Genomic DNA, 263,317 nt, shown 5'->3' with positions numbered 1-263,317 from the left:
CCCTTAAACAGACACCTAAATACTTAGCTGATTTTCTGTACTGCATACAAATCTGTAGTGTCGGCCTGAATTACATGCACGCTACTCTCTAATCTCTTTATAAAGAAACTGCACTGGTGTGAAATTGGAATGATACAGAAGTAAATCACACTCCTGAACTTTGTGTGATCACCATGCGAAGGACAAATTAAAGTACACCCATCCTCCAGATAAACAAACAAACAAAAAAAGCAATTGAGAGAGCAATAAAAGGATATGCAGCTGTAGAAAAAATATGAGCAAAGGACAGAGTTCAGATTAAAGACAGAAGCTGAAGAAAGGCAAGGCAAGAAATAAACAACTCTTTACAATAACTCGTGAAAGTCCTGGAGTGTAAGGGGGAAAATTCTTTCTGCTGCCCTGACCTCTAAAAAGAAGCCATCAGTTCTCTGAAATTCTGTGTGAAAAGGAAGTGCTAACAGCTGTTTCTCCATGTTCAGTCAGTGCATATGATGTTGTTTGAAGCAAGAAATTAACTTCAAGAATTCAGTCACGTTGGTAGTCCTACCCAGCAGTGTAAGCAAAGCCCACTTCTGCTGAGCCCTTTTATGTTGAAAATGCATCGTTGTAGCTGAGCTTAAAACAAGCACTAAACTAAATTGATTGAAAATAGAGTCTAGCAGATTGGAGGGTGAGTGAAACTGGATCTGTGGGGTCCACTTCTTACCTCAGTCACTACAAGATTAATTACTTCATTTGTAAATGCCTCTCCTTCTTCTTTTGTGAAGAGATACCATAATAATTCATATATCTCTGTGGTTCAGTTAAAATTACACCTATGTCTCAACTTCAAGTATCAAGTCAATGAAATCAGCAATTCTGAGGAGACCTCCCATGTTTATTTTTCCGTTTCTTTGTATGTGAATGGCAGGCATGAGAGGGCAGGTCCCATTCATGTCTTGGTCTGTTTTAATTGCTGAATATCATTATCATGTAAAAGATCTCCTCTCACATGCTTCAGTGGCTATGCAAGAAGGGCAAACCAAACACATTTCCTGCACCTCTGTAGTGGAAGACTGAAGTGAAAGGATGTATGGCAGTAGGTACGTATGGGGTACTGACGTTGACCATGTCCTGCCTGAATCTTACTGGTGACACAGACTTTAGCTCTGTTGATGTATTTAGTGTAACAGCCTTTAACTCACAGGTTCTGGCCCTTCAGCAGCTGGTGATGGTCAGTGAAATTGATGCAGACTTTAGGTTTTGTTGCTAAAAGACTACTAAAGCAAACAAGTTGGTGAAAACTTACTGGATCTTTCTAGGATGCTAAGAAAGACCTGCAAAGGTTGTCTGTATCCTGCAACCAAACCTGTAAATGTGATCATCTGAATAAAATTACATGTTTTCTGTAGAACATACATGACATTTCATATGCTATGTTATTAATTTGTGTTTTATGGGCACCTACAGCCTGAGATGGGGCTGGTGCTATGCATACATAGGGATGCCTGTGAAATACGGCACTGTGACTATACATACTTGACTGCAGGTTTTATATGAGTATTTTACCAAAATGTGTAATCATTTCTTCCTCACCTGAAGAGCTTAGATAAAGACAGTCTGACTTACTATAGCATTTCATTGAGTCCTCAGAGAAATTATGCTTTACATTCTGAACCCACAGGGTGAATCCTTTAGACAGTCCTGCAGAGGAGAGTTAAAAAAGAAATGTTGCCAATAGCAACTTGTTCTTCTGTTGGAACAAGCTGAAGTTATTTGAAAAGACAGCATAGAAATAAGGGAGCTGTGGAGAATGCGTGGAAAGCTTGTATATTGGTATTTTGAAGATATAAGTGACAAGGCCTTAAATTGCAGGGGTTTTGATAGGAAAATGGAAGTGAACATTCTCTCCTACATAGATTTTATAGAATTGCATCCTAACATCACACTTCAGTCACCCGCCTTCCTCACAATGTCCATATTATCAGTCCCTCTTCTGATGCTCTTAGCCTCCTCAATATCAGCTACCCAGACATGAAAATCAATCACCACCATCTGTTATTCTCTAACAATGTTGTCTAAATTCTACAGGATCTAGTGATGTGCTGGTACAGGGGTGGTGAGCGAGGCAATGGTCTGTAGGGTTGGTGTTCTACTAGGCAAAGGGTGAGGACCACATGAGAATCTCTTGCTCTTCTACATGCAGTTACTTTTAAGTCTTTTTAGAGCTAGTCTGCAGAGAATTAAGTTACATGAGGGAGAGTGCCATAATTGATGATTTCTGGAAGCAAAAGGTAAAAGAGAATAATTAAATTTCTGAGAATTCGCAGATATAGGTAATGAATCTTGGACTTTTACTTACATATTACTAACCCCGAAACAAATGACACCAGTGGTAATGCACGACCGTTCTTTAAAAATGCTAAGCAAGCACGCTGGAGAGGTGGGAGTATTTCCTTATTTTCCTGTACTATTTAGAATGAGCCACCAGATGGCAACCACAGCCTGCCCACCGATCTGAGCATCTCCACTTCCTATTTATGTAACTTCTATGACCCGAGTTCAGCATCCAACAGAGCCACTTTGCTTTCAAGGAAGTCAGCAAAAAGAAATACAACTGTAAAATTAACATCACGGGTTTGCTTCTTCTGATTTTCACTTGCTTTATATAAATGCAGCTACAGCATTTGAGAAAGTGAAGAATCAGGCCTGCTACATTCGTGTGTGTGCAAAGATGTGCCTGTGTAATGCATTTAAATCCACAGAGGAAATTAGTTCTTTGACAGCTACATTCTTCTCACAACTCTTTTTCTGGTCGCGTCTGGTTAGGTCAGGTCAGGTCCTCAGCTTGCAGAAAGACACAATGATACATATTTAATCGAGTTATATTGGCCTAAGCTTGTGAAAACAATAGTCCTAGTTTTACAGCAACTGGTGTCATGCAGCCTACCAACTACACTGACACTCGTTAAATTTCATACATTCAATGTGAGAGACTCTGTTTAACTTTCTTTACCGTCATTCATTCTTTCATTCTTTCTCATCCCTTCTTTCTTCCCCCATCAAGCCTACTGAGCAAGAGATACGGCAGTACTATAGCTTACTTAGAGTATTCCTCCTATGGGAACCCTGTTAGGATGCCATATCCTTGTTTCAGCCCAGCCTTCCACTCTTGCATACTAATGTTAAAAAAATATCTCCATTCTTCCACTCTGACATCATCAGTAGCATGAATGTTGAAGCCTGTGTTATGTACCTTGAAAACAGATGCTTAAATTCTTCAGTCAGATGACTGACAGCATTTTGCAGACATTGAGTTGTGCTGGACTGGACCCTTTGCAAATTTGTCATGGGACAGAACCTTAGAAGCAAACTTAGAATCTAAATACTGTGGGAGAATTATCACCAGGATAAGTAGGGAGACATCCAAGATCTTTTTCAAGACAGAACTGAGAGAGATCCCAGGTATTCTGGGTTACTGGCACTATAGCATTCACTGAACAAGCAATATCACTTCAGTCTATTGTTTTCCTGAGCTGTTAGAACTGTTTTCAATTTTGGTGTAGTGGATACTTAATTTAGTAATTATTGTCTAAGGAGGGCACAAGAACAGCAACACAAGAAGCTGCCTTTTCCTGTGAGCTGCTAGATGCGTGCTTTGGATTTGGCTTTTATTTTGCCTGTGTGCTCTAGGTTGTTCTGAGCTGGCAGGGTCTGGGGAACATACAAAACCCTTGCATTTTTATACCTTTGTTGCTCCAGTGGATAATTTGGGTAGGCAGCTGGGAGGGCCCATAGGTAACAAAGATGTGCACTAACTAAAATGAGGCCTAGTGGCTAAATGATATTTGTTTATTTCCAGAGGAAATCTTGTTATATTAGCGTAGTTTTTCTGGATTTCCTGAATGCAAAGAAGGGTAGCAAATGGCACTCTAAAACTAATTGGACTTTGGCCAGCCTTCAGGGTATTAAACTAAACTGATTGTGGGATTTTTATTTGGTTCCTTAAACACCTTTTATCTTTGAAAGGAAAAAAAAAAAAGAAAAAAAAAGAAAGAAAATAAGCCTTCAAAGGAGGTTTAAATCCAGAGAAAAAGTTGCATGGCTGAGTGGCCGGCAAAAAATGATGCTAAAACTCCACCAAAACTGCTTTGTAATGTGGAATGGTGCATTGTGGGTGGTGTGTGTCCTTTCCTCTGTGGAACAAAAATTGAAACTTTCTCCACAGCTAGGGATTTAGGATGTGATGGTGACTGGGGAATCTTGGGAATCTTGCACTTGTGTAGTCAGAGGAAGTGATAAGCCAAGTAACATAATTTTATTTTATTCAGTCACCGTGTGATGTGGATGAACAAAGAGGGGGGTTTCCTCCTTGCTGCAGAACTACTTTTCTATAGATACATCTAATTACTCTCCAGCATGACATCCTGGCCATCAGCAAGCTGCTGGCTCAGCAGGCTGTAGTGCCACCCTGAGGTTATTCCAGGCTGATGGAAATCAAGTCATGTACAAGCTCAAATGGAAAATTGTATTAAAGTACTAGGATCACAGTGTCTCATAGTAGGACAGTGTGCTCTTTAGCAGGGTCCTGTTGGATTGTAAATCTGTAGTTGAAGTACAGTGCCACAGGCTTTTCTTTTGTTCTGTTTACCTGATGGAAAGGTGCAGCATGGTGGTGGGATGCACTGGTCAGCTAGTTGCAGCCAACACATTAAATCAATTAGCAGGAAGGAAGCTATGATGATGTACCTAGGAGGGAGGTGAGAGCCACTTGTATGGGTCCCTTGTATTTCTGCCCTTTCTCTTACACATTGAAGGAGAGTGCAAGAGGCTGAAGCACGGTGCAGTCTTGATTCTGCCAGCAGCTATTTCAGTTTTCTTATCCTTGGTTTTGATCTGAGGACTGGCCTTCAAAAGGGACATGCATGTGAAGTTGATTCCTACGTAGCCACTTGTCTCAGTTCTACCTTAAACAGAAGCGTACAAATTTGAAATGCTACATGGATGAGAAATCGCAGGCCCACTTCTTTCCTTCCCATGTATTTCATTTGCTGGTATCTTTCCTGTTGGGCTTTACCATTGACTGCTTCTTGACCTACTTTATTTCACATGTGTAGACTGGGAAGGATTTCAGCAGTTACTGCTCATTCTCTTCTGGAAAGAAAAGCTGGCAATACTATTTTTATTTTCATGTTAGAAAAAAAGAATGTTACTCGTGTCCTAAGGCAAGGTCATTTGCCTTCCGTTTAGGGTAATGTGAAAGAATGCTCCTATTAGAACTTTTGCTTTGAATATTAACTGCCAGTGCTTTACTAAAATAAAAGATGCTGCACCCTTATATCTTCAAGATGTTTTGGGTCCAACATGGATACACCCAAGCTTTCTGTTTCCAGTCCTGAAAATCAGGTGGTCAGTCTTGAATAGCTAAGCTACAGTTCATTTCTATTAGTGCTTTTGAGATTTCCTAATGTCTTGGAAAAAAAACCCCAAAACCAAACAACCGCCCCCCCCCCCAAAAGCAATGCCACACAGCTGAGAGTATAAAACTGACCCTCTCTGCTATGAAACAATATCATGTTTCATAATAAAATAATTGTTTTTATTCAATTTAGTATTGCACTAGACAAGTGGTAAAACCTGAACTCCTAGAATGTATATTGTATAATTTATAGATCTGTAATTGCTGCTATATTATAAACTTCACTTTCAGTAGATGGATACACAGGGAAGAACGAACATGTTATATTGCTATTACTTAAGAGGGACATAGACTACAGAGCACTGCAGAAACTGTAAATTACTTGCTAGAGTCCTTTGCTGCAAAACCAGTTACATTTTAAAAATGCATTTGCAATTGTACTGTCTATGGAATATTTATATTATGAAAGATCCTTGAGGTTGCTAAGTGCTTCGGTTGGGGGTGTGAGATATTTTTTTCTGTTGGATAAAGTACTCTTGCAATCTTCTTTACCTGGTATTTTGCTAGGCTGTTGGGATACTTTGTCATTTTGTGAACGGAGTCATTAGTAAGGATGATGCTGTGGTGCTTAGCCAGCCAGTCGCTTTTTACAGGAGAAATGTTTGTGAAGCTCAGTTTGACTGTTGGTCCTTGCCTTGATCCTACTGCTTCAGGAACTGGTTGTGCAAGGACTGTACCCTTGGAACTTTTTATGTGCTCTGTGCTGCATGGCAACAGAAAAGCTCAGTGGTTATTTTTACCAGCTGTTATACACGAGGAAATTCCATCCTGCATATTTGCTTTTTTAGAGTAGAAACATCTTGAACTTTTATTATTATTACAGAAGATATCTGTTTATATTCCAGTGAGCAATACTGGTACTACTCCTGAGATCACATGAAAATGCCCCTGCCTTTACACTCCCATCAACTGTATCCGCTACAATGTATGCTCTTATATCTTTGCCTGCTTCTCATATGCTACACTCGAATGCGTGTTGGGTGGAAAAAGTGTTATCTAACAACTGCAATAGAAACCTGTGTTAAGACTTTAAAAAATGGCTACTTATTGCAAGAATTCAATTTGAGAGAAAGCAAAAGACCTTATCTTTTTGTTGTTTTTGTTGCTGTTGTTCATCTGATTTTGCAGACAGGCATGAGAGTCTACTTATGGAAAATCAGTCTCTCTGAGCTGTGTGAAGGTTTGTATCTGAGATCCTGTCTTTACTCTGGCTCTGACTTGCTATGTTAACTAGAAAATGATCCCCTTTAAAAAAAAGCGTTATTTTGGGGGCTCACTCTTTTATAGAATAAAACACAGACAATTTTGTTCAATTTTCCGTTTCATTCCCATAAGAATACAAAGCAATCCTCAAATGAAAATCGTTACAGTGAAACAGGTCTTGTTTTTTTCACTCATTTGTACTCTTACAACTACGTAGAGGACAGCAAAGGGAGAAAGTGATCAAGCTAGGAAAGAATGACTGCTTCTGCAATCATAGTGATAGCATAGCAATTGTACCTACAAGATTCTTATTGAATAACTGAATTATGCATTGGAACAAAGGGAGGAGGCAGAAAATGTGAGGGGTATAACTGAAAGGGTCTTTTGAACAGCCTAGATCAACAACAGATTGGCTACTCAGATTCACTGCCTTGAATGTCACCCCAGCATAATTCGGAGGGTAGTTTTGTTAAAGGACTGCAGTGTTTTCTGTCTGTGATACCATAATGAAAGCACTGCAGTGTTTCAGACCAATAGTTTGGAGGGTGTGAATGGTGCTATGAGGTTTGTGATGAGCACTGTAATCACATGAGGTTAAGGAATGTTGCGCTGTTGCATATACCTGTTTTCTAACGTGTGTGTCTGGTTTCTAGCAAACCCTAGGGTACCATGAGCCATACACTCCTCTGTGTATGAAATATAAAAGAATTCAGCAGAAGGTGAAAGAGTCTCAAACCAGAATATTGCCCACTACGCTGTGATGTGGCATTCTTTCCTTCTACTACACAGTTCACCCTGTCCCATCTCCACCACTGCCTCTCAGAAAACAAAGCTCCCCCTACCTTCACCCTTTTTTTCCTCTTTCTACCCATCATTCACCTATATACATCACTGTGTCTTAGTTGTCTCTGCAGATTGTTCACAGGTACTCAGACATTTACAAATGAGATTCTATTCTATTCTATGTCAGCAAATCTAGCTAGGCTGTGGCAATTGCATTCCAGTTGCTCTGTGCTCCTGTAGAAGTTGCTGGCATAAAATTTTACATCAGGAAGATGAGAACTTACTCCTTTCCTGGCCACAATTTGTGCCATAGTATTTATAAGAGCTTTGAATAGTCTTATTAATTCTTCAAATGATTCAGGCAGAACTTCCCAATATTTGACTTTTAATTCTGTGTATATTCTTGTACTATCCTTGTCCCCATAAATGTCTGAACTCCTTTCAGTTAAAAAATAAGACTAAAGCCTGATGTCTCTGAGGCTCCCTGTTTTCTGTCCTTGGAGGAATTTATAGTTGTGTATCCTATGTGTATCCTATCCATTGGATCATTAGGGCAGCCATAGTATTCCTGAATTTAATCTTTCTTCACACACTGCCTTAGTAATGTCTAGTAGTATTGTTGCATTAAAACCTTTTTCTATAATTCCCGCCCCTGCATTCTTGTCTGGATCTGGTCCTTTATTTTTAACAGACAGCTATGAAATTATAAACTTGTCCTCAAAACTGCCGCTTTGTATATCTCCCTTATAAAATTTGCGTTGACCTTTGGACATGTATTCTGATGTCATGCTTGCAGAAGACTTTTCCTGGTGATTTTCAGAGCAGCGATATTTGGATAAACCACCTTTTTTTTTTTTTTTTGCAATATTTTCAAGTAAGGGTATGAAGACAGATGATGCTTAGTTGCCAGATCGTGTACCTTTGTTTGAGATGAGTCAGTTACATGGTTAGATGTCTGTCTTCTTGCATCATGTTTGAATTGTGTTTAGAGACTTGAGTTCTGCTTTTAAACTCAGCAACAAATCTCAAACTGTATTGAGAGTAAAGCTATACCTCTTTGTTTAGGACTTATTTTAGGATAGCTGCCAAAGCCCACAGACAATATAAAGAAATCTTAAGATGGTGTGGTCTGATGCCACAGTAGAAGTTCAGGTTCCAAATTTTCTTATCTGTATCACATGCATACATTTTCTTGGATAGTTTTAAAAGAAAATGGTGAAACAGTTTGTTTCATTAAGAATGAAACTTCCCTGTGCAGTGTTTGTAGCTCATAAATTGCAGTTCTATGTTCAGATGAGAGAAAAAAAGTGAAACTACTAAGGAACAAATGAGCAATTCATTTGTAACAGCTTCAAATATAGAATTGCATACTTGGAGTAAAATCAGTTTGCTCTTGACAAACTAAGAAGCCAAGGATTTTTTGTGGGATTAGAGCTCTACATTAGGAAATTCACATGTTTTCCTGTAAATTGTAGCCTGTGTGGGTTATCCTTCCCATTATTAGGGTTCCCTAGGATGTTTTTTCTAAGTTAGATAAGAGTTTGATCAGATTTGATAGCCTTTTTGAAGAGCAGGACTAATGGCATTTACTCTCCAGGATTAATGTGTGTCTCATGAGTAGTTTAAGTTTGAAGATCCTGTCACAAAGTCTCCATTATGATTAAAGCTGTCACTAAGTGAAAGCCTGGTCAATCTCAAAAAGATTTTCAAATATAATGTATCATGCTGCCAACATCCTTTTCTTGCAGGACATTTATACTTGTCATTATAGTAGCTGTCTGCAAAGAACAGCAGTAGTGATACCAGTCCTTTGTGAACATTGCAAAGATGTAGTACTTCCTGCTTTTCAGAAAGGGTAGCAAGAGTGGGAAGAAGTTCTTACTACATTGAGTTTGTTTTTTAATTAGCTTTTTTTCTTCTCTGGGTAGTGGGGCACATTGGTTAGTAAGAATTTAGGGACAATAAAGTGCCAGTGTTGCCATGTATAATGAAAAGACCTTTTTGCTGCCAAAATAGGTGTGAAAAATATCAATCAGCTTCCATAAGATGGTTAGACTCTAGATTTACCTGTTGTCTGTATTTCTGCTTTCTCCTGTTATTTTCCTTATTTTGCCTTGGGTGTCATACTAAACAACTACCTTCTTATGCTTCTTTTTAGGTAGCTTCTCTTCATTATTCAGCACAATTTCTACAAAAAATAAATAGAAATTAGGGGTTGACAAGAAATTGCTTGAATCTTAGGCCATTTCAACCAGCATTTGCATTCTGTAGCATTTTTCTCTCAGTAGTATCTTAACTAAAAGTATTGGATTTTGTTTACAAATTTGTTAAGCTTGTCTTGGCATCAGATGGTTGGGTTACATTTCCGTAATCGTAATCAAGTGCCATTATCTGTCCTCCTGCATCTCTAGCATTCAGCTATGCACATTGACTCAACAGTGCCAGGAGACAATAAATGATGATGGTTTTGTTCATGAGAGACCAAGTATCTGAGATTTGTTTTCACTCACAGTTTGAAATGGGTGCAGTCCTTTCTGCAGCAATGTCTGTCGCTGAAGGGTATGTCCAGGACTTTGCTGCCAGCTTATTTGAAGTAAGCTGTATAATTTGAAGCAGGAATCCTGGGGCCTGGCCATCCCTTCCTGGGCTTAAAATGGGTGTAAGGGAAAGACTTCAAAACAAGATGACTCTCTGCTGCACATTTGACTGATGGCATCAGACAGAGTGGGTACAAAAAGAATGCCAGTACGAAAGCATTGAGCTTATAGAAGTGCAGAAAGCAGAAATGATGGTAAACTTAGATAAACCCAAGAAAGAGCTGCTTATTGGACTTGAGTATCTGTGTGCGATACACTGTGTACTCTCTCTGTTACTGGAATGCCAAGGAGGCTGTCTTGGTCGGTGTTCTTGTGGGAAAGATAATCCATCACTGACTTTACCCTTTCTTCCTCTCAGTGTTGAAAAAGGGGCAGGCATCATATCGTGTGTGCATGTATATCTGGCTGAATCTTCCTCTGCAATGACAAACTGGTGGTGAGGCCAACACTGTCAGTGAGGCTTACAGGGCTTTTGGAGTCTGGTGCAGAAATCTTGCATGCACAGAAAGTCACCAGATGTGCTGCACATTTACTTTCACTCACTTGTCCTCAACAGCTGCTGTTAGGGCTGTTTTCTGCTGGGTCCTTTTAATGTGATGGGTCTAGGACTGACATGATCCACGACTGAAAACAGCACTGACAGACTGACTAACTCTGATATCCCAAAGCATCCAGGCTGACTGAAAAAACTCAATAATCACTGGAGCTCAGAAGCCCTCACCCCAGATATCTGCTGCAAAATGGCAAACCTGTAAAAATGCATGAAGTAGTTGTTTTACTCTTTGCTTAGCTCTTGGAGTTGGTTAAAAGAAACCTTTCACAGTCTCCCAAGATTTCTTTGGAGGAGTGTAGAGGAATGAAGGTAGTGGGTTGATTAGCATTGATAACATGCAGCTGTGGCCTTGCCTCAGAGGCAGTGGGTTGATTGACATGGATGATGTGCAGCTGTAGCTCGTTCTGCTAAGTGGTTAAATAGCCCTGAGGAGTGTGGGAGAGGGGGTTGGATGGGGGGAGGGGTGGTGTGGTCTGACCTGGCCTCTGGAGGAAGGAGAAAACAGCACGGACAGTAGAATCTGACTGATGGTAAAAGCCTTGTTGCAGCCTGGTAGTTTGTTTGTGGTACAACAATTGGTGCCCTGTGTGAGGCTGACTGAGTTGGACTCCGGCTACAGCAACTGGTGCCCAATGTAGCTGAGACAAGTGGGAGAGCCTGTGACCCTTACCACTGCAAGGTGAGCAGTTGACAACTAATCAATATGGGTGTATTGCAATATTTGTTGTCCATCTTAACTCAAATTGCAACTGAGGAGGATCCCAGTTCTCCCTTCGATGTACCCACAAAATGAGCAAGCCACTGTCATCGGGCTCTTTTACTTCTCTAAGGTTGGTATGGTGTTTATACAGGATATTAGATACCTTATGTACATACAACTTGGCAGTGCTTGTCAGTTTAGCTGACAGCACTTGAACAAACTGTGTGTATGCATGTGTATTTCCTTATCTGGTCTTCAAAATAATACTTGGGGTTGTCAGCATATCCTTCTGCAATTTTGCAGAAAGCCAATTAACCCCTCGGCACCCCTTTAAAAGGAGCCAGAAATAACTTGTTAATGTTCACTGAAGTGCAACTGCTGTACTCCTGTATCTTAAAATAACATTTTTAAATTCCTGTAGTTAATAGCTTCCTTAGAATGAAACCTTCCTTTAATCAAAATAGCATTACTGAAGCTTTGCAAAGTCATGTGCCCTTTATTTCCTCTCTGGAGCCCTAAAAATGTAAGTTGTTTTCCCCTGGCTAGACCACCTTAGGTAATGAAGCCCTTGGGTATTCCAGGGTGGGAAAGCTAAGCAGGTTTGTATTCTAAAGCTGGTTTCTATAGCTGTATTTAAACATAATATTTATGTCTTTACCCTTTAAGAACACTCATTTCAATAGAGACTTTCAGTCAGGTTTTTAATTTGGTATAGGTTCCTGTGTCATTCAAAGGCATTTTCACAATTTCAGTTTATTTTTTAGAAATACAATACACAAATGCCATCATATGCTATATTATGTACATTCTACTCTTGTGTATCCAATGTGAGAAGATAAGCTATTTTCCCATGTTTTTAATTAATTAAACAGCAATAAAAAGAAACTTCTTAAGTTGGTTAAGTGCAATACACCTGTATCTAAACAAAGGGGTCTTAAGGATTTAAGTTGCCTCCCAGTATTCTTTTTCTTCAAATATTTGCCAGGACTTTCTTAAGCAACACAAATTAACATTTCTCTATTATTTTCCCCTTCATAATTTTTTTGCTCAAAGTTTTTTTGACTTAAATCCCTGTTTGTTAACTGAAGCTGTCCAAAGGGAGCCATGCTAGGAGGAGAAAAAACAGAAAACATCCAAAGAAGATTAAAATTAACTTAGCTGAAACCACCTCATAACTTGGCTTGGTTACTAGCTCTCAGCCCAGAGCATTCAGAAATCTGTGCTGCTGTTTCGTTCAGTTGGGTATTTACTAAGAGGTGAACTTGGGTTTGTTTTTTTTTTTTCCTTTTGGCAGTCCAAGTGAACTGGTAATTTATGCAGTTGCCTATCTGAAGTATGTCACTATTCAGAGGTCTTCAGACATCATAAGCCCACATCTGAAAACGAATTAATATCTATGTTGTCTCCACTGCATCTAATTTTTTTCATGTCAAGGAAGTATGCCTAGTGAATTAACAACAGGCCAGTTGTACTAAATTGACACTATTCCATGTTACTATCTCCTTAGTTGCTTCAGCTGCCTAGCCACTAGTTAAAAGCAAAACTGCATGATTCCATTTGAATACCTTCAGAGTATGCTGCAGAGCTGTTCTAAAATCTGAGAACTGTTCTTGGCATTCAGGAATCTTTATATTGAAATTGGGGAAAGTATTAGACTGCTGCATCCTCTGACTTAGCTGAGATATTCCTAGCGTCTTGTTTGCGGCAGAATGTAGCCATCTAAAGTGGTTAATCTTTACAAGAGGCAGAGATTAATCAGGCAAATCAAAATAAAGAAGAAAATCACAAGTATGATGAGATGCAACTGCAAAATGAGGATGTTAGGTCAATGCTAATTAAGTAACGATTTTTAAAAGGCACATGAGCAATAATTTTAATAAATGCAACATGGTTTTTCTTACCTCTAACACCTGTTTATATTTGTGAATACATCTTTCACTAACAATCCTTGTCATCTTACATGTGGGAAACACTGTTGGCTTTTTTGTATATTGTTTGAAGCAGAAAGCAATATATGAAAGAAAGCTGGACAGGAAGAGGAAAATTCCTATTAAAAAAAGAGAAAAGATTTTAAATACTTTTCTTTCGAAAGATTAGAAAAAGCACGTTTATAATTTAGGCAAGGGTGTCTTTGTTGAAATCATAATTTTCAAATGATTATTATTTATTTTTACAAAGTCCTTTTTGCCTACTTGAAAATGAAATTGTTCCTAAACCAAAGTCACTAGTTTTAGATAACCAACTGGGGGGGGGGGGGGGGGGAAGAGGAATATAGTCTTCTTCAAGCAGAGGAGGGAAGGGAATCCTATTGTACAAACTTTTAATTGACCCTTAGTTTACTCTAGGCAGCAATTTCCAAAAGCTGGTGCTCAAGTGTTTTCCTGAGCCCGATTCAGAGCACACTGAAGTCTTTTAAGAGCCGTGGCAGCAAGTGGTAGTGGTGGAGATAGATGAAATGGGATAACTGGAACTTAACTGAAACTTAATTGAATGCCTTTGAAGCATTTCAAGTGATATTCACTACAATATAAATTGCAATGCTGAATCTTGAATTAACTGTATAATTCTTCAGCATAGACTTTCCTTGTTCCACCTAAATTTACCCTTTTAGTGAATTTTAAGTTGCGTATAAAGAAAAAACAGTAAGCAGCTCTGGCTCAGTGATTTCCTAAGTCAGAATTCATTTCAACCAGTGAGTGTAGTCTGAAGAAATACTACTGCGTGTTTGTCTTGTTACACTTTTCTGTTTGTAGCTGTTGGAGATAAAATTCTGGACTATAAGGACTCTTGAGTTGACCTGGTATAACTTTTCTTAGGGAGTCTAATTAATTCTCTCATGAATGAAAAATAGAAAGAGGCTATCCACAGTGAGGGCATAATCTCCTTTTTTTGGATGCTTTTAAGGACGGGTCACAAATTCATGTGCCTTTTGAGGGGAGAGGGAATGACTAAACAGGGTGACGGGCTCTACACTTCAGCTATACTTCGTGATTACAATGTCAAAAGTCAGGAAAATGTGCCAGAAAAGGGAAAGTGTGCTATTAGAAAAAACCATAAACTGAAGTATTTTTCCACTTGTGCCAGTGACATACATCAATAATCCAGCTACTAGTGAAAATGTGATAATGGTAATGCCATTGTGGACTGCATTTGTGTCACAGATGTCCACTGCTCATGGCCTGTCTCCGTATTAGAGAACAGGGAAGATGTGTTTCCAGGTGAGCTGATAATGCTCTGTCAGGCAGAGAAGCTTTATCATTCACTGAATAAGCAATAATATATTGATCATTCAGGAAACATCTCCTGTTGAGCTGCTTGCCCTGGAAAATCAATCTTTGACTAATTGATGCATTTTGTAGAAGCAGAATCTACAATAAGTCTTAAATCACTTGCATTTCATGTTCTGTACTTTCAGCTGGGTATGGTGTTTTCTTACAGAGCATGCTGAAGTATTTGTTCTCAGTGCACTTTTTAGTGTCAGAAAATTGTACTAAAGCCTTTTTCTTAGGTCTTCAATGACTTCAGATCTTCTAAGTTTCTCAGATTTTTCTCAGAGTTGGGAAGAAAGTGGAGCTTAAGTAGGTAAACTTCCACTTTCACCTTACCATGAGGAGCAGAGAACTGGAGATGGCTTCCAGTGGTGGAGAGAGAGACTGAGCATTAGGGCAACTTTGAACTTGTATATGTACTGAAACATTTTAATAAGCTATGTAAGGTACTGTAGAATACTTTCTCTTCTGTATTGGAGCACCCTTCTGCCCTTCAGCAAAAATACAGTTTGACTTATGTTGGTAGAGCTGGTGACTGTCCTGCTTTTGATTAATGTTCTTCATAGTAGCTGGTATGGGGCCATGTTTTGGATTTGTGCTGAAAGCAGTGTTGATAACACAGAGTTGTTTCCATTATTGCTGAGCAGGGCTTATACAGGGCCAAGGACTTTCCTGCTTCTTATGCCATTACACCAGCAAGTGGGCTGGGGGCGGGGGTCACAAGAAGCTGGGAGGGGTCATAGCTGGGACAGCTGACCCCTACTGACCCAAGGGATGTTCCATACCTTATGGCATCATGCTCAGCATATAGAGCTAGGGGAAGAAGGAGGAAAGGGGAAGCATTTGAGGTGAGATGCCATTTGTCTTCAAGTCCCCGTTGTGCGTGACGGAGCCCGGCTGCCCTGGGGATGGCTGAGCCCCTGCCTGCCCGTGGGAAGCGCTGGGTGAATCCCTTGGGTTGCTTTGCTTGTGTGCGTGGCTTTTGCTTCACCCATCGAACTGTCTTTATCTCAACCCACAACTTTTCTCACTATTACTCTTCTCTCCCCCATCCCACTGAGGGGAGTGAGTGAGCAGCTGTGTGGGGCTGAATTGCCAGCTGGTGTTAAACTACAACAGTGGCTGATTGTACTTTACAGTCATCATTCAAGGGTCTAGAGCAAATTGATATGTTAATAAGTCACCTGTGAACTAGGAGTATATAATGCAGCCTTGCTCGTTTCCCAGAACTGATTCAGATGAATCTTGGCAGCTTGGGATTTTCATATCAGAAAAGTCCATAAACAGTTATGAGAAAGAAAACTGATAGAAAATTAAATAAGACTTTGAGTGGAGTTACATTTGAATTTTGTGCAGCAAAAAATATGGCAAGCAAGATAAGTATAAGAAATAAAATTGGCATAATCAAAATTCTGTGCCCTGACACTGATAGAGTGCTAAAATCCACTATCGCACAACCCCTCCTAGATTTGGTATTTATGTATCAAAATAGTCATTAGGTGCAACTCCATAGCTACTTTTTTCTACCCAGTCAATGGGAATGTCTAGAGAATAAAAATGGCATATATTGGAGAGGCTGCAATTGCATTTCAGAGCCCTAGAAAAATCTATGACTTAGACATCAAACAATGAATCTTCAACTGAAATGCTTCTTTGTATTATCTGAAAGTGGTAAAGTTGGAAGTACGTCAGAACATAGACAGATGTCTAAGTGCCTTCTGAAGCAGACAGGGCTGCCTGAGAATGTTCTCTGAACCTGACTTAAAGGGAGGACTTGATCACAGAAAACAGTTTGCAAAGGAGCACAGATAAAGAAAAGGACAGTATACATGCAGGTATACCTGAAGTAGGTGTACATGGGATGTATTTAATTTCTGAAAGGTGCTGAACCAACAGTTCCTTAAAATCTTGTATGGTGGAGGTTCAACCAACTTTGAGAACTTATTCCTGTGCTTCATTGTCCTTATTACTAGGAAGATTTTCTTTTCCATTGTTGAACAAAATCTCTACTGCTGTAATTTAAACCATTAATTAATACTGGTTTTACTCATGGTAGGCATAGAGAGGAGTTTATTCCCTTTCACTTTTTATGGCTTCATATTTGAAAGTCAATACACGTCTCCCTAGCCTTCCCTTTCTAGAGAAAACAGCTCCATATTTTATTTTCTTCTAGTAAATGTTGGTTATCTTTTTATTAGTGCTGATCCATGTATTTTCTGGATTGCCATGAGGAAAATTAAGTGACTTTACATACCAGACATATGAAGAGGTATCCTGGAAGAGATACAGATGGTAGGCAAAAGTCTTTAGTCTGACAGAATGGAATGCTCCCATATTCATGCATATAGAAAACTGAAATGCAGGCATAAGTGAAGCTGTGCTTAATCAGTGCAACCACCTGTCTTTGAACTTCATTAAAATCTGATGCCGCAGATAGGGTTGTCAGGCATTCCTAGATGATATATCAATTGCATGATGAATTCAATATATCTGGAGCCAGGTTCTGATGCACCAGACCCTTGTTAAGATGAGACTTGTGTGTTTTAGAAGGTATGAAGTAAAGTATGAAGTAGCTGCAATTTATTTTGAACAAGCTGTTAGCATCAATCAGCTGGATTACCGTGCTTTGGTACACTTGACTGAGGTAGCCATTCTAACACAGAGACATCCCAGGTGGAGTAATTGGTGATATACCAATTTTATTGTTGATTCCCTTACATTTATTAGTTCCCTCACATTTGGTACTTTTATGAAACAACATGTATTTTGAGTTCAACAGCATAGCCTTCTCCTGGAAAATAAAAGCTTTTTCTGATACCTCTTAGAAACACCTGACATTCTTGTAAATTTACAGAACAAAAGATTCTTAATGCGATGTTGTGTTTGAGAAATACCATTCAATCAAAAGCAATGTTTGTTTGACAAGACAGAAGAGCTAGAACTGTGTTTAACTTTTTTACATTAAACTCTTTTACTGTGTAAACAATGAAGTACTTAAGTTTAAAAGGCTAAGGCAAAACGTCACTGAATCATTGTTTTTCATGTAAAATAGCTACAGAAGACAGTTGAGTGTGTATTCTGCCCAAAAGAAGCTATGATGGTATTCAGTAGTTAGCATAACCTCTGTGAAGGATACTTGGTGTGCACGAAACCGAGGTGGAGAAAGGAGAGGTTGAACTGAGGCTGGAAGAAAGAATCAAATCTAAATTTAGAAATGTGGAGAATGGGTTAGAAGACTGCTTGCTGTAAGCCAGGAAACTGCTTTTGTTTGCCTTCATCCCTTGTGTTTGAGAGGGTTCAGATGCTTATAAACCACCATCAGCAGCAAACATATGCTTTCACCTAGCTTTTCCACAATGTTGTAATCTGCCTGATTTTAAAGAAGCTAACTTAGCTTTTTTTTCTGGGCCAGAAGGCCACCTGAAGAATGAGCTAGTACTCGCCTACAATAATGTGGAACAAATAGTTCTTCCAGAACTTTAAACAATGCAAAGACCATTATATCTTTATTACCATAAAGAGCAGGAAAAAATGACATTTAGTTGAATACTCTTGTTAGAACAATAAATGCAAAATGTCTAGGCAGGCTGAAATTCACAATTACAGAAGTATTTTCTGTAATGATAGCACAGCTTAGACAGAGGGTCATGTGGCCAGAGGTCAGCATGTCCCAGCTTACATAAAAATGTGTAAGGATAGCTTATTTTCTTAGTTCAGTATTGTAGCACAAGTAAATGACTAGGTGTGAAAGTATATCTTAATGGCCAAGGTAAGTCACCCAAGTCTAATAAAACTGAAGAATTTGTTCTCAGGCAAAAGTTTGGTCCAGAAGTGATGCAAGGTCCTGGGCATGCAGCAGAAAGTAAACTAGCTAAAGCATGTCAAAAGCTAAAGATTGAAGAAAGTATCAACTGTCTCTGAGTTGATGGGGGTGAAATCTAAAGAATACCAAGGACATGAGCCAGCAAACGTGCCCTTCTGGCAAAGAAGGTTAATGGTGTCCTGGGCTGCATTAGACAAAGCATTGCCAGCAGGCTGAGGGAGGTGATCCTCCCCCTTTATTCAGCACTGGTGAGACCACATCTGGAGTAAGCACTACATCCAGTTCTGGGCTCCTCAGTACAGGAGAGATATAGACATACTGGATAGAGTCCTGTGAAAGACCATGAAGATGATGAAGGGACTGGAGAATCTCTCCTATGAGGAAAGGTTGAAAAAGCTAGACTGTTCAGCCTGGAGAAGGAAAGGCTCAAGGGGATCTCACCAACGTCTATGAATACCTGAAGGGAGGGTGCAAAGAGGATGGAGCCAGGCTCTTTCCAGTGGTGCCCAGCGAGTGGACAAGGGGCAATGGGTACAAACTGAAACACAGGAGGTTTCCTCTGAATATCAGGAAACATGTTTTTACTGTGAGGGTGACTGAACAGCTTGCCCAAGGAGGTTATGAGCTCTCCATTCTTGGAGATATTCAGAAACTGTTTGGATTTGGTCCTGGGCAACCAGATCTAAGTGACACTGGTTGAGCAGAGATGTTGGACCAGATGACATCCAAAGGTACTTTCCAACTTCAGCCATTCTGTGATTCTATGACACTTGGAAAATAGAGTTTGCTATGGTGCTGAACATGAGAACAACAGAAGGTGAAAACCAATCATAAGTACAGCTCCATGTCCAGGGAAAAAAAGATTCTACCCTAGGTGTTGTGGTTTAACCAGTTATACCATCACTGAACTATTAAACATAAAGGAAATTGGCAATGCAAAAATTAAGGAAAGTAATTCCTTTAATGCTGGCAGTGTAAAAAAAAAAACAAACAAAACAAACAAAAAAAACCTAACAACCAAAAAAACCAAACCAAAAAACCCACAAAAATCCAAACCTGTTTATGAAAAGATCATTATAAATGCAAGGCTGGTTAGCAGAGAGCATCAGAAATATCCAAAGAAAGTCTCTTTCCTGGATTGAAAAACCTACCAAGTTAAATGGATAGATTTGGAAGTGCAAGGAAGTCATTAGGTCTGCAGCTCAGTAATAGTATTTGGTTTTCTAAATGCCAAAAGGAGGAGGCAAACTCCAGAGAAACTCTTGGAAAAGGCATTCTGAAAAAATGTGGGAAGGGGGATGTTCAGAGCAGAACTGCTCTAAATCAAGTTCATGATCCAAGAACTTGCAGTCACCCAAAAATGGGATGTGACTACTCAAAAATCCAAGAAAGAAGTTTGTGTCATGGAAAAACTGACTTGCATTTTAGCATGGCTAATAACTTTAGAGTCAGTCATATGGCAAGTATCTGCAGATTTGGTCTGCTGAAATTTTGGTCTGCTTTTTGAAAATCTGGCACAGGTTCAAGCAATAGTTTGTAAGCAATTAGCTTCCAGGAACTACTCGACTTCAGGGGAAAGTCATTACAGAAACTCCACTTTCTGTAATTTTTCTGTACCAAAAGAAAAAAGGGATCAAGATGTAGAAGTGAAGAAACAGTGAGAATCATAGTGCTCTGGCTGAATGTTTGAGCAACAATAGTTAGGAAAAAAGATCTGATTATAGAACATAGGTTTTGGCAAAATCTGTACATCTGTTGAACACTGGTAGAAAGGAAAATAGGAGAGGGGAGAGGATGAAGGTGAAGTTCTAAAGGTCTGCAGGGAATTTGTTTTTGTGCAAAGCCATACGATTAAATGAGGGACAGCAAAGCCATCAGGATTTTTGTTTGGGAATTATAGTTTTGACTCAAGGATCTGTGTCAATGCTTCTAGTCCAACATAAAATTGCTAATGGATATCCCAACCCATTAAGCAAACTCAGACTTTATTGGTAAGAACAAGGAATTCTAGGTCACTTAAAAAATACCATGAAGATTTCATTGAAGTTTTAGTCCATAGTTCTGGTTAAGTAAAAGGACAGGAGCACCAGACTCCCCATAGAATTGGATGAAGTAATTTTAAACACTGCTTGACTGTAAAATAGATGATAGCCTGGAGGATCTAGTAGGTCATCGCAATGTCTAACGCAGTGTTAAAACTGAGCATCGGGAAATATAAAAAGACATCAAAGATGTTGGGTAGTAATTGTTTTTGTAGCAGATAACTTAGAGATTAATTTAGGGCTGCACACCTGTCTGATCTGAGGCTTTATAGTAGTACTCTGGTGGCCTCTTCAAGGTCTAATAACATTGATAGGTCTGAAAGGGGCAGGTCTGACTTATTTGATCTCCTGTGTAAGCAGAATTTTATTGCAAGCCCTTCAGAAATCAGTGTAATGACCTTTGACTCAACACAGTCCAGATCACTAAAGCCAGTATTTCACTGCTAAAAGTGGAAGGATTAATCCACATGCCATTTCCCCCCCCCCCAGGATATTTATCCTAGAACAGTATAAAACTTCTGATAAAAAGTTGATGTAGATTGGCAGTGTGTGGAGTTGAAAGTGGACAACGTGAATCGGAATCCAAATAATAAAACTGGGTTCAGAGTCAGGAGGACGAAGGAAGATACTTTTGCCAACAAAGAGATTTAAGGCTGTATGGAGCACAGCTCTCCATAAGCTGTTGGAATCTCTCAGCTCTCCTATTAAAGAAGGTTTGGACATTTTGAGGCTTTTTTTTTTTTTTGGCTGGGGTACAGTTTTGTTATTCCTACGGTGCTGCGTGGACTGAGCAAATCACTGCAGCAACTGACTTGATGGTATGTAGCACTTTCAGGTTTGAGGTCTGTGCACACTATTTCTGTTTCGGACTAGCTGTGTTTTAAAAACCTTTTCATGTTAGGCAGCACAAGCCCTATTAATTTGGGGGGAAGTCTTGATGCAGGAATATAAATTATTAAAAGAAGCAATTACTTGCAACATTAAGAGTCTAAATCCCCATGAGAGAGAACATTGAACCAGATTGATGAATTCCTAGAGTTGATTAATGAGTAGAAATAAACTTTGGTCATCAGTTTTGTGGGAAGAGCCTTGTGAGTAGAGTCCCTGTAGAATTTTGCAGGGCGATTTGCCAAATGGTTAAGGAAACTGTAAAGCTGCTCTTGCAGCCAAAAGCAAGTGTAGGCACAAGTGTGGTAACTCTGATGCCTTCTTTAAGGCTTAAGTAGAAAAGAAAGGAGTTCATTGTTCAAGAACATGCATACTCAGCATAAGAGTTGTCCCTTGCTTTTTATGCATATTTTGCAGAGGTGTAAGTGGTGCTGGCCTTTTGGCTAAGAACCTGATTGCAAGGCTGCCAGCACAGACTACAGTAATAGAAGTTTTGCAGAGGTAAAAATATATGCATATCCCAAGTCTGCTATAATGTAGATGCTTCTGTACTGCTGTTTGTGGAGCTTTGATTTACTAAAAGCAGCTAATACAATGAGTTTGCATATTCTCATGTCAGTTTAGGGTTTCTGATGTTAAAATAGGTGAAATTGATTTATGCTTTTACCTGGCTCTTCCTTGCCTCCAACAATCTGTTTGTTTATTTGTATGTTCACGGCCCTGCCTTATTTCTCTTCCTTTTTTTTTATATTCAATTTACCTGTTGTGATTTCCCTGGAATCTAGGAAAAACTGATCAGCATTCAGAGTCACACGTAGACCACTCTGTTAGAAAGCGTGTTGATGAAGAATAGTCGATGAATTCCCGGCACCAGATGTTCTGTCCAACTGCTAACAGTCAAATGAGAACCGTGCAAAAGTATATTGCTGAGTCATCTTTATGATCTAACAATATCTGGTTCATTTGCAGATGCCCTTTGCCTCAGTAGCATTATATTAAATCTGTGCATTGTATTGTAAATGTAACTATTTTGTACTAGGCTGTGGGGAAAAGAGCTGCTTTTGTCAGTAAATCAGTCTACTGCTAGCTGTTGAAAGAAAATGACTGGAAATAAACTCATTTATCTGCTGCTGTTTAGATTCTCAACTTCCAGATAATCCAGAAATTTCAGAGGCTAATTTCTGCCTAACTGAAGTTTCCCCCCTGCACAATTGTTTAAGGAAAAGAAGGAAAAAAAAACCCCAAAAAAACAATCCACAAAAAAACCCCACCAAAACCCAGAAATTAGGTGCACCATTTTGCTTTTGTTGATTTTACTATTCCTGCAGATGCAGTCACAAGTTGTTAATCTCTTGATTGTGAAATTTCATAGTTCAGGAATTCAGAAAGTTATGTTTGTGGAAGATCAGATAGATAGTAGAATGTCAAACTGGGACAAAATTTATCTGCAGTGCAGTACTTTGGTAGAGGGATATGAAACTGCCTTGTCCTACGCAATATTACAAAAGGGAAAACAGCATTGCTGTTAAATCTGTTCTTGACTGGCACGTGCACAAGTGATTCCCACTGCTGGCAGTCTGAGGCACCTCAGATTCACAACTTTGTGGTGCAGAATGGAGGATGGAGTAAAGATCCTCAGGTCAGTCCTGGTCTCAACATAGTGTCTTCTCAAACATGAATTTTGTTACCCAGTTCATTTCTTCTTAGCTCCCTAGGTCCCATAGCTGATGTTGCCTCCCTTGTATCATTAAAGATGATACAGGAGCTACCTTGCTAGCACTGATGCAGCTGGTACCTTAGACCTAGGCAGTGCAATATCTTCTTCATCAGTGGGGAGAGCAGAGGGAGCTGTAGGACTCCAGAATTGTAGCTGGGGAGCTCTCTCACTCTAATGGGATGTGCATTCCTACAATGTGCAAAAAGAAAGGCTGCTGTGAGGTCTAATAGAAGATGTTACAGCCTCAACAATAAGCTGTTTCTGCTGAGAATGCCTGCAATAGGGATGTTTTAGTTGTTGCCAATCTAAAAGTGACGCTATGTTGTCCTTTCCTTGAAGACAACTGAAAAAAAAAATCTAAAATGAATTCTGCTTCTGCGTACAAGAGGCCAGATTAAATTTTTCATCAAAAATATGTGGCTTATCCAGGGTCAAATTTTGCTCGTGTTTATCATGATGTAAAGACTTTTTCCAGCAATCTAGAGATTTGCATCCAGAGATCTGATGGAAACACAATGAAATTAAATTCTTACTTGTTCATCTGAGCACTCTGCTTTAATTTGATTCACTCACTAATCTTCTAGATTAGTAGAACACAAGGTACCTCTACAAAGGGACATACTGCTTCTTGCTGCTGAAATAGGATTTTAGTAGTCTGTTTATTATGGGGCTTACTGTGATATCCCTTTTATTTATTTTAATAGGTCTGTTCAAATACACAGAACTACTAGGGGTACCATAGTCTGTCCACTAAGCACCACCAAAATAATCCAATGAAGTCTTGGAAGTCTAACTTCATAACTGGTTACATTGGTGCAATTACACAGGTAAAGTTTCCGTCAACTGCAGTGGGAGCTGTATCTATGGGAGTCGATCTGAACAAATTCCAACTATGAGACGGTGAATACTGCTTGGAAAAATGAGCCATATTATCCTCTTTGGGAAGCATAAATGTGGTGTATATATGAGCTGCACTTGTCCAGCAAGCTGATCACTGTTGACACAAACATCTCCTTGCTGGCCATCTGGGTTAACAGCAAAAGAAATGCTCTGCTTAGTCCTGTTCCTCACTGTGTTGAAGTACTTTTTGTTGATGCTGCCTTTCTATTAGCCCAGTCTGGAGCGGTGTGGTTAGAGCAGCTCTCGTTGATGGTTGTTCTTCAGTTCAAACACCAAATAAAAGAGGCTTCTACGTAATTAAGTCTTTCAGCTCTGCAGTGAATATTGAGACTGTAGAGCAGTACTTGACATTGATGGTTTATATACAGAACTGTGTATGAGATCCAGCTTCTGCCTCATTTAAGGCGTTCTTGCGGCAGTGTAAAAGATACTCCTCCCAAAGAATCAATTAAAAATGCACTGCCCTGTCTTGCTCTTAAAGCCCTTACAGACATCTTCATGGTAACATGATGCACTTTCTGCAAATTAATTCACAAACACCACAATGAAAACACAAGGTTTTCTTCTTTGCTTCCCAGAACTGGTATCAATTAGATCACAAGCTCTTTTTACAAGATGAGAGAGAGAGGAATTTGGATGTTTGCAGTGTTGAATGCCTGTTAATAGCTTTAGAAAGAGCTGTTGTCTAGATGGGTATCTTATTTGCCAGTATTAACCTGAAGGGAAAAGCAGGCTTTATCTCTTAGAAATAACAGAAGGAAGGCAACCCAATGTGATAGAAAAATCCATGAGCTGTTGCTTGGTGCTTTTTAGACAAAGAACTTGGTTGAAATTGAGAACTATTTCTGTACGTTTTTTTCCATTGGGTATAATGCGTGTTCTGATTTAGGCACCTTTTTTTCTATAAGCTCCAGTTGTCTTGGTGTGGTTAGGGTCATAGATGGGATTTTCTTTGTTAGTGACTGTGTGACTGACTCCTGTATGCTGTTTCCAGGCTGAGTTTCACATTCTGTGGGGAAGCAGTCTGTCAATCAGCCTGTCCCTCAGCCAGGACCAGGGCTGTCACTCAGTCCAGACCAGCCACCAAGCTCTTAAACAGGGAAGTGGTGTAAAGGACCTCTGCTTTATGCAGTTCTCCTCAGAAAGCAATTTCACAGAAAGCATAGAGATGTGTTAGTGTTGAACACTTTTAAATCCTCATCTAGAGATACGGCTTTGAAACTGGGCAGTGTTTCTATTTGTGCTGCATTCCACTCCCTGCACCTCCCTTTGTAGCAGGAAAGGACTGAGTAGCTTAAATGTGGGAAGATGAATATGAACGCTGTTAATTTTTGGAGCAAATGAATGGCATTATTGAGGGTTTTTTACTTTTAGTGGTAGTGCTTTTTCTGTCTTGGGTGATATCACCTGTGGATAAGCATCCCTTTGTTTTGTAGGTGTTAGTTCCTGTGTACTCCATTTGCTTTGAAGAATTTTACTCTACTGAGTTATATATCTGAATTAGGATAGCTGACTTAATGCTGGTTTTTTTTTGTTTTATTGACTCATCAGACAAGAATAATCTAGACATATTTCCTCATAACTGGCCTATCTGCTCTGTAAAGAAGGGGAATTACTTTAACTATTCTATGTTCCTAAGTAAGTGTTCATAATTTCTTTGTATTTCTTTGGGGCAACCAAATGGACGTCTCCTGTATTGTCCTGAAACACCTCTTCCTATATAAGTTTGTTGTGTAGGTGACAAGAAAGGTTGCAGAACAGAGGACAATACTTTAGGGTTTTCTGATGTTCTGCTGAGATTTGGGTTTCTTGTAGATTAAAAAATTGTTGCAGTCATGAATTCATTTTTACTTTTCCGTTCTGCTTTCCTTCTTGGCTGATGGCGTGCTTGGTGATTTAAAGTCAGAGGATGGGTGCTTAAGTTTAAAACGAGTGTTTCACAAACCTAAAAAATCTTAATGCAAGCACACTCTTTCTTCAGTGTTCAGCCTCTTCTTTGAGGAGTAATGCTAACAGCTGATTTGTGATACTACAGTCTCTCAGAGCTGAAGAAAACACCTATTACTAGTGTATCAGCAGGGGCTGATGTGAATCAATAGTTCCCCTGCATTGCCTAGATGTTTCTGAGGTGAAAGCACACAGCCAATGCATGGACTAATGTGTTCAGCAGAAGTTGGGGACACGTTCCCTGCACATCTGTTTTGAACACGTGAGTGCTTTGAAATCTGGGCAGCAGTTTGGGGTCATCTCTGCTTTGAGCCCTGTGTGTGTTTGAGTTACTGAAGTGGATGTGAAAGGCTTTCAAGGTGTGTAAGTGTGATTTGGGAGTTCTCTTACTGATAAATTCGATAGCTTGCTTTTGGAAAGCAACTTCATAATGAAACTTTAGTTTTGTGGCTTTTGTTTTTGAAGCATTACTCTAAAATGTCTTCTTTAAGTATCCTCAGAAAAAGAGTTGTTAAACTGCATGAGGATGGAATTAAAGCCTTTCAGGTGTCTGTGACTGATGTTATTGTTAGTATTATTTAACTTTGGTATCTGCCTGAGTGGCCTTCTCAGAATAGCCATTTCCCTTTGTCATCGTTAGAAATTAGTCTCTTGCTGTTGCTAAAGATTGGGGTAAGGTTGTTTGGGGTGTTTTTGCTCATTTTTCAAGAGAAAAGATAATGAAAGAGTAAAAAGGCAGAGAGCCAGAAATATTGTCTGAAAACAGTATCTTTACTGAAATAACTGTTTCAATAAAGCTGTCTTTTCTCATTTCCAGAATTTAATTTAAATAATAATCCTATGGATAAAGCTGCTCATCTGGAGATTAGGCCAGTTGTCTGAGATGTGGGGAAATCCAGGTCCATACAAGTGCACTGCCTGTTTTAAATTATGTATTTCCCATCTCCCAGGTGAGTACATTACTTTCATGGAAACGCTTCATAACTGAAATTGCCCTTAGTTGCATGGCACTTTTTAATTTCAGCTTCCAAAGAACTTCTCAATGCCAGCCAAGTTTCACAATCCCTGTTGTTCTGGAAGATGCAATTGAAATACAAAGCAGACAGTGTGTCTTGCTGCACTTTACAGGGCGTAGGACTAGAGCCAATGTCTCTTAGAAAGCCAGTTGTCTCCTTAAGTACCCTCAGTTTTCACACAGTTATTTCTATGCACAGCAATATTAACAGGCTCTTAATCTGGAAATTATCTAGTCTATTCAGAATATTATTCATGAACAGGCATGTTAGTAGGGCACATCCTTGTTTTGGATTATTTGTTACCTCTCATGGCAATAAGGATACTTGATTTGAAGATAAAACGTATGCATGGAAGATGTTGTGAAATTGCAAGGTCCGCGGGATCTAGTTCTGACTGATGTAATTTGGTTTTGTCTGAGCGGTTATTCCTGTGCCTTGGTTTCAGCAGTTCTGATGAATAAACTGTAAACAAGGTCTGGCTCAATTGGTGCTCTGAGGCTGAAAACAAAATAACTGTATAATGTAAAAAAGTGTCCTCATGAAGAAATTATTATCACAGAGCAAACAATGCCAGAGTTCTGTTCCTAGACTTGTTGTGAGAGGTTGGGAAACTCAGATGTAATTACTACCCTGCCTCAAAGGAATAACTATGTGAGGATAAGTATATTAAGACTTAAATGATCTGTGATGGTAGAAATGGTTAGCCATGGAATGTCTACATGGAATTTGAAACCAACCTTTTGTCAGCTCTTGAACTTGATTAATCAGATATAACTTTGTTCAGTGTAGAAGTCCCAATTCTAATGTATTTTTCCCTTAAAAAGAAGAGACTGTACCTCATGTTTATAGAATAAATCTCAAAAAAAATTTTCTAAGTTGCTTAGATATTTAAATGTTAAAATCTGCTTTTTTTAATTACTCTTTTTAAATTGCATTCTTTGGAGCTGACTCCGGACATGTTTTTAATGTTTGAGTTTGGCAATCTTCTACTAGCTGAGTCGTCGTCTAAAGGTAAAATCAAAATAATATTAACTCTTAAACAAGGAAAATGTTTTATATAGCAAAACAAGATTAAAACTGATGTCTTGCTAAATGCAATAGAAAGAGACTTGGATGTCACTCATTTCTGAAATTTCTTGGCAGAGTTTGAAACCATTTTTTTGACATGGTCATAATTTAACTACTGTGGAATTAGTCCCTGGTGCAAAGCAAGACTATTTCAATATATGGTAAAAAGAGAGATAACTAGTCTTCTTAACCTCATTTATCTCAGTAGTTCCCCAGTCTGAGATGCATCCTGGGGATGGCTTTTTGATTTAAATAATTACTTATTAATATATTTGAATTAACAAGAAAAACTGAGCAACTACTGAATTTCTGGATACAACAGACTGAATGCTAGTTTTAGCTCTGAAGTTCTGGTTATAACATGCTGTCCTGAAAATCAGAGTTCCTCTTTTAGGGGCTGATTTTACTGTTTGGGATATGTAGACTTTTATTCTTCTTGGTTGGGGGATATTCTTGTAGAAATGATGCAAGAAACTACCTGGGTATGACAAAGGGCAGACGTGGCAGTTTCCAGTTTCCTCCTCTAGCAGCCACACGTCCAGTTGCTAGATGTGCTTCTGCTGTTGAGGTTTTGTATGAAGTACCTCAACACTCTCAGAGCTGTCACCTTTCTTCAGAGAACAGACCCCAGGGGTGACTGGACTTAGGATAGAGCCTCAGTGGAAGCAAAGTTAAGTAAAAGGGAAACACTAGTAGCAAGGGTGAACATTCTTGTCCTTCTAAGATTGCTAAACTGTAGTCTCTGAGGGATTACAGGTTTGCAATGAACATTGATTAAAAGAAATGGAGACTATAGCTTGCCTCCAACTTCCTGGTTTGTGAAGACGCCTATAGATTACATGCTCCATCAAATATTGCAATGTGAGTGATGATACCTTTATACATGTGATTTGAGTAATGAACAGAATATGATTCCGTGTTGCAGCTCTTCAGTGTTGCTGCAGTCTAAATTAAGAAAAAATTTGGCTTGCATTCTAAACTCCCATGTATCTTTCAATGAAATGTCAGAGGGCTGGAATCTGTTTAAATGCAACTCACCACTTGGATCATGTGCTTGAGGGGAAAAAAACCTGCCCTGGGCTGTGAATGGCATATCATTCCAAAAGACACCTCCTATCCCCAGAACAATGAGGGAGGTTATGGTTCAGCACAGTGAGATGAAATGAAAGGGCTTACCAGAAGGATTCCCCACTTTCCAAAGCATACTTGTTTTGCTGAAAAGAGGCTGCCTGAAAACTTCTCTTATAAAATTTCTACGAGAGGAAGTTGGGTTTTTATCTCCATCGGTGTGTTCTTGCTTTCCAAAGCTGAAAGTCTCTTCCTCTGAAGGCAGAAGTTTGGTTACTTCCCTAGTCTGAGAGAAGAAAGTTATTACCTGAACCGAAATAAACCTGTGCCCATGGATTCACAGCGCTGGGACCATTCCTCGCTGTAGCCATCTGAAACCCATTAAGTGCCAAGATGATGTGTGCATGTACTGCAAAATCAACAGTGCACCAGAACTAGATGGCTTATTGCTCTAGTAAACAATGTTTAGCTGCTGTCTCAAAATTAGGCTACCGTATACATTAAAGCTCTTCTATAAGTCTTTTAGAAGAACATAAACATCCTTCCTACATGGTGTTTGTTTAGAATAATGAAATCAAAGTACGTGTCTGAATCATGTTTCATACTGATAACATTTGGAAATGTATTTCTTAGCTGAAAGCAATAATGAAGTCTATGCACTACCTAAATCTTAATTAAGCCCAGTGACACCAGACAGAAACAATCATTTTCATTTAGGCTTTATCAGACTACACGTACTTAACTGATTTATGCTGTGGTAACTGAGGGCAGAATTTGGCCATTTACCTAAGAAAAAGGGAACTTCTCCTTAGAGTGTATACATAATCATATTTTAGGGCAACAGACCAGAGGAAGAACTAACAACTGTGTACTGAAAGTAGCTGGGATTGTGGAGCTTGGGCACCCGGAATGCATACGCTGAACTTGGGAGTCCAGCAATAAGACTAAAACCACAGAACAGTGTCTCTTGCTGCTTCCCTTCAGTGTTGTTATTTCAGCCCCGTGTTACAGAAACACAAATAGTTCCAAGTGGAATTATTATTGTTATAGTTAATATTATCTACCATGTTATAATTTTCAGAAAGCTAAGCACAATAGGGATAACTGGATGACTGCTCAATTTAAAGATAATATATGAAGCTATATGAACGTGGCAATGCTGAATGTAGGTGGTGTCCCCTGATCTTACAGCTGGGTCTTGTATATGCCTACTTCATATAACATCTGTTTTCTATTATATTAAGTGTATTTTAGCTACCTAACTCCTTATAGTGTTTCCAGTTGTAAAAGTGTTACTTCAGCAAATAAAACAGTTTCAATAGGCACGTCTCTGCTAAGCAATGAATCTTGATCTCTAGGGAACTGGCAACAAGCCTTACCAACACCGACAAAGTTTGAGTAACAAGCTCTGTTTGCAGAGTGCTGAAGATAATTGCTTCCTTTTTCTGGACAAGGACAGCTTGCTTCAGTCCTAGATCTCTTGCTCTGCTTTCTTTTGCACCTGCTGTGTTTTGCTCCCAGTACCCACTTCAGAAGTGCTATTGACTTATAGCAGTGTGACCAGTGATCCTTCTGCAAAGGACAGGGAATGTATAATATTCCAGTTGTTGTTATATATCATAAGTAGTGAACATTGTAAGAAAGTGAAATTGGGACCAAATAATATCAATGGGTAAATATATGGGGTTTTGCACATTCAGTTCAAGTATTACACACTGATTGCATCTTTTCAGGATAACCTGTCTCCTGTCACTGGATGAGTTCTTGATCCGTAGAGGGCAGTGACAGTTTTGTTACTTTTATCAGCTTTATACAGAAAGTTAATGGTTTTATGAAGAGAGCTTGTGAATTCCTCTGAAGATGTCTAACACATCCCATCTTGTTTATAACTTTTCTACCATACATAGAGCAAGCAAACTTCCTAGTAATTCTAGTGATTTCTAACCTACTTGTGTATGGACAAACATTGTAGAAATGTCTTTATAACTGTATTTACACATAGGGAGAGCAGAATATGGCTCTCGAGAAAACTTGGATAATATGACAGAAATCCATGTAAATAGGAACGTACCCTCTGTTGCTGTTAGTCTGCTGAACAGGCTGGTACCTTTTCTCAGTCATTAAGTCATCTTTTAACAAGGTGATGAAAGACTTTGATGTTACTGCCTTTTCTTGGCAGCTTAATTAACCAAGAAAACAAAACAGTTAATTACAAGAGCTGCAACAGAAGTAAACATCACTTCATAAGTTTTATAACTTCTTCTATTTCCAGTATCGCTTGTGCTTGCATACTGGAATGGTTGGGCGAAAGGCTCTGTCTCACGCTAGGATGAGGACTGTACGAGATCAAATGCATTCCTACTAATTTTTAAAATGTATAATCTTAAACTATGTTTGTAATCTGCATTCACACACTATGAAGAAGGACGTACTCTGCACATCCCATACGGTAGCCAATTTAAACTTTGTGTTTAGAACAACTAATAAAGAAAACAGATTTACAGCTGTTGACCAGAATTCTTATGGCTGTCTCGGCAATTCCTGCGGTTTCCTCATTTTGCCCTCTCAGGGTTACAGAGGAGGAAAAGCAGACATGGGCAGTGTGTCTGCCACAGATTGCTTTTACTGGGGCTTCTTTCCAGCAAAGAGACAGATGTTTGCAGTGCAAATAGCACCTACCGCAATGGGAAGCCTACTCTGTTTGAGGTCTCTCAGCACTCCACAACCCATTTAAATTCTCAGCTCCACTCCATGTCCTTCTAGACCGAGAGGCTGGCCGCCTCTGATGCAAGCTGGGCATCGCCCTTTTTCCCATGGTATGGCAAGTTAATTTCTCATTGGCAAGTGTGCGAGGAGTTATATTTCAAGGAAGAGGCATCGGGGATGAAAGAAATACCATTTATGCTGGGATTGATCCTTGGCTATTTTGGATGCTGAGCATCTTCCACGTTGTAAGGCAGTAAAAGGAATGTCAGAGTGGAAACAAATAGCAGGCTGAGAGGAGGTGAGAAGGTGAAGTAGCCAAGCATGTATGTCTTAATATGTATTTTATTTTGCTTGAGAATTCACATCTGTGGTGTAACATGGTGGAATACAACTCATGGACAGCCTTGGTTTTTTTAAGTCTCATGACATATGGCCTAGGGCAGTATTGCTGTTACTTCACTATGCAAGAATCACAGCCATAAATCACTGTCAAAACAAAAATGGATAAGCAGACATGCTTTGGGAGGTTAGCTTTTTAACACTGGGCCCCTTTTTAAACTTGTTTTCTCTGACTTGATTAAAACAACTACTACGGAGCTATTCTATTTTGCCTAAACTTCATTTTCCCTGACACCGAATGCATGACTTCCATGATATGCACTGAAATCCTAGAGATTGAACCAAGAATATCCTATGCAAAAAAAAAAAAAAAAAAAAAAAAAAAGTAAAAATTACAGCTAGAATTAAGGAACCGGTGTTTCAAGTTGGTGCTAGAACTAACATCTGTGTTTGGTGATTCTGGCCCCACAGGGAGTGATCTAATGTGGAATTAGAATTCTGTAAATATTTGGGGGAGAGGATAGATCTTAACAGGCTAAGTATTTTCATGAATTCAGCTGTAGTACTAAGTTCCTGTTCTATTTTAGATCTCAGATATTTGGTTTTTGGATCAAGCTTATTTAAAGTCAAACTGTATCAACATCTATCCTTTTATTTCCACATTTGATTAGTGCTAGTACAGTTAAAAAAGATTGTTTCCTCAGGTCATGTCAAGCAAAGTTTATGAAAATCTCATGGATCAAATGTTCTGCTGTGAATCTGTCAAAATCCACTGTGTTCTGAGTTGCAGGAAGGACTGACTTTGATCAATGAAAGAAAAGAAAAAGACAAATAGACCATTAATCATTATTGGTTTTGTACAGTCTTTTTCTTGAGTTCAAGATTCTGTGTCAATCTCATGTCTCCAAGGAGGCACAAATTGCTTATATGATTGTATGTTGGATTTATTCTTTCTGATATGCTTAGGAAGTTATTAATTATAAAATGTCACTGAAATAAGAACTTTTAAGGGATAAGTGACTGCCTGGCCACTGGATAATCACCACCCCCTGTAATATAAATATTTTTACCCCATTTACAAACTTCCGTATATACCATCCCAGGTAAAAAATTGTTTACATACTTGACAGATAAACTAATGTTTAGAAGGTTTATCTAAATTAACTGTATCTCACAAAAGCAGCAAGAGGGTCTACTTGTCATATACACTTTCTCTGTAATCACTATATATTTTTAATGGAACAGGACAGGAAAAGACTGGAAAATGTGAAGAGCTCATGTTAGCAGTCACACAGATGGCCTCAGAATATTATGCAGACAAATTACATGCTGCCTGCTCAGGTCAACAGATTGCACATTAAGGATAGATAATCTGATAATGATTTAGGATGCATTTGTGGGCAGAGGGGAGCAGAAGTTCTGGCCAAAGTTGTTCCCACTGACTTGGAATAATACCAGTGGATGACAATTTATCATCTAGAGCCCATGGAACTGAACTGAAGCTAGCTAGTTGGATATGCTACCTCAACCTACCATGCCAGAAATGGACAGCTGTATAAAAGCCACTGCTAAATTGCACTCTGAGGATGCTCCGTGTTGGCTCTTTTCCATAGTCAGAATTGTGAAGGGCATGCAGTAAGTTTGCTACATCACTGTAAAGTCAGATTTGTACTTACCACTTTTCACATCGACGTCTGTTCCTTTTTCTGCAAACTAAATGCTAGTGCTAATGCTGCTTGCATTCCAATCCAGGTGACTGATTTTTGGTTATCTGATGCTAGTGCCAAATGAAATATTGCCTTTTAAACACAGAAGGCACAAAACAAGGGAGCACACCACTATCTAGCCTTAAAGTCCAGCTCCTGACTTTAATCTGTATGCTTGATATATAGCACTTGAGAAGGCAATTAGTAGTTTGCAATGAGCTAAGTAATGAAATCAGTAAAGAACTTCTCTTTGGTTCAGTTATTTTATATTAGTAAATATCCTTATTTCTGGGGTTTTTTTGCTTATTTCATTAAGTGTTATCTCAACTGACAGAGATGGTATTTTATGTTGTGTCTTTCTAATGCTTATAAGACCTTTGCGCTAAAGGTCCGGATTTATGCATTACTATTGAATATGAACAGTTATTAAAGTCCTTTTCTGTGTTGAAACTGAAGTATTTAAGTCATAATCCCAGAATGCTTTGCACTGACAGTTTTGCTGCAATCATGGTGTTAGCTGTTGCTGGCAGCATGTAATTCAAAAGACTGATCAAAATGAATTCTGAATGTGTTCCCCAAGCATATACTCTGTACTGGGGACAAAAGGTGGCTTTGAAACTGCATTTCTGTTTGGTAAGCCCTCTTCAAAAGGAAACAGGAAACTGGTAGAAATATTTTTATTTATATGCTATTACAGAAATGGGATATTATAGGTATATAATTCCTATATTTAGAAATTATAGGAATGCTGCAGTACTGAACTGTGCCAGGATTGGTAATGGATCCACGGATGCTTTCTTCCATTTACTAATGACACTAAAATAACTGGATCTGATCAGTTTGGCCTTCTAAGACTTTTGCTCTGTATGCAAAATAACTAATAGTCAGCAATTTCAACTTTTCAGGCATTCAGACATTATTTAATTATTCATACAGTGATAATGCTTACAAACCTCTGATTAGATTAGGATCCCTATGGGCTTGGTACTATACTTCTCTGTTAAACTGACAACCTAAATAACAAAAATACAAAAATATTGCCCTCTTACACTGTCTCATCGGTATAATATGATATATTTTTAAATATTTTATATGAAAAAAATTATAAACGCTATAAATCAAACAACCATTAACATCATAGCGTGGCTGAGAGAATTAAAACAATGACATAAAGAATGAAAGCAAAAAAAGACTTGCTGGCATCCAGGGAGTTGTGACTATCCTGTGTAAAAGATTCACTTGTCTAGACTTACTCTGGGTGTCTGGATCCTCAAAACATCCAATGTAATTTAGATAAGACATCTGAACGAACACAGCTTCTTTTGTTTCTAAGGGCTGTGTTCAGATTCGCAGCAGGAGAAATTAGCCTGTATCAAGCTCTGACTTACTATGGCTGGGCAGCCTCCCGCAGGCAAGCTAGCTCGTTTTGTGTACACGCAGTGGCGGAGTGCAATGTAGATGTGAGGCCGAGACCACAGGAATCCTTGCCTTGAAACTTGTGCCCAGAATCTTGAAAGTCTGGTCATAGAATTAAAAATCATTGGTTCTGTTGTGGTTTCTACCTGCCTGCTGAAGAAGGGTGATGATGGACTTGATAACCAGTGTTAGATGTCTGCAGCTGAGAATTAAGGTGCCTTAGTTTTATGACTAACATGAAATAAAACTGTTACGCTGCAGGAATAAAATCACTTTTGTATACATAGCCTTACCCAAGCTGTTCTTTTCACACATTGTATTGTATTTTTTTCACTACATACAGTAGGTTTAAGAACAGCACAATGTAAGTGCATATATACTTTTTTGAAGTAGCACCTATCCTTCTCATTTTAAAAAAAGTATTGATGCTTTTGTTTTTAATATTAAATATAAAGGTAAAAGTTGCAGAGCTCCTTTTAAAGCATGAGACAAATCAGAAAATCTGTAAGAGAGCCAGGTATGATATTCAGCCAGGAGACACTCTTGGTAGCTTTGGGACTGGGAATTCCTGATACTAAATAGTTTCACATGAATTGTTTCTCTAAAGAAATCCTATCTTTGAGAATAAGGCAGACAGAAGATGACATTTAGGCTGACCTTCCAAGAAAACAAATTTTGTTTTTATTATTTTAACAAGAGCTACAAATGTTTATCTGAACATCTGCTAAATTTACCCTGATTTTAACTTTGTTACAACACATGAATGCTCAGTACATTCATATGAATAAATAATAGGGTTTTTTAAGTAAAAGGGAAGTTTTGACCCATCCTGGGTGGGCAAAGGCTGTAAACCCCTGACCTGTGCTTCATCATATTGTGAATCCAATAAAGTATTACTGTAATGTTAATGGCATGGCCTCACTTTAAAGTGTTAGTGCCTGTAGTTAGGAGTGGTTGGGTTACTTATTTCATACTGGTGTAAAATCTGCAAATTGCGGCACCCTTCAAAAACTGCATGAAAGCTAATCAGTGGCCTGGAGAATCACACGGATGCTTGTAAACATGAGTCATTCTGGGTCATAGTAACTGAAACTATGACTAAATTAATGTCAACTATTTTTTTCCAAAATGTGCCTGTTTAAAAAGGAAAAACAATTCTGATTGCAATCACAGCATTCCAGTCACCTTAAAAATAAAATCTCAATCTAAGAATGTGTTAAAATGCTGTAAAGATTCCCACATTTTATATAAACCCGTGCATTAACTAGATGGGTTTAGTTCTGCAACCTTGTGAATTATTTTAGTCATAGCAAATGTATTAATGAAATTCAGGTGTCTTAAGGTATTTCTGTGTGTGGGTTCCCTTGGCTGTCCATGGACCTACTGAAAATCACATAGGTCCCAAAGGGAGTGAGTCTCATAGAACAGAACCATAGAATGGTCTGCATCAGAAGAGATCTTAAAGATCATCCAGTCCCAACCCCCTGCCATGGGCAGGGACCTTCCACCAGCCCAGGCTGCTCCCAGCCCCGTCCAGCCTGGCCTTGAGCCCTGCCAGGGATGGGGCACCCACAGCTGCTCTGGGCAGCCTGGGCCAGTGTCTCACCACCCGCACAGGGAAGAATTTCTTCCTAATAGCTAATCTAAATCTCCCCTCTTTCAGTCTAAAGCCATTCCCCCTTGTCCTGTCACTGCCTGCCCTTGTAGAAAGCCCCTCTCCAGCGTCCTTGTCGGCCCCTTTAGGCACTGGCAGCTGCTCTAAGGTCTCCCCGGAGCCTTCTCTGCTCCAGGCTGAACAACCCCAACTCTCCCAGCCTGACTCTATAGGAGAGGGGCTCCAGCCTCTGATCATCTTTGTGGCCTCCTCTGGACTCGCTTCAACAGGTCCATGTCCTTCTCATGTTGGGGGCCTCAGAGCTAAACACTAAGGCAAAGCTTGGGACAGCTAATGAAATTACAGCCTTCCATTGTCCTTTAGGCCCTGCCACACAGGGGATGGGGGCCCTAATGGTTTATCTCTGTCACTCTAAATAAATTAAGGTAAATTGGACTCTTAATGCATGAGGCTAATTAGTAATCGGGCCACCTAAGGGGTGGAAGAGGCAATGAAGCTGGAAGCAGTGACCTGGTCAATGATGGCGTTCCTGCTTTCACCTAATTAGCTGAGAATAATTTACCAGAGCAGCATGGAACTCATTGCTGTACAAGCAAACAGCCTCAGTCTTTGTCCTGCTTCATGGTTGAGACTGTAACCTTGTTGATTTCACAACCATTGTAGCCTAGCGAGTCTGGCAATGGGATTAAAAGTTAGAAATGTGTCCCATAACTTTAAAAAAAATATACTCATCCTGTATTACAAAGTGCATACTAGTAGGCTCAGTGTTGGTTTTGTGGGTTTGAGGGCCGCGGGTTAACTTTGATTTGCCACTGGAAGTTTACAGATTGTATAATTTACAAAACGGAAAAAAGGGGGGAAAACCAAAAATACACATATGCCTACAATTTATATAGTTTATGCACAAATGAACTGGAGGTCAAGGTCCCAGTCATTATAGCTGCTTGGTTTATTTATTAAGGGTAAGAGTTCTCTCTTCCATTCTGTCCCAAATGAATTCTGTCTCAGAAGAGTTTCAGATTCCAGAAACCTGTGCAATTAGCGCTCAGCAAAGAGTATGGCAACGGTAGGAAAAGGCATAGTGGCAGATTGCCATTTGACGAGTTGATATATTCCTGCTGAGAATCTGCTGCAAAGACAGATCAACAGCCTGCTGCATTTTCCTATGAGAAAAGACCTCTGCTGATTCCTATGTGAACAGCAGTCTTGCGGTACTTTTCCTGAGTAAGGACTACACTGATTAGGCTGCTTCTGGTTTTTCCCAGTTCAGAGCAAGGGCTGTATAGCAACTGACAAGTGGTAGAGCACCATCTGGGTTGAGGTGGATGCACAGCATGGAAAGAAAACATACCTGCTGCACCAGAAACAGAGAGGATACATCCTTACGTTCGCTCAAGGACCTGAGCCATTGCATGCGTAATTGGATAACATCCCATATTTGTTGCTGAAGCTGAAGTTACACTATTATTAACAAGGGTCAGGAAATGTCTTCTTTCTCTCTCCCTGCTAAAAGATAAAAGTACATAATTTTGGGATATGTTTGTTAGCTCCTCCCTTCCAAGGGATTCATGATGGGTTTAGTGGGATGCTAAATGTTTTGATTTATACTCTGGGGTTAATTAAACCTAATTTCAAACACAGGTTTGAAGATGACGGGCCAGATCTCTGAAGGGCACATGCCTTCTGTTCCCTCAATTAGTGTGAATGCATGTTAATTGACATATTGGTAATACCTCCTAGATCTGCAGTTTTAAGGTGAAGCATAGAATTGTCTATACAATGTTGCCTGACAGGCCCTTTCGACTTATCAACTCAATGTGTCTGGAGTAAGAACTTTGGGGTTTTTTTTCTTTATGGTGCTTAGTGGCTGAACCTTAAAAATAAGGATTATGGGTGGTAACATCAGAAGATCATTCCATTATTATATAACAAATACAACAGGTTCCAGCTTCAGAGGATTCCAAAAAAAAGTGGGAACAAGTAGAAAGAAAATAAAGAATTTCAAGGAAATAGAGTTCGGTTCTCATCAGGCTTCTAAAAGCAAGGCAGATCCTGAGAAGGAACAATTCCTGATTTTTAAATACCACAGGATAACCAATCATAACTCTTAATTTAGAGCTGAAGAAAGGGATTCATATCTTGGTATGCCTGTCCACTGTAGGTTTATTCATCTGATTTGTCAGTATTTGTAGGAGTTTGAATTTCATGGAACAAGTAAGATCAGAGGAGGCTTGGATGAGGTAGAATTTTTCCTCCTTTGCTGGGAAATTTTTACTTTACAAATATGATAACAGAGCATGAATATGTCTTGGACCAGAACAACTGCTGAAGCAATTTTTCCTTCTAGTCCCGTCTAGGAAGTGACTTTGCAATATTAACAACACCCAGTTTTTAATGTAATAACTTTCATTAAATACAAAAAATCCAACTTTTGAAATCATGTTCTCTTTCTACTAAGCCAAACAAAGACTGAATGATCAGGAGATGGAACAGAATATTTTTTTTTTTTTTGTAATGAACTGGAAATTTTTCTCTTCCCTTCACTTTGCCCTCTCCACTTTGTTGGAAAGGATTGATCAGTATTGAAAAAATGGCAGAATGATCAGGGAAGAAAACTACCCAGCTGAAACTGTATTTTGAAAGAAAGCAAACTTTTCTCCTCCACTTCATATTTTTTTTCCTTAACATTTTACACTGGAAAAACATGGGGAGTTGAAAATTGAGCAAATTGTGAACTCTTTTCCTTCTGAAACATGAATTCCTCCCTTCACCCTTCATCTGCTCTAGTTAATGTGCAAGCTTTCTTGATGCTGTAGTATGATCATGATGGAATGGTCTAAATAGTTATTCGGGACTTTAAACTTAGTCTTATACTTTCCTGTTCAACTCCTCCAGTCTCACTTCTCAGCTGCTTGTCTCTCTGGAAAGAGGTCTGAGAGAAGTAAGCAGAGGAAAGCATGAGAAATGGCTTCCAGGACCACAGGGTGCCAAGCAAACATACATGGACTTGTTTTTAAAAGTGTTCTTGACTTTTAAGGCCTCATAACTTCTGAAGGTTCCCCCTTGTTTCTGAAAAAGAGTCACATTTACTGGCCTCATCCTCCTTATCTGAAAAATTAATCATTTGTGGGGAAGTCTTCTTGGACAGAGGGGATGTTTCATGGATAAGGTTGAGATGGGACAAGGGGAGCTCACTGCTACCGGGCTGGAGGTGCCATTGCTTGTTGCGCCCCTCACCAGCTCCCTGAAAATGTGCTCCTGCTGTTCCCTATGTGCTGTCTCAAGAGTTTGCCTGATCGACTGAGCCAGGTCTGTTCTGTAACTCCAACATTTCATGTGGGTGGGTGTCTTTTTTGCTGCCTTTAGTGAGCGCTACCAGCTCATGGTGAACTCAGGAAAGCGTAAGTACAAAGCAGCACCTGAACACAGAGGAGACAGGAGTCCTGGCTGCTTTTCAGCAATCCCCTAGATTTGACGAGATTAGCTGTAGCATAATTTTGACTTTATAAATTTGCATATTCAAACAACCACTGTGTTTTCTTTAGAACTGAAAGTTTTGGAAGGTGATCAATAGGAGCAGAGATGCATCAGCTAGACCAAATGCAAATGTAATAATGACAAAACTGGACTTTTTCTACAGTCACCTTCACGTTTCTTTCATGTTAATTGAGACTTCAACCCTCTTGCCTGTTAACTGAGGTAGAGGAATATGAAGAATCTTGCCTAAGGACACATAGGAAGGAACTAGTAGCTCCCAAGAGTCTCTGCCTTGCAACAGTGAACATCCCTGCTGGAATTAGAGGAAACAACAGTGCTGCTTAATTGAATTGGCATTCTGTGCACCACTCTATTCCCTGGAAACTGCGGAAGTCTAATATCAGTAAAGGCAAAATATTCCTGCTCTCTGATCCAGGATTTTATTTGAACCAGATGCCCTTTTTGGTCCCCAATGAAGTCTTATTCGCTTTGGGAATAACTCCTTGGCATATCAAAAACTGTTTTGAAGGAAATGCTTGGCAGGTCCCAAGAGGAAGCTAAATAAAGAGAGAGAGGGAGTGGGAGAGAGGTGATGTTTCAAAGCAAGGCCAGGCTGCCTTGGAAACCTTTTCTACCCTGCAGCTGAAGCCTCCATCATCTGAAATTTGGCATCCTTGGGTGCTGATGGGGTGTTTATTTATTTTTGAGTGGTATTTTATGCTTTACGTTTCAGAAATGTGGAGTACTTTGCAGATTACCCATGAGAAATTGTCTCTTTTCCCAGGCACAGCCCAAGAAGCAGGTTTGTTGTTTTGTTTTCTTTTTTAATATGACTGTTGGCTGTCATTGTTTATCTTTCACTGGCGACCTTTCAGTCCCAGTACTGCCTCCAATCTGCAGTTAGTTAACTGTGAATATATTTAATTAAAGCTGTGTCTCACAGCAGGGGAAGTATTAGCAGTCTGTATATCATTAGGGTTTTTTTGGTTTTATTACTCTTAAAGTGTTTTAGGACTCTCACTATGAAAATATCATGACATTCCCATCTGCTTTCTCTTGACAGAAGCTGTAGCCAGCTACAAAATGTAGACTTTGTGCAGTTTGTGAGCTAAGAGAAAATTGTTCTCTCATCAACCTTGTCTTAATTGTAAAGCACTGTGACTGTGTTCATGCTTTAGGTTTGTGTCACCAGGTTTAGTACTTCCTCATGTATCATACTTTAGTGATTGAAGTTATAATAATACCTAGGGAGGAATAAACCCAGGCACCAGCAGGGGCTGGGGGTGACCTGCTGGGGGGCAGCTCTGCGGGGAAGGGCCCGGGAGTGCTGGTGGGCAGCAAGGTGCCCATGGGCCAGTGGTGTGTCCTGTGGCCAAGGGGTCAGTGGGACCCTGGGGGGCACCAGGAGGAGCGTGGTGGCCAGCAGGTCGAGGGAGGGGGTCCTCCCCCTCTGCTCTGCCCTGGTGGGGCCGCACCTGGAGTGCTGGGTCCAGTGCTGGGCTCCCCAGTTCCACAGAGACAGGGAGCTACTGGAGAGGGGCCAGCAGAGATGATGATGAGAGGAATGGAGCATCTCCCTGATGAGGGAAGGCTGAGAGAGCTGGGGCTGTTCAGCCTGGAGAAGACTGAGAGGGGATCTTATCAACACCTACAATTATCTTAAGGGCGAGTGTCAAGAGGACGGGGCCAGGCTCTTTTCAGTGGTGCCCAGGGACAAGACAAGGGGCAATGGGCACAAACTGCAACACAAGCAGTTCCATCTGTATATGAAGGAAAACTTTACTTTGAAGGTGACAGAGCCCTGGCACAGGCTGCCCAGAGAGGCTGTGGGGTCTCCTGCTTTGGAAACATGCAAAACCCACCTAGATGCAATCCTGTGCAACCTGCTCCAGGTGAACCTGCTTTAGCAGGGGGTTGGACTAGATGATCTTCAGATGTTCTTTCCAACCCTGACCATCCTGTGATTCTGTGAACCCCTGTCAATGACTTGTGTCAGCACAGTCAACAGAAAATGGGAAAGAGGGATTATGAAACAGAGAAAAGGGCATATAGAGATTTGGAGGCACCAACCAAAAAACATCAATGTTACCATATAAGCTAACAATGGGAAAAAAAGATTTTCTTTGGAGATGTAATTACCTGACAGGACTTCATTTGCTTCCCAGGCCTCTTCCCCCCACCCTTCCAAACACACTCAAGGAATTGCCACTGGTGTTCCCTGCCTGGGAGTTGAACATCTACCTGCTGGTTTAGGCCATACTCTTCCACCTGTAAATCTCAGAATCCTTCAAAACCCAGGTATGCACCCCCGTCATTATAGCCTCTGTCTGTCTTCTGCTGCATTATCAATGAACTTTCATATCAATGAAAATATCAAAGAAAACACTGTCACAATATTTTCACCTTGTACTGACTTTGTAGTAGGACAATAAGAACATAAGCCATCCCCCACATTTACTGGGAATTTAGAAATGGCATCTAATGTGCTTGCAATTTTAAGAGAAAGTGGCAGAAGTCTAAGATACTGTTAGAAATTGTCATTGATATTGATGTTTTAAAACTTTATCTAGATGCATTGCTATGCATCAGATTTGTAATAGGACAACACTGTTAATATACTAAGATAAGTAAGTTTCTTTACAAGTCGTATCTGAATGTAATGGAAATTCAAAATGGTCAAATTGGTGCAAAAGTGAAGTAACGCTTTGATAAACCACAGTTGTTGTTTTTTTTTTTTTGGGGGGGGGCAGGGGAGTCATAGTCTAATGAAAATAATAAACTCTTCTCGAAGGCTATAGACTTGACATCATAATTAGTGAGAGTCCTAAAGTACTCTAAGGCTAATAAAAACAGTAAAGGAATTCTGTCTGGTGGATGCCTGCAGAAATGTTGGCTATGAAGGGGTCAAAGTCAAGGAATTATTCATGTAGATACACTATTTCCCAGCTCTTTCTCAGGTTTGTGGTGTTCATCCTTTCCCTTTTCAGGGCATCTTTTTGTCAAAGCCATGCAGTGTCTGGGATTAGGGTAGGTACTGCTTTTCAGGACCACCATGACGTTTGAGTGCACCAGCAGGCCTTAATTGTCCTCACTGACCTCACCTTGGGACCTTCACCCCATGCAGCCCCTGTGCAGTTCTCCGGGAGCTCTGTTTAAGCTCAGGCTGTGTACTTATGCCTTGCCTGAGCTGTACTTTATGTATACATTTCTAGCCCTGTCTTTTGTCTGGATTTTGGACATATCTTGCTGACTTGCCTCTAGTCTTGTCTCTAGCCTGTCTCTTGCTGCTCTGGACCCCTTATCTACGTGCTGGATCAGATTCATCACCTTCTTTTGTCTGGGACTGCTGATGGATCCTGTTATCAGTATCTTGCACTGCTCAGATGTGAGGGACTTGCACCATGCTTCTGCTGTGGCCACCTGCAGCTTCCAGCTCATCCTCCCTTGTGCAGCAGCCCTGCTCTTGCTGCTTCCTGACATGCAAAACATTTGTTTTCCTTCCTGAAGAAATTGTAAGTAGTAGTTTAGGTATTATCTTATGAACTGACAGAACTCAAATTCCATTCAGTCAATGTCTTGATTAAATTGGTTATGAAAATTAAAATTGCCAGAACTGAAGTGAAAGCTAATCTCAAGATGCTTAGCATCTAAAGGAGAGAGTGTATGTATGGGGAGAGTGAGATAATTATTCCAGAATTTTGTTACTCAGATTACATTAAACATGAATGTATTAGTGAGGATTATTGTCAAATGGGGCGGGGCAGGGAGATGGGAAAGAGATGTTATATGCAACTTTTAGAGAGGACAAAACAGAATTTGAATGTAGTTGACTGAAACAGAATTTGAATGTAGTTGACTGAGTTGGTTATATGAAAAATTTTGCTATGTAATTTGAAGAAGAAAATCCTTTACCAGTGGGATGGTCTGTGGGAAATGCAGAAAAAGGAACATGAATTTCCCAAGAGCAAAAAATATTCAGTAACACAGCCATTTTTCCTGATAAGATTTCTGGGTTTTGCTAAATAAAGGAGATGCAATAAATTTCCCCTATCTTGCCTTCAGTAAAGAATTTTAAAACAACAAACACAATGTTGTGATGTGTTGAACAACATATTTCCACCAGAGAGAAGGAAGTTTTGATGCCATTGACCAGGGCTCTGGAAACCTGTCTGTGATTGTGGTCTCTTCCCAGCAATGAGTCATAACTCACCCTTGATATTTACCTGGGATGCAAGCCTCCAGACTACCCCAGAGAACATCTCTTCTTTCATGTTTGGCTAAGCAAAGCAGATCTTAAGTGGCCAGGTGATGGTATTGGGAAGGAACAATTTAGAAAAAGAGAAATTAAACTGATAGAGAATATTGGAACAATTTCAGGATGGATTTCAGAGAACGTAAATACATTTAAGCTGGATAACAGAAGAAAGTATCTAGGTACCTGAAGAATGAAGCTGTATGATGATCATTCAGAAGTAACAGGAGCAGCAGAACTGAAATTAGAATGAAATTTAAGATGAAGCTTAATCAGTTTATGAGATAAACCTCCCTGAATGGTTCCTCAAAGGTCTGATTACACTGACTGAAGACGTTCCTCCCAGTCATGTTGGTTCTTTTCAGTGGACTAAGAATGGATTGATTTTGACAGAGAACAAGACTATTCAGCAGCTCTGACAACTGTCATTTCTACTTTATACTTGTATATGGTCTATTGTTTACTACTGTGTCCTTCAGTTTCAGACTATTTGATCTTCCCCTGGATAATGAGAAATATTTATGTTATGCTGAATTAGCTGATCCTGTTTGTTGATTAATGAATGATTTATGGAAAAAGAGATCTTCCATTATTGAGTGGTGGTAAAACTGTGTCCACTGTGATATCCAGAAAGTCAACCAATGCAAAATTATGTTCTCTTTTCCAAACAGATGATCATACCTATTTTCACAGATACTTACCTTAAAAATACTTTCCTGACTACCAGCCTCATAGAAAGTTACAACTTCTGTTGCCTTCTTGCAGCATTTGAAGAATTACAGCAGCAATATAGAGTCAGGACAAAGATTTAGAATGAGCAAAATTCTAACTGGCCCAAATGTCTCATTTTAATACACAGGCAAAGAAAAAAAAATGAACTTATAATTTTCTGCTAGGGAAAACATCTCTTCAAGTACTAACATGAGCTATGATAAAGAAGTATATCATAAACAAACCATGATGGGACAGTTAAAATTTTTCAAACCATGATTAATGTCCTAAGTAGTTGCAGTTTTTTTTAAATTCAAGGAACTGACATTTCTTTTAAAGCAAAGAAAAAAATATTTTGTTTCTTATTTCCATGAAATGAACCAATTAAGGTCCACAAAACTGAAATAATTTGTTTCACTGTCACCCCAAAAATTAAGGTCAGTGTGTGGTGATATACAGTGGTTTGACTCCTAAGTCTTGTGTGTGACGAACTTTTACTTATCAGCAGAACTTTCTGCTTTTGAACTACTGCAAAGAAACAAACTTAAAAAGACATTTGAGATCTTTCTACTTACATTTTTCTGCCTGTACTTGAACTCAACCAACAAGCTATCGATCCATAGGATACCACAGAAATATTGCTGCTCACAGAATTCTGCTGATAAGCCCTTAAAAGCAAATATAAAACCTCACACAGTTGCCAAGAATGGACCTATTAAAATGCCCAATATTAACAAACTGAGGTTTCTTTTACTGAAGGGAAAGTAGAACCTAGGTCCTAGTCTCTTGAGCCTGAAAATGGAACAACAGAAAATTGAAGCACAGTAAAGTGCCACATGAACTTCCACGAAAATGTGCATCATAGATCCAAAGCAACATTTTTTGTAAATGCTGAGGATCTTACAGTTCTTCTAGAGCCAGGAAAATATAGCTTGAACTCCCGGGATGACTTAGAGTTAATGATATCTACCAGGGAGAAGATTTATGTTCAGGTCAGTGCAAAAGTCTCCTTTGGTATGTGTGAGGGAGTATCGGGGATATAGAACACAAGCATTAATGGCCACAGGATTTGCCTGGCAGGGGAGGAGCAGAGGGGCTGGGAGCTGGAGCAGTGGGAGGAAGGCGAATTAACAACCTGCCTCAGGCACTGAAATGCCTCAGTACAGCTCTGCCACCTCTAAACAGAGGTATGATACCTCCTCTGTGAGAGGAAGAGAAGTGGAAATTATTCCAGCTCACTCCTACACCTTTGCAAGATGAGGGTGAGAGGGTAGCATCTCTGTGAAGGAACTGAGCTGCTTATAAAAGAGAAATTCTTGTAAGGGTGCATCAAGGTGTCTGGCACCCTGCGCTGCTCAGGAGCATATAGGAAGCAACAATCTCCCATTATATAATTAACTAATTATGTTTCTCAGTAGAATTAATTATATTTAAAATTCACTCACTCATGATCATAATTTTTATGTCTCTACATGGTAGCTATGATTTTATTCTATTACAGTTTGAATTATAGCACCGTAAATCTGCTCATTTTTCCACTTCTGATCACTTTTCATCCCTTCATGTCTTCAGCACAGCTGCTATTTCTGAAGCAAAGGCAAAAGGGGAATACAACATTTTCCCTTCTTTCTATGACTTCTCAGAACTGTTTTATTGCCCCATTGGGAAAAACATTTTAGCAAGGCTACACATTATGCATAAATTGTTTTCTGTTTTCTCTGGAGGAGAATGCTTTCTGCTTTATGATCTAGAAGGTGATTCACTGTCATTACTGAGCTTGTGTAACCTAGAAACCTTATGTGCAACATAAACCTCTGCCATTACATGCAGCATCTCATGGCTGAAGGCTAGTTTTCACTATTAGAGATGAGGATGTGATGAATGAGGTACTTAAAACTCTCAAGGGGTGGGGTGGGGGAGAATCAAAATGTATTAGCTAGTTATGCAAGTCCATTGAGAATTTGTCAAAGAATCTTTCAGTCACAATATGCAGCCCTTTTACCTTCACCTCAGCTACTATCTTCCTGTGAGCATATACCCTTAGTGCAAGACAAAAGAGATTTGGTTGCACAAGCATCCGTGTACATGGGAAACATCACCTAGACATTTGAAACCAAACTGAATTTCATTTGAACTGCGGTAATCTAGAGAAATATGAATGAGTTAAATTAAATTGATTTGGATTAGACTTTGGATTAGGCAACAAAATTTAGCTCAAAGCTTACAAATCTTTTCCCTAAATTACTATAATTTTTTTCACATGTAAAAGGCTACCAAGACGAAATCATTTAAATGCCACACAGTGTTGTCTTGATTTAAAAAATCCTCACAACCCAAAATCCCCAAATAAACACCTCTGAACTGAAATAACTTTTCATTTGTTCCTTTAACAGAAAATATTATTTGCAAACCTAAAATATTTTGGGGGAATAAGTTCTGCTATGGTGTTCTGTCAGAACATTGGAGAGAGCTTATCTCTGTGTTGTGTCCCCATGCTTCACTGCAACATGGAGAAAGATGTAGCCCCATTGCGGTCTGGAACCCCTGTGGTTTTCATTTCCTTTAAAAAAGGAGAATTCTATGTCCCAGCTTGGTGGAGAAATAACTTTGTGCTGGAATCAATGCGTGTGAGCAGATGACAGTTCTGGATGTGCATAACTACAACCAAGAAGTCTGTTTCAGCTAGCGCATCGTATGGCCTTCTCCCAGCTTGCTAGAAGGGTAGTCCTGGTTAGCCTGAGAAGGTTTTTATCGGGAAGCAGGTGAGGGATACAGCTTGTTTGCTGAAACTTAAGAAACAGCTAAGAGGAAAACAGATAAGTTAAGGCTTGGAACAATGTGGCAAAATTGACTTTTGTCAAGAGAAATAGTCAATAAAGCTGAATGCTGTGTGGAGCTTTGTGGGCTTGGGATACTCATCTCAGCATGCTGGAGGACAGGAACGAAGTGTATGAACAACGTAAGATGAATCTGCAGAGACACCCTCACCAGAAAATAACTTTTAGATTAGCACTTTTTTATTTTAGTTTAATTTTTAAAGCAGATTTTTCCTTTGTTCTCCTTAGAAGAGAAAGTCAAAGCAATATTCTTGTTAAATGTGTCTTAAGAAGAATACAGGCATTCAGGAGAGAATTTATTTGCTCTGAATTGTTCATAATTTTCCCTACTGCAAAAAATATCTTGGATAATTTATCTTACTGCTTACAGTGCATATGATGATATATTCCTTTATGATGTTAATCATAATTCCTCCTTAATATTTCTATGGGTGAACTAACCTTCTGGTCTCCTTTAATTTTGGTGCATTTTAAACTTCCAAAATATCCACTGTATTCATATGGAGGAAAAGGAACTGCATTACCCCTCTTAATGCTAAACTTGAGTTCTCCAAAGTGTTGCTGGAGCAGATTCATGGCCAGCTCACTTCTTACAACCAGCCGACTCAGGCAAAAATCGGATGAGGTCATCTCTTTCCAGTGTCTGAACATTTTATGCTGTGCTACTGTCCTGAGCACATCTTCTTTTCCCTGAGGTTCATGTGCATCTCTTTCCAGACAGGCAAATATTTTTAAAAAACCAAAACAACGAACAACAACAAAGAAAAAAAACTAAACCACCACCATCCCCCCCCCCCCCCCCCCCCCCCCCCCCCTTAAAAGCTGGTCTAGCAAATCAAAAACAGAGAATCTTGCCAGGAAAAAAAAAATCTTCATTATTCAGTCTCTGTTTATCTCAGTTGGAATGACTGATGACTGTTTTTCTTCTGCTCTTTGGCTGTTTCCTCTTTTCAAACTTGAGTTTAAAAACTTCATAACAATGTTTAAACTTCAAGTAATAATACTATCCAAACATCCTAAATCTTGGAGTGCAAATACTCAAGATACTTAGCTTAGTCTTCAAAATTGCTCACTGGGCAAGTTTATTAACTTGCTAAGAGTGTCTCCAGGAAAGCAATGATACTAGTTACGTTTGATATATCGATAAATTTTAATTGTTTGAAGACTAGTTAAGAAACTACACTCATATGTGCATAAGCGTAGCATATATTGAATGATAAAAATATTCTTATTTTTCTTTAACAAAACAGAAAGCATCTGATTTTTCCTCATGATGGTGTTGGCCCAGTGCTTCTGAACAGGTAATTATGGCTCAAAACATCCTCAAATGAACACACATGCAGTTTTCAAATAAGATGCAAGTTGGAGGACAGGTCAGTCATACCAGTAGGTTTCTACAGATTGATATGAAGTGTACCTATGAATAATTTGCTTCTTAATAAAGTTATAGGAAATGCCAAGGGAAAAGGTCATATACCTATGATGAGGAAGTATCTCCTGGAAAAGTGATTCTGAGATAGGCGCTGGGACACGATCCATAGCAAATCAAGTGCAAACTTCAAGTGTGGCAGTGTAGCTGAAGGTAAACACTGTGCTTGGATCTAACATGACAGGAACTTCAGTTAGAATAAAGAGGTGTTTTAGCCATGGGCAGAAGAGAGAAGACTACTGGAATATTTTTTCTAGATCTGGTTACTCTCTTCAAAACAGAAGTATCAAGCAATTCATAAGCATTCTGAAAATAAGTGAGAGATTTTAAACTTGGTTTCAGGTGTGATAACTGAGCCTAATTTGTTTACAAACAGAAATATTGCAAAGCTGATAAAGGTACCTTTTGAATATACCAACAGAAAAAAAGAAATCCAACAGGACTGATCTAGGAGAACAAGTTGTGCCCAAGATCCAGTCTTTAGAAATTGATGACATATCAATTCAGATTGAGAATGGAAACACTTGAACATGGAAGTTAATAAACTACTAAGAACTATTACCAATGGCTGTGGAAGATTATTTATTTATTTATTTATCACTTAAGTGTTTAAATGAAAGTGGGTATAAGAAATTGGCTTTGGCATTAGGTATTTCTTCTATATGCTTGCTGTAGGAATTGCTGGATGAAGTCTTTTAATCTGTGATACTCTGAAAGTAGGGCAGAATGGCCTTAATTGTACATTGCTTTTAAAATGCTGGTTTTTGAGAAGTAGTTGCTGTTGAAATCCCCACTCTTGTACATCAGGTTTGACAGAATTTCTCAGCTGCATCTCTGTAAACCATGATTGGCCAACAACGAATGGCATCTTCTGTTGGAGACTGCGATTTAAGCCCTTTCCCAATCAAAAGCAAAGAATTCCAATACTTCACAGCAAGTCCTAAAAGAACGGAGCTAGCTGTGGAAGTAGACTGGGAAAAGACCATTGAAACCCAGCTCTTTGAAGAATGTGAACATACAAAAAATTTTAGAAGAGATGTTTCCTCAGAAACATGTTGTTGGGGAAAAAAACCAACCCAAAACAAAAAACCTATGCATAATGATTTCTAGAAATCCCTGTTGATGCTGAGGGTACTGATATGTAGCCAGTATCATTATCCACTAAATTTTTCTGAGTGTAAAGTACTTTACAACATCTTAAGGTGAGCATTATGGACACAGCAAGTGGTGATTCTTTTAAGGCTAGTAAAGAAGGGAACAACTTGCTCTCTTCTTCCTCCTAGGTCTCCCTTAATGAATCCTTTTTAAAAAAAAATGTTTTCACTTGCCCTCTGCATGTCCTGGCTCTATTCCTGTCACTTGTGCATTGACCATTTCCTCTGTCACTGCAATAAACATGTGGCACACAGTGGAGATCCCACGAAGCAGAGGGAGAGTACACCTACAGCAATATGTTATTGCAATTGCTTGCCCCCCCCCCCCAAAAGTAAGATGTCTTTTATTGGTAAGATTCACCTGAATTCATTTTAACTAGAGCTCAAAATGCAAACAGTTTGATTTGTAGCAGAGCAAGAGATTCAGTTCTTGACTGTGAAATTATAAACACCATTTCAAAAGAAAACCTCAGAAGTAAGAAGGCATAAGCTGCAGAAACATGTTGCTGATGTCTTGTCCCACCTGGCACTTGGTGCAGACTTGGACTTGCAGGTTTCCATCTCCAGGAGCCTCTGCACATGAGTGTTATAAGAAGGCACTAAATGCAAATGAGAATTCAGAGCAGTTCCAAGGAACGCACAGTTCTTCCTCCGTAACAATGGAGTCTTATTATACAATGACTTCTATTAACCTTATTCTTTGGGAGGACAAACCCACTCTTTTATTCTGGATCTGAACTGCATTTTGAAATGCAATTAGGCTTGGTTGTGTTGCTTTCTACCTCAGGATGACTTTCCTGTTATGAAGTCAATTGCATTATAATCTGATCTGATTTTTTCCCATCCCAATGTGATTTGCCTTGTGAAACTTTGTATGGCTTCAGAACAACTGAAGATAACATAAATATTTATCCATAGATTTTGATAATCTTTCAATCCTTGACATGTCTCTGGCTTTGCAAGAAGGACCCTCGTTCCAAGTTACCGATATAAAATCCAAGGCAGTCTTTAGGGTGGCTTCGCTGTAGCGTTTCAAGGTTTTCTCCTCCTGCCTGCAATTTTTGGTTGATTTTAGGGGCCAAGCCTGATGACTCGCTCTATGAACTTCTGCAGCACCCTGATCCTTGTTTTTATGCTTTCTGTGGATTGTTTGTTATGTTTGAATGTTTTACAGAATTAAACTTAATAAAATCCCATTTAATAAAGACAAGGACTGGGAGTTCTTCGTCTCCTTATTCCCATTTCTCATTTTTTAAAATGTTGTTTACCATTTTCCTTTGGGTTTTTAGCAGCTTCACATTCTTTCAGATGACCTTTCTTCTATTTGTCTTCAGATGTGGCTAAAACCAGCTCTGTTGAGATAATTAAATCATATCCATTTTCCTCTCTTTCCCAGTCCATGTTTAGTTATCTTCTGTGCAGCTGTGTGATTGGAGCTGTCATTCTGCAGCTTCTTCCAAGCTGGCGGTAACATTTCTCTTCTCATTATTTGCTCACATATTATTTCTTCAGCCTCTTTCATGAGATCCCCAAAGTACCATCCTTCTTCAATAATGTCTCTTTTCACAGTTTGTTTCTGCATTCACATACTTTTTGATGCTGCTTATTATTGCTAAGGCTTCCTTTTCTTTAGATTTTTGTTAGTTTCTCCTCCTGTTAGGACACACTGTACCATCCACTAAGTAGGATTCTTGATGGGATTTGACAGGTAGCTAAGTGGCTCAGTACCATCCAAAATATTTGTAACTTAGGTCACATCTTTTAAGGATTCCAAATCAGCTTAGTTTCATCACCTGCAGCTCTTTGATGTTACTTAAATGTTGATGCATATCTTTTCTAATTTAGTCAACATTTAAAAAAAAGGAAAAAACCCAAGCTTTTATTTTCTGTTGTTCATTTTGTTTCATAAATTTGAGCTAAAGTGTGACATTATTCTTCTGTATTTTCTGTAAAGTTTTTCTCTGCATATTTAGTACAACCTTTACACATTATTGTATTTTTTCTTGGTTTTATTCAAGCTTTAATTGGTCCTATTCTGACTAAACCTGACAATTGTCTTAGTTGATTATACAAATCTGTTGGCACTTCTAAAATTCTTTGTTTCTTCAGTGTAAACCTTTATTCCTTACATATATTTGAATTACAGAGTCCAGAAGCAATGTCAGGCCTCTGTTGAACCAATGCTACACAGTGTCCACCTCTTTCCAAAAGGTTATAGTACTACTCAGGAGAGCAACAGAGAAGACAACCAATGTGATTTGAGTTTGAGAAATAACTTATAGCAGAACTGAGAGGTATTGTCCAGAAAGAAACATACCTTTGGGGAGGAGAAGACATTCAGGTCTTCAAAATCCTGAGTGCTTTGATAAAAATCAGTACAGAACAATTGCACTTCTAAAAGAATAAGCAGGAAATGTCAGATGAAACTGGTAGGTAAGTGGTCTTAAGCAGGTGAAGAAAATACTCGTTGATCTAGAGTTCAGCCGTAGAATTTCTTAGCAGTGGAGGTAGTGGACACTGAAAGTCTACATGGTTCTTAAAGTGATGGACAATCAATGGAAGGAAAAACACCTTAAGGATTAAAATAAAAAAAAAAAGACTGACTCTCAGGAACTCCCCGGACCATGAATAGTGAGATGCTGGGTGAGTATTCTGCAGAGACATCCCTAAGACTCTTGCTGTTTTCTTCTGTTTTTTTCTTAGGCATCTGACCCTGGCCGCTCTCAGAGACAGGGCAGCATATAAGGCCATTTGCTTGACCTGGAATGGATATTGCATGCTAAAGCATTCTTTTCAGGCTTTTATAATCCGAACTTGGATGCTTGGAATACAATAAATAATAATACAAATTACATGTTGTCTTTCTGCATTTTGGCTCACTTAACATTGCACAGAGACTGGAGCCTCCAGGACAGTCAACTTTGAAAACTGGAATGGGTTTGCCGTGCTAGAGAGATGTATCTGTTATGTTTAGTCTACAGAAATAAATGTACTTGTGGGCTACAGAGCACATAGTCCCTACAGCAATTCCCTTGTGAACTGAATCTGCCTGTATGTTGCATAGCCTAGAGAACTATTTTGAAAAACTGGAGGCAAAGCAAAGGTAATAAGTCCGAGTCCAAACTTTCTTCCCCAAACTGCTGTTTAACTAATACTTGACACATGCCTGGCAAGATGGCCAGAACTGCAAATTCTTTCTCAATCTGTGTGGGAAAAAAATATCTTCTATCATCCTGCTTTGTTTATTTAGCACTGACAAGGCACAAAGATGAGAAGGGCTATTGGTCTTGTAAAGCTTGTAGTGTAACAAGTGGAAAGCCAACATAATCAGAGATCAGGAGAGGGAAAATGGAAGGATGTAAGAATCAGTAAGCATTTTAGGGGACAACCACTCTAGTTTCTTACCTGTAAAATGAGGACATGTCACAAGGCTACGTGCAAATTTGTGAAAGTTAGAGACACTTATTTTCTGCAGTAATGCACACAATAAAAAAGTTCCTTAGGAAGCAGAGTACCCAGTGTGCAATGCAATGTGAAGAAGTGTGAGACCACACGCTGGATGGAGAGGATTAAAAAAAAAAAAGAAACAAAGAAATAAAAAGAAAATTCCAAAATGCAAGATGGTTCATTTGTTAAGCACCCTCCATCAAAGGGTCTAACTTAAAAAGAACCCCAAACAACAAGAGCTATTAAAAGTAGACACAGTCTTCTGAAGACAAAAAAACCAGCCTGATTAACACATCTTGTCCTACAGTGGGTCTTAGTCAATGGTCAATGTGAAAGGATGGCATGTTCTTTTGGTTGGTTTCTGGATTTATTTTGGTTCAGTGTCCCATCCCTGGCCCCCCCCCCCCAATGGAAGGGATTTGTTATTCTTTTTTTCCCCTTTTTAATTCTCTTAACTAGTCAGTCTGGTACCATATTTTTAGGGATATGTACAGTCTGTCCTCTACAACCTTGTGAGGTTTCTGAAGTCTTTTTGGACCTTGTCATGCAAATGTCTGTTCCCTGGAGCTGTCCCCAAACTGCATATTTTGTTGGTGCTGTGTTAGTTTGCTCAGTCTTTGTGGTTATGGTTCTGGATGCTGAACATATGTGCATGGCCCTAATTACCACAGTTCTGACTCTCCTTCCCTGCACAATAAGATGATATCTCCATTTTATCTGAGCTCAGTCACTTATTCATGCTCTTTCAGATGCATCATTTTAACACTGGCAATTCTCAAGCATCTTAAAGGTTGTGCTTCTACCCAGGCCTAGGTATCTCGTTCCTAGCAGTAATCAAGCTGTCCGTTACATAATCTCCTCTGAAAATTTTAATGACAGCTGGGCTACATCTAGCAGGTTTTGTCAAAACTCTTTATCAAACTGGGGACTTTGAAAAATGCTATTGGATTTTTTTTTCCCCCTTTCAAATACAGAGTAAGATGATACCTGTTTTCATTCAGTATTCTGATGGTGCAAGCATACAAGCAAGATGCTGAAAGATTTAATGGTGAAAGTACTCCTCAACCACAGGAAATTAAACTCACCCTACACGCTATGTGGGAGGGTACTCTAACTACCAGGCTGTCAGGCAGGCTGGGCTGGAGGCAATGTCTTCCCTCTGGTGATGTTGTGACACTTGGCTCTTCTACAGAAAGATTGTAGGATTTTGTAGGGTAGAAGACAGGTCTCTGAGCAGAGGAGGAAAATCCAGCAACCTCATTTCCAGTCTTTGCTCTAAAGTCTTTGATGTCTAAAACATCTGACTCGTTAAACAGAGTTAGAGGGTTGAAAAAAAAATGTTGTCTTGTAGTCAAAGTAGGTGCTTATTTTTGAACTGCCTTTGACTGCTACATTAGTGAGACAGAGAACCAGTGTATTAATCTCACCACCACCCCCACCCCCCCCCCCCCCCCCCCGTCACCTGTTTATCTAGGTTTCTACGGCTCTGATCTCATTAGGATTAGTGAAAACAGTCGTACTTCCTGCATTACGTGAATACTGAAAGATCAAGGTTCTACCACTGATCTCCTTTTACAGACAGGATGCGAATGTACTGCAGCTTGTTCCTGCCACCAGTGCAAAGTTTTTGACACCGAAACTGTCTTTCTTCATATGGAAAATTCCTCTTTATTTTTATCAACCACTGTGGTGAATTGTTCCTTTTCACTGACACATCAAACATAAAATACTCGGGCTATGAAGTACCTTGGTGCTTATTACTTCTCATCTGCTATTACAGTGTCAATCACCAGCTTTATTCAGCCAGTACTGTTGACTTTCCTGGTCCAGTTAGTAAATTCAACAGCAAACATAAACTGGGCTTTTCCCATTTTGCCTTCCTTGCTAAAAGGAGCTTGCTGTAAAACTCTTGAAAGCCATTTCACTAACCTCCTTCAAATCCTCCAGTATCATGCTTACAAAAAAACTTGACCATGCTGGTGGGCTTGTATCACCTATTATAGTTATTAATGTCCTTGATATTAATTGCCTTGACTTTAGTCTATCTTCTTGTGTGTTTTCTATCTTTGGAAAGTCACAGTCAAGGATGATGTTAGCCACTGATGGTGATGTTCTTAATGTAAGTGGTTACTTAGATATATAACAAACACTTATGTCATTCTCCTCATGTATTCACTCATTGAGAATCTTTCTTTTAAGTGTGTTTTTTAGACATAGACTCATCAATCTTGGTGTAAACTAGTGATGCCTTTTTAGATACAATATTGTCAGACCTTTTCCATATTATGTTAGCACGATCATCTCTGGAATGAACGCAATTCAAAAGCAAACTTTTCAGCCCCCAGGCTAGGTTACCCCAAGGAACTGACATGTCTAGTAAGTTTGTTGTGCTGTTCAGAGTTACTTCAGATTTGTTCATTGAAATAACAGGAAGACAATTTTAAAAGTAACAAACAGGTTAAATAACAAATGACTCTAAAAGCTATATTACAAAATGGTTTTGGTTTCCTTTCTTTCTTTATATGGCTTGATACAGGCACTCATTATACGTCAGTTTATGGCTCCTTCATGTTTCTTTCATTTAAGTGGTTTGATAATCAAAGCATGAGAAATGTCCAGCTAAATTAGAATTGCACTGAGCATACTTCAGTACGTATCTGACACTACTTTAAAATATGACTGTCTAGGCTAGCTTAAAAAACAGAAGGGCAACATTTGTGATTAGAAATGCTATATAACACCAATACTTTGTCAATTATTCTTGCTGTCAGAAATTAGATGTGCTATATGAGTTGTGTGAACTAATGCGGAGCAGTATTTCAAATCAAGTATTTGTGTTATTGTAAAAAAATTCTACAACTCTGCACAGGTAAGGTCATTCTTGCTGCCTTTGTTCCTGAAGAAGGCAGACTGAGTGAGGAAGCACTGTTCCTCAGGATGCACGGCTATTTGCTTCCTTTGAACAATGGGGTTTCTAAATTCCAGTTCTTCATTTCTACAGCAAAGACAAATAATACAGCTTAATGGGAAACCTAAAGTGAAATGTTATCTTGGCATTCAGTAGGCAATTGTGAATTCTAGAATTTAGCAATTATATGGAACAACAGGTAAACAAAACATTCCCCAGTGAGAACGACAGTTTCTCTGTGGTAGGTACAGATTCTTTGATGAGAACAATTATATTCCGAAGCACTGTGAGTTCTTTATTTAAAAATATAAAGTGTATATATTTTTATAGCTACAGCAGTCATAAAAAAGCAATAGATACAAAAAGTGTTCCTATTAAGTACTTAAAATTTAAAATAATGATGTTTACAAATAATGTGGGGCATAAAACAAATGGATAAAAATAAAAAATGCTATCAGGATCTTTAAGATGCATTTTCCAATTTATCATTGCAATGTTCTCTTTGGTTTTGGCTATAACAAAGAGATGTTACTTTCAGTAAATATATATTTGTGTTTATACATACGTGCGCACATGTACTGTGGATTTTTATTGAAGGAGGTTGACATTTAGGATTGTGGCTATACAAACAGCACTCATATGATGCACAGGTTTGCCTGGAAGATGGGACGAACTGTTGTAGCTCTCCTGTATTAGCACTGCTCAGTGAGTGATGCCTGTTTTTGTGTCCTGGGAGATGTGGTGACCACCCAGGTGCTCAGCACTCCCATCCAGGTATGACTGTCACCCTTGCAGTATATCTTACCTGAGACCTGGCTGATTGATGCATAAACAGATGATGACTGCAACATCCTAGTGGAATTACTGCACTCTGCTAAAAGGATAAGTATTTGTGTTAGTGCAACAGATGATACTGTTTAATCTTCTATGAGATACACATATATTTATGTATTTAGTAATCCTACTAAACCTCTTAGAAACGGTTCGATAGGTTTTGAGGTGACTCTGGCTGTGCACTCTTCCCCTTCTTATTTCTTGCTTCCTTCTCTGCCCAAACTTGCTAAGACACCAAAATGTTCCTTGAGAGCTTGATCTCAAGGTAAAGGCTGTAGAAGGTTGCTGGACTCTCCGTTCCTCATCCACTTTCCTAATGTGCAGGACCATCCCCGCTCTGCAAGCATCTACCTTCTTCACTCGCTTTTTGAGATTGCTAATCTCAAATGCTCAGCAGCACCGCTCTAGGGAGCGTTATTCCTCAGGGAGAAGGGATGTGTGCTTTCCTTCTAGTGCAATCTCCTTCCAGTTGCAGGATAAGGAATTTTGTGCAGATACCAGAGGGGACGGCAAGGAGACATAGATGTAGCACGGGCAGTTGGTACAGAAGTAGAACATAGGCTGGAAGTCATGGATTCTGCAGTAGACTTGGAATATATCTATGCTGGTACTACTGCTACAACAATATTACTTTATTGCCCAATTGCCCACCACTGAGTTTTTTTAGAGGTTGTTAAAAGAAAGGAAAGGGGAGGGGAGGGGAGAGGAGAGGTCTGTTTCACAGAAAATATTGGTATTTTTAATCACAATGAAAACTATCTTCAAATTTGTTCCAAAGTGGAAATTATAAAAGTCTTGTTTTGGAAAAAAAAATAATGGTGGGTTTATTTTTTATAGTTAAATTTTGTAATGCCTTGTTAACATTTATCACATCTTCTTGAAAAATATCATAGCACGTCAGAAGAAACACAGTAAAATTCTGTGTCTGAAATTACAATAGTCATTGAATACTAATAAAAATATGTGATTTTCTGAATCCATCTGCTTCTACTGCAATAGTGTGGCATGTCACACAAAAGAAGGTAACCATCTGGTGAACTAATTTAAGGAGCAGCTTTTCTCAAAAAGTTGTGTTATCTTGTTAATGTGCTGCTCAGCAGCAATGCTAGGAGCTGGGACTGCAACTGTGAATTTATACTTTCTGTTCGTGTTCTCCCATTTGTGGCAGAGTCCAGATATAACTTGTGCTCTTAGTCCTTTTTGCTGCCCAAATTTTGCATCATTTAGTGCACTGGATGAGAGTTTCAATGGCATATCCACACCCTAGCCACCCCTGGAAACTGGTGGTAGGAAAATACAGGTCTAAATCTCCTTGGACTGAGGACAAAACACCTAGGTTCAATGTCAGATGCCACTCAATGATAGGGTCTAGATCTAACAATCATCATCAGTGACCTGGGATTTGCTCAATTGTTTTCTTACTTCACTACCACCATGAACTATGTTTTGGTTTCTTGGGATGAATTGAACATATGATTCAAAAGAAACCCTTCATGAAGGACCTATTTCCAAAAAGGAGCTGAAATGTTTTCAGACCTCAACCATTATAAATTGATCAAGTTGATGTATGTCTGGAAATTTTAGATGGGTACCAAAATCCTCAGTTTCCCTCAAGAGAACATGTCTTGGTACGAGAAGATGTATCCAGGTCAGTGTAGATGACAGGTAGTGCTACTACTGGTAGAGAAACCTGATGAGAATGTACCTGTGATTTCCTTTACTAACATGTAGCAAAACAAGGGAAAGAGAGAAATGTTGAGAATGAAAGTGAGCAGCAACCAGCTAATATAAACAATTTTCTGCTGAACTAGTTTTTTCCTATCAAAAGCATTAATTCTTGTCAAATAAAATCTTACAGATTTACATACTTTAAAATGCCAGTGCCATAGTATTTCAGCACTCTCCTTGTAGATGTTGGGGAATGTTATCTGATGAAAAACTCTGGCATTGAACTGAAAAATTTATTTCCTTTGGGAAGAAATTTAATTACAGAAAAATGTTTTTCATTTTCGCAGACAGTTGACTATATCTTTTTTGTTTATTTCTTTTTGTCTCTGTTGTCAGTCAGTTACCTTTACTGGCACAAAAATGTAAATGCATTTCATTCCTGGCAAGCATATTTCACCTTCCCCTACTGTCTCTTAATCAAATAGAAAAATTTGCTTTGTATTAAATTATTGAAAAATTATGCTGTTTACTGACCTTTGGTTTTTAAACATCTTTATAAATCTTTCCACTCGAAAGTCCTTAAAATTAATTAATATTAACTGTTTAGTTGATACTGTAATTCACATTTTTGGCTTCCAAAGTACATGATGATAGCTTAAATTCCACTGAGGGTATAGGGTAATGAAAAGAACATCCAAAAATCTGCTCAAGATTACTTGGTATATCATTCATTATTAAAATGATTTAATGTGCTTCAAACTGTGTATGTGAGGGAATTTTTTTTTTTTTTAATAACATTTAAGGATTGAACCTGCTTATAGGCCACTAATTACCAAGTAAGGAGGAGTTACTGCTGTAATTCCAAAGGCCTAGCATAATTAAAAATAGATGTTATTAATCTATTCTAGTTTATAAAGTGTTCATAATACTATAAACATAAAAGGATGAGTTATGATAGAATTCTTACTTCGGGGAACAAGAACATTTTTTTCAAGTTAGTTATATCTTATATATTTTCCCTGAGATTAAAATTTGAATTACTGAACAATTCATTTTGAATGTACATGAATTGAAGAAACTTTGTCATTATCTTCTACAGTATTCCTTTATTTTTTAATCACTGGGGCTAGACAAGGAAAAAATGTTTGAAGAAAATATGTATGAAGAAACAAAGCACTTCCTGATACAATAAATATTTGCAAAAATGTTTGTTCATAAAGAATGTACATTTATATTTTCCTAACAAGGGACCTAGTAAAAAGAAGATTGTCTTTGTATGTGGTCCATGCTTTTTTCATCAGCTACAGATCTTGGTACTTTTATTCAAGGTGTCTCTGCTTCTGTGTTTCTTCCATTTATTTGTTTTGGGTTTAGCTTGCAATACTTTCATATGCAAAAGTAAACTTTGCTTTTCTAAATTGCTGTGTAGCAAACCCTGCCCTGTAATAAATTCAGCCTTGGCACACTTGCCTTTCGGAGCAGTAACATGCTCTTTTCTGAGGATATTTCTTTTCAACAACCTTTTTCATTGACGGATTTCAGCGACTTCTTCTTATGCTTCTCTTCAATGAGAGAAATGAGGGCAGTGAGTTTGGTTATAGTCCTTAGTTTCAGTGAGGCTTAACACAATCCACAGTGGCACTGTTCTCAGGAGGAAGCCTTTGGCAAGCATATATCGGACCTGCAATATGGGAAGGTGACTGCAGCATATTTTTCAGAGTCACCACATAAATAAGGAAAAAGAGAACAGTGCTGTCATAAAACATGGCTGGGGAATACTAAACCATTGTGGAAATAATTCACTTACTGTGTAGCTGAGAGGTATGACTGCCATGCAAGAATATTTATTTCTTAGTTGCAGAATTGGTCTCACAAAAATTCAAGACCCACCTGTCATGATGCTGTTCATTGGTTCAGTTTAAGCAGTCTCACCAGAAACTGTGTTTCATTAATTTGCAAGGTCTTGTGGAATGCTTGTGGCACCAGAGGAATAAAGAACATTCACTTTAATATGCGTCCTTATTATACAATGAGGAGACCTTCAGATTCTTCCAGAAGACTGTCTAGTAAGAAAGCCCAAAATAGTTTCAGATAACTAAAACCTGTCCTAACTTTCTACCTAGATATTTTGCAAAAGAATCCCAGGGTCTGAAAAAAAGTCATAGCATCACTTAGTAAGCGTATCTATCTATGCAAGCAAATCATAAACCTCTACATATTCAATAACAATTAAATGTGTTATTAAAACTGTACATACATATAAAATCAAGGTTTTCCAGCCAGCAGCATTTTGTGTCAAGCAGTTACATAACGGCCATCTCTAATAAAACTGGTTCTGCTTACTCAATACTGAGGGGAGAACAAGGAGAAATATACATATATTGTGTTCCCAGTCTAACTGACATAATTCCATGCATTTCAGTAATGTAGCTTCTCATTTACTCCTGTGCAAGATTAAACAAAGCGCTTACATACGTGGTGAAAGCCCTCTCTGAGTAAAGAAATCCCTGAACTGTAAGCAAAGTTAGACCAGACCTCAGTGCTTGAGTTTTTTTCAAGTTAAATGTGTGCCTAAGACCTTTACTGGATGAGAGCCTAATTGAATAAAATAAAGGATTTGAGTCTATCCCCAATAATCTTCTCCATAATGTTCACAATCTTTCTTCTCTAAACTATCTTGCCTGATACTGTTTACCTTGTCTTAGCACTAAATGCAACATGAGCCGCAGAAAGTTCTACATGTTGTTGGGCTTTATCAAACTGAACAGGGGGTGGGGATCCTCTAACATTGTGAGATTGCCTCTGTAGGTCACAGGAAGCAAGGAACAGGAGTTAAATTTGCAGTGCAGTTAATTGCCAAGTAAGAATATTAAGTATTACTTCTACAAAAATAGTTGAATCCTGGAGCATGGCCCCATAAATGTGACAATAATAGGCACATTCTCAACAGTGTTCAAGAGGATTTTAATTAAGAGAAAGAAACATTGTGTTCAATATTAAATTGAAAATAAAACATCAGAAATAACTTTGCAATTCTGACCCAAAAAACTGCCACTAAAAACGGAGGGAGTGGTGAAATCAGGACGGCGCCTGACTGTTGGGAGCCCTGGGGGGCAGTCCCCAGCTGTTGTAATGATTGGTGGAAGGTGTGTTTGGACTGGAAAACATTTTCTGAAACTTTAATCATTTAACAGTCTTCCACTTACTCTGGAAGATATTATACAATCCTTTTCATAAAACAATAGAGCTCTAGCATTTAACAAGTGGTTTTTTCCCCACTATTCTTAATGGAAAGCTGTTCCAGCACTTCATTGCACCTCATCTAGTTTCCAGGCTAATTGTAATCATGAACAGGGTATAAATATTTATCCACGTACTGGTGTTCCCCTTTATTTAACGAGTGGTAGAGTACTTTGCCTCATTAGCGTTTGCATTTTTACTGCCAACTGTAGTTGCTTGTTCTGACTGAATCTCAGACCATCATTTCTCTCCAATCTAAGCAGATCTTCCTTTTTCACCATACTTGTATTACTCCTCAGCTCCCCAGCAAGTGCAGCTGTATGGCACACTCAGCTTTTTTGCCTTAAGTTCATACTACTGGTCTGGCAGGTTCCAGCCATTCCTTATGTGTTGAGGTGGGTTTTTTTATTTCTTTTTTTTTTAATTTATTTTCTTTTTATTTCTTTTTTTTATTACTCTTTTCTTTTTTTTTTCTTTTCTTTTTTTTTTTTTTTTTTTTTTTTTAAATTGGTGCTGTTACAACCTTTCCTCTTCATGTGAGCATTTGGACATTTTCATACCTCTGGCAACAGCATGTATTGCACTTCAGGTTCCCTATCTGTACAGACAGCAAGATTCGTCTTGGAGGCAGCCTAAAGGCATCCTTCAGGAGGCAAATTTTTTTTAAGACAATGTCATTAGAGGAGAAGCATCTGAATAGCTCTTTTTTTGCATTCCCATGGGAATTTCTTTCTCAAATGTGGAGACAGCAGCGATCTTCCACAAAGTAGTCTACCTGAGTGATTTGAGCAAGTTTTACAAAGACAAATGTAACCCCAGATTAAATAAGAGTAGTAAAGTTGGCTGAGGGACTTTTATAAGAGGATTCTGATGTGTGACAATGTGAATAGACAAAGAACGAACTCTTCCTCAGCTAGGAATTTATAGTATCTGGGATATCTGACCAAAATATGGTAACTTTTAATCTTGCTGTATCGAAAGTTCTTTCCTGATTTAACTTTTTTCTTTCTTATCATGGATAAAAGTCGGCTTTACTTCTCAGAGCTCCTTTGCTAGCTTTGTGCCCTCCTTTGCCCTTGCCTTTCCAATTTTTTTTCCTGCCCCACTAACTGTGTAGTAAGAGCACAAAAGCAGTTTGGTAGAATTAACATGGAAGAACGTGCCAATCTCGGATCTGCAGTCTTGATGCTTGTAACTTTACACTCTTTGGAGGAAATTTTTTTTCCAAGAATCGGAAAATTATGACTGTTTACTCAATGCTGATATTTATGATGCTTACATAAGTATGTTGTTGGATGTTGTACTGTAATCATTAAGAGTTTCTGTAAACTATGTTCTGTAAACTATCAGAACTGTAGTTTGTACTGTAGTTGTTTAAAATTTTTCAGTGAACAGCGACTGATGGGTTCTCAATGAGCCTGCTGGGAAACCTGGATATTGCAGATTATTTGGTACTGACCTTTGTGTCCTGGCACCACATCAGGATGCCCTGGCACAATGTTAGGATGCTGTACGTCACTGTGGGATGCAAGCTACTGGAGGTGTAAAAGACAGTTTTATTTCTTGTCTTCAGTTATTGCTGTGCACTCGTAACCAGCTCTCCCCTTCTATCTGAGAAATGACTGTGCTGATATGAAGCATTTCTTGCCCACTTTTTACTTATTTCATGGATAATTCCAAAACTCAGTTATTAACAATCCCACTAAAGCTCTGGCCTCCCTTTGAAGGGTATAACTTTTTTATTTTATTAAGTGCATATCACAAGGGATTGTTATTCAGTGGTAGTGTATTAGTGTGGATGTTCAGTAACTTTTTTTCCACACCCACTCTGTTCAATAGCTTTTATTCATGGTCTGGAAGCACCAAAAATTTTCAGTGCAGTGCTGTAGCTAAACTGGCAAGCACATTATCTTTGCCTCAGTCTTCACTGGCCAGTGCTCCAGCCACACCACCCGAGCTGCAGAAGGCAAAGGCAGGGACTGGGAGAATGAAGAACTGGCCACTGTAGAAGATCAGGTTAGAGACCATCTAAGGAACCTGAAGGTGCAAAGATCCATGGGACCTGATGAGATGCATTCACAGGTCCTGAGAGAACTGGTGAAGTAAGTGGATAAGCCACTATCCATCACGTTTGAGAAGTTCTGGAAGTCTGGTGAAGTTTCCACTGACTGGAAAAGGGGAAACATAACTTCTATTTTTAAAAAGGGAAAAAAAGTTACTCCAAGGGAACTAAAGGCCAGACAGTGTCACCTTGGTGCCCGGCAAAATCATGGAGCAGATCCTCCTGGAAACCATGCTAAGACACATGGAAAATAAGGAGGTGATTGGTGACAGCCAGCATGGGTTCACTAAGGGCAAATGGTGCCTGAAAATTTTGGTGGCCTTCTATGATGGGGTTACAGCACTGGTGGATGAGGGAAGAGCAACTGACTTCATCTAAGTGGTCTTGTGCAAAGCATCAGATGCTGTTCTGCGTGACATCCTTGTCTCCCAACTGGAGAGACATGGATTTGACAGGTGGACCACTCAGTGGATAAAGAATTGGCTGGATGGTCACAAACAGTTGCGGTCAACAGCTCAATGTCCAAGTGGAGACCAGTGATGAGTGGTGTTCCTCAGGGGTCCGTACTGGGACCGGTACTGTTCAACATCTTTGTCAGCAACACGGACACTGGGATCGAGTGCACCCTCAGCAAGTTTGCTAATGACACCAGGCTGTGTGGTGCAGTCAACACACTGGAGGGAAGGGATGCCATCCAGAGGGACCTTGACAGGCTTGAGAGGTGGGTCTGTGTGAACCTCATGGAGTTCCACAAGGCCGAGTGCAAGGTCCTGCACATGGGGCAGGGCAGTCCCAAGCACAAATACAGGTTGGGTAGAGAATGGATTGAGAGCAGCAGCCCCAAGGAGAAGGACTTGGGGGTGTTGGTGGGCAAGAAGCTCAATATGACCTGGCAACGTGCACTTGCAGCCCAGAAAGCCAACTGAATCCTGGGGTGCATCAAAAGCAGCGTGACCAGCAGGGTGAGGGAGGTGATTCTGCCCATCCCTCTACTCTGCTCTCATAAGAACCCACCTGGAGTACTGCGTCCAGCTCTGGGACCCCCGGCATCAGAAGGACATGGACCTATTGGAGCAGGTCCAGAGGAAGCCACAAAGACGATCAGAGGCTGGAGCCCCTCTCCTATGGAGACAGGCTGGGTGAGTTGGGGTTGTTCAGCCTGGAGAAGAGAAGGGTCTGGGGAGACCTTAGAGCAGCTGCCAGTGCCTAAAGGGGCCGACAAGGACGCTGGAGAGGGGCTTTCTACAAGGGCAGGCAGTGACAGGACAAGGGGAATGGCTTTAGACTGAAAAGGGGTGGGTTTGGATCAGATATTAGGAAGAAATTTACTGTGAGTGTGGTGAGACCCGACCCAGGCTGCCCAGAGCAGCTGTGGGTGCCCCATCCCTGGCAGGGCTCAAGGCCAGGCTGGACGGGGCTGGGAGCAGCCTGGGCTGGTGGAAGGTCCAGGCAGGGGGGTGGGGACTACGTGATCTCTATGGTCTTTTCTGACCCAAACCATTCTATGATAATATGATACAAGCTGAGGAGTATCCCATGATGTATTAAGATACTTGCGCTCTTACCTATAATAGTGAGCCTGGTTTTGGACTGTTGTGTGAAAAGAAGGGGGTTCCTCTTCAGAAAGGAAGATGAAATATCTACTAAAATCCCTCCACCTCTGGAAACATTGTCTTGGAGGGAATAACTAAGAACTAAATGCACAGCCTATTCAATTAACCAGAAAAAAAGGTAAAAAGGTGACTTTATAGTAAGTTACTTGAAACAGAAGAGGGATTTCTCAGGATAGACTAATTTACATGTAACAGCAAACTACATGATAATGCCAGTGCTCCCAAAATGGTTTTAGTCCTGTTTGGTCTAAAAATAAAAAAAAAAAAGCAAAGAATTATGAATTAAGGGATCACTTAGCTTGGTAGGTTTTGTGTTTATTTCCTTCTTCAAAGGTTTTAAAATAAAGCTAACAAACTTTTAAAATAAAGCTAACAAACTTTTGTTGTTTTTTTTTTTTTTTTTTTTTTTTAAAGATCTGTTCAAGCTGAAACAGAGTTGATTGGCCAAATACAGAAATAATTGGTTGAGAATCTCTGGAATGCCAGTTTGGGGGAATATAATAGTTCCTTTGACTTCTACATTAAATGCAGTATACATTTTAAGCCCTGTACTATCCTCATACCTGGTCTCCACTCATAGAAAAATCAAGGAAAGGCCCACAAATTCAGTGGAAGATGGATTGGACCTAAAACTTTTTAGAAGGTGCAGGATGCTGTGTGTTAATCATCCATAGATATGTAGTTTAATTCTGTAATAAGTGTTCAAGAAAGTCTTACAAACATTGGAAAAATAAATATAACTGGCATTTCTCTCAAATTGTCACGGAATGCACTCCAGCTGTATTTATTATACACATTTTCCCCATGTGCTATGTGCTTGCATTCTTTCGTGATGAACGATGGTGCCGTGTGTTGGAGTTGTCATGATATCTTTCTTGTTCCAATCAGGGATGTGTAGGAGGTTATTTGAGGACAAAATACTGTAGGACCTCCTGTCATATTTTTGAAGTTGTAGCATGGGAAGTTGTAGCATGTAGCATGTAGCAGTGGCTGAATGGCTTGGTTTAGGAGAGAGTTTGTTTGAATTGAATCAAAACACAGCCTATTAATGCTGCCAGGGCACTTGTGCCTTGCTGCCCATTTTGCTGCATCTACAAGATTCGAGGATCAGATCCCCATCTGCTGTTGTCTGACTTTTCATTTGAAGTCTTTGGGCATAAATTCTACTTTTCTGGAAAGGTAAAGTGTGGGCCTGGGCCATGTCTGATATTCTTAGACACTACAGCAGAGTAAATAATGCATTATCGTGAATCATTGCAGCTTCACTGAAATTAATAAACTTGGCTGTCACCCAAATCTGGAGAAGCATTTCACCCTAGGGAGGCCTCCGACTCCATCAGGGAGCATACAAGAAAGCAAGTTGATCTTGTGGTATGCAGCAAATGTAAAGATCCAGTTTCAAAAAAGGAAAAAAATGACACAAGATGTAATGCCATAAAAACCATATGCCATTACACAGGATATTACTCACAAGGCGCAGATCTTAAGTGACATACATTTTGATTGTCATTTTACTCTAATGTTGTGACTACACACTAGAGTTATAGGAAAAATGATAAAGGCAAATGACATGTAGCTTAAGTCTAATGTTCTAAGAAACATAGGAAGTTAATCTGTGGGGAAACCTTTCTGATTCTGGTTTCTCCTGTGATTGCAGTTTTCTCCTGAACATTCTGAATTCAAAATCTGTTCCACATTTTTTCTTCCAATGGAAACAAAAAATGAACTAGCATCCCAAAATCTCCTTTTCCTAGATGATCTTTTCCATCCACCTAAGATGCATTCCTTAGATGCATGCTGCTGCCACTTGGCCAGCATCCCTTTCTGATTTTCTTTGACCTCTCTCTTGCATTCCTGGCTGCACAGTGGCTCACTTGGAGATTGTTTCCTTCTTCAACCCCGGTGAAAGGCAGTGGTTAGGAAACTTTCCTGGGATGTGAATACAATGGCTGCAGTTCTTTGAGAAAGGTCCAGCTCTCCCACTATTGGGCAAGTGCTCTAATCATACTTGGCTGTTATGCAGAAACCACACTTTTCCCATTCTCTGTAATGAAATTGGTGCCAACATTTCCTTCTCTTCCCAAGACCTCAGTGTTAAGGGTTGATACTCTAAGAAGTCATGCTGGATCAATCCCCTTAGGGATGCACGCAGAATTTAAGGGCCCATCTGCCTAAATCTAGATTGCAACAGAGCAGATCAAGGGCCTGGATCACTCCCCAGACTGGAAGGACACAGTGTTGTGCTCACAATATGTGCAGTCACTGCAGGAACTTGCAGGATGATTACGATATGCTGAGAGGGAGACAGCTAGGAGTTTAGGTGATTTGACTCTGGATCACTCCCAGGTATGTGAGGAAAATTTCAGTACCAGATATCTTTTAAGCTACACCTGTAACATTAACTACAACACTCAGCCAAGTGTTGTGAAGTACCTGAATAAGCTCTGGGAGAGTAGATTTGAACATAGTGGATGCTGACGTGAAGTAGACTTCAAAGGTAAGTGTGCGGTCAGGATGACTTTGCTGATGCAATAGAAGCAACCTTAGCAGATCAGTCTCTTTAGAGGGACTGCCTGCCTTGACATTGCTCTGAACAGCTGGTAGGACAAAGCACAGAGGTCATCATAATTGGAGGATGGATGCTCACAAAGCAGGGGAGACATGAGCTGGTTCTCAAATGATGGTTGAGATCATGTTATAATTTCTCTAATTATTCAGGTTATAACTAGCATCTATGGCCATTCTGAGTCCTCTCACCAATAAGTTTTAAACACGTGCTTATATAAACCATCTGGAATGGTTTAAAACAAAGAAGGAAGATAGAAAACTTCCAGAGATCCCTGGGAAGGCATGATTTAGCCACCTGCAAACTCAACCTTTTTGAGGAAGAAAAACTTGTATTGGTTGTTTCCAGGGAGAAAGAAAAAGGGGTGTTTTCTACAAAAACACTCCTTGCTCTGTACCTAGATATGATGTAGGATCCAATGTTGACTGAAGCATGACTCATATACTCCACATGCATTGCAGCACTTGGTAAGTGGGCAGTGAAGTACCGTTTCTGGCTCATGAGTCATCAGCTTCATGTGAGTGGGCAGTAAAATCCTGCATAAGCTGATTTTTCAGAGACATTTCTAAGGGTATTTTGAAGTATAGCATATGGCACGGGCAAATTATTTTGGTTTTGTTTGTGCTTGCTGCAGCTTCAGCTTTGGCCAAGGCCCCATATTATTAGGCCTGACATATCCTACAAGTTTTATTTTCTGTCATTCCAGCTTTGACATGCCTGTCTAGAGAAGTTTCATCATCTGGTTCTCTGTAAGCAGTTTCCATTTCTCTTTACAATCCAACAGAAACGAGCAAGTGAATGGAAATAGCAAACAAGATAAATAAACTGTACTATTTCTTCTGCTGTTAGAGCTGCTTTGGCATGAAACTATGGTTCTGGTGAGTCCTAAATTTGAACTATGTATGTTCCCTTTCACTATTCTCCTTTTAATGTCATTTGATGATATGAAATAGCTGTAATCCTCTGTCCTGCTGGTCCAAAACTTCACCTGGCGTGTCATACAACTGCAGAAATCCTGCCACTTTCTCAGACAGGGCTCCCACTGCAGTCACAATAACCCCAACCAAGTTTCACAGGAGCCATGCCCTACTTCTACTCTTTATGTGTAGGGCCACATATGGGTCAGACACTCCCTCCATCTTTAACTGCAGAAAGATGGTACGTAGCTTCATCCCAGTTTTCTCCGGACCCTTGGTACGTGGCTCATGAGGAACAAGAAAAACGCCAACTTTCAAGTTGTAAGAGAAAGACAGCCAGCTCAAGCTGCATTGGATGAGACTGCTCGGCACTGCTCCTTGGACTTGGCAACTCCTGGAAAAACAGCCTTGCTCTGCTGCCAGTTATCATTGCTGCTGCTATCTCCAGGATCAGCCCTGTGTACCACGATGCCTGGGTTGGAGTGGAAGCTCCCCTGGTGACTCATGAGGGTGTTGTATGTAAAAGCTGCTAGCAACAAGGGGGTTGTTAAAGCCATTCCTTAATATGAAAGTCAGCACCCGGGGCAACTTCCCCTCCAAAAAAAACCCACCCAAAAACCCAACACGAAGCCTGCAACAAAAAGCAGCCTGGTTGCAAAGCATAGCAATCGGGAGTGGGGACATGGTGGATGCAGAGGTGCCCAGAGCATCCTTCCCTGTGCCTGCGGTACGGTAGCACCCGCCGTGCCCGCACACTGGGCACCGGCGCCTGCCCGCAGGGACACCTGACGGGGCTGGAGCAACCTCGGAACATCCCCGCCTGGCCCTTCCCAGCTTTCGAGGACCTCACGTACAGCCCCGACGGTAGTTCCTTGGACAGCCTCTTTGTTTGCCCCCGGATCGCAGCACAGTTGCGCGCACGGCGGCTCCCCCACTCCTCCTGCTCGCATTGCCGCCGGGGCGGGGGGCACGGGGCAACCCCACGGACGGGACCCTCCGTGGGCAAACGCGCTTTGCAAGACGCGGGCGGGGGGGGGGATGCGCAGCCGGCCGCACCGCTCGGCGGCGGAGGCCCCGGCGATCCCGAGCCCCTCACGGGGGTGGCTCCAGCCGAGCCCCCGGGGCAGCGCCGCGCACAAAGGGCGGCCGGCGGCAGACAAAGGGGCAGCGCCCGGTGGCCGCGGCGGGGCCGGGGGGGGCCGGAGCGCGGCGCGGCGGGGCCGGAGCGCAACGCCCCGGCGGCCGGAAGACAGGGCGGGGGGTGAGGGGTGGGGAGAGGGGAGGACCGGCTCAGCCCAGCTGAAAAGGAGGGCTCGGCCGCCCCCCCACCCCCGCGGGTCCTGCCCCGCAGGCGTCCGGCACCATGGCTCTGTCCTGGAGGAGCTGGCTGGCCAACGAGGGGAGCAAACACCTCTTTCTGGTGAGGGGGCTGCCCCGGCGGGGAAAGGGGGGGGTCCCGGCGGCGGGGCTGACCTGCGGGGAAGGCTGGGGAGGGGGGCGCGGGGGTGCTGGCCCGGCGGGGGCACCGAGGAGCCGCGGGGGGGCGCGGGCAGGGATGCGCGGCCGCGGTGGCTGGGATGCGCGCCCCGCGGTGCGGCTGGCCCCGGTACCCGTCCGTGCCGTGGCCCGGGGACGGGGCAGGCGGCCGTGTCCTGCTGCGGCTCGGCACGCGCTCTGCCGGCCTCCGCTCTTTGTTGGAGCCTCTGCGGGAAAGTTTGGGGGAGAAGATGCGGCTTCTTGGAGGTCAAGTTCTTCCTGCCTTTGTCTTTGTCTCTTTGTTGCTGGTTTTCATTCTTTGAGTCCTTAACCGCGGTACCTAACTGCAGATTTGGGGTAGCGTTTCCCATGCAGAGGGTTGCCCAGCTCTCAGCCCTCTTGGGTCACAAAGGTAAAGTTTCGTGAAGTTCAGTGAAAGTGAAAATCTCTCCCATAGAGGCTGTTGCTTTTAATACATTAAAACGTTCCACGCTTTGAGTTTGTTTCCCCGTTCCATTTACATGTTTATGAAACTGCAGGCATGTGGGTTTTATGAATGAAAGAAATTACCACTGAAAAGTTTGCACATGTAACTTTCACTTACAGTCTCTTGTTTCTGTTTCATTTTAGGTTTTCTGGCTCTTCCTCAATGTATGGCTCTTCTGGAAAACCTTTCTGCTCTATAATCAAGGGCTGCAGTATTATTATCTGCATCAGATGTTAGGGGTGAGTGACCCAGACAGTACTTTTTGCCCTGGAAACTGGGATGCTGGGAGATGGGGGGGGGCAGAACGCATTTGCTAATCAGGGATGACACAAACTGCCTGTTAACTCTGCAAAGTGGGGAAGGATCAAGTCGGAAATTACTGGGATAGGGTTGACAGTTGTTTAGGAGTAGAAAGTGAACAGTGTTGAGAAGAAAAAGGAGCCAGTCAAGTGTGGGACAGCTATCCTTCCCCCTCCTCTGCTCTCCTCCCTCCCGGTGTTCCCAGCTGCTTGCAGGCTCACAGGAACAGAAACATGCTCAACAGATGACTGGAGCTCAACTTTTTTGTCATAAAAATGTTAGCCAAGCTTATGGGCTTGTGGTGGCAAATTCTTTCTAACCTCGTTTTTGTGATACGTATTTGCTGAAGGAATTCCTTTGATAATTCTTAGTTCTTTTCAATCTTTGTCACCCTCACAGGTCCTCCATTCTGTGTAAATCATTGTAATCTATGTAGTTTCAGTTTTGTTTTCTAATAACAAATTTTTACAATATGAATGGTTTGATGAAGATTTGGCTGTTTTGATTTAGCAAGGGTAGCATCCAGCACTACCAGAAGGACCCAGAAAGATAATTTGGGGAAGTGAGATACTGGTCTGTCTTGTGAAGTTACCCAGAGCTATGCCATTGCAGTTGTTTGAAATGATTTCTGTGCAAAGGGATAGATTAAGGCTTAACGGCTTTCTGGAGGATGTTTTAGGGTTGCTCAGAATTTGAGAACCCAGGAAAAAGTAGGTGAATAACATGATGCTTTGTAACACTGTGTCTTACTCAGGAATGGATTCCAATGGGAAGTTGACATGGGGTTAAAGCACAGATGATGCACAGCCTAACCTGTTGTAGAGCCTCTGAGTTTTATCTTTGGTAGATCCAGGATATATTCTTTTATATGACTGATATCATTGCCATAGCCAGCCAGTTCCATAAACTTTTGACCTGGTACAGGTGGGTTTTTTTCTTTTCTTTTTATGGCTGACTCAGATGTGTTCAAGAAATGAATCTTAGCAAAGGTAGTGCAAAAAGAAGGGAATGAAAATACTTAAATTGTTCACGATGATGGCAGGAAAAAGCATGAAACCATTTTTAATTATACCATAATCTCTAATGGCTTTGTAGCCCAGTGCATCCATTTGAAAACTGTTTGTTCCTGACAGAGCAAGTGGGTTGTTCATAAAGCAAATGTTCTTGGTCAACATGTTTGGCCAGATTGTCAGCTGGTATCAATCAGCAAAATTCCTCTCAATTCAGAAGACTCATCTGCCTTCTGCCAGCTCATTGTCTGGGGTGTTCTTACACTTCAAAATGAAAGTCACATACAAAATAATACAATGTGTGTCTAGAACCTGTGAGATTATTCAAGCAACAGATTCCTTGTGCTGATCAGGAGACGAGGACCAGAAAGCCATGTGTTTGAGTTTGTCTAGCTGTGTTTGCAACTGTGAAATACCAAAGAAGTTTAAAGACTTTCTACAATGAGGTGGCAAGTGAAGAGCTAAGTCTTAAGGATACTTTTGGTCAAAGTTCTGAAACTAATTTCAAAAGTTTGAAAATATTAAAGACTGTAAAACATTCTTGCAATTCACTTTTTACAGTTTGCCTAAATATCATCCCTATACCCCCAAGTTAGCTTTCTCCCTTCTCTATAGTATATTTGTATATGTGTATATTTATACACATGTACAGATTATTTTGCAGGGGTTGGGAAAGCTGAACCCAATTTTAGTTTCCTCAGGAAACAAAGTAAGCATATCCATGCTAGAGCTGCTGTTACCTTCCATGGGGATTTTTGCTCCTCTTCTGTACTGGTTTGTGTAGCCACTGGTCCGTGGCCCGTCGGCGCAGCCAGTCTCCTCGCTGTTCTGTATGTGGGTGAGTGGCTTGCAGAGTCTCTGTGTGCCATTTCTTGATGTTTGAAGATTTTGAGATTTAGATTAAAATTCTTCATTTATAATTCAACAGTTGATTATTTTTTTTAGTCTTAACAATTTTACAGGTGCTTGCATGATAATTGATTCCTTTTTCCAGCAAGTTAACAAAAAATGGCAAGAAGGAATGGCATTTTTCCGATAAAAAAACATTCTCTTTTTATTAGTGAGGTCTGCTAAGGAGGTTTTTTTTCTCTCTTTGTATGCTATGATAGCCGAAAATTCTCTTAAGAACTGTACTTGCAGCACTGAAAGATTTACACAGGTAATTTTATTGTTTACTGAGTAACAGGATGGAGAACAAGAAGAATTGCTGTGTGAAATCAGATTGTGATATGAAATAAGATCTTGGGCTGAATAGCCTGCATATATTCAATATTGCCGTGTTCTCATGCCATGTATTTTCTTTCTGATGTGAAGAAGGAGAAAGAATGAGGTTAGTCTCTCATTCAGTGGTCACTGAGGTGGTTCACCTTCCTCCAGCCTTCTAGAGAAGAAGGAGGCTCAATTTTATGCTTTTCCAATTGCATCCACTGTAATGTTAAGCAAGATACTAAGCACAGGATTTTAAAATTATTTAGGTTCCCAACTGCCGCTCACTCTTTCAATGACAATCTTTCTGATCCTTAATGCTGTAACTGTAAAAAGACACTAAGACCATGGTGGTGTCCTGGAAGTACAAAGAGAATAAACAAGTCAAAGGTACTGATGTGCTAGGAGGAGGTTAATTAGCCTATTCTATGCTATAAAATTTAGTGGGTAAATTTATGTTGTGTCAAATGTCACTGCTTTGCTCAGTTTGAGTCTTGCTGATGAGACTACAAACTCTTCACTGTGGAATCTCCATTCCTGGAGATTTTCAAAAAGTAATTGAGCAAAACCCTGAGCAAACTTAGTCTGAGTTTGGTGTTGAACCTGTTTAGAGCAGGAGGTTGGAACAGAGACATCCCAAGGTCCATTCCAGCCAGAATAATTCTGTGATTATACGATTCTTGTGGTGTAAGGTCAACCAGAACCTAGTGGATGTAAACCACTTCCCAGTACTTTTGCCTTGATGAACCATCCGTTTAGATACTTAATTGCTTGTAACACTACAATCATACTCTTACTGCATGAATGCATTCATTGCCACTGGTTCAGCAACATAATTCAGATAAAAAATCTTAGTTTTTCATAATTTAGAATCATAGAATCATTTAAGTTGGAAAAGACCTTTAAGATCATCAAGTCTCAAAATAACATTTAATGAATGTTAAATTGTGGCGTTGCATTGCAAGAAGAAGATAAGCCTTGGAAACACCGAACAGGCATGAATTTCTTATAAAAGGAATATTCTCATCTTTATGTTCATGACAGATACTAGAAGATGTAGTAGGCATGAATTAACAGAAAGGAAGATTCATAAATCAGGTGATGTGACTCCAAAATATTCATTGTTGGAGGATTTGTGTCTGCTCGGTCAGAGAAATTGTACAGGTGATTAATTTCTTTGTAGACTTCAAGATTTCTCTCTTCAGATTAGCTTGGGTGTATTTTTTTCAACAAACTTGCTTGTGTCTTACTGAGAAATTCAGTCCGAAATTCAGTACCGGCCTTATTATAGAACTCAAATCTTGCTTTTAAAAGCATTAAATGAAATACCTGTTTCTTGTTGCTTGAGTTCCCAATGAACAGAAAGAGCACCGGGCTCATTTTGTCACAGCATAAAAGGTCTCTCTTTCCCTATTCCTTCTCTAGTCCCTGCGCAAATTAATGCAGTCACATGGATGCTAATGCAAGAGATAAACTGGGTTTCAGACCAAAATGAAGAAAATGCATTCTCAGAAGGATCTCTTTGGGAAAAGATTGAATAACTGGAAATGGGACTGAAAAGAAGTGCTGCCTCACTTATCTATAGAGTTGCTGCTTACGGTGCAGTACTGTGCATCAGTATTATGTCATCTTTATTCACTACTTGGAATATGTTCCAGATGTTCCAGTAAGTTGCATATCTCTTCTGGCTAGTAATGATAGAGATTTTACTAATTGAGGCCAAATTTTGCTTTCATTGATCCTTACACAACCGCACTGCCGTCTGCTTCCCACACAAATAAGCATTGGAGGGAGTTGTGTATCTTGACCCTTTATTTTCCTTAATTCAGCATGGTTTTGCTATTTAATTGTCTTGTAACCAGGCAATTTGGGATCTGCTCTTTAGAGTGTTACATGTAGCAAAAATGTCTAATATTAGATTTATGTTGCTATGGAAGCTATACATATCTATACCTATGTGCAAGATCCCCTAATGAAGACTGAGGGTGTTAATCCACAAGACCTTACCTTGATAGTCCCCTTGAATTTGCAAGTAAATCTCTCCTTGCATTCGCTTTACCTCGTTCTAGGTTTTTGGTGTGCCAAAACTGTTTTTCCTTCAACCTTTTGGCCTTCCTGGACAGCCTACAGTTCAGCATCACTGAGCTTGTTGTCAGTTATAAGCCAATGAAGATCTAAGGCTTTGCACCATATAGCTCTTCTGTTTTGTTCCTTTCTCTTTCTTTCTTGTTCGTTTTCTTTCTTTCTTTCTTTCTCTTTTTCTTTTTCTTTCTTTCTTGCTCTTTTTCTTTCTTTCTCTCTTTCTTTTCCTTTCTCTTTCTGTCTTTTTCACTTTCTTTCTCTCTGTCTCTGTGTTTCTCTCTTCCTTCCTTTTTTTTTCTCTCTGTCTTTTCTCTTCCTTCCTTCCTTGCTTCCTTGCTTCCTTCCTTCCTTCCTTCCTCCCTCCTTCCCTCCCTCCCTCCCTCGCTTCCTCTCCCCCTCTCTCCCTCTCTCTCTCTCCCTTTCTTCCTTTCTTTCTAGCTCAAATGGCTGTAATCCTGTGGAGGACATCTATGTTATTACTAATTATGGGAGAACTTCCACCTCTGAGAAGTTCTTGTGAAACTGTCCGTACTGGAGGCTCAATTAGTAGAGGTACATCTGAAAAGATTAACTGAAATTTTTACTACCGTATCATGTAGGCTTGTGTTAAAAAGTGTCTTCTTGTTGTCATTGCTCCTTGTTCTAAAGATGATCACGGCATAATACTCTGTGTAGAGCAGAACTGAATTGCAGCCAAAATGTTTCTTTGGCATGTTATTAATTATATTATGTATTATTGCATGCTTCCCATGGTAGTCCAACAATGGCAGGTCTTAAAATAAAAATAGCTGCATTACACTGCAGAAGACTGGTTTTACAGACCATATTGCCTACTGTGTTGTGATAAGGGGAAATAATTCAGCATAAAGGAAGCCCTTAATAGCAGACATTGCATCACTTCTGTGTAACTGTGACTCAGATGTGACAATAAACAACTTCCTGATCTGGCCATGAGTTGCACTGTGTTGTGAATCTCTTGGGGGGACTTGGGTACCCTTAATCCCTTGGTTCATGACCAAGTTTGTGAAGGTTAGGTCATGCTGCATCTTGCAGGATTAACCATTCAAGCTCTTGTTGCTAGTTAATATGTAAAATACTGACACTTTGTGATGTTGTTACAGAAGGATGCTCTGGAACACTCAAATCTGGAAGATAACTTCAGTTTCCTTCCAGTCTGTGCAAGTATCGTTCTGTGTGGTACAAAATGAAACCTGTATCTCAGAAACACTGACAAAAGTATTTTTTAAAATTGCATTTCCTGGGGTCAGGATTCTAACAGATTAAATTAACTGTTAGTAGATTAACAAAGAAGAACATTTGGTCTGAAACCTTTTAAGTGAATATGCTTTGGAGATTATCAAGAAGTTGGAAGCTAATATTGAATTCCAGGTTAAGATCGTTGCGTTCTTCAGACTGAGTGATTGATTTAAGCAAAAGGAAAGTACACCTAACACAAAGGCACTGTGTATAAAATGAGAACATGACATGACTATGTGGACAGAAAGAGAGGGAAAACCTTCAAGGAATGCCTCTTTGGTGAGTTTCAAGTGACCAGTGAGAATATTGATTCTCAGTAGTGCAGGGAAGATACCCAGCACCTCATGAAAGAGCTAAAACTTGTTGTTTCTCCCTTTCTGTAATATCATACCCAACTTGTGATTCATATATTGAAGCAGAAGACTGATGTTGAATTAGCATAGAGAATTGGGCTGCTGATAAATCCTCTTGTAGAGAATTGCTGGGGTTTGTCGTGTTTTTTTCATAATACTTAATATACTTTGTCAAACATGATTCATAAATATCACACCATTGAGTCTTAATTTTTAAAGGGTTGCAGTACATGAGGTTGGGATTTACAGAGTCCTGCCTTGAAACCTTCCATCTTCAGGAAGAAAATCAAGTCAAACTTTTGTAGAAGTTTTCACATGCGTCAATGCTACCCTTGCATTTTCCTTCCGTTCAGCTCCTTCAGGGTTTGCTTGTGGTTTTTGGTTTGTTGTGGTTTTTTTTTTTATTATTTTTTTAAAGATATATATTCCCAGAAAGATTTGGCAGGCCTAGGGGGCATAATTACTATCTGTACAATTGAGATCTGGCCTTCATCTTAGATTATCTGTGCTCTGTTGCTCAAAACAATGAGTACTCTATGAAGAAAAGGAAGTCAGGTCAAAAGGATGCACACTGTGTGGCACGGTTTGTCCCACTACAAAAATATGTTAAGCTGCTCCAGTACTGATTTGAGGAGGTGGTCTGTGACCTGTGTCTACAGGGCAGCATGTGGCTTATGAGTCTTCCCACAACCTTTCAAGTTGCCCTGAACCATGGAAGATTGAAGAAGTTTAAGGAAAGGCCTCCAGAGAGAGCATCAAGTGTGGTGTCTCTACTGCGCCATGACCTGCTTAGGATTCTTGCTTGTAGGTGGGGAGGTTTTGAGAAACAGGTTCACATCACTTAGGTGTGCAAGTATTTATGGTATTCCAGTTTTTTTCCTACCGGATGGGCTTAAAAGATGAGGTAGAACAGTATTTATTGAAGCGTTCCTGCATTCTGCTGTCCCGTATGTTTTGGAGCCATATGTAGAATATTAGATTTCTGTGCACAGCAGTTGCAGGTAACGTTCATCTCTGTATTTATAACTGATGAACTGTGGTGAATTTTGTAGTACACAATAAGTTACGAGCCCTCAACGAAATACTGAAGTAATTTACCTAACTACAGAGAAGCTAATTTCCCCTGCTTTGCTGCCAGCAACACACAAAACATCTCATGAGAACTGACTTTTTGCTCCTCTGCCCTACTTTGCACGTTGTATGAGCACCAGGAGTCCATCCTGATTTCTGTGGAACTGTGCATCCGACAGGGATAGCTGGAGAACTTACATTCCCGCTGTAGCTCTGGAACCCTTTCCTGCTGCTTTGGAGAAGGAAAATATGTTGGTTGCTTTGTACTTGTCTGGAGGGAAAATCTACACTACTTTTTAGGGTCCAGGTTTGTAATGAGACCGGTTCCCTGCTATCCCTGCCACAGATTTCCTCTGTGAATTTGATTAATCCTTTAGCTTTTCTATGCCTCTTTGCCCCTCCATGAAATGTGATAACAGCGTGTGTGGTACTGGGTAGGCAGAGCATAGAAGGGGGTTGGCAGGTGCTCAGATTTGATAGCAGCAGAAGTGGATAGAAGAGAGTGTCCAGCAGAGATTTTGGGGGTGTTTTTTCCTCTCTGATTCTACAGAAGTTTCATGTGCTACTAACATGAAATAACACGTTGTGGTTTTTTTTTTTTCCCCCTGAAAACAATAATAGTCTTATGAAGAAAAGAGGACTATATTTTTCTCATTTCTTAGCTACTTAATAAGAATATATATTCCCTTCTAGAACCAGTGAGTTGCCTTGGAGCAAAAATCATCTTTTATTGTACTATTGTTTAAAAATCCAACAATACACTGTGTTCATTTGTTACTATGCCACCCAGGCAATGTGAGGAAGTCAAGAAAGAGACCACTTGAAAACCATTTGGAAAGGATTAGTTTCATGGGGATATTTTTAGCCTTTGCATATATGTTAAGAGTGAACTTAGTACTCTGTTATTCTTCTGGGTCGTGCATGAATTATGATTCTAAGCATTGCTAAATGTATTGCTTTACCATTGTTTTCAAACTGGTCATGGACTTCTTGCAGCAAACATTGCCCAAATTGATTTCTTCAGTATAAAATCTTAAATGAATCATTGGTGGAAATATTTCAATTGCATTTTCCTCGAAGTGCACTCCATATTTGAAGAAGTTGTTTCCTGCTCTTTCTCTCTCTGGTTATTTTTTTTTCCCTTTGTGCAGATGCTGATAAAACGGAATTAGAATTAATGTAAGGGCATTCTTCAGTAGCAATTGCATTATGAATGAATATTTACTATTTGTTAAATAGTGGCATGGAAAAACACAATGAAAGGTTAGTAGGGTAGCTGCTTCTGCTCATTATCACTGTTTTGTATTTTTTGTACCAGTTGAATTGCTTGGCATTTTACTTATTTCTTACCACAAATTATTTCATTTATTTAATACCATACAGTGTAGAATTAATTCTGTTCTAGACTCTTCGAAACTAGACTGCTTTATTCAAGTTTTGTAGGAAGAATAGTTGTTCTGATAAAGGAATTCTTGGGTAACTGATATCATGCCTGGTTTATGTTTAAACTCAAAGACAACATAAATTCTTGAGAAAGTAATGATACATCATGTTTTTGGATTGCTTATTAATTGTATTGGAATTTCTTTCAGCTGTTGGGTGTTAGTCAAGAGCTACAAAACTGATTCAATTTACTTGTGGGTTTTGTGTAACATTAATTGTAGATAATTCTTGGGTTTTTCAAGTCATGCTCATTTAATCAATGAAATACTGTAGCAAATCAGCAAGCTGTAATAAAAATGCTTAGATGTGTTTAATGATTATGTTTTTGAAGTTACTGCTTTTATGAGGTGTATAGCTAATTTTTAGCTTCCCTTTCGAGGAATAATAATTAATGAAAATAGAGACGGTCTTGTATATTCAAATGGCACATTACAGAGACATTTTACTTGCCATTAAATCCATTAATCTAAGGGTATTGCCATTTTATCCGATAGCCCAACAATATTTATGATGTTCTGAAGTAACTTTAAGCTACTGTGGACAAGGATAGATAGAGAAATACCTATTTTGGTTGTTGACATACGTGTTTTTTAATAATACTTTGAAGTGGAAAGTGACATCAGCTGTCAGTAAGGTCGCAGCTGAGTTGCTGAGGTTGTGTCCATTGTAGCTGGTGCTCAGTTGTAGTCTTCGCACTTGGGCTCTGGACCAATTGTGAGAGTCTGGAGCGAGGAGGAGAGCACGATCCAATGTCGGAAGAACATGACTTGTGAGGGAGAAGTAGCAAGAATAATCCCTTATAGTGCTTGTGAACAGAGTGTGGGGTAACAGCTGAAATGGAAGCAAGGGAGGTTTTATGTAAGGAAAAAAAACTAGCAGTGCCTTAGAAGAAGTAGTGGAGGAGGTCTGGAGGGTGGGAAAGAACTAAGTGATGTGGTTCATTCCACTCTTGTTTTCTGTAATTGGGTAGGTTAGAGATGCCTGTGTTGTAAGTGTCCCTCCCTTTTGTGAGGTCTGCTCGAAGGATGTTTGCCAGGGATCCCACATTTACATGGCAGGGGACAAGTTAGAGCGCATTTTGTCGGGTAATTGCCCGGGCAGCTTGTGAGAGAAGGTGCCCTTGTGGCACCTTTGTTCTGTGGCAGCTGGTGATGTCTGGTGAGGAGGCCCCTGGCACTCAGGTCTAAGTAAGTAATGTAAAGCAGGCAGAAGAGGAACGGGGTTTAGGGGGAGGGCTTGATGCTTCAGGTATATTGAACATCTTTACCTTCTGTTTGCCTTCTGGTTTTGAGCCCAGATGTACTGCAGAGAAGGTGGGTGTTACTGTGAGAACTGGCAGTTTTGAAGTTTTATAGTACTTAGAAGCTCGTGTCACGCTGTTGTGCTTGTGAACTTGCTAGACATGCTGAAGTTCAATTATTTTGTTTACTTTATTTTTACTAGTTTATATATTCATCCATTTCTGTGACATGTAGATACGTCTGTAAAAACAACTAATAACAGTTACAGATTGTGAAACTACAAGGCTTTCGTGAAACTACAAGGCCTTTCTAATAATTTTGGTAAAAAAAATGTTTCCAAATAAATAAATAAATAAACCCTTTGTTTCTCTCCATAGCTTTCTTGATAAGCTATGAATATGTGTTGCACTGTTGAAGGTTTTTTTTGACTGAGAAATAACAAATATTCTGTTTTTGACCTAAAGTATCATTTTGAAAAAGTAATAAATCTTCATTAATTTATATTAGATAATTTGTACCTGTTCAAATAATTCATATAGCTCTGCAGTATTTGAGTTATCTTATAGTATTATAATTTTTTTTATTATTTTTTTCAGGAGTTTAAAAACTTGGGCTTCAGAGAACATTGTAAGAAATATCCTTCTAGAAATCTGTTGACAGTCTAAAAGCCTCCTTTATGTAAGCTAGTAAAATGGTAATTCAGCCTAATAACTAGGAGAACAATGGCATTTTGCTAACTTTTAAAAAAATCATAAATGAATGAGAGAATATAATAAGATTTGAAAATACAGGGTTATGACATTAATGTGTGCTTTGTTCATTTATTTGACAAGTGTTTTTGTTCTAATTATGTAAGTTCCAAATATACCAGTAAAAGCGTTAATGAAATTAGATTTCGTTATAGTTCTCAGCTACTGAGTATTTAACTGAAGAAAAGCTACTTTTCTTTAGGTCAAAATATGGCACTGCATAGTGTGAATGGGTGAGGAGTTCCGTGCAGTTCTGTAAAAGCCCTTGAAACAATATTATCATTTCAATGTGATTGAATCAGTATAATTTTTTTAACATCCTTTTCTGGCTTGTTTACTAGAAAATCATTACACTTCACCTGAGTGGCTGTCTAGTGTCTTTACAGTATTTATCCCTCTTTCTTATTTAATTATGTCTGTTGAAGCTTTTGCGTAGTTTCTTGGTGGACACTTACCGTTGTCTCTGATACTTTGTTCTCTGTGGCTTTGATCACTAATGAGGATGTTGGTTCTTTCGGTAGAAAGGTGTCATTTGCTGGCATTATTGCTGACAGATTTAATATTGAATAATTTTTGATGCAAAGGTGAGAGCCGTTTCCCTTGGAGAACAGGCTAGCAAGCTGTGTGTACAGTGGTTTTTCCAGTACATGTAAAACATCATGAAGGCCTGAAGTTAAGAGAGCATGGGAACTGCTTAGTTTGACAGCAAAGAAAAGGAGGTTGAATACTGACACCTGAATCATTAGAGTGTCTTTTCTCCCTGTAATCTAACTCTTGCTATATTTGTTCAGCTAGGATTGTGTGTTAGCAGAGCTTCAGCATCTGTCCTCAATTTCAACTGCTGCCTGGTCCTTCTGCCAATGTGCCGTGTTCTCCTGGCCTTCCTGCGAGGATCTCAGAAGGTAAGAACTGTTGTCAAAGCGCAGCAGTTGAGAAGGAGAGGGCCCTAGTCTCTGTTTAGTCTAAAAATAACAGAAAAACCCTGTTATATCCCTGTTTATTATACAGTATGTGCCTGCATGGTGCAAGTATCGGGAGTTCAGCCTAGATTCATGACTCCTTTGAAGGCAATGCCTTGGTTGGAATTAGTTTCCTTGGACCTGTTGTGAGGAAGGTTTCTTCAACGCATTTTTGAAGGACAGGACGTTGCGGTGGGACTGTAACCAGATGTAGTCTCCTCCTTCCTTCCCAACTCTAATATAAAAGATGTCTGTGTCCTCTCTACTGCTTCCTGGTAGAATCCAATAGAGCAAAAAGAACTTTGTCTCTGCGTGACCAAAAATGTCCTGCTAGAGGTGGCAGGACTTTAAATAAAAATACCCAATGGGATACATTCGTTATCATGGGAGAAAAAACGTTCTGGCAAAGCTAAGAGGGTTTCTTTTCTGTACCAGTATTCAGTAAATAGTTTAGCTTGTTTGTGATTCGCCCGTTGCTTATACAGAAATATAAGTAAAGCTTTGAGGAACATCTGTGTTTTCTAGATGGTTGCAGATCGAACCTGTGAGTTCTGTTCATCATGTGACAGTACCTATGAGATTTGATGCATGTGTGTATGCAAATGTATGGAAATAGATGTACACATATATGTATGCAAATAGATCTTTCCCTCTGATCCTGCTCACTAAAGAGCCAGTGATACCTACAACTATTAGTGCTGGAACTCCTAAATTTTAAGGCCAGGAGGGACATTACTTTATGTGCTCTTGACATCTATGTAATACAGACCCAACTGTAATTTCTTCATTAAGACCACAAAACTTGTTCATTGACATAATCCTGTAGTTTTTAAATTTAGGTACTTCGCTTGCAAGGGTGTTAAACCTAGTAAAAGCTAGAGCTGCTATTACATCAGCTCAGTTGCTGTTATCTTTTTTTTCATTTGCTTTGTTTTAGAAGAGCGATTGCTTAAATTATTCTCTTAATAGGTTGCCAGCAGGAAAACCAGAAGGCTGCTAGATAAAAGTAAAACTTTCCATGTGACGTGCGGGGTTACAATATGCGTCTTTTCAGGTGAGATCTCACTCTGCTGAGCAGTAGCTTGTTTTGGAAACATATCGAAGCAGTAGTTTGTGGTTTTTCTTGTACAGTACATTTGGAGGTAGTCTTGCTCTGTGCTTCTGCATCTTAAATCGTGGATACTTTCTCAGATGTGTGTGGGTTTTTGTTTATTTTTCCTTTAAACACATGTGCTTACATTCTAATGCCAAACCTTTCCTTAAAATTCCACTTTCTAAAAGGACAGGTATATGAGATAAGTTCAAAATCTGACATTACAAGTGATCCCTTACTGTGCCTGAGCAATTTGAGCAAAGAAGCAGGGTGCTACAGGCTTACTTGCAGAACAGGGAGCAGTAGAGACAAATAGCAATCACCAATTTGGTGAAGAAGAAATATTCTTGAATGGACACCTTGGAATGTTGTCTCCCAGCTGAAGCATTGCAGTATGGAAATGATTGCTGTAGTGTTAATAAATACTAAAATACATACAATGTTCTGCCATGAATATCTATAACCTGATTTACTTCAGAAAAAGAATTCCTTAGTCCCTGATGCATCTCATACAGGTGATGTGATTACAGCTTGGCATCTGGGTAGCCAGTTTTCTTTACTTCAGGATGACGTCTACCTCTTGTTTACGGATCTCAGCTTTACTCTCTTTTTTTTAGTCTTACATGTTGCTGCTCATCTGGTGAATGCTCTTAACTTCTCTGAGAAATACAATGAAGAGTTTCTGGCGCTAAATGCAGCAAACTATCGCGGTGAGGTGAGCCAGCTGTCCTTTCATATTTTACTTTTGAGGATATAATTTAAATATATGATTATTTGTATATTCAGTTCAGTTGTATGATCCATTGTGCAATCTATACAGTGCAGCTGTTTTGTGCACTGAAAACTCACCATCATGTGGATTGCTGTGGATTTTACTTCTTTCTCTGAACAAAGCATGTATTAAGCACTTTCTGTTCAAGCCAGCAGGATTCAGTCCTGTTGGATTATGAGGTGGAGAATACGGTCGTCCTTTCACCTTGCACCTTGTTCTCCTGCTTCTCTTCTGCGTCTCTCTGTTCCTTGGATGGGCCTGGTTCAGACACTTCTGCTGCCATTTGGGAAAATACATTTTGCATTTTCACTATTTAGAATATAGTGCTATGTGATGTGTACTGGGGATTTGGGGACAGTGAGATTTGAGATTGATTTTGCATTTTTAAACTGCGATAGAAACTGCAGTATATATATGCTAAGAGTGGAATTAGTTATCTGCATAAACTGCACTGGAAGCTGATTTTTACTTATGAAATACTTCATTTGCATGACTCCTCTGACCGTGGCGCAGATATCTTGCAGGCACATCAGAGTCCTGGACCCCTCTCCAGGTGCTTCCTTGTGTATTTGGCACTGGAGAGATATTTGCAGATTTCAGGAGTAAGACCAGAGTCCGGGACTCCTTCTTCTTTGGGCTACAATCAAGTTCTCTCTTGTTTATATTCATTCTAGTCTCAAGTCTGCATTTCTTTTCTACCAGCTTCATTAGGAAAGATTTAGGATGACCCTATCCCATCTGCATCCTTTCCTGGAAAAAGGAAAGCTTGACTCAGCCCAGGCGCATAAGGACCAACAACCAAGGTCTTCCACTCCCTGGGTGAATGATCTAATCACCAAGCTATCTATGGCAGACAAACATGCCAACACCAGCTATTGTGCTGATGGTCTGGGCTGAACTCTAGTGTCTGCATGTGTTAGGAGTGGTCTGAAAGACTTAACTTCCTCAGGAACATTAGCAGGAGCTTGCCTCAGGCAAGAATGGGCCAGGGCGTGCGTGGCAGCCTGTAGTAAGCAGCCTTAGGAATTTTGCAATAGCAAATGGCAATAATAACAAGTTTTTACTAACTCTAGGATCAAAACTTCCCAGATTTTAGGTAGCTCTTGAACCTTTGTGCTTCAATTCCACTTAAACCTGTTTTTTTTAATTGTGGTGGGCAGTCTGGATGCTACTGTCATCTTCTGTATGTGGGTATCACACATCTGGATGCAGACAAGGTCAAGGAGAGGGACACTTCATTTTGCCTGACCTGTATGAAGATTGCTCACCTCCCCTCACTGCATTTACTGCAAGTTGTTTTTTTTTTAAATTATCCCCAGTGAAGACAATGTCACAAGGTGTAGGGCTCGGGAGGTGGGAAGCAGTTTCCTGTGAGGCTGACATATCCCCTCTTCCTTTCATGTGTGGTGAAGGACACAGGAACATCTGTTTTTATATTGGCAGCTCCTTTGTGTCCAGTCCTGCTTCACTAGAGTCCACTGGGTGATCTAACTGGCAGAAAATGCTCACTGCTTGTCTTTCATTTAAATTAAAAATCTCTCTTTCTTCTGCTGCCTTCTGACCTCCCAAAGGTATGAGGTAACTGAGTAAAATTAAGCTTTCAAAAAAATAATCATCTGTAAAATTATCTGGATCCTAGTTTTTCATAACAGATCAGAATTGTCTTCCCCGGGGGAATGCAAAGTCTAAAGGTTTTGTTCATGTTGAATTGCAGTCAGTGTAAACTGTTACCAACTACCAAATCCATCCCTGCATCCAGATATAGGGATTGCTTATGCCTTCGAGCGTGTGAGCTTTATGAGCTACTTATTACTATTACATTATTCATATAGATATAAAATCATGTATTTTTTTTTTTGTTTGTTTGTTTGTTTGTTTGTTTTTGCCTGTTGTTCAGGACCCGAGGAAACTGCTTTTTGCTACTGGTAAGTAGGTTGTGAAAGAGTGAGAAAGTTTGCTGCTTCTCATCATCGTTCTGGAGACAAAACATTTTGATCCTGTGTTTGCATGCTCCGTGTGTTGTATGTCAGCTAGGTTGAGATGTGTTGTTTGTGTTAATGTAACCTGGGTTTGCTTATCCAGTAGTCAGGATGGAGGAGTTATGTAAGCCCTGTAGTAGGATGAACAGCATCTTCAAAGTTGTTGTACAGATGAGTCAGTGGAAAATCATTAGTTTCAAACAGAGATTCTGCATAATATTAAACCCAAATTCCTAAATGATCCAATTCCTAAAAAAAGAAAGAGAACAAAAAAGCGGTCTCCTTGCTTCAGCTGGTTTATTTAAGGGTTGGTTTGACATAAGAGCAATCTAAACTGTTACACAGGAATCAGGCTTCAGCACTCATAAAAAATACATAAGCAAAGACATTTTTGGTGCAGGAATTTAGAAGGGAGCAATGTTTGGGTATGGAGAGGTAGGCACAATCCCGAGGTGCAAATGCTTTCACAAGCAGGTAAAGGTCCTTCCTGATGTCAGCTGTCTTTCACCTTTATTTAGATTAAACACAAAAATCCCAACTTGGTAGCACTTAGGGCAAGGTCCAATGGGAACTATCCAAAGGACAGCAATGAGTGGGGTTCTAGATCTGTCAATCCTGATACGTTTGTTAGAATTAGCAACCCGTGAAGTGCTTTCCAGAAGCCCTAGGGAACATTTAGATTAATTGAGAGTAGAGGAAGTGGGAAAGTGAAATCATAGAAATAGACACGTAAGTTAACTGCTAACTGGAAATAGGTTCAGTGGTGGAGGCTTAAAAGAGGGTAACTGACAGAGGAGGGAGTTGAAGGTGTGGAGGGATAATCAGAACGAACAGCTAAGAATTATATTTTATATCTTGGATAAAGGAGAAGGACTTGGGGTAGAGAACCAGTGCAGAGGCCCCATCAAGTATTGTCCTGGCTTCTGGGAACACCTTGAGATCTCTAGCTGCGCAGAGGACCTGCAAGGTGGAACTCCTTTTACCCTCTGACAGCCGTGAAAATCCTGCATTTTTGAAAGTTTGAGCACAATGCTGCAAAAAGCAGTGATTCTCAGTCATCTTAAATTTAAAAATACTCAGATCACCCCCAATCCTAACAACTGGTAACTAACATTTATTATTTGTGCTGAAGAAGTGCCCAGGCAGGGACCAAGATTTTGCTGCACTGGGAGTGGTGCAAATAGGCAAAAAATGGTCTTTTCCTAAACTAGTCCAGAACTAGTTTATCGGCTGATTTTTTTTAACACAATGAAAAGAAGGAATAAGGAGTTTGAAGGATTTATAGCGCCTTTTCACATCAGTCCAGGAAAGAACCTCCTTGTATAAGGGTGTGAGGCTGACAGGGGGAGGAACAAGTGTTCAAGGTGGTAGAGGTAAAGAGAGGTACGGACAGGGAGGAGAGGGAACGCTAAAAATGCACTGATGAATTGGGGCCAGGTTGTGAGTGATTTCACGTTTGCAGTTTGATGGAGAAGAGAATTGAAGAACTGGATGTAAAAGGTGACCTGTGGCTTGACTGACAGTGTGGGAAGCTGAATCAAGTTCTATAATGCAATTGGATTGGAAGTATTTGATATATAATCAGAGGGGAGACTGATTGCACACTGCATATCAAATAAGATTAAGAAAGAAGAAGAGAAGAAGCAGGCAACAGAAAGAATATGCACGGGTTTTATTGCAGCTGTTTTTAATTGTAACCTGTCCATGAAAGGGTGAAATTATGTTTCTTATGCAGTCCATGACAAAACTTCCATTGATTGTGGGACCAGGATTTTTCCTACAGTTCGTAAAACTGAGGGGTGATTTGGGATGTATCAGACTTTTCAACAAGAGGATATTGAGAAGTTTATAAAAAGTTAAGATTTGAAATTGTCTCTTTGTTGCTGAAGAGTCTAAAATCCCAATTAATTATTTAAAAAATTGGCTTGTTCTTTACCATTAGGATATGATCCTGTAAAAGATCCTGAACTATAAAAATCCATGGTTTTGCCATTTACATCCATGAAAGCTGGTTGAGATGTTTATTTTCTGACTCTAAACCAGCACTTACTTAGCTTTGTGCTTGGTGATTGCCCTGACTTTGTTTAAACCCAAACACTTGGCTTTTAGGGTGACCAGAGACTATGCTTAAAAACTGTCATTCTTTTTGACGTAATGCTTTATGGCTTTTAGTTTCTGAATTCTTAATTCACATTTCTTAGTTCCTGGGATTCCAGTTTTGAAGGTAAGGTGCTCAGAAGAAGTGGTAGCTTTGGGATTTTTCTAGTTTATCTTTAGGCTGATGGTTTACTGTGCTTTATGGGCAGGATTCTACTTCAGGGTGAGATGAATCATGCTGTAGAAATACTTGTAACTCTCCTTTGACTTAAAAAAAGCTGAGGATAGACTAGTTTTGGTACAAGTCTGCTTTTGAGAGGATGAGTCCAATCTTTAATATTGTTAACCTTTCCTTCTCAAATGCTGGCTGTAGATCCCTGTCACAGACCTTGCTTTGTGGGTAACTTCAAGCATGATACAATGCTATGGAGAGTAATTTCAGGCACTTTCTCATTCCAGGATGAAACGGGTTGGCAAACAATTGTAGTGACAGCTTGCATAGAAATTGATTTGCTTGAAATTCTGCCTCTGACCAGGTTTTTAATTGTTGTGTTCAAGAGAGTTTAGGGTTTGGAAAAAAAGAGATATATAGAAACTTGTACAGTCAGTCTTACAAATAAACAGTCAGTCTTACAAATAAACAAATAGACAGGATTTTTTCTTGGTGACCTGCTTAGAGACAAATGTCAATGTGCAAAAGATTACAGGAGCAAAGACTGATAGGAAATCAGTGATGCATGGTGAAATGCAAGGAAAAGGGTGGTTTTCTCTGGGAAGGTGGGAAGTTACACAACAGCTTTTCTTTCTTATCTAATTTAAAACATGAATTGTCCTCAAGAGGTAAAAAGATGCAAGAGTTTGACTGAGTCATGATTTGTAGGTCTAGCAGCATCCACTTTCTTAAAAGGTCGTAGGAGACGTACACCTCTTCGCAGTTCAAATGTCAATTACCTTATGTCCATTTTAGTTCCAGGTCTGACTGGAGTCATTATGGTGTTAGTGTTATTCCTGATGTGTACAGCTTCTACGTATGCCATCAGGTAAGGCATAATCTGTTCATTATACTGAAAAATGCCATTTGAGTAATCATATTCTGGTACTGATTAGAGGGAATGAAAAGTAAATGCAATACAAGGCAAGAATTATTTAAATTAGTGTTAAAAATACCAGTTTTCTTGCCCTATTTTTTTTATTTTTATTTTTACTATCTTGCAGGTAAATTAGCACAGTGAATTTTGTATTCAGAAATTATAAAACCTGATTAAATTGCCCTCAGAGAAAAATACTGTGTGAAGAATGTGCTCAGTTAAAAATCTAGACCTTTACAAATTTAAATAGTTCTTTTTTTCCTCTTTGTACAGGGAGGCAGTAAACTAAGCATATGGGAAGTTCTGTCCAATGCATAAATTAAGTCCACTGGAAGTAAAATTAGATGATATTTTTATCTTAATTATTTTCACCAATTAATTGCAATAACAAACTGTAAAAGAACAGCGCCAAAAACCCCATCGACGAAACAAATCAAAACAGAATTGTGCTACTTAAGTAGAATGTTGCCTTTTTAAAGCTCTGCTTCTGGTTGTCAGATACATTCTTTTTCATGTCGGTTATAATTCGAAACAGCAATGCAGTATTGGCTCAGAGTAGCTGCTGGGTTTTCCAAAGGTTTGGTCCTCCAGTGGGTTCACATTCTGCACCAACATTATTGAACACACATAGTCCATTTGAGTGACCGCTACCTTGGAGGATCTAGCCCAACATTGTAGCCTTTTTAAGGCTTAGATTCTCCAATTGAAGCGTATAAAATCCCCCTTGATGTTTTATAGCAGTCTCTTGTGAATTCAGAGACTGATTACGTAAATGCATCATCTCAATTCAGTAAACACTGAAGGATATTTTAATTCTGTATCTTCAGACATTAATGGTGCTCCACTGATGCAAGCTAGATATGTGGTTTTGAACTTTGTTGAACTAATTTGCCTTTCCTGAGTAGTAATATTATCAGGTGCTGATTCAAGAAAGTAGTTCAGCAAATACTTGTGCACTTTTTGTTGACAAAGGTAATTCCAGGGTTGAGACCTTTGTGAGGCACTGTAGGCTGCAGAAGTGCAGGATGAGACTTCTGCAGAAGATGTCAGACATGGCTGCATGTTACATAGTCCACACAGATGGCTCTACTTGCAAAAGAAAGCCAGTTTTAGAAATATGGAAAAATAAAACAATTACTTCACTCTGCAGCAGAGAGCCAGAACAAAATCCTGTTTTCTCCAAGGCCATGATAAATTAGAAGAAAAAAAAAAAAAAAAAGACAAGAACAGCATTTCTTAATGATTGGGAAACTTAGGAAAGTATATGTAGTTACAAACACGTTCTTGGAAATAATAATTTTGGGGTTCTTGCACTAAGGTTTTCATCTTTCAAAGTTACATGCTTGTTATTTCCTTCTTCAATTACTCGGAGTTCAAGTGCTTTCCTGTCTTTCTGCCATCTAGCCTGCAAAATCAAAGCCCTTAAGACATCATCTGCATCTCCTGTTACTCTAGCTGTAATTCTTATTTAGAAATTTTATTCTGACTTTTCCCTCAGGCATGTGGCTCAAGCTTGTCCTTATAGTGTGTTTTCCTAAGGAAACAAGCTTCCACGTGCATATTTCTGTCCCTTTTCAGTCTCCTTCTCTGTGGATTCTCACATGCCTTATGATGGCTGTGGTCACACTATAATCTTAGGAAAACTAATTGTAATTGTTCACTGCTTGTCAGAATCTGTGCTTTTTAGAAAGTATTTCGGAGGCTATTATAATTTCTTGGGATTTCATCCCTAATCCGCTCTTGCACATTGACCTGCTTAATAATTCCTTCTTTCGTTTGTTCTTCTTGAAATTTTTCTATGCATGATTATCCTGTTATTTTTGTGCCTTTACTTGTTCAGTAAACTGTGTGAATAAATATTAGAAGGATTGAATTAACTGCGGATGTTTTAAAAGGGGAAAGTGAGTATTGTTTGAAAAATTTTCTAAATTTATGTCCTGTCATACCTGAGAATTAGACCAACGTCTTTTATTCGGTAGTTGTTTGTTGGTAGGGTTATGAAGATATTAGAAAATACAATAAATCCTGTGAATAAATGTTGGCATTTTTACTAACTTTCAAATTAATGTTGATCAAGAGTATTTCCATTAAACACAATCTCTAGTGACTTTGAAAATTGTATATTTAAAGGAACATTAATTTATAGCTACTTCAGTGCCATCCCTTTTGTAGCCAAATATTCCAGCCTTCACTTTCATCTTCTAAACCACCACATATACCCTCTTTTTCAAAACTAACTGTAACAGGGTTAAAAATACTTTTCCAAAACTGTCTTCTTACTGTGTCCCTTTAAAGCATGGCGATCTCCCCTTGTATTTTTCAGCAAGTTAACTCCTGCAGGTGTTCACCTCCAAAATTCTAAAGCAGGTTAACCAAAATTAAAATTAAATATTCAGCTTGCTTTGAAATTTTCAGGACTTTGTGTTTCCAAGAAATGCATTCATTTGGTCAGTAATGTCTATTTTAAGCCTTAAGAAGAAGGGAAAGAAAGTAATAAATGTTCTGTAAAACTGTAAAAATATATATGTAGTAGTAGGGAGGTTGAATGTATTCAAATACTGTATGTATCTGTAGGATACACGGTTTAAGGATACAAGTAAGAAATACATAATTATTAAAATGTTGGAAAATATGCTTCATGGTAAGAGGTTCAAGGATCTCCATCCCTTTGGTTTAAGGAGGTGAAGTTGAGAGGACTTCATTACCTTTAGGGAAACTTGATACATATGAGGAACCAGGATTTTGTAGTAGAGGTATCTGAAGGAATGCTGAAACAAGGATAAAATGCTCAACTGGCTGGAAGCTGACACTCAGACATATTCAGACAACAGGTGTGCAGTTAATTTTAATCACTAATAATAACTAACTGTTGAAAACAGCATGTCAGAAGCTGGGATTGACTTTCCATCACTGAAATTTTGAAAAATTGATACATTCTGAAAAAAAATGCTCAAGATCCAATATAAATGAATTCAGTGTGCTGCTTTTGGTGTTGTAGCAAGATACCAGATTTAACCAGAGCTGCAAGACCTGTTTTGGGCCTGGGGGTAAATGTTACTCTCTTTGTCCCTTCCCGTTGTGCTTCCACTCCCCACACCATCATCCTTTACTTCAATCTTGCTTATATAGTTCACTCCCACAGCTCCTTACAGATAAAGATGAGTGACTGCATGGAAATACCTACCGGAGAGGGGGTAGTTGGAAATGGTTTGAGTAGCCTCAAGGAGGAAAAAGTGTTAGTGTAGTGCTGAATGGGGGAAGGATGGCAGGGGGAAGGGGGGTGGGGGGTGTCAGAGCCCCCTGCATTTGTTGGGTTCCTTAGAACTGCCCTTGCTTGGATTTTGTTTTGGTGGCCCTCAGATTGTCAAAATTATTTTTTCTGTCATGAGAAAGAAAATAAGTCCTGTATTGACAGAAACAAATGCGGGGTGCATTCCAGATATATTGAAGCAAGGGTAGTTTGCTTTTTATGTAAAAGGCTGTGTGTGTGGGGAAATTCTGAAAAAAGTTAGCTATGTCGGAGTAGCTTCTTAAACTATGTTCTCAGAGTTTAGGTTGTTTTTTTTTCATTTAATAATTGTTTTGGCTTATAAATGGGGGTAGGTTTTTTGGTTTTGGATGGAACTCTCCTACCATGCTGTGTAATGTGAAAGGTATGTTTGTGTGCTATGAAGTAGAGTATTTTCTTAACCATTTGGTTGTTGTTGTTTTTTGGTGACTATTTTACTCAAGCAAAAAACAAACAAGCTTAACAGAAAACAGTTCCAGATGGGTATTTTCTTTGGTCTTGATTCTTTTTATGTTACCTAACCAAGTACTGATGAAAGGAAGCCCTCTTTCCCCTTCGCCTCTCCTGATCCTCACAGTGGTAATGTTCTTCTTGCTCCTCCCAAGAACATCAAACCTAGAGTCCCACGGAATGTGGCCTTCTGCCCCAGAAATTCTCCTACCTGTCCTCTTGTTGCCTTTTGGCTGTAGTTCCCTTTCCTCCTATATCTCCTTCTACTCCATACCTTCACAAGTTTCTTTTAGCTTTGTCACCAGCCCTTCTCTTGCTATGCTACCTGTTTGTGTGTTGTACCGCCGGGACACATCAAACACTGCAGCCCTGTATTGGGGCAGGGAGGACGTGAGGAGGCACTTGCTGTAAAGAGACTGAGTTTTGAGCCTGGAGACTGAAGAACTGTTCTACCTATAAGGATCTGATAGGGTCTAAGTAGGACCTATGGAAGCAGTGAAGTCTTCTAATTGAGGAGGAGTTCTTTAGCTGGCTCTGTACTTTTATGTCCTTCGTCTCTCTTCCTCAGCTTTTTACTTCTGTGCCAGTCACCTGTTCTTCTCAACATTTAATTGCTGGCAAGCACAGTGTGCCTGTAGGAATACGTACTGGGCTTTGACTATCCTACATGACTGTGTGGGGTGTATAATGATGTCCTGTGTGCACAGATCTGCTTTTAATTAGCAGTGATTCCATCTGAGTGAAACAGCATTGAAACATGGTTTATTCTTTTCAGGGTTTCAAACTATGACATCTTCTGGTATACGCACAACCTTTTCTTTGTCTTCTATATGCTGCTGATGCTGCACGTTTCTGGGTAAGTAAATGGAAAACACTGTCCCTTTTCCTGAAGCACAGGCAGAAAGAGCAGTTCCCTGGATTGCTGCCTTTCCCAAGCTTGCTTGTGCACAGTGGGCCAGCTTCTTGACAAGATGATATTCTCTCCAGGTTTTTGACAGGGCTTTGTTTAAAACACGTTCAGACTGTAGGTTAGAGAATTGTGTGTTGCTACAGCCAACTAGCACAGATTTCTTCACTTTCAAGTTTATTCCTTGTCCATTTTACCAGTTTCTAGGGGGAAATCAAGAAAACATTATTGTTTCTTTTTTACTCCTCTTACCTGGCTGCTGAGAGGAGAACATGAAGCAAAGTTGCTCATCCCTTTCTCTTTCCTCTCTACCTTCCATTTTGAGTCCTAAGGAGAGGAAAGGAACGGCCTCACCCTAATTATCTCTTTCTCATTGCTATGATACAAAATTTAGTACTTTTTCTTCTTGTTTTCAAAAACATCAGACCAGTTTTCGTGTGCCAGGAAGCTGATGGTCAGGTCTGTATTGGGCACAAACAAGCCCAGCTCTACTGCAAGGTAGAGCAGCTTCCACAAGTTACACTGGGTGAAGATCTGGTCCATTAATGGCTCTGAAGTTTCCTTTGTGGATGTAGATGCAGACAGAGGTTGGTATAGGAAAGGGAAGGTGTATTTCAATGGCGTTTATTTCTCATGTTATCAAACATCTACTGAAACACAGGGTGCTTTAACGTCTGTGCGACACAGAGTACCGCTGCTTAAAGCAAACAGGGAAAGGTAATTAGGCCTAGCAAGGTCACGGTAGGAATACATTGTTGAACAAAACAAACTCAGCTTGAGGTCTGGTGAATTGAAATAATGAGGTCAAAACAATTGAAACTCCTGGACATAATTCCAGTTCTCTGTGGGCTGGGGGTTTTGTATTGTGTGTTTGTTGGGGTTTTTTTTGTATCTATGTTGTTTGTTTGGTTGGTTGGTTTTGTTTTGGTTTTGTTTTTTGTTGTTTTTTTTCTGTGGCATAGCTCTTGTTCTTAGCTGGGGAAGATGGATCTAACCTGTTCTCCCCACCCTGGGCCTGGATGACCTTTTACTGTAAAAGTTATTCTTGACGGGTGTTTGTCTAACTTCTTGAAAACATCTAGTGACCGAGATCCTCTAACCTCCCTAGGCAATCTGTTCCAGTGATTGCCTTCGGAGTATTTTTCATGTTCAGTTTAATTCATCTCCCTCTCTGTATTATCCTTTGCTCATTGTATTCCTAACCGTGTTGTGACTTCGTGAAGGAAGAGGTCTAGTTGGAGACATTTGCAAACCAAGGCTGCGGTAATACACTGAGCACTAAACAGGCATCTTGTATGCAGCCTCTTTAGTTTTGAATTGGAAAGTCTTTCAGTGCAAATCTGAAAGAACTGAATGTCAGTTAAAAGTGGGAGAAGTATGAGTCATGGAGAGTGGGAGTCAGTTCAAGATATATAAATGTAGGACTCCGCATGTTTTCTAAGTGTTTTTTTTCCATTGTAGTCTAATGAGTGCTAATAAATACAGTCAGTGGAGCCTGAATGGTGCTTCAACCAACTTGCTGCTACAAAGACCTATGTTCAAGTGAGCTGCATTGATTTCTGGGCGCTGTTGGTGGTATTGATTAGAAGATCACTTCTGAGAAGAAAGGAAGCTTAGATAGCCACGCTTAGGTGCCCAAATGACTCCTGCATGGCATCTCTTAGAGATTTGCAGACTCATGGCCAGTTACTCCACAGAGCAATGCATCTCCTGTGGCTGAACTGCGCAGGCAGGTTGGGCGAGGATTTACCTGTCTTGGAAGACTCTCCTTTTCGGTATTTCACAGTATTCCTGGATTCTTGTTTTATTTCAAACTATTATGGGTATGTTCTTACAGTATCCTCTTCTTCAGGGTAGTCAGGTTCTTCTTGGCAGTGTATAAAGTGGTATGATTCATCTCTCATGTTACTCGTTTGTTCTTTCAACCCTACCCCAAGGGAGAGGAGAATCTATCAGGGAATTATCCTTAAAGACTTTCATTGCTCTCGTACTTCTTGCAATGTGACTTTCAAATATTTTAGTGGCTTAAGGCTTGGTGCATATCTACATTAATTTATCTGTATTTTAAGCCAGTAATAGCAACAACATAAAATTGTTTACGTAAAATAGAAGCTTGATGTTTCTAGTACCAATGTAAAGATCTATAAAATGTACAAAACATTTGGAGCCAGATCCTCAGTGGATCTGAATTTGATATTAATGTGGAGTTAAATGGGTTATGTTGGTTCACAGGAGCTAAGAATAAGACCTTTGTGCTGTCACTAGAGTTATCCAAAGACTTATCTTCCAAAGGCTGAAAATTCTTGTGATTCCACCCACACTGACCTTTAGCAGACCCTTCAAGCAACTCACCTTGAGCTGAGCAGCAGAAAACAGATGAGAAGATAGGAGCAGTGCAGTTCCCCATAAGAATACTTAGAACCATTGGCCTCTAGCTTATCATCAGAAAAATATGAAGAAATAGTGATATATCATTTCCAACTCCAGCCAGATGTGAATTTTGTCTCTGTTTTGGGGATGGAAAATTGGGGCACACGTTGACGTATGCCCATGCGAGTCTTGCATGCTGTGTTGCTCAGCTCCTAGGACACTTTCACATGACTTATCCTTTTTGTCTCTCCAATTTTTGTTTGCTAAAGATGTCTGTCTCCTGCTTACTGACATCCACACTGAGTTTTAGGTATACAAGTCTTGCACCAAATAAATATCTGAAGATATATCTTAGGCTCCTTAAGAGTTATGCAGAACTCAACCTTTATGGGAGCCGGTCTTGGGTGTGTAAGACAACTTGCCTTTCCTTGACAGCCTCAGAAAGGGGAGTCATTGCAGCTGCTGTTAACAGGCAGGTTTGTCATTCCAGTTTGCTGCTCAGTTAGCATGTTTGTAATAGTTTAAACAAAATAGATATCACTGGAGAGAATGCTCATGTTTGCAGTTCAGCTATTCATGTCTCAAGGAAAACTTTGAATCCTCTTTTGGGATGTTGTGAGAGCAGAGTAGCTGTGGGAGCAGCTGGCAGGCATGCATACAAGGTTGATTGGAAAAATATCGCATGTGCTGTGACTTCCAACTAAATCCATGAGGCACTATATCATTTGTGGAGCAGGGAACTAGCCTAATACTAGGGGTGTCTGTCACTTTGTAGATATGCAGCGACCAACAGGGATGCCAGATGCAGGTGATCTGCATGATCAGACAATAAATGCAGACAGAAGCATGGGTGGAGGTGCACAGACACCTCCCAAGTGATTCTCCCAGGGCTGAACGTGGACTTCAGAGTGAGCAGGTTTAGCTTCCAAGCTGTACATTATTCACTGGACCATGCGGGAAGCATGTTACTAGCTGTCAGGACTGCATTTCAGTAGGGAAGATTGCCAGTAGCCTGTTGGAGCCCATTTAAGTTGGGAGTATTGCAGATGTCGTACTTTGCTTTCTTTTTGTGAGTTAAACTCTGTCGCCGCTGCTGCTGTGTGTGTACATTGAGGAGGGGGGGGGGGGGCATATGTCCTTATATTTGATTGCATACTTGATGAACCTTCACCACATGGCCTCACCGTGCTCAGAGGGCACGTCTCACCAGACATTGTGTCAGTGTGCATTATTTTCCAGCCAGCACCTCCTATACAGCTGTCATTTAGCCCTTTTTTTTTTTTTTTTTTCTTTCCCAAAATATTCCTTCTTGTGGTTTTACTGTCATCTAATCCAGATTTGGAGGCAAGTAGTACTTCTGAGGATTTTCATTGCTAGCATTATTGTTTCTTCCTCATTTTCAGTGATTTGTTCATGTTTGAGATACCTCAAAACATCTCCTGTTTCCATTGCTTTCTTTATTGTTTCTAGCTGCAGCTGCAAAGTTCTCACTTCATTTTACTATAAATTTAACTTTAGCTTAAAACACGAGCACAGACCCCACAAAATAATATGCAAGAAAGGTTCCTTACCTACCATGCAGGACTTTCTTCTTGGCTTCTATTTGAGAAAAATGATACTCAAAGGAGCAAGTTACACTGTTGTGTGCAAACCTAATAAACACCAAGTAGCAGGAGCATTCCTGCAGTTTATGAATTGGCAGCTTAGGCCACTTGTGATACAGGTTGCCTTAAAAAACAGGGCTTGCTGACTGTAGGGAAGACCAGGAAAACAACCTGGGTGTGATTGAACTGGAAATGTGATTATTTACTTTTTTTTCAAGGCTTCCACAATATCTTCCCCCTTTCAAGCAGTATTAAGCTTGAGGCTGTTCAGTGGGGGAGTGCCAAGTGAGCTGGAAAAGTTAAACCTTGCCTCTAGTAACAGAGGGCTCTAATGTTGCAAAGCTTCGATCTCATTGAAAGTCTTGAAAACAAATGTAATAGAATTCTTACGGAAGATGAGCCTTGTGACCACTTTCTAAAACCCTCCCCGAATTAAGATAAGTTGCTTAGTTTTGACTGTTATTTCAGTGTCTTTGCTGTTTTTATTTTCCTGTAGGGGAGTGCTCAAGTACCAGACCAACTTAGAGGAACACCCTCCTGGTTGCTTTAATCCTAACAAAACACTCCGACAGAGTATGACGGTGCCAAAGGCTTTTGAAGAGCCATTTCCTGACTATACTACTGAGCCTTTCCCAGAGGACTTACCAGTACCAGAACCCTTTGTACAAAATAACTTTATGGGAATTTGTTCTGAGGAACCCAAGTTCCAGTCACACTTCCCAGAGGTCTGTATGATCCGACGTTTCAGGTATTACAAGCCATGCCAAGTCTTTCAGTCAGCCATAACCACTAATTATTGCTTTTCCAGACCAGATGTTTTAATAATGGAAAATATTATTAAAACCTTTTCAGGCGTTCAGAGATTTGGTGGGGAAAAAAACAATCTGTATTAAACCTTGAACTGCATTACAATGTGGTGCATAGAATAGGGTGGAAAAGCGTCAAGAGGTTGGCTGTAATGTTCTTTTTTGTTCAACATGATAAGAGATGTATTGGTCTTGCTATAAATGTGACTTTAAATTACAGCATAGCACTTCAGAGCAAACATTTATATAACATATTCATAAAGTCCCCTTTGTAAGCATTGTGAGGCGGTAGTTAATTGAAATAATCAAACTTCATTTGTTCTTTTTTTTTACCGTGAGGATGCAAGTCATTTCTGGGTTGCAGTTGGTTGTGGTTTGGCTTTGTATAGCCTGTTGTTTGCAGACAGGCTTGTTTTATATGTGGCATGGGTAAATGGGTATAATGACAGTGGGGACGGAAAAGCCTTTTTCTGTTTTGCCTTTTCCTTTTGTTTCTTTATGTTATGTGGCAGCAGATTTTTCTTCATCCAAATTTTCTCTTTTCTTTTGAGAAAAGATGAGCTGGGCTGTATTGGCAAGTAGCCTGAGGAAGTTTGGGAATAGAGAGTTCACAAGTCCAAGGCCCACCATTCAAGGTGGTCCCATAACAGACCTCACAGGAGTTTTTCTTTACTATTATCATTGTTTTCTGTAGAACACATATGTCCCTTACTAGCTGCAGTGGGAACCCATTTTCTATGGATTATGTAATCATAATAAGAAACAGTCAATTCTACATTCAATTCCTCCAAGAAATTATTTGGATTTGGTTTTTTAGTAATACTGCTGCATTACAAGCATCAATTTATATCTGGCCCCATATTACCCACAGGACATCAAACAGCCTTCTTAGGGACTTCAGAGCTTTTCAGAGGAAAAGAAGAGCCATGGAAAGAAACGGCCACTCAGTGTTCTCCTGGCAGCTTGTAACATTATTTAGAACTTTTTTGGATTCGGAAGTGTTTTATGCACTTAGCTATACCAAGTCTAAAAAAAAAATAGTAAAAAAAAATGAGGCCTTAGGTCTTGTGAGCTACTGAAGTTTGTAACACCAGAGGTGCTTGAGGAAATTAAATAATCTGCTAGTTGAAAGAGATCCTGATGTGTAACTTCAAACACGGGGGAAGGAAGATGGATGCGGGTCGAGGGCACTTCAGTGCTGTGGCTTGAATGACTGAGCACATGTGGAATTAGTAGTTAGCTCTGCCATAAGCTGTCAGTAATTGAGTCGTAGGGTCAGGATGGGATTTAGCTGAGCAGCTGCAAATGTCTCTCTCTGAGGTAGTCACCCAGGGCTCCCCCTATAATCAGTGCAGAGAAACGGTTATTTCCAGGGCATTATTTGCCTAGCGTACACATCTTCCACAGGGGCAAACGAGTGGTGATTCAAAAGTGCCCGTTTCTCTCCCTTTTCTATGATTTTACACTAGTTTAGTATAAGCATAAATTCTACAGCACAAGAATGCTTCTTTCCTAGGTTTTTGCTTGTACCCAAGGTGATTAGAAAAAGTTAATAGTCAAACAATATTGCAAGTCAGACAGTGTTTTTCCATAAAGGTTAACCAGTTTTACAGTACTCTGGTCTGTTAGATTTTGAAACAGTGTACGTACTGTGTCAATCACTGCTGAAACCAGTTGCAGTCTAACTACATAAAACCAGAGTAACATGGTTGCAAATGAGGTCATTAGCATTTTGTTCCTGATGAGGTTTATGATTGAAATTGTTTGTGCTTGTGGATGCTGCCGCTGGTTGGACTGATTAAGCCTCCATAATGCGCGTGGATTTCTGCATGTAGAGAGATACAGAGGTTACTTGTGACCAAAATGCTGTTCCACAATAGATGTGAAATTAGGTCCTGCAAGCACTCATGTAGTTTTGAAATTAGAAAACATAAAATGAAAAGTCCTTGAGGTAACATATTTTTGTTCCCCCATAGACCTGGTTTTGGATTTCTGGACCTCTGTGCTTGTACTGTGTGGAGAGGCTGTACCGCTACATCCGCAGCAATAAACCAGTCACAATAACGTCAGTGTTAAGCCATCCCTCCAACGTCCTTGAAGTAAGGATGATAAAAGACAACTTTAAAGCAAGGCCTGGCCAGGTGAGTTAATGTGCCCCTAAAAAATTACTGCTCTTTGCGTAGCGTTGTCTATGAGGATGACTTTCACTCTGTAGGTACTAACCTGTCGCTGAATGTTTTGAACATATTTCTTCTATCATTTTATTTTCTCTGGCTGATTTTGTTTCAGTATGTGATTCTACATTGTCCAAGAGTGTCTGCACTGGAAAGCCATCCATTCACCCTTACAATGGTAAGAAATACAGTTTTTTTCCATACTTTTCCTTTTATTTATATTTGGTAAGCAAATGGTCTTTATTTCCTTCAAGGTGAAAATTCCTTCCAGAAGAGCTTATGTTTTCATTCATGAGGGTACCAGTGAATTCAAAATGGGATGATTATTATGTATGACAGTACTCAATACATACTTAATTTTCTCCACTGTTGAAAGAATGATAATGGGAATTTTTTTGAAAGTCTTCCGTAATTGAAAAGCAATAATAAATAAATAAATAAAGCCCATGTGATTTTGATCATTGTTTCATTACAGAGGTTTCAGCCATTTTTATAGACCTTAAGACAGAATGAGCACAAATTGCAGTGAATTTTCTGTTGTCTTTCCTGTTCAGTGAAGAGATATTCCTGCAACTCTCTTTTCCAAAGTTAGAAAAACATCAAGATTAAAAAAGAAATTTCTAAGTGTTCTGCTTTATTTTTGTATTAAGAGATATATTGATGAAAGTGATATACCAGTGAAGTCATACAACGTTGGGATTATTACTTACTCAGCTTAATTGATCTAGAATGGGAACTGGACCCCCTGGAGACAGACTGGAATACAATGAAATTGTATATGAACAGACCTGAAGTCCTCCAGGAGTGAGCAGTGCAAATGCCTGGGAGATGCTACCAAAAAAAAATCACTGTGCTGCACTGGCTGTACTGTTACAAAAAGCAGAATCTAAGGTTAAGTATTAGTGGCAGCCTTTTCCTTCCAAAGGGAATAAAGGCTTTATGATTGCCTGAAATGGATATTCTTCTGCAAGAAGACCATGGAGATAAATGCTCACAGTTGATTTTTTTCTTTGGACTGATAACTGATATCTGGACAGATGACTGCTATCTGATGCCCACTGAATTGTACTTAGTGCTATGGAACGGCTGAGACATTTTACCTGAGATAATATGTGAAATTCAGAGGGCACAAGCAGGTCCTGTCCACTTCCAGTTCTTTGGTTTTGTGGGGTGTTTTGGTTTGCTTTGTTTTTTGTGGTTTGGTTGGTTTTTTTTTAGTTTCTTTACCTATGTGCCAAGCCAGGAGGCAATTGCTGTCATGGGGGAACCCGCACTAAGTTCCACCCAAAATGAATTTTGTGCTATACATCTGGGATTGAATCTCACTTAAGGGAAACTGCCTCTGGATAGCTTGGTGAAGCAACATTGGCACTTGCATAGCCTGATTTTTGCAGTTTTCCTGGCTGTTCGCCTTACCAGTAGAAAGCAGAGGCGTGTGGTTTTTATCTGCTGATAACTCCAGAGGGCAATTTTTAAGCCTTCCCACTGTATACTGCATAAAGATAACAAGGTGTGCAATGCTGAAAGATAGTGTGCATTGAGTATGATGGAATGCTAGCTGTTTTTTTGAGCAGAATGATTCAGTCAGTATTATTTACATTTTTTATTAGTTTAGTGATCAGAGGATAAATTTAAAGAACTTAGTGTAAGTCTCCGATTGCTCTTTACATTCATTTGGCCCTAGCATAGCTATATTTGATAAAGTTAGCCCCGTTCGATACCAGTGGACACATTTTATTTAAACATTAATCTCAAAACGTCATGTTTTTAATTTGACTGTTCAACTCAGTGGAAATTAAAATAATGGTAATAATTTGATCAATTAGTATTAATTTCACAGTTTGGAAACTATGGGACTGTATAAAGATTTACTCTTATATTATAACACTGCTAAAAGCATGGATTGTGTGATTTTGTTTTCCAGAAATAATGCCATCAAAGAATATTAGGCCAGGTTCAGTAATCTTCTGTGGCAAAACTTACTTGTTATGAGGAGAGGTTTTATCAGAAAAGAAACTGCTGACATGGACCTACTAAGTTAGATCATAGGATTAAGTTGAATAAGTTGTTTTATTGAAGTCAGATTCTTTGCATGAGTTGAGGATTTAATCTAATATTTAAAATGGCATACTATAATAATGCATGCTATGAAAAATTATTTTTGTATAAAACCTCCTAGATCTTGGAGCTATGGAAAATATATCTGATGTTGTGAGTCTGAGTTTTCTTAGTGAATTTAAGTAGCTCATTTATATTCAGATAATGTGCAGTATATCTCCGATACATAAGTCTAGTTGATAAATTACAGTCTGTGTAATTTTTACAGTCACGTATTAAATATGTAACATTAGAACTAGCAACGTTCACTCATGCACAAGACATTATATTTTAAGTATGTAATACTAGACCAGGCAATTTCTGTTCATACTCAATGCATCATACTTTAAAATACAGTGATATCCTTTGGCATAACAGCATATCCTTCAAGACTGCATATATATTTTAACTGTTACAAGATATGAAATTACCACTGAGTTTCAGAGCTTCATTTTTATTGCCACAAACAAACTTAAGTAGAACATCAGCTATGCTGGAGAAATGCTGTTATTGGGTAAATGGCTGTTTTACAGCATAATGAGGATTTGAAATGTCTAAAGTTTATGAGTCTTTTTGCCCAGCCTAAGCAGGGGCCAGTCATTTCCACACGTCTTTCTAGGTCATACAATATGCCTCGGGCTCCTGTCCTGCTTAGAAAGCTTTTCTTTTTTGTTGTTCAATATGATGCCAAACATGGGACTGTGCTTATAGAGTGTGTAGGCAATAGCTTAACTCAGTATTTGTTCGGCTCCCATCTGACCTACTTGTAGTTAGCAAACGATCTGGAACACTACTGCTGTTTGTTTTGTTGGATGATGACAATCTCTGGATTATTTTTCTAGGCTGTTGTAGGAGAGTGGGGCTTAGAGCCACAGTGAGAGCTGCATGAGAGGCACGTGGGGCTTCAGATACGGGAAGCGCAGTGCAGTGGTGACTACAGCAGAGCTAGGGGAAAAACCACAGCCGCCTTCTGGCGCTGTTGTCCTGCTTGGAGTCATAGAATGGTTTGGGTTGGAAGACACCTTTAAAGGTCATCTAGTCTAATCCCCCTGCAATGAGCAGGGACATCTTCAACCAGACGAGGTTGCTTAGAGCCCCATCCAACCTCACCTTGAATGTTTCCAGGGATGGGGCATCCGCCACCTCTCTGGGCAACCTGCGCCAGCGTTTCATGACTCTCAGTGTAAAACATTTCTTCCTTCTATCTAGTCCAAATGGACCCTTTTTTAGTTCAAACCCATTACCTCTTGTCCTGTCGTAACAGGCCCTACTGAAAAGCCTGTCCCCAGGCGCTGTGTCATGGCCTGTTTAAGCTGATGTAGCATCTCACTGTACCTGGAGTATGCTTAAAAGACAAGAAATGTCCAGTTCAGGCATATCTTTGTACTCTAAGTGAGGACTATAAGCAAAAGTGGAAAGGAAAGGGTGAGTCAGCGTGAAGGAGTCATGCAGATATTTTACTAGTCCCTTCCCTGTTTGAGGTTGTGTAATATTTACAGTTTAGTTCAGTTTCTTACATAACACCAGGGTGGAGGAGAACACTGGGAGGCTGTGTAAAGGGCCTGAACCCACTCCCATTACACTCTGGCAAAGCTCCCGTGTGTTTCGCTTGGAGCCAGAGGGAGCTCTGAGTCGTAACCAAGTGAACATAAAGAGGTAGGCATTGTTCAGAAATGTGTGCAGTGCCGTTTATTTTCTTTTTCTTTTTGTCATTTGAAAATGTTCTTCCCCCCCTGCTGATGGAAGGAATGAGCAGAAGTCATTGGTGCAAAATGCACACGGTAATTTGGAGAAGCAAAATCCATGTTTCTCTGAACTCAGAACTGCTAGTCTGGTTTCTTTGCTAAGCTGTGACCTGGCTCTACTGTCACAGAATCACAGATTGGTTGAAATTGAAAGGGACCCCTAGAGAGCACCCAGTCCAACCCCCTTGCTCAGACAGGGCCTCCTAGACTCAGTTGTTACTGAGGACCATGTCCAGATGACTTTTGAATATCTCCAAGGATGGAGACTCCACATCCTCCTTGGGCAACTTCTTTCAGTGCTCAGTCACCCTCACAGTAAAAAAGCATTTTCTGATGTTCAGAGGGATCCTCATGTGTTTCACTTTGTGCCCATTGCCTCTTGTCATGTCACTGAGCACCACTGAAAAGAGCCTGGGTCCATCGTTTTTGAACCCTCCCTTCAGGTATTTATAGACATTGACAAGATCCCCCTGAGCCTTCTCTTCTCCAGGCTGAACAGTCCCAGTTCTCTCAGCCTTTCCTCATAAAGACACGTTCAAGACCCTTAATCATCATCATGGCCCTTGGTTGGACTCTGTCCACTATGTTCATGTCTCTCTAGGAGTGAGGATTCCACTGGACACAGGTGCTCCAAGCGTGGCCTCACCAGTGCTAAGTAGAGATGAAGGATCGCCTCCCTCAGCCTGCTGGCAGTGTCACTTGTACACTCTGAAGTTCAGGCACTCAGAGATCCCAATTTTCCCTCATGATCTGTGTGGAAGCTGGCATGGTTTTAACTCCATTTTTGAAGCATGCTTCCACTTTTTTATTAATTTTTTCCCCCGCTTTTTTTTATTCACTTTGTATGCACTTCTGTGATTCCTTGACTTGTTATCCATTGGGAAGGCTGGGAATGGTGATGAAGGGATGACCCAACACCTGAGATTCCTGCAACTGACCAGCTGGCCAGTTCTAGGTAGTTCATAGTGGGCTACTTGCTTCATATAGTCTTCATTGCTCCGTTAACTTTGATTTTACTTTAACAAAATGCTTTCTTTTTAACATGTTTTACCATGCTTCTTTCACTGGTTTCGATACACAACTGTACACAACTGTTACTATGCTGTGTAAAACGGTGAGTAACATTTTCAGTCCTGTATGCCCTTGTGTCCAATTTACTTACTTTAGATAGGACATTTTTGCATCTTAGGATTGAATCTGAGCAGAATACAGTCAGCTCCAAGATATTTTATTTTCTGTAAAAAAATATTTTAGTTAAGGGTTTGTAAAGGGACAAACTATTTTTGTGTGTTTCTACTTGATGCCCTTTTCAAAGGTGATATGTCTTTCAGACCGAGTGTATAGTATGGTCTGGAGTTCAGACCATCCAAAGAAACATCAGGAATTTTCTCTTTAGTGCTATGCTTCCCAAGACTGACATTTCTTCACACTTTCGTGGAAGAAAGTATGGATCTCATCTGCTGTGGAATGCAGTTTAAATGTCATTGTCTATAACAATCTTTAAAGCCCTTGGAAAAGAAAACAAGCTTTAGCAATAGTACAGATTTCTAGTAGAAAGGATGGTCCTTCATCTTTTTTCTTTTCTTTTTTTTTTCTTTTTTAACATTTTGGAAAGTGTTTGTTTCTTCTGACTTCATTCTGGTTGCTCTTTGTTTTAACCTGTATGAACAAGAAGAGACTAAGGCTTCCAGCTTACTATAGCATTGGTTTTCTTTCCATGTCCATGTTACATTTTCCATGTGGTGTTGAGTTCCCTCTCCTTCCAGACATTTAACCACACTACCGATTATTTGCAGCAGCGTGAAGCCATAGTATTGACCATTTACGGCTGCATGCTTCATTTTTTTCGCTAATTAATGACTTCAGAAGTAGTTTCCTATTTAGAAAACATGTTAGTGTCTTACCAGAGAAGTCACTTTTTCTGCTATGTTTTTGGAATTTCTTGCATTGGCATGCAGTGTTTGGCAGTAAGCCTCATGGAAGTAGCCTTGTGTTTTGCAGATGTTAAGTGCTTCAGATGTGCTGCGTCCTTTCATGCAGCCTTTGCTGAATCTACTACAGAGTCAATGCAAGCCACAAACTCTCGTGGGCTGCAGTTTAGGCAGCTTGGCTACCAAGAGATTGGTGTCTACTCCCAGCACCTCATAAACCTTGGTAATGTTGTTGTTTTAGTAGTGTTGATTTGCTGGTGGCGAAAGAAGGTAGGAAACAATTATATCACTTCATGTGGAAATTAGATTGTGACAGACCTGGAAATAAGGACAAAACCAAGAGGTGAATTCTTCTAAATTTGGAGATGGCTCAGATCTGAGGTTTGGTGAAACTTATACTCTGCAACAACCATACACATGTACAGGATCAAATGATCTGTTATCCCAAATCCTGGACAGTTTTCGTTGTCACTGGCTGCTGTCACACCTCCATTTCCCTTTGAAGATCAAGTCTGTGTTGCACAATGATAGGAGCTACCGTTCTGCCGTTGTGGCGTGAATCAGAGCTTACTTAAACTGCTGCCTGAATAGCTTAAAGTTTAAAATCCTTCTTTCTGGTGCATGCATGGAAGAGTTCAAACTGTTCAAAACCCTTCTTTCGGTGAGGGCCATCTCTAAACTAGAAATACCACTTCTAAGGGGAAAAGAAAACTTAATCCTGATGGTACATGTAGTAGTGAACCAAGTCTTTCATCAAAGCTTCATTCCTGCTGTTTTTTACAGTGGTGGCTACTGAGGAGAGCCCAGTAGGTGCTGTGGTTGTTGAATGAGTCAGTGCAGTATCCTTTTTGCTGAAGTTGAAGTGCTGATGGAAAGGCTTCATTAAGTTTTGTTTTACCCAACAGCGTAGATCTGCTGTTTTGAATAGTAATTTATTTTTTTCCCCAGCTAAAATATTTGGAGTCAAATGATTGCCCTCTTTCATTTCTGACAATTGTGTATGTATAATAAATTATCTTGTCAGGTATTTTGACACTTCACTGTAACAAGGTACCCAAAGTATTACTTTAATACCCAAAACATGAGATATCAGAGTTTTATGCATTATATGCAGACATTGAGACAAAACCTCCTCTAGACGGGCACTCGTGGCACGCAAAGCAGACGAAGGGAAGTGCTTTTGGCTACTCAGTACTGCTGTAGTATGAGGGTAAGAGACTTTTCCAAGAGACATTCAGGGCAGGAGCCAAACTTAAATCCTGTGAACCACATTATTCCATTGACTAGAGAAGGTGCTAGAATTAGTCCCTGGGAATCCCCCCTTGGATGCTGTAGGTGCTGGGGAGGAGGGAGTTGGGACTAGATGATCTTTGAGGTCCCTTCCAACCCAAAGCATTCAGTGGTTCTGTGATTCTGTGATGTAGATGACTGGTTATAGTACTGTACCTAAATGTCTCAGAGCTATTGCTTATTCATAGATTTTCTACCTTTAAGATTTTTGTTTTGTTTTGATTTGTTTTTTTATAGATTGAGTTTTCCTTGTTACCTCCTCACCTCTCTTTAAGTCCATTTGGTGTCTGGATTTAGGCATGATGGGATTAAAAAGATGATGAACCTGATCTATACATTTACATTTGTGGCCGTGATGCCTTGTCAAAAAGGTCTCAGCAAATAATACATGAGTCTAAACAATGTCACAAGTAACACACTGATTTGTAAGAGAAAACCAGTGGTTTGTAGAGCCAAGGTTGTCTTTATCCCTGGATAATCCAGAGTTTATTTAAAATCAGTGATGGTGTCAACAGTCTAGCAGTGAAGTTTTAACTCTAAGCTTCTTTTAAGCAATGTACTTTTGTACAAGGAGCAAAACTGGAGATGATGGAGAAACGCATGTCCTGTGCTGTAAATTTGAGAAATAAACTATCCACAACAGGAAAAGCCTAGGAGCCAAATTCTGAAATACTTCATTAAAAAAAATAATTGAAAAGTTGTTGGAAGTTTGCCTGAGTAAGAAGTGTGTAAGGACATCAAGAGAGTTCATACTGACAGATAAATACAATAAAACCAAAATCTAACACGATGACATTTTAATAAGGTTTTTTTTTAAATATCTTGTACAAATGGTTATGAAACTTGTCTTTATGAGATGATTTACAGAGCATTTAGGGAAATGCAGATATTGTGAAGTATCTTGCTGGCAAACTGAAATCCCTAGAGCTTGCTTGTTCTTCATAGAAGTAGAAAATCTAGCAGCTGTTTGACAAAGAATTCAAGTAAAACAAAAATAGAATAGATTAATATGTCAGATGGCTTTAGTACTTCCTTGCATTTGTTTGTTTGGTTTTTGGGGTTAAGGGTTTTGGAGTCTGTATAAAAACCCTAAATAAACCTTGACTTTAATTTAAACTTACAAATCTGACCCTTGGATCAAGGTAACGCAGAAATTGTTACATTCAAGTTCACTAGATCCTGGGTTGTCCTTCAGCAGATACTTTAAACAGAAGATCCCTCTCACGAGCAGTATCTTTTTCTGATGTTATGAAAGTAAATTTACAATATATAACAAGCATCTAGTGACTTTAGCAGAGACGTGAGTTTTCTCACATCAGAGGTGTTGCTTCTAGGGTAGCTGCTAGGTCAGGTTGGAGAAATGTCTAGGAAGTGCAGGAGAATGTCAAAATGAAAAACAAACAAACAAACAAAAGAAAACCAACCAAGCACAACTTTTAAACATGTGTCTGCATACCCTTGGAGGACTTGGAGAAGCAGCCTTGGGCAGAAACATTGATCTTCTGGCTTTTACTCTTTCAGGGACAAAGCCTTGCGTCCTGAGCATCCTGTGAGGTTGTGGTTTGTTTTTTCCACTAGCTAGCAATTTGAAATGCATAAACTATATGGGTTGAATATTGCTAGGATAGAAAAATTTTCACTGTTATAGGGAATTGGACTTGATGATCTTTACAGGTTCCTTCCAACTTGTGCATTCTGTGGTTCTGTGATTATATGAAAATGTAATGAGTCTGCTGGGGTGGAAGGGTAGTCAGCAAGTTTTTGCCTTGGTTTTGCTGGAGTCAAATACTGACTAGGCTGTAGGAGTGTGTCTTTGTAGTGCATCTGTAGCAGCAATAGAGGAGCAGCTGGGCTATTACAGAATTACTGGAAAACAAATAAAGTAATTTCATTTGATTTATTTCCCAATTTATATCTGTTCTGCCACTTTATATGTATTTCACAGTTATAAGTCTGTTAGTCTATTTGCAGTCCTAAGATACCTATTACAGTAAAGACTTGTGTCGTCTTGTGGTGCAAGAGTGAAATCAAGGAACTCAAAGCCTGAGATAGAGACCTAAAAAACAAAAAGGTTGTTCTGAACACAGTGTAATTTAACAACAGAGACTTCAGGGAATGAAGTAGCAAATGCTGAACGACAGACTCACAGCAGTTGGTGGGTGTGGGTTTGTGGTTTGTGTTACAGAAGAAGTTAGACCTCAGATGACCAGAAGGACCTTGACACTGCAGCTCACCAGTGATGCATCCTGAGCACCCCACAGTGTTATGGTGTGTTTTTTCCACTTAGCTAGACTGCAGGTGTCTTACAACCAGGAGTATAGGGGAATGGAAAAGTGAAAGGGAAAAAGTGTTTGGGATGTATTTCTGCAGCCAGGCTTCTTGCAAGGAGTCACCTCTACAACGGGAGGGCTCTGGCTGAAGCAATAGGTATTCAAGACATGGTGGTCTCTCCATCATTCAGACACCCTTGGTACTTAAATAGTGTTCCACAGTTAGGATTTCCCCACGTTCAGAGATGTTATAATGTCTGCTGATGTCTGCCAGTTAAGTTAGGGTAGCCGTAAGACAAAGTCTAACAGGGGAAAGTTTTAGACAGTATCTGATGTGTAAAGTAACATGAAACAGAAAAATAAACAAAGCCATTTCAGAGACTCTCCTAGCCTTTGAGGCAGAAATGTGTTTAAAAGAGTAACTCCTCTGATTAACTTTTTTTTCCTATGAAATTTGCTTCTTATGGGATTCATTAGTTAAAGCAGGGGTAGCCAGTGTAACAGAGTTCACCTCCTGTGAGTCAGACTAAGTCTAGCTACTATTTTTTGGCTACCTTTATATAGCGTGTCTGTGTTTGTCATCACTCCCCTTGATTTTCTAATGTTGGGATGAATCATTTTAAGAATGTTTATATCAGTTCTGTGTGAAACCAGACAAGCTACAGCTTACTGAGCTTCAGAGGTTCACAGCTGAAAACCTTTTCTTCTTCTTGCTGCCCCCAGCTTCAGAAGGGAAAGTTCAGTTCTTTTTCCCCCCCCCAATTCTGCTGCTGTCCCAAACATGCTAAGATTTTAATGTGTTTTTCTGATGTGTAAGGGTTCATCTGAGTCTGGAGCAAGGACGGGCTGATGACACAGGGTTCGCAGTGCAGCTGGATCACCCTGGCAGGCAGACAGAGACACGGAAACAGATCAGGGGCTCAGCAGTGGTTGGGGTCCCTGCCAGGATATCTGCAAATCCATATTCGGTTCATATCGTGGATTTTTCCCCCGAGATGAAAGCCTTCTTTGAAGGAGTTTCCCTTTATTTGAACAAACTCCTCAATGAGCTTTTTAGTTCCCCAGATCAGACAAAGATGAGGTTTCACTTTGTTCTTCCCGCTGTGGCACAGATCTTTGAAACCTTGGGCACTGTTCAGGCTACCTGCTACAGCGCCAAACACAGAAGCTGGTGTTTACTGTGGTGCATCAGCTTGAAAGCAGTATCTCCACATGGAACTTGTAAGGAGCTTTATTTGCAGAACCACATGGGGGTACATAACTTGGGCATCCCTTGCATCTCCTTTTTTTCTGATGATAGGTATTCGGCAGTGTTATCCTGGTGTATGCATCAGCGCTTCCGTGGCAGTGCTGTAATCAAGACCGAACGTCAAGAGTCTTCTCAGTTCTTGTGGTAGAGATGTACAAAACTGGAAACTTTCAGGAAATAACTTTCTATTTTCTTGCTAGATTGCTGTTGACTCATCCCAACTCCCTGGAACTCAAGGTCTAAAAAGAGTTTTTACAATATTTCAGTAGTATTTAACACCATTAAATTTCAGCAAGGCTTGTTCTGTTTCTTGATCTGGCCAGGATTCTTGTCTGGGAAGAGATACCAGTAATGTTAAATATCCAGGGTATTCTAAGATGGAAACAGATGCTGATAACATAGATTTCATTTGCTACATGTTGTGCTCTCCTATGCACAGATTCCTCAACTGCTCATTGCCTCCAATAGATTTTTAAACCAGTATAAATTGGGTGTAATAGTAACTAGTGCACTCACTTTGGGGTCATATGAAAGCAAGGCACAGAGAACAACTGAGAGTCATGTTCACAATGTAAAACTGATAAATAAAATACATTTCAAGTCTGTTTTAATCTAGTAGTGCATTAAACATAAAATAGTTAAATTATTAAGATTATTAAAAATTTTAATCTTTTTTTCTCATCATAGAGGTAAATAGTACAGCTACAGCTACTGATGAGTGCAATTAATTTGGTGGTTTATAAGCATAAAGTCCTCCAGGGATTGTTGCAAATTCCTTGTGTGATAATTTGCATTTGTATTTCAAGTTAGCTTGGAAAAAAAGGAAAAAAAAATATGGAAAGGTGTTTTTTCATCAAGATATAGAATAATCTGTATTCCATAATTTTTTCTACATATAAAATACTATTCTCAGTGCTCTGATTGTGAAAATACATACAAACCCACAGTAAAAATAGGCATTGTAAACTTGCTCACGTAGGATTAATAACTCTGAGAAAATCTACCAACTTTCCAATGCTGAGAGCGTAGTTTGGTTTCTCCAGGGGTGTAAATCTGCAGAGCTCTATTAAATTTAACAGAATTCCTTTGATTTCGAGTTGTTTTTGGAGGATGGCCAGATGCTGGCAGATAACCTGATTAGTGTAGACGTTCCTACCTGTAAAATCTTTTCCTTTTTAAAGGTATAGATAGCTTGAGGTTAGAATAAGATTAACATAGCTTCATGTCATTACACTGTCTGCCACAGTTAATTTGTGTACTGTAGCATTTTAATCAAATGACTGTGGCAAACAGGGTTCATTTAACTCTTCAAAATGCGGAAAGAACTACTGACAAATGCACTTGTCAACTTCTCTTTAACCATGTCTAATGTCCTTTCTCATGACAGACTTTTCAAGTTAGTGATTTACCTGTTTGGAAAACATTATTTAAGGTAAAGGAGCTAAGAGAAAGCCTTTTATATATATATATATATATATATATATATATATATATATATATTTCAGGTTTGCCTAATCTTTACAATTTGCTTTTGAGCAATTGGGGAAAAATAAGGGGCTGCATGCAGCTCTTGCCACAATACGGTTAATAGTCACTGGATTGTTTCTCAGGGCTCCCAGATTAAAAGGAGCAAGGGGAAGTTCAAGTATTATTTGCCAAAACACATTTTAAAAACAATTTTAATTGTTTTTGTTCACAGCTGCAGAGAGAGGACATCATGCATTGCTGAGGCCGCTTTGATACGCCTTTATTTGACCGAGGCTTATGTGCTTATTCTCATGTTTTCCAATTCAAGAGGGTGCTTCAGCTTATGCTTGTCTTCATAGAAAATAAATAGATGTCAGTTTAAATGTGTGTATGAGCTGACTGTAATAAGGATCTTGAAACAGCGTTTAGCTGTGCAGTGTTTTAAAGATGAGATGTGGCAAATTAAAAGTAAAATAGGTGATCAGGCACTTAGACATGTAAAATGGAAAAGAGCACCATAATTCACAAGTTTTTTGACACTGTTTCTCATAAAATCCTCATAGATAAATTGATGAAGCGTGGAGTAGGTGAATGGGCAGGGAAGTGAATGGAAAACTGCATGAACTGCCGGGCTAAAAGGATTGTGATCAGTAGCACAAAGTCCAGCTGGAGGCCAGTCAGAAATGGTGAAATGGTCAGAAATGACCTCAGGGGTAAATACTGGTTTGCAAATTATACAAAACTGGGAAAAATGGTTGATACACTAGCTGGTTGTGCAGCCATTAAGGGAACTTGAGAGTCTGGAAGATTGGGTGGACAGTAATCTCATGAAGATCATGAAAGGGAATTGCCAAATCCTGCCACTGATGAGGAGTAACCCCAGGTACTAGTACACGATAGGAAATGGCTGGCTGGAAAGCAGCTCAGCAGAGAATTGACCAGGAGGTCCTGGTGGACACCAAGCTGACCATGAGCTAACAATGTGCCCTTGCAGCAAAGAGGGCCAACAGCCTTCTGGGCTGCATTAGGCAGGGCATTGCCCGTAGGTTGAGGGAGGTGACCCCTCTCCTCTGCTCAGCACTGGTGAGATATATCTGGAGGTCTGTGCCCAGTTCTTGGCTCCCTGGTACAAGAGCGACATGGACATACTGGAGCACAAAGGGCCAGAAATGGAGCATCTCTTACATGAGGAGAGGCTGAGATAACTGGAACTGATGGAGGAGTGAAGAAAACAGAGCCAGACTCTTCTCATTGGCACCTAGTGACAGGACAACACAAGCTGGAATACAGAGGTTCCATCTGAACATAAGAAACCCCCCCACTTTTTCTGGGAGGGTGAGACAGGTAGCTCAGAGAGGCTGTGGAGTCTCTATCCTTGGAGACATTCAAAGTGCAGCTGGACTCTGTTCTGAGCCACCTGCTGTTGCAGACCCTGCTTGAGCAGGAGATTGAAGCAGTCAGTCTATAGAGGTGCTTTCTAGTCTCAGCTATCCTATGATTCCGTGATTTCATGAAGAAGGTTAAATATATAAGAGGATATTTTCATTGCACTTCATTACATATGCCCAGTGGTCTGATGGGAAAGTTTACCCACTTTCATGATTAAACTTCTGAAAAACTGTCTTTGAGTATTTTCTTAAGCTTCTGGAATATATTCTCTAACAGTCTGGAAGAAGCCATAATTTGGAGACTTAATTGTGTTTACAGAGATGAGAGAGGTAAAGTAAGCGTTCTGTACAGTAAAAACATAAATACAATTTTCAGAGTTAAAATTACAGTCTATAGGAAAGTCTTAAGTTGGACGAGGCCTCTGGAGATCGTATGGTTCAACCCTCTGTTGCAAGAGCCTTAGGTTAGGTTACCCAGGGACTTGTAAACTGAATTAGCAAGAGAAATTACACCATTTCTCTGGTTACCTATTCTGTGATGAAGAATATTTTTCTTATATCTAGATGAAAGTTCCCCAAAGGCACTTGTGCCCTTGATTTCTTGTCCTGTCACCATGCATGGTGGTAAAGAGAGCACCTTCGTTTTCTCTATAGATTTTTTTTTTTTTGTATTAGAAGACAGGGATCTCCCTGAGCCTTCTCTTCTGTGCATTACACAAGCACATTCCCTTGTTGACCTCTCTTTGTGTGTCAGGTTCTTCAGTCCTCGCATCGTCTTGGTGGCCCTTCGCTGGGCTGTCTACAGTCTTTCTTTTGAGCGGGGGGAAATTCACTCTGTGTAACCTAGATAATGGGCATGTTTCTTCTGGTAAGATTTAGCGGCACAATATGATTTTTCTAGAACTCTCTGAGGAACTCTCATATCCAGTTACAGGTATCAAAAAAGTCTTCCTAAAGCCTGAAGATAAATTAATCTCTTTTTTTATCGGATAATTTTTCAGAGTAGTGCAGAAAGGAGTCGGTCACAAGTGTGATAAAAAGGATAACGGGTTTGGACCTACTTTGGCTGGAGCCAAGGGGTATTCTGCTATAAACTTTTATGGAAGGAGGGACTGACAGACACTTTTATAGAAGGTATGCTGACTGGGGCTGTGCCTAGTTGAACTAAGAAAATCACTCAACCTCCTCTGAACAGCAGAGAGCTCTGGGACAGACCAGACTGAAAATGCGCTCTGCCAAAGGCTTTTACGGAGGCCCCCAGGAGAACAGATGTTTTTGCTGCCAGTATGCAACTATCCGGCTGAGAGGCTGCTTGCCTGCTATTATATGGAGAGCTGGTCTTCACAATTTTATTGGAAGACATTGCACCTAGCCACAGAAAATACTGGCCTCATGTGAGATTGGCCTGCATCCCTCTCTTGATGCCATTTTTTTGAAGCCTGAGACTTGCAATAATTATGACTGTTACGTTTGTGTACCAAATTTTTGTAAGAAAACTTGAAAGATGACAAGAAACTAAATATAAGTATGTCTAGTAATCAGTACTCTTAACAAGAATGCTCTTCACCTTCAGGAAAATGGAATGACTAGCAGGGACATTGTATTCCCTGTTCTAGGTTTGCCAAGATGTAAAGAAAACTGACCTTTTATCTGTTATGTTTATGCTGTTAAGTAAGGAACCGATAGAAACTGATCCTCAGCGCTGAGGCCAGTAGTTTCCCACTCCACAAGAAATTGTCTTGGGAATGCTAATCGTACTGGTCCGGAACAAAGCCAAGAAGTGTCTTCACAAGCGTGGTGGATAGTTGAGTATTTGGTGCCTGGATTCACTACCTGAGCCTCCTTTATTTATAATCTAGATGTGTTCCTTGAATTTAAGCCCTCTCCTCAGAATTCATATTTGTCTGTAGCAGTATTAAAAACCAGATAGGAGCGTCATCTGTTGGGTGTTGTGTTCATGATGGAGCTTGGATCATCTTTAGTATTAAAAGGTTCTAAGGCAGGCATCAGATCTCAGTATTAATATCTTCTATCAAAAGAAATGAATGACATTGCTTTATAGAAGGAAAGTGAACAATCTTGAGGAATAGTTGCTTGTCCTGTTTATATATGAAATTTGGTGTACCTGCAAAAGCTGTCCAGACGGCGCATTTGAAATCTCCTTGTAGCTAACAAGGAATGAAACTGAGGAGGCTCCTTAGACCTTTGATATGGCTTAACTGGAGTATTTTAGATACCGTAGTGTGGATAAGATTGTAATTAATATTGTTCCTGTGTTGACAGCCACAAGTAAGTAGCCTTGAGGTGAGGACATAGGTGCGGAGTGAGAGAATGGTGGCTGCAAAATGATTTTTAGCACGTGCCATGCAGTCTGGTGTTTTTCCTTTGCAAACTCTAAACTTTTGAGAAGTGCAGCAAAATCCGAGTTTCCGTTTAGAAGAAAGCATGAGTTTTGTGCGAATGATCAGCTTGAAAAGATGTGCCATGATATTTAAGAACCAGAAGTCTCTTAAGCGCCTTGATGTGATGGAGAGTGATGGGGCAGTGCCTGATTTTGAGTGAGAATTGTCAATAACAGAGGGAGTATTTGTACTGTTGTATCCTCAGTTGGTATCACTGCTGAGTAATGCTTAGCGAAGTGGCTGTTCCAAATCACATCCCCAGACAAGCTCATCCCAACCTCCTCTGTGACCAGAAGAAAGGGTTAAAACTGAGAGGAGACTAACCATGCTTGAGTTCCTGACCTGTACTGGTGATAGGCCTGCTTTTTAAAGGGTATAGCTGCTGGTATGGCTGCTCAGGAATCACCTATTTACACCAGGTTCTGTCTTAACAACTGTACTTTGAATGCATTTTGTTGTTTTCTTGTTACTTAGAAGTGGTCCTTAATATATTTAATATTTTTAGTGCCCTACAGATACCAAAGCAACGTTTGGGGTCCACCTTAAAGTAGTAGGAGACTGGACAGGTATGTAGAAAAACAATTCCTTTTCAGAGCCAAATACCTTTGCTTGAACTGTTATCCCTTTCTGGCTTCAGCACAATTGTTCCTTGATTGTGGTGTATTCTCACTACAGATTGTTCATGCTTGTTTTCCCAAAGTTGTTTTTATTACATTCTTGATGCAACCCCTGCTTTATTCAGGTGTGCATTTCTTCAGATAACATATTTTTCCAACTACTAACAGATCCTGTGATTGCAATGTAATAACTTCCAATGTTCCTCTGTTTCTGCCTCTTTTTCTGATTCTTTGATAGCCTGCTGCCCCTGTGCAGAGCAGTGCCTCTGTGCGTAGTAGTGTCTGCAGAAATCCTGAAATGTGCAGCTCCCAGATAAACGGATTTTGGTGCCAGCAGTTTGGGTGGCTGCCAGGTTTATTAATGCCTGTAGTACACTGAGATTACAGGTTGCTTTCATGTTCTTCCATGCTCTTCCATTGCTCTTTGAATGGCCTCCAGACCAGGGGTGTAAGCCAGGATTCCCTGCAGAGGAGAATGGTAATTTGCTGCTCCCTGTGACAACACTGGTGACAGTTGTATACTCAAGAGATAGTTGTTGTTGTTATTCGTTGGTGGCTAACTTTATTCCTTGCTTATCATAGCATTTCCTTGTAAGGAAGACAAATACACACCACCACCTTGTTCAGTTCCTATGTGGAAACATTTTCCCTGTTAAATTTGTATCAGCTTGTGTGTTTGTGGAACCGAGTCAAGTGAGTTTGCCGCCCTGAAAGGGATTTGACCAATTCAGGAAGAGTAAGTAAGTCCATGAGTATCTGTTGAACTTTTGGTCCGGCTGCATACATGGCTGTGGGAGTCACTGAAACGTTAATAGGCAAAGGCTGGGAGGGCAGTGCCATATGCACGTATGCTCCATAATCACCCTGATTTTACGCTCTTGCTTCAACTATAGGATGTTGGCCAGAGGCAGATTATGGACCTAATTAACCTCTGGTCAGTCGCAGTATGGTGTCTCTTTTGTTGTGGCTTGTTCCTACCTGGGAGAGTACAGTGGGTTATTGGGACAAGTGGGGTGGGGAAGTACTAGCTAAATGAGTTTTCTGAAAGAAGTGGCATCTCTGAAGGTTTTTTTTGGTTGCCTCTGTGGCATGAATTGTTCTCTCTTAGCATTTAAATGTTATTTTCCCAACTCAGTACCTATATTCTCCATTGAGGGGCAGATCTGCCCAGGTAGGACTGTGTAAGATGCAGGACACTGTCACATGACAGAGACCGTTTGTTGTATTAGCTTTGCTACACAGGGATCTCTTTCCCGGGGACAAACGTGCTGCTGAGAAGCAGGCAGTTTACCTAACCCTTGATGCCCCATCTGTACCGTGGAGCCCAGTTCTCACTTGGGTCTCTTAAGCCCTGTGACAATTAATGGTCTCTAACCCACTGACTGAGGAAGGCTTATTATATTTGCCACGTTCCTTGCAATCTTGCTGAAGCATGCTCTAATGGCCACTTCTGCAGACAGGATATCGGGCTGGCGTTTTTATGTGACATACTGTCATTTGAACTCTTCTCATGACCTCTTCTCTCAGCCTTTATCCTATTTCTTGAAATTCGCTTTCGTATTGCCTTTTCCCATTCCTGACAGGTTGTGCTGATACCAAAGACAGTTAACAGCTTATTTCAGGGAACTCAGTTACAAACCTAAATCAAAAGGCTACAAGAAGAGTGCAGTGAGATATGCTGTGAAATGTGAAGAAGAACGGGTTAGTTTGAGACATTTCTCCTCTTGCTTGGCTTCAGCTGCTGCTGCCTGCACCTGGGAGATGAAGAAAAGTGAAGCAACAATTTCCTGCCATTAGCTGCAAGGACTTGAGGGGGAATACACGGTGCTGGCAAACCAATTCTGCCAGTTATGCTTTGGGTCAAGTCACTGACACAGAGTCTTATGTTTTGAAACCTTAAAAGAATATATCGTGGCCTTAGTGACTTTTTTTTTAGGTTGGGAAAGCAACTGCATATCAAGAGAAAAGATAAGGGGTAATAGATTTGTCAACTCCTGATGAGAAGTTGCTGTTAATGGAACTTTTATTGCTCATATCCCAATGCATATCTTTTTTAGGTAGCCAAAAGAAAAAGCTGCAAGAAACTGCTTCTGAAAAAGCAGTCACTCTAGAAATAATTTTTTGCATAGGAGCAGGTATTTAGTAGGTCTTCAGGCAACACTGTTACTTGCTTTTTAAAGCAATTATTTGAATAATGGAAAATGTAGGACAGAAAAAGTAGGGAAGAGAGGAAGAAACCTCAGAAATGGTAGCTCTGAGACCCTTGCAAACTAAATGGTAATCCAGACCCCTAAGTGATGTATTTCTTTCTCTGTTGAAAACAAATGGCTTTATCTGAGGTTAGAAGAGCTGAGAACCTGCTGTTCTGAGACGGAGATTTGGATAAAGGCACAACATTACCTCCCATTATATAGGCAGCACCATCTTTAGATAAATTTCCAATACAAATCTGAGCTCTTTCATTTATTGTCCGCGTTACGGTGGTATTAGTAAATGTATTGTGCTTAGCTTTCATGTGCATCACAGAAAAGAGAGACATACAGTAGAGTCTAGATACATACATCACTACCTCAGAGGGAGGTAGTTTAGTTAATTGACAGTTCTTGTGATTTTTCCCATGAAAAGGTTTCTAACATGATTTTTCCATCTTTTGCTGTGTGCGCTGGGTATTGTGAGTAGTGGAACAGCTATTATAGACCTCTTTAAACAATGTTTTTTTGATAATGTAATTACTGTCTTTGTGCTGACATGTGACTAGTGAAGCCAGCACCTATTTATTAACAAAATGTTTCATGGCATTGTGGTGGCTCGTACTATTAATGCAATTATTTTGTGATATGACAGAGGTGAAACTATGGCTGTAGACCACAGCTTCGTTACCCTGTCAGGACTTAGACACTCAAGTTATGACGGGTTTGCAGTGGTTGATCTGTGGTAGTTGCAAACGTGAAGCCCTGCAGGTTGGGTTAGCCCTGTGGCTCAGAGCTAAGTCAGTGTGTCTTCTTCTGTGGCTGCCTGGCAGATGCTGCAGCTGAGCTGGTGGATGGCGACTTTAAACCCTACAGTAACATTGAAGTCCCTGCAATGGCTCGTGCCCGGATCAGAGATGTGAGATCCATGCATGTGCTAATAGGCTGATCTTGCTATTAGCCTGCCCTCTAAAGAGTTTTTTTTTCTCTTTCTCTTGTGCATCTCTGTGGTCACCTATTTCTGCTTGAGCTTTGGGAAAAAAAAAAAAAAAAAGTTGGCTTAGCATGTACAAAAGGGATTTTAGAAAGTTTTTTTTGTCCCATGTACTGTCTAGTTTGTCCTTAGTGTTGTCATCTATCAGCCTTATGCTTTTTCTGTCCTTGCTGCTGCCTCAAGTGCTACTGCTTGTTTAGTTTTAAAGCCAACATTTCATCTGGCACCTCTGGAGGGAAAAAAAGAGGCTGTAGGGCACGCCTCGTGTCCAACCACTTGACAGCAGTGAAAAAAAGCCATGGCAGTGTATCAAGACAATGTGTCTCATTGACTAGACAGGCTCCAGGGTGTGAGACAGACAGTGATATTGATGATGCTGAAATAACAGACTTCTGAAGCTGTGCAGCATGTGTTTGTGGAAAGCAGATACACAGCACTCAGAGGTATTAAGGTGAACTACATGCCTTAAGGCAATAAAACATTGCTGTTAAATTGCAGTGTGTTGCTGGTACAAATTGATGAGGGACCGTGCTTAGAACACTGCTGCTGTTCTGTGCTCTACAGTAATTTTTATCTTGTGGTGACATCACCCTGCTGCGTAGTTGTATACGATCCTAGAGACGTTCACAAGGCCCGTCCACCATTCTGAGCAGTATGGTATTTATTGCGGGGATGCTCTAAGAGCACTTTAATACCACCCTTTGAATCTGAGACTTCTGTTCTGTAGGTTACTAAATGTCATGGCAGCAGGAGGTGTTGATGTGTGTGGGGACACTCCAGCTAGAGCCAGAACAGATAGATCATGGAATACCAATATGCATCACCCTAGTAAACTCTAGGTCTCATCAGGAAACACACACCTTTGCTTAATTCTTCCTGCTAGAGATGAGGATATATGCTGTCACTAGGTCATTTAGGTACTGACTACCGTATTTTGAATCTGACATGATATAGTGTGAATTTTTGTCTGATGTCATAGTCCTTTTTCTGGAAGGTCCAGATTTGAAGCAGTTTCAGGGGAAAAAACAGCAACCCACCAAAATTTTTTCAGTTACAAACAATTTTCCAGAACATAGCAAATTTATGAAAGCATGGATCTTGTTTAACTCCCTATGGACTAAAACCTGAGACAGCGAAGAGTACATGCCCCATAGTTCTTATTTCTAAACAGATAAAAATTTTAAGGCAATTCTTTGGGATTTTAGAGGCTGACTGAGGATTTTTTGCATGCTTACAGAAGAAAATAAACAAACCTTTTGAGTGACTCTGAAGGAAGAATGATCCACAGTTGCTGGGCTGGGAGGGTTTGTCAAATTGGTCAGGAGTATCTACATGACCTTGTTAAGCCCTTGCAGCTCCAGGTTTAGAGAATGCCTGAAGCATCCCCAGGTTTGCTGTGTACTGCTGTGCTTAGCTGGAATTTATCAGCAAGCATAGGAGCTAACAAAGAAGCAATATTTTCTTTTTAGTAACCCTGGGGACAGTTTTAGAGATACTGTAGTAGTGGATCATTCAGTTTGTATCTGCTATATTCATACCAGCTCTTAATTCAGACTGGAGGAATGTGTGAAGCAGAAGATGACAAGAAGGAATAATAAGACTACAAAGTCTGCCTGCAGGATGTGACAAGGTTGTTCCAGGATCACTATAACTGCTACTGATTTTCTTTAAAAATATCTAGTCACTAGCGATGAGCACTTGGTCAACTCTTTTGCTGTTACCTCAAGCTCTGTTTGATTTGGGCCTTTTGCATTCCATAGTAACGTGTATTTTGTTGTGTTTAGTTATTCCATGAGATTCCTGGCAGTGGGTAAAGACGTTAATGACGTGGTACTGTCAGTTTTTCCAGCAAAATCAACATGGCTTTGGAAGCAGAAGACAGAGATGGGATAGAGGTTATTTTCTGCTGTTAGATCTTATGACTACCAATTCTTATATTGTCAGTGAATCCTACTGACACTTCTGAGGAAGATACCAGAATTGGCTGCTAAAAAGGTCTAATCATGTTTCTTTACATAAAATTTGACATTAGTAATAAAACTAATACTGTTACATTACTGGGAAGTTAAAATGCCTTAACGATATACTCAGGCAAAGTGCCATAAGGAGTGCTAGTTTTATTCTTTATTGCCGTTAATGTTCATTAATTTTTTTAAATTATGACTGAAAGCAGGCTCAATAAAAGACAGGATTAAGAGAATGGAGAAAAAGGAGAACAGATGTAGTTTATTGGCTTGATGCTGGAAGCCCCTTTCCTCTGATTAAATAATTAATGCTGAAGGTGAACACATCTGAATTTTGGCTCCAGACCTGGATTGTTTTATGTTATTTGAACTCCAGCTGTCTTAGTACCAAAACCAGTATAAACTTGAGTCAACTCTGATTTGAACAGTTGGTGAGTTTTGCCTCTACAGGGAAAAAAGATTTTTGGGTGAGAAAGTTGCCTTGAAGGAAATTTTCTCCTACTTTGAAGTCCTTTCTTCATGCATCCTGTTATTTCCACCTGTTTGTGTATCCCAGGCTCTTTTTAATTATGGAATGATTATTAAAAGTGACATGGCTGAATGATGTAAATTCTTTTTATCCTTATATAATACGCACAGGATGTGTGGATGTTGCTGTAGCTAAGAACTGGTTCGGGAATACAAGGTTGAAGGATTCTTTGTCGTGCCTCAGATGTTTCGAGTACCCTTATGAACTACAAGATTGTAACTTGTGGAGCACATTAACATGTAGTGGCTGATGGGATCTAAATGAATGTAGTGAAAAAAAGCAAAAAGCTACTTTCCACTTAGGAAAGAGAGTCAGAAGATAGAAAAGCTCTAGGACAGATATTTGAGTTTACTGCCAGGCAGATTTCTGGTTTTGTAATCACTGTTTATATGCTGTGTTTATTTAAGAAGGCAAAGTTGCTGTTCTGGAGTTGCCGGTGTGTCACCATTTTTCTATTAATCCTTGCTTAGGGAGGGAAATCTTTGCTTAGCTTCACCATATTTCTTTTAGTCTTTGCTTAGGGATGCTTAGGGAAGTCCTGTTCTTGTGGTAGTTTCTGCGCAGAGGTACATGGCTGCTTCAAGCAATGAGTATACAAAGTCTGGCTGGACTTTCTGGTTCCTTTGTGTGAGCACCTTCAACAAGCTCAGGTGTGTAACGGTTTCCAGAGAAATGGGACAGTTTGTATCCAAACACCAGCTCTTCATGCATGCCTGCACTTCCCGGGGGACAATAGCGGACTCCTCTAGATGCCACTCAAGTTTTGCTGAATAATCGCTACCAAACATCAGCTTGTTTTGTTCCCAGTTCATTGAAACTGATTTGGCAGAACAAGAAAGCACACACTCCTCAGATTTGGAATTATGAGTTACCACAGTTTAACTAAAAAATATCTGGAAAGTAGATTTGAAAGGTTTCTTTTTGGGGATCCTTTTCTAACAGATTATAAAAGTGGTGTCGTTAATTAAGTAAAACATTGCAAATTTGGAAAATTTATAAAAAAAAAACAACAACTGTTGATATTTCTAAACTTGATGATCAGAAGAGACAGTTATCTTTATGTGCTCCCAAGTCTTGCATGATGCTTAGAATTTCTTACAGTAAGTTCTATACAGAAGTTAACATAAGCCAAACCCAAAACCTGGGGTTGAAATAGTCTGCAGATTTTTCAGCTTCAACCTTTGGGTATCCATGGGCTCTTTCTGTGCTGTTTGTGAAAATGAAGCTCAGCCCTCTTTACTCCTTCCTTTCAGGACACAAACCACCCCTGGGAAATGTGTGCATTTCAGTTGTTGCCTCTGTCTGTGTGCAGATGCTTACAGAACATGAGCGTGGTGCCTTTGTGCCTTCTGTTTGGTTCATCTGTTTTACCGAGTTCAAGTTTTGAGAACTTGCATTTGACTGACACGTTGCTTTCTTCACCCTCTCCACTTCTGACTTTGCTTTTAAGTACAGAAATGGGCTTGCTTTGCAGCGGAGGTCTCATCACTGATTTGGCCTGTGGTATGATTTAAAGTGTAGCTTTCTTCTGCCATGAAGACCACCAGCAGTGGTGATTGCTGGGCTGTTCACAAGACTACCTATCATGCTACCTTGTATTGTTCCTTATTCCTTGGTCTCTCCTACCTGTCTCCTTATTTCCACAGGTGCTTTGTCTGAGCTTGGATCAGAAGGGAGAGGGGCCATCAGTTGCTCAGAATTCATTCTGAGCTCAGCAGTTAACTTGCGTAGGAGTTAATTAAAACTCCCACAACATTGCAAATGTCATCATGAGCAAATAACATAGTTAAATGACATTTTCACCCTGTTTACACAGCAAATATTGTATAACTCCTTGTTGGCATTATATTAATGTTGAAGTTCTAGTTAGGATATCCCATCTCCTTTATTGCTTTTAAAAAAAATTATTATTATTCCTTAAGTATATTTACCCCACTTTTCACCAGCTGCATGTCCTCAGCCCGAACTTCAGACTTCCTTGAAACAGCAACTGCTTGCTCCAAAATCTTTCTGCTCCAAAGCGCATTAAAATCAGTGCTGTCCTTGTTCATGTGAAGCAAATCCTACACCCCAAATTTTAGCATCAATTCCCTGTAGCCCCTTGCAACCTAGCTTTGCATTCATGTGCCTCACACACCTTCCTGTTGCTCCATCCAGTTCTTTGACCATTCTATATACGTTGTTTCTCTGATGCATCAGGCACTAGCTGGAGAATCTGGGGTTTACCATAAGGAAATATAGCCAGTGTGTGATCCAAGAATTTTTGAGGGGCATCTTGCCAATCAGAGCTTTTCTTTGCCCCAGTCCTCCCCTGGAGCTCTGTCCCATTAAGTCATAAATACCATTAATAAAAATCTGCCACCAAGCAACTATATAGTTATCAACTGCAAAAATAGGAGTCCTGTGAAAACAATATGGGTATGTGACAGCTGCAAAAGTATTAGTTCTTCCTTTAGGGAAACAACCAAACCTCAGAACTTGCCCTGAAAGAACCATGTTGTGACAGTGGGCCAACAGCAGGTTTCCACAATTTGTCAAAATTAGTATTTTGGTATCTGTTACAAACAGAATAAAAAAGTCTAGTTTAAATTTTTTTATGGCTCCGTATTTTATACGTACTTAAACCACACACAAAAGTACATGCTAATCACAACTCTGTACTGGACTATGAACCTTGTGGTCCTGTGCCTCAAAAAAGGAGAATATAGAACACAGATGTGGGGCAGTTCCTGATGGGAATGGAGTCAGACTGCCAGTGCAATCCTTTTTTTAATATGAACACATCCTTTTGTGAGTGTCACTCCACTAATTAATTTGTAATTAAAACCCAATTATTTTATTTTTTATCAGGCTTTGAAATTTCAAAAAGCGGTGAGGCAGAAATGCCTAAAATATTCCATAAAATTTAAGAAGCTACAAAGTAAATGAATTTCTATTGCATCCAGATTCTGACTGAAATTTGAAAGGGTGGTTGCTACGTGCTGAACATGGCATTTCTTAATGAGACAAACGACTCAATTTTCTCAGCATTAACTATAGCGCTGTGAGGAGAAACTGTAGGAGGGAATTCAAAGGCTGGAAATCACTTTCCAAGATCTGAATGGGATTGCAGTCTTTCCCGTTGTGGTACGTGGAGCAGAGTGTGCCATGACAGCAATAAACGGTGCTGTGGTATGAGCTGCAGCAGCTGATGGGCAGGGTGCCGCGTGGATTTTGTTTCACTGACATTATAACCCACGTTTCTGCAGCTCAGGCATGTTCTTGTTCTTCCTCTTTATTTAAAGCACTTTTTGCTCATAATGGGGATAAAGTGACAGAGCTTGTTTCAGAAAGGATATCGCATTACCTCTTATTTATATGGTTTGTGACATTTGTAGCAGATTAGACCAAAGTACATTATAATGAAAATAATATTCCATGAGAGGCAAGTTTTGTAGGGAGCGGTAATATCTTTTATTAGATAGCTGAAACAGCCGGAAAAAACAGGTTGTCTTTCAGGCATGCAGTGCCTTAAGCAGGATTGACAAAGAGGCAGTGTAGCCAAAGCAGAGAACAGGGAATGAAATTACATTATTCCCTGTTACTTTATAAAGCAATTTTTCCCTTGGAAATATGAGCGATAAAATAGTCTGGTAAATTAATAGAAGATGCTCGCCTTTTTTTTTTTTTTTAAAAAAAAAAGAAGTTGGTTTACCTTTTCCATGAGAAATATTGTTTGTTTCCCAAAAAATTCATATGGTCAGAAATACTGTCTGAAAGCCAAAAATACCACTTGTAAATGCTCTCCTCGCTGCCTCTTAGGATTTGTATGTCTCCAGCTTTCTTTATCTTCTCTTGGGTGGCTTCCCAGTTTAGTGTATATTTGCTGTAATATGTCACGGTCTCACACTCTCCTGGAGAGAGAAAGCACTGGCATCACGGCAGATACAGTCTGGCTGGGAGCTCTAACTGGGAAAAAAGATGGGCATGTGGGAAAAGTGTACTGTGACTTGCATGAAGTGCCGCAGTGTATTTAGATATATATGATCACACACGTCCCTAAAGTTTCAGCATTTGAGTGTGTTTTTTACATTTTAATATTTTCTCTCTCTTAAAATCTTAATATCCTATCTAAAGAACATTTTGATTGAAAACGTTTGACCATCTATAGAGAGGGAAATTTGGACAATGCTGTACTCAAAGCATCACTGTGCTTTTAGTAATTTGCAGGGACCTGTTCTGTGTGTAGAAGCCGATAAACAGTGGGTGACCGCTTAGCTTTGTGACTTACCTGGAACCGGAAAATTTTAAGTTATGCTGTAGTAAATACCATAATCATGAGAAAAAGAGAATGTGTCTCTCCTGAGGATTGAGCCTGGAAAGCCTGTGGATCCGAACAGGCACATTTGTGTTTTTATGTGTGTTGGACAAGGGGGGTTTCAGTGAAGAGTGGCATTTAGCAAGGGTTGTTGACACATTTTTCAGTGTTGAAGGGGGATTTTGGGGAGAGCAGGAGTTTCAGAGATTATTGGCTATTTTGAGTTTTGATGGAATAGCTGCTCTGATGGTTTTACTGTACTGTTGGCAATAATTAGCGCATCTACAGCTTCCAAGAAGCCTCCTTGTGTTATGTGGAATGAAAATCAGTGGGCAGTTGGTGCTCTTCATTGCGATAAGCAGTTTTAAGGACTATCTCTTGCCATGAATTTAACATATTCCCTTGTTCATTAAGCACACTGTAAGTGCCATTTCCTCAAGGAAAATATCACAGACACCCACACAAATTTTCAAAGAAGAAGCTGTGATCCTTTGCTGTGCTTTGCCAAGTGGCTGGTGCCAGCCTGACGGCACAGGGCTTTCCCTCAAGGATTTCACTTCACTGCGTTAGCTGAATGTCTCTTGAGCTTAGCTGTGACTGGCTTGAAAAAGGCAAAATTTATAATTAAAGGAAGGCATTTTTATAATTTCTGTTATTTGATGTTTGCATTTTTTAATGTGTTGAGGGGATTATGCTAATTGTGCCCCATTATTAACAAGCATGGCAAATGAAATTTTCTCAGTGCAGTTTCCAAATAAAGGAGCATTTCTTTAATCCAAAAATTTGTTTAGAAATAATATTTCTTTAAGTGTCTCCCATACTTCTCAACACCAGCATGTGCCATTTCTGCATGAAGAGGTGTTATCATTTCTGTGCTGTTTTGTATTGCTGATTTTGTGATGGCACAAGGCCTTGCTGTATGCCATTACCAGCCATGACTGGTAACTAAAAGAATGAAAAGACAGATATTTAATGACAGCTTATAGTTATAAGAATTGGCAAAATTCCTTTTTCAGAAAAGTACCTACCAAACCATTTCCTGACAATGTTGTGAGGAACTTTGTGCTCTAAATCACCTTAAACCACTGATTCTTTGTTCTAGAAAATAGTTACTGATGTAGTGTATTACATAGTAACATTTTCAAGCTTCTCTCTCCCATTCAAGGCTAGGAATACTTTTTCTGTTGACTTGAGTAGCAACAGACTTCATGTCATGTAAAACCATGTCTATTTAGCATCATAGCATCATGATAGTTGAAAGATGAAGACAACAATCTGGTAGAAAATCCCACAGCATTTGGAGGAGAGTCTACACAAGAGCTAGGGCTAAGTCAACAAATATATGTGTTTTTAAGAAGTTATTAAGAGTAAGCGAAACTACCCAGACTAGGTTACATATAGTAATTTATATTCAGGGAGTGGGCTGATTTAAGTTCTCAAGAATGACATGTCTCATTCAGATGTAAAAAGAAATAACAGAATTGTGCATATCGGGGTGAAATTAAACGAAACTTTTGATACATTTCCTGATAGACTTGTGTGCATTAGGTTTTATTGCCTACCAAAAAAAAAAAAAAAAAAAAAAAGGAAAAGCCGTATCTAATGGCTCATTTCATTTGCCAGTCATTCACATGATTTCCTGCTTCAGTTTTGATATTGCCCTTTGAGAGATGTTAAAAGAAATGGAGCCTCAGATGTGATTAGATCTTTGGAAAACACGTGCATTTCTTCCCAGTGGATCATCCCCAGCTGACTAGCAAAACTTACATAGAAAATAGGATCCAGCTGAGTTCTGATCACTTTATCCTGTGTTATGCTTCAAGTGCAACTAGTGCTGGGAGCGCTTTCAGAGAAAAACTTGTGTGTTCTCTGAAAGACACAGGCAGCTGAAAACACAGGAGGAATGCTTTTTATATATAAATGGAGTCCCTTAATACCCCATTTTTATTTTTTTGTTTTAATTTTGTTGTTTTGTTTCGTATTTGGAGCCTTGTTACTGTTATTTCTAGCATTTTGGTTTAGTTAAGCAACAGGCGTTTCCCCCGCAGGGTGTATGTGTATCAGTGCTGTTCTGTCTGAGCACTGTTTCTAAGCGTTCAGCATATTTCAGCTTTCTGTCTGGCCCTCAGCACAGACCCTGAGAAAAACTTAGCACCTTCTGTGTCGGTATGCACACAACTTAGCTGCGAGGAAGGAAAAGTTATGCTTCATGACCTTACTACATCAGCTAAGCCTTGGTGATTAACAACACTGTTCACAGCTGCAGGTGGAGGGAAGAGAGCTGGGCGGTCTCACCGCTACCTTACATTACAAGGCAGAGAGGGAGGATGTGTTTTTCTATTTCGCAAACTCTTTTTTTTTTCCTTTAGCATTTTTGCTTTCCTTCCCATCCCTGCCCCAACGAAGAGAATCCAGCATTGAACCTGCCCAGCATGTACAAAGCCGATGGCAGGGCAGTGGCTTGGCTCCATGTTTACCAGCTGTGGGGACAGTTGGCTCCTAACTAGCTGCCTCCCTCTCCTCAGACAGACATCGGTTTGCTGTGTTAGCCAAAGGTTGCAATCAATGGAAACAGCACAAAATATTGATATTCATGTTTGGGTTTTTTCCCCATAAGCAGACCTGCTGGTTTTATCTGTTAGTGAAATTTTGGGTGACTGTTAAGAAAGGGGTTGACACAAAGAACAGGGATATACTTGGCAGTGTTGTGTCCGTAGGGGCATCCTTTGCTATGTCAAAACCCGTTAGCACTTCTCTTCTGTTCTGTTCTAATGGAGTTACAGTGCTTTCTATGAGACTGGCCTGTTGTGTGTTCTGGGTATGCAAAGCATTCTGTGCATCACCCACCTCAACAGCAGTGGCCAAAGATAAAATACAATCTTATCAGCCTGAAATTGCCCCTTACGTTGTGCAGGGAAAAGTTCATTAGATCTTGAATGCAAGTCTCATGGCATGTAATTGTTCCCTTCAAAATCTTTTGTCCTGCTTACTTTTACCTGGCAGGGAATAAAGCAGACAGAGCCAGGCTTTTCTCACCGGTGCCCAGTGACAGAACAAGAGTCAGCAGGCATGAACTGAAATACAGCAAATTCTTTTTAAATGTAAGGAAAAACTTTTCCACTGTGAGGGTGGTCAGACATAGGAACAGGTCGTTCAGAGAGGTTGTGGAGTCTCCATCACTGGAAATACTCACCACCAAATGGAACATTGCCATGAGCAACGTGCTCTCATTGACCCTGCTCAGTGCAAGGGGACTGGGCTAGATGATCTCCAGGGATCCCTTCTATCTTCAGCTGTTCTGTGATTCTGCAAAGTTATTATGCAGTGATGTACTTGCATGTTTGAGTGTAATAGTGAAACTGTGTCTGTATTAGTAAGAGGGTGAAACGGTCCCATGCTTACAGTCTAAACTGAGAGCAAATATGAATAAACAAAAGCCCCAGAGTGAGTTCCCAAGGACTGGTGGTGATTTTGTTATGATACAAATTTCAGCCTTGTGTGAGATTAATTCCATTATTTTGTGACTGCCATTTAAAAACATTTGATTTAAAGTTCTTGTAACTTGTTCAAATATAAAAAAATAGATTACATTTGCAAACCTATTTATAGACCTGGCTAAAAATACCAGCGCATGTATGCATTTGGGTATGTACTGATGTTTAATATATTTGGTGACAAACTGATACACAGGGCTGGAGATGATGTGACCGTGACAGCCCAAGAATAACATTTTTGGAGTCATGATAATTTTTTCCATGAAGACTTCAGCTCTGTGCTCAGCAGCAATAAAGAGAAAAATTATTAGGGGAAAAGCAGAGAATAAAGTGGAGGAGATCGCTCTGCAGCTGGGTATTTCTGTGGTGTTCCCAGGACTTGAATCCTGCGTGCAGGTTTGGTCCTCACCTGTCAGGCAGGATACTGGACAGGGTTCAGGAAGGAATGACAGTGAGCAAAAGGATTCCAAACACAGGACAACTGAGTATGCAGGGCCTTTTCAGCCTGGAAAAGAGATAATTCAGGGGGACATAGCAGTGGTCTACAAAATCATAGGTAACACTGGAAGAGTGAGTGGGTAGAGCATGTCTATTCATGGTTTCTGCCAGTATCAGAACTTTTGGCCATCACATACAGTCAGAAAGACACTATTTCAGAGCAAACATAAGATGATGGGTCTTCATATGAGACACATGGAGGCATGCGGAACTCCTTATCAGAGGATGTTGGATAGATTAGGAGGTTTACATGGGGAACTGGGCAAATGCTTCAAAGAGAAGTCGGGGCATATCTAGTAGACAAAGCACCTTAGGCTAAGGAGACCCACTGGGATAGAAATGGTTGGAAGCTGGGAAGGTGACAGCAGGAGAGTCTTGTCTTCTGCTGATTCTTCCGTAGGTGTCTGCATGTGAAGCAAGATGTTAGGGTAGAGGGGACCCTTGGTGTAAGTCAGAACAGCCTGACAAACTATGCCTTTGCTCAGCTTTTTAGAGGCATACCCTGTGGAGCTTTGCAGAGCTGGATAGTATTGTGGTAATTGCATAGCTGGATAGTAGCTCCGTTTCAGTGTTAAAATACAATGTAGCGTTTGAAAGGTTGGGCATTCTCTAGTTTCTGTATCAGATTACAAGTTACAAAGAGAGAACCAGCTGAATTCCCCCCCCCCCCCCCCCCCTTGCATAATTGGAGTCTTCTTTTTTTTTGTGAATCTAAGGGCTTTCTAGATCAAGTGTCACAGCTTTACCTTAAAGCCAAAAAACTATATACTGGTGCCTCATCATTTTTTCTGACATGTGAAAGAGGAAAGTACACCACTAGTGAAGAAGGTGGGAGCTGAGCCTCCTTACGTTGGCTCATGGGGAGTTCAAACGGAGCAATTGCAGAAATCAGTGCTAAAAAAAATCTGCATAAATAACATTTGTTTCAAAGTGTGTATTTATAAAGATATTTTTTAAAGTTACCATTTTGTGTTGTTTCTAAACCCTGTTTTGCTGTTACACTTTCTAAGTGTAGAGTTGGGAAATGAACTCTACTGTCGTGACAGAAGTAGTCTGCAAGTATAGCAAGTACCTCTGAGAACAAAATAACAACAGTTCCTTAATGAAGACATCAGTTTTGAACTCCAGCAGTCCAGCTAATCCTCAGCCCTGCCAGGGAGTTGCCGTGTAACCTATAGAAGGGTTTCTAACAGTCCTGAGCATCGAGGCTGCTTAACTTTGATGTTATGTCCACTTCTCTTCACTGGCTGGCTGGGGAACCCGAGTCTGGCAGTGTAGCTCATAATTGGCAGTCTGGGTCATTCACTGCTGCCTTGTCAAGCTCGACATACAAAATGCAGTCTAAATATGGTCCTCAGCATCTCTCTTCCCTGGTCTGAAACAAGCAAGTGATGTTTTTTTCCTTCTCATCATTCATTTCCAAACTTTTAAGGTTCCTTGGACAAGAACTGCCTTTTACTCTGTTTCTGCATCGGCTGAGATACAGGCATACACACATAAATCATGCAATGTGTGATTATAGTGTAAATGAGGGAGGTGTAGTTAGAAATAAATCCGTCCAAGCTAATTTTTGACATAGTAGGTAGGACATTTAAAAGACAGAAGAAAACACCTAGAGTTCCAGCAGGGAAACGATCTGCTGATGCCAGAATTGGGAAGGGAGAATGATTTCCAGCTGGTAAGCACACAGCTAGAGAAAGAGAAGGAGCTGACTACATTTTAGGAAGCAAATGCAGGTTAAGAGGGAAAGCAAGGTCTACCGAGACTTTCTTCAAAGAAGACCTTCTGCAGGTCCAGAGTTACTGAAAGGTTCACTGCTGGCCTCTGTAATGATTAGTTGATTTTCCTATTTTTTCCCTCTGCTTAAATAAAGTAAAATCCCACGAAAGAAAATGTTGAACAGAAGGGTGATCACTGTTTCTTTTTATTTACCTGGCTTAGAAAATGAAGAGACCAGTTGCCTTTTTGTAAAAGCTTGTCTATTTCCCTGAAGTAAATACAAACAGCAAGGTTTTTTTATATAATTTTCAACTTTCTGGGTTGTTAATAGCTTTTAATATTATTTTTTTTTAGTACCTCTGTCAATGGTGGAGTCTGATTAGTCTTTCAGATGACGGATCAGGAGGGAAGGAAATAGTAGTGAAAACACGGAAGAATTAAACTCCATGAGGCTTAATGGACTGAGAATCATGGAAGTTCAAGCAGTCAAAAAGCCTGTCTCTTTGTATCAGCAAAATATGTATGTTTCAGGGGAATTCCTGGGCTTATGATGTAATAATTTTGGAACCTTTAGCTCATCAACATTACCTCATCATTGTTTCCTTTCCTTTTAGTCTGATGGAGGTTATTTGTAGCACTGACTCTTGAAGAGGAAAGAAGTGACAGTTCCTTAATTTCAGAAACTTTGGCCATTAATAAGCCACAGGGCAAACTAAAATATTGGACGTTTCAGTTTGATGCCATCTTGTTGCTCATCATAATTTTATAGCCCTTAATTGGCAAAGATTTCTTCTTAAATGCCTGCTTTTTTTTTTTTTTTTTTTTTTTTTTTTTTTAACAAGGCACTGAGGAAGTACTGATGACAGCATTTCCAAATTTACAGAGCTTGAAAACAAGGCAGATCAAGTCCTTTCAAATGCCATTAGCGGTTTTAACACAGTTGATTTATCTATCTATCTATCTGTCTGTCTGTCTATCTATCTATCTATCTATCCGTCTATCTATCTATCTATCTATCTGTCTATCTATCTGTCTATCTATCTGTCTGTCTATCTATCTATCTATTACCGCGAGATGCTGAGGAGCTATTCATGACACAGAAGGTGTTCTGGACCACTCTGCATTTTACATAAAACTAGGCAGATATTTTTTTTAGTTTGAAATTGCAGGGCTTGGAGGTATCCCATGTGGTGAAAGATGGAACTGAGATTTGTGTCTCAGTGATTGCTGAAGTGCTACAGGTACAGAAACATGACTGTAAAATGTCCCAATGCATAAGCGTGACACTATGGATAGACCTTTTGGTAGATGGCTAGGCTTCTGCACTGCAGTGTTCTGTACTTTATTCTATTGATGAGGCTTTCTGGTCTCCCATTTTCTGGTTGCTCTCTTTCATTTTATTCTTACTAAATTTGATTTAAAAAATAATCTATAAAACTGCTATTAAAAATCCTTATCCCATAGAAAGCAATTAACGTCAGCTTTACAGTGTTCTTAGTAGAGATGACTGCTTGCAGTTCAGCCTGTTTTTATTAAAAACAGTAGTATCTCAGACTTCGGTTATATACTGCTGTGTCCTCATAGTTACAGACCCATCAAACTCTGAAAGACCTAGAATTTGATTTTTCAAGACCCTTGGAATTCAGCGGAGTTACTTTACTGTTATTTTCAGTAATGTATTTTGTAACAAGAAGGAGCAAGGAAAGAAGAGCCACAAGACCTGACTTGTAAAAGTCAAACCTGACACAACTGCAGCACATGACTTTTGGCATCATTTTCGAAGTGCTAAAGCAATAAGAGCTCCAGGGATGTGACAGCTTAAAAAAACAAGGGCAGTGCTCCCTATAATAGTGTCTCTGTCACAAAATGTGAATAATGCGTTTTAATTCAAAGGGACATTCTGTACAGATATTTTTCTTTGTTTTGACAGCCCCATATAGAGAAATACTATAATAAAGTTTCCCTTTGTCTCTCTTCCCACCTTTCTAATAGTGTGTCCTGGAGAAAGGAAACTGGACTGTGTAACCAGCTGGAATGGGCTTCAGACCATGCACCCATTCTTGCTCAAATTTTTCTAGCACTATTGTTGACTCACCAAACGGAGCACAACCCCATTCTGCTTGAAAACAGCAATGACATGCTTCTAAACATTTCAAAGGGAAAAATTCCCTCAAAATGCATCCTTCTGTCCTTGTAAATTGATAACTGGTTTGTCATAAGAGGTATTATAAAGGTGTTAGTGGGTGTTCGTATGACATTCCAGTAACTGACTTGTATGTTGAGCTGAGAGTAGAGAGGAGGAGTAAAGGGTAGAAAAGAAGGAAGAAGAATTAGATGAGAGACAGGGAAAAAAGGTATACATAAGAGGACAGATTAAATCTCTAAAGCTTTCAGTGACAGACTTTCTGTTCTTCGTAGTCTACAGCCTTCCCGATTTAGGAGGACAGGGCATAAGATTGTGTTATTGCATCCAGCCCTTGGTCATAGCAGGTAACCAAGCTACAGATTTAAGTAAACATTTATGATCCCAGTAAGACTGACTAAATTTAACTGAGGACTTCTCACTGATCAAGGATTTGGAAGGAACCGTATGTTCAAAATGAAAGCCAGGAGGAAGTGGAGACACCCAGCATGCTGAAAAGATAAATCTGAGCATAAGAACGTGACTGTGCACTGAGAATTTTGTCCTGTGGTAGACTTATGGGAGAGTCAGTGAGACATGTCTGCAGTGTCACACTCAGCAGAGTGACAAAAAAATCAATGGCATAATGGATCTCAGAACATTGTAAGAATCATTAGGAGACTAGCCAGTACAGACTTAAACTAATGTAAATTGCAAATTGGATAGAATGAGGGATAGAGAAGATAATTGCAGATTTTCAGAAGTAAGCCTCTTAAAACTTGGTTAAGTAAACGTTATTCATGTTTTGGTAACAAACCAGACCAACACCTAGACAAAAGCATCACACTTCAGGTACTAAACTGTAGGAAGTGATGGAAAAGACTCAATTTTGGGAGATGTCTCTCTAAGTGAGCCAGGTAATAAGATTGTGTGTGACTTGGTTTGGTTCTTTTGATCAACTAGTGATTGCAAATCAAAATAATGTAAAAATGCTCTAGTTGTTAGTTTCATCAGTTCCCAAGTCTTCAATATTGTTGTAACATGGATTAGAAAAGAATCTTAGTTTTTTGAACAATTTCCACTCTTGGAAGGTATCATTGGGATTTTTTTCTTGCAAATTGAAAAACATTCTCTTGTCAAGTGTTAGGCTTCTGATACTTTTGTGAAAGCACCAAAAGCACCTGTGTTCTGTCAGTAGCTGCCAAAGCTCTCATCACCTTTCTCATCACTTTGCTGGACAGTCCTTAAAGGCAATAGTGCCATTTGCACCAGCGTGACTTTTGTACTGTGCACTCATATATTTAATATGAGAATATCATAGAACTGAAGGGTGAAACATGTACATAATGGTCCTATGGGACAAATTAATCCTAAAGGCTTCTGTTCAGTGTGCCATTTCTCTTAAGAGAATTTTACAGGACAAGGAGGCTACATGTGCTGGAGGAAGTTGTAGGATGCATTTGAGATTACATGGAACGCTACCATATAGTGTAAGTGTTGCCATGGAAAAATGAGTGAAGTCATATGGTAAAAAGAAAATACATCTGCCTGGAAAATTTGCCATAGCATAGGGGAGAAAAATAAAAGTTGACTTTTAACTAAAACAAGATCCAGTAGGGAAGCTGTTTACGCCAATTTCAGATGCCATAACTTGGATGCTTTCACTCCAGTACTGGCCAGCTCTGTCACATTCCTATTCAAAATATTTTCAAGATTGTTGAATTGAGTCCTGGAGTGCAGTCAAGTGGCCTAGATCAATGGGAAAGGGCAGCAGTACAAGAAAAAGAGTCATGGAGTAGGTGATACAGACGGAATATGGCACCCTGCCATCCCTCTTGGGCAGAACAATGGAGCAGGACATGTCTGCACCCTCACCGAGATGTGTTTTATCTCTCCCAGAGAGTCACAGGCCCTTTGCAAGATCCGCCAAACCAGCCTCACTCATTCACGTGTAATTATGTGGTGTTGTGCCGTATTGAACTGAAGAAGAGCATGTCTCCCCATGCTTTGCATTGCCGTTGAACCTCGTTGTAGGCCCTCAAACTTAGGTAAATCAGACCACTCCAAAGACAGATCCTTAGTCGTGGTGACTTGCATCATGTTCTGGAGGTCAGAACCCTTAGATCGTGGAAGGAAGTGTTATCATTAGTGTTTGCCATTGAAAACTTCCTCTCATTCCTCCACCATGCATGCATGAAGGCTGTTGTTCTTACAGAGCCTTTCTGTAAAGGGTTCCCAGAAATGCGCCAGCAGCTTGAGTTGCCTTGGGAGATTCCTGAGGTAGGAGTGGAAATTAATGTGCTTTCTTTGAAACATACACAGTTGGGTATTTTGCACCAGTGCAAACTTCCTGAAGCCTCTCAGTACTTGTCCAGTGGCTTTTGAAAATCATAGCGTATCATCTCTAAGGATGACAGGGCATGCCCGCCTACAGTGTACTGCTGTGTACTGGAGGTCTGAGAAAAAAAAAAATCATTGCATCTTCCTGAAAACTAAAGAGGTAGAGAAGTAGCTGTAATGACAAGCTTTTTGACAAGACGATGAGCAGGCTGTTCCTTCCCAAAAGGTGCTCACTGAGTTTCACTTCCATTTTTACAGCATTGCATTTATTGTTGTTGGCTGCATCCAGCCTGTGACCTAGTTAGGTACAGGGAAAGCCAAGTTACATGGTGAAGATGCAGTAAGAATCTTGGAGGTACAAATTATTCTTTCAAAATTGAATCTGAAGAGCTGTAGAAATAAAGGAACAAAGACACTAAGTATTGGCCCTTGTTTCTTTGGTAGATCCTGCTATCTTCTCCAAGGTGTTTGCAAATACATCTTAATCAGTGGAGGAAAGACTAGATCAGACCATCTGAGATAACTGAGCTTTAAAACGGAGTCCTTAACAAGAGGGTTATTCTTCTGAATTTATTATGCTTTCTTCAGAGTATTATAACTTTATGAAGTGTGGGTTTGGGGTTTTGTTTCCACTTCAGAGGCTCCATAGCAGAACAGTGTCCAAATTAATGGAAGTTTAGTTACGACGACATAATAGTACATAAAACTGAACGTTAAGAAAGCCATCATGTACTAACCTGTAGGAACTAAGAAAGCTGCTATGGTTCCTTTCTGGAGCTGGGAGATTCATATTTTTTCTCCAATGATTTTCTTTCCCTTGATTTCCTTATCTGTAAACCTGGGGTTAGAGGATTTTTTTTGAGATACATAGGGATCTAAGGGGAGGAAGGATTACAGATCCTCATGTCCAGTTCCCAGCATAAAAACATATGGAAGAAGTAGCTAGTTTAGAGAAACCCGTAGTACAGCTACTACACACAACACAGGCTACAAACTATGGTTTAGCAGCTGAAGAATAAAACATGTAGCTGAGAACTTCAAGCCACAGTTAAAAGGTATTGGAGGAAGAGCAGAAGATGCAAAGGTGGGAGGGCATCACCAGTACCCTAGGTTTCTGTGAAACTGGAGGGCTGGTTAAATAAAAGTTGCAGGTGATGGAAGGAAAGAAGGAAACGGAGCAGGTCCCATACCATGGAGAGCTACAGGGTGTGCTAAGGGGATTTGACCTGGGTGGGAAATTTGCTTCTATCCTTGAATCAGGGTATCAAGTGAATTTTGAGGAGATTCCCATCTTCCAGAAATGGAGAAATTGACACTGATAGAAGCTTCTGTAGATCCCGCTTACATATTGCATCTAACCACCTCTAGAAAAAGGCATCAGGGAAAGGCAGCTACACACACCACAGCCACCCCTTCACTTGGTGGTTGGTGAAGCTAAATTACAAAAAACTTACCTACAGCAGCTGGTCCTATAGTGCAGGTTTTTTTAAATATATACTAGTGAACAAAAAGCGATCCGGTCTTCAAACCATCCTTGAAAATACCAGTGAACTAGTTACCCAAGGACTCATACTGTTTTCTAGTTTAGATTAATTAATTAATCTATGTTTGTTTAGAATACTGTGATCCTTGAGTGGCTCGTGAATTGTTAGTGTCTTCTTTCTATTTAGACTAAGCTCTTCAAGGCAGGGACTGTTTACGGCTGTCTGTGTATGATACCCAGAAGGCCTGTAATGCAGACCTCAGAAACTTACAAGCACTACTAGAATTCAATATTGAATGAAAGAAATTACATTTTAAAATATTATTAAAAGAGTTTGCAGGAAAGAGTGATTTCTAGCCTTAGCAGCAGTTTTGTATGAATATCTAAATTTTATTCCCTATATACTTAGCTTTGCCCTCTGGTAAATATTGCTGGAGAAGAGAATTGACTGATATTACTGCTTGCTTACTTGTGGCCTGAACTTATAATGCAGAGTCACAGTCTGGGTTTGTTTGTTTGTTTTTTCCCCTTTTTTTTTTTTCTTTGTCCTGACAGAAAGATTTCGGGATTTACTGCTTCTACATTCAAATCAAGATACAGAGATTCTGCCCATCTTTCAGCAGAGGCGCTATCCCAAGTAAGTAAGATTGTCTTCTTGGGAGAAATAAAATCTTTGTCTATTTGCAGCAAGGGAAAGTGAAGCATTTATAGCACTGTACATGCTTTTGGTGTGAAGTCCTAAGACAGAGCTGTCAGGGAGCCACACTTGCACTGAGCTTTGCAGTCTTTCAGCGGAGTCAGGGAGAAGCAGACGTGCTTTGCAAGCTTGCCCAGCTGTCAGTGGGGAGGTGGTGGTGGAGTGCAGACATTTAGTTGCCTGGATTAGTGTCTGGTGGAGCTTTGTTTCACTTGTTGCTGTGTTGACATAGGCAGATGTTTTGTCAGGCTAATCCACACTCTTGTCTTGTGGGATTCCATCATTTATGGTGACAGATTCCCTTGGATTTTAACGGGCTCCCCTCTGGAAGCCTGTAAGCACTATAAAACATTTTTTCTGCCCTATTTAGGGATACATGTGCAGGCAAATCAAAGGAGTTTGTTGTGTGTTTAGGAGGTCTTGCATGTATTGAGTATTCTGGACAGAACCTCTTCTCCTGAGTGACATACCTGAACGAAACAATAAATGCTCCTTGTTACTACATGGGTTAAAAGAAACAGTCATGCGTCTTGAAAAGAGGCAGTGAAGGGGAAAGAAGAAGAAATAGTCCTTGCATTAACCATGACCAGACTGAGCAATGAACGAAGGCTAGTGCAGGATGGACAGAGGGAGGAGAAGGAAGAAAGAATGTCAGGAGCCAAGCCAGCAGTAATGATGGAATAAGCAAAGTTAATTATTTTAGTTAATTTTGTTAATGGGTTCCTGAAATAAGAAGCCAGTGTAGCTAAATGTTAAATACAGGTCTTAAAATTTGATAATCTGAATTTTTTTAAGAGCAGGCAACAAACAGAGGGGCTAAGTGCAGAAAAACAGTCACCTCTTCACTGTGAATACTTGAAAATAAAAGCACTCAAGGGTGAAATCCTGATTCTGAAAATGGTGAAATTTTGCACTGACTTCAAGGAAGATGGGTTTTTATCCATCTGAATTTACTGTTTGCATTATCCATTGCCACTGTTTTTCTGGAATACTATGGAGGTACAATATATGAAACTATGGGAGGCACCTTACATAGGTGGACTGGTCTGTTTGTTTCACTAGGACTACCACAAATTAGGACTTTCTCCTCACCCTTTGGAGCATTGGAACAATTATTTTTCCATGGCAGTAGAATGCTTTACTTGGCTTAGATGTTTTCACTTATAGTATGGACACTGTCAGACTAGGCTGAGAATCTAGTTTATCATCCTTCCTCAGAGAACATTATTCTTATTTCTATGTAAGTCATTCCTAAGGTGCCTGACTTTCCATTTCCTTACAGTTAAATTATTGCTAGCATTCTTGGCAAGTCCAGTCTACTAGCAATATTACAGATTGTCAGATTCATGGGTGAATGAGTGCCTCTTGTCTTCCGTTCAATGGATGCTTCAGCTCTTTGAAGATCATACAACAAATACCTTATAGTATGGAGCTTTATTGCTATTTGAAGTTATACTGGCCTTGCATCACAAAACAATACGTGTTTTCAGCCACATTACTTGGCAAGATTCGACTGATTCCTCTAATAGACAAAATCAGCCAAACTTCAGCATCCAGCTGAAAGAGAGGTTTGCGTGTGTTCTTAAATCCATTAGATTTCGGTTTATAGCATCATTAATTGGTGCAAGTTTGCTTGCTTGTTACAGAAATTTATCCTTCATTTCAGTTGATTTAGAAACTGGTTGAAGACTATTGGCATGTGCTAATTTCCCTAGGGGTTGTCTTTCAGCTGAAGTATTTGGGTTCAGGAAGGTAGAAAACCTGTTCATAATATATTTTATCTTATTCCCATGTCAGGTTTTTTCCCTTCCCTCTGCTTGTTTTCCTTGAAAGGTCAGTTAACAGAAATGAAGGTAATGAAAAGACAGATCTCATAAATCAGTGTCCCTTCATTGACTTCAGCTGAGCAATGGCTGGTGTACTACATAAGAATCTAGGCAGTAAGGTCATTTTAATGAGACATCATGGGGCACAAGCTGGAGTTTGTAACATTGAAGGAAATCCTAAGAATATGGAAGGCTATAAATAGAAGAGAAATGTTAGTAATGGCTTAGCTGGATAGCTTGACTAAGCAGTGTTTAGGTAGAAAGGGCAAAAGTTTTCACATATTTAAGACACTTATGTCCAAAGTAAGGAGATTGGATAGGAAGATGTTAGCATCTCTTGGGATACTCAGAGTGATAGTAATAAATATTGAAGGCTAAATGAGCAAGCTGTAATCCATCAATTTTTGAAAGAAATTGAAAGCTTGATGTTCTGGCCTGAATTATGTTCTTGTACATTTATTATGTTAAGACCTGAACTCTTTCCCAGATAATTTTGGGTACGATTTCTCAGAGATGCCTGTGCGTTGAAATAGCTGGAAGAACTTTTCTAGAATATGCGTGCACATCGTTCTGGATTTGTTTGGACAAATGCATCAAAGAAACACGCTTTGCACTCCTCGTTGATGAAGGGAGAAATGCAGGATCTTTTTATGGTCCTTGTGTTTGCCTGAGTTTATTCTGCTGGTCTTGGCTTAACCAGGGAGCAAATACATACTCTGGCATGTGGAGGTGATAGAAAGGTTTGAGATTACAAAGATTAAGGATCGTAAAGGCACACAGCACAACACCTTGTCTTCCTTAACTTGCCACTGTGTGTCCACAAGTCGTGTGGCATCACGCGCACTGGTTTGCGTCGTGGCCTGTGGGCTGACACGCGGTCCTACGCCAGCACATCGGTACAGCATCCGTCCAGGCAGCCCAGCCTTCAGTATGCGCCCTCTCACTGTTCTTTACAAGGTTGCAGAGCAGAAGGAGCTTGGCTTTTATCTTCGCTTCACTCACATGACAATGTAACCGTGTGTTGAAGAAATTGTAGTCACTGGGGAAGGAGTATGGAATGATGTTCTTCCATAAATGCCTACGGTAGAGTTTCTTAATGAAACATCCTGCACTGCACGTAGTTACAAGTTACTGAGCTCGCAAGACCAGTCGAATCCAGGCAAGTCTTTTTGGTACCTCAAGTGACTGTCCCAGGATGAAGGGCATGGTTCAGAAATCAGATGTCACTAGACCGCCCCTCATCCACCTCATCAGGAAACCCACCCACCCACAGAGAGAAATGTTTTGAGGAGAAAATCTGTCTCCTAGCTGGCATGAAGTCATTGCTGTGTCCATGAGGATTCACATTCCTGAAACTAAGAATAAATCCGCAGCTGTGGGCAGCCAAGTGGGTTGGGGTGCGTAGCTGCCTCCGAGCGTACCCACCTGGGAAGAGCCTTTGCACGCGAACCAGATCACAGACATTCTTGCAGCTTGTTCCTTCTCTCTTTCACTCCATGAGTGTGCTGAAGTCACCGAGGTGAGTTGCACCAACACGATCAGGCCTGTCAACAACCTAAACTTGTTGCAGTGAGTCTTATCCGGACTCATTACTTTGGCAATGAGCGTTAGGGCTCTCATGCCTCATAAAAAACTTTTCAGAGTTTCACTGTCAGCATATTTCTGCAGGAGCTTTTCTCACATTGATATCAAGCTCATGCTTTCCTTGGTTGCCCACTTTGCTGACGGCATTCCTACTGTTTTATCACACAGATTCGCTTATAAAATGCAAGAACTGCTAAAGTGCTGACACAGGGGATTGCTTCTGACGAAGACACTGTTATGCTTATTAATTGGACTGTAGGGTCCAGCTTGTGACAGGGTGGTTGGTGCTAGCAGTGGGGGTCTAGGTCGCACCATCCCCCCAGGGTCTTTTGGTCTTTTCCCGCTGACTCCACTCACAACTCATGACTGCCCATGCTGCGTGCGCAAGGGAAGGATGCGCAACTGCCTTGGAACACCAGAGAGGAGGGTCTCTTGTAGCTGGGCCTGATAATGTGAAAAAGAAAAAAAGAAAAGGAACAGATTGATAAGGGAAATGATAAAAGACATGTGATAGTGAGGAATGGGGTTGGTGGGTGAAAAAGGCAGGAGAAAGGCTGACACTGCACGAAACAGTGCTTGAGAGGGAGACATCAGAAACAGTACTGACTTTAGAGCTTTTTAGCAAATTTTTCTGTGTACAAGTGATTTGACAGTTCAACTGTCAACATTGCTGAAATCCTCAAATAGGTATGTGGGTTATTTAGGGGGATTATTTGCTGCTTCCCCCCACCCCTCACCCCACTTCATCTTCATTCTTATCTGCTGTGGCTTTGGTGAAAAAGTTCTTGGATGATACACAGATTTTAAGAACAGAAGGAGCTGTTACGTTCCAGCTAATTTGAGTCCCTTCTTAACATAAGCCATAGAGCATTACCTGATAATCCCTGCAGCAAGCTTCTGGTTCAGCTGGAGCACAAATTTAGAAAGACATCCAGTCTTTAAATTGAGATGTTACAAACTGGAAAATTCACAAGCCTTTAGATCAGCGTGTTTCAATTATCAACTACTTCACATATATCACATTAATTTCTTTATCTTCAGTTTCCAGTCTCTGCCATCTCATTGTACCATTTTCTGCTAAACAGTAAAGTCCTGTACCATCTGAAATGACACCTGCGTAGAAGAGTATGGAGGTCCTTTAAAAGCTTACCCTTCTCTTGGACAAATTAAATAAATAAAACTTTCTTGCATGGTAAGGTTTACTTAAAAGGTCTCTATCTAATGTTTTGGGGGTTTCTTTTTAAAACTTTTCCAATGTTATTTGCCTTTTTGTTTTTTTAAACATGGACAGGAATTCAGAAAGTATTTTGTTAACTGTTTCCATAATGTGCACATAGAGAAATAACAGCACTTGTTTGTACTCAAATAGGGAGACAATGTAAATTGAGCACTGTCTTATTATTTAAATGGAGTGACAAAGTATTGAACTTCAGAGAAAAAAAAAAATAACTTAGAACCTAGCAGATACAATGAAATGACAGAGTATTCCAAATACTATCAGTCATAAACTTAGAACCCTTTCTTTGGCATATATTCCTAGTAAATTATAGTAGATTTTTTGTGTATGCACAAAAATTCTGGTTATTTTCATGGTCACAAACCCCCAGAAAATACAGGATCTTGATTTTTATATATATATGTATCTTCAAATGTGTATTTGTGAAGGTCATCTTTGAAAAGCTGGTGAAAGTCTCAGTTCAGAGAAAGCCAAATGGTGTTATTCAATTCTCATCATGGAGTAGTCTAGACAAATAGGCGGCAGAAAGTTAGTGCCCTAAACCATTGTGCCATCTGGTTCCCAATTGCTACTCATTTTAATGGTAATGGATCTGTAATGGATACATGCCAATTTACTACAGCATGAGATCTGAGCCAAGAAACCGATATTATTTCATAAATAATACCCCAGGAATAAACCTTGCATCTTATTTGTAACTGTCTTGAGAACATTTTTCTTTTTAGAGGGAAATGATCTGTGTCTAAGAAAAGTAAGTAGAGAGTTTGGGATTCTGAAAGTGATGATGCTCGGACAGTGCATCCACTCAGATTCCCCCTGAATCCCAGATTTCAGCATGTATGAGAGCAGCTAGCAGGACCATGGCCTAGAAATCCAATTCAGTTTGCATTAGAAACAAAAGCAACATCTTCCTTGGTGTTCGGCAAGGGGAAAATCATGACCTACACGTTCATCACTGAGTCTTCATTGTAAAGGCAGAGATTTTTAATTTCAAAAAGAGGTGGAGAATTTTCATGGAGTGATTTTCTATAAAAGGCTTTCTGTGGAGTGCTTTACAAAAGATGTTCTCTGTTACAGAGCAGAAACTGAGGCATGGGACTCTGATGTGAGTTACCAGTGTCATTCAGGAACAGTTCTCCTGGGGATGAGGCCAGAAATAGAAATCAGGTCTTCCACAGTCCTTTCAGTTGTGTGCAATTGGTGCTTTCATCTAAAATAACATCTATCCTGTTTTCCACTGCAAAAACTCGTGGCCTGCCCATATTGCTGCAATCAGACGGGAAAGTGCCAAGTGAAGGAGCGTTTCAGAAGTGCCCACACAAGCACTTTAAATGGTTTGTGTAGCATTGTACATTAAGCATGAAAATTACTGTTTTTGAAGCGCTCCAAGATTTATTTCAAAATGCAGGCTAGAAGCTAACTATCTCACCAGCAGCACTGAGCTCTCAGAAAACCTGAGTCTCAGAGAATTTTTATTACTTGATTAAAATAAGAGATTTAAGGAATTTGTAATGACATTTAAAAGAAACTCAGGGTGCTTATAGAGAAGAATGTTTATAGGATGTTTTAGTGGTTTGGGATTTTGTCTTTCTCTCTCTTTTTTTTTTTTTTTTTTATGTGACTTGCAGGACATTATCCTGTAGACTTTAGACTTTTGCAGACCAGTGCAGGGTTGACTCCATGACAGTAAAACCTCCACTATAAGTAAAGGGCATTTTCCTGTCATTCGGGATTTTTACCAAATGGTAAAACCAACAGTGACGATGGGGTAAAGGCTTCTAGCTGTTTTTTTAAAAATAACTACCATGTTATAGGAGTAAGTGTGTCACTAAAAATGCAAGAACTTAATCTAGATTGTGTTGAAACCATAATGAAAATGGGAAGAAAGAGGACAGTAATTCATACTGTGCAGTATGTGTTTGGGCTCAGATCCTACAAAGACTTGTGTAGACACATCCACGTAATATCAAACAAGACCAAGTCAATATCTTGAAATATTTAGGACTGCACACTAAACTCAAATATGGGTCATAAATTCCTTGAGACAGAGGCTGGACTTGTTTAGAGTATCAGTACAATGCCCCAGTAACTTCTAGTGCAAAATAAAGACACTTTTGTTCCCTCTCCAAAGGCCTCGAGTTCAAGTGCTGACAACACAGAGCAAACCAGCCCCCTTAAAGTCAAGGGGAACTTTGCTGCTAACTTCAACAGGGCTTAGACCTGAAATCTGAGAAGCTTTGAAGAAACAAGGACAAATCTTTCAGATGGAGAGAGATGTGGGGGAAAATGTGTTTCCTCTGAGAGATTTGTGCAGCAGCATACATGCAAAACTGAAGCTCTGTGTGCATATATATGCTTTTTTAAGTACCAAACAATCTAGAATGCAAGTTTAACATAGCTCTGTTTATCGTAGCATAGTTGTGGCTCGTTAGCAGTCATGAACTGTTGTTTTATGCAGAGCATTGCAATACTCCCAATTGAGAAGGGGAAAGAGTTGACTGAAAAGATGCCTAAACCTTGCAAAATATTTGGGAGATTAAGTCATTGCTTTGTTCAAAGTGAATGGTATAAGACAAAACGTTACAGACAGTTTTCATTCTGCTGTTTGGGAGCATGAGCGTGGTAAAGCCTGTTGATTTAATTGCTGTGTACTTGCCTACTACTGAGCAGCAGTGTGAGACTGGGGAGTTATCTGCCACCAGATGTCTTGAAGGTTGTTTTTTTTTTAAACAGCTCAAACAGATGTTGGCATAGTTTGATGCAGAAATTATTAGTGAAGTTCTTTGATTCATTATGCAATAGAGAGTTACAATGACCCCTTCTGCCCTTACATTGAGTTTTACCATAGTTTTAAAAATAATGTCTTCTACTAGTTTAAAAATATTTTCACAATTATCACAGTTTTACAGAAATCCAAGCAGCAAGGCTCTTGAAGAAGAAAAAGAAGTGCTAAAGGGTTGTGGTTGTTGACAGTAGTGACTTCCTCCTTAACTCTATGGATAAAGGGAAGAGCATCATTCATTCACTTCTATACGTGTTATTCACTCCTGTACACTCCTAGGACCCATTAAAAGAGGCAGCATCTTTTGTTAGTTTTATGAGTCATGGTGAAAAAGGGAGAAAAGAAATTCCAGCTCTAATAAAGGAGGGAATGAACAATATTATGCCCCTAAACACATGAAATAACCAGAGAGGAGAAAAGGAGTTGCCTACCATGTTATTCTTTATATTTAATATAAGACATAAGCAAAAACTCTATTTTTTGGTCTCTAAGGAGGGCAGAGATCTAGCTACACTCATTGTTCTGGCTCTTCCTCAGACAAGGTTAGAAGAAGCAGGTAGACTGTTCGGTAACTGTCTCAGCTGTGTCCCAAGTCCCTCTTAACGCTGTTTAATGCTGCAGAAACCAGCATACACTGCTGCTGGCCCTGGGGCAGCAGAGCATAGACTATATATATAGAGAGAGTATAACTGCAGAGAGAAGGACAAGTCTTCAGGCCAAAAGAGACAGTTATGATGTTCTAGTTTTGCATTAGATGGGCAAGGATGGCTTGTTCTCATCAGAGAATGAGCCTAGATTTTTGGCAACCTTTTGGTGGGTGACACTGGTGGAGTGCCAGGCTCTTCTGTATGCATGAGGGAGATGCTTCACATTTATTTTTCACACAACAAGTTGGGCTTTAAGCTCTTGGTAATACTCAGGGGCAGCAAGAGGCCGATGTTGATCTAACAGCCGTCCCCTGCCTCTTCTGAGAAATGGATAGGAGATCTGGGCTGTGGGCTGCCAGCTGGGCCACCCTGAATTGAGCATCCCCAAGTAAACATGTACGTCAACCCTATTTCGTGGAGGAAGATGTCTCAGGATCTAGGCTAGAGCTCAGCTCGGAACCATCTATCAAGTCTTAAAAACTGGCAGTGGTAGACAATCCATCTCATCCTATAATATGTTATTCCAGATGTTAATTATCCTCAGTCATGGGGACGGGAGTTGGCTGTTGGGAGATTGTGCCTAGTAGGCCAGTCCTAGCCCCAAGGAAAGTTCCTCCACGACCACGTCAAGTGGTTTGTAAGAATCACAAATGCGCTTGAACAGCCAGACAGCCAGCAGCTGGAACACATTGTTAGCAGCTGCAGAACAGCAACAGCCCATGATATTAACTGCCAAATTCTTTCCGAGTGTTGCCTAATCAGCTAGCTAAGGCTGCTCATGAGCAGAATTGGAGACTAAAGCAGGTAAGTCCTAACACAAAAGCTGTTTGAATAGAAGATATGTACTGAGTTGCTGGATGGTGAAAATAAATTGGATGATAGTCAAGAATTCCTGGTTGTTGTTTTTTAGTAGAAGAATTTGTGGATTACAGATGTGGCAAAAAAATTACCAGTCTAAGCATCTGCATCTAAAGTGAGGCATTACATGTGTTGAGTGAGGTGGATAGCAATGCTTTTCTTTGGTACCATGAATATAGTGATGTTTTTTCCTCCCCTGAAAGCAATGAGAGAAGCTGTGTTATAGGCACTGACCAGAAAGAAAAGATACTAAAATACTTTGCCTAATAGCTTTCATGTAACATTTTGCTTTATGACTTAATTTTCCATTGCTGTCAAGGTATCTTTGTAATATGAGGTTTAAATTAAGTTTGTGTACGGGTGAAGCTCGTTTAAAACCAAACTGCAAGGAACTTTCCTCATTCATCTGGGAGCTTGTATAAGGCAAAGTTGCTGCACACTCCAAAAATCCACGTGGGAGCAGGGTCAGTCTTCCTACTTCAAATCCACTGGACCAGTATGGAAATGGTAAACTATACTACAGCCTTTAGAGTTGTCAGTGTCGATGTTCTGTCTTTTCAAAAAAGTACTGAAACAAATCTTAACGAAAGCCAAATACCTGAGCACTTCTGAAGACCAGGCTTTTGCTTTCCTTCGCATGATGTTTTCTAAGGATATTATAGCTTTGTATTTCTCTTCACTGTATATACCATGTCTTTAAGACTTTAAATAGTATTTTAGATGCATTATTGTTGGTGGGTTCTAATACTGACGTTTGAGATATAATTACTTCCTGTTTTAGACAATTCACCATAAGAGACTGAATTTCTTTATTATATTGATTTCCCTCTGCTAAACCAATTCTGAAGATCTTAAAATAGATTAAATTATCCTTTTTTGCACAGATAGCTGAAGCTTCCTAAACAATATTTGAAATGTGGGCATTTATTTCCAGTGTTCTCTCCAAAACAAAGGTATTTGCATCCCCTCTCAAAAGACTTTGAAAGCTATTTGGTTTTTGTGCTATATTTTTTATGTTAGGGAAAATAGAGCAATGGAAGTGGTTGGTGACAATTTCTCCATCCTTTGTTACTATTATTACCAGAGACCAAAGAAATGGTGGCAGAATTGGGCCATACATTTTCTTGTGCTTGATCCCCAGATGTATTTTCAACTTGGATGAGGCAAATCATGTAGCTGTAATGTTATCTTGTGAAGGAGTCACAAACCTGATGTTCTGGGCATTTGGGCACTGTGAAGATGAACCGCTGTGATCTTAATAATACACCAAGAGTATCTCCTGCTACTGCAGTTTTCAAGGGAAGCAGTTCTAGGATTTTGGCTAATTGCTCCATCAGTAAGTTTGAAGTGTGTTGGGGAGATCCCACTCACTTTGCTCAAATCTAGGGAACTGGCACTTTGTTCAAGCTGGTATATGATAAAATGTAGCAGAGTTGTGAACTGGACTTGGGCTTCCCATAATTTTTTAGTATAAGCTGCAAGAAGGACTAGAAAGCACCGCAATTCACTATTTAGGGTGATGCGGTAGGCAATTCGGTGGCTATGCCAGTGTTTGGGAGTGGGAAAGGCAGGGGCTGCTGTCCTGAAGGATCACAGCTGATCTGAAGAGTGTAAAAGTCACTGGTTACATATTTCAGTTATGTCCAAGTGAAATGCTATGCTGATTTCCATCCAGAAAGAGCAGACTTTTTGTGAAGGACAATCATTGCGTGCCAGCCTCTCTGTCAGCCCTGTTTTGTTTCAGGGAGATGACATGAAATTTTGCTTCAGCTCACAGATGTCAAACTTGGTGAACTGAAGGAAAAGAAGAAAAAAGCCAAAACCAACTCTTAAGATAAGTTTGGGTTCTGAATGGCTTGGAAGGGAGCAGTGATGTTGAATATTGTGTGGTCTGCGTGGGAGGAAGGGAGGGAGGGAAGGAAAAAGAGCTGGAAGGAAGAAAAGACAGATGGAGCTTTCTGTTTTGTGCACAGTCTGCACGTTACATGGAGAAAGATACCTTAATTCAATAAAACAGGATTATCTTATGAGGTCAGCAGAGCAAAATATAATGAGTTTGTTCAGCTGCACAGGGCTGCTGTGATTGTAATGAGAGCCTCTGGGCACTGCTTTTCTGACAGGCAAGTGATGCTGGCATTGGTGGGCAACTTGAGTTCCTTCTGTCTTGTGTTGGGGAGGAGGGTGTAAGGAATTTCTTGCCAATTTATGTGTGGGTTGCTGTGTCCCCAGGAGAAAACAGGCTGTGAGTTCAGCGTCTCCAAGGCTTCTTTCACCCGTGGTGCCATTACTATGCACCTGAGAATCTAATTCCAAGCTCTAAGTGCAGCAGAAGAGCTGTCCCCTCTGGCTCAGCCCCTGCTTCCCTCTTTCAGAGTCAGCACAAGCAGCATTTCTGTGATGGGGAGCTTTCCTAGCTTTTGCTGTCCCATCTGCAGCAGCACTTTGCTGTTTGAATGCAATTATGTGTGTGTGTCTATATGCATTTTGCCTTCACGTTATTAGATGGCAGTAACTAGTTGAGTAGTGGGTGACGGTTAACTTTTCTTGGTGTAGATTCGCAGTACAAGTAAGGAATCCGCTTTCAGGGATTGGTGCAAATGGTGGTTATCAAAATTTGCCCTGGCGCGCTCAAGTCAAAATAGCAAAATAGGACAGGTTGGCTGTAAGCAACTCTAAAGAGCATCCCTGGAGCTTAAGAAATCCATTTCTCTCTGCATTGGCTATGGCAGGGATACATGGTCAGATGAACCCCCCTCACTGGACTGACTTTGTTGTTAGTTATGTGGCCCTGCACTCAGATTTTGGCACCGGTGGATAGCATCTGCACTGTGTGGAAATGTTTTGGCAATTAAGGGCCCATTAAATTTGGCTTGTTCCCTTGTTCCATCCTTCTTATGATGTCCAAGGGGAAGATTCATAACTGAAATATTTAACATCTATTAAAAAACAAAAGGGGTGTCTTGATTTTGCTGAGTCTGGGGTCTGTTTTTCTCTGCACTAAAGATCCCTTGGACCGTGAAAGTTCAAGGGAACCGTAAAACTTGTTCACAGAAAAAAGTATATCAAAAGTGCTTCTATATCATGTATAGTTTTATTATCATTGGGGTCACTGGTGGTGAGTTTAACTAAACTGATGAAATCAAATTAACAAGGAAATAACAGGGCTGGTGCCTTTATCCACAGTCATCTTTACCTTTTCTTTCACTTGTTTGTCTTGGCAAGACTTCTCCAATGAGATATGAAGCTATCGGTTGCCCTTTCTTAAACTGTGTATCAGTCAGGTCTCCAGATAAAAGATGTCAGTTGGACAGATGGAAACGGTAAAACAATGGATCTCTTAGAAACACTCCTTTGTGTAATGTTGTCCTTCCTTTCCTTTTATTTGCTTATTAAGTACTGTGATCCATATATTGATGGGGTTTGTGACCACTGTTATATATGTATCTATGGGCCTCATGGGCTTTTCATAAAGTCATTGCTGCAGTGCTCTTCTCTAAGAAATATAAATATTCTTGTCTAAAGGTAGATGCTGTCACATGGTGTCAAACTGACTTGCCAGAGTTTTCCTGAGGAAAGTATGACAAAGAGCAGGTTGGATCCCAGCACAGCACCCAGGCTGCTGCATTCATCCTTCCTCTTTGCGCTCCTTAGAAAGTTCCAAACCCAAGGGGGAAAGTATCTTTTGATTAGGGGTTGAGCACATCCGCAATAGGTGCAGCAGTAATGACAGTAGCAACATGTGGTGGTAGTTTAGCAAATTGTTAATGAATGCAACCATTAGGGAAAAAGTAAATGCAGTTTTCAGAATCTCATAAAGGAACAATTAGGAAGTATTCACCTGTCAGTCCAAGTTTTACTTTACAGTTTGTTTAAATTACAATTGTTAAGGGAACTCTTAAGCAGAAAGAAAGTAAATGGTATGTGGAACACCTAAACCACTGATCACAGCTGATGGATACAGAGTGAGTTCTTAAAAAACATGAGGTTTGCTAGATACACAGAACCTTGAGCACTGGGATTTCATCCATAGTGTGCTGCCTGTGTCCTGGTGTATTTTATTGCAAATATAGGTACCACAGCAGGATAAATTGTAAAAAGTAGACTTGGTATATATATATATATATATATATATATATATATATATATGTATGTATAGTGGATATCTGCTTAATAATATACCTTTCAGTCCTGCGGAACTAAATCCTGCTATCATGGAATTCAGTGGCACTTTTACCATTTGTTTTGTCCTGGAATCAGGTAATTATTTTTTTACCTATAGAGAATTTAGCAAAGTATTTTCTAAATAAGAATACATACTAAAACCAAAAAAAGTCGGTGCTGACCCATGGCAAGCAGCAATCAGTTCTTAAGCAGATGGTTTTAAAAGGGGTGAGGTATCAAATATGCAGCAGTTCATCTTGGGACTTGTTCTTTTCAATATGTCAAATAATGAATGACACGGAAGGCAGTGTAAACACCAGGTTAATCAAATCCTCAGACGATATTGAACCAGAAAGGATTTTATATTTCAGAGTAGATGGAGAGAAATTTCTTAATGATCTGGAAAATTTCAGGAGGTGGATGGAAGAAAAGGAAGATGAGTTGGAATAGGCAGAAATGTGAGTTCACCGAGAGAAATTATCATCATCAAAGAAGAAACAGTGTGTGGGGTGGGGGAAATGTTAGGATCATACTTAGCACTCCGTAACAGCCTTTTCTCTGTGTATATCAGAGTATTAGATATATTAAATGTAGAGTTCCTGGTCTTGTGGAGGGGAGGTCTGAGAAGGTGTTGCTTCCTGCTCTCACCAAAACCAGGAGCATTTCTGAAGGTGTAAGAAGCATTCTGGAAATGACAGTGGATCAGCATGAGGGAGATGGGATTAAAAGGCCTGACTTCTTTTCCTCTCTTAACTGATTAAAACCGGCATTTGAGGTCAGACCTGAGGCACAGTCCTGTGAGCTGCATTTCACAGTGGCAGTGATCAGCTTGGCTGGCGTGGAGCTGCAGGACACTGGTTTTGTGCAAGAAACCTCACAATGCAAGATTTGCTGGATGTCTCTAGAGTGACAAGACCAGTCACACACAGTGGGGTTTCTCTGTTTGGACACTGAGCAACTTCAGGGCGGGCTGGTCAAATGAACTGGTATTGGACCTACAGGAGAAGCTCCTTTGGCTTAGCCCCTGACTGTGTTCCAGATGTATTCTGCTGTGATGTCCAGCCTCTGTTCTCTACAGTGCCTTATAGTCATCTTGCCCTACAGCAGTGTTTCATACCCAGTGGGGTGTCAGCCTCAGGATGTTTGTGAAAAGTAAGGATAGGAAAGGTTACGAGAGGAATTATATATCTGAGTTATTTAAACACCAGTCCCCTCTCTCTGTCTCTCATGAAATCACTTGCTCATCTGTCTTGTGCAGGGTCACCTGTTCTCTAAGCTTCTTAAAACTCATAGAAATGTTAAAATTAAGACTCCTCCTGTTGTCATGGATATTCTTACGGCATATAGAAAGGTAAGAGCTTGAAGCCATTTAAAAATTAGGGGGATGAAAAATTATTTTCAATAACCTAAGAGGGCTGTACAGAGGCATCTTTGTATGTCTAGAGTGGTAGTAATAATGACAGTACCACTTATGAATAATAATGCCATTATATAGAGCCTTGGCAGGACAGAAATTTGAACACTGCAGACAATAATTGGCCGTTCACTGCAAAAAACTGAACTTAAAATAAGAAGTTGGAGCATATTCAGAGAAAAACAATGAAGAGGTCATGATGGTCAGGGCTGCACTGAGCTCACCTACGATGTAATGCAGTATATTCTCTGGTAGCTTGATAAGCTTCTGCCCATGAATCTGTATGCAGACTCAACTATAGGCTTATGATGACATCATGAATTCTTTGTCCAGGGTGGGTGATCTCATCCTTAATCTGCCATTTTACTGCAACTGTGTGTGGTTCACTCTAACGCTCGGCAGGTATTCTTCCTTTCCGTGTCAGCCTTGCCAGTTTTCTATATCCCTTTCCAGATAAGAGACTGTCTGACTAAGGAAATGAACTTGTCTGACCATCACTGAACATCTGGAAGCCATCTGAAGTTGCCTTATCATTATCTTGCAGAACTCCCTCCTCAGGTGTCAGAGCACTATTTAGAGAATTTCTTTCTAGACTTCCTGGTGGTCAAGTCCAAGCAAAGATATTTTACAGCCCCCACCCCCCAAGACCAGCAATTACTTGCTTTATGAAACCTCCCTGAAGGAAACCTACTCCTGTAGGCACATTCACTGGCCTGTGTAGAATGTGAGGCTCATGGAGAGTGTCTTTCCTTAAAGGAAGTGTAGCTGTGAGAGACATTTCCTTACAAAGAGAGTTTTCCAGAGAAAAGATGGGCTTGTGACTGGACTATGTCGTTTTGCTGATCCAGAGCACACCCTAAGACAGAAAAGAGTCAGGAGTGAGGCATGGCAAATGTTTCTCGGAGGTTTATTAAATTTTTGGTAGCATAGTTGTACTTAGGTTTACTATATATTAGGGATGACATTTTATTTTATTGCAGGAATTCATTCCATCTGCAGAATTTGTTGTGAAATTTGTCCTTTTTCTTCTTCTTTTTTTTTTTTTTTTTCCCTCCATCTTACTCTCTTCATTTTGAATTCTTCATCTCTACTTAATCTAGTCCAAAGAGCCTGAGTGGGCTGCCTTTGGAGGGGATCGTGATATGCCTGGCTTTGCCTTCAGATTGATTTGCTGCCAACTTTATCTTCCAGCACTCTCTACAGCTGCTTCTCTCCTCTCCTTTTGTCTCTGCAGATACCTACCTAGGTTTTTAATTTCTGCACTTGTCATCCTTGGGATTTGTCAGTAGGTGCCAATTTTTCTTTCCGCGGCCCTAAGGTGTATTAAAGCTTGACCAGGAAAGTCTACTGGCAGTGTGGATGTCTAGTTAGAGTGGTCTTCTTTTCCCCCCCTGCATACTCTATCAAAAAATGTATTTTGACCTTTGGTATAATAGGCCCCCTGAGTATATTTCTAAGTGCAAAGCAGCTGCCAGGAGTGGAAGACTACTACATCTGCTATATGTACTAACTGTCGGGTTTTCCTGAGCCCTAAACTCCCATGTAGACTTTTCACTTAAACTGAAAATACCCAAACCCTGGCTGAAGGACCTGCATTGGACCCTCCAGTGCTAGTTAATATGTAATAATTAGGGGTGTAAAAAACTTGAATCAGCATCTGAAATCTGCAATCCAGTTGCATCAGTATGCTTTGTTATGCTTCGGGTGCTTCAGGAATCCCATAATACCCTGAGATACTGATGCTGCAGCTATTTCCACTGATGTGGGGACATGGGATGTCCTGTCTTAGTGACTACAATTTACCAAGGGAGGAAGAGGGCTCACTAGTATCAGCGCTGCTTGTGAGAAAGACCCATGCCGTCTGTTAGATGGCAACTCTGAGATGACCACCAAAGTAAGCAGTATAGGCAAGAAAAAGCTTCCTGCAAATAATGAAAGAGGCCAAAGGTCAAATATGAAAGTGGATTGCTCTAAAGTAGAAATACTGTTTGCAGTGAGATGGGCAGTGAATGAGTTGTGGAGAAAAACATGGTGAACCCAGTCAACCTGATTGTGATTGCTGGTCTGCAGCATCTTACTGTTTGATGTAACAACTGAATTTTCAATTCAAGCTGCAGTAGGTGGCGCAGGCATTACAAATACTCTTTATTTTACTTTATTAGCTGAGGCAAAATAGGCAGGAGACAAGTTTACAGAGAGGCAAGGCACTTCACAAAATAGATACTGTTATTGTGAGGAGACAAGTGGAAAATTTGATTTCTTGTTACAGTAAAATTAAATCATGTGTAATCTTTAATCAAAGGTATACATTGTGGAAGCATTTTATAAAAATGACAGTAAAAAGGCTGCCATGGAGAAGAACTAATACAACACTAATTAAGAATATTGACCCAGGAATTTGGTACAGAAAGTAAGTATTCTTTCAGAGAATAAAGTTGTCTGAATACATAATTGTACTTGATTATAGTTCTTATAGTAGTTTTGCAAACCTTTTTAATGAAGTCAGTGAATAATCTAAATTGTTGCTTCTCTCACATGATAGTGAGAAATACGGGTTCTTCATAAATACACTGGGCAATATTTATAGGATTTTATTCAATTCTGAGGAAAACTAACTTGATTTGAGAGATTGCCTTCTAGGAGTCCTGAACGAGGAAGAGCAGTGCTTGTAAGGCTGTCCATCAGTTGTGCAAGTCTGTTTTCTATTGCCTTCCGTGGAAGTTCTGTCTCCAAACTTTTTCAAAATTTTCATTCATAGTTGTGACGTTCTTTTCTCCTCTTCTACCAGCCCCCTCACTCCTCTGTTAGAAGTCCAGCTCCCCATAGGTAGCCGTACAACTGCTGCTGCTGTAGTGTTCCCTCCTACTACAACGGGATCTTCTTTTCCTTGAAAATGCACTGTGTCTCAAAGAAAAACATGGATCTCAGTTCGGGGTTTAGAGAACGAACCTTATCCATGAAAATGCAGTTACGTGCTCTGCTTTTCCACTTTCTTGCCCTTATCATGCCTTCAACATATTTTGTCTTGCTAAGAGTGTTATGGAAATGGAAATTCTTCCATCATCTCTGGGCCCCTGAGTTGAAGAACAGGTGATTTCATTTTGTTTTGCCCAGCCAGGGAGAAATAAATTGAACTGAGATGTTCTAAAACCAATGCATTTTCTAGAATTTTAAAAATAATTATAATTTGGCATGTTTCTATGAGAAGAAGATCTGGTCCTAATTGGTTCTATAGGTTTTTGAGCTATCTACGTTGTTACAGTTGGATGTTTCAGTAACTGATAAAGGAAGCAACTTCTGTAGAAGGAAGGTTCTGCAAGCTCTAGTATATATTTCATTTGAAGTTTAAAGGAAAAACAGTGAATAATCAATTAGAAATTAAACTCAAGCTGTTAAAAAAGGAGAGGATGCCTAATGATATCTGAATTAGAATCATAACACTTTGCAGTCTTGTGCAAAATAGTATATAAAGTTAATTGGACCCGCTGGGTTTTGCAGGCTTACTTGTCTGAGGGGCTGCTGTTTTCTGTAATGAAGCCATCATCCTTCACAATGTCAGGAGAACACATGGGAATCTCTGATCTCACATGCCAGATGTCACATTTTGTTACACTTTTAAACCTTGAAAGCCATTGTAGTTTCGGAAATCCATACAAACGAAGGATGATGTGCTGTGTTTGGTGGTGGTTCTTCGTCTGTTAAAGGCTGTTGGTACTGAATTTCTGTCAATAATCACAAGCCCTCTGGAAAAATATTATTAATTGAGGCTTAAATAATGACATAAAGTGTCGTATGTTGACTTCAAAAGATGAAGCGGTTGTCTTGGTTTCTGCTGCAGAAGATACTTGAAAATCTTTGATAGTATTAAGTGCAGCTTCTTTGAAAAACAAAATCATGTAATTTGTAGCTAGATTTTTACTGAAAACTGTGAATCGAGCCTTGGACTCCAAGGTGGCCTGGAACACTTCTGCAGTCAGTTCTGTTTTCTGCAAGCCTTCCTTCTGCAAGATTCCTTCTGATATAAGGTTCCAAATTGGATGGTTTCCAGTGATTCTTTGCTTACCTGTATTATCTTAGTGCCCTGGAGAAACAGTCACACATCAGGAAGCCATCCCAATATGCACAGTCACACAACAGAGAGACTGTCTTGGCCCAACCAACTTTTACTAGAAGAACAAGAGAAAACAGGTGGATTCAATCAGCAAAATTCAGGGAAACCATGAGAGTGTACTGGGCAGAATATGACTGAGCGAGGGTGAGCCCATCGGCAGCCTAACTACTGTCAACTTCTGGTTCATTGGGTTTTTTTAGATATTAGAGGAAAGAGGAGTCTTGAGAAGGAAATTGAAAGGAGATGATGAAATAGCTCTGCAGATTTTCCTCCCAGGCATGAAGGTCAGTGTGGGAGGAAGATGAAGGCACTTGTTTGAATATTGATCATGTGGGGGTGGAGGCTGGTATTGTGAGTTATCAGAGGGAGGTGATAGCATCTCTCTGGTGCATAAGAGTTACAGCAGAAGAACAGCATAAGGAGACTGTGTCAGCCATCAGACAGCTGGTTCCTTGGAGTTCTTAGGCTGTATCTATCATGGCAGTACTGAGCTGTGGTTTTGGTAGGACAAGTTACAGAGAAGAACAAACATGAGAGGAGGGCTGTTAGTTGATTTTATTGTGATTTTGGAGAACTTTATCCAAAACCTATTGAGGTCAATGACATGGGCTTTTCATAGGTAATCGTGATGGGGATTCAGCTCCAGCTGAAGACATCTAAATGTAGGTGTCTGTGTGTGAGTTAGATGTCAAAGCTCCAGTTATCTCAGTGGATATCTAGGTCTGGATTCAGGTCCCTCAGGCTCAGTGTCCAGTGCCACTTCAGTTCTGCTTGGCCTTCAGCTGCCATTCCAGAGGGATGGATCTCTAAGGTCCTATAGAATTGAATGTCTACGGTCAGTAGACATAGGCTGTAGACACAGGCAATTCATCACACCCTGAATCTCTCTCTAGGCTCTATTAACTGTACTGACTGCATCTTCTGAGTGCATCGGGGGCCTACTCAGTATGCTTACACAAAGATACCTACACATGGGTCTTAGTAACAAACTGAATACTGCTCCAAGGATATAAAATCTCGTGCTGCTGTTGACATTGTTACGAGTCTAGTCACAAACTTCAGTCAGACTAGGACTTCACTTTCTGTGCAAAGATCAGCTTGATCAGCTTGCAAATGCTTATACTTGCTTAAATAAAATTTCCTTCAGACTTTTGAATAAACTCCCCTATCCATCTGTTATTCCACTAATATCCCAGGTAATGACTCACAGTAGCTCCCAAAGAGCCTGGAAAACAATATCAGCATTTACAGTTGGATAGTGAAGTACAATATAAACATTAGACTTTTCTAAGGGCACCTACACCCTGAAGTAGAGCACAGCACTGAGGTCCAAGTCAGACAGAGGTGTGAGCAGGTGTCTCCGTACATCACTATGCAGTTCCTTATGGAAGGTAATAACTTGGATCTCAAAAGCAGTACAACTGCCTGTGTCCCTGAGACAGTGTCCCTTGGTTTAGGGACAGCCCCATGTTAATTGCAGTTGCGTTGCCCAGCGCTGGAACAAATTTTCTTGGTGCTTGCTGGGATATTGCTGTACTGCTGTACTGTGGAACGTGGTTGTGCTTCAAATAGAAAAAAATGTTCACCAGCTATCTGTAAGATGCATTGTAATAATGTGCTCTGTTATTTCTTGTGATATATTCGGTTTGGAGGAGCTTTGTTTCTGTTTATGAGCAAAGAAATTTTGCCGGAATAACAGAGCACTCCTAAGACTGGAAATGAATACATGTGAAAAGAACAACTTGTTATTTGAATAAGTTTGCCTGAAGGGGGAATTTCTGAACTTTCAGTATAATTCCATTCCCTTCCTTCATGATAATTAAATTAAGGCTGGGGGATAGGAGAGCATAGTATGGTGGTGTGATGTATGTGGGGCACAACTAAAGAAACAAAAAGTGATCTTAACCCCCTTGGCTTGTCTGTCTTTTTATTGACCTCTGTGCAATTTCCTTTGCAATAATGAACTGCTTTTATGCAAAACTTTTCAGCACTACCAAATGAAAGGAACTTGTTGACAGGAAGCGAAAGCTGCATGATCTCTGCAAGAGTCCGTGACTGAATCACTGCTCTGTTCATCACCGTGCTCTTTGATATGGCATCAGGAAGTTTCTTTCTTCCACTGACTTGAATAAAAGAAGGATCAATTCTTAAATGACAACTTCCATTAAGACATCAGCCCTACCTTTATTTTAGTTATAAATTATCCCCATAGCAAAACAGGATTAAATACTGTATGTTTATAGCATCCAACAATATCGTCCAGGGAGATCATATTATCCTTGGAATCAGTCTTTTCAGGCAGTCTTGTGGAGTGGGTTAATGCAGTAGCAATATTTCTCCAACTTTTTCCCCATTTCTCTTTCTCACACTTGGAAGTGGTGACTTCTGGCTGTTCTGTGCTGGACCACATGCAGACGCAGCAGGAAGCTCTTGGCTTCTCTGACTGCATTTGCTGTCCAAACAACTGCTCCTCGCTCCCTCGGAGGAAGACACAGTGGGCAGACAGAAATATTTTGAAGGCCAGATGGGGCTAATGGCCCACAAATCAGAGCAATCTGACCAAAATACATACTTAATTGAAGGTTGTTTCTTGAATTTCTGGCATGGAATTATGCACCATGCTTGACTGGTTTGCGGTGACCAGATCTAGTTTTGCATGTTTCAACTCCTGATCATGTCAATGGTATTCAGTGGTGCTCAGACTTTCCAGGAATTGCTTAGTCCCTTCTGAGATCAGACATACATAAATACATACTTCAGACAATCCTCAAGTAGGCTTAAGTGCAATTCTGCTAAGTGGCACCCCTACTATATATGACTATTGCCTCCTCCACTTTGGTAGTTTCTGGAAAATCTGCTTTGCTAGTTTGCTTTTGCTTTGTCTTCTTGTGTTTTTCCCCAAAAATGTCGGCTTTAAGTTTGTATCTCCAAATGAAAGTTAGTGCTGCTTGTGCAGAATGCAAGGAATTTCCCTCAGGCCTGTGCTTATGCCCCTCATACCTTCAGGAGTGATTCTCCAGATTTCACCAGCTAGGCAGGTAACACATGTATAAGAGGTATGCCAGGAATGACAGTGGACTTCTGTTGCTGGTCTTCATTATCCAGTTTTGTTTGTTTTTTTTTTTTCTTTTTGCCCTACACTGATATCCCAAAATCAGATCTGTTGAGGTATACATCTGAGACCCATCACATTTGTGTACTTCTCTCAAAATGTCCTCTGGACCAGATTAATTTCAAAGTAATGACCTGCTTCTCTGGATTTCCTCTGTTGCCTATTTAAATAAGAGATGCTCCTTTACCTCCTCAGTCAAATGACAGTGCAACATTTAGAAAATCTATTAAAGCAGCTGGTTCTGCACTCTGCATCAGAAGTGTTATAATTTCATTAGCGGAAAATACATCCTTGTTAAGCAAATGGGCTATAAAGTGTTGTGTAACAGGAAACATTTAATGGCAAGATACTTAAAGATCTGTTTATATTGTATGCGCCTGTCTGGTTAAGCTTTTCTTGGCCCCATTGTGCAAAAGAATTTATCTGTCCTAAGTAAGGAGTGAATTTATTTTTCTAGCATTCTCATCATGGTGGAACTAGCATACCTGATGTTGAAAAGCTTTGAGATTCTCCAAGAGGACATTTGTAAAATACTGTAGTGACTCCAGAATATAAAGACAGAAATAAGAATAAATGTATCTAGGGTACAGATTGCTTAGTTATGAATATCAGTGATGAATTTTGGTTACTTAGAAACATCTACTGCCAGCACTTCCAATGCCTTATGATGATGGCTGTGGCTGGCCTAGTGTCTTCTCCCTTTCTTTCCAGGTAGGACACCAAGATCCAAGAAAGGCCTTTATAAGACAGGGCATAGTTAAGGATCAGTCTGTTTGCCTCCAGACCCATCAAAAAGTAGGGTACTTAGCTGCTGTTTAGAGAAAACACTGTAGAAGAAGAAGCCTAACATATGAGGCATCAAGATGTCAGCAACAGCAGAGGTATGGAAGAAATTTCCTAGAAGGGATCGTATTTGCCAAAGACACCCAGGCAAGATGTTGTCTTGACTGGTAAGATGCCAAGGGTCAGACCACAAAACTAACACAAGTTGGATCAGACTGAGATCCTAAGTTATGGCTAAGCTCCAGCCCTCAAAAGGAAAGAATCAGATGAGAGTTGGAAGACTTTGTCTGGGAAAAGAGATGTCTCCTCTGCCTTTAATTCTCTGGCTGATGTTGTAAAGAAGCTCATGCTCTTTCATTAGACATAGAGTATGCATAGCTTAGTTGTGTAATAGTACCAGTACGTGTATGTATAAAACTAGTATATGTTGGAGCTTTTTTGTGGACTCGGGCCAAAGGTTGATCTCGGTCAGCCGAGCTGTGAGCAAATACCCAGTCACTGAGCTGCCGAACACAGCGCTGGTCCCACCACACTTCACTTTATTCACCAGTCACCTAAAATTTGGTGATTCAGTGAGGCACTCATGCACAGAATAGACCTTGACTAAATGTACTGCTCAAGTTCTCTTTATAATAGTTTCTAGAAATGAATCTATTACTGAAGTAAGTATGTAGTTGGTATATCTTGGTAGTAGAGATATTAAAGCCCGTAAATTTTGAGCTATCTAGGGATGACATTGGTCAGACTTTGAGAATTGTAGGAAAGATCTGGAGGTCAAACTTCTGAAGGTACCTTAAAGCTCATTTTTAAATTATAGTCAACTGACTTTCCATCAGTATCTGAAATACTCAAAATGGTTTGGAAACGGGACTTAGTCTCCTAAATGATCTTTAAAAACAGGTGGGCAAAACTGTTATAAGAATGAGAGGTGTGAGTCAAAAGAGATCAACTCAGAGATTTTTCTCCCTCTTCAGAACTCCTGTACAACTGGGGTAGATCATATTCCCAAGGATCATACTCCCAAGGAGTAGACAGATGTTGATTTGTTCCTCTTGCACATCACAGGATGGAGATGTGTCACCTCTTATTTATTCCTTGGAGCCTGTTCAAGAGCATTATGAGAAGCCAGGAAAAACAGGGTTTTTTTAATCCTTTGTACAACTCAGCTGTTAATGATGTTCAAGAGAAGAACCTCCTAGTCAGGCGTAGCCAAACTCTTTTTCTCCCTGTGTATGACCCACCAAGTTGTTGCTGTTTCCAATGCAGCACTTCCGTTGCCCTCTAATACCAGACACAAAGGGCAATCATAATTAAGTCACCTCCACTTGTTTGATTAAAAAATAGTTTGTCTAATCATGCAATGTGCCAAGAGATTTTATATAACAGTTTTTCATACCACCTGTACATTGGTTTCTTTCCACATAAAGCTTTCCAGGAAAACGATTTGCACATTCTGCATCCCAAGACTAATAAAAAATTGAAACAAATTATTTGTAGAGTTTTCATTCCAGCTCACTTTTCCTCTCTCTGATTGTAGCAGCTTGCTCTAAAAGTTTTCTTTTTGCTTTTTCTGCAGACTGTATGTGGATGGACCTTTTGGAAGTCCCTTTGAGGAATCCTTGAACTACGAGGTCAGCCTCTGCGTGGCTGGAGGTATTGGAGTTACACCATTCGCATCAGTACTCAACACACTGCTGTGAGTAAACTTAGGCCTTTTAAAGCAATTTCCTCCCAATTTATCATAGCAGTGCATATCAGAAAAACTTTCAGAGTATTTAAAAACTTCCATTGGCACAACATAAGTGAATGATCTGTTGGAAGGAGGTAGGGGACTGGGATGTGCCATGAAGAGCATAAATCATCTCATAGAGGCTTTGTAAACCAAAGAGTTGTGGCAGACTTGTGCTGTTAATGCACCAGAGCTAGGACAGCGTCACTAGCCTTTATATCCTGCCACCAGCCTGGCCTGTGATTAATGTAGTCACAGCCCTTCAGCAGGTCTTGTTCCTCTAGTCCCAGCTTAGATGAGGCTATGGACCGTGATAGTGAGCTTTTCAGAGTCAGGAAGTTGTGACAGTCTTTCTGCTGGAAATGCAGGGCCAGCTCTCCTGGTCTGTCTGTAAATGTGTAAGATTAAGGTTTTAAAGCAAAGAGATCAGCTTGGATTCAGATAGCATTTGGGTGTTTAATTCCATTTGAAAAGTTTATATTGTAGGTATGCTTTTTTTTTCCTTTTCTTGTTTGTTTCTCTCTTTTCCTTCTTCTTTTTTTTTTTTTTTTTTAATTTATTTAAAGCCTTTGCCATTCTATTCAGACCAGACAAACCTTTTACCTCTTGTTTCTCTGGCACACTGGCAAAGAAGTTAACATGGCTCCCACCAAATCTTACACTGTGTGAGATAGGCTTGCTTTTATGATTGCTATTGATGTTTTGTGATTGGTTTGTTGGGGTTTTTTTCTCAAGTATTGAGTAAGAGCTCCAGTCAGGTTAAGCACCTTTGTTTCATAGGCACTGTATAAAGAGCCAACCAAACCAGCAAACCTTTTCTGAAGTGCTTGAAAGGCTAGCTGGCTTTGCAAGGGTTTCACAATGCACAGCTGAAGCGTTTGTTCTAAGACGAACATGCCAATGGCCAACTCTTAACTCAAAGGTGAAGTTAAAGCCTGGAATTTAGATGCTGTGCATGTTCTTCTTTCATTGATCTGGGCTGGACCTGACAGTGCTGTTTCTGAAAATTGTGAGTCCCACCTGTTGCATAGTGCTGCAGCCCTCAAAGACCACCTTGGGCTCCCTCATTTTCTTTTCCTGAGAGTGTATTGATCATCATCTCCAAAAGAGGGTAAATTTTTGCTGAAATCTGGGGCCTTGGTAGGTAAGATGACCATTTTCCTTGTCATGGATTATCCTTGGCAATGTTTAGCAAAAATGACACAAGCCATAATGATGGGCCAGCAGCAGGTAATGAGGTGTTTGCCTCTACCAGTGTGTTATCAGAGGCTGTAGGAACTTGCACAGACATTGCCATAGAGTGTTAGCATATACTTTTGCAATGTCCATTTATCTGGATAAAGCCATAAATTGGCCTCCAAGCAGCCAATCCCCTAACCTGCTTTTGTAGCTGATCTTCCCCTTCTGCACTGTACAATACACAGGGGAAACATTCTGTGAATCTGGGAGAAAGTAACAGTCTTAGCCTGCTTCCCTTTTCAGTATTTAAATATCAACAAAGCTCTGGTTTAGTGGATGATCTGCCTGTTGTCTTTGCCCTGGCTTACAAGCAGGAATTGACAGGTGCGATATGTGCAAACTGCCTTATGATGCCAGCGCTGCGGAGCACCAGGGCCGGTCCTGTTGTGTCAAGGACATGCAGGTCGGGGGGAGATCAGACCCCTGTCAGCATAGTCATTTGTTTCCTGTTGTATGTACACAATTTAAGTCCTGGTCCTGCTCTTCCCTCCACTCAGCTGTTGAACACTATGCCCTATTTTTAAGAAAATATAACTTAATATTAAGGAAGGCTAGTAGCTTTCAGGTAGAAGGGTCTGTAAATAGTGGCTGTTATTATGGACAGTGGTAACGCAGAAACACACAAGTGTTACATGCATGTGGCATGTGGGTTTGGTTGGGAGGGGGGATTGCACCTTTGCTGCATGGTCAGTCCTGTTGGAGATGACCCAAGCATATGCGTCTGAGGTGCTATTTTAAATCTATCCTTGTCTTGTTTCATGAAGTCTTGCAGCCAAGTCTCTTTTCTAGCTGCAATGTTTCATCACCGAGAGTTGTGTTTTGTAACTGAACTACAACACTTCCATACAAAATGCCTTCCATGTTTCTCCTCCTTTGTTCTTTTTATGGTGAAAGGCACTTACTCTCCCTGCTATTGCTCATGGTTATCTTGTCGCATCTGACCAGACTGTGACCCTTCCTAAGGGCTTGTCTTAGTATGAGCAGTCAGAAAAAGATGGAGGGAATTCTGCTCTGCAGGTCAGCAGTTTACAAATAAAGAAGCTGAGATCAAGGCTTGAAAGACACTGTACTCCTCAGTCTTAAAGCACTTTTTTTCTCTCTGTGGGGAGTTTACACGAAAGGTGAGTTCTCAGCCTCTACGTGCTGCTGAGAGTATTTCCATCCTTCTTCTCTGGCTGACAGCGGAGGTTACGAGTAGGGGGAGGGAAGACAGCTGTTGGAGCCATCACCAATTTAGATTTACTAATACTATACCCTTGCTGGATATGCTGACCACACTAGAGTTTGACGTAATGCACAGTGGGTAAGGGGAGGTGTATCATGAAACTTTTCAACTGGGGTTGGGTCCTGGGACTAGCGTTTGAAGTTGTCAGGATATGGCTGGCCTTCTCTATCTGAAAATTATTTCAGAAGGAAACAATCTGCACTGACCATTTCAGTGGTCAGAACAACAGAAACCAACATTGGACAGCTCAGAGGATACTTCCTGGATATTTGTGCTTTATGTGCACTCATTAATCATCAAGATCTTTTTCACCTCTGTTGTCTTTCCCAGTTCATTCCAATCCTTCCTTTGTGCTGTATTTGTGTTTCATTTGAATTAGAAATCTGACACGCGAGTCCTGTTTTTCTAAATGTAATGCCAGAATCTGCCCATGACTACACTTCATCCACCAGCATTTTCTGAGGACTGTAATACATCACACAGTTCCCTAACACAATAGAGCTCTGATTTGATTTGGTCTTCGTGATTTTACTACAGTATTAATTATAATCAACCAGAACTTTTCACATATAAAGGCAGAATTAAGTCCTGACATTATTGCATTTGTCAATATTTTCCTATTACGGGTCACGTCATAAGCCTGATAAATAATTGGCATAATGCACTTAGAATTTGTGCTTTACTTTGAAATAGAAGTTTGACGATGCATGAATCCATATTTGCTGCCCAAATCTTCTGTATAGCTGACAACTTCCTAAAGTGAAAAAAGTATCTGTGAAGGGTGTTAGCTCTGTGCAAGAGATTTAATATTCTCAGGATCATCCTAATAGGCTGCGTTGGTCATTTCAGTGTCTGATGTATCGTAGGGTGAACAACAACTTAGCAGTTAGCTTCTAATGGAAATTCACATTTCCGCAAATATATATAAAGCTTCTTAATTAATGTTTTCTTTTTATATTATAATTTTTAATTTCCCAAACATTTTATTTTCAAGTGATGGCTGGAAATGCTACAAGCTCAGAAGACTCTACTTCATTTGGGTGTGCAGGGACATCGAATCTTTCCGCTGGTTTGCAGATCTGCTGTGTATGTTGCATAACAAGGTAATGGGGTGTTGCTTGAAGGGATACTGACAACTTAATAAATGCAAGGTATGTCCCCACCGTGCAACTGGCATGCTATCGAGAAAGGCAGCTTTGCTCAAAACAAGCAAGCTCCAGCAGTACTTCTGCTTGTGCTACCTGACCCAGACTCCGTTTATTCTTGGAGTTGCGCAAAACGGTTCAAGTATCTGTCACCAGTATTTTACTGCACAGTGTTGCCATGTACCGGTAGTCTGGACACTTATCTGTGAGATTTATGAGATGTAAAAAGAATGTGCAGGCTGGGGGACCTGAGTGTGAGTGGCCTTTAGCCATTTGGCTAGTAGACAGATCAAGAAGGGATGGGGGTTTAAAATTTCAGGTGGATTTTAAGGGCAGTGTAGCTTCCTAAAATAATATTTTGTACACAGCTTGATGTGCAACATCCTGGAGTTCACAAAGGGGTGCTATGCAGGTGTGTCTTCTTCATTCAGAAGGTTACTTCACCGATGCTGAAACCCATATCCCTCAGCACACAGTAGGCACAAGTGAATTTACACCACCATTAAGAGAAGGGATATTATTTCATTAGCTGTTTTTTATCATCCTCCCAGCTTTGGCAGGAGAATCGACCAGACTATATAAATATCCAGCTGTACCTCAGTCAAACAGATGGAATACAGGTATGTGGCTAAACGCTGTTTGTAAACTGAGCTAGACCTTGGAGTAGTAGACGATGCAAACTTGTCAGTCAAAGGCAGAAGGGAATTACTGCAGATGGTAAAAACAGGAAATGAGGCCATAAACTCAACTGATTGATTCATTACTAGGGCAAGAGAGCAAGTCCATCCCCACAGCCTGAAGAGAATGTAGTCTAGTAGCCTTAACTTGATTAGATGTGGGCAGAAATCCATATCTTCCTTTTCTAGGAAAGAGGTCCTTCCAGGCCAGGCCACGGACCAGACAGTTGGCTGTGTTTGATGGGAAATCTGCATCATTTCTGGGCTAAGAGTCAAAACAGAATAGTTCTAGGAGCTTGCAGCTGAAATCTTCTTTTCAAATAAATATTTTGAGAGAAACCGGCTATTTTTAAAACTTTTGGATTTCTTTGCCTCAGATATAGACAAAAGTTACAAATTTCTTGGTGACTGAGACTGGAAATTATACTGAACTGTTGATTGTCATGTATTGCCAAGCCCAAAGCTGGGCTAATTCCCCAACTCTTGGCATCTCCTGTAGCTATTTATGCTTACGATCTTCATTTTACATTATCTAGCACATGAGCCTAGTCCTGATTCTTCACCCTGCTGTGTCTGGAAGCTTTCTATTGACTGCAGCGGACCCAGAACCAAGCCTAACAATTACTACAAAACATCAAATGCAGTGAGAAACTGTTCCCAAAGGATTGTGATCTGCCTGGTATCAGGTAGAGAGAGCATAATATTCACAGCTCTGGTAGGAGCACTATGCCATACTCTAAATGATGTGATAGCTACAGTAGTTACGAAAGCACACCACATATTTAATGACTGGACAACGTATGTTGATTGAAATGAAGTGCTTGAAAATACCAGATTGATGAACCCAGTATGTAACGGTTAGGTTAAAATTTAAACCCAAAGCAGGACTGCATTGCAATGACACAGCAAGACTGTAAAAATAACTCAAAGCAAGTTCCCTAATATTGTGTATCAAGCAGCTACTGAAATTAAGTCAGCTTTGGTTTAAGTCTTTCTTCCATGGCTATTCAACAAAACTGGCATGAACCATAATGCTGCTCGTGATTTTTCAAGGGGAAATTAAACTCAAATCTCCATTGCCCTGCAGCTTCTGTGTCCACTGACGTTAGTCCAAAGTGCTGACTGCTCCCCAAATTAGGGTAGTTTTGCTTCGTGCTCCCTTTGCTCAGCAGTAGCATGCCTGTGTGACAGCAGGGAGCCAAGCCCATCCTTCGGCAGATGCCTCTTGAATATAAAAGGCTAACGGAGGATGAGTTAGCCAGTACTCTGTGCTTGCATTGGTATGAGCAATGTTTCAGGTTATTCAGCGGCAGGGTGGATGTGGGAGCCTAGATAAGATGGAATTTCTGCCTTTCTATCGCATGAGGACAGAACCAAGGAAGGGTAATGCCCTGCAGTGGAAGGGCATTTGACCATATGAAAGTGCTGGTGAGTTAGCATTGCTGGAATGGGTCGGGTTCCATCCAGGGAGCAGTTTTGGCTGCTTTCTGCTGTTACGGCAGCTCAAAACAGCTGGCAAACTACTCTCAGGGAGAAACGTAAGATTTCCCCTGTTACTTTTCCAGACCTAGTCATCCTCTACAAAGTTAAGAAAAGACTTCAGACAGAATTATGATTTTTGCATCAGCAGTGTTTCTTCCAGCTTAGCATTAAAAGCCAATGAGGGAATGAATAATAGAGCGTGGTTATTGTTTTATGGCTTAAGTAAATTGGTTTAAAAGTAATGGGGAGATTAATGAGCAGCTGCATGAGGAGCAATGTATAACGAACACCAAGGAGAGCCATTGAAAAGGCGGTGAGCAGAGGTATTGGTGCATGGAATGGCTGCAGTTTTAATCACAACTCTCTGATAACTTGTGCTTTTACACCTCAGCGATATGCTAAGTCAGCCAATGTCAGAAATGGGAGCCCTGGGTGATATGAGCCAATCTGCAAATCAGGCAGAATGGAATTTTTTGTTTCTTGCAGAAAATAATTGGTGAAAAATATCAAGCTTTAAACTCAAGACTTTTGATTGGACGACCCCGGTGGAAACTCCTGTTTGATGAAATAGCAAAGTGTAACAGGCGGTAAGTACCAGTCCACTTGGAGGATGCCACAGTTCAAAGACTGGGGATATTATCCGTTTCTAGCTACATTTGTACAAAAATATTTTTTGGTTTTATATTAGAGTGTAATGTTAAAGCTACTGATGTTGAAATTAGCTAATGTTTTTCTGTGAGAGAGCCTGTACAAACTAAAACATCTTTTTTACACTTGGAACAGTTCAACTTCTCATGCAACTAGGATGTTCAGTGGCCCAAAAAATAAAAGTAATAGATTTCCATCTCACTGCACAGGGGTTGCATATGTTTTTATCCATGGTAATGTCTTGCTTGCAACATATGCTGGTTTTATATACAAAGTTGCATTTGTTATAACTGTTGACTTCTCCTATAATTTTCATCATTAATATGCTGGTTTAAAACCAAAATGTGTAAGGAACAGTCTGACTGTCCTGTATTGTTTTTATTCAGAGGATACATTCTCTGGAGATTCTTGGCACTTTTTTATTCTTTTTTAAGACCTGGCAATGCCTTTTTACTGTGCTAGGCGGTCATGTTATGGTCTGAAACAAAACAGTTGTAAACCAGAGAAGACATACAATTAGACTATGGAATGTCTTTGTCCAGATCGAGCTTCGTTGGTTGAGTATTACCCCCCCACACTTGTGAGTTTTCTGCCTCACAAGCCGATTTGGTAGAAGGGATTGTGTGAACATTCCCTAATCCGCTTCTGGCAAAGTCAGCGGGGTGCGAGCAAACCACCTTCAGTAGCTGTTGATAGTAATCTGGGTGCACCAGGATGAGAGGCGCTCTCATGTTCACCTCAAGTCCCCTGAAGAACTTTTGGTCCCGTTTCACTTGCAAGCTAAACATCAGTCCATGGCTTATTAACTCTTCCTGTCTGAGTCTGAATATGCTGGGGGACACTGAGCCCTGGCTCTTGAGAAATAATTGAGTGCCAGCATGTATCACTGTTGTCAGTGTAAGCTGCTGACAGTGTATATCTTGGATTCAGGTCCTAGAGAATGTTGTGGACAGGGTCCCTTGCCAGGATGCTACAGAGGAACATCCCTAGTAGGGCTCTCACACTGTGGAAACAAGTACCACTTAGAGAAAAGTTTTGTAGTAAAAAACCATGGGGAAAAAAGGGGAAATAGAGAGATGGGAGAAGCAAGTTGACTCTCTGGCTCAGAGTCCTCTGCATAGAGGGCTGCTGTCCTTTTACACTCCATTCTAATGTATTTTTGTTTAACTGTGTGAATGCAGTTTTAAAAGGTAAAAATGATGAGGTTTCTGCCACTTCCTTGCAAGGCTGTAAGTGCACATAATATAGATGAAGATATTAGTGGTAGTCATACTTGCTTTTTCTTTTGTGCTTTCCATCACTTTACTCCTAATTAGATTTCAAGTACCATTTCCTCTGCATTTTCACATCAGGTCTTTAAATTGTGCCACTATTTCCAAGCAAGGTGTCTTTTATGGTACCTAAATATGTTCTGACTTGATTATTCTGCAGCTTGCTAAGATGTAGGCTTCCTCACCCTTTGTCACCCCTTTATCAGGGTTTACAGATACAGGTCTGTATCTATAGAGGTAGTTACACGTAACATAATGGACAGTAGTGTAACCTGTAACTCAGCTATCCCACAGAAATGCACCTGTTGTAGGTAAATATTTGCCTCATTTCCCTGGATGAGATGGGAACTTCAGTTTTTCTCTATAGTCCAATTCCAAGGACTCCTACTAGGCTTTGTTTGAGTTCTTTCTTCTCCGTAACTTCCAATCTAAATGACCCTGCTGCAATAAGAAGGCAAAAAAACAAATCCAGACAAAGAAAAAAACCCAAAACAGGGCAACCAGGTTGTTTCCAGCATCTGGAGCCAGTGTCCAGGCTTTTGCATGTATTTGCAATCATCCCCTTGAGCTTGTTTATGGGCAGCCAAGCTATGTTCCACGTTTTATCTTGTGATTTTTGTAAAAACTGTGCATAAACAAACATGCAGCTGGCAAACCTCTCATCAGTTCAGCCATCTGATGGGTTTGTGGTTTGTGAATTGTTGCTGTTGTTGCTGTTTGGGTCCCAAATAAACCAAGTACATTTGTTAAGGTCTGAGCTTTGCCAGAGCTTCAGAGCAGAGCCTTACATGGGACAGCACAGCATCAGGTTCCTGAGCTTTCTTCTGGAGGAAGCGGAGCAGCCGCGTGCCATCTACTGTTGATATTTTATACGACACCTGCAGTCACAGCGGTGTGCGTTGGGACGGTTTGTATAATTAATAAAGTACTGCTCTTGGTTTTCCGGGCTGTCTTTTGGGGGATGGAGCAGCAGCCTTGTTCCTGCTCAGTTGTGCCCTGAATGAAAAGCTTACACCATGCCTTGGCTGTCAGGCTTTCTCAGTTTCACTTAGATGAAGTGGACACATGCTTTTTTCCGGATGGAGACCGACCTAGAAAAAGACATGAATATATGTAGGAGAGAAAGGCACTGAGCACCATGATACATTTCTTGTGCAGTCTAAAGGAGAAACGTCTCTCTAGGAATGAATGTGGGATTTGAAACTGGAGCATTTCGAGTCCTGACTCTGTCCTCTCTAGGTAGCAAAGCGTTCACCTCTCCGTCACCTCCCCCTGCTCATAAAATGGATGTAAGAATACGTTCTGACCTACTCATACCATACGAACACAGGAACATAGGAAACAGGAGTTGTTTGCTTAGTGCTCTGAATGAGTAAAATTCTGTATTAATGTTCAGATTACTACAAAGTAATAACATACTATACATATATATATGTATAGTATACACATATATATATGCCTATAACAGTTTTCCTGATTATAAAAATGTTAGTGATATTTATAAAGATTTTCAGACATAGCACTACTAGCTGCCTGTTTGCATCTGAGCAACAAAGCGAGCCATTGATTCAAACAAGTGATACACAATTAAAGCCCATCAGCTCAGGGTAGTAGTATGCTGCTCCACGTAGTAGGTGCTTTCAGCTGCCTGCCCACTTGTGTCACAGGCACTGGGCAGGAGACAAGCAAGACAGGGAGGAAAGTATCTGCAAGCAAGGAAGTGAGGGGTGTAGGTGGGGAAGGACGTGGAGCATCAGCTGTGGGAGGTAAGAGGCACGTGAAGGGATGTCCATAACCGCTGCTGACGGTGGGTGTCCTGGGAAGGAAGGTTGAGAGCTTCTGGCTCACCGCATAGGACAGTGGCTCAGCTGGGTTTCAGGAGACCTTCTTAGCCACAAGTCTCTTGTGTGACCTTAGGCAAATCACTTAACCTTTCTGTGATTCTGTTCACTGGCCAAAAATTTAGTGTACCTTGGAAAGATGTTGCCGGAATGGGAATACATTAACAGTGTGTGCTGCTTAGACATGTGTTGTGGATTAACCCCAGCTGGTAATTAAGTACCACGCAGCCACTCGCTCACTCACCCCTCACCCCGAGGGATGGGGAGGAGACTTGGAAAGGAATGTAAAACTCAGGGGTTACGATAAGAACAATTTAATAATGGAAATAGAATAAAAATGAAAGAACAATAATAACAATGATGACAATAACAGTTACAATGAAAAGGCGAAGGGAAGGAATAAAATCCAGAAGGAACGGAAGGAAGGAGCACATGGTGCAGAACACAACTGCTCACCGCCCACTGACCGATGCCCAGCCAGTCCCTGGGCGATGATCCACCTGCCCTGGCCACCCCCCAGGTATATATACCAGGCATGATCCCCGTGGTATGGAATGCCTCTTTGGCTCGTTCGCGTCAGCTGTCCTTGCTGTGTCCCCTCCCAGTTCCTTGCGCCCCTCCAGCCTTTTTGCTGGTGAAGCCTGAGGAACTGGAAAGTCCCATCAAAGCCAAAACCCAGCCCCGCACTAGCTCCTGGGAATATCATTAACTCCATCCCATCTGAGACCAGGACAATGTGTATGTGCTTTGGAGGGTATATATATGTAATGAAAGGGAGAAAGATGGACAAACTTGCTGAGTTTTATTTATCAGTTGTCTGTACTAATTAAACTAATGAAAAATAAACCCAAAAACATTAATTCTCTCAATTAATTACACAGTAGAAGACAGATTCCTGCTGGCAGCTCATGCACTGTTTTTCTCCACTGTGCATGGATTAGAGAGTTTTCAGAGTCTGCAAGTGCTGAGGAATCTTATTTGAGAGCAACAACCAATAGCAATCTCATTATTTCTGCAAATCCAGGCACCAACACAACACCCCTTGCCATTGAAAGGAGTACTACCAGGACGGGAACGTTGTATAGATACACATAAGGCTGAGCAAAATACAAGTTACGAATGTTTGCCATGGATTGATATGAGAGATGTAAATGAAGGCAACTGAAATCAGTGTTATAAGGTGCCTGCACAAGGACACCGTTGCAGTTACCTGCATAACTTTGTGATGCTTTTTGATGTTTTGACTCCTCAGTTGTACCATGCCAGTGTTGCTGCGCACTGGTATGGCATGGACTGCCACGGTATTTGAGCTGCAGCCTAACATCAGGCGCATACACTTCCATCGAAGTTTTCTTCTTGTACGTATTATTTCCCTTCTCTCACCAAACACATACACAGGCTGCTTTGTGAAATTGTGCATTTGATTATCCTGCATGTGATGAGTATTTTATATTAAATAGTCACTGGATAAAATACTGAAACAGTCCTAGAGGCGGGGACCGGAACTCAAGTCTCCAGCCTCTTGGTGAGTGCTGTAAATTGCAAGAGTCATGTTCCCTCTTGCATGCTGTTTCTCCATCCTGGTAAATCTTTAAGATCTTTCTCTGTAGTGGCACAATTTCAGTAGGAACATGAAGAATTATTTTTTTCCCCGTGTTATCAAAGAGACAGCACTGCATCCTCTTTCCCTGCTCCTTTCTTTCCCTTCTCATCTTTCAGAAAACAGGGAGATGATGAATATCATAATGGCTCAGGCCCACTGTTGTGGATATGCCCTGTTCTGATGCTGGCTACTGTTGTGAGCCCTTAGATGCTGTATGACTGTAAATCTGACTTACAGCCTGTGTTTAAAGTGACCAGAGAGCAAAGAGCTGTTGTCAGTGGAGTGGTGGTGTGAAAAAGTCAGGTTAACTAATGAACGTAGGCTGATAGCTTTGGATGATGAACAAGTACCATATTCTGTATTTGGCTTTTCATAAGACTTTCCGATGTAGCTGTTGAAGGGCAGATTGCATGCTAATGTAAAACTAAAGCGGTAAAATTATTCTGCTGCTGCCAGAAATAATCACGGGTTAGTAGTGCTCTGTTTTCATTAGTGTAACAAATCACCGTTAGTGACTAGATCTCCTGCTGGTGTAAATCACGAGTTACACTAATGAAGTCATTACAGTGAGACACATTTTTAATAAAAAAATGATTAATCATGGAAAAAATTGGAGTGAGAAGTAGTAATTTTTCATTGGTGTCTTGAGACTAAGATGTGGCACTTTTTTCTGAGAGTTGTCTTAGTCAAATAAGTAATATGTCTTGTGGTGGGGATACCTGGGAGATCTGGTGCTTTCGGTAATGCTAACTACACGATCTAGTGAGCTGTTCTCACCTTAAAATCTATGCGTAGTTGACTTATGTATGATAGAGTGAGGCCAGAATCCAATTCTGTCTATTGTTAGAAATTACTGTTTATTTGCAACATCATAACTTTTTTCTTTTTTTTCTTTTTTTCTTTTTTTTTTAAATTTTCCTTTCTTTTTCTTTCTTTTTTTTTTTTTTTTTTTTTTTAACAGGAAGACCATTGGAGTTTTCTGTTGTGGACCAAACAAAATCTCTAAGATACTTCATAAACTGAGCAACAGCAGCAACTCTTATGGGACAAGGTTTGAGTATAATAAAGAATCCTTCAGCTGAAAGTCTGTTGGACTAGCAAGACTCTCTGGAAGATAAAAGTGCAATTTTTTGTTTGTACAACTTAAAAGTTCAGCTGTGGTTTAAACAGAAATGTACCAAAGAATAGCACAGATTTTCTTATTTATGATTATTTAAGACTTTGGAAAATGATGGATGTGGCAGTATACCAACAAATAATAAGTGCTTAAGCTCAAACCCAAATGCGCTCGCACAATATTTGTGGCAGCAGTGATTCTTTGGAGTTCTTTCTGTTAATTAAAAAGTACAGAAGCTGGGGAGAGACACAATTGCTTTAAAAGCTGACAGAACAAGAATCCGTGGAACGTTTGAACTTCTTCCACTTCAGTCCTCTGAAGCTGGATCAGTAAACCCAACCCCAGGTTAATCCAAATGACAAAACATAGTGTATTGCAAAGACTATCGCTTTTGTTGGTATACAGATCTCATGGCTTTGGGGTGAAAACACTCCGTATTAAATATTTTATACATTGCAGAATTGGGATTCTGTATTTACAATAATGACTGTTACTCTCGCTAGTCTACTTCTGTAATGGATGTGAATATTCCCACCCCAAATGGAAGAGAGTGGAATATCGGGAAAGATGTAAGTTAACCTATGGAAAAGCGAGCACAACTGTGTAGTACCTGTGGGCAGACCCCTCTGTGATGTAAATCACAGCCTTCTGGTAAGCAGACAGCTGTATGTGGAGAACTCTCTATCTTGCATCGACTCAACATTCAGTGAGTTTGCAAAATCAGTGTGATTTAGGCAGCCAGAAAGATGGAACAGGAAAAGCAATTAAAAGGAGGAGGCAGGATATGATGTTTTATTATACCACGTGCTCAGTGTGGAAGTTGCACTCACTCTGCACTCACATGCCCTGCATGTCAAATGCTTGAAGCATTCAGATGGTCTTACTGATCATTTTATAATGCAACAGGTTTAAATACAATTTTAGAGGTCCCAGCGTGTATTTGGTTGACTGTGATCCTTTGAGTACCTTCCCTGGAGTCACACTTCTTTGCACTGATGTCACTGAAGGCAGGATCAGGCTAGATCTACAGCAGAGTAAGAGCAAAGCCCTCATTACTGTGGCTCTTTGCATCATGTGTGCAGAGGGAAACCTTCCAGGAGCTACAGTGTGCTTTCAGTATGTTCCAAAGGGATCTGAAACATGTACATTTAAGATCTTCTCTTCTCCTCACAGCTGTCTCCACTCTGCTCATAGTTGCCATGGAAGGGCTAGAGGTTATGGCAGGTACTTTATAACTTTTTGGTTCTGAGGAGCAAGGTTTTTTTCCTCCACCCAGTAGCTAATCCAACTCCTTTTATTTCTTCTTTACCCCCTTCCCTTATTTTGCTGAGAAGAGGGCATTTAAGCAGGAGTCAGACACTTAGCTGGCATAAATAGGCATCATTCTAGTGCATCTTAATAGGGCAGCATCACTTTACACATGCTGAAAACCTGCCCCTCTTAATCTCCAGCAGAAGCTTGGGAGGAGTACTGTGTAATGTTTGCAGCACACACAGACATAAGATGGCTCAGCACCTCTCACACCTGTGGTTCACCTGTATTTAGCACAGTGCATTTGATTTGGTTTGCATATTTCCAGTGAACATCTTGTTGTTTTAATAGGAAAGGCACTAATTTTCAGCTCACAACACAGACCCTCTACAGGGATCTACAAGTATCAGAATCTGTTCAGAGGGAAGCATTTTTCTAGTAGGTGGTGTACAGGCATGTTGTATGTGTAACTAGTGAAAATGAGTTTGGTCTTTGTCTTGGCAGCTTCTGCTCAGGAGTTGCCCTCAGTGGAGCAGCAAGGTAGAGGTGCAGCAGCGAAGCCATGTGAGGGTCTGTTCCTCAGTGTCTGGACTTTGCACTGAAGTTTTTACCTCTGGCTGTGCCCGATTTGAAATTCAGGGGGGAAGGAAAGAGCCAGAGATGGGCATACTCATACTGATGAGAATTCTCAAAGCAGCCAAGAGGGGAGAAGACAAAATAGAAATGGAGTGTGAGACGGGAGCCTACATTGCAGCTACTGATTTTAATTTCTTTTTTTTGAGGCTGGAAGGATCATTATTTTCCCATTGGATCTCGTTCATCCATCACTGTAAAACCGGAGGTATGCAGCAAAGGATTAGAACGTTTTAATCATTAAAATTATTTCTAATACTGCCTGTATGGGGTTTATTATAAACATGACACTGATGGCAAAATGCATAGTTATTGGATATTGCTGATGCTGCAGGCTTTTTTGTTTGCTGGCAGTTAACTTAAATTATGATTGGAATTGTGACTGTATCTATTAACCACAACCAGACAGTGATCTTCTTCCTCCTGTTTTAGGGTCTAGTATCTAATTTTTTTAAAAAAATACAGTTTAGAGTCATCTAATCACAATGTTGTTTGTCGTTTCACACCTCCTGTCTGATAGATGTCGGTTCCATTACCGTATAATGAGCAGCTAGTTTTGTAGTTAGCTCTGTGCTAAAACAGATTATATTTTCTGGCTCAGCTCCTATATAGGTAGCGCTTTAGAATTAAAATAGCAATACTAGTACTGTGCTCTTGTTCTGCATTGTAGCAGGAGCTGACGCTGTGTGTAGGATTGTTAAATGCCTGTTTTTACATTAAGCAGTGCTGTCAAAGTGAGATATAAGCAGAGACAGGATCTCCTCTTTTTGCCTTTGTCCTGTACCAGCCTCAACTGACCCACTTCTGAAACAGGCTTGGGACTGTCTACCTTTCTGGAGTGCTGTGAGGCTTAATTAATGTTTTGGGATCACTTCAGTGCACTTGCAGTGAAAAGTTCTGTCTAATTGCTATGCAACCGTATTTGTGTTTTGTTTTGTGTAAACCTTTCTATTGCCGATATAAGCAATTGCTAGACCAGGTGAAGGTGAGTTTTGGGGAAAGTTAAAAGCCTCAGTTGTGGTTGGCTTTTTTTTTTTTCTTTTTCCTTGAGTAATGCGTTTTAGAGAAGCAAAAAGTTTTAGGGTTGGTGACTGTCAATTGGCTTCAAGAGTGGCAGATGTTATGATAAACGCTGTCTTCCTACAAGCTGCATTGTACTTGCTGTTTCTGAGTATGTCTCCAGCTTGTAAAACCAAACCAACCCCTCTTTTAAAAAACTCCATAGCTTTTTTTATCTGTAAGCCAAGCATACATGAAAATATAACTTGGTACCAGACAAGTAAGTGAAGGCTGACAGCACTTAATTCCACATTTGCAGATCAACCGGATTTATGTAGTTCAATGTCTCTTAATGCTTTAAACTGAGTCCTGTAAGTGAGTCTGTCATAAGTGCCCTCCTGCAGGGGAGGGATCCCACCATGTATTCTGCCACTTCTCACTCTGTCCGGCACAAAACTGCAGACTGCTCAGTGTTTGCTCAGTGGGATCTTTGTGTTTTAGTCATCAGAAGTGTTTCAGGACTCCAGCCCTTGTACAGCAATGTGAGACTCGAGGCTTTACACAGCTAACAGCTGGATTAATCAGATTTACCCGAGAAATCCTGTTCCCATAGCACTGAGATTACTTGTGTAAGTGTTCACTGCTGTAGCAAAGGACTGCCGAGGTGAGCCCTGCTGGAGCGTGGGAAGGCCTGATGAGGAGCGACCTTCACCTCTGTAGTCTGCAGTGCAGCCTGTCTCTCCATGATGATTATTTCAGCCCTGAGTTTGGAGCAACACTGCCCTATTTCGATATATGGTATTAATAGCATGCGAGTTCTTCCTTGGTTCTTTGTCTGTTCTTCTAGGAGACAGATCTGAAAGGAATACAAGAGATCACAACATGCAGCCTTGAACCTGGGCTGGCCAAAGGATACCAGTGCATACCACAGACGCCTAGCCCATGACTGCACTGCTTAGGCTAGAAAGTTGATTTTCCTGCAAAATGCTGATTGTTTAGCCACAACAGACTAGGGAACAGTTGTGGTAAAGGGAAAAGAGATGAACCCTCTTGCTGTTTGACAACTCCCGCCCACGCAAGCCTGATGTGGAGATGTGTATGAAAGCACTGCGCACATTCAGCTGCCACTGCATCCCAGTCGTGGGCTTACTCCCTCAGCTCTCAATCCCCATTGTTTCCTTTGGTTGCAGATCTTCACCTGGCTTGTTAAGCAGATGTGCTTTGCAGGTGAGAGAAGTGCTCTATGTACTTCCATCCATATGTAGTCTGATATAAGCATGGAAGCAACCTGTGAGCACACTGCACAGACAGTGCAAGCTAGTGCAGTTGTCCCGTTGTTTCTAATACTTCTCGCACACAGGTGAGAATGATTTGGAGCTGGCTGAGAAAGGGCAAATAGTACGAGTGGCGGACCACTTCACCGGGAACAGTAATGTAGCTGTAACAGCCTGACAGAGCAGAGAAGTGATGGCTTGGTAAGAGATTTGCTTTTAGAACAGCAGCCTAAGAGAAAAGCCTCTACTCAACCCTAATGTACCAGGTTACAGTTTCAGACTGCAAGACATCGCTTAGAGAAGCAGGCAGGAGGCTAACTAGTCATTGCCTATAGCAGTTCAAGCCCTGCAAGTCAGAGAAGAGACATAGTTATTAAAATGCAATGTTTACTTGTTTAAAGAAGAAAAGGGCTTCTAGGAAGATTAATTTTCACTTCACCCTGGCAATCATTTCATAAACATGCCAGTGTGATTTAAGACAAGCTAGGTCTGTTCTCCTCTGGATTGTGCATCTGATTTGTCTGCAGATTACCCAGCTCTCACAAATAAAACCAGTTTTTATTGTTTTAGCAAAAAGGATTTAACAGTAAGGTTTAATCAAAATGCCAGTGGTGCCTGTGCTGAACTGAGCTTTTCTATAATGAATGTACATTTTCCAGGAATGTATATAACATAGCTGATGACTCAACTGTGAACAGTGTTTTGGGGTTTGCATCGTCTCTGCTGCTGGTGTGTTTCTTTAAGGCCACTACAGTGATGCACTGGTGAAGTGCATGGAGCCGAAATGAAACTCTTTATTCCCATAAATAGCATGATATTTCAGTGTCTGTACTAAGCATAGTAAATCCCAGAAAGTGGAATTTCTTTTGTGGGTACAGTAGATTAATTAGCCAGCATCTTCTAGGATTGAACCCTGAGTCCTCTACTGGACTGACATGTATAACACATGCTGTTACACAAAGGTTCTGACCAACAGATGCTGCTCCTTTAAAGGGCTGTTTGAGTATTTGTGAAGGTTTACTATGCCACTAATGGTATCAGCCATGGTGTAAGAGAGAAGGGATCTGGTTTGGTAGTGAGGAATGCTGTGCAGTTCCTCTGATGTTATGAATATGTCCAAACTTGCAGTGAATGCTCAAGGTTTGCCATACCTGAAGAGTTACATTCTCTAGAAGGATCGGATTTGCAAGAGGCAGCTGCTGGAGCTGTGCAAACAGCAGTGGATCTGTCCCGTTGTTACAGGGGCATGGGGAGAAAGCTGGAGAAAGCCACCCATCCCAATTGTAGATTGCCTCTTAACAGAGCCTTTGGATTTCTGAGGGTGTCAGACCTTGCAAAAAATATTTACATGCTATCTGCATCTTCGTGGCAAAGTCAGTCCATCCTACAGCCCAAAATCTGCACCTTTGTCCTAATGCTCTGTACTGTTACAACAGGAGAGGGAAGCCAAGAGTAGCTCCTGAAGCTTCAGGTAAACTGCTGTCAATTGAGGAGCAAACCGAGAAGGGCAAGAGAGGATGATGAATACCAACAGTGAAGAGGATTAATTATTTTGAACCTGAGAGCAAAGGAGAAGGAGAGAGATGTTCTTCTTGGCTTCTCAACTTTAGAAATAAAAAGCAAGTCCTATTGTCTACATGTGGATACAAATCTCCCTGGGGTTTGAGAACGAATACATGTAAATACATCGCCTTTCTGTGCACAACTCCTTGCTAAAACGCAGAAGAAAACTACTATATTTTAGCATCTTGGAAATAAGCAATTTGTTTGAAATAAATCCACCACTGACTCTTTCGAGTTAACCTGTCTCAAAAAACATCTACTTCTGCAGCTTTGGGGCTGGGGATGGCCTGTTAACAACTTTTCACAAAATACTGCAGTGTATAGTTCTCTGTGCTAGATGTAAGTAGCTTTGACAGTTCAATAAATAAATTTTGTGTTTGTTGCTGCTGACCCTAGGTAAGGACAGCCTTGAGGATAGGAAGCAGTGTTACATAAATGTCTAGTGTACATAGCAACACTGAGAAGAGAGATGCTGCTGCATTGCTTTTGGTGCACCAGTCACACATTAAAATTCTGTCATTGCAAGGTCATGCTGCTCATCTCATACTCTACAGCCCCGGGGAAGAAATTTGGCTGAGAATTGGGGGAGGAAAAGCAAAAACTTCATTGTGCTATAACCAAGAATATATTCATCGACAGCAGGGCAGGGAAATCTTTTCATTTCAAAAGAGCATGTTATTTCTTTTTCAGGAATAACGGGTTCCCTCCTAGTGATGTGTAGTGGTGTTTGCATGTTAGAAATGTAACACAGTGGTAACGGGTTGTTTCTGAGTTGAATAAGTAATGCCTCTGAGCCTTTTCTTCTCCCTTTAATAATCTGAGAGAAATGCAAAATGCCAGAGCGCATATAAAGTGGACGGTGTCCCGAGCTGCACTCACTGCAGCCTGGTTAGGAATGCTGCACAGAAACTCTGCAAGCTGCTGGAAGAAGCGAAGTTTAAGGCAAAGAGGAAAACTGTTTTAAGGAGAAACACAGCAGTGATACATGATCTGTAGTCAGAATCAGGTCATGTAACAACATTGGCTGTCACATCTTTGAACAGTGCTGAGTCAGAGCCTGTCTTAAAGGTACACTTTGGCATCAGGGAAAGTCGAGGGCTCTCGGGTTGGGTCTGCAATGTGAGATGAAAAACAGGTTTAAATGCAGCCAGGCGAGCCACCTGTGTGCACCTTCCAGCTTGGAGTTCAGACCTGTCATATCTGAGGGTGAATTGTGTAGACAATGAGCTGCTCTGAGTCCTGAGTGCAGTCTCAGTTGTGTGGTTAGCTGAGGGTATGGGCATACCCTTTGTATTTCTGTAGCTTTGTAGCAGCACGTTGTTCAGGGACTGGGGAGCAGGGGATGATGTTGTACCTCGTTAGGTGTTAGTGCTTAAAGCATATACTGTCTGGAACAGATGAGGATGGTGAATGCCAGCTTCCACTGACAACTGAATATACCCTGCCTATGTTTGCACTATTGTTCATGAGGAATAAATGGCAAAATCTCTGCAGTGAAGATACAAGTGCTGTGTTTTTCCTTTATTGCATTTTTTATGCAAATTTGAGAATTAACTCTCAAAAAGTGTTTGCTAAGAATGTGAAAATTCACCTATGGCATTACTCTTTTTGATTGCTTACGCGCTTTTAACAGTTTGATATACGCTTTTTGAGAAAAACATAATGTCCCCAAGCAGAGCTTAAAAAAGTGGCTGAGGTGCAACTTTGCAAAGGGTCTCACATGATAGTGAGGTGTCATTCCCTGTTGGAGCTGGATGCATTGGTGCTTTTGTTAATCTTAGTCTACTCCCTCTCTGTAGATTAGCTTTCATACCCATCTCTTCCTTCTGCATTACCTCAGCCTTCATCCCGAGATGTGCCCTAACCTTTGGATCACTGGAAACATCCTCATCCATGTGTCACGGAGTCCTCCTTTGTGCTCTTCCTTCCTCCGTAGCACATGATGTGTAAAGAGGCTCCTCCCACCTTCTTCTTCCCTTAACTCGAGAAAACACCACTTTGGGAAATGCAGAGTTCCTCAATTTTAATCATAGCATACACCAGCCTTTATAACGCTCCTAGTGTTCACAATCAATGGGGATCTTTTAGTCACTCTGATTAGCTTTAGGAAAGTGATGAGTTGCAACATCCCAGTGCGGGAGATGCTTTTTAGAACGAGATAAGGGGCAGTGCCACAAGGACAGCTGTGAAGAAAATCAAGAAAACCCATAACAGCAAAGATTATGTCATCTGCTGAATGAGAATCAGTGATTTGGTTTTGTGAAAGTTGGCTCATTTGTGGCCATCACTGAAATTAAGTCATGTTTCTGCTTTTACACATAGGCATTTCAGGACAGCGGGCAGTGATGGAAAGGATTGCTTTTTTCAATTACATTCTCTTATTTCCATACAGCCCCTAGTTTATCAACTGCATATAAATTTCTCTTTTCACTGATTAAATATTTCCTCACCTGGTTTCTTTGCTTCAGGGAGCTTGAGAGCTCATTGTTTATAAAGGTAAAGAAGAAGTATTGTGCTGTTAAGCAGACAGCTCCCAACACATATGTTCTACTCTGCATCTTTGAGAAGGAGGCACCGATGCTGTGGTCCCTGCAGAAAGGCAGAGCATTCACTGAGATTCAGATGTGACCAAGACCCTCTTCCAGGTTTCATATATTGATGAAGTTCTGGGCTTATTAATTAGCCTTTTCTGAAACAAGTAGCCTTAGCTCATATGTGCCATGTTGTGAAACCCTTAATCCCACTGAGATTTTCTCTCCCTGTGTTTCTTCTGATCACTTGCAAGAGCAAATTTGATCAAGCACATCTGGGTAAGATATGGTTGCCTTGGTCTGTGATAATTGAGAAGAAAATGCATAATTGTGACATTTTTCCTCAACTGTTATCCAAAAAGATATTTTGACTGTGCCAGCTATATTAGTTGCATCATGTGTATGGTTTGGGGTTTTTTTCATGTTCTATGGTTTTATATTGTTTATATAAATATATATATATAAATATATTTTCATTTCAGAACAACAACAGAAAAACCCCCGCTCTTTTTACTTGGGAAATGTTACTATGTTCAAAACATGTCTGTTTTTAAAAAAAATCTTCCAAGATGCTTAGAAGGACAGCGGAAACCAGGTGAAAAATGCTATTATTTTCTAATGGCAAAGCATTCTACCTTTGTTATTGAAAGGTACTGTTCAAACTAAGCAATATTACCACAATCTGAGCTTTGACAAATTAGTATCTTCCTTTTAAAGCATGTCTCTAGGATCATGTCTACACTGTCACTGGAACTTTCAAGGCAATGTCTGCAACAGGCCTAGACTTGAGCTGCTCCATAATTTGAGTCCAGCTGCTGAGCCAGCTGCTGAGAGCTTGATGGACTCTTGGGCACACACCAGCCATCCCAGGAGAGAGCTGTGTGTACTGAGGGCAGGGAGCACATTGGGCACTTAGCCTTCTTTAGCCACAGCTTATGTTATCTCATAATAGCTTCTGAGGTGATGAGGATATAGGGTTAGGAATTATCTTGGAAAGGAAGGAGACAAATGATCCATGTTTTTCTCACTTTGAGTAGTTATTTGGCCCTCGTAAGCCATATGAGAGTTTGACATGGTAAATGTCTAAGAACTGGGCACACTACTACAAACATGGGTATCCTGGAAAGAACTTAGTCTGTGATCCCACTAGTCAAAGGACTTCTTTGAACCAGAGTGCTACACAGACAGAAAATAATAAATTAAAATCCACTCTCGGGAAGGAAGATATGTACCCCAAATGAAATTGTTGCCATCCCTAAAATCTGGAAAAAGCAATAAACTTAAGTTCAGCTTTCCCATTCTTCTTTCAAGAAATACACCTTGGAAGCAGTTATTTCCAGTTAACACATATAATGTGACAGAAAAAATGAATGCCTTGTCCTTTCTGTAGTTGAAGGTCTTGACTTCTTCACTACTGAACACGTTCTTCCCTCACTGTTTCCTGTCCCAAAAGAAAGAGCCCAGAAAATTTGTTCTGAATTCTGTAATTGATTATTTTTTTCACTAGAGCTGAAATAAAAATAATGTATTAAAAAGAAGGTGGCATTTACTTTTTAATCTCTATACAATATGCAAGATAACCATTTTGGAAAGTACTAGCATAAAAGTCCACAATTTTGAGTACTCGGTGTTCTTTTCAGAGATGCCTGTTTACATTAATGTAATTTCAATCTGTTCTTATGGGTTTTTAGATGAGGATGTGGTACAATTCTTTGAAGAGAAATGTCTGTTTAGTTTCCAAGTGGAACAGAAAGCAAAATTTCATCCTAAACTTTCATTTTGAATTTTTTTCCCTAGGCTTGACTTTAAGAAAAAGAATAGTACTTAGTGGGTTTCTGCCCATAACAAGTCATATTCCTGTCATGTGAAACAGCCCATTTTGTACCTTCAGCTTGCTGCCCCCCAACACAACAGAGGAACTATATTTTACTGGCTGGAAGGATTTAAATAGGTCACTGTTGTAACTGCATGCCTTGTGAACCCTCAAAGAGCTTCAATAAGCTTTTCAGCTCTTCCAGTTCCCATCAAATGAAGCAAAGCTTTTACCAGTTAGCTGTATAATAAGGCAGAGCTAGAAAACAGATCGTAAATAATGTTTGGGTTGGTTTTTTTTTTCTTCTCTCTTTTTCCTGAGTCCTTTTCTTCTCTTTTTCCTGAGTCATATGCAGAAATCTTTTACCATTGTGTCCCTTTCTTAATTATACAGCCCTGTGACTCCAGTTGCAAACCATAGGCTAAAAAAGGGATCAGACAGGGAGAAATCCTGGGGTTTATCCCACAGTCTTACAGTTTCCTTACAAACCAGTCACTCTGCCTAGGATTTTCAGAGTAACATGAAGAATTCAAGTTCGCTGAGGTTTTGATACCCAGCTGCATTAAGCTCCTTTCTAAAATCCCATGTTCTTTTTTGCCTGCCCGTAAAATGAGAATGGTCACATCTGAGAAGAGTTTTATGGAACGCCTGGCAAATAGTCCTTCACTTCAAATTTGTGGAGTTAAACTGCAAAATCTTGGTTGCAGTATGGAAAGGATGCTCATTTCCAAAAAATACTAGACTGAATTAACCATTTTATCTTAATGGCAATCCTGCGAAGTGAAGTATTTGGCTGCTGAGTTCTGTTGCTGTTCAGATGTTATTTTTACATTCTGTTATATTAGCAGGACACCCTAATGTGAGTGTATGTCTTTAAATGTATTTGACAAAGCACTGTACATTTATTCGTCATGTAATTATGGCACTGTACTCTCAAGGTATTTACTTTACAGGAAACTTCATGACTTTGGAATAAACAACCATTCCAAGACAGCAAAACATGGTTGAGTTGCTGTTTGTGACCTGGTTTTAATTAATGACATACTGCTTTAATCATGGAAGCATTGTGTATGTGCATATGTGCGTATGTATTACTGCTGGCAAGGGAGGCTGGGATTTTGCTGCTTTAACAGAGGCTCTAGCACTGTTTGAGGTGCCCTAAACTAGCTGAAACATTCACACAGGGTCAGCAGATACACTGCAGGAGACCCAGAATCCTCGGGATGACAGCAGGAAGCCACGTAGGATACCCAAAGTATGAAAATTGTACTAGGCACCCTTTTTTAGCCACCCAGAGTAATTTTCTGACTGAAAACATTAGGCACATGCTTAGTTCATATGCCATCTCTTAAAATTTCTGATAAATCCAGACCATTCAAAATGCAGGACTGTACCAAATATATTGTGTGTCTGCAACTATGAGACCATCTCAGAAACAGAATATATAATCTCATTCTCATACACAGTCATCCCACCACTGGAACTCAGAACATCAGTCCTCTGCACTCTCTCTGTCTTTGTTTAGAGCACAGTGGGAAAGGAAAACAGGACCTGCCTGCCACTAACCCACCAAAATCAAGAATAAAGTTCCTTCCTATACAAGAAGTGTGCAGAAATCCTTCTCATTTAAGATGAGCACTTGAGAGCCTGACTGAGTGAAACATGATCTGGGTATTTGCTTTAGTCTGCTCAATCTGGTAAAGTATTTCACAGTGTGTTTTGTTGGAATTACCTGTTCAGACCATACTGCTTTCTATAGATCTTAATGGAGAGCTGATATCTTATTACAATCTTCAAGACGCTGCTGATTCTACAGCAAATCTGAAACAATTGTTTTAAAACTCATAATCTACTTCCCAGTAATGTCATTAGGGGTCTTTCAGGTGCACTGAGGACTACAGCACCCACTCGATCTTTCTACAAGACATTAAATGTCCTGGTAACCATCCACCTCATCATTTCTGCCTTTGGCAGAGTTGTGGGTTTGGGTTTTTTTTAGGAAAACTACACATGAAATATTGATTAATACAAGTGTGCAGACTTCTCTGAGATTTTTCAGAATTGCTGTCAAAAGTTCTGGGTATTTATTTATTTTTGAAAAGTAATGACACACAAACTGCATATATTAATCTCAGGATTGTATTTTTTGCTTTCTCATTCCAGACTTGTGTCGATATAATGATGGCAAAAGGTACCATCCTTCCAGGATAAGGAGTTAAACTAGAGAAAAAAAAAAAAAAAGAAAGAAAAAGAAAGAAAAAAAGGCAACCCCCCCCCCCAAACCTGTATATTCCTTCTTATTTATCTTTAGTTTTTAGGTTAGAAACATGTAGAGAAAGTTAATGTCTCCACTTCAGAGAAGTTTGAGCAGTGGAAATGTAAAAGGTGTTTATACATAACACAGGGTCAGTGGCATGCTGGGTAGAGCTGTCAGAGAAAAAAATTATATTTTCAAAAAATATTATTATATTTTTCATTAAGAGCAATATCCTTTCCCACTCACCTTCCCCTGGCCAAGTAATGAGGTTTGGCAAAATGTGTTTTGGCTCATGAGCTTTGATTTTCTGACTGATATTTGGAGAGTTTTTATGGGAAATGATACATTTCACAAATGCATTTGATCAAGAGGGGAATCTCATTATTCTTATAAGAAGAGCAGGGGAAGGGGAGCACAAAAACTGGGGGGGGGGTATTTTTTTTTTTGACAAAACCTGGCTAAAAATTCTGAAGCAAATAAACTCTCCTTACACTGGGCAGCAAGCAAAGTATTGCAGTTCGCAGTTTTTCTAGCAGAAGAGAAAAACTGCTTCCTCCTCCCCACTTCAGTGCTACATGGGCATCGTTGATCATTATGAAATTCTTGATAGCAAGGTGAGCAGAAGGGTGGGCAATGGCAGGCAAAGACTGCTGCCACTAATAGATGAGCCTTTCTAGAGAGAAAAACAGTAGTTGTGGGCTGAGCAGCCGCTGTCTGACCCATCCAGGCACCAACCTCTCATGAATTTCAGTTATTCAATGAACCAAATGTCCTAAAATAAATGAACACCCTTCTCATATAAACAGTGGGGAGATGTGAAAGCCTATAAAGACCTCCAGGGAGAACTGATTGACCTGACTTGGATTTTTGCATTTCAGTGTACAAAGTCTGTTTCAAAAGCTCCTTTTTCCTTCCATTGATGTTCCAGGGAACATACTCATTCATTTGGAAAACACAGCACATTATGGGCTGCAAATGCAGTTATGGCTAGGTGTGAAATGGTTCCCAGGTCCCGGAATATCTCAGCTGAAGAACCACCTGCAAAAGCAGTGTGTTACAAAATTGAGACTGTCTGAGGAGCACACACAGGTGGTTCATTACCTGTTCCTGATTCTGAATTCTTGGGTAAAAGGGATAGGTACCCATTGCTGGTCCCACCAGTCTCCTAAAAGCTGGGGAGCAGTTGTGCAATCCAGTTAAAGCCTTGTTCACTGCAAGGAACCTGATGCCTTAAACATGCCTAAAGCACATTACAGCCACGTGGATGTTACAAGGGGGCTGAAGAGTGGCACCTTGGAATAATTTCTAATCAATGCAACTTGGATTGTTTCTCTTGAAATCCCATCATCATTTTTTATGAGAAATGACTTAAAATAATACGCACTTCTCATCCATTTCCCTCTTCCAACTCCTCCCAAATTTAATTCTCATGAATTTAATGGCTCCATGATTTATCATTACTCTTTCTGGTGTCTTATTTAGCATATGCCTAAGCATTAGACTGAGCTTAATAACTCTGCACTTTCTAATCTGAAATCGTGCATTGTGGACTGATGACTGATGGCCTGAATAACCAACAACTTGTCCTGTGCCCCTTCCCAAAACTGTTCTTCTGGTTTTCCTGAAAATTAATTTTGTTAAACTAAGTTTTTGATCTCTTCACAGTTTAATTTTCCAAATAAGCCTTCCTGTAACTTTTTACAGTAGTATGTATCTTTGTAGGAGAGTGTCACCTTAATTATGGTGACTGCAGTGATTCCCAAATCTGTCATCTGTACCCAGACTGCTAAACACAATTTCTAAGTGACTGCTTCCCTGCAGATATCTCTGTTTGGTGCTGCAGAATGCTATGGCTCCTAGGATGAGACAAAAGGCTGTAAGTTTTAAGTCTTGGTGTCTAGACTTGTGGTTTTAAGCATATTTGTTCCAAGGAGAAAGTATTTCTGTCTAGAAGTGATCTGATTTTCCAAAGTGACAAGTACCTTTTCTGGTAGCAGTAGGGAAGACAGAAATGCTTCATTTTCATTTAGGCTCTCAAACGAGAGTTGTCAAGAGCCTGATTCTCCCTGAATGTTAATAGGACATTGATGCTTTGACAGTCAACCCTCTGGATTAAATAAATGGGACCACAGACTATAGAATTAAAAGACTAAAGTGAATTTTAAAGCAGCATCTCAGGTCCATGATGGTGTAAAAGAGGACATGCAGCCTGGATTCTCTGCTTGTCTGTGTCTTCCATGGTCACTGTGGCATTAACTGACAAGATCAAAGTTAAAACAAATTGCTGCTGTTCCAACTTGACAAATCATGTGTTACTTTTTCTTGATATAAATGCTTGTAATGTCATCCAGATGAAAGGGGAGCTGGAAAAAAGAGTTCTTATAGGGCTTTTCTACACACATATGCACACATTGTACAACTTGTACTACTATAGTAAGAATGCAGTTACATAGTATCTCTGTTGCCATGAGTATATGTATTTTGCTGTCAGCTAATGGATGTAGTTCTGTCACTCTGGGATGTGTGTTGTGCTTCAGTTAAAAAAAAAAAATCACATTTTCTCATAATTACACCAATAGACAGTTTTGTATATAGATAATGTCATGATCTTGGTCACTTGGTATTTTTTCAACTATCTAACCGCGTATATATTTCATTCTATATAGCCAGGTCATCTGACAATGAAGTCAGTCCATAGTAAATTTAGCAGAGCACCATTCAAGACCAGTATTTTCCACCCTGCCAATCTCCCAGTAAATTTATGAGAAGAAGTCCAAACCTTCAAGTTCTTATTTGCAGATCTTCCTGATGTGTTCAGCTCTGTGACAAAATAGCCAGCACATTACTGAAATGTTCTTGTCTTTGCATGAAGGGTTTACAAGCAAAGACTTAAGCTTTTAGCTTTTCTCCCAGAAACGTATTTTCTTCTGTGGTACGTATAGACTATTTATTCGCAATAGCTTGCACACAGGAGTGAAGGTGAGTAATGACATTAATGTTGTAGAAAAGCTCATCAGCATCAGTCACTGGTAGGGAAAAACAATCTGATTACAAGGAGCATTGTTTTGGTATGCAAGGCAAGGAAAGCCTGGTGCATGGCTCTGCCCTAAGAGTTAAAAGGCTCTGCAGACTACTTGCCTTTATTCATATTTATGGCACTGTTGTCAGAAGTACTTGGAAAGATGTACAGCAGTCTAAAAAGTAGCACAGTGAAATGGTTGTGTTTAAACAGGTAGGTGGTTTTATACATCCAAAGTTCCTTTAATATCTGTATGACACAGACAGCAGCAGTTTGGGTGTTACCCCTGGGGGCTGTTTTGTGTTGCCATCACTATACCAGCCTCAGTAATGTGGGACAATTCCACCACTGAGCCCTTGAGCAGCCCTTTTCCTGATGGATAAAGCAGTGCAGCGTGTGGTGATAGGATAGGAGAGTCACGTAAGGCTGAATGAAATTGCATGCAGGGATATGATCTGAAGTGCCAAGCCATAGTTGTGGTCCAGAATTAATGTTTATTTCTGAGTTCTTCTGTCAAAGGGGATTTTGTCTGTATGCAGGGAAAGAACTGGTTTCTCTACATATTTTACTAATCTAGCAGATTTCCAGAACTTCCTGGCACCATGTGAATTCCACATGCCTAACACTCTCAAGAGAAGGAGGTAACAGGCAGACTTCTAGGGAAATATCCATAAAATGGGACATATGAAAGCCTAATGGATACAAGATGGATATGCAGTAATAAGTTGGGTTTCCATTGTTATAATGGCTACTTCATATCTAATTCAGAGCTTATTACAAAAATTACTGTAAAAAGCCATTTTTAATGACAAGGTCTCATTGCTGAAAATTTTCAGCTCACTCTGGAGACTGATTCAAAACTACTTGCATCCCTACACGTGTGTATACACAGATATAACTCAATGGAGAGGACAGGTGTTAAAAATACAAATTTGGGGAAAATGTGGGAGGGAGAACAGAACGAAAAAAGACTGACAGCTGCTCATTGTCCTGCCTTGTCTAAGTGTGACTTTAACAGTCCAGGGAAGAAAGAGAGCAGGCTAGAAAATGAAAGATTTTACAGAGGTAACAGTCTCCTGCAAAGGCCAGAGACGTACAATACTGCATACGTTGTAATAAAGCTGACAGGTATCCTGTAGAAGATTTCTGAACATCAGCCATATGATATTTTTGTTTATTATGTGAAACAACATGGTGCTGATATTGCAGATATGTCCCTGGATGCTGAAGCTGGTGGGATCCTCACCTAAGAAGCACTTTCAGAGAAGCCTAACTTCAATGCCTACTGGGGTCAAGGTTTATGTGATTGCATGGTCTAGGTACACAGGATCTAGATTTTATGGCACCAAACACTGTAATGCCCCATTTTCAGCACTGATCCTGTTAGAAGGATCTCCCCAAGCCTAAGCCAACTGCCTAATGCCAATTAGGGAAGTTTCTTGTTTCAAGTCACCTTGAGCAGAGGAAAAAGGAAAGGCAGGGTCATATTTAAGCTCTGCCCGCTCTGGTTCAATGAGATTACATGGCAAGCACCGTCTCATGGCATTACATTATTTCCAATTACAAAATAAAAATAAAAATAAAAATGCAGGAATCGCAGCTCCCATATCAGGGAAGAATTTTGAAGAAAGGAGGTCCTTCAACACTTAACTTACATATGTCTGAGCACAGGAGTAAGCATAACCCTGAACATGACCCCGAGAAGAAAAATGATGTGTCGTTGCATTTGTAGCTGCACACAGAAAGCACATCTGTGTCAGTGCAGATGAGGTGTGCCAAGAAAACATTTAGTGCCATGGTGCCAAAAGTCCTCTCTCTCTCTCTCTTCCTGACCCATCCATAAACTAGATGGCTTGTCCAGACTAACATGCAGGGTACCCGAAAAGTCAATGGGAAGGATTAGGCATGCCCACAGGACAATTTTTCCTGTCCCAGAATAGTTGCTTTAAGATTGGTGCAGTCAATCCCCACCTGGCAGTGGTGTTCACCCCCCACTCTGCAGGAACCTAAACAGCTTGCTCAGAAAGGAGGATCAGTTGGGTTTTCATGTGCTCAGAGTCAGATATACTTCTGAAGAGTTTAACTCCAAACTATCATCAGGCTAGTGGTCTTAAGCAGAAACACCACAACAATGGAGGGCACCGGCATGTGTTGCTTGTATCAGTTTTGTCCTGGTTACTAAGATTAATATACACGGTACTGTTTATTCCCTGCCACAGATCTGTTTGAAACAGGGCTACTGTGTTCACTTTCAAAGGAGATGTGGTCTCCAGGTCATATGGTGAGTGGGAATTAAAAGGGAAAAGTGCTTGGGGGTATGCCTGCAAGTATGAAGAGAATAGAAATTCCCATTCATCAGTTAGAAGTAGATTGGCTCCTCTGTGATGAAACTTCTTGGGGAAGAAAGCAAGCTTTTAGATCCGCGATTGAAGAAAAGGGAAAGGAAAAAGCTTGCCTGGGAATTGCTAAATGATCTCAGTAAGGCACAAACACACTTTTACTAATAGGTCATACATTTGGTCACAATGTATGAATTATACATTCTGCACTTTTGCGGAAGAAGGGATGATCAAGAGCTGGCAAAAAGTAGGATTTAGAAGACCTGGTGAGCCAAAGCTTCACTTTCATCCTTCCATGCATGGTGAGTTGCCATGGCCAAAGGAAGGAGGCGTGCTTTCTGCTGTGGATGGCATTCAATCAAGGACAAACAGGACATTACAAGAGCTGGAGGGAAAATGTGTCTGGCCTGGAAGAAAAATGTGTCTGTGGGTTATTCAGTCTACTCGGAGGCACCACGAGTTTTGCTCTCTAAACAAGGGTTCTTTCTGCTCAAACCCAGTGAATGTAGCACTGATGATACAGTCAAGACACCTCTCACTAAATCTCACATGGATTGGGCTGCGAGATTGGAGCCTACAGTTGTAAAAAAGCAAATAAAAGAGCAGAAAATTATACATTAAAACCACCAACACATGAGCTGCTCTGGTTTCATAGAGGCACTTCTTTAATCAAGCATGGAAAATACATGGTGTTCTTTGAGTGGCGTGGTAACTTGTGTTGGATCTGAGACATTTTTGTAGGAATGGATCTGATAAGATACTACAACATCAGAATTTACAAGAGGCTTGAGAAGCAAGAGTGCCCATCCTGCTTAGGCAGCACACCTCGACAAGTTATTTGTAAACATGAATCAAAACACCGCATGCTTGATTAGCACCTGAGTAACATCACTTAGTTACTGGAGGCCTCTAGAAATTGGACTGGTAAGTGACATTGTTATAATCTTCACTTTCTATGAGCAAGGGCTGTATCTCTGAAGAAGTTCCTCTTCTTTTCTTTCGGCAGGCCAGGATGAGCCCGGTGAGCACAGCAGTAACGATGCCTCCAACCACAGCTGCTCCAACCAACCAAGCCCAGATCTGACGGGCTTGTTCAAGGTAGGGTATTAAAAATTCCTGGAAAGAATCAAGGGCTGGGGAAAAAAAGAAAAAAAAAAAGAAAAAAGAAAAAAGAAAAAAGAAAGGTCTTTCAACCTGTAGAACTTGTATCACAGATTATACTGAAAGGCTGAGTAAAAAAGGAGACTACCCTGGTAGAAATTGCCTGAAGGTTACAAATAGTTTTAAACACATCTCTTTGGCCCTTATAGTCTGTTTCTCAGTCTTCATAATAAAGGCAGGAACAGAGTTATTTGTCCCCAGTGTTTTTTATGGTTTTGTCTAAACTGTAAGACTACAACCCAAGAAGTTTGATACAGTATGGCCAAAGGTCCTGCTAGCTCAGCATCCTGTTGGCAACACTAACTGAAGCAGAGAACTAAGAAGAGTTTAAGAGCAGGTCAAGCCTATTACAATCCTTTCACAAAATACTTAACCAGCTTCCAACATTTTGCAGCTCAGGGATTTCCTGAACAAGATGTGGTGTCATTCTATGTAATAGTCATTGGAGGATTTATTTTTTCTCTTTCCACCAGTTTTTCTAGCTGCTCTGAACTTTTATCACAATTTCTTGCAGCAAAGAGATCCCTGCCTTAACTACACATTCAGTGGGAAAAAAACTCCACTTCCTTTCACTAATTTTGAATCTGCCCCCTGCTCATCTCATTTCATAGTTCTTGTGTAGGGAGAGGCAGTAGACAGTGTTCTCTGGTCACTCCCTGCACAATAAATCCTCTTTCTTTGGTGAATCCACGGCAGCTTCTCACTGGTTTGTTAATCAGCTACCTTCTTGCTTTTTGATATGGATGTGTGTGTCTGTGTCTGTTTTTCTCACTATGGTTTAATGAGTTTTAAAAACCCTGCCATACAGGGCACTCAGTTCACAATAGAGGTTGGAAAGTGACCGTTCACAATGCATGCAACAACCTGTTGGCTTGAATTTGAGAAAAGGTAATGCCTGTCCCCTTGGGCCAAGGAGGATTTGTAATCCACATCTCTCAAGTACTAACTATAATTACTATTAGTAGCTGTAATTACTAGTTCTTGGGGGGGGGGAAACATCTTTCTGGGCAACTTCTCTGCCCCCGCCCCCCCCCCCCCCCCCCCCCCCCCCCCGGTGGTTTATTTTTGAATAGTGTTTATGCATCTGGACTGATTCAGATGTACTCAACCATATTTAGTGTGGTATATCCCTACAAAGGCTATAAATGTCTTCCTGCGCTCTTGCATTTTCACTGGTGCACAGAAAAGTAGTCCCATATGCCTTCTTGGATTTTGGTGCTTCTGAGTGTATGCTGTTACATGTACTGTGCTCTGGAAAGATGCTTTTGGTTTGCAGCATCTTTAAGGTTAAGCTATCCTTAGCACTTGATGTCTGAATCACTTTCTGAGATGTAATTCCAATTTAGGCTGTGTTTGGGCTGAATATAGTTTGTGCTTACAAGTCAGCTTCGCTTTGAGGAATGTTTGGTTGCTATTTCTCTGGTCTTTGTTTTGCAGTTTATCCAGCTTTGTATTCTGAGATAGTATTTGCAAGAGTTTGCATGTTCAGCCTTCTGCTTCTGACCTCATTAGACATATAAATGCTGTATAACACTAAGAATTAGAAAAAACTAGGTTCTTGATGTTTCAGAGTGAACTCCACAAACCGCTGGGTATGAGGTACATTATCTTTTCAATATTTCATTTCTCATCTGTCAAATGAGGGCAATACCACTCACTGAATCCTTTGTATTATGACTATAAATTGATATCTCTGCAGGACTCAGCTGCTGCAGTGATCAACACCAAAGAAAAGTGTTAGAGGAAACAACTTTAGGATAGCGTATTAAAAGTGTGCAATAAATCATACATTAGGCTACACATTACTTGACTGAGAAAATGAAAATCAAAAGTAAAAAGGATTGGACATCTGGCTCTTAATGAATGTTGTCTGCACTGTGTAATGAATGAGGTGGGGGTCTGGGGAAAAATAGTGTGCAATTAAGGATAATGCATATGTATAGAGGTGGAGGGTGAATTATGGCTATATGGTTGACTTTAATGCTGGCATTTCTTACCTTTGTGCACATGACTTTGTGACTGCAATGTTTTTTAGATCAACTTTTAAATGTTTGCATAGCAAATGTCTGAATTAGAAATAATCTGGCTATTTAAACTGGAGTATGCATATGATAAAAGAAAATTTTATCTTATAAGAAAAAGATACATAACAGGAACTTGATACTGTTTTAATGTTATGGAAAAGAGAATTATCACAAAGTTCTCTTCTTCACAGAATTTATCTTGGATATGAGGATTTTCTAAGTGATGTCTTAAATTTGTACTTTGTCCTTGAACCATCTCATTCCTCCATCAATATTATTTGGGGGGTCTGAGCTATCTTCTTCCCAGTAGAACATAACATGACTTTGAGATGATGAAATGTCACATTTCACAGCAGGCCTTTTCAGAAGGGATTACTCTATATTATTATACCCCAATTACCAGTCAAACATGCCCTTCTCTTGCTTTCAGCCTCAGTCTGTACAGCTTCTGTAATTAGCTCAAAGCCAAAAGCCACCTCCCGGCATCTACAGTCTGTGTCTTTTTTCCACACAAAAGGCGTTTGGCATCGCTATCCTAAATTTGCCTTGACAACTCTTGGGTGTCAAAGGATGGAGGACCCCAGGACGTGCTTATAATCTGTTAATCTGTGGCTCTAACACAACAGTAAATCTATGACTGGACTGGCTGCTCAGCCCAAATCATGCAACCTTGGATTTCAGGTATACTGTTACCATAATTCTTTAATCTCTAATTGTGCAAGGTCCAAGAGTGCAGCAACTATGTTTGCTAATGACTACCTAGGAAGAGTGTCAAGGAAGTGGTGGTGGTGTTGGGTGTGAGACAGCTACTTTGTGGGAGACATTAGCCAATGCCAATTCCATTCCTTTTACACCACTGTTTAGAGTGAAATGATAATCCTCCCTGAAAGCTGCCATGAACATTGATTAAAACTGCCCCGTTTAGTCAATAGCTTCATGACAAAGCAAGAGGAAGCCAGACCAGGCTGGTGTTTGATACCTTCCCTCCCATTAGTGACTAACCAACTGTATCTTCTCAGCTTGCTCTTTCTGATAGGAAAACAGCAGTGATTAACCTCAGCCATGGCCTTAGCATTCAACTCTTGACATACTCTTTCTTCTCAAAGAGTGTTAGGTCTTGGTAACAGCAACAGATAATTTCTTACTCTTAATACATCAGATCATTCTTTTAAAATGTAATTTAAACATACCAGGCAGTCCATTTTGTGTTGGTTGCTGGATGTCATTGAGAAGGTATGAAACCACAACAGTGTAATTTTAAGGTGAAGCAATGTGTGTCTCCTGTATTTAGGGTAATAACATGGACTTTTCACAATGATTGAAGAAGAAATATGCCATGGACAATCTATTAATGAGCATCCTGAGATCTTCCTTTTGTGCTAACACCAAACTACATTATTAATATAACAGAACCCAAGGATGGAAAAAACCCACATAATATTAAAAAAAAATTTTGAAAGAATATTTCTGTATTTTAGATATTCCTTCTATGTAAACTATAGGGTGGCAAAGTCTTTCCAGGGTTGATCCCACAATTTAGAAGTAAAAATTCTGGCCAACCAAGAAATAAACAAAACAAACTTTCTATCATTTATCTATTGCCATAGCCCCACTGATATGTTTGCAGACTTGCTATTCCATTTGACATGCTTTTCTACCTCTAACATGGGTAGTTAGTGGACATTAGATTTTGAAGCAAACCTTGAGGCAGCACACACATGTCTTATTAGATCAAGCTTGCAAATATTTTCTTATCCTGGTGAGTAAGTTCTGTTTGGTTTCTGCAGTTTCTTGTATGTGCATGGTTCACTGATTGTGTCTCTCTGGGTGGTCAAAGGAAATACCAGTGAGACTTCCACAATCAAATCTACGAAGATGAGCTGGGAGGGATTCAAGTTATGGAGTCCCTCGGTCTGTTTTAAGGCAGGATTATTTGTCTTTTCAGTGATGGGAAGTTCACAGCTCCCACAGGTTTCATCAGTGTCCTCATTATTGCAGCTTGGAAAGTCTTTTGTAATCTTGTCTTCTGACAACAGTAAGAGGAAGTCTGGACAAGTCTGTCAGCCATAGTCCTCTACCTTTGGACTGCAAGAGATGCCATGCAATGGGTGGTAGTGGGTTGTTTATGGTAGAGTTACAGCATCTATCGGTGTAAACTCAAGCTGCTCCCTTTCAGTTCTGTTTTCAGCCCAGGGTGGGTAAATCAGGAAACTACATCCCACCCTTCATCATGTGGTTGTCTCTAGAAACAGTGAGAATCAGACCATTTCTGCATGGCTGACAACAGGTTTTTAATTAATTTTTCAGTGCTGAAGTTGATCAGCCTCTTACTTCTGCATAGTAACATTGCTGTGGAGTCCTGCCCACTCACTGGCAATGACGGAATATCCACAGAGTGGGCTATGTGGCAAAAAATTGATTATTTTGGGGTACTGAGGGGAGATGAATCAAATATTCCTGGGTGTATTTATAAAGCAATGCTGTTTACTTTTTGTTTGACAACCTCAGTTAACACTTGCAATTCATAAGCAGTCTTTCACAGTTTACTTGTATAAATTTCTCAGAAAAGAGGTGAGATTTGACGATAGGATACCTGATATTACCACACTAGGGTGTTAATAACTCATCAAAACATAGTTTCCTACCCCTAAATGGTTCCCAGGAAAAAATAAGAAAAAACAAACAAACAAAAAACCAACCAGTTTTAAAATCCGTATTTCTGTTCCTCCATGAAACATCATTATATAACCATCAAAACACCTGCTCATAATAATATTTTTTCTGAGGAATATATTTTTGCATCCTGTTTTCTTTGGTTTTCTCCTTCTGTTTTAGTCAACCTTAATCTACACCCCCTTACCTCTGCCTGAAGAGTACCAGGGGCCAAAATGCTCTCTTCTCATATTTTATTTAATTCAGAAATGTAAACCACTTCCTAAGTCAGCATTTCTCAATTATTTGAGAATTTAATTAAGAATTAAATTAATTTTAATTTAATTAAATAAAAATCTTAATTTAAAATTAGATTTTTTAATTGCACTATATTATTTAATAGACTTCCTAACAAGACAAGTTAGATGCATTTTGACAAGAAGCACTTTAACTTTTACTTTAAAAGAAACCATGATCTATATCTATCTTGATGATCGTGATTTTATATAATCATCAAAACTCCTGTAAGCAATACATTTTAATAGAAACAGGTGATCATCTGCTATCCCCCATCTGTTTGGGAAAATATACTACGTTCTGTTTTGTAGCACTTTGCACTACAAGTTTTTCCTTCAAAAGCAGAGAAAAAGATAAACACTTCAAGTTCTTCCTGTTCCAGACATTCCAGGGTTTTCTTTAATCCATATAACCCCTGATGGAGACAGCAACTTCAGATTTCAATGTCTGCAAAGAATCACTAACTGAATCTGGTTTGTTATTAGTCATAGGGTAAATGATCAGAATGAATGTGAGGGATGAATAGCAAGCACAGATAGACATCATCCTAAACTGTCATAGGTATTACGATGTTTTCAGCTGCCATGTAACCTCTCTCCTGGGAAACGTGCAAATGGATCTAATTTAATTGTCACGTTTAATTGCCTTCTATTGTCCCAGCATCCACATTTTATTGTTCATGTCACTGTTTTGCCATAGGCTCTTACATGTATAACATCACCCTTTCACATTACGGCCAATAGTGTGTGCTCCTGAGCTGGGAGACTCAGCAGAGTCCCTCCATGCTGGTATCATATTTGCCAGCTGCCATATTTTCTACTTGCCTGGAATGTGATTTTGCAACCAAATTTCTGAAGAGCCAGAAATAGAAATGAGCTGCAGCCTGACTCTGGATCTGAGCTCCCCTCCTGCAACACATGCATGAGCAACCTGGCTTTCTATGTTGTAATCACCATGCTCTTATCCCTTGCTTTGCCCTGAGTGTCCTAATTCCTTAGTTAAGGTGTCCAAAATTTGCAGCCCATGGTTAGAACCCTGAGTTTAGAGCTGCGTAGCCTGCTTTTCAACAAAAACTGTGAATCACCCAGCTACTCAGGTAGTGGTCGCCAAATAGTTCCCAATGAGAGGGGGAGAATTTCTGGGGAAAAGTCAAGGCTGTGTTTGCAAATTTATCTGTTTCCATTTCTGGAAGAAAAAAAGAAATGGAAAAGATTTAGTCCAAGCCCTGAAATGTAAGTGCTTGGGATAGCTCTTGCTGTAGAAAATTGTTTTGACAGCTATTGCTAGGTGGTGCCATTATTCTTCCAAATCTTTTTTATTGATGCTAACAAATGTTCATTTTCAGTAAGCCATATGGGTTGTGGTAGTTTTACAGTTCACGGTTCTCATGTCAAGGAAAGCTGGGTGTCTGCTCCAGTTTCTGCTCACATCAGATCCCCAGTAACTAGACTCTGACATGTGTCTTTGATTCCTGAGGGATGGATTTCCAGGCACACTGTTTGTGACCACTTCTGCTTCAGGGCTGTTGTACATATAAAAATAAATGAAGCTGCAATTAAAATTATATACTGTAGCACACTGATTTACTTTTCAGTGGAATGCAGGGCTCCAGGTATCAGCTTTTCCTCAAGGGAACAGCAATAATATAATTTAGCATTGAAATGCTGTTTTGTCATCAGATTATTCCCGAGTTTTATTTCTTGTAACCAGTGTCGTCATGGTCTATGTAGCCCTGCTTGATCTCTACCAGGTCGCTGGTGCTGTAACTCAGAACTGCTGCCCTTTCTGCTTTCCTCCACCTACTTTCTTTAAAAGCAAACAAGTCAGGTCCTGAGAATGGGATGGAGCCAGGTCTTGTGTGCTCATTCCTCACTATGGCCTATCCTCTTCCTATGCCTTTCCTCTTCCTCCTCATTTGGAAGATCTGCAGAAATGCTGCCTCTTCCGACCACCCACATCTTTACTGCCATGGTTTATGTATTTAAAAAAAAAATATCTGTGACTTTTTCCTATTTGTCTAGAAACTTCTGTCTGCCAGTCACAAACTTTCACTTTTTCTTTGAGTACATGGGAGCCTTCAGGGAGTGTCAGCAGGCTTTCTTGCTTCAGCCCCTCTACCAAAAAGTTTCTGTTTACTCCTATGTTCCTCAGAAGAGGAATCCAGCATTCCTATCTGGAGAAGAGTCTGAGTATAAACAGGAGAGTACCGAGAAAATCCATATCTGCATTTTGAGATTCCAACCACTTTCCATTTGGAACCTGTTCTTCTCTCCAGATAAGGAATAACTTAAACTCTCTTCTCAGTGAGATTAACAAATTGAGCAACATCCGATGATTATCTGGGCTTTCTAAACGAGGTTGAATTTCACTCTTTGTGTTGATCTTTCAAAATAATTAAGGAACTACTTTCCTCATCTTTGTGTTAAAAACATGGGCAGAATTTAATAAGAATTTCATTTTCTGAAGACTTTGTGCTCCTCTGGGAAAAGGGAAGAGACCAGGAAGCAACAGAAGTGAATTGTTGAAGGGTAAATAATTAACCATTTGCTTCCTGTTGCAGTACCAGTTCAGGAATCAGTATTTCTAAAAATCAAGGTATTTGGCACTTCTGAGTGGTATGTTTCTAGGAATAGAAACATATGTTTCTAGTTTAGGAATCTAATGTCTTTCATTAAAAGTATGTATAAATATTTCTAGGCTTGAGCAGGAATGAAATTATGACAACTTAGAATCACATAGTCCTTTAGGTTGGAAAAGACCTCTGAGATCATCAAGTCCAGCTGTTAACCCAGGACTGCCAAGTCCGTTACTAAACCATGTTGCTAAGCACCTCATCTATGTGTTTTTTAAATACCTCCAGGGATGGTGATTCTACCACTTCCCTGGGCAGCCTGTTCCAATGCTTCACCATCCTTTCAGTGAAAAAAAATTTCTTAATGTCCAATCTATAACCTCCCCTGGAGCAGCTTGAGGCTCTTTCCTTTTGTCCTGTCACTAGTTATCTAGAAAAAAAGACCTACGCCCACCTGCCTACTTGAACAAAAAGGCAAAAATGCTACTAATAAGACTAAAATAATAATTTTGAGAATATATTTAGAGCATTTGTTAGATTATTTTCTGTCTGGGGTTGGCCAAGTCATTTATGGTGTGTTAGGAGAAATACTCACTTCTCTTTCTGGGTTATGGTACTAAAATGGCCTTAGACAATTATGCTGGAGAGTTGCAGATTCCTTTCATTACTCATAAAATAGTCAAAATCAAGTTTTCTGAATGACTGTAAATCACAAGCTAGATCTTACATGAGATGTGAACAAACAAGCTAAATGCATGATTAGACAGTTTATCAAGTGTGCAGAAACCATACAACCCTGTTAGTAACAAAGTCTGTCAGAAAAACAGGGATGCCCTGTTTTGATATTGTTTTGATAAAGACAAAAATCAAGCTATGAGAATGTTAGCACTGCTAAAACGCCCCTGGTGCTTTTTGCTATACAGTTATTGGACTTTCAACTTTTAAATGCCTTTTAACTGAAGAGGCATGTTCGCAGAAAGTTTTCTGCCTCAAACAGGAAAAGCAAACATGCCCAGTAACCTACATGTTCAGTGGCCAGTACTTTGCAAGGATAACTGCATCCCACATCCTGGGTAGCTTTTGGCAGCATTGAACATGAGACATGTCTGGTCATCCCAATGGCCCAGTTTTATAACGGATTGGGCCAAAGTTATCTGAGCAATCCTCAGTTCCAGGCAACATTTTATCTTTAGCAGAATTTAACCCTTCCCTTATACATTAAGGAAACTGGTACTACTCAGGGGAAACTATGAGGTCCACTACTATGTGCATGAGACCTGGTTTACCTGAGGTTCACCATCAACTACAGCCCCAAGGGCCTCTGCCCTCCCTGTACCTGAGGATGCCCAAGATGCCCAAGTCAAAACTACCTGTGAACTGCAATACAAGTAGAAACCATTACTAAACAGTTCAAAATTCATTTGCACTGTTTAGTGATGGTTTCTACTTGTATTAATGAATAAATGATTATTAAATTATTATATTATTGTATTAAAGATTAAATTATTAAAGTGTGTTCACACAAATAACCATAGGGCAAGCACAAAGTCAATGGATCACTCTTTTAAGTGCTGCACAGACTTTGTGTTGGCCTCTGATACCACAGTGAATTTTACTCTGGGTATTTAAGGGATCAGATTTAATTTGTAAACCAGAAAGAGAGCTTATCTGCCCTCCTTTAAACTGCGTCCAGAAATCTGAAAATCCTGCTGGTTCCCATTTCTGTTCCACTGTAACAGATGAGCTGGGCAAACGGCAGACTTGAAATGCAGCACTTTTTCTCACCAGTTCTGATCATGAGCTGAGCATTTGGGTCAGATTCTGCTCTTAATAGACTAGGAAAGGTAGCATTGATGTCAGTGACTGAACTTGGTTGGAACTTTTCTAATGTATCATGCTGACTACATCAGACCAGGAAAGTGAAAACAAGCAGTTACAATTTGGGAACAGATTCAGGGAAAAATCTGGAATAAAAGGATTTTTTATTATCTTCTAATTTTATAGGCATATTCCAGGTTGTAGGCAACAAATTTGACAATTACCCAAAATAGGAACGTTACCTGGTTCTTGCAGATAGTCATAGTCATACCCCAGCTCTCTTGAGGGTTTAAAAAATTCTCCGTTTCTGTAAAGGGGGATAAAGGGCACCATGTAATTTTCTCGATTGTGCCCAATGGGTGCGTTGGCTGCTGGGTAAACTTCTAGCATGGGCCTGTGTCTTCTTAACCATTGCTCAAAAATGCTGTAAAAGAAATAGTATGCCAATTAACGGTGGAGTTTGACAGAAATTTTCTCCCTGAACATTAAAAAAAAAGTGTTGATGCTATTTTTTGTGAACCTTGGGGATAGAGTGGCATGTAATGACTTTTGTTTGTGTGCATGTAATGCTTTCCAAATCATTTGGGGTTAGCTACTTCAGTGCTGAGTTCCTGTGCAAGCCTACAAACAGCAAAGACCTGCAGTGCTGCAGAGAGGCTGAATATGCTTTTAAATTCCATAAATGCAATTCACTGTCTCGCTGTGACCTGACTGCAATTTCTGCTCAGTAATTCACATGGCTGTGAGCGATAGAAAGAAAAGGATTAAAGACTTCAATCCTTCCTCGGCACCCTCAGAAGCATTTATAGCTGGTTGTGATTGGTCTTGTTGCCAGCTTCTTAGTCTTGTTCCCCTTCCTCTGTTTTCTTACCAATCATTTTCATGCCTGCATTGAATCATGGCTATACCATGGCTGGTTTGACATCACCATGGGGGTGGACGCCTCTGAGGAAGAAGAGGTAAGCTATATAAGTCCAGAAACTTGACAAAGCAAGTCAGCTGTCAGGAAAGAGTCTTTCTCCAGCCACAGCTTCTTCACTGACCTTGGTGTCTGCATAGTTGTTTAACATATTATCAGTTCTCTCTCCCAGCTGCTGTTGTGCAGCTCTTTTTTTACCCTTTCTTAAATATGTTATCACAGAGGCACTACCAATGTCACTGATGGGCTCAGCTTTGGCCAGCGGTGGGTCTGCCTGGAAGCCTGCTGGAAGAGGCTCCATTCAACATAGGGACAGCGTCTGCTACCTTCTGACCACCCCTGCAGCCCCCTTGCTACCAGAACCTTGCCCCGTAAACCCAATACAAGCTGTTACCCACACCTCTGACCTCAGCTGCCTCTTTCCATATTCTCTGTCAAAGTTTCTCCCTTTAGCTGTCTGTCAGCACAGGGCTGTACGTCTGTTCTGTAACTTGGAGGCAGAAATCTTAAGGGCTGCAGTATGGTAAGAGGTTGTATTGACATTTTCAAATCAACTACCGGATGTGTTTGGAAAGCAAAATTTACAATTTTCCAAAACATTCTCAGTTCTCCCCCTTTGTGCCTGAGCTTTTTCTACTCAACTCTTCACATTCTTTCAGTCCTCCAATCCTTGCCCTGATGCCCTGATCTTTACACAGTGACCATGGCTTGTCAGCAAACACCTGGATGTGCCAGGCTGGAAACAGGGGAGGGAGCAAGATGCTGCAGGGGGAGCAGACGCAGGTATCTTATGCATGAAGAAAGAGGACCCTATGGTCTATCAGATAATATTGGTAAGAGGGGATTATCGGCATCAAGCTCGGGCAGGGATCAGTGGATTCATTTATCAGTTAAGAGGGATGGAACTAGTCTAAAGAGACCTGTAGACTGTACATTAATGGAGGTCTTGGCTCAACAGCTGCTCCTTCCTGACACTGGCCACTGACAGGAGGAAACAGACTTCTCTTCCTTGTTCTGATTAATAACCAGCTGTTCAGGGACTCAAGTTACCTCAGAAACGCAGACCCTAAATGCAAGTACTTAGCAGTATCCAGATATCTGCAGAGTATCCGAGGATTCTGTTGGTAGATTTTTACCTCTTGTCTTTGGGCAGAAATGCTGAGAAACACTCTGCTTACCCCACCAAATTAAATCCCTCTCACACTCATCAAAATAGAGGAAGGACCAAAGCCTTGGTTCTTTTTTTAAGATCAAAAGATTAAATAGATGAAAACATCACTATGTTCATACACTTTGTCGACCCCTTAACAATGCAGATATTAATCTTGATTAAAATCTTCTTTGTGGCTCTCTTCTTCAGTTAATTTCATCAACCCTGTCTAGAAAAATTCCTGTCAGAATAACATTTAGCTGAAGCTTTCAGATAGGTAAATGCAAACAATGATATCAAGACTCCAGCTGCAGTTATTACAAGAAAGTTTGAACAGAAACTGTAATCAGATTACAACTGTGGGGAATGCATAGCCAAATTCAATAATCATTAAAAAAGGCATAGAATATAAAGGAAACGGGGGCATTATTTTATCTTGAGGTGGTGATGGGGGTGCTGGACTTCAATACTTTCCCAGCCTGGCTTTTACCTGTGTCTTGGGCAGGGGACCCTGACTCTCAGTGCCTTGTTTTCCTAGCAGTTGTAGGTGACAGCTGAGATAGCTCTTCTCTGCAGCACAGGACAGATGTTAGAGGTACAGAGATACTTCGGTTATGGGAACATGGTAATATTTCAAGAAGAAGGCAGAAACAGGACTTGGATCAGCTTTTCAAAATCTGGTGATGATCCACACCCAAACATTTGAATGCTTGATCTGAGGTACTTCTTGGGGCCTGAGTTTTAGAAAATGCTGAGCAGCCATGTTCTGAAAATCCGGAGGGCTGATGAGCACAAGGTTCAGAGCTAGAGTTGTCATTTGGCTGAAATAGCTTCATGTAACATGCCCTGAAATGCAGCATCCTCTCTGGGTGACTTAAATGTTGCCATTTCTTAAGCAGTTTCAAGAAGAATCCTTAGGCCAGTAATCTTTCCAGCAGAATGCAAATGCAAAGCATTTCCATGGAAATGAACATATGTACTTTTGGATTCCTTCATTTGCAGTGTGGTTCCCACATTAGATATCAAGCTTTTCGTAGAAGCAGCAGGAGTATTGAATTGTCTGCCCTTGCAGCTGATCTTTAGATTTAGACACAATCGTATGCCTCTAATTACTGATATGATGAGTTGTACTGATGCACAAGATAAATGGCACAATTCACTGAGTTATTTATGAACAGTTGTCTCCTTCAGCCAGCATAAAATCATATAATCTTTACTGAGATCTGTTTCATCTAACATATCTATATGCCACTGCAGAAATCTCAGAAACATCCGTCAAGGTTTAAGAGTCACACTTCCCATTACTCCCTTTAGAATAGCTGGCCCTGTGCACTTATCTTGGCTTTTATTTTTGGACACTTTGAAAGATTATGATCATATTCTGCTTGCTAATAAAGCAATTGGTTGAAGTTTTGTTTATTCTTTCCACTTCAAGGTTTGTTCCCAGCTTGTTCAGTAAGATGAAATCACAACACTAATATTTTCTTGGCAAGATAATGCGTGATGCTTTGTATTTTCATGAAGATCTTCATTTTTTTCTTCTTTTGGCTGAAAAACCTGTCAGATTTAGTATGTCAGTAGTATTATTTACATTGTCAACTATTTGTATTTCTCCTTTTAAAAGGGGGGCACTGCCATTTCCCTGCCTTACTCATATTTTGTAAGAAGTTATGAAAGAAGGAACCTTACCCTTACCTTTCAAGAAAGATTTCCCAGCTGAGTGGAAAAAAAACCCCTCCCAACTGCATCTGGCTGGGGAGAAAATCCACGAAGAAGGTACAACAGCTATACCTTTGCTGTGATGTACAAATAGTTCTTGTTGGGCACCATAAGCCATTTCATATCAGAGAGTTACATTTTATGACTCCCAAGTTGAGGCTGTTAACTCCCTTCATGGAGTTTTAAGGGCAGCTGAAATCCTGAAGTCGCCTATGGCTTTTGCTATCAGCCAGGTAGTGACATTGGCACAGTGCTCTTATTCTTGGGAACTTCTCTTAACTGAAAAGACTTGGGACAAAAAAGGGCATACCTGGAGAAAATAAGCACACATTATTTTGTTTCAGAGTACTGTGACCACTGAATTACACATTGTGGGATACTTTTTTTTTTCCTCAAATAAGGTGCTTTCTCCATTCCTGGCTACCTTTAAGGCAGCATCAAATGTGCTCTCCTTCATGCAGTGCTATCCTTTCCTGTAGGCAAAGAGAACACATCTTAACAGCTATGATGGATCATCTCACAGTTCTTTCGTGTGCCTTGGTCTACAGACACAGTTGCTTTATTTGCTAACAGGCATTTGCTTTCTGTGACAGAGAGAAATCAGTGCTTCCATCATCAGATGTTGATTCACTTAACTGTTTACAGAATTTTTTCTTTTCTTCCCTTAAAAAAAGCTGTGTTGTAAGTTATTTCCTCTTAGTACCTTGAAAATACATCCTTGTTTTCTTGGGGCTGTAGACTTAAAGCTACACGCAGAGAGACAAAATGCTGATGCAATTAGTTGGTCCCTTCGTGGGCTGACAAGGTTCCTGGTAGAAAAGCCAGGTTTGAGGCAGAGCAGCAGACATCAGCTCCATAAATTGTTGGTTATCTGGGCAAGCCACTGCGATCATGTTCTCTTCGTATTAACTTCTGTGTCCTCCCCTGGCCCTGAGAGCCTAACAAAGCAGGAATATGAATTAAAAGACATCTGAAGGGGCTTTTTGTTCCACATTGCCTTCCTTTCTTGACATAATGAGATTAAAGGCAACAAAAAGAGAGCTAAAGACTCAGATTGGGGTTCTGTGATATCCATTCTTCGTGTTTCTTCTATTCAAAAAAAGTACTGAGGAGAAGTTCAGTGAGAGGGAAATCTGTCTGACTCCTACAGCGGTCCGGCTGGTTACTTTCTTCCTCAACATGTAGGCAAAGAGGGCAAGCAGATAATTAGTTATTTGTATAGGTAGGAGTGATATTTTCCAGAGACAGAGACTTTTTTAGCATTGCGATCCCAGCTAGACTGCCGTCATTTGGGAGATGTTGGCACAGCTGAAGAGAACAGATGGGATACGAACATGGTGAAGAAGACAAGGCGGGATAAAGGATAGAAAAAAGCTAATCAAAAGTCATCGGGAATCTGGGATCTAGCAGTAATAAACCATAAATCTTCCAGGGTGGCAACTCTTACCTAGAAGGGTCACAGGCAATTAGGGTTTAAGAAACAGAAATCTAAAATGTGAAAATGAACTAAATGAAACGGAGTTTAGTCTCCTGATAGCCCTAATGCCCTTTGTATTTTTTCAGTGGCAAGCAAAAGTGACTTGGAAGAGGTAGCTTTTATTTAAAGGCCTTGGACAGATCAAAAATTAATTCTATTTAGATTAGAGCAAAGACTGTTTGTATCTGGGAGACTTCTTACTTCACTTGAAGAAATCAGTGCCCAAAGTGCAGTCCCAAGTATGAGGCTAAGGAACCGAGAAAGGTAAGAGAATAACTTGGATTTTGAAAGGTGCCCTGTCTCACATTTAGAACTCAAAGAGGCTTGGTATGTCTATATTGCACTTCCAAGGGAGAAATTATTTTGTAGTGGGTGTATTATTAAAGAAAATAATTAAGGTTTTAGAATGACTAGATTATGATGATCAACAGTCTATGCAAAGACTATTTTTGTGGTAAGAAATGTAATTTTTATATTGTAGAATAGGTTGGGTTTAGACAAATTTGGGCTAAAATAAGGCTCAGTGTTGGTATTTAAATATTGACAAAACTGATCTAAGGACATGATAATATCACTATCAGTTAAACCCTCTGATTCAATCAGATGCTGCATACTTGATGCAGAAATAGCTTAGGCAGGTTATCTGGTCAAAAGGATTCCCAAAAAGTCATAAAGGGAAAGAATATTCTTCTTACATATTTGAGAAATTTTAGAAAGTGTTAGAGGCCCCATTTTACTTTAGACAAAATAGGCACAGGGTAAAAACGACTTGCCTGAGTTCATACTAGACATGCTGTGGTAGAGTGGGACGTCACCTCTGGGGCCTTTTTGTGCCTATCAGACTATGATACTTCTGGAGTTAGGTTATACCATTGCAAAGCTTGGAGTCTCAATTTTATTTAATTTAATTTTTTTTGCTATATATCTGTATACAGATCTCTCTGACTGTTAATGAGCTTAATACTTGTGTGTACCAGCACTGATAGGTCTAAAGGGTTGATAAGTGGTAAAAAGTAATAGATTTCCATCTGGTATGTTGATGCTTTGATAGTTAAAATTTTCACTCAGGGGAAATATAGTTTGCTTTCACAAAGAGTTTTAGTGTGGTAAGGTGCTTTTACAGAGAAAATTAAAGCCATCTGCAAAAGACATGGATATATCACTTCCATTTAATTGCATATAAATAGATTTTAATATTTTCCTTGTTCTGCTCCATACATACCAGATTATACGAAGTGAAATGAAATGAACCTTAGTGGAAAATTAATTTGAAAATAAAATCCTTGGTTTAAAGAGTGGGGGGAAAAAGAAGATTGATTTGAGGATGATTAAAAAAAGGCCACCAATATATATTTCTGAATTCATATTATTCTATGAATAATATATGCAATGGTATTATAGCTAATGAAAGGATGAGTCAAGAAATAAATGAGTTTATGTTGCCAGTGGGAAATACCAGGCAGAGTGTAAGAGCACCACTGAATATAGGCTGGATAACTTCATACTGCTCCAGATAGTGTTGTGTACTCTGAAAGATGCTGCTCACAGGAAAGAAATCTTGAAACCTAAAAAAAGTATAGTAACAAAATAAAAGTAGGCATTTTCTTTATCATTTTGGAAAGCATCTTTCCTAAGAGCCATTTCCCAACAGTGTGCCTCCACAGTTGTAAGCAGAGCTACACTTAAGCAATTACAATGGAAGAGGAGAAACTAGACCTTAAATATCTGTTATTAAAGATCTCCTCATATTGAGCCACCACAGAGACACTGACACATAGTGTACACCTAACTGGCCCTTCAGGAAAATTTCCCTGGAGAAATTTAATCCAGTGTGTTTTACCTTGCAATTAAGGACAGCTGGAGAGAGGGGATGGGGAAAGAAAAGGATTCAGTACCCCTATATGAATTCCTCTGCCACACAACCAGGAACATGAGTGACACTGCAGGTGTCCCCAGTGGGAGGACTGCAGTCCCCTTATGGTGAAGATTTGAGGTCACTCTGGGTCCATACCGCTACAGAGGACACAATCTTGCTTTCCTTCTGCCTCCTACCTTCCTGTCCTCACTTCCCTTGTAAGCATTTGTACAACCATGCCACAACCAAGATTAAGGAACTGCTTTGGTTCAAAAAAACCCCAAAACCAACACATCTCATTTGTTTTCATTTGTTCTGGGATAGCTGAGGTGAAATAAAGTCACGGACCTATTCATTATGCTTCTGCGTGATGGCCAGTACCAGCACAAGGGAGGAACAGAGGTGAGCACCTCTGAGTAGCATTAATTGGTGAGCAGAACTGTTTCTTCTGGTTAACCTATGTGCCTTGTTAAGCTGACTGAAAGCAAGAGTGAAACTGTGCCTTTTGTTTCTCAGTAGCCTCATAAATCCATGCCTCAGCTAAGCCCGCACACCATACTAACGGTTCAGCTACTAAAAGGCAACTTTGTAAGCCACTAATAAATTTATCTCATCCTAATCTGAAGCCATGGACTAGTTTGTGCCAGATTTGACACAGAGACTTTCATTCTACAGTTGTGAGACTGAGGCTAGATTAGACTGACCATGGCAGAAGGAAAACAGAACATTGATGCTTAGAGGTCATTTATACAATTTGTTTCAGTATCATGAGATCTGACATTGTGTAGAAGAAATCTGGCAAGGAACATGTATTTGAATTTGGAAGTAAAGGGAAAAGGAAACAAATTGAGGGAAGCTGAAATGCTAGTCCAAGGACTGTGATTACACAGTAGTCATCACTTTAAAAGTTGGCACTAGGTAGCCGGTATTACAAAGTCACCTCAGGTAATTCCCATCCCAAGCATTTGGGAGAAACATCGGTGCTTTAGCCCTGGAAGAGCTGCTGATGCTGAGGTTGTAAAGTCAAGGCACTGTACTGTTTGCCAATGTATGCGGTTATATTGCAGTGTCCTTTTGCTTTTTCTTCGTGTTTTAAGTTGGCTAAAGACACTACAGAGACTCTCAGGAAAGTTGTAAACAAATCACACTGGTCATAATGCAAGTGTCTGATTAAAAATTAAGACGCTGCCCTCAATTACTGTGAGAAACCCATCCAAGGTCTCTGAGGCTATGTCTCCCTGACTTTGAATCACTGCTGCATACTGCCCTGGGTTCCAGTTCTCACTCTGTGTCTGGCCTCAGGAGCTGGGGAACATCCAGCCTTCCACCATCAATTTGAAGCACGCAGCAAGCATCCTTGGGCACAGTGCCTCTTCCACAAACCCTTGCAGTACCACTGTCAAATTACTTCCCTGCCAGTTCCCCAGACCAGCTGCCAGAGAGACATGTTTGTGCATGTGTGTCTGCTTGTGAGTGAGGCAACTGGGAGATCAGGGGATCCAGGGGCAGTTAATGGGTAGACTGGGTGTCTAAGGCCAGCTACTAGGGAATCTAGACTGTGTATGTATATATCTGCATATATGTATGCCTATTTTCCATAACAGGCTTTCATCCTGGTCATCTGAAGAAGGCAAGAGGATGAAGTTGTTAGTGCTGCTGGAATTTGTGTGAGTGCTGTATTTCTTATGTTGATCTGTGTAGCTGATCAAGCACATACACATATATAACTACTCTGTGTGTATACATCTACAGGGAATACATGCTCAACCTCACTACTGGTTGGACCCAAGAATGCAGAGCTATGGCAGTTTGGGCTTCTAGATTTGTCAACCCCTAACACTTTAAACACAGGCTTGAACAAAACAGACAAAAAAAAAGACATGTTTTTAGCCCAGTGGAGCTGTTCCTCTTTATAGTGTTGTGCTTCTGATTTTTTTCTTGAAGCATATATTCCCATATAGATCAATCATATGTCTGTGAAATATGAAAATTCATTTTCAGGAAAGATCTGGCCTACTGTATTGTTTCCTTTTGCTCCAACTCCCTTTGGTTACTTCTGAAGCAAAGTTTGTTTGTTTTAGTGGACCACGGTGGAATAGACCACCTGCAACACTGAGGGGCAACGTGCAGATAACATGAAGCTCTTTACGTATCCAGCCAGATTGATATTGGCTGCAGGCTGCCTCCTAAAGGACCGTTCTCTGGATAAGGCGTAACAACGTGCACAATACTGACACCTTCCCACCCGTTACAAAGTACCACCAGAGCTGGGGAGCCATGTGGTGCCTGAGGATCTTGGCACTGCTCTGCTTTCCCATCCCACTACAGACATCTGTACTTCCTTCCATCTCCTTTGTTCTCATTTATGGCACTGCACAAACTGGGACTGTAAAACCAATTTGAGTATCCATAGCCATTTGGAGAAGATGCAGCTGGATCTCTCATTGCTGCTTAACATGCTCATTTGGGTGCAGAGGGCTACATAGCTTCCAGTCATTGTTCCAATAACGTAGTGCTCCAAGTGTTTCTCTTCTAGAATAACAAAGGCAGCAGCTCCTCAAGCCTCTGTTGGGAGAAAACAGCTGCTCAGGCGTCCTAGTCCTGCAGAGGATTCAGATAAAACAACCCTGAGGAGACACTGCTGCTGGTGGTGTAGACCTAAATGCTGCTCCTCTCTCAGAGAGAGCTGCGGAAGTCCTGTGTTTCTATTCCACATTTGCTGTGCCGATTTCTTGGAGTCACATTGCAAAATGCCTAACTCTTCCCAGGAAACCCATATAGCTACCTGGGGCTTCACCCCATTGCATATAAGTCTGGGGCATGGCTCCGGTACCACAAAGCCTAACATGCTGGGCACTTTCCCAGTCGATGAACCTCACAGAAATATTCTTATTTTCTGCCTTCTCAGAAAATTAGGTAGAATGAACCAACAAGTGCTGAGACCAGCTTACATTTGATCAGTTGCTGATGGATTACAACATAAAGAGCTTTATTCCTACTGGAGAGGGAGATAATGGATAAGCTGAGCATGACACATTGCTCACGATGCTAGAGGCAGGAGCCGTGTGTTGGAAATAGTGTAGGAATCTGCAGAGGAATGTCAGTATTCTCTAGTGCAGGACTAGGTAATGCCTCATTGTAACCCTGTTATTGACAAAGCAAGCGAACTCCTGCAGAAGCTTATTCTCCACCTCTGCTGGAAAGAAACTAGGAGTTTAGGTGAGGCTTACCTGGACTGAGATTCGGTCAGATACTGGATCTAAACTCTATCACTTTTCTTAGTGAAGCCAGACTCTGTTTTACACCAATGAAAGTCGGCAGTGACTCTTCTTGAGTGGAGAAGAGAAATTCTTATTCCTTAAAATAGCTGTCATCATGTGTATTGTTTCACCTCTTGCTGTCAAACTAGGGCAATGTTTGGCTAGAAACATTTGTTTCTCATTCAGATTTAGGTCTCCAATTGTGTCCAACACTGCAAAACCTGAGATATAGAAAATACACGATGCTGTCCTGTGTGCTTTGTAAATAAGGAAATATAAATGCAACTATGTGTTGCATGGGAAGAAATAAGTTAACATTTTCTGGAATGTATATCCCATGTTAACTTTCTCGGGTTCATCTTTGCCATGGTTTGCAGCTACAGAAAAACATCACTTGAAGTAAGCGATAGTACAAATGCCAGCTGCTCCAAAGTTTAATAACTAATTTCCCCTGAAGACAAAGATAACAAGCAGATTAAAATGGACTGCTGTGGAGGTAGCTGGACTGACTCTATGTAACTCACTCCTGTGCTCTGTAATTCAATTCTTTTGAGACTGAAAGATTGTCGTTATTGAAGTTCACAAGGGCATGTAATATATAAATCACATCTACGGTAGCAAAGTGATAATTTCTTTTGATGAATAGAAGGTAGCTACATGTGGGTGAGAAAAGTACCATGTTTTCCTGTGATTTTTTACAATTTGAACAGTTACATCAGCTATTATTGCAGAAGAGCTGCAGGAAGGAAATTCAACACTGTGCTAGCTGTCTGCATCAGAGCTTGTCTTGATCGCTGTGTCACAGAGAGCTTTCTCCTCCTCCAGCATTAAGAGACTAGGTGAAGACTAACCATGTGGTTCTTGCAAAGTTTCAGGACAAAGTAACCTTTCCTTTTTAAAAAAAATACTAATTGCTTGCATAATATGTAGTGTACAAAGTGATCCATTCTGTAACTGCGTTGGCTGAACTAAAATCTTGCAGTAAGAGTGATATGAAACATGCACTTTAAATGGAACTATTTGAACTAAACCTCCTATATTACTGATTTTTGAGAGCAGAATGGGTCATTACAAACATCTAGCCTAAAGAATACATGGTGGGTGAGATGGCCAGCTACTGTATTTCACATGTAATCCAGAAGATGTCTGTTTAACCTTCTTGTTGCTGTTCCCGTCAATCAAGGTGATCAGCAGCACTATAGATTTTATGTATGGTTAATTGATAAAAAAGAACATTTATCTTCAGAGCCTGTTCATTGTCCTTATTTCTGCCACTGATCCTGTATGGTGTATTTTTGGATTGCCAGAGGACTTATTTAAGAGAGTGGGTTACTTTAGACCCATATGCAACCTCAAGTGTACTATATAGACTCAGCCCCTGTCTGTCCAATGGGCAAAGCAGGGAGGTCTTCTGGAGGAGGGTTGCTCTAAACCTATACTCCTTTGCTTTGGCTTCTGGCCACCACTCTAGCCATGGTATAGGCTAGACAGACCTGTGGTGTGACCCTCCGGAGCTGTTCCTACCTTTCTTTGGGTGCTTTGCAATTGCAGTAGCAGGAATTGCCCAGGCTTACTGAAATAGATGTTGGAGTCCAGCTCCAGTATCTTGGTGTATGATTTGCCTTTCAGCCCCAGACACAGGGATATCAAATGAGAGATACTGGGGATCTGTGTTTCTCGGCAACACCCCACTTACACTCTGTTTTCCGTGGATATATTTATGTGGTATTTTGCAGTAGATGTGAACTCACTCTACCCACATACTGAGCCCACTTCGAGTGAGTCAGCTCCATCAAACAAGCTGAGTAGCTCTGGTTAACATGCTACTAAGACTGAGAGGTTAAGAGGAGAAGGTTAGAAACTCTGGTTCAGGGCCAACTGAGGGCTTGTGGTAACAGAGGGAGTGTGTGTCCTCCTGCACTTTTGTAGACACCCCTAATGGGAAGCAAAATTAAAATGAATCCTTCCCTGCTTTCATTTCTAAAATTTTCTGTGCTTGAGTTTCCCACCCCTTCAGTACTGATCTGCTCTGTACCTCATGCTTGTTGTAGGAGTTTGCATGTGCCCATAAAGCTTGTGACCAAAGTAATTCTTGACCACCCTCATATGAAGCGCTCTGCTGGAAAGCAGTTTTCTTCCTCTATTGCCCCTCCTGGTAAAACAGCTGGTTTCTGTGACATGGTGGCTTCCAGCATAGCAGCTGCTGGTAATGTGGTGATTTTGTTAAGCATCAGAGAAGGGTGAGAGCTGGAGCCTGCTGGTGGGATGTGGGTGTGTATGCTGATCAGGGCTCTCTTCCCAGTAGGAGTCATGTAATACACTCAAGACAGGGAGAAGAGGCAACTGCCACCCAGGATGCATTCCAAAAATGTAATTAATTGCCCCAGCAGCTTGGGAGGTGGGGACGTAACTTTTCCAGGCCCGGTGTTGTTACACATACAAGTAATGGGTCGTACACCTTAAGCATTACACGTATTGTGGCTGCTGGCATTATGGTAATTTCTGAACTTGAGTTTAAACAAACCCTCTGTGCCAAGTGTTATACAGAGATATAAAGAAATCTTTTGAGCGGACTCATCTGATCAAGAGACAGAAGTGTGCCTCAGCAGAGATACTTGCATCTGAGCTGGTCACTAGACTGTAACTGACTACATTCTTACTGACTATACGTGGGGCTCAAAAGGAGATGTGTGCAATGCAGTTCAAGAAAAGCACAGCTTAAACAAAGCTGAAGGTGGGGTTCCTTCGAGGGAGAAGCCGGCAGCTCCACCGGCTGTGGCTCTGATGCAGGGCTACGTGGAGTCAGGTAGCCAGGTGTGAGCAGGTCATCAGCTGCAGTGCTGATGCCCTCACTCACCCAGGTGCCATGGGACAGGGGAGCTCTCTGCGAGGGGAGGACCAGGGTAATCTCCTACACAGTGTGCCGCTCTACTCATCGCACTACAGACAAAATGGTTTATCAGGACTTCTTTGGATATTGTGCTGCTGCTCCACAATGATCACATTTAAGTGCTTCTCCGGCTGTCCTTGGCTTCCTGCTGCCATCCCTGTCTGCCTCTGAAGTGTTTTTTCCCCTCCTTATCCATATTGCATGTGTTCAACATATGCGTACAGTCCCACTGAAACCATCCAGCTCCCACTGATTCCATCCCACCACTCCAATGTCTGCCACACCATGAACTCAGTTCTTTTTTTTTTTTTTCTTCCTGCAATAACACTTTATAATCCAGACGTTTAATTCTAAAAGGCAACCTAGAGGTTATGAACATGTATCCTGAGTAAGAAATGAGTGTAACACCCACCAGCTTCAATGAGATTTCACCCAGCTGTCAGATATCAAAGGATATATCAAGAAAGTGCAAAAGCTTTTAGGAGGTAAGGTAGTATTTGGGAGCATTAGGGGCTGTCCTGCCAAACACCATCTCAGCTCTATTCTGGAAATGGTGCAAAACATCCCTAGGTCAGGAGGAAATTCCAGGGGCTTCGCTCATAAAAGCTGTACTTGCTTACCCCTGGGCACAGCAGTAGCTCAGTGATGTCCATGGTTTCACTGAGTGGAAGAACTTTAACTGTGTTTCACCTTTGTACCAGGGGCAATTGTGGAGGTGACTTTACCTCACCTGCTGCCTTTACACAGGTGTTTGGGAGGATACAGTGCTGGGCACAGACTGTAAGATCCTGAGCTGACACAATACAGAATTACTGTGGGTTATACTCTTACTGTGGGAGGAGGTATATTGCTAATTGCAACCTCCTGAACTACCTTTGTCTAACAGATTTCATGTGGCTCCAAGCCATAGTGCATTCAGCTCCAGAAAAATATAGCTTTTAGGCTGTGTCATCATTTTTTTGCAAACAGAAAGCAGTAAGAGTCTTGCTGTGCCCATATCAAGGAAGAAAATTAATCATGCACTTAATGTTTTTGCAGCGATTCCTCCATTTTTACACCGCTTTATTATTACTTGATATATCATTTTATTACAATCTGCATCTCAGCTGTGTTTAAGTCACTTGTTTTGTTGTCTCTAAGTTTCCATACACCAAATGTGGAAAATAATTCCTTGGCCTCATGCTTTCTCTGTGTTTTCTCCCATTGGAGACAGTGCAGGATAAGGAATGACTGTTATTTCATGTATTAAACAAGTCTGGAAACCTAGTATTGCCTTACAAGAATTTATAATGTTTCTTTTTGAATATTTTCTCTCCAAATGTTCCAAATTCTTGAAGCAAATAGTTCTTAACTGCTAAAAAAAGTTCTTGTTTCCTGTCAACATTTCAAAACAAGAGAACAACTTGGTTTTTCTCGTGCCATTTTTTGGTTTAAAAAAACTGAGATGACATTTAAAGAGAAAATGAAAATGTTCTGTTTCAAAAACAGAGTAAAAATAAGAAGCTTTTATTTTGACATCTCCTGGGAGTGAAAATCAAATTTCCTCTTGTTAAAGTATTTTCCAACAAAATCATTTTTGACATAATGTTAAGGGTGGGGGTTTTTTTGTTTGGTTTTTTGTTTGGGGTTTTTTTTTTTTTTGAGTAAAAGAAGGGACTGGCATGAAAGTGAGTATATGAGGTCCACAGGTACTGAAAGTGTCCATACAGTTGGCTTAGAGAATGGGACATTGGTGGCATGAAAATTAGGATGTGTAGATTTTGGGTTCTAATATATTCTTTAACAGATTGCTCCATACATGTTTTCCAATTTAACACTTTACTGATAAGCAATGTGATAAAGAACATTTTATTGTTAGATCTTCAGATAAGCCAGAGTCTGGCATTTCCTAAAGCTCCCAGCTCCATCCTGCCACTGAAGCAGAAGAGGTTATTTTAGCATCCTGCAGAGGAGTCCATGGCAGCTGATGTTGCTGAACAGCATGAAGACATTTGCCTTGATTAGGCAGAATCTGTGACATTTTCACTGGGCTCTGAAGCTGATGCGTAGGAGAGTTTCTTCTGCACCTGCTTGGAAGTATGCATGTATGTAAAGTATCTGTAAATGAGTGTCTCCATTCCCTATGTGGCTTTATGCTTGATTTGGATTACTTTTAGCAGAGTGCATGTACACACACACAAATACACATGCACACATCCCCAGCCCTGGAGGTTTTGTCTCTTTGCTGCAAGAATTTAGTCCTGTGTGATAGCAAGCAAAAGAGTAACTGAAGCAACAAGATCAGCGTAGGGTTGTCTGACTGTCTGATGCTGTTGGCATGTCAGATGATTGTAAGTAAAGCAGTTGCTATCACCTGTGGCTTTAATATCTAAGACTCACAGTCAGAGGCTAAGAATATGACAAGCACTGCACAGACCAGCACAATTAGGCAATCCCTTAATGCCAGAGATTATAATATACGCACAGGACAAGGGACAACAGATAGATACAAACAGATGGGAAGAGAACTAGGCAAACATATAGTGGGATGGCAATAGTCCACCCACTAAGTGAAGGTTTCGGTTTACTGTTTTTTGTAAGTGTCATGTTGAAGGGAAGAACAGTGACTGAATCTGTGGATGTGTAGGGTGAACAATGCCCAGCTAGGAGGGGTATGGAGGGACTTGTGTGAATGCCAAACAGATGTACGATAGAGATACATATAATGAACTTATTGGAGGGGTGAGTGAGTTCCTTGATAATGAATAAGGAATGACTTGGGGATGGGCAGTGAACAGCCTTGAAAACAGAGACCAGCAGTTCATCTGATGTGACAGAGAACAAAGGAATTGGAGGAGGGTATGAACAGAGAGGAATACCTGGGCAGAGCATTGGGTTAATGGAATGACAGTTGCAGCACTATTCTGAGCTGTGTGGTTCTCATGAAGGCTGGAGAAAAAGGTCCTGTAGTGGTGACATCACCACAACTGACAACCTGGCTCTAGCTGTACACGTATTCTAACAAGACCAGACTTTAGAAATGCAAGAGATTGAAATCCTACACCCTATGGTATGTCTCTAGAAAATTGGTTCTAAATTAGAATCACAGAATCAACGAACTGTTTAGGTTGGAAAAGACCTTAAGATCATTGAGTCCAGCCATTAACCCAGGACTGCCAAGTCCAGCACTAAACCATGTCCCTAAGCACCACAGCTACATGTATTTTAAATACCTCCAGGGATGGTGACTCAACCACTTCCCTCAACAGCCTCTTCCAATTCTTGACAACACTTTCAGGGAAGAAATTTTTCCTAATATCCAATCTAAATCTCCCCTGGTGCAACTTGAAGCCATTTCTTCTTGTCCTATCCCTTGTCACTGGGAGAAGAGACTGACCCCCACCTGTCTACAGCCTCCTGTCAGGCAGCTGTAGAGAGCAATAAGGTCCCCCCTCAGCCTCCTCCTCTCCAGGCTGAACACCCCCAGTTCCCTCAGCTGCTCCTCATCCTGTACAGGTATAATGTAGTATGGAGATATTTAATGGCAGCTTATTTTCCTGACTGCTATTTAGTTTTTCTTGCAGTTTGCAAGGGGAATTGTTGGAGTGCGATGTGGAAGTCAAAAAGAGGAGATGTACAGAAGAAATAAGAAGAAAGATGGAAGAAACATTCAAGGGACAGAAGTGCAGGGAGAACAGATGAAGGCACTATGAGGTTATGGGCATGGAGGGTCTGAAAGAGTCAGGACAGAGGAAGGAGTTCCTTTTCAAAGCACAGAAAACACCCTAGTGAGTTCAAGTGGGATTGTGGGCCCTTGTTTTCACTGCTTGTGCAGCTGCTCCTTCCAGCTTGAGTGGGTTGACTCCTCCCTTGTTATTCCCTTGTGCTGACTGTAGAGCATATCTGAATAGCAAAGAGATTTGCAATTAAAAGAAATACTTCAGAGAGCTAAAAAAGCTCTCATATTTGCTGAATGTGTATTTTGTTGCATAATTCTTTTTTTTTTGAGCCACTCAATTAGTAATTAATAATTTTCAAGTGTGGTCACCTGCTTTTACCAAACACCGAGGTCTTCTAGCTAGCAAGTAAGAAGGCAAGGAGCCTGATTTATCATTGCTAAGAAAGTTGTTGCCTCGGTACTTTCATACTTCTGCACTGCTGAAAGGAAATTACCTTAAAAAAACCAAAACCAAAAACAAAAAACATTTGTAAGCAAATGCTTTGCTTTTCACCTGAAAAATCTCAACTGTACTGCTGCTCTGTCCATCCTTTCCCCATTTTGTGCATCAGCCCCAGGAGGAAAAGCTGGGGATAACAGATCGGAGGCTGACTGTTGCTTGGTTTGGAAAGCAGTTCCTAACATTTGGCTCACACCTGTCAGCAAACTCCGTATACACTTGTTTATCCTCCTCTGTACCATATGTTTCTATGTAAAATCAGTTCCAATGATCTATTGCCTTACTTCTATCACTCCTATTATGGTCGTAACTGAGCATTTGACAGTCGTTAATGCATTTACCCTGACAGTGTCCGTGTTACGTAGGCATCTAATATCACCCACTTTACAGATGGGTTAGCTGAAGCTCAGATCAACAGCTCCTCAGAAGTCTTGTTGAAATCAACGGGAAGGAAACACATCTCCAGGAGGTGTGCATTTGGGAGAGCAAACTACATGCTCTGTTTCACCCAAGGAATTAGCAGTGGAGTGAGGCGTCCCTCTTTTGGGTCTTCCTTGGATGCTCAAAGCACTGGACCATTCTTGGTTTCATGACACACAGCTGTTCCCTGCCTTTGCAAGAACCAGCAGACCTGTGGTGCTTGTGTCCAGTCTTTTTACAGCCTTTGCCAGTAAACCCCTGTCTCACAACCCTCCGTGTCTTCTGCCAAGGCCTGGAAGAGATGCTGTCCTTGCAGAAAATGTAGTTAAAAAGTTAGTTTAAAGCCCTTTGGCCCAAGATAGTGATAGCAATCAGCTCAAAAGTGTTCTGCTCAAATGAGAAAAGTTGATAAGGACCAAAAAAAATTATAATAAAAAAAAGTGTTTCTGCTGCTGTGGAGACTGTTTCTCCTGTTTCCTCTATTCTTTGTGTTCTTGCTTGCCTCAGAAAAGAACTTCTCAGCCCTTCAGATTTAAAGTCTATGTAGGAGAGGAACAGGGTTTTTTTAAATGTACTGTATGTACCTATCAGTCACTTATTAATTATAACTAAAAGCATGATTAATCTGTCATGGATAAGGCTGCTAAGTAACCCTGATCATGCTAATGCATTTCTGTCACTTATACAAAAGGCAGCATTATCATCAGTTTTTACATCTGTGTGTACTAAAGCCCATACACACAGCAGCTGCAGAGCACTGGCAATATCCTTTCTGCCAACAGATGGGATGAGGTTGCATCATGGATATCTGTATTGCCCCCACAGTGCCTGTGCAGTGATTTATTTCCACAACAGTAGTAGGATTTAATGATGTTATCTTTCACAAATAGTTTTGCCTTCTAAAATGGATAGTAACTACAGTTATGAGAAGTGTTTCCAGGGGTTCGTAATGACTGTGACTGAAATTCCTCTGTGGGAGGGGTCACCATGAAGACCAAGGTGCTACTTAAGCCCTGCAATGAGTGGGAGCTAGGAGATGAGTAGGTCTTATAGAAGTGTGAATGTCTTAAGAAAAATGTTTCTTTTGATATGGTGGAGCTTTTAATGCTTTCTCTTCTGCGTTCCTTTCCTCTGAATATTCAATTGATCCATTTTTTGATAGCCTAGATATTGGAAAGCTAATTTCCAGGCACCAAACTCAAAATTTGTAACCACACCTGAAACCTTGTGCATCCATCCTGTCAAACAGTGAATGGGTGGATATGCTATATTGCAGCTAAACGATACTGTTTAATGTTTAAAAAGTTATGAAGAAAAGCTTTTCAAAGAAAAGAGTTTCAAAACTGACACCCCCAGAAGGCTAATTATACCCTACGGTATTAGGATCAGAAGACAGGTGGATCACCCTTTGAAGGAACCATTCCATGGATGGCTGGGTGAACTGCTTAGACTTGATGCGCCCTATTTCTGTATGGGTAAAGTATGAAGAATACAACCATTAGGCTCGTTAAATGTATAAACTGAGAAGAAAAAAGCCTGACTTCAAATTTATCTTTTTACACCTACTAGCTTTTTGGTTAAATAAGGTAAAGTTTTATATAAGAGTTTCGGTGTGAACTGCGTGAAACTGGAAAACTTCACTGCAAGATGATGCCTGCAAGTAGTAATCTGCACCCCTCCTGTGCTGCATGCCTTAGTGACCCAAAATCATTTTGGTTTTCATCCGAATAAGTGCCTTGCTGCTGCAGGCAGAGTCTCAGCCAGCAGGTTTCTGAGCATACAAACTTATGAAAGAGTCCCAAAAGTTTGTACAGGGTAATATTTTGTTTGTTCTAAGCATTGCATTAGCTAAGTCACAGTCAGTGCATGGTGGGAAAGTAGGGGAAGATTAGTAAGAAGATATAAATTGCTCCAGAATGAGTATTGTTTGTGTGGTTTTACATTCCTTTGCTTAGCTAACTTCCTTTTTATTGCTCTTTAGTCACCACAGTGGTGTAATACAGTCTATAGTAAATTCTTAGTAGCCATTTGCATGTGTTATAGTGACACAGAAGTTTTTAAGGTCACGAGTAAATCTTGGAATTCTGTCCTTAACAGCAATTTCACTCTTCTCTTGCAAAACCATTTCCCCCTACTCTTTCTTATTAATAAACATTATAGCCTTCTGTTTGCTTTCATTCTCTGCAGCTGTACTCTTTTATCAAGAGACAGTCACAATTTTGTTTGTCTCACTGAAATACATTTTTTTTCTTCTTTATTTATGAATAGCATGCTTGGATTTTCCTTATGGAATAGAAATTAAAACAGCACTGACATTTAGAATGTAAGGGAATTGCTCCAACTGATTATCGTCGTGTTAAAATGAGTCACACACTTTTAGTCCAAACTTCCTGACATACGCATCCATATATATTAATCACTATGACATCACTGAAGAACTATTTTTACTTTGGTAATAAAAGCTGAATGCATTTGTCAACTTGTCAAATTATATTTCATCCAGTGAACATACCGACAGGTTAGGAAAGACAGTTGCTCTCGAATAACAGCAAAGCTCAGTTCTACATGTCTGAAAATACTGTGCATGTAAAGGCATGTGAAGTATTTGCAGTTTTGAAATATAGGTGAAAAGCACACTGTAAAAACACAGAATAAATTAGGTTTACTAAGAAGAATTAAACTCACCTGTCAACAAAAGCATGGTGTAGTACAAAGATAGGATCATTTGCAGAGCCTTGTACTTGGGACATGGAGCCATTCATGTAGATGTGAAGTGCATTATGCAAACCACTTTGAGATATGTTTGATATTGCAGTCTGTGGATCAGCAAAGCCTGTATATTCAAGAAGAAATCATATGCTGATATGACAATGCGTATAATTCTTTTTCCAGTAAGCCTGAAGATCAAAGTACCTACTTTCACTTCATTTGCATTCAGTTTTTTAGACAAGGGCTTAAGAAAACATGTAAAGGAGTGCTAATATATTTCAAAGGCATAGCAAAGATGAAATGACAATAAGCTAAATTAAAACTTCTGCCATGTAGCTAATGCAGCATGTCAGCAAATGTACTGCTTAATTGCTTTATATTTTTAAATTTCTTTGTCCATTGTGTCTGACTGCTAAAAGGCAACATAATCCCTGCAGACATTTTTGTGTGTACATTTATTTATGTTGAAAAAATGTATTCATTTTATTTTCCTTTTTGATCTCTATACTTATAGGTTCCTAAGATAAAACAGGCTCAGTCATTTAATATTGTTTGTTTCTATAGAACACAGAATTGCGGAATCACAGAGTGGGCAGAGTTGGAAGGGACCTCTGGAGATCATTGATGTAGGAAATTTCTGTGAATATTAACTGAAAATTAGCTATCTGTACATCATTCTGAAGCAACTCTTTCACTTATATCCAGCTGCATTTTAAGTATGTTTAAGGGAAGATAAACTTTATGCAGAGTCCAGGCAGGAGGCTAGACGATTTATATCAGACTCGGGATACTTCTTAAAATTTAATGCATTGCAAACACTTGATCTAATAATTCATAAAAAATATACAGAATACTTATCCTGGCTCTGGAGAACTTCTCATGGAACATCTGCTCATGAGCAATTTATCTTAATGATCAAAAAGTCTGTAACTGGAACAGCTTTAGCAACCCCACCCTCCACCTCCCAGTTAACTGGGGCACATTCAGTCAGTGTCAAAAGTGACATCATGTTTAACCATGCACATGAGAAGTTCTAATACCTAATTTCTTGCTAAGGCAAGTCCATATAAATTGTAAAGTTAGCAGGAAGAAACCCACAATGCGATGTCACTTTATTAGTCAGGGTCATATTATTTTCTCTCAGACTTCTCAAAAGGCTTCGCTATAATCAGCTATTCAGAATGACATGCTATGAAACGGGGTAGAGCCAATTAAAAAGAACAGGTGAAAGAATAAGGAATTTTTTTGAGTATGGGAAGCTTTGCTGAGGTGGATGTAGTAAAATCACCTCTGCAGCAAATGTGAGGCTACAGCTCTAATAGTGCAGTGTGCTGAAATAAGACCTCCCTGTGTCTAGGTAAGGGGAACTCCACCACCTTCACGTGCCTTGCCCTGTGCTCTGCCCTCCTCTCCCACGCATTGACTGCAACTCGTCAGTCCTTCTGTGAACTGATGTAACTCACTAGTCTGGCAGTAAACTGCCCTGGAGTATGGGATGTCAGGTTTTTTCCAGGCTACTAAGATACACTATCCTGCGTAAGGGTACGATGAGAACCAGTGTTGGTAAAAAAAGAGGAGGAAGAGCAACTGGCTGTTGGAGACTGCGTAGAGAAGCAGGACTGTCCCTGAGGGTGGTGAGCTGTTAAATCATCTGGCCAGTATAGGAAGCTGTAGCATTCTGACATCCTTTTAAACCCTCGTTTAATTAGAGTGCATTAGAAATAGCCATTAGGACATACATCACTGAAGGGAATGGAATTTCTACCAGTGATTTCAATAAGAGAAAAATCGCATTTTAAAGAGATCATAAACCTGATTCTGCTTCTTCTTGTGGTGTTGCAAATTAGCAACAGTAATCAGTGTATTTGAATTAGCTTCACTGGAGCCAGGCCAAATTAAATCAGGTAGGGATTTAGCCCAGAGTTTATTATAGGAGGAGCTAACGGTGCCACACAAAATTAAGGCTGCCTGACAGTTTTTAGGATGAGATATAGGTGGCTCTCACTGAACATGCAGTTAGGTCACGTGCATGTCTTTTAATGGAGTATTTAATTATATTAACTGTGGATTTTGCAATCTAATAAGGGAGACCACTTAAGTCCATGTACAATCAGTGAAGTGCAAAGCTTTATGTATTGAAAATTGGTAGTTTTTTCCTCAGTTGCTCATCTGCAACAAGTGCTGTAAGTATGCTTAGCAGAAGGTATGCAGAGCTCAGAGAGCATTAGCATTGCTCAGTGCTACAGGAATGGAGGAACCATTCCAACAATCCTATCTCCTCTGATGATCTTAGTAGACTGCTTAACAACTGTGGCATCCTTAATATCCCTAAGAAAGAAGGACATTGAGGTGCATGTTCAGGGCAGGGCAACTGAGCTGGGGAAGGGTCTGGAGCACAGCTCTGATGGGGAGCAGCTGAGGGAACTGGGGGTGTTCAGCCTGGAGAGGAGGAGGCTGAGGGGGGACCTTATCGCTCTCTACAGCTGCCTGACAGGAGGCTGTAGGCAGGTGGGGGTCGGTCTCTTCTCCCAGGTAACAAGGGATAGGACAAGAAGAAATGGCTTCAAGTTGCACCAGGGGAGATTTAGATTGGATATTGGGAAAAACTTCTTCCCTGAAAGTGTTGTCAAGAATTGGAAGAGGCTGTTGAGGGAAGTGGTTGAGTCACCATCCCTGGAGGTATTTAAAATACATGTAGCTGTGGTGCTTAGGGACATGGTTTAGTGCTGGACTTGGCAGTCCTGGGTTAATGGCTGCATTCAGTGATCCTAAGGTCCTTTCCAACCTAGGGGATTCTATAATTCTATGTCTGAACTGAACTGGCTGATCTAGTTACTTCCACTCTCCCTGATGATGATTTTTTCTTTAATAAGGATTTCACATTTTAGAGAAGTTCATGTCAGATGCACATAAAATAGAAAGCAAAATATAGATATAAGAATTTTAAGGCCATACCCCTTGCTAGTCTTTGATGTCAGTGATGTTCTTCTGGTTAATGTTCGTGGAGTTTTTCTGCCATTGGCTATCTCACAGAATCTTTTTCAGGGTTAAATCTTACATATTTTCTAAAACAATGTTATTACCATAACCTCTCTAGAGTGAGGTAGCTGCAAGATCTGCAGAATTTGGCCTAGGGGGCTCTAGTAAATGAAAGTTTGGGATTATCTGATTTATTCCATGTCATCATCTCAGGCTTTTTTTATAAAATGTCTCTTGTAGAGCTTCACTGTGGTCTGGGCTGAATAGTCTTTCTTGTTCTTTAGTAATGACCATCTGCAACTTGACAGCGCTTTCTCAATGTGCATCTAAATTTTACCCAGAGGTTGTGGTTTGAGCTGGTTAAGGAATGTTGACTGTAGGCTAAAACTTTTTTTAATTAGAAGGGGTTTTTTTTGCAAACTCCATTTTGAGAAACCATTTTTCATTAGCTATATGGATCCCAAAATACTGAGAGAAATTTTCCAGATTAAAATCTCTTATTTGAGAAAAAAGAGAAAATGTCCTATCAAAATGAAATTAGATTTTGAAATGTTTGATGGTTTATTCTATTATTTCATGACAGAACAGTGGCAACAATACATAAGTGTGACAGACAGTGGAATGCTGTGACATGGCTTGACTTGATACTGTGTGTCATGAGTTAATTCATGAATAATGAAAATTATATAGTTTTAGAATTTTTTTAATGTTCTTTTGTCACTTTGTGCAAACCTTAGAAGACACTGATCTTCAATTGAAGTTGCCATGAATAAAATAATTTAAAATGTGGAATTTGCTCATAAATAAAAAGAAATTTAAATTTTTCAGCCATCTCTTATTCTTAGGAGCTGGCATTCAAGATGTTACACCAAAACTGAACTGCATAAAGAAGAAACAACTATTTCCTTTGCAGTCACCTAATCCATTTCTGATCTCACCTGATGCTTATAAATGAGACTGATTTTCTGTTCTCTTCTTGTATCCATGAAGAATCCAGTGAAGTCAGCAGTGTTCCACAGTTAGGGTCAAGATTCAACAAATCGTATTTAAAATAATTGCTTCTACTTCAAGGGACAATGTGCAAACTGCTTTTAACCTGTTGTTTTTCAGGCAAAGCTGAAGCTGGCCTGTCCCAGAGTAAGAAGGCAACTCATGTGCTCAGCCTCAGAGGGGTGTTGTTTTACTGAACGTGATCAACCTTTGCTGTTTATGGCTGTTGTGGTTATTCTTCAGTGATGTAATTTCTGACTCTATAGCAGCATTTGCTATTAGTCAAACAGATTCATCCTGTGTTTTTGGCATCTGCTCATAATGATACTGGTATCTATCCCTTTGAAGAGTAAAACGATGTTGTCTTTGTTCCAGTGCACTCAAGCACAGAAGAGCATAAAATTTTGCCCAGAAGGAGTTCTTCTATGTGATCAGTTCTTCTAAGAGATGACAGGTGTTTGCCATTACAGAACTAAAACTGAGAAGTAAATCTCACATCAGTGTAAATTAGGAGCCACTCAATGGTTCTGGTCATCTTTTGTAAATCTAGAGTAACTCCAGTAAAGTTAATGGATTTACTTTGGATCTAAAAGAGATTAGAATTTGACCGTAGGTCTACTGGCACAAAGTTACGTAAACAAGTACAGAAGGATTTAAAAGCTTTTTGCTTAGAAAAAAAAGTAAATGTTAGGAACTATAGAGTGTTAGCAAGTTTGTAGGAATGCCGTCACACAGAAGTGGGTACTGGCACAATAAATCCAAGCTGGCAATTTAAGCTTGGCCTCTGTACAAAGAAAAAAAAAACAAACCACCAAACAAAAAAAAACCCTAAGCAGGCCATTTGTAAGAAATAAGCTAATACAATATGGGATTTTTTGGCAGTAAAACTTGTTTAAAAACTTTCCACCATCTTTTTCAACATTAGCCATGTATTCTTGGCTTTGAATTACAGTTCACTATCTTGTTAGCTAAATAAGTTAGTTGACAGAAAAGTTTGTGGTCCTGTAGTGTAAAGCTGAGTGCTGAAATAATTCAGATTAAAAAATAAAATATCCTAAAAAACCCAACCCCCCAAAAGTGCCTCAGAATAACACTGTGTGTGATGGAATAAGCTCTGTCGCCATAGTAATACAGGTAAATGCCTGCTGAGCCGCATCTGGCTTGCATTCAGACAGATCCATCACCAAAAAAACCGCCTTATCGTGGAATGCTGTGGACACAGTTTCATTTCAGTGATCTCTGGCTCTAATTAAATATTCTTATGGAAAGAAAGGTAACATCACTCTGTTGACTTTTGCTCTCTTCCATAGCAGCTCCTGAGCACTGTAAATCTTATTTAGCTAGGTTATACAAGTTAGACAATAATACAGGATCTGGTAATTGCACTGGGAGTTGGGCTATGAGCAAACATGATCGCTTTCTTAACAGGATTTCCCCTAAAATAGAGAGATTCTAATGTATGACTGTCCTGGTTTTTTGATTTCATGTCTACAGAGCTTCTGAGGAAAGGACACTCATTGCCTTAGTTTTACCCTACAGTTTTTCCTCACTGTGCTACAGCTTCCCAGGCTTCTTCTGCATGTATCCTAGGACTTGCAAATGTCCACTTTCACTGCCATGAGAAAAGGAGCTACTCAATCTCTTTTCTTCCCGTTTAGGATCACATAGGAGGGATCCTACAGACACTCTGAAAGGGCTAGGGTGCGTGTCAGGGAGGGCACACCTGGATGGATTTATAAAACAGGCATGTTCTGCCCCTGCACTGAGCTAACTTGATGCATCCAGAGGCCATGCGGCACTGTGACCAAGATAATATATGCTGCTTCTGTAGCCACCTAAGCTGTGTGTCTTCAGAATTGTATCTGACTTGCATATGTCCTGAAGGACATGTAGGTTTCCCCCAGTCTATTAGAAGATCTATCTAAATCACATGAAAACCATTAGAACCTATTGGTGGCAACCGTGAGATGTCTTGTGTGGCATGTGGAGGGCTCCAAATGACCACAGTGGTGAGCTAGAGCTTCATAACCTCATTTAGGAGGAAGATGAACACTCTTCATCTTCTGAAGGGCTGTTACACAGAACAAAAGAATTCACTTGGAGGAAAATTTGATCCAGCAGAGCTCTTTTCAGAGTGACATTACCATTATTCAGATTAAAGCATGACCCTTTTCAAGTGTGATTGACAGATGACAGTATGATATTAACAAAGACCAGCTGTGACTGTGCTTGCTAGCCATGAAATTAACGTGACAGACAGTGACGGAGAAAAGGTTTGATAGATTGATCAGACAAAACACTGATTCTGATTTTGAAGTTAAAATAAATTCTTCCAGGCTTTTTGAGACCTCTAAGTGCTTTTTCCATTGTGCATTCTGTTGAACATCTATTATTGTTGCCCTTTTTTCAAATAGCTGCTGTTATTTTCAGTTTCAAGAAAATGTATCCATTTGTATCGAAGGGGTGTACTTGATCTGTGGCTCTGTTTATCTGCCGGTTCAGACTTAGCATTGACAAAGAGCAGGTTTTGCCCTTTTTCTGCCAGTACTCACAGAATGATTGTTATTTAATGAGCAGCCGTGATATTGAAATTTAGGCTTTATAAGTGAGCGGTCCATTTTGACTCTCCTTCTCAGTAAACCTGTACGTGGCTCTGTGCAACTTCCATAGACTGTGCCTTTGGTTTTGATTACAATACCAGCAGCATGATAGTAGACCCTCATTATTTCATGACTTGTTTACTTAAATTCCCTTTTCTCTACTCCTCCTATTCCACCCTTTGCATATATTCACATGCTTTGTGAAGGAAAATGTGAGCAAACCTCTACTCAGTGTCATCTTTTTCTTTCCCATACTTCATGTGGTTTCTGTTTTCAAGAGAAAGAAAGCACAGCTATGTCCAGAGCTGGAGTCATTTCACGTCTGGATTCTCTGTTGGATTCAGCATACAAATTCCACATTTTTGACTGTTTTTAGAGCAGAAACTTGTTCACTTCACACATACACACACCCCCTACACCCCACACACACGCCAAGAAAGTTTTATGGCATTCCACACTGCATTAAGAGTAATATTGAACATATTAAAAGCTTTGCTTTCTCATCTTTGCACCAGCTCCTCTATTGCATTGGTTTGGCCCTTGCATAGTTCCTTGCAAACAAACATCTCTGGGACATCAAAAGTAGATCACATTTGTTTCTGCTGATATATGAACTGTGGAAATATTTATTGATAAGTATATAATGTGCTATCCTTGTTTATTAGTAATTTGGCAAGATTCAAAAGAGATCAGGTAGGCAGATAATTAAGAATAACTCCTCCTTTTAGCAAAGAACCCTTGCAAATTAGGAACATTCAGAACAGGTTGGGTAGTTAGATAATTAAGATAAATAGCTAAATTATTTTGCAAATGATACTAAGGGTCATATACTAAGGTAGAACTTGATCCCTAATCCTTGAAGTTTGGGGAGAAGTCTGCTATGGAGTTCACAGTGGCAGGATGCAGACGCAACATGGCAACTGGCAGCACCCTCTTTCACCCTTGTTGTCCAGCCTGGCCTCTGGAAGACAGTGGATTCCAGGGAAAACCTGTAACCCACATGGACATGGTTATGATCCTGTGTAAATAGATTATTAGATGTTCTCCTTTTATGCAGTGCTGAATTTCTTTGCTGTGTCTGGTGCTGACTGTAGCAGGAGACAATATCTCCTAACAGAGGGATTTAAGGTCTGTTCTAGTCTATAGTTTCTATTTTCTTATCAAATGCCTTTAGCATGGTTCTTTCTGTCTGTTGTTATTCCAGGAGTAAGCATAACTTTTTCTTTCTTTTTGAGTGGTGCTTCATGGAATCAGCTCAAACGGCCCAGAGTTTAAAGACTCTGACCTCAGAGAGAAAAAATTTACAGATAGGAATGGCATAAAAGAATAAAACATGTTACCTTCCAAAGTGTTTCGGAAACTGTAATTGGCCATTTTATCCATGGATCCAGATTCATACTGAGTCAGGGACAGGCAAAATTCAACTTCAGCTGAGGATGGGAGCCTTGGCGTCCTTGATTTATCGTTGTTCCCAGGATTTCGTAGTATAGGCCCCTCACTTGTGGCATTGCATAAAGCCTGTTGGCTGTTGTACTCTTCAGACCGAGTACAGATTACCTGTATAAACACTTTCTATTAGCAGAGTTGCAATTGTAAAAAATAAAAGCAAACAAAAGAGGTACCTTGATTAATATTTTTTTAAAGGAGCAAAGAGGATGTACAATGCAATGTTTGTTGCAAGAACATCTATTTTTTTTTTAATTTTATATGTATGATTTTAACATAAGCTGGGTTGTTTCATAGAAGACACCCCTCTACTACAGTTCACATTTTGAAAGAATACAGTAGTCTGTATGTGAAATTACCCATGTGGACTGAGGCATCGGTTCTCATTTATGCCCTTGAAAACTCACGGAGGCTAAATTCAGTGTTACCTACGAATGCAGCAGGACACAAATGGAGTTAGATCTGCTACTGCAGTCGCTAAATGGAAGCTTTTTGGCTTCAGCAGACTACTGAACAAAACCATAATAATCAGATTTTTCTCCCCACACAGTAAGAAAGGGAATTGTTGACTTGGAATATGAAAAAACGCCACCTTTATTCTGAAAATATCTGTCTGTGCTTTGTTAGAATAAAAGGACACTTAGTTTCACCATGTTTTGATGATGTTTTATGTACAAAATGGGAAAAGGCATTCCTTACTTCCCAGGAATGTTGCAGGGGTGAACATATATCACCAACTGAGATGCCATAGTAATGGGTATTGGGAAAGGACCTTAAAGAGAGAGATGGATACAGATATTAAATACTGTCAGAATCCAGCATAATTTATAAAAATGTTCTGGGTTCAGAGGCGAAGTCTAGTTAACGTGGCATAACAAGTCATTATTTGTTAGATGATCTGTAGAAGCTGCCAGTCCAGTCTGAGATTCCTGGAAGAACAAGGTAGTCCAATATAGCTTTGAATCATAGCTAATTTTGACTGAATCAAACTCCTTTACATTTGCTGTGGGTTAAAAGTGCCTACATAGACTGTATGTCACTAAGGCCCTGCTCGATATCTTTTTAAACCACAGTAACTTAGGTTTTACCTAAGGATGTGGGTCTTCTGGTGACCATGAGCTTTTATAGTAGCTTTCACTGCATTCACTGCTTGGCCAGAGAAGTGATCGCAATGAGAGGGAGGATTTTTGCATGTTCGGGTACAAAAACCTACAGGGAGTCAGTGCAAGGGCAAACGCATATTTCTACTTTATATTCAAGAACTTGCCTAACATGGAGGATGGAGAAAAACATAACGACACAACAACAAGCAGAAGATCGGACTAGAGGGTTTGGTGGGTATGTGTAGTGGTATGGTTGATGGGTCTATGAAAGTGAAACAGAACAACCATTGTTCAGAACTCCCAGAAGACATTCTGTATCTCTTTCACGTGAAGCTGAGGCTCTGAACCAAAACTGCTGTCTATTGGTTTGCTTTTTTTTTTCCTGAAAAACCCACCGAAACAAAATTCCAAATCACCAGAGATCCCTTCAAAATATAAGACTCTGTGGTTAGCAGGGAATCAATGTAGTTAATGAGAACTTTGTGTGGAGAAAGTCTCATTATTGAGCCAGACATCATAGCGGAAAAAACACATAACACTAAAGCTCCCAGACTTCTTTCACCCTGGAGGTGTATTTCTAGTTCATGGATTGTATCAGTGAACAAAAAGGTGAATGAAAGCCATCATCTGTTCTGTGAATGGGGTGGAAGAACACGAGATTCTCTGTTAGTGAAGGAAGTGAGTGGGAGATTCATTTCACCAGTGCTAGTGGTGTACCCATTGCCAGCCTGAAGCAACACTTTAGGATGACCTCTGCAATCAATAGAGAGAGAGGCATCTCCTGAGTGTGATTCGGCCCTCCTAAGCCAGATGTCTGGTAGGTAAGATGTACTTACCTCTAGGGGTGCCTAACTCTCTCCATTGACTAAGTCAGTGAAATAAAATGTGTAAAAAATCAATGCAGAAACTGTCTCTGGACTGCAGTTAGCAAGGGAAGCAAAATTAAGAGTGTTCGACTTAATGTTCTGCTTTAGCGTTAGGACAGGATGGATCACACCCTGGAGGCACTGATGTGCCTCTGAAGTGACTGAAGACAGAGCCAAAGGCAAGTTGCTCTGCTGCCTAACGAACTTTTGAATGAGTGGAAGGAGATGAGATGAAATCTTTTCTAAGTCATTCGACCACAAATTCACAGAAAACATATGATGGAGCTGGTGATATAACCTAGATTCTTAAGAATCTGGAATTCTTAAATGATAAGTTTCTTATGAATATGAATCTCATGAATAAATCATTCTCATCTTTTTTTGAGGAAGTAAGAAAGCTTATCAGAGAAATTTATCCTTAGAGGCTGCTCTATTGGCTGAAATCTGCCCTAGTTTGTTGAAACTACTAAGGTGCCTTTGGAGGTTGCAGGTAGTTGTCCAGCAGTTTCCTGTGCACATTCCCCCCAGAAGCTCACCAAGTGGGTCAGGACTGTGCCTCTAAGAAGTCTCTTCTAAGAATCCCCACTGAGAAAGGAGAAGTAATGACAGGGAGGAACCTGTGGTTATAGCTATGGTACTTTTTTTTTATGACTGGTTTGTGTTACTGAGGGAGTTTATTCCCATTAGAAGAAAAATAAAGGGATGATTCAGGAGATGGTCTAGTAATATCGCTTATAAAAATGCACAGTCCTATGTCCCTAGAAGTTCATTAGTGAAGAAGGCAAGTGTGTCTTGGCTGGCGGAGCTCAATACATTTCCCAGTTGGCATTTGGCTCAGAAACTACATACACGTGGATTTTCTGTTTGGCTCTGTTCCCTGTGGACTTTAGCTAGGTCCATATCTTCCTCTGACTTCTCTGCCCTGCCATCTCCTATCTTTTAATCATCTCCCTACTGCCCTGGGGATATATCCAGAGCCATTTATTGTGTCTTAAAGAAGAATAATGTTCCCTTCAAAGCTGGCTTTTCAAACAGGGAATCTTCAAGCATGAAGTCTCAAATATATCTAAACAGAGGAACATTTCCCCTTTGTTCTGTTGATCCATTTTGGTGCGATGTAATGCATCTGTTAATGTTATGAGGCTTATAAACAGTTAGAGTGCTAAATTTTTGTTTTCCATGTGTGTGTCTGTGTAGCCCTCACTAACTATCTGACTAATCAAATCCATGCTAAACAGAAGATGGATGTCATAAGGCATTTGGCAACTCATGGTCAAAAAACGCCAACATAGGAGGCAGGAACGAAAATACTTGTCAGTGACTTTCTGCTGTTTTTTCTGGACTAAAAATTAAGGTCTGGCCATAAAATTAACCAGGATGTTTTTCCAGAAAGGTGTAACTTAGGTAAAATAAATTATGGGTGTATCCTGAAACTATAATTTGCTGTTCTATCAATATGATGTGTAAGTGGTAATGGGGCATAGGTCAGTCAAATGGTTCATTCTAGATGCAATCTGCATAAAGCACACACAAAATAGGTCACATCACTGCCACCTTTTCATTCATCGGGGGTACTTTCTACTAGAAACACGCTGTTTTAAAACACAGGTTTTTTTGGTCCTTTTCAGAACAAATTTCTCAGTTCACCCCGGACAAAGCTTCATATTCAACCTGCAGTGAGTGCCTGCTCTTCTGCATGCTTAAATTCACTGGCTCCAGCGAAATTTTAGGAAGATACTCTGAGGAAAAGCTTATGTAAGTAGTTAGCAGAGCAAATGCCAGTAGATGGCAGTCCAGAATGTGCAGCATCACCCCGGGCCATGTAGCACACAGCAAAAAAATCCCTCCATGCACTGCAGCTGAGATATTTAGCACAGCTTTTTGTATAATTTCTTAACAAACAGACTGTAAATGCACAGAAGCGTTGTTGCTGTCTCGCACTTTTTCACAAATGGGAAACCCTCTTGTCTTTTAGTTCGCAACTGCTTGTGCAGAGCAGCCCCTGTGCTTAAATAAAGTGAACTGCATTGCAGGAGTCTTCAGCAGTGTTCAGTCCTTTGTCTGCTATTTTTAAATTCAAAGCTTTGGGAGTTTTGATGACAAATTCTTCGTGGTTTTTTTGTACTTATTAGATTTGAGCTCACAGGGCCATGCAATACAGCTAATATATACCTGAACCCTTGGAAAAAGGTATTTTCTAGGGTAATGAAAAAGCTGCTCACATAGAAAGTGATCTAAAGTTTGTTGGGGAAATATGGCCACTCAAAGGGTTAATCCACCCTTCTGCTTCCTTTAGAGCTTGTCCCTTGCTCTGCTTCTCTTCTGAGACCACTGAGCAGAAGTCTGCCCACATCCAGAAACTACCAGCATGTTTTCATGGTGTTATGCTCCAGGTTAAAATAGCTTAAAAGAACCATTTCAGACTACAGCCAGGGCAACTACATGACTTGCTTGTCTGTGGCCCCCAACCCAGCTCTCCTAAGGTTGTAATGTGGACACTTCATGGCCCTCCTTGACACACCCACATGTCCCTGTTGGTCCTACATGAGGTCTAGACTCCTGAACTGGAGTATTGGCTCCCATTATGTGGCCAAAAGGGATTTTCCACTGATCTGTTGCCTTTCTCTGTCCTTCTCCATTTATTCTCACATCTTTGCTTGGGAATAGCATTAAAGTGCAGCCCTCACACTGGATTTAAAACATTTGGCAATTGTAAAGAGGTTTAACTTCTAGGGTTTGGGCTGCATTAGGACCTGGCATAATCTAATCCTAATTAAGTAGCATCCAGAAACCCTTTACTCACCAAACTGGGAAAATGCAAGGAAATCCCCAAATAACCTGCAACAGAACAAACTGTACTTTGGAAGCTTGCTTTTATAGGCAGAACTTTAAAACGTGATTTATCTATAGCAGAACAAAAAGTTTTTAAGAGACTGTGGATATTTACATCTGTTTCTTCATGTACTCCTGAATATCAGCAGGGATTGAAAGGTAAAACAGGAAAAGGACTGAATGAAACGAAGAAAATTTGGAAAGCAAAGCTTCAAATAAATTGTAAGAAACATCTTTGTGCAAGATAAGGTCATTAATTATCTTTCTGACCCTTACAGCGTATGCATTAACTGGATGAGCTGTGAAACTCAGGCTAAAAGGGAATGAGACAAACATGAAGTGACAGCACTGAAACAAACCCAGGGCCTTCAAGGTATTTTCTCAGCCTTTAGTAAAAGCTGGCTGAGTTTCATCTCTTTGCTCAGAGGCAGCCCAGAACTGGGATTGGAGGGTGTGTGTGTGGGTAACATACACCCCATTCAGCACTTCAAAATGGTGGTAGGGTGGAGTAGGAAACTCCGTTATCAATTACTGCTGAAACATTCATTAACACTTTCAGGTTTGGCAGTCTGTGATTCCCCTGCTTTCTGGCTGTCTCCAAGCTGTACAGTTAGTGTTACCGTCTCCATGTCTACTACAAATTCACTAAGACACATTTCTCTACAGAGAGATGGTAATCTTCTTTTTCTGGTTAATTATTAACAAAACTATTAAAAAAAAAAAATCCTTAGCCATTAATTTACACACCTTTGAAAATGTTTATCTTTTACACTACACAACTCTGGAGCAGTCATGGGCACGTACTAGAAAACAACCAAGCATCTACAGGCCAGACTGCTGTCATTCACTCGTGATCCCATGGAAAAAGGGGAATTACTCTGAGGTTGCAGTGGCATAAAAAGCCCGAGCATAGCCAAGTGGTTGCTCCTGCTGTGCATAGATCCTGATTCCCTCAGGCTGTGGTAGTGAGGTATGGCATGTGGAGAGTTATCTTTTTGTAACAGGATATGTTTAAGATTTATAATCCATGTCAGCATTTCATTAGTAGACCAATCTTGATAAACTCCTCTTTTATGGTTACTTGCTCCATTTGGGTTGTTGCTTTTTAATTTACCAGCCTGTAGCTGGCACCAAAACCTATTAAGTTGCAATAAAAAGGAAGTCATTGAGTTCAAGAGATATTCGAGTGTCCACAAGCTGATGGATGTAAGACTGGGTGATTTTAGAATCAAGAAATGTTGGTTTCTGGTGTTTCTATTTTTCAAGATTTCCTACAGCTTTTAAAGGTGGGCATAAAATAGTGCTTGAAATGATCCCCTCAGATGATTCCCCTAGTAATACAGCTCCCTGATAAACTGTGCTTAGAATTAAATAACTGCATCTGAATAGCTGAATTTCCTATTTCTTATGAAGTCATATCTTCATGTAATGGATCTAAAGTACTGTCATTATTAGTTCAGATTATATCCATTTTCTGTTTGTGTAACTTGTTTCCCTTTTGTAGTAGCTTTGCATTTGTGGAAGTGGTTCTGCAGGGTGATACAGAATGAAATGCTAAGGGAAATTCTCCATGCTTGCAACAAAGAATTGGCTGCAGGCTTAGAGAAGCGCTTCTGAGAGCAGACAGCTCTCCACATCATGCAATTACTTCTCTCAAGTCACTCTTCCTTTAGGACACACAAAATACAGGAGGCTAAAGTTGGTGGTGTAGTCTGCTTACCACAGCAGCAACACCAAAACAGCATTTACATTCTCCTGTTTTACTTTCTTCATCATCTGTCAGGCACACCGTGGGGATCCCCAAACTGTTAACTACCAGCAGACAGATCCTGCTTTTATTTGCAGGCAGCTTTTCATGCATTTGCAACTCCACTGACTTCAGTGATTTCTCCAAATTAGTTCTGGTGCCGAGGAAAGCAGAATTTCACCTGCTACTGTTTAAGTGAGGCAAAATAGTTAATTTTTTAACAAATCCATTATCTTGAATTATTATAGAAATGGACACTAAACCTAAAAACTCTCAAAATGGCATGCACATCTCAATCTCCCATATAGCTTTCCATTAAGTCAACATGGAATTGCAAAAATCTGCAAAGCATTAGTAGGTGTCACGCAGTCCTAATTCTGAATGCAACCCTTGAATCATCACAAACAAGTAACGGAAAACATGAGAAAATCCCTCCCACCTACCCTAAAACATGAGCCAAGCAAACAAATAAAAACACTAAAGATTCCTGATAGTGCTGCTGGTAAAACCAGAGGCAGGAATCAGAAGTGTCATGAGAAAAAAGCGGACAGATAATTCACTCAGCTAAGTGCTAACAGCAGCACATTGAAGAAAAAGTAAGGCGAAAGCAAGAATTTCAGCATGTATTCATGGGTATCCATGTTGCCATGGCAACTTCTCAATGGAATAAAGTATTTTCTCCTTTCTTTAGGGATTAAAAAAAGAGAGATGCTGTTCTGCAAATAAGCATTTTACCTTTTTTTTAAATAAATCTATAACTGTTTCCTATCACAGCAGGCATTGTTTTATTATGCCTTGGAAGGAGACTTAAAATTCTAAAAAGGACACCATATTATAGATGTGATATTCAAGAGGTTTCTCTTGCCCTCTTTTTATTTTGAATGCTTATTAAAAGCCTAAATTCCTTCACATTTCTGGATCTTCCTCTTTCTTTTTTTTTTCTTTTTTTTTTTTTTCCCTCTTGCTGTTTAGCTACAGAGCTCAGATAATCGGCGTATTCTGCAGCAGATCTGTGGCTGTTTTCTGGTTCAAGCTAAGGCTATTTTTGTTCCCTTTTGATTTTCTGGGGTGAGACTCTGATCTCTTACTTTGTCCTACTGGAAGGAACTGTATTGACTGTTATTCCATCACAAACAATTGTTTAAATTTAGATTCAAGTCTAATTAAGAAATACGAGTTTGTGTTGTATCTTCACCCTAGACTCACTGACTGAAAATGCAGATCTATTCAATCTTTCATTCTTTTGCTAGATAAGACAACAGAGATATACATAGATAGCAGGTGTTAAAGGGGAAAAACACCTTATGAAGCTAAAGTTATTGTAGTCCTATTTTTGAAATTTTGATAAAAGCATAATATTTCAAGAAGTGGATGAAAAATATAAGTGGTAAGCACCCATCTTCGGAAATTACTTGGAAAACTTCCACAAATTACTTAGGTGCTTTTACATACATACACTAACACTGAATAAGTTTTAATCATAGCACAATTTCTATTGTTGCACCTATTTAAGTTATACAGAAATATCTTTAAAAGCAACTTGTTTCATAAAAGAATTTATTTTCAGAATACGTTTGTGGGAACTGACTGTAAATGAGAAGTTATAAACCTGACTGTTTCTTAAGTCTATTCATTGCTACTTGTAGATTCTTTTGGATACTTATTACCAGGCTGGAAAAATTCTAAAAATCTGGATGTGATTAATAAGACCTTTGGAAAAAAACCGAGCTAAACATAACTATCTGACCCCCTCCAGGTCTTTTAGAAAATTCTGCTAGAAACTTGCTGATTCCTTTTTGCTACCTGCCTCCTACTACCTTGGTTATTTCATCCAATATACTGTATTGATAGCTCCACTTGACACATGTAACCAGTGCAATTCTAGTTTCGTTTAATCCACTGTAACATTGATACCGTTTTCACATAACCCTTTATTCAGCTTAGTGCAGAACATCAGATCCACTTCGTTCTGGTAATATAGTCTAATTAAGTTAGCAGAGTTCATCCAAATTCATACAGTTAGAAATGAGCAGAATCTTAGAAAATGGGATGAAAGGACATGTTTATAACTATTTTATGCTATATTTATGTATGTATCTATTTTATGGCTGTACCTATACTGGTAAATTAAATGTGGCCAGGAAATTTCCTGGGCACTGAGGCCAAATGACATGAAATAATCCATGTCTATGCCAGTAAAATCATCTTAGCCTCCCAAACAGGGTGGCAGCATGCAAACATTCCCCTGGGAATGGTCCCTGAAAAGTACCTTTCTGGGGGGGAACCAGTCTACACATACAAAACGTGTGTCAGAGAATGTCCTAAAATAGGTCTGTTACAGTATCTGGGAATGCTTGAATTTACAGGGACATACGTGGCCTATATTATTCAGAGGACACACATCAAGACCAAATACAGTACAACCAGCCCTGTAAACCCAGTTAGTTGCTGGGGTTTTTATGTCAGAATATCACAGAGCTGCTGGAGCTTCTCTCTCTTTCACTTTCCATTAAATCACTAAAACTGTCCAGCCTTCATTTGGGCTGTTGCTGCAGAAATAAATAGAACAAAGATAGATTTACACCAATATAATCATAGATTTCAGTGCCAGAAGCGACTGTTGCTATTGTCATGATGGAGTGTGTCTATGGAAGCTAATAGACCTTTGTCACTGTATTTTAGGCAATGTGGCAGTAATGAGGGAGAGACAAAAAAAGTCTAGACACTCTCAGTGTTAGAACAGCATGGTATAGTTTAGTTATATAAGACAACATCACCCATGTAAATATCTAAATTTACTTTGGTTTACAGTCTAATTTGCAGTGCTTTTAAGTGGAAGGAATAGCTGTTGGGTTTACTTCTTAGTTCCTTTGAGCAACAAAGATTACTTCTTATATTTCTTTTGAATTACTGATGTGAATTACACAGCTGTTTCTTCTGTGCTCTAAAGATTTGTTTTATTTGCTTGTTTAAATTGAGAGCAGATTAGCATAATCTGATAGTTTTTAACTCTTGGGTGGAGGAATTCACTGGGAGAGGGGTAGAGCGTCTGAAAACTCTTTGCATCTATTTTCCATCATTCAGTCACCGGTTCTTTTTCCATGGTTGTGTGCTATAGCAATTTGTGCACATAAATCCTGCTTTTCCACACCTGGCTGCCAGCAGACCCAAGCTTATTTAGTCTGCTAAAAGCCATGTTTGCGCACAAAGATGTAACTTTCCTCCTTCCATCTTCATTTTAGGTTCCTAAATTTAGGTGGCCTAAATCCTACAGTCAGAGAAAGAAGAGACAAAGAGACAAACAAACTGCTCTAAATTAAGATTAAATCCACATAAAATCTGATGTGCTTTCTTTTTCTAAAGTGCCTGCTTTCTCTCCAGGAATGTCTAAGGGAATGCAGCACGGCTAAGCTCCCAGCTTATGTGCCACACTTAAGTGCCTATCGTCAGGTAGGACAATTCCATTCCCTTTCCCCTTGGCCTGTCCTTACCTGCCACGAGGAGAAAAATGATGCTGGGCTGAGTAAATTAGGGTTGGTGGGATGCCTGCCACCCATGTACTCATCAGTGCAGACCACACACTCCTCTGCATCTCTCCAGTCCCAGTAGGGGATGGTGAAGTTCTCATCACCTGTTATCTTCTGGATCTCGTGTTCCCACATCAGGAGAAAGACTCGATGCCAAGGCAGAAATCCAGGGGCTTCGTGGGCGAAGTCAATGTCCTGCCACACATTGGACCCACCTAAGAGTGTGTCTCGGGAGGCATAATAATGCATCCACACAAAGAGATCATACACATTGATGTTTCTGAACATGGGGTTGGAGCCATTGTTCATCTGAGTGTATGTGCCAGTAGCAATAACATAGTCCCGGCTGGGGGTGTTCTTTGCCAAGTTAAGGTAGGCAAGAAACCTGTCCTTCTCACTGATGGTGAGCTGGAAGATGTTTCTTCTCGTTCTCAGTCGCCTTTCAGTGCAGTTGACTCCTGAGAAACCAAACTTGCACTCCCCACAGTTGAATCCCATGAAGTTGCCTTCGCATTTACACGTTCGGTTGTAAAATACAGAGGGCCAGTCCTCTCTGTCATCCACTCCTGAGAAAGGGAACTGTGGTCCCAGCGGAGCCTGAGAGAGAAGGATGTTCTGGCAGGAGCCTCTTCTGGAAAGCTCCCCACAAGGGGACCCATCTCCATTCCAGGGGGGACAGCACTCCTTCCTCAGCAAGCTCTGCACATTTGCACAGGCTCTAGGGAACTGACCGGTGGATGGCTGAAGGCTGACTAGCAGAAAACCCATGGCAAACAGCGACATCCTCACAGAGCAGCAGGAGAGCATTGGCGTTACGCTTCAGTGCATGGAGTGCTCTCTCTGACCCCTGCAAAATCCTGGGTGTGAAAGAAATTTCTCCTTTCCACCAGGAATGCTTCACTGCTGACTTCTCTTCTAGTGGACCCTCCAATGTCCTTCCGCATTCCTACCCTGGATGCATTTACACACAAAATACACTTCAGGGTTAATCTTGTTATCACATGTTCTGGGTAAAAGCCAAGTGACATTTTCCCCCACCCCCTACATGTTTCAAAATACAGGCATTTATTATAGACCTTCATCTTCTGCCTAGCACATGATTGCTTTCCTCTGGCAATTGGAGAGGAAGTAAAATTAAAATTTGGACTCAGAAACAATTTCAGGCTCTTCAAATTCCTTGTTTGATTACATGCTTTAGAGTAAATGATTGTTTAAAAAAAGACCCAGAAGGATCTGGTGAGTTAAATAAGCACAGTGAACCTAAAAATGAGAAAATAAACAATTTGGGGGTAAACTATCTCTTTTCTTAAGATAAGACAAATATAAATTGATGTGGTCAGATTAAGTGTGAACATAGGGCACAACCAGAATAAATGGCCTGGCTTGGCGTTTTTGTATTTCAATGTAAGCTACCTTTCCCCACGCCAACATACGGCAAAATAACTTCACAAGGGAAGAAACACGTTTTCCAGAAAAAATTAAATTTTTGTTCCCCTCAAATCCATAGCACTTTGACAGTTAATGGCACACCAAAACCTGCACCCAAATCCCCACAGAGAATACTGGCCACCTGCCAAGAGATTTGCAGAAAGCACTTTAAGCAGATGCCTCTGGACCTGGAAAACAAACCTTGACTCCTGTTATATTCCCATCAAGCCGTTTGCAAACACCGTATCTGTGTTCTTTGCTCGGTACATTACCGGGCAGCCTCCAGACCACCCACTCCTTTCTTATACATTAGACTGATCAGAGCTAACAGAGCTGCATGGGTGGCATCAGAAATTATATATTCTGTGAAGCTGCCCCTTGGAGCAAAGGGACAGCAATTCTTTTATTGCTGGGCAAATTGCACCTGAATGATGCAGTTTCTTTTAGCTGCCACTGTTATTAGTAAAAGTGGTTTTGTTGATATTATTTTTTTTTACTAAAAGCATTGTGACTGATTTCCTTATGTTTAGGGAGAATCTCGGCAGGGCAGGAACAATGTATAGGCAAATGAAATAACTTTGCTGGGAAATGGTGCCTTTTGCTGGGATCAGCAGGTCATCACATGGCCATGCTGAGGAGCACGAGGTGCCTTAATCCTGCTGGCTTCTACGCCTCAGGTATTCCAGGAGATTATCCCCGAGTCCTGCTGCCAGGGAGCCTGTGATGGGGGAGCTTGGAGCAAGAAGGGCAAAGGGAAAAGCATTGATTTTAAAAAAAATATTTCTTACCACAGGCTGATGTTAACTATTGTTTGACTGATTCCTCTGGTTTCCATGTCAGGTGTGTAAAACAGATTTTATCATAGAAATGTTACATGTTTGATTTATTTTATTTTCTCTGTGCCTAGTTCTTTGGGAAACCTTTGCAATTTATTTAATTTACTGTTCTTCCTGGGGAGGCTAGTGCAAAACTACTACATGTGAAAAGGGACTTATCTCTGAGGATAACAATATATATTTTCTAATTTTTACTGAAAAGCTACAGGGATTAGGAAAGGCTTGTGCTAGAGCCTAAGAGCAAACCAGAAAACCCCTCAAATATATATTTAGGCAGACAGTCATACACACAAGTACATTCAATACTCTGTTTTTATATTCAAATAAGATTTTATGATCAGTGTTAAAAAATAATTTAGAGCCTCAACAGTTGTCATGTGACAAGTTTCTGAAGCAGCCGGTTAACAGATGAATCCCCTGTGAAAGGGTATGAATGAGAAATGTGGCCGAGGAGCAGCACGCGCCCTTCCTGACCTGTTATTGAGCCAAGCCCTGTTTTAAGTAACTGTTGGTGATTCAGACAGTAGTTGGGAAATTCAACTTTCCATATATCAACAGCCATAACCATTAAACAAGTAATAAAATACGTGTTCCTATTCCCATGTGCGACACTAGAATCACCAAAACATGAGACAGTCACACCTCCCATGCTGCATCTGGGCAAAATTCCCTTCATTAAAAAAGCCTCAGGGGACTCTCCACCTCTCCTGTGTTCCAACTCAGCACTCTTTATTTCATTGTTCATCTAACAGAGACATCAGACCTGCATGAAGTTTGCGTGTAAGTTGACATTAGTCTTTTGGACTGAGAACTCTTTCCCTTGCGTTCTGCCAGTGGGTTGGCATCATGTTGTCGTATGCTTGGAGAAGCCCTTTTCTCTTACCTGGGTCTTTCCATTTGAGTATGGACCAAGACTTATTAATTTAAGGTATGCCAATCCTAGGTGGACCATAAGGTCAGCATGGCTAAGGCACACCACTTTCTCTATCCAAGAACATGGAAGACAGGGGTTTGGTGGCCATAGCCAACTTTCCTTGCTTCCAAAGCATAAATGACCAGGAATCACTTCACAGTTGGGTCTCATAGAGGCAACTTTCAACAACAAACTAGCATGAGGTCTGCCTCATGTCCCCGAATCTTAACTCCACTGCAAAGTTTGCAACTAGATTAAAGTATCAGGTTTTGCCTAGTAGGCTAGCACAGTAATGACAGTATCTAAAATCTAATTTGTGTTTTCATTACAAGGTCCTTAAGTGCTTTATAGAGATGTCAATAATTATTGGAAGGAAAAACCCCAATCACAGATTAGTGAGATGTGTTCCTGAAATTCACTTGCTGGCTTGCTTATGGTGTTACGATCAGATTTTCAGCACTATGCTGCAGCGCTAAACCAACTTCATATAGGTACAGCCTGTGGCTTTCTAATGTGGATATGGACAAGGAAAAGAAACAGTCCAAATAAAAACCGGTATTGAGTCTGGCTGAGTCCCATAGCAGCCTTCATAGTTCTGTGCTTGTACTGGTAGCTGGAAAAGTGGTGATAACATACCAGTGTTCTGGCTACTGCTGAGCACCAAGGCTCTCTCCAACCTTCCCCCCCTGCCCCCCCCCCCCCCCCCCCCACACACACACACCAGTAGGCTGGGGGTGGGCAAGGTCTTGGGAGGAGACACGCAGCCAAGACAGCTGGCCCACACTGACCAAAGGGATATTCCATATTGTATGACATTTGCTCAGATATAAAAGCTAAAAGAAAGGAGGAGGAAGGGGGGGACTCGTTATTTATAACATTTGTCTTCTAGAGCAACCACTGCACATACTGAAGCCCTGCTTCCCGGGAAAAGGCCAAACATTGTCTGCTGATGGGAAGTAAAGAATAACATCTTTTGTCTTCCTTCACTTCTGCACGAGCTATTTAATTTTGCTATTGCTTCATTAAACTTTTGTCTTGACCCACAAGGTTTTCTTCCCATCTTATTTTCTTGCCCCCTGTTCTGCTGAGCAGGAGACTGGTAGAGTAGTTTGGTGGGCACCAGGTGTCCAGCCAAGGTCAACCCACCAGAAAAATAATGGCATTGAAAGGGGGTTATTACCTCATCAAAATAATTCTTGGTCTCCTTAGATTTGACTGGGATGATCTTCAAAAGACCATTTCTTCCTTTTGGAAAATGTCACAGGAAATTTCAATTCTGGGCTGCTGATACTGAGGCAATCAAAGTTTCAAGTAATATTAGCAGGTTTGTAAAAACTCTGATAGCTGGATAAGATTGCAAAGGAAGTATCTCTCTATACTGCTTATTAACACTTTTTAGGAATTCTGTGGGGATTTTAAGGTCCAGCTGTCTATGTTTAGTGGGGGAAAAATGAAATCTGGGACAGGAAAATGGTGAATAATTTTTAATTGCAATTATTTTAAAAGCCAAGTATAAAACTGAAGAAATACAGGCTGGGTAGAAAAAGTTGGCACAGCTCTGTTCCAGTGGAAAGAAAAACTGGTAAGAAAAAAAGAGGGGGGAAAATGGTTATTTGAGATGGATAAGTACAAGGACCTTTTAACAATAAGAAAGCACTGATAAATGGAAGGAAAGAGTGTGTGAATCAGCCAGGAAATTTGCTCTGACAAACCAGTAGGCTCTGATTGTGCTCTCTGATCCCTACCTGTTACTTGCTGTTCAGCATCAGCATCCTTATGCATTGCATAAGGCACTTGGTTTCAGATGTTTTCCTGAGCTCCTGCTGAGCTCACATTTCATGCAGCAGCAGAACAAAGCATCATTTTTTTTCCCTTGCCCCATGACCCGTGTGCCAGATGGAGCCATCAGACTCCTCAGTGGTTTGCCAGTGAGCCAAGTCTGGCTCCTGGCCCCCAGGAGAAAGAAAACAGGAGTAGATGTAGGACAGTGACACATGTTATAGATACTATGTTGTGGTCAAAACCAGAGTGAAAAATCTTCTCCTGGTTACTGATAAATGGGGAGGGGAAATTTAAGAAGAGTCCCGCTTATCATTAAGAACCCTGAAGCAGCTAGGCATTTAAACATTACTCAAGTTATACTGAAATATATTTAATTTCAATACTGAATATTGAAAATATTCAGTTTCTATTTATAGTCAAGCTTTTATCCTTCAGTGGAAAAAAATCAAGTTTCTGATTAGAAAGTAAGAATTTAACTAAGTTGACTCTTGTAAATCGAAACTTGTTACTAAGAAGTGGACTAGAAATTCCCACAAGCCTTTTAGCTTAAGATAAAGACCTACACACCTTGTGGCATGATATTTGAAGATACAGCTTAAACAACCATTTGGATGTATGAGAGGACAACCCCAGGCTCTAAAATGATTCTAAATGCTGTAAGTAACCAACTTGTAACTCAGGACCAGCATACCTAACGTGCAGTCCACGCAGCTGATGGTCTGGCAGATGTAACCATGGACATATTCAGCCATGAGTGTGTTGTTGGCCTGTTAATCTGAAATTCAGTGCCAGGTTCAATTCAGTTGTCTTCTGCATCAATTCAAAGCATTCCTGTCACCCTAGCTAGCCTTAGTTCTTGCAGGAAGAATTTGCAGGTGTCGTTGGTTTCCCAGTTGTGTTATCACAGTTACAAAGAGTGATTTTTGCATTAGCAGATCAACCCTCGTCCTGATCCTAATGTATTCTGGTCCATGCATGAATCCCCAGTCTCAGTGCTGTTGAATCAGTCAGAGAACACAAGGCCAGCGCTATCATTTTATGCAAAGAGGAGAAATACTTCTAGCAAAAACGTAAAGGTGTGAACAGATGATATTTGATCGGTCACAAAGCCTGCTGGCAGAAAGTTAATCTATCCATTTTAGGAACACTGGACCAGCAAATTTTACTGGGTCAGTGCTTTTATCATGTGGCCATGGTATTTTTGATCTGATACTGGGAGCCCTAGACAGAGTGCACCAGAAAATAGGTATGCAAACTGGTCTGAAAACATAGGCTAATTATTACAGGCAACTGTAGGAGTAAGAAAAAAAGTCACTGATCTGCAGTCCAAAGCAAGGGAAAAGAAGTCCTGATGCCATCAGAGCAATAGAAGTCTAGAAACGGCCGCAAAAGACATTTTTCCCCTGTTACAGACTGAAGATAATATGGAAGTAGTTACATTACTAACCTATTAATCTACAATCTACATGATTTGGGTTTTTGCTGCGGGCGACACAAAACTTATCTGATATCTATCAGTCATGATGACGGGAAAATGTCTAAGGGGATGATGAAGTAATATTGTCTATAGTTTTGTTACACTCCACTTACACATCACCTTTGCTTTCAGCTCTTTGCTGAAAGGCAGCTAGGCTTCTGGATTTGGGGACCATGCTGGGCAGAGTGGAAATTTTGGTAAGTGGGTCTGAGAGCTTCCCTATCAGCTTTCCGAGGACAAATATCACACAATTGTTTACTACTGTGTGGCTGATATGTGACTTTGGCCTTGATAGCAGGCTAGGGCCCAGGTTTAACTGGGTGGATAATAGCGTGCTGGTTCAGGAAATCCCTGCCTCATCTAACAGCTTGCTGAGGCTGAAAGCACAGGAAGTTTTTTTGGCAACCTACAAGGAAACCATTAATATTTTTTTTGCTGGGTTAACGTTCTACTTATTTTCCAAGGGGAACTGGCCTGCTGAGGGGTCAGACAAGCACTTTAACTCCTGCAGAAGTAGCAGTGGAAACAACTAGGGAAGAGGCAATGCTCTGCTGGAGCTTTCTTGGATGGACTCACCTGTTTTGCAAAGCTGCATCCTTTGCCCTTGTGGCAAGGACCCCACAGCTGTGTCTCAATCGACTGCAGGGTCTTACTCTTGTGGTTAAAAACCTGTAATCTTCCTCCCCCCTTCCCAGTGTCCCCTGATAAAGTTAACTTTGTTCAGGCTGACTGTGGGAACCCTCCTCGCGGGCTGCCTACCATACTTGGCTTCTTTTCAGAAACAGCTGTGTCTAAAAAGTGCCTCTAGGCCTTTCTCACAGACTTGTCCTGCTCCATTTGTCCAGCTCTGCAGAGGCACAGAAGAAGAATAAAAAATCCTAGTAGCTGTGTTGTGGGTTTTGGTTTGGTTCTTTTTTTTTTGTGCGTATGCAGGCTTTGGAAAACAGATAATCAAATAGTGTATTAAAAAACTCATGCGAGTGACATCTATCACAGAGTGGGTCTCAGCAGGTCCTGGTGGAAAGACAAACATGGCTTTGCAGTGTCAAAAACTGAGTTTAGAAAAGGAATGAGGGAATCAGTTGGGACAGGTACGTGTACATACACCACCTGGGACCCTCTGAGGCTGAGGTCACCTCATGTAGCCTCTTCTGAGCCAGGAGCAGCTGGGCTTCCATGAAACCTTGCCTTTGCTTGTAGATAGAGGGGGGACCTGTTCATCAGATAAGCAGTTCACATGCATATTTTCCTTTTAAACACACATTATTTCAGTCATAAATTGGTCCTTTAAACATACTGTTAAAAAAACCTCGGATGGATTTCCTCACTCAGTTTTCCTCACACATTTGTCCTGCCTCAAAGATGATGAGAATTCTGCAGTTGTTCTAAGGTGTATCCCAGAGATTTGCTGAGGTAAATATAAACTTTGTGGGTGGGAAAAGATGCTGATTTTTTAATATCTATAGAATATCTTTCAAAATAATAATAATAAAAAAATAATAAAAAATTAACACCAAAAATGTGATTAAATGTGGCTACTTCTAGTGGAAAAAAATATGCACAGAAGAAATTAATCTCATATGCTGCATTCAGACTCTCTTTTGAATGCTACCCTAACCTGCAGTCAGTTTTACCTCCTTTTGGGATTGAAAAAGAGCTTGACTGGCTAGACTTGCATATACCTCAGAGAACCCCTTCAACATCATGACTTTTTATTGCTAATGGGTTCCTAAAGTTGCGGCTTTTACTCTACCTGAAATCCCCTTATCTTGGTAACTCCAACAGAAGGAGCAAATCAGATAAAACGAGCCTGATGAAGACTACAATATACAGACATTTTCCATGAGACACAATAGGAGAAGGAAAGCTGTGGAAAGCAAACGTTCCCTGATCTCCCAGACTGCTACCTGCGTGTCTGATTAATATAGCAAGAATTTCAAGTAGGGGCCTCCTGTGCTGCAATGGGCAAGAAAGAAATGACCTGTGAATCCAACGTGCCCACGGGAGAACAACACACTCCCTTCTGCTTCCCTGGCTCTGCAGAGTGAAGAAGATCATGTGGTTCTTCAGTCCCAGATCATTGCAGGGGGAAAATGTAGATAATAAACCAGGCAATTATAATAGCTCCACTCACGTTTCTATTAATTTAAACCTCTCTACAGCATATGGAAGATAAGGGGAAAAGACATACATTGTTTAGAATTCAAAAAATGTTATTAACCTTCCATAACTGTCTGACAATACTCAAAGGCCCAGCTTCACAAAAGACTCAGATATTAGATGTAGTGTCTGATTCCCCCCCACCCTCCACCAGATGATGACTGTAATGAAGAATCAAATTGTATTGAATTAGACTTTCTCTGTAGAACTTCACTAATTAATCCACAACTAAATAAATATATAAATAAGACCTTGACATGCAATTTCACTTCAATGCAAACAGCGGATCCAAAACTCAGTTTCTCACGCTTCAAACTCTCTGAATAAAGAACAAAATGTCTTGGTAAGACGTTAAGCATCTGGGAAAATGGGGGGAAAAAATCCTTGCAAAGTAATGTGCAATGATTCTGATAATAGCTGACAGTTTTGAGTAACACAGAGAAGGTGAATTACGAATGATTTTTCTCATTTTTCTCCTTATTTTTGGCCATTAGGATGCAGTATATTTGGTACAAGCAAAAAGAGATTTTTCTTCCTACAAGTCACAGTTAAGCTGCTAGGTCCCTTGTAGCTGAGAATTTTCATGGGTTAAAAAACTGGCCAGACAAATTTAGGAATAAAAATTATCAAGTCCTGTTCAGTATGAACACACCACCTCTGGATCCAGAAGTCTCTGAACCCTAAATCGCTTTAGGAGGGGAGATCACTCCACGGAAATGTCTCCAGAGGCTTGTTCTGTTCCCAGATCCACAGTGCATCTGCCGTGGTCTGTTGTGGGGGCAAGATACTGGACAACATGATCCTTTAGTTTGAGCATTCCTATGACAAAAGCAGATTATGCATTGCTCAGCTGCAGCCAGTTGGTATGTGCAGCACAGTTGTCGCCAGGCAGTTCCTTGGCTGTACCACAAAGCACTGCAAATATTACATCTATCTCCTTGATATTCGACAGCAAGGTTCTCAGAGCAGTTAGAAAGCAGAATGCACAAGGATTTGGGGTTTATTTTACCAATTAAAAAGCAGGCACTTTTTTTCAACTTAAGAGCTAGATGAAAACCAAATAGATTTTGTGACCAAGACGACAGATTTCTTCAAAGTTATTCACATTTATTTGTGCAACATTTATTGGTCCTGGGAGAGTTCATGGGCGTAGAAAGACACTTCAAAGAAAGGAATGGCCAGGTATGTTCCTAGAAGTCCTTTCTTCCCCCCAAGCTGGAGAACATGCACATAGAATATACCAAGAAGAAATAGTTTGGAAAGCAAGTGACGCATCAGCTGGGCAGGGTACTAAGACAAATTGAAGAGGTTTATTTAAGAAGATATACATTTACTATTTGACATAAGTGTAAGAGATTCTTGTGAAAAGAATGTTTAAACTAACCTTAAATTATTCCTAGTCATACGAGAAGGCTTGGCCTAAGCAATTTTATTGTTAAAGTGTTTTTGTTAAAATATAGTTTTGTTTAAAAAAAAAAACCACAAACAAAAAACAAAAAACAAAACCAGTAAAAAACTTTGAAAGTCTTGAGAGGAAAGGCCAATTTCTGAAAACGTGAAGGACTGACTGGGTTCTGAGAGCAGTGATTTGGCAGATCACTTGGGAGGTGGGAGAAGCAAAGGCTTCAGAATGAGTTCCCAAGGGGACCTTTGTACCATTCATTACATTTTTATAAGAACACATAAAAATACTAAAGGACCTCACACTTATGCCAGAATCTTTTTGTCACCCACTCGCTCATCTTCAGACACAATAGGCATGATGTGCCCATCTCCCTACAAGAGATACTTACCTACATTATAAATGCAAAGGTGTTATTTTGCTGGCTGGTTAGGGAAAACAAACTGGTACCAAGTGGTGTCATATGGAAAAAGGGTATTGTTTCAGTGACAGTGAAATTTTAATGGTTTGCACTAATGTAAAGCTGGGCATTTAGAGAGATTTGGACTGACACAACAACAACAGTGAATTGCCACACTTTTAAAATAAATTCAGTGCCATACACAAAAAAAGGTTTTGTTAGAAGAAGCTTTGTGTATGCTAGTAAATTTTAACCTGATCTAGCATTAAATACAGCCAAGTTTATTTTGAACTTGGTCTTCCACTCACAAAAACCACAAAGCCACATTTAATGTTGTGGTAGGTAAAAACGCTTTTAAACATGTGGAAACTGCAGGGCAATATCGTGCATCCTGATAGCATGTGCCTACCAGCATGACCAGAGATAGCTTCTTCACTAAGGAGTGATGAGAACAGCGTGAGAGAAGTACTCAAAGTGGGTCAGAGTGTGAAAATTACTGACAGTGTGCATATGGTTAATCTTAATTGCCCCTGCCTCCAAAAAATGACCAAATAGCAATAAAGAGAGAGCTGGACTTCAACCTCTTTTGCATGACTTCTTTCTTGAGGAATCTTTTTTTTTTTTTTTTTTTAGTATTTTATGATTATTTTACACATTGTGCTTAAAAAGCAAACGCTGTTTCAATGCCATGAGCTGATATCAGATTCTCCCATAGAAAAGATATAAAGCTCAGAAAATCCTGAAAACGTTTTCTTGTAGCTTTTCTATATGGCATGATGTCTCAAGTTTTTTAGGTCTGATATTTTGGGATGGATCTCCCAGAACTAGAAGTAAGTGTCAGTTCTGCTCTACTTTTGGGAATGTCTTCATTTCATGGGGGCAAATCTCCTGTTTTCTATTTCAGTGCTTGAAAAATGTCAGACTTCATCCTTACTATTTGGGTGAGTGATGTTTTACAGGGGATTTACTTTTATAGGTGACTTTTTTTTCCCCGAAGTTTGTTATCAGCTCTCTTATTAATAGACTTATTTACATGGACAGGGCAAGGAAAACGTAATAAACATCAATCCATGGGCCTGCCACATTTTTAAACTGTCTTTACATGCGTTTGATTTCAGTGTGATCAATACGCTTTTATGTGGAACGTCTTGGGCTTTGAATACTTTATTTCACCCAGAGAACTGCAAATGGTTAATGTATTGGTATGACATATAATTAGCTATTTTGCCTGCATTCACAGGTAAAGAAAATGAGGTTGAGAGAGAAAAAGCAGCCTGTGGCAAGGCCAACAAAGCCTATTTTTATGTGCTTCAGAATTTGTAGCAAAACTACAATAACAAAATTAAATTTTCATGAACATAAACCAGAAGAGAGCTGATTGCAGTACTACTACCAATTTCTCCATCTCATCATTTAGGGTAGCTTGAGAGTTAAACCAAGTTCGTGTCACATAGGAACTTGTCACATTTCCAGCACATCAGTCTCACTCTTAGGTCAATAAGTTATCTTTGTTCTATGTGCAAGAGAACCATTTGTCTTCACTAATGGACTAAACTATGATGAAGAAAAAGTCTTACAAGAAAAAGGGTATACATAAACCCCATTGTTGTCAATGGAGAGTCCACCCTATGTGTTGTATTGTTGTAATCAAATGTAACTACCTGAATCTGAGCTACTCAGCTAGACTGATGCACAGTTATTGGAGAAAATCTTAGTTACTGAAGCTTAGATACTGGAAGGAAGCTACTGAACAGAAGTTACTGGAGAATCCTTTCCTTCTACTCAGCACTGGTCAGGCTACACCTGGAGTCCTGTGTCCAGCTCTGGGCTCCTCACTACAGGGGAGACATGGACATCCTGCATGGAGTTCAGCAAAGGGCCAAGAAAATGATGAGGGAACTGGAGCATCTCTTCTATGAGGACAGGCTAAGAGAGCGGGGACTATTCAACCTGGAGAAGGCTCGAGGGGGAGCTCATCAATGCCTATAAATACCTGCAGGGACAGTACAAAGAAAATGGAGCCAGACTTTTCAGTGGTGCCCAGTACCAGGACCAGAGGCAATGAGCACAAACTGAAACACAGGAGGTTCCCTCTGAACATTAGGAAACACTTTTTTACTGTCAAGGTGACTGAGCTCTGGAACAGGTTGCCCACGGAGGCTGTGGAGTCTCCATCCTTGGAGACATTCAAAAGCCATCTGGACATGGTCCTGGGCTACTGGCTTTAGGTGGCCCTGCTTGAGCAGAGGGGTTGGACAAGGTGACCTTCAGAAGCCCCTTCCAACCTCAACCATTCTGTGATGCTGTTATTCTGTGAAGCAGAGAATTTTAGGATGTAAATTACCTGAACCTAAAGCAAAGCAAATACCTAAAATAGTTTAAATGAAGTACTTATTCCTTTGCATTTATTATTATGGGAGCTTAGATTACTCAGCTCTACAATATCTACACTGTAGAAATCTAACATTTGGTGAGATGTGGCCTGTGGTGCATGTTTTACCTTAATTATTCAAGCCTTTTATGTTTGAAAGTTGATGAACTATATGTTTATTTATTCTTTTATGCATAATCTAAACATACTGATATTGACTCATGGTTGAAAAATTATGGGATACTTGCTACTCTGCTTTCTGCTGATTTTGAAACAGTGCATATCACATGCAGAGCCTTATATAGCAGATGTGACAAATGAGCAAATGCAAATGAATGAAACTCTGAGTGAAACTCATCTGCCCTAACTTCAGTTGTCCAGGCCTGAACTATTAACAGTCAGCTTCCTTCAGAAGAAACTCCAGCAGCTCATGAGTGCAGTCATGTCACCCTGAAATAGATGACTGACATAGTTCAGTTTAATCACTTTCCAAAGATGCCAATTTCTCTTCATTGCTATAAAGAAAAGACAAGGTGCCCAGCCCAGGTGCAGACATCTGAAGCAGGGTGAGATGTAAAAAAGGTGATTTTAACCATGCATGTAACCATGCAGTGCCTCACCAGAGTAAGTCTGAATCACCCTTGAGCCCAGCAGAGATGTCATGGGCTGCCCACCAGTACGGCACTATTTTGTAACCAGCTTCACTGAAACATTCTCCTATTTCTTAAAAGCAAAGAAATAAAACCATCCCTGAATTAGTTGCTGATTGAGTTGCCAAATACACATCATAAAAATCTTTTCAGCTGTACTGATAAGTTTATATTAATTCTATACAAACCATCTTTACAAAGAGATAGGCTAGCTAAATGCTATAATTTTTAAATGCAAGCTGTGTCACCTATATACTTCTCAGTACTGGCAAATTGGAGGGGAGATTCCTTCAGTATCAATTTGTAATCTTTATTATATTTCTAGACATCCTTCTGAAATAGAAACAATATTAAGAGATAAGTAGCCTTTCCTTCTAACAGCGAACAGTGTATTTTCTTCAAATGGAAAGAAAAGGTCAACATTACCAGCTGTATAAGCAAATACGTGGCATGGACTGTTTCTCCCTTTCTAGAAAAATATTACTGAAGATGCAAAGCTGAATGATTTAAAATAAAATATCCAGTTTTGACTAAAAGAGGCTATACGTATGTTGACTTTGGAATGCAATTACTATGGAAACAACAAACAAAGAGGATATCTCAGAGTGTGCCAAGCTGAAATTCATGCCTGGACTGATTTCAAATCTTTTCCTTGCTGAAAATTACAGCTGAAGGTTTTCAGGCTGAATCCTATAGGAAAGTCTCCCAGCATGTTATTTTCATGCCTCAACTTCTCTCCCTTCCTTTTTTGCTAACAAGGCATGAATAATATAATCTTTTTTTCTTAAAGGCTAAAAAATTTGAATGCTCAAAATTTTGTGGTATCTACTTGTTAAAACCTTTGTCACTTTCAAAATTACCAAGTAAAAATAGCATGGTGCAAGTATGCAACTGAGTGTGTCACTCCAAGTTATTATAATCAAGGGAGAGAAATGGACAATTTTAATTGCAAACCATTTGACCTATTCAGACATCTAGCTCATAATGATCTGAAATGCGTGTTATAAGCATCCATTTCTTACTATTTACTGTAAAGAGAGTCTGCAGCAGATTTACATTTGTATATATAAAATATTGCTAAGCATAACCTTATTATCATGTATTATATTACATATACAGGATAATCTGCTTCCCAGATTATTTCCCCATTGACAGTCCACTTTAAAAAGAATTTTGAAAGATGAAGAAAAAATTCTGAGAAACTTGGAAACTAGTTATCATTTTGATAAAACATGAAAATGTAATGTTTTGGAGAGTTTGTTTCTTCTATTGATCAACTTTATGATGTGTTTCAAGCTTTTTATTAACCAACATGTTCTTCCAGCTACTGGAAATCCATGTTTAAAAATGTATTTTTGGCAGAAATAAAAATACGTCACATAATTTTCAAATTTTAATACAGTAAAAATTATATTGTGGAAGATGGTATTAAAGGAAGTATTAAATCTTGCAAGATACAGAATATGACATGCTGGTTGTCGTAAAATTTACGTAAATGAAAATAAGTGATTTTCTTTAAACAGTGTGTGAAAAAAGATGTCGTAATTTAAGAAAATTATGTCTTTTGCAAAGAACCAAGGAGTAATCAGGATTTTTGCGAAGGATTTTGCAGCTGATATATACTTCTTGCAAAGGTAGAAGATGAAATAATAGCTGTACTGCCCCTTTTTAAAACTAAGAACAATTACATTTTCAGAGTTTGCTTGGTATTACTGCACATATTGTACAGGGGTAGAGAAGGGGGGGTTGAGTACAATTAAAATGGGTGAGGAAGAAACAGTTTTGTCTGAAAATATAGCAATACAGAGAACACTGAGGATCCTCATTCTTGATCCTACTTTAATAGATATTAAGGTTTAGTATGGGATAATAATTATAGTTTTCTTCTACTTTTCCCAAAGTAGAAAAAACCCACTGTAGATCAAAACAAAAAGAAGAAAAATATCATTTTATCATGAAAACATCCAAACCATTGATTGAATTTTGGGTTTACCACATGATTTATCTAAAGGTTTTAATCTTTTTCTTTTATTTTAGTTTATTGGAAGTTAGCCTGAAATGTCATTTTTTAAGTGGGAAGTCCATGTATTTTATTAAAAATACTCAAAGTAAATCTTCATCTGTCTTAATTTCTTCTTAAGCTTTTAGTTGAATTCAGGCTGAATTTGCTTCTGGTTTGAAGTCACCAAACCTATATTTATTAATGAAAACATGGCTTGCTTTCTTTTAAATATCTCTGCAAATATCTAAAGATATACAATCTGGCTTCAGAACAAACACACACAAACAGAGGAAAACTCATACACAAAGTATTTCATAAATTGCTAAATCTCAAACTAAAACAGCTTTATTTTGACTTTTTTGCGATATTTGTTTTTAAAATATAAAGGCTTTGTGTGGCCTCATGAAAATCAAAAGGTGAAACTGATTTAAAATCATATTGTATCTAATAGATGCAATTTCTTTTGGGAATTAAGATAGATAAATTTTGATATCTGCAAGCAGGTTTCTCCATGGAGGCGTCACAGGTGAGAGAGGGACTTAGTTCAGGTCTCTGAACATAGATGTTTGAGCTGTTTTAGATGGAGAGGGCTAGAAGATGCACCACAAGACTGACTGGCACCTTCTGGACAAAGCAGCTAGAAAGCTGGTGAGATAGCCTTAGGCATCTTAAATGGCTCTAGGTGCCATTTATCTGAGCAACTTACTAGGGCTGTAGGGATTGAGATCTAAATCTAAGATTTGTCTCTCCAGGTGCCACCAGCCATGCTGCCTAGGAGAGGGATTCCACCAGTGAAGTGTAGGCACCGAGTGACTTTTGAGTCTTGAGGAGAGCCCAATAGTGTCCCACCTCAGAAGCCAACAGTCTCCCTCACTTCCCATGTTGTTTTGCCAGCCTGGTGTGGTTTCAAATGTTCCATTGCATCCCAAATGCCAGTAGGTGTCTACATTTCCACAAGTGCCTCCTGCCCTACATCTCCACAGCAGAAGTGGAAAAAGTTTAGACATGCAGTTCCAGTCAATACGTCTGTAGTGATACCTAAACAAGGTACCTAAATATGGATCTGAAACAGAATCTTACTGAATAAGCTCATGCTAATTTTTATCTAACAAATACTGAAAAGTAAACTCAGTATTTTAAAGGCATTTGGAAGTATATTGTGATACCAACGTCGGTCAGATGTTGTGTTTACTCCTACAGAGAACTGGAGTTCAGTTGCATGTAAGAGTGGCTTACAGCAGAGCTTGAAAGCCTTTAAGGAAATGATACAGGCTGAATTTATTTACCTGTGTGACTCTGAAGCACCACTGTGAGCAATAAGTATCACCATTTGTGAACTCACATTTCCCTCTGCTTGGCCATCTCGTCAATGCTTTTAGCTTGTGCTCCACAGGAGGACTCCCTTGGGCGAGATGAATCTGCACACAGCTAGTGTTATGTGTAAGGCACAGCACATTTAAACCTGTGCTGTGTCTTCAGAGCCCTACAAAACAGAATTAACACATTGGGAAGCCAGGTTGTTCTTCTTATTTTGACAATGTTCTTATTTTTTTATCCTGGTAATCTGATTTTCAAAGATTTATACATTAATTTTTCATACATTAATCCCTGAAACTAAAGCCCAGGCTATAAATACCAATGGCTAACGTACATGCCAGTGGCAGACAAAATTTACAAGAAACAGAAAAAACTCAGAATAATAATTTCATTATATCACCCCTATAAATCTTCCCAGCTGATCTGACACTTTAATTGCAAAGTGATGCTTCCAGTCTTAAAGTATTGTGGCCTGTGTAATAGATCATTTTACTTAATACATGTTATGAGGCTGGCTACTGTAGAGGAGTCATTTTACAATCCATCTCTTCCAAACGAAAAAAGTCAACAAGAGATTAAATAGTGTAACTGTAAAACTCAGTAAGAAATTGGGGCAGTCCTGAATTTATTACAGCATACACACCTGCAAAATATGTAGTAGCCTCCCCCTTCCCAGTATCCCATGCAAGCTTCTCTGTGGAGTACAGGTATGGGCTGAACAGCCTGGGGGTGGGAAGCAGGTGGCCAGCTCTGAAGCTATTGTACCCCAAAAGTGATAGTTTCTGAAAGCTGCATGTAAAGGACTGAAGCTCCAGAATAACCCCACTGAGCAACCCCTAGTCTCCTTGTAAACAGGAGACTAGGAAGAAAATCTGAGTCAGGAATAAAAAATGTGTGACTTTTTTCAGTCTAACACAGTCTTAACATAATTGCAATTAAAACAAACAAACAAACAAAACAAACAAAAAACCAAAAAAACCCCAAACACAAAAAAACAATTAAAAAAAAAAAAAAAAAAAAAAAAGAAAACCAGGAGGGATAGCACAGTTTGCTGTAAATGGTGACTTCAAAATGTCAAAATTAAAATGAACCATTACCATTAATTTTGGGAGTAGATACAGTCCCAGAATGAGACTTCTGGGGTCTGCTCTTCACTTAGGTACATGTAGAAATTCACACTAATGCTAATAAGGGCTGCAGAGACAGTTTAGCTGTGATATCTATACCTCTTAAAATTTACCTACAGAGCTCTAGTTATTTGTCCTGTAGCCTTTACATGATAAGAAGCCATTGCTGTCCAAGTGGAAATACCATCTTTGATCTTCGGTTTGCAGTGTTTTTCATTACAGACCTAGCACCCAAGCAACAGGATTGCTGTCAACCATGGCGTACAGCCTCTCTAAGGAGTTGTTTGAAAAAATAGGTGGTTTGGAGGGAGGTCAAGCTGTTTTCAGCGGACAGAGCCTTCCCAAGTGGTGGCTTAAACACCAGAAATGTTCTGCTTTCTTATCTTTTGATCCTTGTTTTGGCTCCATCCTGCTACATTCCCTTTGCTGATGTCAGCTTCGTTGTTATCATCAAGCTTTAAAGGCATTTGACTAAGAAATATGAATGTTGCAATTAACATTGATTTGTGTGTATTCTTCTTTGCAAAGATGAAATAATTTCACAGATGTCTCAGGACATGGAATTTTTAGATGATCATTTTAACTTCAACCTACCAAGCAGTGGTTTATAAGCTGTGAAACATTATCAGGCTGGAATAGACTTACCCATTATTTTGCTCAAAAACAAAGCAGCCATCCCCACATACGATAATTTCTTTTAGCTATTAATTCTATTAGCATACATCTTGGTTATAGTGTTAACATTGTGTGACACAAAGTGTTATCCAGAATTAATGAGCAGTTCAAATCTAGGCAGTCATGATTTTCATTTCTGGGTGCCTGTTTCTTTCTTTGTTTCTATTTTGTGCAATTTGAAAGAAGAAAGAAAATTATGGCCTGTGGCCACCAGCTTTACTTCTTCCTTTTCTACTTATTTTCCTTATTGAAATGTTCAACTTTGTATCTATGAAGCCATAAGGTTCTGCACATAAAGGAATCCATCCTGAAATCAGCTCCATATGGACAGACCATATGCGCACACTGAGTCCCACTGAAGTAAACCATGGTTGGCATTTCTTATTTCTGCTATAGTAACATGTGTGTGTCCCTAACCACGGACCCTGTTGTGCCAGGCGCTGTAGAGACAGAAAGAAAAAC

General features: G+C 40.1%; 2 protein-coding genes across 2 annotated transcripts; one reads left to right on the top strand and one right to left on the bottom strand.

Annotated features, from left to right (window-relative positions):
• Positions 1-71,265: 71,265 nt before the first annotated feature.
• NOX4 (NADPH oxidase 4) lies at positions 71,266-188,711 on the top strand. The gene is made up of 18 exons (XM_055702820.1): positions 71,266-71,349; positions 72,036-72,131; positions 83,396-83,506; positions 84,533-84,617; positions 85,274-85,371; positions 87,326-87,353; positions 90,472-90,544; positions 95,107-95,187; positions 99,709-99,937; positions 101,995-102,159; positions 102,308-102,370; positions 118,537-118,597; positions 140,833-140,914; positions 165,066-165,185; positions 168,677-168,785; positions 169,379-169,447; positions 171,473-171,573; positions 177,311-188,711. Exons 1-18 carry the CDS (start codon positions 71,293-71,295, stop codon positions 177,429-177,431), a joined length of 1,749 nt encoding a protein of 582 aa, XP_055558795.1. The 5' UTR covers positions 71,266-71,292; the 3' UTR covers positions 177,432-188,711.
• A 7,082-nt stretch (positions 188,712-195,793) lies between these two features.
• On the bottom strand, positions 195,794-245,150 carry TYR (tyrosinase). The gene is made up of 5 exons (XM_005434684.3): positions 244,280-245,150; positions 234,135-234,351; positions 226,202-226,349; positions 205,912-206,093; positions 195,794-196,278 (listed from the first exon to the last, which is right to left on the bottom strand). The coding sequence occupies exons 1-5, from the start codon at positions 245,120-245,122 to the stop codon at positions 196,055-196,057; spliced, it is 1,614 nt and encodes a 537-aa protein (XP_005434741.1). The 5' UTR covers positions 245,123-245,150; the 3' UTR covers positions 195,794-196,054.
• Positions 245,151-263,317: the final 18,167 nt, after the last annotated feature.

Source organism: Falco cherrug, chromosome 2 (assembly GCF_023634085.1).
Source record: "Falco cherrug isolate bFalChe1 chromosome 2, bFalChe1.pri, whole genome shotgun sequence".
Classification (NCBI taxonomy): Eukaryota; Metazoa; Chordata; class Aves; order Falconiformes; family Falconidae; genus Falco; species Falco cherrug.
The sequence above is the reverse complement of the archived record's forward strand: the minus strand, read 5'-3'. Positions and strand labels throughout refer to the sequence as shown.

Excerpts from the sequence above, each read along its gene's own strand:
- NOX4 (XM_055702820.1), top strand. The coding sequence starts at position 71,293 with ATGGCTCTGTCCTGGAGGAGCTGGCTGGCCAACGAGGGGAGCAAACAC. Across the intron at positions 84,618-85,273 it reads TACAATATGCGTCTTTTCAG|TCTTACATGTTGCTGCTCAT; the intron begins GTGAGATCTCAC and ends TCTTTTTTTTAG. Across the intron at positions 140,915-165,065 it reads CAGCAGAGGCGCTATCCCAA|ACTGTATGTGGATGGACCTT; the intron begins GTAAGTAAGATT and ends CTTTTTCTGCAG.
- TYR (XM_005434684.3), bottom strand. The coding sequence starts at position 245,122 with ATGCTCTCCTGCTGCTCTGTGAGGATGTCGCTGTTTGCCATGGGTTTT. Across the intron at positions 234,352-244,279 it reads CATTTTTCTCCTCGTGGCAG|GTAATCTGTACTCGGTCTGA; the intron begins GTAAGGACAGGC and ends GTGTTTATACAG. Across the intron at positions 196,279-205,911 it reads TGACTATCTGCAAGAACCAG|CCCTTGATTCTTTCCAGGAA; the intron begins GTAACGTTCCTA and ends TTTTTTCCCCAG.